Consider the following 288,358-nt stretch of genomic DNA (forward strand, 5'->3'; position numbering starts at 1 on the left):
GCCTTGGTTGTTGGCCACTCCGTCCTCCATTCCAGGTAATGACAATCCCGCGGCTTCGATTCATTCATTTCACAAATTCATGAATTAAATTCTTCCGGTAGTGCCGCTGCAGTGCCACAGGCACCCATAATCCAGTCCGGGGCTCTGGCAAATCACCTAGCAGGTAATGAACTCCAAATTCTCCTCAGTCATTCAGTTTCAACGCTCCTAAATCCCGGTTTGCCCCAGATACACCGGTCAAGTACACCCGTTTGGCTTTTAACGCCTTGTCCATGACCACGCGCCGCAGATTGCGGCGAAGGCGCTGTTGTGCCGCAACAGCTGGCCAACGTTGCGTGCGCTGGTCCACTCAGTTTGGATGCAGCCTGTGGTGTGGAGCGATCCCATTGAGCAGCTAAGGAAGTATCGTGTGCTACTCCGTCAACCATGCCCGGTATGTGCCGAGAATTCATTTAGATCAGTTTCGATTGAATGTAGTAATTCCACTGGTAATATTGCAGGTCTCCTGTGGTGGTCCGCAGCGGCTTGGGCACGCCCCCCTCTGCTGTTTAGTTCCTTCTTGGCTTCTTTTTGTTTTGTTCCTGCTCTGTTCTGATCCTGTATTGTGCCTATTTTGCCGTCCCGTTTTGTTCCTGTTTTGTTCCTGTTTTGTCCCTATTTTGTTCTTATTTCGCCCACTATTATAATAACTTGGGTTTGACTTTCTAGGTCAGCTGATTTAGGAGCTATTGAAAAGAATCCTTGTTTTTTGACGAAAAATATTCCTTAAAAATCTATAAAGGGTTAAATTGAAAAAGTAAAAGGTGTGCGTGATACCTTGAGACCCAAACTATTATAATCACTTAGCGTTTACTATCTAGGCTAGCTGACTTAGGAGCTATTGATAAGAATCCTTGATTTTTGACGAAAAATATTCTTTAAAAATCTACAAAGGGTTAATTTTTTCAGCCCAAAAGGACTATTGCATCTAATATTAGCAACTTGGATTCATGCTCAATATTGTTGTTTTTTTTAAATATAAATACGTTTGATATTTTTTAAGATTTTTAAACAAACGGTACTTTAGAGTCGGTCCCTAACTGGCGTACCAAGCGGCACTTCAGCGCGCAGCTCCCCGCATCGAGCTACTGCAGGCGGGGCACACTCAGAGGAAGCTCCCGCTCTAGTTGCGGAGGCGAATGTCCAACGTCCAACGTGAAACTAACTTCACCGCGGTATAATAAATGCTGTCATGTTCGGGCCGTTTCATAGCTCGCCCCCTAGTGTTAGCTTTCGTTATTGCAGCCTGTGTTTAATGAAGGGCTCGCGCGTTAGCTTTGACCTGGTTAGCTGCACGTGACTGGACAACGCAAAGGGAAAAGTTTTACAATATATTTAACTATTGGTATTGATTCTTCTTCTTTGGTGTTTTATGGAGGCTGATTCTTGGCTTTGCTTTCGTCATTCTTTGCTCTTTTTTTTCTCGAAATCTGTCATCAAATTTGCGATTGTTACTGTCTCTTTAAGGCGGAATATTGGCGCTTTATGACTTTATCGTCATGGCAACTGTACAGAACCTGCTTTATGCCGTCATTCGCAACGGCTCCTGCCATTGGACCATAGTTAGTCATGATTACTTTATAAGTTGTCACAGGTTCTAGAACATCACTTTAGACCGTCGCATCAACACTTGTGCTTAGAACGCTGCGTCTGAAGCTCTTCAAACAGGACACACTCAACTGAAACATGGCTCCAGGCGTAAACATCGCAGGTTTGTTTTGACTGTCGCGCTTCAAATGTCGAGGTGATCAGTTTAGCTTTAGTCCTCCAGTTGCTTTTCAGTACAGTCGTTTTCAGGTGATACTTTTACTTCTACTTGAGTATTTCACAGTATAACAGTACTCTTGCTTGAGTAAATGTTTAGGTTACTTTTCCTACTGTGAGTAAGTCTACAAGTGACAAAAACCTTGCCTTGATTTGAATATTTCTGTGGACATTATTTTTTTTTTTCAAATTTTTGTGAGCAGATTTTGAGAATAGTTTAGCAGTTTTACTTACAATCAAACTAATGTAAATAGAGTTTATTTTACCATTATTATTAGTATTATCTTGTCTTACGCTAGCTGTTATTATTTTCTATCTTTATTTTCCCCCTCCATTCCTTAAGAAATGAGAGGTTCTGTCTAGAGGAGTTTTTGTTTACAAGAGTTTTGTTTATAAGAGTTCTTCTATTAAGAGTGTTTTTTAAACTATGTTATCTGTCCTTTTCCTCTGTATCTACCTGCGTTGCAACTATGAAATTTCCCCATGTGTGGACAATAAAGGAATATCTTATCTTATGTACCAGCGGCGTGGACTTGTGAACTTAAGTCAGACTTGAGTCAATATTTTCATAACTTGAGTCCTCAGTTACCACCATAATTACTCTTACTTGACTCAAATGTTTAGTTAGAACATTAAATGTCTGAGCACTGACAGAGGTTCATGTTTATTCCCCCCAGAGCCTGATCTGACCGTGGACGACATCACCGTTGGTCACGTTCTGCAGGGGGACGACTCGTCGAGCTACACCGTGCTGGAGTTTCTTGGAGAAGGCGTGTTCGGCAAAGTGGCCAAATGTCTAAATGTCCAAATGAACGAGCTGGTGGCGGTCAAAATACTCTTCAAATCTTCCTCCAAAAAGGCGGACAAAGAGGTGTGTGTATAAGGATTCACCTGTTCATCTACTCGATTTAACTATATTTAATTAACTGCACATTTGTTCAATTACAATCATTGTAGACATCTTTAAAGAAATTGTACTTGTTTTATGATAACGCACTATCACTACTTGAGTAATAGAGTAAAAGTTTTGCTTATTTTTTCCCACTGCGAGTCCATAAACGGACAATAAGTGACGGGAACATTTACATTTATTGTATGTCACCTTTTCATGTGATTTAGTTTACGTCCAGGCACGATGTTGGCTAAGGTTCACGGGAAAACAACTGCCTGACAAAGTTAACAGTTCAATCAAAAACCGACAAACATTTTAAAAACAGACACAGGCTCAGGAGTAATTATTCGGGTTCTATTCACACAATGCTATTTCAAAATAACATGTATTTTTGCATTTAATAAGATAAGATAAGATAATCCTTTATTGTCCACACATGGGGAAATTTCATTGTTGCAACGCAGGTAGATACAGAGGAAAAGGACAGATCTTTAAAGAACTTATAGGAAGTTTTAAAAAAAACACTCTTAATAGAAGAACTCTTATTAACAAAACTCTTATAAACAAAAACTCCTATAGACAAAACCTCATTTCGTAATAAGGAATGGAGGTGAAAAATAAAGATAAAATAAAATAAAAACAGCTAGCGTAGACAAGATAATACTAATAATAATGGTAAAATAAACACTATTTACATCAGTTATATGCACATGAATGTGACATTATTGCATGTGAGTACAACAGTAATTGCACATGAATATGACGGTATTGCACTTGTATTGTTAAGTCAGTATTGCAAGTGTTCAGGGCTAGCAGTGTTTGTTATAAAGTCGTGTAGTATAAATACGTCCACTTCATCAAACCCTCTGTCCTCTGTCTTTATCGCAGGTGTCTGTGTTGGAGACTCTCCGCGTCCTCGACTCTGACGCCTTCAATGTGGTCAAATTCTTCGGCAAGTTCGTGCACAGAGGCCTGATCTGTCTGGTCTTCGAAATAATGGAGACCGATATGCTGAGCGTGATGGAAAGCCAATCACTGGAGTCGTTTGCCCTGTGCGACATTCGACCGATCGTCAAGCAGGTACGAAGCCTTTTCCACGACCGTCACTGCTGACCGCGTTGTCGCACGTTTGACCGTTCGTAAACATGTTCCTGACGTTGTTGTTGTTGTCTGCAGCTGTTGGTGACTTTAGAAGGTCTGAAAGGTCTTCGACTCATACACGCCGACCTGAAATGGGACAATATCATGCTGCCCAAAGTCAAGGAGCAGCCGCTGAGAGTCAAGGTGATCGACTTCGGCGAAGCCCTGCGCGCCTCTGAAGTCACGCCCGGCCTGTTGGTGCAGCCGTGCGGAGCCAGGTGAGCTTTGCCAGACCAACCGTATTCAATCGACGTCCGGACGTTGCCGTGCGTAGCTTCATTTACGGTCTTTCGTGCGTCTCCACAGGTGTCCAGAAGTGTTTTTGGGCAATCGGTTCAACGAGTCCATCGACGTCTTCAATTTGGGGTGCGAGCTGGCGTTCCTCTACCTCGGATACCACCCGTTCCCCATCGACTGTGACTATCAAATGGTCAAGCGAATGGTGGAGTTACTGGGATATCCACCGAACAAGTTGCTTTCGAACGGAGTCTATACCAGGCGCTTTTTCAAGAGGGTGGACGACGATGAAACCGGGTCAAAAACGTGGAGACTTCATACGGCCGAGGAATACGAGCGAGTCACTAGAATGAAACCTGAAGAGCCCTCCGGCCATGGCTGGGACCTCAGCTCACTGGACGACATCATCTACGTAAGTGTTCTATCAAACGCTCGAGGAAAAACAACCCTTTTAGACGTTTCTAACTTTTTCCCTTAAAACGTGTTCAAATGAATCGTCACAATCACCACCGACAATGGCTGTGTCTGAGATTTAGAAATCGAAACCTGTCAGAAATACATCGGTCCATCAATCTCAAACTTAAATTAAAAAAACTGTAGATATTCTGACCATAAAATGCGTCTTCTTTTTGTCTGCAGGAATTCCCAAAGGAGGAGGAGGAGGAGTACCAGGACCGGATAGCTTTCGCCGACCTCCTCAAAGGCCTCATGCACCCCGATCCTTCTTTGAGACTGTCTCCAAACCAAGCGCTGCAGCATTGCTTCGTCACCATGTCCCACTTGCACAACGCAAACAGCACTAAATAGTACGTTGGCGTTCTGTCAAATCCCATACAATACTCCATAATAAAACCACCAATAACCATCTTCTATGTGCTTTTATTTCAGTTTGGAGCAGTCACGACGGGCAATGCAAGTGTGTTCAGCGGGGATCTCCAAGCAACGTGTCCCATTTGAGGTTATATCTGCAGGACCAGAAGAACGGACGACAACTGAGGATCCGCCGAACAATGACCCTCGGCACTCACCCGCTCTGGTATTGTTAAATTCAGGCGATCGGCGCGAGGCTCGTTTCCCAGAAGCCGCCAAACCGTTTGACCGAGGAGAAGTGGGACCATTTCACGTGGCGTCCTGGTGGGAAGAGAGTTGCTCCTCTGGTTCTTCTCCGGAAGTTGAGAGGTCGGTCGCGCGGGCCCATCGTGCCCAATTTGACGATTGGTGGTGCGATGCTGGCGGCGATGGCGTTCCGAACAAAGAGATCAAGACCACTTTGAATCGGTCCGCGGACAGAGAGGAGGCTGGATCGAAAAGCGCAAACACTAATGGATCACAGGAAGTTGCGTCTCTGGATCTACTGGACAGAAATAGTGAACCAGAAACAAGAGACGACTGTCAAGACAACGGAACAAGAACGACGTCCGCAGTTACTGTCCAACCTACAAATCGGTCGACAGTCAACAGTGAAGAAAGACTACATTTACCAAAACCAGATGGAAATGATGCACTGACATTTTTTGACATGGATTTGAAGGATCCAGAGCCTGAAGATGCAGGTTGTTGCAGGAAGCTCCTGGATTTCATGTTGAACAGTTGCAAAAACTATTTTCCATGCGACCAGTTCAGATACAACTGAAGAGTGGTTTATTGAATGACTGTACATTAGGTTATTTTGTTCACTTTGCCTTCATTGTATAATTGTATATATGTTAGAAGGGTTAAGCATTTGCCCACCAACAAAAATGTCTAATCTTGATTGCTCATATTGCAGTGTCTTAATAAAAACACCAAATCATACCAACTCTGGGGAATGGAATCAGTTGTATTGCTTAACAAGTCCTTTATTACCATATAATGTGTGAATGAAGTGCTGCCTCAGAGCCTAATAAAGTTAAGCACAGAATAATTGCCTTCATTATGACCATGAAGTAATTTGGGTGAAGAATACCTGTTCTGAATCTATTGTTCCAATGCTTAAGCTGACCTTTAGTCCAGACAATGTTTCTAATTTGAATGCAAATTTATTCTTGCGCAGTTTCTGACATTTCAACATGTCTTTTCGACGGTGCCTTTTGTCCTAATATGGCCCGTGTAGTCTGTGTCCCATCTCCACGTGTCTCTAATGACTCAGATACAGGTCTCAATTGACTCACTTTAGTTTCAGTGCATGAAGCGTCCATGAGGCAGAGGACCCCTGACTTATCGATACGCGCCTGAACGCCTGGTCTCCACTTAACCCCGCGCCCGAGACGGCCCGCCACGGTTAAACGGTCGTCTGTAAAGTGACTGCAGGGATTAATCAAGCTTAACGACACATCTGTAGGGGCGCGTAGGGGGAGGAGGGTGCATCAATCACGGCCCGGGCACCTCTCCGGCCCATCCCGCTCCTCCTCTGCCTCTCTCAGCGATATCGACCTGTGCTTTGGGGCCTGGGTAATTAAAAGACATTGATCTGCCTCCGCCGCAAGATGCTGGGATGCCATCAGACTACACGGCGCGCTGGAGGAAAGAATCCTGTTTGTGTGGATCATAACACGGTTTTATATGTTTAGGAGCCACGCAAGGGGAGGTACACAGCAGTTCCCAGTGCAAATAATGTGTCATAAAAATCTGAGATGTGTATGCCGGGCCTGTGGGCGGCGCTATAGCTGCAGGTTCCAGAGGACAATTACCTTCATATGTCTGTAATTAGATGACATCAAGTCTGTTGCTTTTAGTGTGGTTGGATAAATGGATAATGAAACTAAAACAAACTGCTTCCACCTGCATATTCAATATTCAACCAAATCAACAGAGTTGCATAATTGGAATATATTAACCTGTTCACAAAGTACAATTTAATACAATGAATATTCTTTGGTTGGATTGGTGTAAGCTGGTGATTGATGAACAACACACATAAAACCTCTTCCTCACCCTACGCGGGTGGTCTCTATTTACCCCCTTCAAGCTCGGGTCCTCGAGGCCTGGGAGCTTGACATACATATATATTTATATACATATTATGTATATATGTATGTATGTGTTTTTAAGGCAAATTAAGGTAATTGGTTTCCTGAGTTTCTCTGTATAAACATTTCTTATCTGGATTTTCAGTGTTATATCCTGTTATATGTTATATTCAAAAATAATTTAATTCTTTACAGGCTGCAGTAAATCATTACAGGGGCAGCAAATGTGTGTATTTGTGTGGTTTAGTTAGCTTAACAATAAAGTTTGCCATTTCCACAGCGTGCTCCTGCTTCTCAGGTTTATATGAAGCCGCGGTCATTTAGCTCTGGCACTGGTCAGTAATGGGCTGTAAAATCACACAAAATAAACCATGGCATGGGATTCTGCTTCATTGGTATGCAGGAGAGCGCCTCAGCTTTCATATCGCCTCATCAATTACAGCCGGCTATTTCGTCTGCGCTTTTCTGTGCGGTCACATCACAGAAAGGTTTTTACGTTTGCGCTCTTATTAACTAAAATTGGGGAAGAGAAAAAACAACAACAACAGATTGATTTTATGTGCACCCCAAAGCCCATCTTCCCCCTTTGCGTTCTTCTTTTATTCCGTCCGAGTGAACACCGTAAATCTGCGTGCCGCCAGATTGCCGACCCTGCACATTTTTCGACCTCGCCGAGAAACAGCCCATCAAATTGCCGGCCTTGGACTCACAATAAATACCCGGTGACACCCTGGGACCAGTCGGACCGTCCCGGCGCGGCCCAAACACCCACAGTCACGGACACAAACTGTTGATGGATGCGGCGCTGTGTTTCTAATTTTTGTTTATTCCCGTTGCGTCTCTCCACGCGGCGTGATGTAGTGCGCTGGCCTCTGATTGCAGCTGCCCATCGCTCCAGCCTCTGTCCCTCATAAATCGGATGAATTACTCGGGGCAGCCCACCATCCCGCCATTAACCCTCCCCCCCTCTCCTCTCGCTCCTCTCTTTCCTCTTTATCCTCTTCCCCCAGAACTAGTGATCAATTAGGGCCCTGTCCAGTCCGAGGGGTGCGTCAGCAGTTTGTGATCGCATCCTCCTGAACCTCTCCGTGTGTCATTTTCATTCTTTTGTTCGGGTCAGGTTTGGGGACAAAGCTCAGCAGAATCAAGCACTTAATTATTGTAATAGCAATCTTGAATATTGTCACTGCAATTTTGGTGATAGTTTGATTTTCTTTGTGTGCAGAAGATGACTAAAAAATTTAGTTTTTATTATGCAGTGAATCATGCTCACGATGCTAATATAACATTAATATCAGGAGGGCTTAAAATGACCCTCAACGCTGCTTCTGGGCCTTTCTAGTACAATCAAATGGCGTGACTCTAAGTGAGTATTTTTGGCCTCTTATGCTTGATTTATTCTGATTATAAGGAGTCACATCTGATTTTACATCTTAGACTTTCTAGCAAAGCTGGAGTAAAGCTGCTCTGATTGACACTAGTTTCGGCAGGCGCCCTGTAAAAGACCTGTTAGAATTTTGTGATTTTATTTTATTTGTGAGTTTGGAGTACAACCCTGACCCTGATTCATCCCATAGTTGTTTATTTGACTGGAAATAAGTGGGTTACAGCTTTCTATGAGGTTCACTTTATCTTATGGTGGACAAAAAGGAATAAATTAAGAAAAAAGTCTGCCTCTTAATAGATTAAAGTCCAGTCAAATAATACATTTCCCCATGTATTACGGTCTAAAGGACATTCATAATAACATAAAAAAGGCAACACTGTATTTTTACACTATCCTTAAAAGCATGAAATAACAGTAACAGTAATATAACTATTGCATCATATACACATTGTTACCAAAAATATAGATGTGTATATATAACAACATTATCAAAGCAACAGTTCTTCTTAGGGTTAAATGTGGGATTTGAAAAGATAAAACTCAAAGTTGTGACACATGCAGAGTCTGCGGGAAAACCACTGTCAACAGAAAAACATAGGGAACCGATCAAAGCTGGTACAAAAAGAATATATTTGTTTTATTTTATATGAGGAGAAATGCTCTGCACACATTTGACAGGTTTGGGCGTTCTGTGCCAAAGGGAAAACATCCAGATCCCAGCTTTTTCCAACACAACTTTTTTGAGTAAAATGAATGTTAGCACAGGAAACAGCACAGGTCAGGAATGTACAGCACACACACTGGCCTATTCTGATTGTCTACAAGAGAAACATTAAAACAAGCCAGCTCAAACACATGTGATAACAACAGAAACAGTGAACTTAATCTCAATAATCAAATACTGAATGTGAGAGTTTGTACATCCCATTGTAAACATCACATTTTTGAGTCCATTTAAGGACGGAAATCAAACCTTCTACCGTGTCGCACAGACAGATCAAAGTCTGATCAAAGCTCTACTTGCTAATTTACTAAAAGTTCCTTCCTCCTCCTTCAAAATCTCATGTAATAAAGACACAGTGTAGTTAACCTTCACAGTGGTAGACCAGTATACACCAGTAGCATCAGGCTATAAGGGTGTAGCTTCGGCAAACTTTCAGCAAACATTGTTAAAACACAGTGAAATGGGCTTTTTAGTGGATCAAACTAAGCAGCAACTAGACAATTTCCTCAAAAAACAAAAAACAAAACCGAGTAAGAACCTGGAGTTTTTGTGTTCTCCGAAAAAGGCTCTGTCTGAGTCTGTGTCAAAATGGTTGGTGTCTTTTCAGTTGTTCATAAAGATAGAGACTTGCACAGATCACCATATCAACACTTCTCTTTCACGTCTATATCTGCAGTTTCCATACGTCAAATGATGATTTCTGCCTCTGACATTTCTGGGTTGAAGCACAGAAAGGATGATCACATTTGCCATTAATCCAAATAACTGGATTTCTTTGGCCAGACCGTTTGAACTCTACTGCGGGTTCACATCACAGCGCTACTAAAGTCTGGACATTGATTGACAAGAGCCTCGTTAGAATAAGAGCGTGTTCTCTGCTGTTTCTGCTTCACAATATAATACGACAAGCGGAGTCCTCTGAGGAAGCTGCACTCAAAACTGGCCTTTGTAAAGCATACATTTACAAGATTTTTACATCTCATTAGCGCAATAATAATAGATTCTCACTGTATTGAAACAGAGCATTTTGAGCAATAATCCACCTAATTTCATTGAACATTATGACCAAACAAGTGTGAAACGCATCATTTACTTTCATTATCGTGGTATACTACTTTACCAACTTTATTAAATTAATCTTTCTCAATAATGTAATGTTAGCGTGACATAAATAGCAAGAAAAAAATGAAAAAAACATGAATAATATTGATCATTGATGAACCGAACGGTCTGGTGTGTTGTCCTTTGACTCCTGAATATGTTGCACAGAAACAAATTGAACAAAGCACTTGCAATAGAAAATAAACAATATAACTTATGTCATTCCCACATGTCATTGAAGAGGCGTTGTGCGGCAGAATTATCTGGAAATTACATGAAATTAAAACGTAAATAAATGCAAACTCACCATTATTTATTATCTATATTTCGTCCCACTTAGCCCACGTCACAGCCAATAGGTAGATTCGTAGATACAACATTTAAATATGTATCAATTGTACAGAAATATTTGTGGTATTCATTGGCAAGAGTATGATTTGTCCACTCTGGGCTTCCGTACACGACTGCCAATGCAACACGGCCTTCATTGTAGACTTTGATCTCCCTCATACTCATTTTGACGAGTAAAACTAACTTGAAAACATCAACCACTTGTTCTCCAGATGTTTCTGAATCAGTCCGACAGTGACCTACTTTCACAAACACAGTCATTTACCAGGTTTCATTTCATGCTCAGTATTTTTGTCTTTCCCACGACGCGCTGCTTGAGACGTTCGGCATTTATTCCGGTGTAATAGCTGCTTTATCTCGCTTATAATCTCCGGTTGAATATTAACGTTTAACCTCAAAGCTTTTAAGTCGTCATTTCATCATCTCGGATCACATTACTGTCTGGTCTTTTCTTTGGACGCATCAGAAATTATTCATGAAGCCGCCGAGTCCTGAAGGGAGCCCACATAAATCTAATGTAAGATTCACTGCACTGTATAAATCTTGGGATAAATGACGCCGTTTGTAGCTCCAAAGATGTATTTCAGCATGTTCAATTAGACGCCTTTAGATATTGTGAATAGGCCTGTCACGATAATAACCAATTTTGAAGTGCCATAGTTTGCAGAAGAAAATATTGTAATAAATTGTAATATTAAAGGTCTCGTTATGCCTCCGAAACCATAACTGCACAACACAATAGTCTCAGTAAACAATTCTCTAAATGAATTTAATGATTCAACTTGAATTAAACCTGAATTTTCTTTTAGATGTCAAGTTCTGTTTGTTTCTTATAGTTGGATTTTTGTATATTTAAACTCATGATAGGAACGTTTTCTCTTGTTTCTGAAGTGAAAGGGATTAGCGTGTACTGTTGTTTCCTGTCAATCTTCAATCAATCTCTAATCTAAATCTATAATTAATAATGAAGCTGAAATAAAAGATTAAACACTACCCTCTACAGCTCACATTAAAGGTACATGGTGGGACTTTTTAGAGGGGGATCCAACGCTCGCTTGTCTTCATAGAGATGCTTCGCTTTACCTGGAAAGTTCCACAATATCAAATTAAACGTATTTATCTTCCACATACAGACCCTTCCAGACAGTGCTTATAAACCAAACTCTAACGCATTTTCAATGGGAGCGTTAGCATTAGCATTAGCCTCCAAACGTCACAAACTATGTAAATCCATGGAAGTTTGGGCGACATCAACCAGAACCGTTAGAAAACACTACTTTTACTTGTGTGGCACTGTTTTGTGTAGATTGTGTAGCGTAAATGCTAACAACCTCATAATAAACATAATTCTGGGCAATAATGCAGCAAAAACACAGCAGGCCACAACAGTTTGACAAGATTTATCGTTTTTTCCGTTTCCGAGCGCCACAAATCCTACAGTAATAAGTGGAGGTCAAAGTTAGATATTCATAGTTATTACGTGTTATGATGTTAGCCCAGATTAATGCGCAGACACATCACTCCTGGAAGGGTCTGCTCAGTTGCAGGTGTTTCATTGCAAAATATACATTGAAAACCATGCATTCCTATTGAGACTCTCCATGGATCTGACCCGTAACTTGACCTGGTGGCGTCAGACACGTGTCTCAGAAGATAAATGTCATCCAGGTAAAGCAATGACCTCTCCAAGAAGACAAGCAGGTGGCGTAACGTTTCAGGTGGACGGTGCATAAAGTAAATACTGAACCAAAAAAACATTGTTGCATTGGCATTTTTTGAACAATTCGTTGTAATTATCGTGATGGACCTTGATGGACGTGACTTTCTGTGGTCCTTAAACCCCCTGCTGGCCATTAGACATTACTGCACCACTGATCAATTCAGTTTGCCCGTCCTAACAAGAGGCATTACTGCGTCAGGGCTTTTTGATCCGAGCGGATTGCTGCGGTTTGCCAAAGATAAGTTAAGGCCTCGCACTGAAAATCGAGGGGACTTTTTTAAAAGCTTATTAAGACTCAAAGATTGCCCCATTTCTCTCAATTTCACGGATATTAGCAGGAAGTGAGTGAATAATAGATGAGGTTTTGCCTGCCATGTGGGTACGCGCAGGAAATGAAGAGAACGCTGCAATTCCAAGTATAGTCTTACATCTCTGAGTCTGACGTGCACAAGCAAGTCTTTGTTTGGATCGTTCTAGTCATGTTAAATGTCAACATTTTCAATCCTTTTAATGCACAAAATGTATGATTCCCAATTACCGTCTATGTGTTGTATTTAATATGAGCAGAATTATGTTGCAGGGTTCAGAAAATGTGTTTTTTAGCAATATTCTAGGGATGTAATACACGATTTTAAAAGCAACCTTTCTCCATTGAATGTTGCTTTGCCTGGAATGTTCCACACTATGGCATTTAACTTGGACAAGCAGAAGACGCCGCTGGGTTGTTACAGGTCAGATCCATGGAAAGTCATGTTTTTCAAGGTATTTCTAGCATTAAAAACACCGTAACTGAGTAAATAAAAGATAAATCCTTGGGCTGCAACTCAATCATTTAACAAATTAATCAATCCAGCCATTATTCTTTTGATTAATCGATTCGTTTTTTTAGATCACGACCCACATGAAGCTAAAGATTATACCATTAAATGACACGACTCTTGCCGGCATGTTTTCGAGTCTGCGTATAGTCCAGATAACGATTATTCAGTTACTACAACAGTGGACAATTATCTCGATAATCAGTTAGTCGTAATGAATCGATCCACTTGTTTCAGCCATAATAGATGCGTCAAAGCAACAACATCTCCGTGGAGACAAGCAAGGGGCGGACCAATCACCGGAAAAGTTACACTGTGCGCCTTTAAAACACCGAGTAATGATCTGTCATCCTGTGCAGTCGTCTGGAGTGAGTTTAACCGCACCGAGCCGGATCTTGACACGACCGTCTCTTATTATTACAGAGCTGTATTTCTTGAGTATCCTTATCTTCAACTCTTCTCACATTCAAAGTCTTGTTCATCTTTTTCTCGTTCGTCCTTGTAAACGCCTCCGTTCGCCTTTGCTTCAAATGGGTTTTTTTCTCGACATGTGGGAGCGAGGGACTGGCCCGTGTTAGCTACAATATAAAACACACATTTCTCTTGTCTTCTCGATCTGCTGCCGTCTGTCTGCCCGCTCCTCTCGCCTCGAATTCTCTCAATCTTTGCTTCAAGAGCCTTATTATCTGAGGTTACTGGGCTGTTTTTTTCCTGGTCCTTTTGAGCTGGCTAATCTTCACTTTATTCTTGGGGGGAAAGGTCTTTGAATTACCCGCAGTTCGTTTCACCTCCATCTGATAGAGCACCCTGGTCGACCTAATCTTGTTTTTTTGCGTCACTACTTGTCCGCTTTCTCATCTGTTTTCTTCCAATATTTCAAATACAAAACATGATGTATTGCAAAGAAAACCATTGATAATTTGCTTCCCCCGGTTCCGCGCGATCACCAATCAAAAAAGAGCCAGCCGTCCAGGAGGAAATTGTATTATTTCCTTGGATCAGGGCCCACATTGTTCATCATCCCGTTTTAATTTCTATCAGTTGTTGTTTTTTTTCCCTTCTCTCAAACAAAATCCTTCGACATAGCCTCCACAAAGTTCGGCGCGGACATAAGAATAGAAATGGTGCAAATGATGTTGAAGACGCTGAACGCCACCAAACACAAACGATCGATCACGGCACCGGCAAACTTCCACTGATCTGCCATGCTTTCCGTTTCGTCCTGTTCGCGAAACCTGTCCGCCATGTAGCGCACCTCTTCCAAAATGGCCTGGAGCTGCGGGTCTCCAATCCCAGAAGTGGAGCACCCGCCAAGGCCGCCGTGTCCTCCTCCAAAACCCCCGCCGCTGGATACCGTACTGGGGCATCCCGTGTCCAAATTGGGCGTAGGAGGCGGAGGCGAACTGCAGAATTGGGACGGCAGGTGCGGGGGCGGGCTGCCTGCCACTCGAGGAGGTCCCGAGCTGAGGTTTCTCTGAACAGCCTCGGAAAGCATACTCGGGTCGTCCATGCTTTGAAAGCCCATGTACAACAGGTTACCGTTGTTGTTGGCGCTGGTTTGGGAGTGCAGGTGGGGGTGTGCCGTGTGCAGGGGCCCCGTCTGGAGGGAGCCCAGGTTGTGGGGGTGCAGAGGGTGCAGCGTGGGGTGGTCCGGAGGGTTGGGGATGCTGCCGCTTTGAGAGCCAGAGGAGCAGCGGCGCAGGTGAGGGGCGCAGGGAGGGCGCTCCGGGTCGTCGCTCTCTCCCGGGCGTTTCATCCGTAAGAACCAGGCGACCCACTGCAGCAGGACGAGCCGAACCTGAGGAGGGACAAAGATACTGCGAATGATGAAAAGGTTCTTGTAAATGATAATGTAGTAACAACTCGTGGGAAAAAAGAGAGTTAGAATAGAATATGAATGAATATCTTACAAGTATTTAATAGAATAAACCCGAAGATAGTAAAATGTATGGATCAATAGTACATAAATATCCATGTTTACACGAGTTACAAGTCAAAAGTTTGAATTTGTGCCCATTTTAAGACACTTATTTTAATATTTAATCTGAGAATGGATGCCAAGGAGTGATTTAGGAACAGACAAATACAAATGAGCCACAAAGATAGAAAGAAACAATGTAAGAAATATAATGGTCACCATGGAGTATGGAGAAAAACTACACTAGGTTGTTTACATGTTGCGTAAATGCAGGAGGATTAAAATATATACACATCTACAGTATTTATGTATGTGAATAGAAATATGTGGGAATATGCTTAATCCCACCTAATCCTTTTTAATCCTGCATAGTCCTCTCTTTCGAAAGGCATACTGAATTATAAACAATGTATACAGGGTTGTAATGCTACTCATCAACTGTACCTTAAATAAAACATGTGGGCACGAGAATCACCAGCATGGAATTTTAAACAGCAGTATGTAACGTTTCTGGTGTGCAACGATTTACGCCAAACAATAAAATGCCAATATAATGCCAGATACGGTCAGCATCCGAGGGAATGTCCACTGACGCACCTCTGTGTGGAAACAGCTGCTCTGTCATCCACTGTTCAACAACTGCAAGAGCAAACGCCGACCGTAGTATATATTGTGCCAAATACAGATGAAAAGACAAGAATAAAGTGACTGAATGGCCCAAATGTGTTTAGTTATTAAAGAATGTGCTGTATTTAAACATATACAGAACAATCGGTTAATTTGCCCCGAATATGTGTCATTCATCTTCAAAATCATGTGCAATGCTGTCATATTCATGTGCAATACTGTCATATTCATGTGCAATACTGTCATATTCATGTGCAATACTGTCATATTCATGTGCGATACTGTCATATGCATGTGCAATACTGTTATATTAATGTGCGATACTGTCATATTCATGTGCAATACTGTCATATTCATGTGCAATACTGTTATATTCATGTGCGATACTGTCATATTCATGTGCGATACTGTCATATTCATGTGCAATACTGTTATATTCATGTGCGATACTGTCATATTCATGTGCAATACTGTCATATTCATGTACAATACTGTCATATTCATGTGCGATACTGTCATATTCATGTGCAATACTGTCATATTCATGTACAATACTGTCATAATCATGTGCGATACTGTCATACTCATGTGCGATACTGTCATATTCATGTGCAATGCTGTCATAATCATGTGCAATACTGTCATAATCATGTGCGATACTGTCATACTCATGTGCGATACTGTCATATTCATGTGCAATGCTGTCATAATCATGTGCAATACTGTCATAATCATGTGCAATTCTGTCATATTCATGTGCAATACTGTCATATTCATGTGCAATGCTGTCATAATCATGTGCAATACTGTCATATTCATGTGCAATACTGTCATATTCATGTTCAATACTGTCATATTCATGTGCAATACTGTCATAATCATGTGCAATACTGTCATATTCATGTGCGATACTGTCATATTCATGTACAATACTGTCATATTCATGTACAATACTGTCATAATCATGTGCGATACTGTCATACTCATGTGCGATACTGTCATATTCATGTACAATACTGTCATATTCATGTGCAATACTGTCATATTCATGTTCAATACTGTCATATTCATGTGCAATACTGTCATAATCATGTGCAATACTGTCATATTCATGTGCGATACTGTCATATTCATGTACAATACTGTCATATTCATGTGCGATACTGTCATATTCATGTGCAATGCTGTCATAATCATGTGCAATACTGTCATAATCATGTGCGATACTGTCATACTCATGTGCAATACTGTCATATTCATGTGCAATGCTGTCATAATCATGTGCAATACTGTCATAATCATGTGCAATTCTGTCATATTCATGTGCAATACTGTCATATTCATGTGCAATGCTGTCATAATCATGTGCAATACTGTCATATTCATGTGCAATACTGTCATATTCATGTTCAATACTGTCATATTCATGTGCAATACTGTCATAATCATGTGCAATACTGTCATATTCATGTGCGATACTGTCATATTCATGTACAATACTGTCATATTCATGTACAATACTGTCATAATCATGTGCGATACTGTCATACTCATGTGCGATACTGTCATATTCATGTACAATACTGTCATATTCATGTGCAATACTGTCATATTCATGTTCAATACTGTCATATTCATGTGCAATACTGTCATAATCATGTGCAATACTGTCATATTCATGTGCGATACTGTCATATTCATGTACAATACTGTCATATTCATGTACAATACTGTCATAATCATGTGCGATACTGTCATACTCATGTGCGATACTGTCATATTCATGTGCAATGCTGTCATAATCATGTGCAATACTGTCATAATCATGTGCAATTCTGTCATATTCATGTGCGATACTGTCATATTCATGTGCAATACTGTCATATTCATGTGCGATACTGTCATATTCATGTACAATACTGTCATATTCATGTGCGATACTGTCATATTCATGTGCGATACTGTCATATTCATGTGCAATACTGTTATATTCATGTGCGATACTGTCATATTCATGTGCAATACTGTCATATTCATGTACAATACTGTCATATTCATGTGCGATACTGTCATATTCATGTGCAATACTGTCATATTCATGTACAATACTGTCATAATCATGTGCGATACTGTCATACTCATGTGCGATACTGTCATATTCATGTGCAATGCTGTCATAATCATGTGCAATACTGTCATAATCATGTGCGATACTGTCATACTCATGTGCGATACTGTCATATTCATGTGCAATGCTGTCATAATCATGTGCAATACTGTCATAATCATGTGCAATTCTGTCATATTCATGTGCAATACTGTCATATTCATGTGCAATGCTGTCATAATCATGTGCAATACTGTCATATTCATGTGCAATTCTGTCATATTCATGTTCAATACTGTCATATTCATGTGCAATACTGTCATAATCATGTGCAATACTGTCATATTCATGTGCGATACTGTCATATTCATGTACAATACTGTCATATTCATGTACAATACTGTCATAATCATGTGCGATACTGTCATACTCATGTGCGATACTGTCATATTCATGTACAATACTGTCATATTCATGTGCAATACTGTCATATTCATGTTCAATACTGTCATATTCATGTGCAATACTGTCATAATCATGTGCAATACTGTCATATTCATATGCGATACTGTCATATTCATGTACAATACTGTCATATTCATGTGCAATACTGTCATATTCATGTGCAATGCTGTCATAATCATGTGCAATACTGTCATAATCATGTGCGATACTGTCATACTCATGTGCGATACTGTCATATTCATGTGCAATGCTGTCATAATCATGTGCAATACTGTCATAATCATGTGCAATTCTGTCATATTCATGTGCAATACTGTCATATTCATGTGCAATGCTGTCATAATCATGTGCAATACTGTCATATTCATGTGCAATACTGTCATATTCATGTTCAATACTGTCATATTCATGTGCAATACTGTCATAATCATGTGCAATACTGTCATATTCATGTGCGATACTGTCATATTCATGTACAATACTGTCATATTCATGTACAATACTGTCATAATCATGTGCGATACTGTCATACTCATGTGCGATACTGTCATATTCATGTACAATACTGTCATATTCATGTGCAATACTGTCATATTCATGTTCAATACTGTCATATTCATGTGCAATACTGTCATATTCATGTACAATACTGTCATATTCATGTACAATACTGTCATAATCATGTGCGATACTGCCATACTCATGTACAATACTGTCATAATCATGTGCAATACTGTCATATTCATGTACAATACTGTCATATTCATGTACAATACTGTCATATTCATGTGCAATACTGTCATATTCATGTGCGATACTGTCATATTCATGTGCAATACTGTCATATTCATGTACAATACTGTCATATTCATGTACAATACTGTCATATTCATGTACAATACTGTTTTTTCAATATTCTCTGTCCATATAACAGCTGTAAATAAGAGGTCACTATTGTTATTATTATATAGTATAAGAGGTTTTGTATAAGAGTTTCATAGAGCTTTACTATACCGGTAAGTGTTTTTTATAAGTTATTTGTTTTTTATTATTTACTTATGTACCTACTTTGTGTTGCAACACTGGAATTTCCCCATTGTTGATAATCTTATCTTAATTTTCTGATGTAAAGTGACATAAACCAGCTCCATTAAGACTCAGTTGTGACTCGACTTGAAATAACCGAGCTTAAAATGCGCGTAATAATTAGAAGAGGGAAAAGACCACTCCCTCTGATGTGACTCGCTGCAAATCCTTCAGCAGAAAAGTCCACAGTGACCATTTAAATGTGTGTGTGGACAGTGATGGGCCAGTGACGGGCGATGCACTGTTGGACCTGGAGCGACATGTGTTTGCTCGTTGCACTTATGCGTCTGTGCGATGCATATAAATCCATTAAGAGCGAGCCGAGAGCCGAGAGCATTGAAAAGGGCCACACGTCTCAGCGAGGTTAACGGCGTCATTTGTTCTGGATGAGTTCCCGGCCTTGGGTTTGTTCTTTTATGAATGTACTGTAGCTAAAGGTCTAAGGCACCGAGGGATTCCCACACTTTCTCAAAGGCGTTCAAAGGCAAGAGCGACGACGAGACATGTTTAGGTATTCGACAAGAAAAATGGCTTCCGTGGACTGCCTGATGGACTGCAGCATTTACACTACACTATACCACTATTGCTAAATATGAATGGGAATATTAGTCAGAAAAATGAAGTATACGTAGAAAAATGGTGCCCAGACTTTCTGATTTACTACACAAAGCTATCCGGACATCTTGAAACATGTGGAGCCCTTCAAATACCCAAAGTATTTTACATTGTATTAGTATTCTTTGGCTTCACTCCACCACCTGAGCCGTCTGTCAGCCAGGCGTTTTGCAGAATATAAAACTTGGATGTGGAAAAAGTCCCTCAAGTGAGTCGAGCTTGCATCGTTTGAAACCTTTTGGTAGTGTAATATTAGAGTTGTCACGATGCTGAAACTTCAAACTCAATTTTGATACTCTATCTATGCCGATATTGATACTACAATGATGAAAAGAAATGATGACAACAAACAGTCATTTTAAGCACAGAATAACAGCCGTATTGTTATGTTACCACGTGGTCCTAGTTTCTAAAACTGTTCAGGGAAGGTCACATTTTGTGCTGTTTATGCAAATGGTCTTAGCATTGATACTTGATAAAGTGAGTGTCTAGTTTCAATATTAGTTTTTTCGATACTTTTGACAACCTTAGTAATATACAACACAGACATAATAAAGAAAATGGGGAACCAATTACGAAACATCACTTCCAAGCCTTTCAGGAGGTCTTTAAAACATTAAAATATGAGCTTTTGATAAAGAGTCTGTACTTTTAAATCCTCTATGATTATCCGCAGATTCCTCTTTATTAGCAGTTAAATGTTGCGTGCTCTTCCAAATGCAGACACTTTGAATGGCTATACTTACTAAATATGTAAAATAGCTGTAAAAAGCTAATCAAAGCAACCAAATTTGACTTTACCTGCACGATAGCACTTTATTTCAGTTTCATTACACCACAATCTTGATTTTCCCTACATTTTCAGGCTTTTTTTTTACATGAGAGAATCCTAAACTCCAGACATGACAAACTGTCCTCGTGCCTAACAAGCTCTTGTCACGCTGGCTTCTTAATTACCCCTCGCTTGTGTTCGGAGCCGCTGTTTTCTGTCCATGGTGCAATTATGAAGTCTCAGATTCGATGCCCTCCCCTGGATCTCATCAATTACTTTGCTAATTGGCCATCAGACTTTGAGAATAAGTCATCCATCAACGCTGCGCCCCTGCCACGTGTCAATACGCTCCTGCATCTGCGATCTGTGATGAAAATAACCAACGGCCATTTTTATTGATACATTTCGCTCGTCGATATTCGCTCCGGTCAAAACAAATTACCACAAAATACATCGTTAAGAATAGGCCATCGATTTTCCTTTCTTCCCGTGTCGTTATTGATTTACTGTATTGTATTACATTGGGCTAGTGTCATATAAAAATGACAATGAAGAAAATCATAAGCTGTGAACAAACATGCAGAGGAAGATTGGAGGAATTAGCTGAGCAAATTGATAAAACGCAACGTCTTTTGTCGAGATTAACAGCAGATAAAAACAACACAAATTAATTTAAAGACGTTTTTATCATCTGCAGAGCCTTCCGAGTCAATGTTTAACCTGTTCTAGGCATAAATTACCTTATTAATTAGCAGTAATTCAAAAGTTATATGAAAATTAAATGATATGACCCATCTTTATGTTAAAGTTCTGCCAAATCTGAACTTCAGTGTCAACCCAAACGACATTTAACACACTTTCACAGACGAATTTCTTGGTTCCAGCCTAAAACTTTAGTTAAAGCGAGACAGTTTCAGAGGGAAGATGTACACGTCGCCCCCAGATTGTGAGCGCTTTGAAACCACTGTCTCCTTTTCTAAAACGCAGGGAGGACTTTTATGAGCGCGCTGCAGCAGACTGACAGCAGCGTCTGAGCCGGAGCCAAAGGAACAGGGAGGAGAGCAGCTGACGGATCCCAATGAAAAATGTAGCCCAAATGACGCCGCGAACATCGGAGAATAGAAATGGAGATGAATGAGCCAAGAAACAGTCATTTATAAGATTAAGAGAGACGAGTAAAAGAGGTGAAAGATGAGGCATTTGAAGACGTCACGCAGAAGCTCTTCATTCACAAAGTCGACACAAAGTAAAGCAATTCAATGGTTTTAGCATCGTGTTATAGGGGACATATTGAGAACTTTTCACTGTTCAAAACATTCTATATGTTGATTTAAATTGTTACTTGCTGGTGGACCGTATTGACAGAAAAAATAATAAACTATACAGTGACAAGAATATTCAGGTGATATTTTAGCAATGCATCAGGAACGTGCTAAACTGTGCCGGTAAATACATAGATACAGTAGATATATAGAAGAATAGAGAGATGGATGGAAAGATATCTACATTACAGACTCATGGGCAATAGCAAAAAGCAGACAAACACAAATAATATAAAAAAAATAACATAAAATAAAATATAATATAAAAATAACATAAAAAAGAGCAATAAGAAGCAACTATACCAGTGTTTCCACGGCTGAGAAGTGTAGCAGATTCCACTGTATTCATTATTAGACAACAATAAAATCACAATCTTTTCAGAATTGTTCAGATAAATGTATATATTAGGTAAATGTAAAAATGTTGCTGTGTATTCACTCTTGAGGAGACAGATAGTTCTTTGGCACTGGTCCATCTGGGCTTTCTTTAAACTAGTCTCAGAGCAGATTGTGGGCCACTTTCAGTCTGTGCAAACTGGATTTTTGTCATATTTCACCCACAGATGCAGAGCGAGGTTAACTACGCTCTAGTCTACACAAAACCAATTTCAGTCCAACAGAACAGCGGCCAAATGTCTGGGTTGAGGTTCAATTCAAGCACAAGATGTGAATCGAAATATCGCTTTATACCTTTGTTTGGAAAATGAAACAAGATGTTTCTGTGCAAATTCTGTTTAATCATCGCGTTTTATGATTGTTTCAAAAATGTATAACCGAAAGCAAATCAATACTAAAAACATCAGACTAATTTCAGCAGGTGTTCAACTTGAATTTTACCATTATTATTATTAGTAGTAGAATTATCTTGTCTTACGCTAGCTGTTTTTATTTTTATTTTATCTTTATTTATTTTTCCCTTCCATTCCTTATTAGGAAATGAGAGGTTTTGTCTATAGGAGTTTTTGTTTATAAGAGTTATTCTATTAAGAGTGCTTTTTAAATAAATTATCTGTCCTTTTCCTCTGTATCTTCCTGCGTTGCAACAATGAAATTTCCCCATATGTGGACAATAAAGGATTATCTTATCTTATCTTAACACAGACTGGACACTATTGGACTGTAGAGTTTTAGAATGAAGTATAAGTACTAGTATAAGACCACATGGTATTATGAAAGAAACTGCAGTTATTTTGTGTTAAAAATGACTTCCAAAAATAAAAGATAAAGGATATACTATGTTTTTTTCCATGGTTTACAACGGCCAAAAATAATGAATGGGATTTTTGAGGAAAGATTTGTTCTGTTTGAAAATCCATTAAATATAAGCTTTAGCAAGTCTGCCTCATGCTCTCTTTTTTGTTCTTCCTCCATAAGTATTGTACGCTCGAACATCGTCCCCCGCAGAGATTTTCTTTTGAGCTGAAATAAGATGAAATGAACACAGCTGTGGACTCACCCATTTGGGCATGTTCCCTCCGTTGGGGTCGTGATGGTGGTACTGCAGCACCACCACGGTGGCCATGACAGACATCCCGACAATGATCATTATACTGGCAAAGTACTGGCCTGGAACAGCAGAGGGACACACACCAGGGATCAGAATGGGACACATTTTTGCACCGCGAATTCATGCTGGAGTGAAGAGCGAGTCGGCTGCATTTATCCCTGGAAACAGCAACGACCAGTGACATCTAAATATTGAACAAGCCCATTTAAAAGCAGCATGAAAAGTACAAAAAAGAAGGAGTTTGCAGTTGTGTGATTACCATTGTCAGACTTTAATTACATGCACATTTAACTCGGTTTGGTTAATTGTGTTCAATAAATTACATACTTTATGTATTTATTGAGCGGGTGTAAAACCTCAATTCACTAATGTTTTCCAACACTTGATAGTTACAGGCAGTGGCCATTATCCAGAGTGTACCCTCCTTTTCTATGTACAAAGTAAATGTAATATATGTCTCAAGGCAGTGAGAAGAAGCTGTTCAAAACAACATGTTGAACACTAGGGCCGGCCAAGAGTCAATGAGGATTTATTTTCATGATTTTTTCCTTTTACAAATAAATAAAAATGGCTTTCATTGCTGATTTCCTGTCCAAAACCAAAACAGACTTGTAATCGGTGCCATTTAAGACCAATAAAGTTAAACCACCTGCTCTTAGAATTTGACTGATTTCCAATAACAATGCCAATCCTTATACAATTCTCGATCTGTTTTGATGTTCTTCACTGTGGCTGGCATGGAAATAAAAAACGGGAACATAAAATAAATGTGATATACAAAAAAAACATAGCTCTGTTGCTCAAAAATATTGTACTGAAGTTCACACTGCAGACTGTCTTCAACACTTTCATCAATCTGAACTTTGGAACCATAAGAATGTTTACTTTACCATTATTATTAGTATTACTTTGTCATATACTAGCTATTTTTATTTTATTTGTATCTTTATTTTTTCCCTCCATTCCCTATTAAGATGTGAGAGGTTCTGTCTATAGGAGTTTTGATTATAAAAGTTTTCTAGAGTTCTTCTATTAGTGAAGTGTGAGTGTTTTTTAAAACTTCCTATTAGTTATCTGTCCTTTTCCTCCGTATCTACTTGCGTTGCAACCCCAAAATTTCCCCATGTCTGGACAAATAAAGACTATCTTATCTTATCTTATGTACTTGGGCCTAAAACTCCTGCTATGGACACAATTGATGGATACCTTTGGATGTCCTTTTGACACAAGCATCCCCAACGGTCAAGCACTGGACGGACATAGTAATAGTAATAGTAATAGTAACATCAAACATCATGGAAAAAATAGCATTTTGCCTTAATTTGGAAATGGACATATTTGAAATACTTTGGACTAGGTTGGACCATTGTTTTAATTTAAATATGCCATCATTATGTTTTTGACAGTTTAGTCGATGTTTATTTTTATTCTATGGTCAGTCTCTGGTCAGTTTCTGTTGTGTTTTTTGTTTGTTCTGTTTATACATTTGAAAACTGAGGGGAAAAAAGTCAGCTCTATTTCATCTGGAAAGAAGAAGTTATTTTAGGCACTAAAATCCTATAAAGTGAAGTTTGAATCCTCTCACGGCGAGTGAAGGGTTTTAGCTGAAATGTGACTAGATGAATGCAAAATATCTTCTTCCCACCTGTTTGTCTCCATGGAGATGGCATTGCTTTGTCTGAAATTGTCCACAGTGTGACCTAAAATACTCCATCTCACATTTAGTTCAGCTGACTATATTTGCACCTGTAATTTGGTTTGTCGTGCGGAAATGTTCAGGTTTGACATCAAAACACTAATGATACAGAACATGTCACGGAATCAAACAATCAGACATTCACGTGCGTCCGTAAATTCACAAAGTAATTGATACATTGATAAACAAATCACTTCACATTGAGAGAAAGACATTACCGTATTTTCCGGACTATAAGAGTATAAGTCGCACCAGCCAAAAAATGCATAATAGAGAAGAAAAAAACATATATAAGTCGCACTGAAGTATGAAATGTGGTTGCTTGTAAAGTGTGAAAATAACAAATAATATCACATATAAGTTGCTACGGAGTATAAGTGTATAAGTATAGGTATAAGTCGCACCCCGGCCAAAACTGTGAAAAAAAGTGCAACTTATAGTCCAGAAAATACGGTACCTGTTATTTTGAAGTTATTTTCCAGCAATAAAGACACATATAATGAAAATAAATGCCAGAACATCCCCAAGAAAAGAAAAGCTACACAGTGCAGCTTTAACAAATGTAAAAGGGAGGCCTAACATCTCCTCATACAGAACCTCCGCAGTGTTTTGGGAGCTGTAATCCGCTCACGACAGGAGGCACGCCACACTTCATATTGCTGCTTGTCCCCAGCGCAATATTTAGTTTATTATAAGACATCATTATGAGAATATTAACGTGTTAATTAATTATTGCGGGAGTTGCGCTGACAAACATCCTCAACTAATTAGTATAAATCTCCACGGGCTCACAACTCTGCCAAATGCATTTAATCACATCCTAGACGCTTAACAAATCAACAACTGCAGCTAAACATAAAATAGATTGATTTTGTCTTCATATGTTAGCATTTCTTTTTGAGCTCAGGGAAGTAGAGTTGAGTAGAGAAAAACCTATTTCCACGCAGTTTCAGCTACATCAATAAATCCATTTGACCTCCAATTATATATACACTTAACATACGTCTTATCTTGGCCTGTAATTCATAATTTAATTGAGAGAAAATGCTGGAAGCCGGACTGTTTGGGGAGACTAACCTGCAGAGTTTAATGGCCAGGATTTGTGTCTTTGAAATAAATTGTCCCTGAAACTGGCTCCGACTCTACGTTTCTTAATTCACTAAAAGATAATTTCCAATTGCGGGCATTCGGTCAATCTGGCCAATTAAATTTTAAGGCACAGTAGATAGTGAAAATAAATTGTCCGCTTGTTTTCTGCATTTTGTGGTTCTGCTACTTTGTCTTCCTAAATTAAGTAAGGCGTGAAAAAGATGCTTAAATTTAATTGCGCAGCGTCAAATGAATTGGATTGAAACCTGTAAAACGTTCTGCGTGGGGTTTTTTTTGCATCTTGAAAAATGATTTGAGAATGAGGCTGAACAATTTGGGGAAAATGTCCATTGCGATTGCGATTAAATTTGCGATTCATGTTTTGATAATACTCAAAGTTGATATTTCAAATGGAAAATTGAGAAAAAGAAACAGCATACTACAATATTTCATGTATTTTAGAACATCTAGACTACAGTGTTTGCAGTTTTTTATGAATAAGACATTTTCTATTTATTGTTTTTGGTCATTTTTATTTAGTTCTTATTGTTCTTAATTTAATTTGCATGTATTTTATGATTTTAGGTTGTATTTCTCATTTTAGCACATGTTATTATTGCTAAAGTGAGTATTTCTTGTTTATAAAATGTACTCTACAAACTAAGAGTGTGGATGGATTCATTTTCCTGTTTGTCCTGGTTTAAAATGTTAGAAAAATGCACAGTTTATGCACAGTTTGCAATAAATACAGAACAATACATACCAATTAGTGGAACTGAATCTGAAGTTGCCGGCATGATTTCCGCCACCAGCAACATGAAGACGGTGAGAGACAGCAGCACCGTGATCCCTGCACACACACAAAAACACACACAAAAACACACACAAACATCAATAGCAGTTAAACAAATCTTTTATCTGTAACGAGCCGTGGTTTGTAAGCAAAGTACTCTTTCGACTTTTGATAAACAACCCGCTATTGGGACGAGTTTAGCTTCGAGTTATGCAGAAATACCTTGTCGACTGAACGTACTCCAGCTTTTTGAAGTTGTCCAAAAACTGAACGAACTCACATCCATCTTCATTTGCCCCGCACTATCTGTCCCACTCCTCCCATAGTGCTTTGCTGGCATACCTTTCCACCAATCAAGCGCATTCAATTTAACTCTCCACGGTTGCGATAAAACACAAGGGCTTTCTGTGGACGATAAGCCAATGACATTATTCGTCTGTAATGCTGTTTTCACTGTTAAATTTAATGGACAAACTTGCCGTGGTTCTAAAATTGCCGGCCTGATTGGTGACCCGGAGTTTTCCATCATCGAGGCGACAGTATTTCCCTGGAAGGCGGCGTGTGAAGCTCCCAGGAACTAATCAACTCACCGTAGCTTTAATTACATCGATAAGTTAATTGGCCGTGTGCAAAAGGGTTCGGCGTTTTTGTCCCGGAGAGAAATGCTGTGTCTGCAGGGTTCATGTTTACTTTGTGTTTTTGACATCAAGGGCTATTTTGTTCCAAGATTATTTATAAAAACACAATAAAAGAGGTGATTCATTTGACTTTGTGCCACATTACGAACAGCACAAGTTATGTATATATATATGGTGCATTTAGAAATTACTCTCTTTTACATCTTTTATCAGATATTGCCCTTGTTTATGTCCAGTTTTAGACCTGATTCTGTCACAAAACTAACATTTCAAACTCGATTTCGATACAAAGGGTATTTGAGGCTCGATATTTGGTACAGATATCAATACCACAATGAGAAAAAAATTTCATTTCAACACAAAATAATAGTGCTTTGTTCATGCTAGTGTGTGGATTTGTACTAGTTCTTTTAATAATGCTAAAGATCGTTCTAAAACTGTATCTAATTTTTTTAAATACTTTTCTTGTTTAGTCATAAGTAACCAAACAAATACATTTTGGTTAGTTCTATTGTCTAACTGATTTTGGCCTAGTTTGAATGGATCATTTTGTGACCAGGAGCTTTTTCACACTCTTGTACATGAAATATCAATCGCAATTAGCACTATTTGAATAAGACAGGATCTACAAGTTACTTATTGCAACGTTTCTCAATCATTTAGACACTATTTGTGGTCCTTCATAGTTAAATCTTCTTCTTTGTAGTCAACAATAAGATGGAAAATAAATGGAAGTGTAATAGTATAATAACTTTAAGTGTGTTTCCCAAAATATGACACTTCTCGCTTCAAAATGAGATAAATATAGACATTTTAAATCAAATAATTATTAAAACATTTACTTCTTCTTTTTTTTCTAAACTGATTATATGGTTTAATAGTTTTTCCTGTTAGCGCTCCTGCTTTATTCATGTTTTTTTTAATGCTTTATACTTGTTCGCCTCCTCTCAGTGACACTGTTCTCATCTGTCACAAATTCAACTTTCTGCTTCCTTCCAGCTTCTTGCCTGCGCCCAATTTCCATCTCCTCCATTTCATCGTGTTCACTTTGAGCCCCGAACCTTCATCCTGCGACTGTTTCATCCCGTTTGCCGGATTTATTCTCAGATGGAGCCGTTTCGTCGAGTTGTATTTTTGTGCCGCAGTGGGACTTTCGAGATGGAAAAAAGGGCTCTAAGACTGTAACTTGTTTTTTCCCTTGTTGTTTTGGGTTCTGCCGCAGTGATTCTATAACTCTCCAAATCAAGTAACAGAGTATAATAGTACAGTAGCATAGTCACTACCTAATAAGGATTAAACCAGGACTAAACTGAGATTAAACCAGGACTAAACTGAGAACCAGGATGAAACGAGGAATGTTCAAACCACAGCATGTTTAAACAAATAATACACATTAAATTGACTGCGACGAGCACCAGGCATGATTTAGGAATAAATAAAAACCATGTCTAAAATAGATACAGTCGGTTTAAGAGGGAACGCCCACTAAAGGAAGGTTCAAACAGCTCCATGGGGGAAAACAAACCATTAATTTTAATGTAGAAGCGCTGCTGTATCACCACAGTTCATCAACTACAAGAGCGAAGGCAGATTTTATGAATAAAATTGTGTCAGCTACAGCTATGAAGACATAGAGCAATTGTGATAGATATCCTGTGTTTAGATTTCTGGGCAAATGCAAATGTCAACAACGTCTGTTAAGGCTCAATTATGATTCAAACTTTAAATAGTTATGCTCCAAGGAAATGTTTTAAAAGAGAGAAAAGGTTGTGTTTCCTTTATTCAGGACGTAATCTGAACTAAACCGGTTTTATATCCAAACTAACCCAAGAACTAAGCGAGATCTGAAACTAGACCGATGTAGGACTTTACTAGCACATGACTGAGCGTGCACACAAACAAGACTAAACTAGACTAAAAGACAGACTAAATTAAACCAGGATTTTGCCAAAGTACTAAATCAAGACTAAACCAGATCTATACCAGGATTTAGCCAATACTTACAAAACCAGGACTAAACCAGGACTAAACCAGGACCAAACCAGGACTTAACAAATACTTACAGAACCAGCACTCAACCAGGACAAAACTAATACTAACTCACAGGGGATTAGTCAATAGTAAACCAGGCTTGAATTAGACAAAACCAGGACTAAACCAGGACTAACTCTGGAATAAAACGTCCCTAAAACAATACCCACTAAACCATGTTCATCAGTATTTCAGTATCTTATTAAACCAGGACTAAACCAGGACTAAACCAGGACTAAACCAGGACTACACCAGGACTAACTCTGGAATAATACGTCCCTAAAACAATGCACACTAAACCATGTTCATCAGTATTTCAATATATTATTAAACCAGGACTAAACCAGGACTAAACCAAGACTAAACCAGGACTAAACCAGGACTAAACCAAGACTAAACCAGGACTAAACCAGGACTAAACCAGGACTAAACCAGGACTAAACCAGGACTAAACCAAGACTAAACCAGGACTAAACCAGGACTAAACCAGGACTAACCCAGGGATAAACCAGGACTAAACCAAGACTAAACCAGGACTACACCAGGACTAAACCAGGACTACACCAGGACTACACCAGGACTACACCAGGACTAACTCTGGAACAAAACGTCCCTAAAACAGTGCACACTAAACCATGTTCACCAGCTAGAGCTAAAGCAGCTCTTTTTCTGGCTCGTCCTCCCTGGTCTCACCCAGAGAGATCTTCTCCCCAGAGTCGGCCGGCAGCACAAAGATGAGCAGCGTCATGGAGGACAGCAGCACACAGGGGATGAGCAGGTTCAGGGCGTAGTACAAGGTCCTCCTCCTGATCGTGATCACAAACGTCACGTCGGGGTACGGCTCCTTACAGCAGTCGTAGAACTGCTCGCTTCTCGTTCCCGGGACGCCTGCGAGGACAAGGACGTAGTCAAGACAAAGAGTGGACAGTAAAGAGAACAGGCTTTGAGGAGTTAGGATAGAAGTTCTAGTGCTTCTATCCAGTACTTCTATCCAGTACTGTGCGGAGTTTAAGAACCTGCAACCAGAGGGCAGTGGTGGAAAGAGGGGGAGCTATTTATTTTTATAGCTAAATTAAATATTATTATTGATTACATTTTGTATTTTTATTTTAAAATTTTATTTATAAAAGTGTAGGTTATTTTTTTATTTTATTTTTTTTAAATTTACAGTCAGCTGATTTCAGCTTTTTTTTTTACTATTTTATTTTTCATCAGAACATAAAACATCCACAAACTCAACAACAATTATTACACCAGAAGAGGGGGTAAAAAAACACAAAAAAAAACACAAAAAAACACAAAAAACACAAAAGCAAAACAAATGATACGGGAAATAAGAACAAAATAAAATAAATAATAATAATAATAGTAATACATTTAAAACAAAATAAAATAAATTAAAAACTCAAGAATGTGCTAGACTTGGTGAAAAATGTAGGTTCATTTACTCTTTTTGTGGTCACATTGGGTGCAGTATTTGCGAGTAAATTTTGAGTCCTGCCAATTTTTGTTCAGTTAAAATTGTCCCTCGTGGTTGGACATGAGCATGACGTGTATTTTTTAGATAAAATACACGTCATGTTTTGATGAGTAATAACACCTGATAACGCCTTTATTTTGATAAATGGTAAATGATAAACATCTTAAAAATGTGAGTGTAAATTGGGATCATCTATTGTCAAATTGTCCCTTGACTGATGTAAAACTATAAATATTTACCACCGGGACTAACCCACCAAACAAAGTAATAATGAAGTCATATGCATGTTAAAACCAATAACCCCCAGCAGTATTACAGTCTTCTCTGGCTTTTAAAATCACGTATCACGTTGTGTGGTCCTCTGTGTCTGTTTTTATTGTTTTTGTTTCGCTTTTTGGATTTAAAATGACACATAAATCGATAGAGATGACGTAGGACTCACCGATGAGGTCCCACTCGCCGTTGGGCATGTATCCGGTGATGTCGGCGTCGGTCATCTGCAGGTCCAGCAGCCAGCCGTCGTACGTCCAGGAGCCAAACTTCAGCTCGCACTTCTGAATGTCGAAGGGAAACCAGCGCACGTCCACGTTACAGGTGCTCATGAAGATACCTGTGGATCACAACCATTAGAGCACCTTTTTTTATCATTTGACTTTAAAACAACGTGTCTCGGATGGTAAACTCCAACAATAGAAACGATAGATGGACATTTGGACGAATGGGACGGAAGCAAAAAGGGAGGGGCCAGAGACCAAGGGCAAGCCCAAAGCAAAGATCAAACCCAAGAACAAGACCAAGACCGAACCCAAGACCAAGACCAAGACCGAACCCAAGACCAAGACCAAGACCGAACCCAAGACCAAGACCAAGACTAAACCCAAGACCAAACCCAAGACCAACCCCAAGATCCAAGACCAAGCCGAAAAATTAAAGCCAAGACCAAACCCAAGACCAAGACCAAACCCAAGACCAAATCCAAGACCCAAGACCCCAGACCCAAGACCCAAGACCAAACCCAAGAACAAGACCAAGCCCAAACCCAAGATCAAGACCAAGACTAAACCCAAGACTAAACCCAAGACCAAACCCAAGACCAACCCCAAGATCCAAGACTAAGCCCAAAAATAAAGCCAAGACCAAACCCAAGACCAAGACCAAACCCAAGACTAAATCCAAGACCAAGACCCAAGACCCAAGACCCAAGACCCAAGACCCAAGACCCAAGACCCAAGACCCAAGACCCAAGACCCAAGACCCAAGACCAAACCCAAGACCAAACCGAGACCCAAGACTACACCCAAGACCAAGACCAAAGACTAAAAAATGAGCTGCAGCTTTGAAACGTATTATTCTATATTACAAATATATTTATAATTTATAGATGTACAATTAATAAACAAGCCAAGGCAAATTCAGGGCATTCCTAATAATCACAATACAGATTCAGCAGTGTGCCATATTAAAACCTAACTTTGCTACAGGCTCTTAATTCTTATGTGTAAAAATACAGACATACACAAATCAATAATTCATATTAACCGTCAGCGCATTCTCAAATATCTGAAATGAAAGAGATTCAACCATACGCAGTCAAAAAATGCACATTCAGTAAAAGACGTCCCACAGACTGAATATTAAGTTTAAAATTCCAGTTTAAAAATATATCATCAAAAATTAGATTTCTGTAACATTTTGGCAGTGATTTTGTCCAATATACTGCTACGAACAAATTCAAATGTAAAAAATATACAGGCCTATACTGTACACGAACCATTTTCAAAGACGACTATTAAAACAAGACACTGGCCCTATCTCGCAATGTAAAACTAACGATCTCAAACCTGGATTCAGACGCACATTTCTTTATTTAATAGAAGCTAAAACCCAAGATATCTGACTTTGCTCTTATATTGAGTTAAATTAGTGTTATTTTTGGTCAATACCTCAAAACAATGGCACAACATTCTTAAAAACGCTCTAAAAGTGTCTAAATCCACACCTAAGTGTATCAGTTTGTTGTTGACTGATTACTTATCTTTCCTAAAATGCCCAAACCAGTTATCACGACTGTATAAGAGTTTTTTAAATCTGCAGCGCTGTCTGGAGCGCCGCGTGCACCGCCTCCTCCACTCTCACAGTTCGTGTGGACTCAGAACAAACACTGGCACTGAGAAATACGATTGTGCACAGCCGCCTGATCTGATTACCCCCTTTGTCATGCAAAATGAAACCACCTCGCGTCTGCAAGAGCGCGAACAAATTTAGATGCACTTTCAGCTACTTGAAAATGTGAAGAATTCGCTGTGAATCTGCGGCGAATTTAGGAGTGACTGCTGTGCATTTAGAGAGTACAACAAAGCTTTGGTCCTATTGCAACATGAGGAATAGATTGCCAACTGCCTGGACGAGGAGTAAAAGCTCTATATCTGCTACATCTGTCCGAGAGTTGTTTTGGCTGCTCCTTTTCTTATCTGCAGTGGCTTTTAACCTGTTGATACCAGCCAAAAGTTGTAGAGTGGAGAGTCTTGCCAAAGGACACCACAGCGACATGGTTTGAACCACCTTGACAAAATATTGCTGGCCTCGTGTGACAAGAGGGACAGTGCCTGAGGTTTGTGCAATTATACTGATTTAATTTAATTCTAATCTAATCATTTTTAATCATCAACAATCAGCGTAGCCCTTTTTAATCAAGAGGTTCACAGCCAATCAGACTTAACATGACAGTAATATTCAAAGCCGTGTGTATTTGTGTAAAAAAAAAAACAGAAGAAACAGAAAAAAACAAATCAAATCAATCAAAATGAGTAAGGAAAATGTATAATTTGTTGTCATGTCCCGTTTTAGCCATAAATAGGTAAATAGAGATTATTTTGTTATTACAAGATGTTAATCCGGTTCAAGACTCCAAATGAAATGGTGGAAAAAGTGTCTTGTTTATTCACTTCCTCGTCCTGGAAAGTCTTTGAAGCAAATGACTACAAATGTTGTGAATTGCTGGATTTTGCATTATGGAGATTACCTCACTGTAATTACTGCTGTTTAAGGCTCAGGAGAGTCGAAACCACAAATTTACTCTGATTAACTGCATAATGTGCGTTAGTGCTGTGGACGAGAGGAGGAACACCACACAGGGTTTTTTACAACTTCAGAGTTTTAACTGTTTATGACTAAAAACTGCACTGTTATTTTATTGATATCTGTAGGGAAAATGTAGTTGAAATATAACAGATTGCAGTAGTGTTACATGGGTGTGCTGTTTGTTAATCTGCTTGTCTTTTATTCACCAATTACCATTTCATCGTTTGATTTTCTAACTTTCTGTTGGTTGAATAAATAATGATGTGACATCCTGAGACTGCTGTTGTAACTTTGAGCACAGCCTGGGTCTCGGTCTTATCTCCCTCATGATTAAATCCACACTTAACACTCAAAACATTAGCATTTATGTAAAGAAATCATTGATGTTGATGCCTAAAAAGAACATTTATATGGTAATAATTCAGTAACACTTTAGAATAATGCATAGAAAGACGTACAGACATGAACATACAAAGCATTTATACATGTTTAGTAATAAATAACTTCATTAACGAGCCCTAACACTAACACTAATCCTAGTAAATGATCATAAAATGAGAAGTTTGTGAATTATTGACAAAATGTGTATAAATGCTTTGTATCTATGCCTTATTCTTAAGTGACACCATTAATTCTACAAACTTCTTTACAAATGTCTGTGAGCAATTGAAAGAAAATTTATTTGCCAATGAGGCTGGTCCTGGCAAATTTATTTCTTTAAGAATTAAAATCACTCACTGATCACTGGCGGTGCAACGACATTCATTTCCTCAATATTTCAAACTATATCTATTAAATAAATACTACTGAGTGATGCAAATGCTAATGTGATTACAGCAATAAAGACCAGCGCAGTTATTGTACAGCGCATACGCTTTGTAGTCCAATATTTGTGCCAGTTTTATTGTTGCTGCCGGTTTGAACTTTATTTTTAGCAGTGGGAAACGGCGTCTCAGCATTGCTCATAACAATCTCTAAATAAACTCGCAACGTTCTGACATGGAAAACCTCTCCCTCGTTCATTACTTTTTATTTTGAATGTCACCGACTGTACAGTATGTCCTCGGATCGTTGTGCACTTCCTCCTGAGCGCGAGTCTAAAACCCTTTAGCTGCTTTACTAAGTGAGAGCAGCTTTCCAAATTACCGCAGACAGCCGGCCGCTCCGAGCATTTCTGTTTGAATTATTTACTCCGTGTCAAACTCCAGCAACTCAACGGTCCCCACACTGTTCTGCTTTCTATTTACTGAAAATAACTTGTGTTTTTTAGAATATAAAACAACAAAAACAAGCCACCGAGCCACAAAAAAAATAAAAATAAAGTGCTTTCAAGGCAGGTGCGTTCTTCTCATTTATTTGCAGAACCGAAACACCATTCCAGCCGTCTCTTTCTTCTTCTCTGTGGCTTGGCTTGTGTCCAGCGGCAAGCGTCACACAGAGCTGTATTTATGTCCACTGCAATCTCGCTAATAAACATGTGCGCTTGATAGAATGGAAATGCAGGCTTTGACAGGCATTGCGAGCCCGGATTTCAACTCATACCGGCCTGTGCTTTTTCCCCCTCGACAGGAACAACAGGAACAGGAACTTTATCATTTTGACTGAAGCAAAATGTGGCGAGCGCAACAGCAAGAGCAAATCAAAAAGGTGATTTGAACAGTTTTAACAGCCCTGGTTTAGTCTAGATACTGTTCTGTTCGGGTTATGCCTGATGCTCATTAATGTCAATGTGTTTAATTGATGAATTAGCTTCGCTTTAGGTTAGGTTTCCCCTCATTTAGCATATTTTCCGGGCTATAAATCGCACCTTTTTTCATAGTTTTGGCCAGGGTGCGACTTATACTTATATTTATACTTATATACTCCGGAGCGACTTACATGTGATATTATTTGTTATTTTCACACTTGCAACCGCATTTCATACTCCAGTGCAACTTAAATATGTTTTTTTCTTCTCTATTAAGCATTTTTTGGCTGGTGCGACTTATACTCCAGTGCGACTTATACGGTACTGTACATCCCATCGCTGCTCACACTTAAAGCCCTGTGAAAAAACAGCATTCACTTTCAATCCAGCTGTAATCTGGAGGAAAAGTACCACAGTTTAGAAGCAAAGGTAACACAAGGAAGAAAGAAAACACTGTTCATACTGTATGTGCGGCGTGGAGCTGTGAGGACCGGTGTTTTGTGGTGATCAAAATGAAAGGAGCAAACAGAGAAATGAGCCTCTTCTCAGGACAGAGCGATGAGGAGGAAGAGCGGAGGGTTCTGGACGCACCTGGAGGTAAGTACTCGGCGTATCCGCTGGAGTTGACCAGGATGTTTGTCTTAAAGGTGGAGTCAAAGTCGTCATCTGCACTGAGGAGAGAGAGTGCAGTGGGTTAAAGGTGCACCGTGTGGAGCGCTCGCCTCCATCGCGGGGCCTATTTATCACCACAAAAGACGAGCACGTGTGAGCATGGAATGAGACAATGCGTGGAGGGATTGTGAATTTTTAGTGAGAAGAAATGTCACGATTTAACGATTATTCACAGTCTGACAAATAACAAAGTGAAATACTTCATTTTCTTTCATTCTAATGTGTTACTAATTAGCGTTTTAATTCTTTGTGACCAGCTTCATGAAATTAAACTTTCTGAATGCAAAAGCACATATTGTGACAAATCTTATTATTATTTTACTTTTTCATTGCCATTTTGCTTTGATTTTATTTTATTTCATGTTTGTTTTGTTTTAGGACCATTTATTCGGTTGTTTTTTAATAGTTCTGTGTCCGTGCTGCACTTTAGAAACTGTTCTGTTCATCAATATAGAAATAAAAATGTTTCTCGAGAACTAAAATATAGCCACATTAAAAACATTTTAGATTTAGATTTTCTTTTTTGGATTATAGATTTGATTGAAATGACTCAATAACGCTTGTAAAATAGTCACAATTATAAGTTCATAGGATTATATTGAAACCAGAATTATTGATAACAATCTTGCCATCCTTAGCTGCGTGTTAGATATTTAAACTACATCAAACTACATATTAATGGAGGGTGTTCATGTGGGTGTAGACACACATTAATAAGAGATGATAAAGGATAAAATATTGATACATTATGATAAAATAATGTTAGCAACACTTGAGCCTGGGAGCTACAGATCAAAGCAGTTTGAATGTGGTTTCAGTTTAACCTTTTGTGTCTTGAGTTACTCTTAAATGTCGTTAACCCAATATCCTGTGCCGGTCTTTCTTTTGTAATTATAAGTCCGATAATAACTAGTACATACCTATTATACATCCTTCTTTTAATGATATTCATGCATAAAAATATCCCACAGAGACATGAATAAGGAACAAAGAACATTTTAAATTAAAATAGTGAACCGTGGAGAGTTAATCAGAGGTAATCAGAGACATTTACTGAATATTATGATGTTATATTTAGCTGAATGACACGGAAACAACCACAGCGGCGTAAACCGTCTGAGTTTGGTACATGTGTTTAGTCACTGCCAAAACTGTAACTCTGACACATGCACAAAATGCTACAATTGCTTTTGTTGTAAACTCTGCAGACGCATTGTACTTTCAGCTGAAGCGCAAATACTCTGAGATGTCAACGGTAAATAATCCTTTAACCCGTAGTTTCACTTTGTCCTCTGAAAATGACTGTTCTAAAGCCAAAAACGCATTAATACGATTTAATGAACACTGTAGGGAGAAAGAAACTGACATTTGGGCAAACACGTTCTGAAAATGAGCTAACTCACCTGTAATGAATACACTATATACCACTGGAAACTAAATAAATAAATACATTTAACTAATATCCTGCACTGATACATGATCCAGTAACATTTTCTCGAGGTGCGAGTCAAGTTTCCCTCATAAATTTGTACAAGGAACGTTTAAAGCGTCTAAAATGTGTTTGAAAACGTGTTTAAAAGTAACATTCACTGATAAATGAACACTTCAAACAACTGGTTGATTAATTTCAGACTGTGATACGTTTAATACGAGCAGAGCACAAAGAAACAGAGCTGGCACTGCAGCGTTTTGTTCGACACAGACGTTAATTAAAGCAGGAAATGAAAAGGACAGCGCAATATGGCGTCGCTTTATTAACAGGCTCATCTTGTTCTTGTGGCAAACAGCTGTGTTACTTCATTCTTCAGTCAACAGCTATTTGTACTTTTCTTACAATCCGCACTGCAGCCAAATTTCCCCGCATAAAATAAATATAATACCTTTGACAAAGAGGAATGAGTCGTCTGAAGAGATTTTAGTGTTGAAGGACGCTCGTAACACGTTCAAGTTTCCCTTGCTGCGTTATAAAGATAAGCGTTTAAATAAAAGAGCTCCATTTAAGATACAAAAAGCGAAATAAAAGATTCACGCTCTTCTTCAAAATGCGATCAGATTCTTTTGCTTTTTAGTGTGCGATTTCCACGCCCAAACACCAGTTATAATTTACGCGGAAATAATGAAACGCACTGCAACAAAGTGCACTTTATTAACACACTCAAATCTCATAAGTGAATGTTATTAGCTTTAATATTAGCAACGTATCAACTTCCACATTTACGATTTAATAAGAACTGTTGCTGATTCTTCACTTTGCCCCGTGAAAGTTTGTCATTAGCTTAGCATTTTCTTAGCAAATGTTTATTTTTGATGCAATTTTATTTCACATTTAGGGTAACACGTTAGAATTGGGTTTAGCAACAGTTCATTTGGTTAAAGTTAAGGTTAATTAACATTTAGGAAGTAAGTTTAACGCATTTACATAAGAACCAGAGGAAGTAGAACCACAGAAAGACTTGGTTTAGTCTGGTTCTGGTGTGGTCTGTCTCAAACTGGCCCCGTCCTGGTCTTATCCTGTTCTTTTATACTTTATTGTACAGCTTTAGCTCCAGGTTTTAGTCCTCTTTGATAGAATAAGCTTGTGTGTTTTACCTGTTGTAGAGCAGGATGTCCGGGGTCCATATTTGGTCGTGTGAGAAGCGCAGGTTTTTGACGCCCGGATGCTCCGTCTGGTTCCACTGAAGATAATGATCGTACCAACTCTAAAAACACGACGGAAGGTGTTTTACTTTGTCTGCAGAACCTAATAATAGTGTAAAATATTGACGATTGCCCATTTTAAGTGCTCGTTCGATCAAAGTTCAGCTCATTAAACACACGTTGTCTACATTAACAATCAGCTACTCATGAACACAGACAAAATGTACTTGTGTATATTTGTTTTTGTAGCCTGTTCCTACTGTCAATCTTGTTATTTTTAATGCGTGTAGGTTATAAAAACGGATACATTAAACCTCTGTGAACGACTCGTTAAACTCTATGTGTAATTTTCAATGTTTATGGAGTGAAAAGTGGTGTAAAATATGGTAAAGTCAGACATCTTGGCCTCTATAATGTAAATGTTTCTGCTGTCCATAGCCTTCGTCTCACTTTCCTTATTTCAAATGTTTCTGTAGTTGTTCTGTTCTACTTTAACTTCAGTGGGACTTCTTTCGAAAGCACACGTTTCCGTAACCATCTCACGTTAAACCCGCGTTGCCGGGACGAGGGAATTATATCATCCAGCCAGGATTTATAGAATCCCATCCAAGCCAAAATGCAGAGGAAAGTGTGACAGGAGCACGCCTCGCACGGCTGACGGAGCGGATACGTGGCACTAAACATCAGGTAGAAGATACTAATACTCAACTTAAAACGAATGCGGCCAATGTCAGTTAGATGAAGTTAACGACGAAACAACTGACACGAAAGAACGTTTGACATAACAAAAGCGAGTCAAAACGTTAGATATTCAAACATTTACATTGTCTTGATGTTCAACCAGAGAGTTACGGGGAACATTAGTGCGCCTGAAGTTTATTAACAGTACAATTTTAGTTTTGCTGATTCACACGTGACTTAATTTAGTGATTTATTGTTTTTTATTGTTATTTAAGAGTGTCCTGAACATAATTCTACACCAAAGATAAAAGCAAAACAACCCATATTGTCAAATTTACAGAACCAGATAGTGGCACAGACATGATTCGCCACCTTATGTACCACAATTTTAAACAAAAAGGTCACATTCGGTCACGTTTTAGGTTCGTTATAGTCTATTTTCAACCACAAAAACGTGCCGCGACTTGAAGAACAAACTGCCGCGGTGTAAATGACATGGAATACTGCTTTATTCAGGTTGTGAACTCCTGCAGTGCGTTTCAGAGCAGCTGTTATTGAAAACTGCTTTTGCTTTGGCCGTGTTATTTATCTCATTCATTACACACTAAAGGCACGTCTCCAGAGCCTCTTACCATTCGCAGCCACATGTTGGAGGTCAGCACTTGGTTCTTCTCGTCCTGAAAAACATAATAACACAGTCTGAGTCGGGACAAAGGACACACATCAATAACCAGATATTGTGCTGAATAACCACAGCTCTCACGCATTAAATCACATAAAAACTACATCAAAGGCTTATGATTTAATACATCTTTTCCAATTAGTCATTATATTGTGAAAAGCCTGTGATTATGAGATATTGCTTGTATTTTACCCGGATTAAACTAAAGCAATACTGCTGGAGGACGTCATGAGTGAGTGTACATATTAAGCAAAATGGATGTTTCGCCAAAAAACGCAATATTAACACGTTTTCTGTGCAATTTTGATGTAATTACGGCTCTGTTCAAGGCCTTAAACCTCTTCTCTCAGCACATTAACTGTTCTGGGTTATTATTCAAACAATAAACTAGTCTGTTTTCTGATCTGATATATTATTGTGACACTGTTTTTGATGAAACTATAGCAATATAACAGAAGGGAACTTATTAAAAAACTAAAAATTCACAAAAGTAAATGACATTCTGCTGTTTATTTGGATGAAGGCAACTTTTTCCGCAACAAGTAAAGTATTCACTGTTTAAAACTCACAGCTCAAATCAAAACAGTATTAATCACATGGTGGTGGTGTAATTAGGTGTCTAAATGAAATGCCCTCTGTAACTTTGGCAGAATCAGAAGCACGTCTTAAAAACTGGGTCTGTTTTGTAATACAGCAGTAGTTCTTGTACATAATAGATTTTGTTTTATCTTCTTCAAACCTCAAAAGTCCTGTGTTTGTCCCAGTGAGACTAGTTAAAACCACACAGTAAACCCCAAAAGAACTAGTTACTGCATCGATATATCAATGGGATTTCTTCAACAGAGTTTCTTCTTTACTTTGGTTGATAATAAAGTCAGTTTATGTCCCAAACAACATTTTTTCAAATATTTACAGGCCTCAAAATCAAACAATGGTGCAGAGTTTGCCAAGGTTTTATAACAATTGACCAGAGGCAAAACCCAACAAATAATACTCAATTAACCCAAAGAATGATGTAGCTAGTTTACAGATCTGACCAGGACTATTTAATCTTATCTTATCTTAATTGTAGCTTTAGGCTCAATAGTAGAACGATTTAAAAAAATATCCTAACCCCAATTGGGACCAAAGTTGAACACTATTTTATTGTGCTTTACATCATTGTTATGCAGCGTTTTGTCTATTGCAGTAAAAACAAAATACTGAATTATATTTTTTTTGTTAAGGTTAGGATCAGGTTTAGGGACAATTTTATATTTGTAACAGGTTTGGTTCTCAGGTCATGGATGAATTGTTGAAAATATTACGCTCTTTCAACACATAAATACATACTTCACAGTCATACACTGCTCCTGTGACATTTAGCAAGACACCATGTGCGTTCTGTGTAAGTCTTGTGTACTAATGTAATGGTAAATATGTGTATGGATTTATTAATTTCTTCTTCCTGGAGTCCATCTTTCTTGGCGGCTGCGCATTAGTATCGGCGCTCAAATTCAGATAATAACTTTGAAACATTTATATATTTGCATATTTGCAGTTGGAACATTTTGGCTATCGCTCCCTTACACTTAGGGACTATTGTTTCTAAAATCCTTGACTAAAATGAGCTCTAATTAAAACTGAAGCTGTTGCTGAACTCTTCGGAGCACAAACAATTGGCTGGAGTGTTTGTGATGCTGACCCTCTGCAGTTTTGTATTCTGATGTCAGTTTTCCTCTAATTATAAGTAGAAACAGAGGAAATCAGATTTAAAACTCCAGATAAGTTTTCTTTGTTAAATATACGAGTATAGATAGTGTCTGGAGGGATGTCTGACAGTAGTTTGAGCTTTTGTTGGGTTTTGACAATCATTTTTTAAAAGCTGAAAGTAAACTCAGTTGAAGGGACTTATAATAAAGCAAAAATGTCCAGGCAGAATCTATATAAAAAGTCTATTAATCATTTTCGGGTTATTTATTATTTATGGGTTTGGAGAACAAACTGACCCTGATGCTTCCCAGAATGATTGATATGACTGGAAATAAGTGGGTTACAGTTTTATTTTTATGTACAGCTTGATAATTGGACAAAATGGAATAAATAAAGAAAAAGTCCCAAGCATAAGGGTTAATTCTCCAGCACAGGCCAAATGTTAGGTTTGGTCGATATCCTTTCTAAAAAATACACATGAATATTTATTTTAACAATCTAGTGCAAAGAGGAGAGCTGCACAAAACTTTTCTCTGATACATTTGTATAAACAGAGCGGTGGGTGAGTTTATAGGGCATTTAAATGACAGAAATTGTTTGTTTTTTTACGTATCGGTCCATTAAATCGCTAATTGTAATACCTGGTCCTTGTATCGTGGCAAGGCACTTATCCAGACTGATGTATTTAATGTAACAAGTGACAAGTAATGTTGTTGTTGAAATCACCCTGAACAGTAACACGCGGGTCCTGAACTCACCACGTCCATGATCTGAATGAGGCTGAGGCTGAAGACCACGGTGAGAGGGTGCGAGTCGTTGCCCACCGGACGCTCCATCCGGTTGTAGTCCTTCAGCAGGTTCTTCAGGAGACTCCGCTGGTGTGGGCCTTGCTCCGAAACTGCACCGGGGGGAAAGAGAAATACAGGCGGAGTTTAAACATCAGCGACAAATCAATGAAAGGCTTTTGTTCAGTCCATTACGCTGGAGAGATGTGAGAGAAGGGACCGTGGTGCTGAGGTGACGGGGGAGGGATTAGACAGTTAAGTGTGATGTAATTCAGTAAATATTCCTCCTCAGGTCACGTCTTTATCTGCACTGAGGGTGTTATATTTCCAAATCGATTACTTGGTCACTTTATCAAACGATTATCAAGGTGTATTATGTAACACTGTGTACTTATTGCTTTGCCTGGATTGTTCCCTAGTTCTGCATCAAAGTACTTTATTTGAGCATTAAAACACCTGCAATGAAATAAAGCTGGATAAAAAGGTTTGACGCTTCATGGTGGCACATTCCAGCCAAGGCAATAACATCTCCATGGAGACATACAGGTGGCAGACCCTCCACTGGAAATATTACATGGAGTATGTGAATGTAAGCTTGATGCCATTTTACATTGTATTTCAACAATAAAAGGTCATTGTTACATTTATATTTTTCAGTTGATCAAGACCATAATTATTATTTTCTTTTTTTAACCCAGCACCTTTGTTTCTACCAAAAACATATTCAAATGCATATATTTAAACCTTAAAGGCGGTATGGACGATTTTTCGGCGATTTGAGAACGCAGGCGGAAGTGCGCATGCGCACTCCCCCGTGCGGACTGATAAGATAAGATAAGATAAGATATTCCTTTATTGTCCCACATGGGGAAATTTCATTGGTGCAACGCAGGTAGATACAAAGGTAGATACAGATGAACAGATCACTTATAGGAAGTCTGAAAAACACTTTCAGTAGAAGATCTCCTATAAATAAATAAAAACTCCCATAGACAAATGAATAAATAAATACATAAATACCATTGCATGTGATCCCGACAGTAATTGCACATGAATATGTGTCACGACAGCACATAGATTGCACATGAATTTCATAGTAATTGCGCATGAATTGCACATGAATTCCAACAGTAATTGCACATATGACAGAATTGCACATCAGTATTAGGTTAGGTCAGTATTGCGAGTGTTCAGTACTAACAGTTTTTGTTATAAAGTCTGACACCAGCAGGAAGGAAAGACCTACGGAACCTTTCCTTCACACAGCGAGGGTGGATCAGTCTCTCACTGAAGCTGCTCTCCAGAGCGGAGAGAGTGTCCTGCAGGGGGTGACACTCATGGTCCAGCATAGATGTGAATCTAGCCAGGACCCTCCTGTCCCCCACCTCCTGCACCGAGTCCAGAGCACAGCCCAGGACGGAGCTGGACTTCTTGATGACTCTGTCCAGCTTCCTCCTCTCCCTCTCTGTGATGCTGCTGCTCCAGCAGGCCACACCATACAGGAGGGCTGATGCCACCACAGAGTCGTAGAAGGTCTTCAGGAGTGGCCCTGTCACTCCAAAAGACCTGAGTCTCCTCAGGAGGTAGAGCCGACTCTGCTCTTCCTGTACAGTGCGTCTGTGTTATGAGTCCAGTCCAGTTTATGGTTCAGATGAACACCCAGGTACTTGTATGAGTCCACTCTCTCAATGTCCCGTCCCTGGATGTTCACTGGTGAGGGGGCAGCGGGGTGGCGTCTGCGGAAATCCACCACCATCTCCTTGGTCTTCCCCGCGTTGATGAGGAGGTGGTTCCGCTGACACCAGTCCACAAAGTCCTGCGCCAGTCCTCTGTACTCCCCATCATCGTCGTCCGTGATGAGTCCGATGATGGCAGAGTCATCAGAGAACTTCTGCAGGACACAGCTGTCCGTGTCATGTCTGAAGTCTGCAGTGTAAAGGGTGAAGAGAAAGGGCGCGAGGACAGTGCCCTGGGGCGCCCCCACACTGCAGGTCCGAGTGTCAGACACACAGTTCCGGGTTCTCACAAACTGGGGTCGGTCTGTGAGGTAGTCCAGGATCCACTCTGCCAGGTCATACTCCACACCAGCCGTCTCCAGCTTGTCCCTCAGGAGCAGCGGCTGGATGGTGTTGAAGGCGCTGGAAAGATCGAAGAACAGAATCCTCACAGAGCTGCCAGGCTTTTCCAGGTGAGAGAGAGAGCGGTGCAGCAGGGAGATGACAGCGTCCTCCACTCCGATGCCAGACCGATATGCAAACTGGCTGAGCGCACGGTGGAGCGGAGGTGGTCCAGGACTAGCCGCTCCAGTGTCTTCATCAGGTGGGACGTGAGAGCCACTGGCCTGAAGCTGTTGAGGTCTTTGGGGCGCGGTGTCTTAGGCACAGGTACCAGACAGGAGGTCTTCCAGACCTGTGGTACCAGCCTCAGCTTCAGGCTCATGTTGAAGACATGCTCCAAGACATGATACAACACACACGTGCGTTTGTTTATTAGCGCAACGGAGCGCATCGCATCTCTCGTCTCCCGTAGATTTCTGTCCACTTCTGCGTCAGCTCGAACTGTCTTTCTCCGTCTTCATTTTGCCCCGTATACTGAGGGATCTATATTATGATAGATCCATGCGCTTAGGCACGCGGAAACGTGGGGACGAGCCTGACGCGGCTGCAGGTGAGCGGTAGGTGCGTTTTATGATTGATACGTGGCAGGACAAATGATTTATCCACGCCACGAGGAATTATGATAAAAAAAAATGCTGAAAGAAATCGTCCATACCACCTTTAATAGCCACATGAATCTGCGGCTGCTGTTGATGGTCATATTCTAAACATCGTGAACTTTATACAGGTCAGATCAGATAAAAAAAGATAATCGGTTTACTGTTTCCATTGGGAGGATTGTGTCTTGGAACAAGGAGTTGAAAGAAAGAAGAAGTAAGAGTCCAACATAAGCACGAGTAATTCACCATCCTCTCATGGCCTTTGTGTTGTGTCTCTATATTTGTGCTGTCACTCTGGCAAAGGTCCTAACGGATAAATAAAGGGATTTTGATTTTTGATTTGATCAGGGGGCTTTAAGTCACATGACCTATGATGTAAGATCTCTGAGAGGTGACACAGTAACAATGCACGTTTTCAAAAGTTTTTAAGCAATTGGATTGATATAATATATAATATAATCACCTGTAATTGTATAAATGCAAGATTGATAAGTCTAATACCATACTGTGGAACATTCAGAGCAAAGTAATAACATCTCTATGGAAAGAAGCATGTGGCAGATTAACTTTTGTCCCTTTTAACGCCGTATGAGATCAAATAATGCTTTTATCGAGCAAAATGACGATAATTATTTTAAAATCCATGTTCTTTGTTCTGCACAGACTTTGAACTGTCCATCTCCAGGCTTTACGGGCATTATAACTCCATAAGTATCTATCAAACCCACTTTCACGAATTACCATATCATCTCTTTAATCCCGCACAATTAACGAGGTTCACACGAGCGACTGATGAAATTAGATGCAATAAAGTCCAATCTTTCTCAGTCCATCGTAAGGTCAAGGTTAACAACTGAGGCTCGCCCCGGTGCTAAAAGTAATATATTAGCATTCAAAATCAGGGCTGATATTGACAAATGGTGGTAATAATGTGAGCGAGCGGCCGCAGTGCAAGGTAAACAGAATCTAATTACGACTAGTGGAAGTCTTATCAGGACATATTTGGAGGTAATGGATCTGTAATAAGCTTATGAGAGGGCTCAAGGCTAAAGCACACGAGACACTGACTCACTTTGTTCATAGATTTAAAGTAATACGTGTAAGAATAGATGAGCTGTCAGATTATACCGAAGAAAATATATGAAAACGACAAAATAATGCAGCAAAAACAACAATTAGAAAAGTGAAAGAGTCATTTTTAATCATGTTATAAACTCAATATTACTTGTGGAGTTGTATTTCGGTTGAATGACGCATGTTTGTCACCTACCGCCTCTCTCCACCCACTGCTTTGTGCTTGCATTTATTAAAATATGTAGATTCAAAAATGTCTCATAACCATTTTTTTCAAGAATAAAAACACATAAATGGAAATACGCAGCTCGCTACAGTGAAATGTCACGATGTACAGGAAGTCAATGAACCTGTTTCTACTATTAAAGGAGAACAAAGTCAAAAGTGTATCTTTTTAAATGTCTTTGTTGTTCCCGTGTTGTTTAAATATGTATTTTTGGGGTCTTTAAAGCGTTTGTCGTCGCCCCCTGCTGTCTCTGAGCGGAAAACCATCCTTGAAGCATTTGCATTTGAAAACAACGCTCCTGAGAAACACTGGCTCCTCTTTATATTTGGCAACGTTGAATGTTTTTACACTGACTTATTCTAATTATAAAGAAGAAAAAGAAAAAGAAGACTGTCTGTTCTCTGACAGTGTATTTTCACAAATAAGCTGCAGGGGGAGCTCTATCGCTCAAGTTACTTAGCTCTATCGCTCAAGTTACTTAGCTCTGCGTTAAGTCGCTGCAGATCAATATGCGGTTTATAATAATAATAATGATAATGCCCTTAAATGATACATTTGTATGGCGCTTTTCATGACACTCAAAGACTTCACGGTTCAGGACAGATACATAATTTGATAAAGATTAAAAATACAAATAAATACTAAATACTCTGGAAAAACCCACAAGATATGTCTTTTTAAAATATATTTTCCTTTGACTTGCAAATACCACCGACACATGCACAGCTGGTGATTTGGATCATGAGATTTAACGTCACACTTGGGTTTTAGCTCATTAAAGACAAATCATGTGCAGCGAGTAGTCGAGTGAGGCGTGGCGTTGTCAACATTTCTCAAAACTCTTAAGTGTCTCTATGAACAGGCCCAATTATAGCCACGTTTTAGATGTGTCTGTTGAAACCAGTTGAAATGTGTACATTTTAGCATGTGAAAGCGCGTGAACGACAAGGACGGCATCGCAGCTCTGGTTTTCGGAAAATATGCCGGAGGAAATACACAATATATTCAAGTATTTTGTTACCTCAAAAAGCACCACAGAAGAACATATGAATAAGCAACACAGAGAGATCGTAAACAACATCCACAGCTTCAATTCCAGCTGCTGCTATTACTTTAACCGCAACAAGGACGGCTTCTATGGCACAATATTTGTACTATTAATTACTCTGCAAGCTAAAACGACCAAATATGACTACTGCTATTACTCACAACTAGTATCCGTGCGTCCCAATGAAATGTTTCCTTTCATTTTAAAAGCTAAATTATTCAGTTTGAAATAGTGAAATGACATTGAATGATTTGAAATGAAATACCACATTTTCAATTTGCCAGATTAAACCAAAATCTGAATCACATTGCTTCTGCATTCAGGAGAAACTTGTGACTGAACATGTCCTGAATTTCAAAATGTGTCTTTTATTTGAGATGAGGAAAAAGTGAAAACCATTGAAGAGGGATTTTTGCCTCTCGGTTGGACCTGGCGTGGGATTTTCTTTCGGGAGCGCTACGTTTAATTACCTGAAACGTGATGAGTTGAAATCCCTGGGAACCCATAAAACTGACAGCGATCTTTACACAATGACGCTGATGACGAGCGGCAGAAAGCCCCCGTTCAGAGGCTGTGGACAGACATTCAGCACTTACAAAGGACCAGCAAAACACACCACACACAAGAGGGTGAACTACATGAAGCAAATGCTGTATAATACCGTATTTTCCAGAAGTCGCACCGGCCAAAAAAAACATAATAGAGAAGAAAAAAACATATATAAGTCGCACTGGAGTATAAGTCGTTTTGGGGGAAATTTATTGATAAAATCCAAGACCAAGAACAGACATTTCATCTTGAAATGCACTTTAAAAAAATAACAGATGAGAGAACATGGTGAATAGGTGTACGTATGCTAACGCTAACACCTTCAGCTACATGACGCACAGATAATGAACTGTGGTAAGTGTCTGGTATGTTAACGTAACATATTAACAGTTATTCAGGTAAAGAACATGCTAACAAGTTTACCAAAGCATCAGTTTTACCCCAAATCACTAAATCCTCGGTGTCACTTCTAAACAACTCTCCAAACTCCAGAGGTAGAGGAAATGCTGATTCTTCTTCTGCGTCGCTTAGAGCCTTGAGCGCCCTCTTGTGGTTGTCAGTGTGAAAATAATGAATAATTTCACATAGGTTGCTCTGGAGTATAAGTCGCATACCCGGCCAAAACCATGAAAAAAGGTTATTTATTGTTTATTTGAAAAGGAGTATAACATATAAGTAGAACTAAAATATTGCCAGAATAGTTGCATAGATAAAACTGTGATGTTAGAAATAGGTTGATCATTGTATAGTCTTTATACAATGATCTTTAATTTTATTTAAATTTTATTTAATTTAATTTAGCTTTGTTACAAATTATACGCAAAATACACATTTTTCCATCTCTACAGCCAGTTCTGTCAGTAAACGCATGGGGTTTACTGCAGAATCCAGATTTAAGAGGAATAAATTACATGGCACTGATTCACGGTCTGCCTTGGTTACGGTAATAAAATATTGAAATCATTTTTTGATTTATAAAGTCAAACAATCCATCGATCTCAGGAAAAAATATATGTAAGTAAACATCGCCAAGCCAATTGTATTGTTATCAACCTTATAAATGGGAACATTTTTATGCGGTGACTAAAGCTTAATAAGGCGATGAAGTCAAATCTTTCACCGCTGACAGACTCATGCCGTTTCACCTTGAAGCCGCTGTTACAGTGGATTAGATTGAAATGAAACGGTCTGACACGGTGTAAAAAGAATGAGAAACTATCCTTTTCAGACCAATCATTATAATCAAAACCAGCGTAGTACGTTACGTTGATTTGCTGTAATAGTATGCTGTAATAGTATAGTAATAGTAATACTGAATTTGTCTAAAAAAAAAATTATAAACATTAGCTTTGTCCGTTTTAAGAATCCGTTTACATTTAATAATCTCTGGGTATTTTCTGTGCTGGTTTGTATATCACTTGTATTGTACTTAAAGGTGCACTATGTAACTTTACTGGTGGAGATAAGAATGCATGATTTTCAAGGTATTTTTGAGCAACTGTGGTATAACAAATAAACGATAGTTGGAACATTTCAAGCTAAACAATAGTATTTTCATGCAGACCACACACCAGAAAAGTGACATAGTGCACCTTTAAAATACATAACTACCAAGATTAGACAAGTGGACGGCGTGCAGTGGTTGAATGAGGATTTGCATTGTATTTAAGTCATTTACAAGCTCACACAAGTTCATTGTTAAGAGAAAGCCTTTAACAATGAATTGAAATTGCGACTTTCATACTGTATTTGCTCTTAATGTACAGTATTTCTGCACATACTGTAAACTTATGCTAACTCTTCTCTACACGTCCTCTGAGTCGTAATTTTGTACAATGCATTTTTTTTTACACTAAACCCATTGAGAAAACCCCCAATCACGAGCTTTATTGGAGCCGCGACGTCAAACGCAATCTGCAAATGTATCGTTTTCTGTGAACGCAACACGTCAGGAATGTCCTCCATCTTCAAGAGAAATGACCATGGACTAAATCACTTCAGGAAACTTGCCGTGAGTCCAAAATATAATGAATATTTAGACTTAAAGCCATAGGAAACCATGCTTAATCTAGTTTAGGTCGTGGTGAAATCAAGCTTTTTCCCTTGTTAAGCTCTAGATTTGTCTGTTTTTCCTTACTATTTCAAGAGAGATTCAGTCATTTTTAATCACCTTTGATTCACTTGGGTCTTTTATCGAGACGTCCACAGCCAATCCCCTGTCAGTAAATGCATCAGGTTTGGAGCAAATTTCAGACTGTGTAAGAAGAAATGTGACATATTTTGTTGCTTTAAATGGAAATGAATCAAAAGTCCTTATGGTTTTATGTCCCGTAAACTAATATTGATAGCCATTTTTACGGGTTTTGATGGTGAGGGAGATTAATTGCAACAATATATCGCCCCAGCCCTACAATACTCCTGATTTTGTCCTGAACTCCAACATTTCAAACATCACCAGAGCTTTCTAAAGACTCTTAATCTTTCTCTATCGTTTAATCCCTTTGTATGCCTTAACTGGAACCAAACGCATTCCTCCAGTCCTGTGACTAATCCAATTGCCATTTCCCGTCAGCCTTTTCCCTCCGAGCTTTTTCCCAAACGGAGAATCATCGCTGGCGGCTGAATCGCGTCCACTCAGCAGCACATGCCACACAAGACGAAACACAGCGGGAGGCAAGATGGAAGAGCCGATCTATACCAGCCGGCGATCCCATCGATCTACGGGCTTTTGGAGTGGACTCCCCTGCTGCTATCGTGAGAGAAAAACAAACCAAAAAGATGCCAAGTAAAGTAGAGAAGACTCTATGTTAAAGAATTGCCCATTTTCACTTTCCTTCGCGGCCGTAAAAGCCACTCAACGTTCAGCGAAACCGCCACCACGGCATCGTTACGGGCGACGAATCGTGCGAGCAAACAGGTGAACTGTGTTTCGGCCCTACTTTAGCCCTACTTTTCTGACCAACCGTGGCTCAATACCTTGTCTAATCGCCTCGAAACCGGTAAAGGGTTCGGTCCCGGTCACTCTTTGAGCGCAAAACTGCCACTGCTGCGGAATTGTGAACGAGAAACGCTATCCCCATGTGTGCCAGCTCACCGTGGACGAGAGCGGAGAGGAGCAGAGCAGCGGAGCGCCACATCGTCAGGGGGAAGAAGAAAAAGCAAAAAAGGATGCGGGAGCAAAAGGAGATAGGAATCCAAAAAAGGAGGAAAATAGAAAGGGGGGAATTGGGGAAAGTGTAAAGGAAAAAAAAGGTTCAGGGAGGAGGATAGTGTGGAAGCCGCTGGAAACCCTCCGCTCGGCAACTGGACGGCATCGGAGGACGGCAGCGAGAATGGGAAGCGAGGGGAGGAATGAGGAGAGAGAGGAGAGAGCGGAGGAGGAGGAGGGATGGAGGGAGGACAGGGGGGTTGTAGAGGTGGGACTGAAGTGATGAGGCAGATATATGACACAGAGCAGAAGATGGATGCAGGTTAGAGCCTTATAAGAGTCAACAGGAGAGAGCGAGGCTGCGTTATTTACACTTGTCCTGGTTTGGTCCCACTTGAGTCCCAAATCTTTGTTCAGTCCAGGTCCAGGTTTACTTCTGATGTGGAAGAATACTTTGAAAATGTGTTTCGTTACAGAATACTGACATAATTCCTTCTTTAAAATGTATTCTGAAATAAGATTCTTTTACATTGTCCAGCACCAAAAGAGCGGCGCTTCCTTCTTCTTTTTTTTATCACTAATTACATTTTTATTAAATTGCATTGTGTTTTTATTTTATTTTCTATTTTTAAACACTGTAAAGCACTTTGAATAGCAGTTTGTATGAATTGTGCTTTATAAATTAATTTGATTTGATAATTCCACACTGTTTGAAGCCTAAATGGCACGATGAAATACCTCAAAGACAAAATATCTTTGAAATTAGGAAAGTAACAGTAACTTCTGATGAAAGAGTAATTGTAATACAGTTACTCAAACTTCTGAACTTCTGAATATGTATTTCTGGATTTAGTTACCTTCCATCAACGGGAACATCCTTGAGGTTAGAAACACAAATTAAAGAACACTTTCTAGATTTACACTATATCTAAAGAGTTGTGTTGGAGAGTCGGGTATGTTGGATGTGAGTTAATCGTGACTAGTTTTAGCACAAGTCATTTATCAAAGAGTGTTCAATCATAGTAAAAGATTCAGTTGTAGTCATCTGGAGGTTTCACTTAAGTCATTCTCAATCTTTGGATGAAAGTCGAGACATCTTGTTCTTGTGGTAAGATTTACGTAAGATAGATATGATTATTAATAAGATTAGACGGTAATATTGCCTGATATAAGAGTAAGTAGCTTAGTTCTGCACATTCTGGTAACATAAACACGATTATCATTATCACATGCTTAAAGACTGTGTATAGTGCAGAAAACCAGATTGCTCAGTTGACCATTTTTCAATAACCGATTACTCGCGGTTGAACTTGTTTCAGCCCTTTTCTCCTGTCCGTCTTCTCCAAACCCAATAAGCAGAACTGTTCAAATTCTAGTCGTATTAGTATAATTATCATCCTGATTTGCCTATTGTGCAAACATTATTTACATATTTCAAATGATGACGACTGAAGAGTTAAATTAAGACTTACAATAATGATTTGTGGCTTTTATATTACTCACTCTTACTTATTGTGCACATTTCCTTCCCGCTGTAATTACCGTAGTTTCTTCAGGTTGTCATTTTAGTCACCAGTCTTACACAGGCTAATATTCTGTGATTTCTACATCATATTATGTCATGGATTGTTACATATCTCATGAGTCACGCGTGTTCTCCTTCTCACAGTTTCTCTCTCGCTCTGTTGTTAGCTCGTCTTCTTTGTGTGGCATTGAGTGGCTCTTACCTGACAGAGCGGTGGTCACGGACACGCACAGACAACACTGAATCTAATGTGTTGTGTTTGGCTCAAGGTGGATCTGTGTCAAGACCGGTGGGAAAAGAGGCGAAGAGGCTTGAAGAAACTGTAAAGGACAAATGGTGATAAGAAGACAGGTGCAAAAAGAACAATGAAACGGGAGAAAGGAAATGTCAGCAAAACCCAAAATAACATGGATTTTAAAAATGTCAGATCCCAAAAGCTCAATCCTATACTTAACCTGGCACTTGACAGGAGAAAATATTGTACGAATTAGAACTGCACAATTTGATGAAAATATCGAATTGCTATTAGATTTGCGATTTATGTTTTAATAATGAGATTCTGCATGTGTTTATAGATCTAAACTACAGGGTAAGCAGTTTTTATGCAGAATAACATAGGATATTTGTCAAAAAATCCTTTGCGATTTGCTAATTGCGTTCATTAAAATTGTGATTTTTATGGAAATTAATTGTGCAGCCCTTTTAGATGTATAAATGTGCAAAACTAACGGAGCATGAGTCTTTATTCTCTTTTTCAAATGAGTTTGACACTTGGTTTGGGACTGGCACAAATAAAATCGCTTGTTTGACCCTCTTTGGTAGAAATAAAAACCAAATATAGCCGCAAGCGGCAATGATCGGCCCTCGCCACGCCGCCGCCGCCACGCCGCAAGAGGAGGGGGGGCGCTAACGCGCCCCAATTTTCCTTTTATTACGCCTACTGCTGAATCTGTGACGCTGTCACATCTTCTCCCCTTTGTTTTACCATCAAAAAGCAATTTTATTTTGAATTCTTGGCAAAATGTGCGTCTTTGCCGCACAGACACCGTGACTCTTTGAATAAAAATGTGTATAACTTTTACCCCTGAAGATGAGTCTCACCAAATTTCAGGTTAATAGGGCTGACGCCCTGGGAGGAGTTTGTGAAAGTCTAAAGTGTAAACATGTTCTGGCAATTTCCCCATTGGAATAACATGGGAGGTTTCGGTCATTGTTGGCAAAGCCGTAACAATTATGACATGGGTCTCATTGACTTTTTTGATGGGGATGCCAAAATTGAGTTGTGTGTCAAATTTCATATAATTTCGCAAAACTAAACACTCAACCTCCATATAAAATCTGTAGGGGGCGCTGTGTCGCCAAATTAATTTATTTCAGTTCAAGTAGGTTTAGGGCAAAGAGTTTAACAACTGATTCTAATTTTACGCAATTCGGACTTTATTTGCGGCAGAAACGCAAATAAAGTCCAGCTACAGTTTGCGGCTTCGCCGCTCAGAGACCGTGACAGGTATCAATGTAATTTGGATAACTTTTGATGTCCCACTCCTCAGTAGCATTTTCACCAAATTTTAGCTTTTTAGGGCCACCGCCCTGGGAGGAGTTTGTAAAAGTAAGACGTTTGGAAAAACTCCCAAGTCATAATTAGCCATTTTTGAACCAATATGGCCAACATTTGGTTGGGCGGACGGCGTTGCCGTTTTTTACTTCTCTTGTCACCATCTACCTCTGCGCCAAATTTCATGATTCTACGATAAGATTTTTTTTGGGTCATTTTCTATCTTAATGCATTTTTGGTATATTTGAGGGTGCTGACACGCCAATTTTTTTAAATTTTAGAAAAGGGAGATAGCCAGAATGTAGAGAGGCACGATTTTTAGAGGTGTGTAAATTTTTGTGACTTTTCGTCAATGTTCACTGGGTGAAAAATAGGGGGGTTGGTCCCGAGAAGAAGAAGAAGAAGAAGAAGAAGAAGAATTAAAGCCGCAAGCGGCATCCAACGGCCCTCGCGGGCCGCCGGCCTTCCGACTCTGCGCTTTCGACTTGATAAAGATGGCGCCCTTATTGTGTGTTGAATTAAAAAAGAACTTGACAGACGGCGACATATTTGAACGCACTAGGAGGGGTTCGTTAAAGTGTGAAACATAAAAATGTGGATATTTGAGAGATTTTGCGGTTTTCCCATAGAGATAACATGGGAGGTTTCTGTCAGTGCTACGACTACGCCGTAAAAATTAAGGCATTTGTCTGATTGGATTTTTTGATCGGGACGGCAAAAAATAATTTTGGGTAAAGTTTAGAACATTTTGGTAAAACTAATTTTTGACCTTCAATGTTAATTTAAAGGTCACTCTGTAGGGGGATAACTTTTGATGGTCCACCCCTGAAGATGAGTCTCACCAAATTTCAGGTTAATATGTCTAACGCCCTAAGAGGAGTTCGTGAAAGTCTAAAGTGTAAACATGTTCTGGCGATTTCCCCATTGGAATAACATGGAAGGTTTCGGTCATCGTTACGGCAACGCCATAACAATTATGACATGGGTCTCATTGACTTTTTTGATGGGGATGCCAAAATTGAGTTGTGTGTCAAATTTCATATAATTTCGCAAAACTAAATATTTAACCTGCATATCAAATCTGTAGGGGGCGCTGTGGTGCCAAATTAATTTATTTCACTTCAAGTAGGTTTAGGGCAAAGAGTTTAACAACTGATTCTAATTTGACACAATTCGGACTTTATCTGCGCAAACGGCAGAAATGTTAAATTTGGGAGATTTCTGAAATTCCAGCTACAGTTTGCGGCTTCGCCGCACAGAGACCGTGAGAGGTATCAATGTAATTTGGATAACTTTTGATGTCCCACTCCTCAGTAGCATTTTCACCAAATTTCAGCTTTTTAGGGCTAACGCCCTGGGAGGAGTTCGTAAAAGTACGACGTTTGGAAAAACTCCGAAGTCATGTTTAGCCATTTTTGAAGCAATATGGCCGACATTTGGTTGGGCGGACGGCGTTGCCGTAATAATATTTTTTACTTCTCTTGTCACCATCGACCTCTGCGCCAAATTTCATGATTCTACGATCAGATTTTTTTTGGGTCATTTCCCATCTCTCAATGCATTTTTGGTACATTTGGGGGCGCTGACGCGCCAATTTTTTTAATTTTAGAAAAAGGAAATAGCCAGAATGTAGAGAGGCACGATTTTTAGAGGTGTGCTAACTTTTGTGACTTTTCGTCAATGTTCACTGGGTGAAAAATAGGGGGGTTGGTCCCGAGAAGAAGAAGAAGAAGAAGAAGAAGAAGAAGAAGAAGAAGAAGAAGAAGAAGAAGAAGAAGAAGAAGAAGAAGAAGAAGAAGAAGAAGAAGAAGAAGAAGAAGAAGAAGAAGAAGAAGAAGAAGAAGAAGAAGAAGAAGAAGAAAGAAAGAAAGAATAATCAAATCAAATCAAATCAAATCAAATCAATTTATTTTTGTAAGGCCCAAAATCACAACAACAGTTGCCTCTGAGGGCCACAGGGAGAAATGAATCAACAATGTCTGTGGTGGCGATGAAGTCAGACAATGTCTGTGGTGGCGAGGGACGATGTCCCAGGGTCCTCTGTCCTTAGACTCTCCTTCTCGGCCAGGAAAAACTACAAAAAAACCTCTTTGGGGAAAAAAGCGTAGAAACCTGGAGGAGTTCCAGTGAAGGAGAGATCCGACTCTCACAGACGGACACAAGGAGACTGGAGCTGGACCCACTCTTCAGGCAGAAGAGGGACCGACTGAGGCGAACTGGACCCACTCTTCAGGCAGAATAATATTCTGATGCAAAAACAATTTTGCATCAGAATACAAAGTTTCCCATTTTTCAAATATCATGAACTATACATTTTCGGTGTTCTCATGGTGTGGGTCCCTGGTCACTGACGGGTACTTTCGTTAATTTTGAGTGGGCTCCACCCACTTTGTGTTTTTGGCCCTCTATACAGTAATAATGTTAAATTTTTGCATTACATGCTTATATGTACGGAACATGCAAGAGATTCATCCCAATGTAAAGTGCTCGTTTAGTACGCACTTTTGCACGGGCTTCGCCCGTTTACAACGGTAATGTTCCATTTTCCTACTACTAATTAGTATGCACGGGGCGTGCAAGAGTGAAGGAGTGTGTTAGTGAGTGTTTGGAAGTGGGCGAGCGCTTCGCGCTCGATTTCGTGCGCACTATGTGCGCACTTTCGCAACCGTGCCTTGCACGGCCTTACGAGATTAATAGGCCTCTCGCCATCTTGTGGCGCTCGGGCCTAAAAATAATAATAATATTTTAGCAAAAACAATATAGCCGTTTCCACTATAACAACAAATTATACATCGTTTGAAAGCTCTAAGCCTTCCCCATGCCGCCATGGGGTGGAATCATCATTATGAGCGCTCACGCGCTCGTCACTCCCTATTCCGTCGGGATGCCCCGCCCACTCCCCATAGACTTCCATTGATTTGATTCCATTGATTAGTGAATGGGCGTAGCCCATTCACTAATCAATGGAATCAAATCATCACTCATTGTTGCCTATTTCTGTCATAGCAGGAGTAAGTATGCATGATCCATGCCTTCGGCATGGGCTAGTTCACTGTACTTGCCAGGGGCGACGGGGTACCAAACTTGCAACGCTGCCTTCGGCAGCGTTGCGGGAGCAATAGGCCCTCCGCCCTGCTGGGGCTCGGGCCTAATAATATTCCGATGCGAAAACAATGTTTCCCATTTATCAAATATCATAAACTATACATTTTCGGAAAGCGCTCGCGCTTTCCTACCTCATGGTGTGGGTCCCTGGTCACTGACGGGTACTTTCGATAATTTTGAGTGGGCTCCGCCCACTTTGTGCTTTTGGCCCTCTATACAGTAATAATGTTCAATTTTTGCATTACATGCTTATATGCACGGAACATGCAAGAGATGGGGAACGTATTCGTGAGCTACTTAGCGCAAATGAGTGCTTTATATTCATCCCAATGTAAAGTGCTCGTTTAGTGCGAACTTTTGCACGGGCTTCGCCCGTTTACAACGGTAATGTTCAATTTTCCTACAACTAATTAGTATGCACGGGGCGTGCATGAGTGGAGGAGTGCGTTAGTGAGTGTTTGGAAGTGGGCGAGCACTTCGCGCTCGATTTTGTGCGCACTACGTGCGCACTTTCGCAGCCGTGCTTCGCACGGCCTTACGAGACTAGTAGGCCTCTCGCCAGCTTGTGGCGCTCGGGCCTAAAAAAGAAAAACTGAAATGTCACGATTAAATTAGGCTGATGTTTAAGGTTAATTTAAGTTATAAGATAACCACTATTTGTCCAACAATGGGGAAATTCCAGTACTGCAACAACGCACATGAACACAACTCGAAAAGTATTTAGACCTACAAATTACATTACATTTTACATTTCTTGCAAGCCTGCACTTCTATAATATGATCTGTCATTGTCTCAACGATCCCATTTGTGGTGTACTTGTAAGGAGTCGTGTGTATTTCCGTTTCATGCTTCTTTGTCCAGTTTAATTGAGAAAATGCTGGTCTGCAGGAGTCCCAGGGCGAGTGTGCACAGTGAAACTCTGCCTCTCATTTGTCCTCACGAAATGCTGATGCAAAGACAGCGGCAGCGGCGCACAAGAAGACGTAGAGGCGCAGGAGGAGAGAGAGAGAGGGAGAGAGAGAGAGGAGAGAGAGGGAGAGAGAGGAGAGAGAGAGAGAGAGAAAGAGAGAGAGAGGGAGAGAGAGAGAGGAGAGAGAGAGAGGGAGAGAGAGAGAGGGAGAGGGAGGGAGAGAGAGAGGGAGAGAGAGAAGAGGGAGGGAGAGAGAGAGGAGAGAGAGGGAGAGAGAGGGGGGGAGAGAGAGAGGGAGAGAGATAGGGAGTGAGGGGGGGGAGAGAGAGAGAGAGAGAGGGAGGAAAAGTAGAGAGAAAGAGAGAGAGAGAGTGAGAGAGAGTTGGACTGTATAATAGATTACCCTATTACTCGCGCTGCCCTTCGGTATAAGACCCAGCAAAGTGGCCGACATCCACAGGAGCGCTCCCCCCGAGAAGCGCGTTCACGGTCGGCTGCGCACACGCGGCCAAGAAGGATGGAGCAATCACAATATACGCCAAAACACAGCACGGCCGCTTCCGAAATGTGAAACACACACACACACACACACACACACGCACATATAGCTCCATGACACACAGACACTTTGAGTTGATATTGGAGTAAATGGAGTAAATACGCACATCTCTTGTCACCGGCGCAATAAACTGATAGCGTCGAGACTTGGGCGACATCTGGTGGTCGAGTCTCATAACTGCAGTTTGCAATGGGAAGTTAAACTGGGGTTCTGGTGTTCAGAGCATGGATCTATTATAGGTTCTAATAAAGCACACTATCATGCACAGGCTGGAGCGCCCCCTACTGGACACCCCAATAACTACAAGCGCATGGAAACAGGAGTTACGGGGCCTTTTGTACAGATACTTTACCCACGTCTATTTCTAATGCCAACGTCTATTCTCTGACAAAGAAAGCAAATCAGCGCAGCCAACCAAAAAGTACTGTGACTATAGTTTAGTCGACTCCTTTTTATAATAAATTGTCTGTGCTTCTTCTCAGCACCCTCCGATCAGTGGCCTTAGTGCTAAAATCACCTATTTATTATTTTCCGCGACATGTGTTCTTTACATTTATGCCGTTATGATGCATTATCGACCCTGACTGTGCTGGGAATCACTGCTGTAAAGACCAATGTACTGTTTTCTACCAACACTTTTTGATGTACTCTGAATCTTGCCACTTTGGATTCCAGCTCCTCTTTTGTCCATTACCATCCGTCATTTCTGTTGTCTTATACTGACTGGTCTTCCATTTAAATCTCTGGATTACAATTAATGTGCGTGTGAGACGGTTTTATTCAAGGCTCATTCAAACTGCATGGGTGGTTGTAAAATGTGACTAATACTGCTGGGTGTATTGAGTCTTGTCCACTGCAGTGACCACCCGACGGGGCAGGGCTGGCACACTCGCTCCCAATTTGCCAATAAAAAAACAGGCCTATTGTGACTTGAAAGAGGACAAAGATCCAATATCAAATTTGAAATGATTACAATTGTCTATTTGGTTTTCTTTTCTTTATTCATTTATATAACGCATAACATTTGTAAAGCATGTATTGAATCAATCAGACAGAAAAACTTAACAGTAACAAGTTCCATGTAGGGCTGGGCGGTTGACGGATATTATAGATCACAATATTCTTGACAGTAACATATTAGGTCAGTCCAACAGAAATGTGTTAAAACTTGTCTTCAAACGTATTAGTTGACGTTTAATTTTCAGACCAATGGGAAATGTCTGTAAAATGCATCTCAAAGCGCAGAAATAGTTTACAACATAACAGTTTTCATATTTTAACATGTATTTTTGTAGTAACAATAACCAGAGTAAGGCCTGGATCCATGCTGGGAATATATCCGACTCTCTTCAATCTCGGACGCCCTCCACAGGTTCTGCAGCTGATTGATGATTGCATCGGCGCCTAAACCTGGGCTTGGGCAGGGGTCCGGTCCCTCCTGATGCGGTTCATCCTGGTACACAGGAACTGGGCTGGAGTCCGGTTCTGCATTGATCTCAACGAGCCCTGGAGGGGGTGGTGACCGGTTCTCTTCCTCTGCCGTAGGATCTGGGTGGGGGGAGATGAGCTGCAGGCTCTCCTGGAGGTGGAGTAGTTGCAGCATTCGGACTTCCCTTTCAGCCAATCTTGCTGTCACGCGTTCCTGGGACTGCTGCGACCGGCACATTTGCTGCTGTAGTTCTTGCTCCGCTCTCAACGTTGCAGTGTAATCCTCATTGCGGGGTCGAAGTCCATGACTCTGAGGGCGTGAGTTCCGGATATCATCCATCTTTATTGAACCTCATGTGATGTCATAAAGCACACGTGATGTCACAAAGCACATGTGATGTCACAAAGCACATGTGATGTCACAAAGCACACGTGATGTCACAAAGCACATGTGATGTCACAAAGCACATGTGATGTCACAAAGCACACGTGATGTCACAAAGCACATGTGATGTCACAGAGCACACGTGATGTCACAGAGCACACGTGATGTCACAAAGCACACATGATGTCACAAAGCACACGTGATGTCACAGAGCACACGTGATGTCACAAAGCACATGTGATGTCACAAAGCACAAGTGATGTCACAAAGGTGGAAGCGCCCTTGAACAACGGAAAGGAGAGGAATGCAGGTGATGTTATGGTATGTATTATAAACCCCCTTTCCGTTTGAATCCAATATTGAACAATATTTTGTCAGATACATGGAGGAGGCTGCTCAGCCTCTGGAGCACACACACACGCACACACGCACGCACACACGCACGCACACACGCACGCACACACACACACACACACACACACACTCCTCACAAACTGAGCTAGTGCAATGCAAATGATGTGTCACTCTCTCTCCCTCTGTTTATAACAAATAAAACACCCTGACGATGTGCTCAGTGCTTCCATATTCTCAATAATGTATGAAATGTATTTCTGAAGCGTGTTTTAGGCTCATAGATTCATTATAAAACCGCAGTAAAAGTTCACTCAGAGGCTTCGTTACATGCGCCTCATGGAAGGCGCATGTAATGCGCATGCTCCTGAGCCCGGCCGTGTGTGGACAGGTTTCACTATCTTCTTCCTTATTATTGTGTTTGTAGAATCTGGACGATTACATTTCCAAGTTAAAACGTTTCGCAAATCTTGATTTTCAATCAAAGCAAGAGGTTATAACTAAATAAAGACCTACACCGGAGTTGAACGGGTTGTTTTAGACACACCTATATTTCTAAAAACGCTGACGTCACTTATTGAATGCAGCCTGATGGTGAGCGACACGGCCTTGGAAACAAGAAAAAGTGAGTCCGACTCCCACTTGTCCTGCAATTCTTTTTTGGTGCCTCTCTCGCCCCGAACCTCACCGCACGTCACTGGTTCTGAGTGGTGATGTTCGTGTGTTAATCAATGAGAAAGGAGGAGTGGGACACGCGAGAGCTGTAAAAAAAGAGGAGATAATTATGAAACTGTGAGTGGTGAGTGATTAGGATCAATATTTGATCATATGAGGCACAGAGGAAATGCATTCAAGATTATGACTGTGCGAAGAACATTATCATTATTATGTGCATTCTAACAAACCTGTCCTCTAAACTCAGTTGTTATTAGATTAACTGTAAGTTTTGTTGTGTTTTAGTGTTTTAGGGATCATCTCAAAATGGGTTGAAGCTGAAAAGACGTAATATTTTTCGTCTTGGGGGGGTCTTTTTGTTGCTTTGAAGCTTCAATACATCGTTGTGGCAGTAATTGTTTTGAAATGCTAAAAAACTCTCTCAGCAACGAGCATTAGGCCAACATTAGGCGGCGAGTTCTGTCATTCTGATATGTCTAAGGTCTAAACTCAGGCAAGTGACAATTACAGGTTTTGACAAAAAACATTCGTTTCTCACTCTCTCATCCTCTTGAGACTATCTCAATGTGGTCATCTCACAGTTTGGGTTGAATGGGACGGTCGAAGGGCTCCTAGGGCCCGTGGACCATGTGGATTGAGTAAACAAACATGCGCGACAGGTGACATTATTTGGAGAATTCATAACTTCTAAATATAAACTTACCAAAGGATGTTCAGAGATGTTCACTAGAGGTGAGCAGGGTCTATCAAGCTAGTATCGTTTTATCAACGCATAAACTTTTATGTGAAGCCAGACAAAGTCTTTTGAGGGGGGGACGGGGTCCAGAGAGAGACGAAAAAAATTAAGTCTTTTCAGCTTCAACCCATTTTAAGATAAGATAATCTTTTATTTTGAGATGATCCCTTAGTGTTTTAGTGTTTTTGTGTTTTTGTGAGCATGCGCCTTACCTGGTTTGACCCTCCTGCCCCACCCTTTCCTTATTGGACAACTTTTTCAGTCTAATGCCTAACAACTTAAATCTGCATTAAAATACAAATAAAATATAACAATAAATGATATGTTCAGTGTGATGGTGTATACTCCATAGTGACAATGTCGTCACTTGCACAAATAACACAAATCTCACATTACCTTAAGAAAATTGATCTTTAAATACATCATATCCACATAAAAAGTTATAATAATTTCTATATCGATTAGTTGTTTAATAAATAAAGGATACTCAAAGTCAGTGGTGGATGAAGGAAGGAGCTGTGTGCTTTCAGTGTCTAATGTTTCTTGGTACTTTTAGTGTTTTGTAACTTACGTCCATCGTTTATGCACTTTGAGCTTTTTGCACACGTCTTTCCAATGTGGGTTTTAACAAATGCAAATGGCAAATAAATAAACTAAACAGTCGTAAGGCATAAATAAAGGTTATGTTAACTCTTCTTCCCACTTCTTTATGTTGACTTTATTAAATCATATGAACATCGCTCCTTCAGATGTGATGTCATTTTTCTCATGTTTATGTCTATCTCCTGAAAACGCCCGATCTGGTGCACAGTTAATGTTAATTCCCTCCAATTACACACACTTCAAATCATAAATCTAATGTTATGTCTGGACAGTTGTGCATTCTTACTTGAGTAGGAGTTTTGCTAAATAATTTAATACTTATTCTTTCTTGAGTGATATCTTGCACTACTACTTTGTGCTCCTCTTTGATTATTTTGAAGTAAAATTACTCTTACTTAAGATTACTCTTACTTTATCCACCTCTGTGTGAAAATGCATCTGTGACTGAGGCTTATTTAACGCTTGCCACGGAAAGTGCTTGATGCAAAGATGGATGGACTGAATATAATTAAGGTTTAAATAAAGATTTGTCTCACATATGTAGTCAAATGCACAATAATTTAAAGAATACTGTAGTAAAAACACTGAAAAAGACACATTTCAAGACAAAAAGCGTCCGATAATCACTTGAAGATCCAAACTTTTGCTCCCTCGTTACGCTTCATAGCTTTTTCTTGCATAATATAGTCTCAGCCTTTTCTCTTTTCCCCCTCTTCTTACTTTGCGTCTCCCGCGGTGACGCCTCTAATTGCAGAGCGACTCTAATGGCTGTGGCCTGACCTGGCAGACCGCGCGCCCCGTGCTAAACGCTGAATGCCACCGTTGGACAGCAGCAGTCATCAGGACTCTGCTTAATTACCGGCCTGATTGGATTAGGCCGCACCCACGCTGACACACGTCCCCTCCACTCGCGCTGCGCTGCCTATTGACCCACGCCGCATTCATCCACTCAGCAGAGGGAAACAACTAGATGCTTTTAATTCACTTAAGCAAAGATTAGCAAAAGAACTGGTGGAGACAACTGACTTTAAGTTGTGGAGAAATGCTTTTAGGGGTCGTTCAATATGGATTTTCTCAGCCGATATCGATATGTTAGACACTCATCTTACAATATTTGCAGATACATTTACCTTTTTCGTAAGTGTTCCGATAACGATTTTCAGACGATATTGTGTCAGTGTAACAGAAATGTGTTAAAACATTTCTTTAAATGTGTTAGTTGAGGTTTCATTATCAGACAAATGTTAATGCAATGGTATTTATGTATTTATGTATTTATGTATTTATGTATTTATGTATTTATATATTTATGTATTTATATATTTATGTATTTATGTATTTATTTATTTATTTTTATCTTTATTATTTTTTCCCCTCCATCCCTTGTTGGGTTTTGTCTATAGGAGTGTGGGAATGTGGGACAATAAAGGAATATCTTATCTTATCTTATCTTATCTTATCTTATAAATGTCGGTCAAATGAACCACAAAAATATAGAAATATAACTTTATTTGAACGTTTTTATTGTTAAACAGCTCTTTTTGTAGCATTTTTAATAAGAAGGGGTGAACTCGATGATACATTTTTGCTTATCTTCAAAACAACATTGACAACATTATCTAAATTTCAATGAATTTCCCATCTTTAAGTGCAAATGTTGATGTCAGTATGTTTTAATCCATGGCAAGGCCGAAACCATGATGTCACGTAAGGGGGAAACGGAGGCACAGGGGTAAGCGCGCTTGCCTCATAGCCAGAAGCTCCTAAGTTTGATTCCCAGATTAGGCAGACGTACTGGTTTGACTGTTCTCCCCACGTCTCCAGGTCGGTTTACTCCAGATGAAATGTTTTTAGCGGCTAAATATATCACAATAACACAATAACAATTTCAGTTTTTTCGTTGCCGAGGTTATTTTTTGTGTTTTTTTTTTTGTAGGCACGCAACCTTTTTGTTCTGATTTAACTGAACTTATTGTGTCAAAAAGTAACAATAAATTACTTATTACTAAATAACAATAAAATATCTTAATAATATTGATATTGCAATACTTCACATCCATGTTGTATATTTGATTGGGTTCAATACTTTTAATGTTGTCTAAGTAAATAACCTTTTACTTAGAGATTTGAATTACTTTTCTCCTGCTGATAAACTCTTCATTGAGATCAAATTGATTGGTTTTGTTGATTATGTTGAAGTTTGTGCCATATCCTAACAGTTTATGATGTGAAGTGTGTAAATCCATCCACATTTTAGGGCTAAAACATTTATTACAGTCACGGTTTGGCCAAGAGATGTCAAGATCAATATCTCACGGGCTTTTACACTGAAGGAGAAAGTAGAAAGATAAAACTTGGTGTAAAGTTGCAAGCTATCACAAAATAGCCTGGTCTGGATGCCAAATAAATTTGCATCGGTGCGCACCAATTATCGCAATTAAGATGCACTTGGCAGAATCAAACTCATTTTATAATGGAGTTTGGGACATATACTGGCGTTTCAGCCAAAACGGCATTTTATTTAGCTGAAATATAAATTCATCACACAAATACATGAGTTTATAGTCAAATTTCAAGGTATTGTGTGTGGTGTTATTAAGGTTTGTAAAGATAAATTAAAACAATAAGAATAATAATACCCAGATATTAATCGACACTGAAGCTAGTATCAAAAATATACTCAAAAATATACTCACTTGAGCAATTTTTGATACTGATAAAAGAATAAAAGAATTAGAATCTTAAATAATAATAGATAAATTAAATACTGATTAGTAAAAGACCACATGATGATAGTAAATAGATGGCTCCTGTTTTTTGTGGAAAATGACAGTCTATTGTTTCCACCCACTTGTTTCCAGTCAAATCAAACATTCTTCACATGTAAAAAATTACCCTAAAATAAAATTAAAAATGAATAGGACATTTATATGGATTCTGCCTGGACAGTTTTGCTATATTAGTCCCTAAAACATTTTTTTTTTATGAATTCAGACACCAGGTTTACTCATTCATTTAACTTTATATATTTAATTTAAGAAAATCTAGGCAGTATTTAAAATCTGATTTCCTCTGTGCAGAGCTTGTTTCTAAGTTAAAAAAGTAGTCTAGAACTGCAGAGGGTCAACTTCACAAAGGCTCCGGCCAATAGTCTGTGCTCCAGAGGGTTCAACGACGGCTTCAGTTTTAAAACGGGCTCATTTTTTCAGGTGTTTTTGGAAAAATAGGCCATAAGTGTAATAATAGTCCCTTTAATCATCACTATGGTATCAACATTTTCCTTAAGTAAGAAAAAGAGTTAGTCATCATGGAATCGACACAATTCGTTGGGTCCGTCGCTTTGTCAATTTGTCACTATCTGCCAGATGTCTGTTCAAAATATTGGGAGGTTATTGTGTTAAAAACGATAAAGTAAGGAAAAGAATACCAACATCATACGAATTCTTCCACATTTTATGAATAGAAGTCGGTGAGAGTCTTTTAAACGATGGTCACAGAGGTAAAACAAAAAGGCCGACATTACCCGTTTCTTTAATGTCACAGTCTTCAGTGAAAGACACAGATCACTAAAATGTCATCCGTTTTCCAAATGGACACAGAGGGGCCTGTTAGCTTGAATTATACTGAACAATCGGAAAGCAAAGGCTCCCCAGTGCTGGCAGACAGAACAATTGGCAAACTTTGAATAGCTTTGAGCCAAGATACAGTAGATATAGCTGAACTGACGGCTCCTGTTGTTCTAGTTTGAACTCCTGAACTTATGTGGCTGATGTTGCTGTTGGCTAAACTCAACTCACTTCCACATCATTGTCAAACCGCTTCAAACTGAACTAATCCGGCATTCGGTGAGTTCAGACCTAAACCGAGCTCCATCTTGCATCGGTAAATAAATATACATCACTCAGACCTTGAATGTTGAGCCACAACATCATTAAATGTTTGTTTTATTCGCCTTTTTGCTATTTAAACTCTTGACCTAGTTGAGAGGCAGCAGCAGCAGCAGAGAGAGCAAACATTTTAAAATGAATTCTCTGTGTAAGCTCTGTGATAAGCTGTGTCTGTGTGGCTGTCTGTAAATAATGTGCTCATAATCAAGGACTGGGAGGAATGTGGCGGCATCTAAATGTTTTCTGGCCTTGAAAGACAGACAAAACTCCATTCTAAACAAAAAGAAGCCACGTCTGAGCTTTGGCTTTTTTAACAGACGTTTTTCGTATGTGAAGTGAATGCACTGCTGAAAACCACAAATCTATCTATCTATCTATTATCTTGCAATGACAAAGAATTACCTGAAAATCATGTCGGCCCTCAAGCCTCCTGATGAACTGACCCTTATTATCAACTGAATGTACAATTGATACATTTTACTGCAACTTTAAAATCCTCTACCTTCATAATGTTAAAAAATAAATACAAAAAAATGAGACGGACCTTAAGGTTCAATTCAATTTATTTTGAAGAGCCCAAATTACCAAAGCTGTTGTGTTGAAAGCTGCACAAAAATGTTCCTTTCACCAGCAGAAACTTGAAAAAAATCCAACAATGAAACTAGAGAAGCAGATTAACCAACGTTCTTACCATGTTCCACCGCTGCTTTATTGAATCGGTCATCTCCTTCAGCCCGGTGTCTGGGTTCAGCAACCTACCCCTTAAAAATAAGAAGTCCCTCCACCACATTGTGAGGTGGGCTCGTAGGCTGATTGGAGAGCCACAGCTGAACCCAGAATCCCTCCTCACTAGGCAGCTACAGAGGCGAGTCGAGTCCATCTTAGAAGACGGATCCCTCCACTAAATGGTGAATTTCTGCTTCTTCCATCCGGCCGCAGGTACATAATGCAAAAAACTAAGAGATACAGGGGCCGTTAAGTTCCCTCAGCTATTGAAATACTAAATAGCCAGACTGCACAACCTTCTTAATCTATTTATTTATTTATTATTTATGTATTTATTTATTTATTTATTTATTTATTTATTTATTTATTTATTTATTTATTTATTTATTTATTTATTTATTTATTTGTTTATTTATTTATTTATTCTGGACTAGTTTTTTGTATCTATGATGGCTTTTGCTCTGTATTTTATCCGCTGTATTTTGACACTGATAACTGTTTTGTACACTTGTTATCCATGTCTCTATGTCTGGAGCACTATAGTCGTCTGCGTTATGTCACTGTCCGTTTTCTGTCAATATCATTCATGTTGTCTATGTGTGTGTGAGCAGCCCACTCTCTTTTTTAGCTGCAACCAAATCTACCCTCAGGTACAAATAAAGTGACCTTACCTTACTGTTCACACAGGAATTAAGCAAACGGCTAACTGTCCTGGAGCCTCCCCTGTCATTGACCCACATCCAACTGCAGAGCCTGAACGTCACGACAGAGGGATCGAGGGAGGCTCACTGGGACGTCCGGACACAGGAGGAGCTTCTCGCTGAATAAAGATGTGTTGACTCAGTTAAACAGCTTCTGAATGCATCCACTTGAATAACGTACCGTATCGACCCACCAGTCTGGAGACCACCACTTCATATATTACAACACGTGGCCCTCGATTAAACCGTTTAGACACCTCCGTCTTAATGCACACGTTACTCAGCATTTCCACACCCTCCGACGTGTATATTTCAAGTTGTTAGAAATATCTGCCGTTGCTCATCTTGTTTATTTACCTCCTGAAGTTTATTAAGATTAAATGGTGGAAAAATATACCGCGTCACAGCCACCTCTCTGGCTCGTGTCGCATAAAACTGACTTAGCACGGCTTGCACGCTCTTTGAGAGAAAACACTTTATCTTTTAATAAATGCCTCCCTGTCGTTTGGACGCCGGCAATTAATATCGCAGTCGCGGGATGAACTGGCAGAAAGACTTTGCTCCTATAGCCCGAAGTTGCCATTTGCCAGCCCACTGCAATTAGTAGGCCGAAAATATACCCCCGGTTTAATTTCAGCTTCTTAGCCGTCAACGGGATGATTTGCAATAGAAAAGACTAATTGCGAGCCGGCTCTGGCTGCGGGCCCCACACGCGTAAGAAGAATTGACATACTTAGGCCGCCGGCGACAGCAACGCCGTGGATTTACAGGGTCTGGCGCTGTGTGCGAATTAATTTGAAGGCTCCCAGATGTGCATATATCCGGAGGACGTTTGGGTATTAAAAAGGGGACAACATAATTTAAGGAAGCCGCAGCGATAGACGGGGAGATGTTTGCTGCAGAGACGAAGCTAAGCCAAAGAAGCCGTAACTTTTGCAGCGGGTTGGTTTTGAGGGGCCGGCCACTAAGAGTAGAGTTTGTCTTAATAGGATTAGGGGTGTGTGTGGGTTATTTTGAAATGGCGAGTAATCCAATTTGAAAGCTGTCATTTTCTGTCCGGTGCTGGAGTTGGGGTGGGGTGAGAAATAGACACGCTGGTTGTAGCCAAAGTATCTGGAAACCCAAAAGGATAAGGTCATTCAGCGTTCGGATTGACTAGGTTATTGGTTTGAGACGATATATTTGGGCGATATATGAGGAAGATGTTTGTGATTTTCCCCCGATATGTATTGTTTGAAATGACGATAAAGTCAATTACTGTCTATTTGGGATGTCAGGATGTCAGATTTTAGCGTTTAAAACATCACGATTTAACGATTATTCGCGATTATTACGGAGACTGTGTGAAATCTCGTCCAACACGTTGTTCAGTGATCAGCTTTATGAAATTGAGCTGTCTGAATGACAAAATAAAATAAATGTAATAAAAACAGCTAAAGAAATAAAACCACTTATTTTTGCTTCCAAAATAGTCAAGATTATGATTGTTTTTAGCTCTATATTGTGACCTAAATAATCATGATTAGCGATTAACTAAATAATCTTTTGACATCCTTATTGTCTATATAACGCTCTGCATGATAAAAGTTTAATAAGTCAAGATAATATGAATATAAATTATTTTTAGACATCCACAATCCTGTTTTACAACTAACCTATAATGTAGCAGTTTAATCACATTTTGTGCAGCGTCACCTTCACATTAAAATGTCAGTAAGTTGTCCCTCAAGTCGTTAAGCCAATTAATTGATGGTGTTTTTGTCAACCAAATTACTAATTATCTAATTCCTCCTAAACCTTATTATTTTAAGGATTGAGTGCTTTAATGGAAGTTTTGAGTGACTTCCTTTCACTTATGCATGTACTTCACTTATGTATGTACTTCACTTATGTATGCACTTCACTTATGTATGTACTTCACTTATGTATGCACTTCACTTATGTATGTACTTCACTTATGTATGTACTTCACTTATGTATGTACTTCACTTATGTATGCACTTCACTTATGTATGTACTTCACTTATGTATGCACTTCACTTATGTATGTACTTCACTTATGTATGTACTTCACTTATGTATGTACTTCACTTATGTATGTACTTCACTTATGCATGTACTTCACTTATGTATGCACTTCACTTATGTATGCACTTCACTTATGTATGCACTTCACTTATGTATGTACTTCACTTATGTATGTACTTCACTTATGTATGTACTTCACTTATGTATGTACTTCACTTATGTATGTACTTCACTTATGTATGCACTTCACTTATGTATGCACTTCACTTATGTATGTACTTCACTTATGTATGTACTTCACTTATGTATGTACTTCACTTATGCATGTACTTCACTTATGTATGCACTTCACTTATGTATGCACTTCACTTATGTATGCACTTCACTTATGTATGTACCTCACTTATGTATGTACTTCACTTATGTATGTACTTCACTTATGCATGTACTTCACTTATGTATGTACTTCACTTATGTATGCACTTCACTTATGTATGCACTTCACTTATGTATGTACTTCACTTATGTATGCACTTCACTTATGTATGTACTTCACTTATGTATGTACTTCACTTATGTATGTACTTCACTTATGTATGTACCTCACTTATGTATGCACTTCACTTATGTATGTACTTCACTTATGTATGCACTTCACTTATGTATGCACTTCACTTATGTATGTACTTCACTTATGTATGCACTTCACTTATGTATGTACTACACTTATGTATGTATTTCACTTATGTATGCACTTCACTTATGTATGTACTTCACTTATGTATGCACTTCACTTATGTATGCACTTCACTTATGTATGTACTTCACTTACGTATGTACTTCACTTATGTCTGTACACATACAGTACGTAGATTTTGTGTGATGATGATGATGATGATGATGATGATGATGATCCTAAGCATTGTGAGCGTTTTGCCTGCACCACTTCATTAAAGTCGATGCAATAGTCATGTCTTTACTCACAATAATGGCTTTAGTCGACTGCGGCTATAACCTTTCGTTTATCTGTTGTCTGTTTGACTTGTCTGACCAGCAAAGACCAACATGTATCCCACTAAAGCCCCTTATTTACTGGAGGCTATAATGAAAGTACAAGGTCCACATTGTGGTCAAGACTAAAGTGAGGTTTATACATTTATTCATCATCGTGCTTTTACCACTTGTATAACATTTGCAGGCCTGGCAGTTTAACCAAAAGACAATTTACTTGTACATCTTTCATTTAAAATAACAATCCTCAGCTGACTGGACATTTGATTAAATTAAAGGATTTATAGCTTAGGGATGGTTAATTAATACAATTTTAATCCAGACTGAGATTCAATCTAATCGTCAATGATCAGCTTTTCTTTTTTTTATCGAGACACTGCTACAAATCCTCTAAAAAAAGACTGAAGTTTGGTGGAGAATTTACACTTTGGAATGAGAAATGTGTCTATGTTTTAGGTTAAATGGCAATGGTTAAGCTATTTGTATTTTGTTTTGGAAAAGAAAAATGAGATAAATCAAAATACCAAGCAGCCCAGCCCTTATCCAGCCCTTTAGACAGATAAATGAAGCACATTGTTGTGTAGTAAAACGGTGAGTACTTCCTGAAGTTTTACATAATACTTCATATTGTTTCCTGTTGATATGACCTTCCACGACCCGGCCCCGTCCCAACATCTGTATTTACCGCCAGTGTGGGTTCAACACTCCAATCCTCCTTTCCTCCCGCACTCTCCTTCACGACAGCTGTCCCAAACCGAGCTAGGTCTATTATTCTTGCCAGAAAACACATGACGAAAACATTCTCGCACCAGTGCCCCCTTGTTCCTCCCCCTGATGTCGTCCCACAGACATCTTCCGATTAGATAATGCCCTCTTCTTTATCCTGCTACTATCTGGAAAAGACCGCCTCCACACTCCGCTCTTTGCCCCCTCTCCAGTCCCATCGAATCCTGTTCCATTTACTTTCTGAGCTCTATTATCTGCACACCCATCTGTCGCCCGGATTTAGATAAATAATGATACCGCTCAATGTCATTGTTAGGACTTTAAAGCCTTAATACTCCACTCTTCGTCCCATATTGTTAGTTAACAGGTATGAGTTTTCCCATAATCATATCATATCCTCTTTGTGATTAATCCGTCGTATTAATCTCTGCGGTTGGTATCAAGCTTGTGCTGTGCAGATTATATTCCCAGTTCTTTTACCCAATTGAGGAAAAACTGCAGTTATTGATCGATGGTTGACCCAAGTTGTAAGTGACGTTTTCCTCAGACTTATTTGGGCCGCTCGCATGCAGCTGCCAATCCTTCAGCTAAAATAAAACTGTAACAGATGACTGGGTCTTGGACTTTGGCTTCATGCAACATCTGTAACTTAGAGTATTTGCAGTCATTAAGCCCTGGAGCTTTAAGGAGGACAGAGACAGACATGAGAGACGTGACGGGCAGCGCGCCAGGCAAAACAAATGCAGAAAATAATGGAAAATGCGCTGGATCTCCACTGGTTTGTACAGCGTCGTCAGAGGCGTAACCTTGGACTTATGGGAGGAGCTTAAGGACGCGGTTAATGGACTGATTCGAGTTGATCACACGGAGACATTGGAGTGTAATGATTTGGATTTCTGTGCCGTAGATTTGAACATTAACACTTGTTTTGTTGGGTTTTTTTTTCATTGGAATTTTTAAAAGTGATATTAATTTTGCAAAAGGATTTGGCTTGAAGCATCTTTGTGAGACAGATGTGACCTTCATGACCACTGGAGGACTAAGCGAAGATTTGAAGTGAGATATTTGGATTAGAACTTTATGTAATTTGGTTTGAAACAGAATACTCGAGCAAAAACGGTAAGAATCTAACCACTTAAACTTAAGTGTTTGATGAACAGTCTCAATGTACGTTTTGGCTCTTTGTATTAGTCCAGCTGCTTTAGGATCATCTGTTTAAACTTGGAAAAAAACTAACAATTCATTGCTGCCAATGAAGCTCTGTATGTTCATTAACCTGCACCCAACCAAATAAACAAAAAAATAATTCTAATTGATTGGTCATAATTTGGATGGGAGGGGTCAAGACGAGTGTCACCTTGTCCAGGCCGAGTGTTGTTACAGTGTCTAGTGGATTTTGTGGAGGATTAATCCTCTGATTGTTTAATTCCGGGTGTCTAAACTTTCTTCTGTTGGCCAAAATTGAGTATATATATATGTATAGTATATCAGCAGGCCAAGAGTCAAATAGTATATGTTTTATGTATGCAATGCGAACCTGGTAATATAGTTATTGTTAAATTGTTTTTAATTAGACTATTTAGTCACTCTTTCCAACTATATACAGTCTATTTACTGCATCATGGATAAACACAAATCTTAGCACACGATTACAGGCTGAATCAAACCACTTTGGACTCCGGACTTGGACTTGACTCTTTGTGCTCGTCCCAAACCTGGACAAATGTAGAGATGCATAAAAGGGCGTCCATCATAGTCTGGACTGAGAAAGTCAGTCTGGTTCTGCGTAGATTAAGAGTAATATCAAGGTGGGAATAATGACATATGGTTAAAGAAATGTGTGTATCTTTTTTTTTCCTTTTTTTGAAAGAAAACCTTTGAGAAAGGCCTGGTGCTGTGGTCTTGTCCTTTAAAAACAAGTTCTGTTGCAAATTTGATCTGATTGGGCAACCATTTTAAGTCTTTTGGTGCCTGGCGATAGGAAAAAATCAAACGTTTTATGGCTCTCTTTGTATGAAATTAATGGTGAAAAGTAGATGGCTTTCTAGGCTACAAGCTTCATAAATCCTGGTCATAATGTAATATCTAAACAACTATAGATGCTAATCCGAACAGGTCCATTAGCTCTTCTGATAGAATCATACAATAGTTTCTTATGAACAGAGATTTGTTTTTTTTGTCACACTTTGACGGTTTTGACTGCAGTCCTAATACGTGTTGTGTGATATTGCTGTGACGTGTCAGTCCAACTTCTTCAGAGCTGTATCCCAGGTGATCCGAAGATGGTATTTGTTGCTTTTTGCGCCTTTGACGTTATATATCTTTTTTCCCATAATTCCACAGGTTTTCTGAATAATCTGTTGCGATGGAGCACTCTCCCTCTCTAAACCTGTCTGGCCCGGATGGGGAGGAGGTGGAGGACCCATTGCGCCCCTTGCTGCCTCCGAGGATAGTACTGCAACCTCAGGCCTGCTCTTCTCAGTGTGGCATCCACCATACAGTCCAGCCTGCTCCCGACCCCACTGTGTGGCTGGACCGGACCCAGGCTTTGGCCACGATGCCCCTTTACAATGGACACCCTTATTTAACGTCATCGCCACGTCCGAGTAAGAAAGTAAAAGGCAAAGATAAGAAAGGGGACAGAAAATCCAAGAGCTCCGGACACAAAGGTAAAAGTAAAAGTGACAGCGGTGGACATAGGCTGCAAGAAAGGGTGACCTCTTTCACAGATGTCCCGCTGTCTCAGGCTGGGTCGCCGTATAAGGGGCACTGCCGGCCGCTCATGGACCCTAAAGATGTTGACAGCCGAGTTTCTAGCATTTCAGAAAACGTTGAAATGCAAGGATACCAAACGCTACCCGAAATCATCATCACAAGCAGAGACGATGAACCGCAAAACGAAGCTCATCATTCGCCCCGGGGAGTGAAGACGCTGCTGCCTATGGGACACAAACCAGGACCCAAACCGAACCTGCTCAATATCAGCCCGAAAACGAACGATAACGACGACCCGTACTGGAGGACGCACAACATCGGGTGGCGGCTGGTGCGGAGGAGGAGCCTGTTTTTGAGGAGGCAGCGGCTGAACGACTGCGCTCTCGCCGTGGGGATATTTGGAGTGGTGCTGATGGTGATGGAGACAGAGCTGTCGTGGAGCGTCTACAGCAAGGTGAGGTTTTTATGTGTTTGGCAATGTTAAATGTTTTCTAATGTAATTATACTGAGTTATTTCAAAACAAAAAGAAGAAGGGTCTGTTTGCTGACAGTGTGTTTTCACAAGAGAGCTGCAGGGGGAGCTCTTTCTCTAAAGTTACGGTACTTAGTTCTGCTTTAAAGGAATAATAGAGTATTTTTTGCCGATTTGAGAACTCAAGCGACTGTTTGTCCCTTTTTAAAAATTCGCATGTGCACATTCACTCCGCTGCTACACGTGCGTTTGTTTATTAGCGCAACAGATCGCATCACATCTCTTGTCTCCGCAGATGTCTGTCTTTTCTGAGCTCGAACACAGTCTTTATCTGTCGTCATTTTGTCCTGTACTCTGAAGGAACTCGCTACCGGCATATCAACCACGCATGCGCAGCCAGGGAAACGTGCCGCTATCCTGGGAACGAGGCTGCAGGTGTGCAATAACACGCAGGGAATGATTGACATGTGGGAGATCTACTCGGCTGTCCACGCCACGAGGAAATGAGACTCAGATTGCTCGCCAAAAATCCTCTATTATTCCTTTAAGTGATATGCACTGTATTCAGCCAAATCTACTTAATTTATGCTGCACATTTTAAAAACAAAACAGTTTAAATTCATCAGGAGGCAGAAAACAAAAAAGGAAACAAATCTTCATTTGATCTTACTACTCCTAAAACAATACAATGAGATAAATCTAATAAAGGCAAAACCATAAAATCTTAACAGAATGAAATAAGGAAAATATGTAAAAACAAAGAGGACCAGACGACTCACACTAGGATCCGGAGGCTCTTTTTCTGTTGTTTCTGTGATTAAAAGTGAATCCTGTTTTTATCAGAATGACATTTCAGCATGTGCACATTTATTTTGACATGGAACATGGGCCAGAATAACTTCTTTGTATGTATATTAGGAGTTTTTAATGCCAGGCTACTTTTATCAGGTGTTTGAAAATGACTTGCATTGAATAACATTGTTGACCTAAAATTATGTATTTGTATAATAAATATTGATTCAATGACTGCATAAACCAACAGATTTAGTATTGGTATTTGGTGAGGGGTTAAGCGTGTTGAAATGACAAAAAGCACGCTCATTATCAACATGGTGCTCACAGATAGCTTTATAGTGTAGTTAAAGTGTTGATAACTGAAACTAGCCTGAATGAAACACAAAATCTACTCCAGGTAATTCTAAAAGCATAACAATGTATAATAAAGTCCACAAAATCAATATGGTATAATTTAGGACATTCACGTTTTGTAGTAGCCTACAGTATATTTTGCGGTTTGTCCTGCTGTCTCAGTCCTCACATTTAAAAGTAGGAGATAAGGCCCAGTTTGTTATGATTAAAAAACAGGCTTGAATTATTAAGGTCTTCTTTTCATTACTGTCTAAATCTGTTTTAGTGTCTCAGGAGTTGTTAGCACTTTGTTAATGGCTGCTATACTTTACCATAAAACATCTGTCCTCTCAACAACCAGCTGCTTTCTCTTAAGAGGCTGATTATTCGGGGATAATTACTGCTTTATAGAGAGGCAAATATATACACACAAGAGGGTGAGGAAATTATGGAAGGTTTTTGTCTTATCTTTTATGGAAATCTGAACCACAGTCACAAGCAGTGCAGTATAAGAAAGATTTCAATGGCAACATTAGGAAGGAACATCCAAAAAGTAGAATAAATAAGTCTATGACTATAGCAAAACAAGTTTAAATACTGTCAAATGGACAAAGAGTTTTGAGCTAAATTGGTTTTGCTCTCATCAAGTAGCTTCCTTATTTCGGATGCAGTGCTAATTTGGACTGTCTTGTCCCAATCCCTCATTTATATTATGCCTGAGAGATTAAACAAAACTCTATGACTGACTTTTAGTATTATTATTAGATAATTATACAATTATTGCTCTAGTACAGGGGTAGGGGAAGTAATCATCATCTCTTTGCAAAGAAACTTTTAAAATGCAACACAAAATTGGTTTTGCCCCTTGGCATGTGTTAATATGTATTACTTCTGGCCCGCCTTGGATTAAATGTATACATTTTGGCCCCCTGGTCTAGTATGTATAAAACCTAATGTGTATTAATGAAGAGTGAATTTCAAATTGTATGAATTAGTAAAATGACAGTCCAAAGGGACTTTATTCAGTCAATATTATAAGATAAGATAAGATATTCCTTTATTGTCCCACATGGGGAAATTTCATTGGTGCAACGCAGGTAGATACAGAGGTAGATCCAGAAGAACAGATCACTTATAGGAAGTCTGAAAAACACTTTCAGTAGAAGATCTCCTATAAATAAATAAAAACTCCCATAGACAAATAAATACATAAATACCATTGCATGTGATCACGACAGTAATTGCACATCAATATGTGTCACGACAGCACATGGATTGCACATGAATTCCAACAGTAATTGCACATATGACAGAATTGCACATCAGTATTAGGTTAGGTCAGTATTGCGCCGGGATAACGTGACGATCTCCGGGTAAGACGACAGTTCTCTGCAGTTTCATGAGTTCCTCCTTTGTGGAAACGCGGTACGGCGCCGGCCGGGGGGGCGGGGCCGGGGCCGGAGCCGGGGGGCGGGGCCGGAGCCGGGGGACTCAGAGCCAAGACACATCGCAACGACACGACGAAAACACTCAATCCAGCCGAATAAAGTCAAAACAAGTTAATTTAAAGCGATTCCAGTGCGTGTCCCGATCGTTCGTGAAGTTCCTCTTTCATATAAACGTGTATATAAACGTGTACCGACGACACGCCGTACTTTAGCGCGGCCGGAGAGGCTGGTGGGCTCGCTCGGAGCTAGCTCACGTCACAACAACACAACGAACGCAACGAAAAACGCTCAAATCCAGCCGAAAAAAGTCCAAAACAGTTGAATTAAAAAAACTATTCCAGCGCGTGTCCCTATCGTACAGTAAAATAGAAAAAATATACTAACTATATTTACAAAATATAGGAGATAAAGCACAATAAGTGTGAGAAAGAAGAGAGCGTTTACACCGGGCTGCCAGCTGTGCCAGCGCCTTATGACGTAATCTTATGAACGCACCTCTATTTTTCTGAACAAAGATTAAATCATAATCTGCCATCAATCTATATAATTCCACTACATTGCTGTATATGACGATTATTATGTAATATCCTCAATCTAGCGATGTTGTTTTTCCTATTAAAATATATAGACCCTGTTAGTGTCAGATTATTATGGTCTTATTCTGCAGTAATGTGCGTGTGCTTTGTGTTTGCAGAGCTCTTTGTACTCTCTGGTTCTGAAGTCCGTCATCAGCTTCACCACAGTTATTCTCATGGGACTTCTCATCGCGTACCACTGCTGCGAAGTTCAGGTAGTAGCACAGTTTGACTTCAATACCTACTACAATACTTCATTTTGATACCACAATAACAAAAAAACAAGACTGTAATTCTAGTATATTTATTATTCAGAATCAGACAAAAGGTTATTGCCAATGTCAGTGATCAAAAATTACAAACTAGTATTTTGCTTTGGCGACATGGTGCAGCATGAAGAATATTAATGATAACAGAAAAATATAAAATATGACTAAAATGGCAAGTACTTGTAATAAAACAGACCATTAACTACTTCTGATGTAGGTCAAGGTCCTTCTAAAACTATTCAGGACACGTTAAATTTGACACTATTTATTCTTTTCAGTATTGCATATTGATATTTCTGACAGCTCAGTACATCAGACCGGTCGTTCCACATATTTATCAAAATGTTTTAAAAAATATATATAATCTGATCCAAATGAACGTTCCTTCAAATCCTTTTGGTACCGTTTCATTTGTTTGTGAAGCACCGCTGTGTTAAATCAAATGTGGACAGGAAATAAATATAGTGGCAAAATGAGGCTTGTCTCATATATAAATGATCTTGAACTATTGAATTTTTTGTTAAATTAAACCAACAGTCTAATTATCTTGAAAACAAACCCCTTCTCATGCCGCCCAGATAAGGTTTGATTGAGTCTTGATCAGTGGAAGATAGAGGAATAAGCTACTTAAACATGGGCCATTTATCAAGATCAAGTTACCGGTAATTATCTTTTCCAAAGCTTGTCCTGTCCATTCAATGTCCGGTCAAATGTTTGTATATGCAATGTCAAATGTATAAATAATTTCATCTAAAAACACAAATCAGAAAGCATGACACATAAGTGGTAACTGTTGTTGTGATTTTGGGCGTTACAAAAATAAATTGAATTGAAATTGAATTGAAATGCGTTTGGTCAAGAAGATAAAAGGTTGGTCAGATGGACTTTTTAGTGTCAAATTATGACCTCATATTTCATGAAGAGATCGTTTGAAATTGTATTGTGAGACATTCTGTCTCAGTTTGATGGATGTGACTAAGTGCCTATAAAGGGGCTTTTTGCTAGATTTTCTTTCATGACAAAGCAAATATCTGAGGAGCATTTAAGAGCCACACTATAAATCTATAAATCATCCTACAGCCTCCTCATATCTGCGGTAGCGGTAGATCCAAACATAACGCCATTAGTCCATTAAAGGATTGGAGTTGGTGATTCAATTCCAACCAAGTGTCTTGTTCATACTTGTCCTTGTTAGGTCCTGGTTTGAGCCCAATTTGAGTCCTAATGTAGACTTGGTTTTGTCTTCTTCTAGTCCGTGTTTAGTCCTGATCAAGTCTAGGTTTAGTTCTGGTTTAGTTCTGGTTTAGTCCCAGTTTATATACCAAAATACAAGTCTCATTGACTGTAATACAAAGGCTGCCAGATTTTTCCATTTTCAAATTAAGTCCAAATATAATTGTTTCCATTTTGCGAGTTTCCAATATAATGTCTGTCTAGTCCTTGGTTGTCGGTGAAAATTGAGTCATCATTTTTTTATGAGGGCCTTTTTCACTGTCGCCAGGATAATGCCCCAGAGAGAGTCACTGATTGTGTCTATGGCAGGAGTTTTAAGGCCCAAATATACAGCTCTGAAGTTGATTGGGATGATGTTAAAACAGGAGCCCAATATTTCTGGGGGTCACAAAGCACGTTAATGGTTTGGCATCTGGCAACCACAGTTTCTCCAACAGTTAGAATTTCCTTGTGAATAATGTGCACTTTGAAATGGTAATAAAACATAAAAAAAAAATTCCAACATAATTCCTACCAGACATTTTGTGGTTCTCCACTGAGATGTACATATATTTTCTTTGTCTCTCAAAACAAAATTATCCCCTCGTTTCCATTTGTTTTTATAATTAGTAGAGTGATTGTCCAATTTGTTAATACATTTATATCATTTAGCTATTGTTAGCCTTTCCTTGAAAGTTCTGATTTGTAATTCTTAATACATATTTCGGTTATTTTAATATCTTTGTTTAGTTTGTATGTTTTGATTAGCTCTTTCTAGGTCGTAAGCACAGATTTTACCCAGGGATTTTCCATTTCCTCCAAATGACTCAACAGTCTGTCATCTGCCAGTTAGGCCTGTACAGGAACTCCCGGCACAACATTACTCTCAATATTTCTCCATTGAGCTTCATTTTCTGGAATACACCAGTACAGCAATGAGCTGACATATAGAAAACCCCATACTCCTTTTTCTTTTGATAGTTATATATGCGCTTTTTTGCCTTTACCAAGCAAAGCTTTACATTGTTTTATTACACTCCTACGCGAGATGGAAACATTCCTTTTGTGGTTTCAATCCTTTGACTTATAGACCTGAGCATGGGATGAGAGTCCATTTGTCAAGGTTTTTTTGTATATTAGAGAAAACAGAGTGTAATATTCTGAAGAAAATGCACAACATTGGGTATGGAAAGTTCTGTTTTTTCAGATATAATAGAACATCGTCTACATTGCATGTAATTTTGTGTTCTGTCACATCAAATTAATTGTTTTTGTTGTTCTAGTATATTGGGCCAATGGTTCCAAGTAAAAAGCAAACAGGAGGGGGGACCAAGCACAGGCCTGTCTCACCCCTCTTTCCAGCGTCAGTGGGTCTGTCAGGTGACCATTGATATTAATTCTTGACGTTGAAATAGCCCCAATCATTTTTTTATGTATAAGTTGTCTATTTGAAATTTGTAGAGCGCTTTAAACAAATAAGACAAGTGAAACGCTTTTGTCGCCTTCAAGCTTTTTTAGATGCGTTTGTATATGATTTGTAAAAAACGTTATCTTGTGTTTGTTGTTTCTTAATAAATCCTGCCTGATCATTGTGAAAGAAATTGGGGAGTATTTGTTCCATTCTTTTGTACATATCGTAATGGAGGTGTGCATACAATAGTCTCATGATGGATTTTAAGACATTGTCTGGATATTGTTGTCTAGATTACGTAAACAAATATTGAGATTTTTGTCAATAACGTCGACGTCTAATCCTGTTTTAAAGAATAATTATTTTAAATCTTTCCTCCTCAGTTATACGTCCACGACATCGGAGCGGAGGACTGGCGTATCGCTATGACGACGGAGCGAGTGACCCTAATCGTGTTTGAACTGGTCGCCGTGGCGATCCACCCGTATCCCGTTGGTCTGGTGGCGTATTTCAAGGAGGACAAGACGCGGCCGTCGCTCTCAGAGACAGAGCTGGAAATCATTCTGGGGCTGCCCATGTTCCTGCGTCTGTACCTGCTCGGCCGCGCCATGATGCTCCACAGTCGCCTTTTCACCGACACCGCGTCCCGGAGCATCGGGGCCCTCAACAAGGTGACGCACGGGCCAAACGTTACAATGGACTCAGGAGGCAAACAAACAAACAAACAAACAAACAAACAAACAAACCCAATAACAAACACCCAAATACAGATAAAACAGACTATGGTAACTAACTAGTGGCCAAGTAACAGAGTAACTACAGTAACTAGAGTTCATTTGCAAAGAAGGGCCATTTTAGTTAGAGTTCATCTTGCTAGCAAGGTTAAATCTGGACAGTTCCTCACTGAAAGCAGTCGAGACAAGGCCGAACATCGTGACCAATGTTTGAATCTGATTGGTCAAAGTGTCACAAGCCAATAAATCAAACTGTTGTTTAAGCACAGACTTCTTCGCCGTCCTCCTTTTTTTAAATCATCCGTCCGTCAATCTGCTAAAATAGTCAAAAGGACGTCCCTTCAGTGTTGCCACATTTGTTGTTTAAATCATGGAACTATTATAAGTTTAAGTTTAAGTTCGTCATTTGACTTCCGCCCAAACTACAATGCTGTGTTGTGATGTCAGGCCCACGTTGCGACCAGGCTCAAACCGACATGCCGGGATGGATTAGCAAGATTTGTGCAACAAATATTGCAAAAATCCCCCGGATTGGCCAGGTTAAATATTATAGAAGATGGTAACAAAAAGAAAAATACTTAAAAAATAAAATAAAAATTTGCTAAAAAATACTAATCTGTGTTAGGAAATGCACATGTGAACTAGAAAGTTGGATAACACCTAACACCCTTCTCCACATGTTTGACATTCAAAATGTAAAAAAACTGAGCTATGTCTCAATATGCATTTATGGTGTTAATTAATTACATCATAAATCATGGATGGTGTAGTATTTGTTAAAAGGTTTTATCAACATAAGAATATCACTGGACGTATTCACACATGTTATTGCACACTGTTATTTACAGAATTATGTGTTGAACAGAACAAAGAACAAAAAACAATTTCAAGACAATTGTTTTACTTTTAATTTTTTCTAAATCTTTTTTATCCCCAGAAAGTGTTTCGTAAAAGCAGAACGTTCTGGTAAAAATCAGACCACTGTCTTGATCTAATTGGAAAACATTTGACCCACAGCTCTTTGTAAGAAAGAGCCACGTGAGTTGCCAAAGGGTTTGTCAGAACTAGGACACAAATTACATAGATTTAAATATCTACTTCTTCATTTCACGGTTTGAAAATCAGGTTCCCCAGCTTTAACATTTCTCTTGATCATATTCAGTGTAGTGCATATTGCTGCGTGTTTTACTTCAAACTCATCTGAGTATCGCACACTGACTCCAGATATACTTTAAAAACAGTGTCTGCTCTTGAAAGCTCTCATGCCGCTTCTTGTGTTTGTCTGTGCCTTTAGGTGGGCCGAGAGGTCTGTAGGCAAGTGGCTATTGAGGTGTGACAATCGCTGCGTCCTGAGTCCTGATCCTCGCTGCTGTAGCTCTTCTTCGCTTGTGTGCTTTGGCCTGATTATATGTCCCCCGCTAATCCCCCTCCTTCATAGACGCCATTGAAAAGTGACAAAAAATGACCTCCATGTGTCCTGCAAACCCGCTGTCCGTGCACTGAGCTAGATTAGGAACATCCTTCATCTGCTTTTTGTTATATAATTGTAATGAAATAGTCGCTTGCTTAAATAGACGCCTTGTGTTGAAATTATAAAACGTAAAATGGAAGCTTGTCCTTTACAGATTCACTTCAACACGAGGTTTGTCGGAAAAACGCTGATGACCAACTATCCCGGGACGGTGCTCATGGTCTTCAGTGTTTCTCTGTGGATAGTGGCAGCTTGGGGTCTGCACGTCTGTGAGAGGTATGCGACTAGAATTATCTTACTCAATGTTGTATTTTAATTCATGATTCATTTGACACTTGAGTGCTCAGAAGACTTAAGTTTTCACTTACCCGCTATCCCCACAAACTGCTGTTAGTTTTGAGTATTTGGAAAAATTAAGACTCCGAGTCAAACTCAAAGTAAAAAATGTCATGTGGTGATCATTTTCCCCCCCGAAAAAAACACATCAATGTCAACCCGCTGGTTCCAATGGTTAAAGTTCCCTTTGAAGAAGTTGTTTTGAACAAAAAGTAAATTGTAATCTTTATATTTTTAAGTCTATTTTGAATTCTGAGCTGATTATGCTATAGATCAGTACCTGAAAAAAACATTACACGTCTTCTTTAAACATTTCCAAGAGCTAAACACAAGTTTTTCAGAACATGCTCGTAGAGGTCTAACCTTGAGGATAATCATCAGAGTTAGAATTACTCCTCCGAGTTCTTTTCATCACAGAAATGCAACCAAACAGCAAAAGAAAAAGAAGTTATCAAAGAATAAAAAAGCTACAGTTCAATATCAGTGTCACAGTATGAAATAAAACACTATAATCTGTCTTTAAAGCATATTTATATAATTATGTAATGTAAATGATAAGACCCAGTGGAGATGCAATATTCTGTTATTTCTAGTTTATATTATATCTCCTAATATCAGTGTTGATGTGCAGATAGCAACCTTGAAACAGTTTAGCTGCAATAGTATTATTATCCTCTTGCAGACACCACAACTACCGGGACCTGAGCAGCAACTACATGGAGGCGCTGTGGATGGTGTCGGTCACGTTTCTGTCCATCGGTTATGGAGACGTGGTTCCACACACGTACTGCGGCCGGAGCATCTGTCTGCTCACAGGGATCATGGTAAACACTACTTCAACTTGTACTTTATTATGCTAAACCCACAGATATCACAGTGTTGAAACTTTGTCACTTTTTTATTCTCACTTGACTTACATATATAATGATTTAAGACAGTTTAGTTGAGAGGATTTGCTTAAGGGGGGTAGAATAATAATTGTAATTGCATAAAAATGGCTATGGCTTTTGAAAACACTGCTACATGTACAGAGTAAAGAAGGCCTCACACAGTAATTATCAAATGGCACGTGCAAATAATCTATTCACTGAGTAATTCTATGGCTTTGTTCTGTCTTAAAATGTTCTCTTTTCAAAGTTTTCCAATTGCCTTCTCTGATATGCATCCAACATTGTTTTTAGCCTCATTTGAAACGCTACACTCCAATAACAGGCATTAGTCTTGCGCCCTCTGCTGGACACTGTGACAAAAGCTGTAAAACATGACTTTAAGATATGGCATAAAAAAGCCTGATTGATAGAAAAGTTAAGGAGAAGAAATGACTAAACCAGGACTAAACTAGGACTAAACCAGGACTAAACCAGGCTCCACAATGTCCCGTCTGTGCATTGCTCCCTGTAATGTTGCGTCCCGTGTCCCGTGTGCAGGGCGCGGGCTGCACGGTGCTGGTGGTGGCGGTGGTTGCCAGGAAACTGGAGTTGACTCGAGCTGAAAAACACGTCCACAACTTCATGATGGACTCACACATCACCAAAAGGGTAAAGGGAATGTCCTGAGGTTTATTTATATCACTTAAACTGACTCTAAAGTGTTTATCTATTTGGACAAACAGAATTTACTACATATGAACTTTGTAAGAGCAATATGTCGGTGTAATCCCTCATTCGTCCAGGCGTGTTCCATCTTGAAGCCTCTAATCACTCGTTTGAAGACGGTGAGGTGAAGGTTTTAAGCAGGGAGAAAAGATGGTTTGAAAGAGGAGTCAAGGAAGCTATTTTTGTTAAAAAAGAAAGACCTTCTTTAAACAGAAATGGTGGGCTAAGGTTTAATCTTCCTGTTATTTATAATGGGTTACTGAACCCCTGGAAAGGTAGAGGACCAGGACCAGGGCATTTAGATGCTAATCAGGTACTCAGGGTGGTTGAGCCAGGGTCTCACAAAGACAAAGAGGATTCTAATAGCCCATTAAGATTCTGAATAGGCTAGCTCGGTAGATACAAGGGGGGAGTTTCTGTTGAAACAAACAACTCTTTCTACTTCAGGAAGGCTCCTCCCAATGGGCGGGTCTTACCACAGAACAGTATTAATATCGGAGTTCTCGATCTAAATTCTTTTATTGACAATGACTCTTGGATGAGAGTCGAAACGTCTATTTTTTCAAACTCAAAGTCCAGATGACTACAACTGAAGCTTTTTCTACTTTGTAAGAGCAAGTTAATAAATAATAGTTTCACATGTATCCATAATCATATTAGAGCTGCAACAATTAATTGGACTAACTGTGAGTAGACGACTGTTAAAATAATTGTATTTCGATGATGGTTGTTGTTTTCTGGAATATGCAGACTTTAAAACACAAGCCAGAAGAAAAACAGCAGCATTATTTAAATCAAAATATGAAAATTTTAATTTTTCATTTTCATATTTATACTGTAAATATTGTACTGTATATTGTATTATTTTCATCAATAATAGAGTTTATTTGTAAATATTCTCTATTTAGAAGCCTATACTCACCACCTTGCACCATTTGTTTTGTTTAAAATGAATTTAAGTTAATTAATGTTGGTGTTATCCCTCAATCGTTGGTGGCAGTGCTACTTAATGTTACTTAACATTTTTATTTGTAGGGACAAAATTTGGCAAAATGACTATTACATTGATCAATACATAAAATGTGTTAATTAGTTGTAATTGGTTTGGCACATACAGATTATAGCCACAGCGGGTCAGTAAAGAAACATTATTGTCCATATTCTAATAACTAGAATTTTGCTCATTTGGTTTTTACCATGTGCAACTATATTTACAGTTAAAACCTAGAAAGCCAAGGGACATTATCTGATCAAATGTATGGACAAAATAAACCAATGAAGTGCCTTAAAAAGTAAAGTAAAGTACATTCAGAGTTTAGCTAAGTTATAGTTAAAGAGTTTGATTGTTTGTCGCTATTGGCAGCTTCCCGGCTTCAATCTCCAGAATCAGACATAAAATCACTTAAGCTTTGCCACTGCAGCTTTGGATCGATGCATTTTCTAATATTAATCCTCGTATCGATGAAGTTGCTGAAGTAAATGACTTGAACATAAACATAAAATAACTCCTCGTGTGTCGTAGATAAAGATTGCGGCGGCGAATGTGCTGAGGGAAACTTGGCTGATCTACAAACACGCCAAGCTCAAGAGCCACAAGGACCAGACGCGAGTGCGAGGCCACCAGAGGAAACTGCTGCTGGCCATCCACCAGTAAAACACTCCTGCTCCCATGAAACACAGACAAATGTCACTGCTTTAGGCGTGGCTTTCAGAATGATGAAACATTAGGACTATTGTCATAGCGATTGACAATTCAAAACATCCTTTGAATGTCCTTTGAAAAGAATGTCCTTTGTTTGAATGGTGAAAAGTCCTGTTCATGAATTTCAGCTTCCTGTGACAGTACATGCAACATTTTGAGGACTTTTTCCCATTCAAAATATATAATACTTAGTTTTGAATTGCTAATTGCTATGGCAACAATCCTGATTTCTCATTATTCTGAAACTCATGGATAAGCAGTATTAAATATGTAGAGACTAATGCAATATGCTTAACGGTGCATTTAGTCTGGAATGTTCCACAGTCTGGCATTAAACGTGCCTATATCCATGAAAATATGGTCCTGGTCAAATCACAATCAGATCTGTGGAGAAGCGACTCCACAGTAAGAATGCATATTTTCAAAGTTAATCTTGAGTGATGTACACTCGTAACAAAATAATACCATATATATATATATAAGTGTATTGCCATACTGTGGAACATTCAAGGCTAAGCAAATACATTCCCCTGGAGGACCCCTCACCAGAAAAGTTACATTGTGCAACTTTCATGTAATTTTATACACACTTCAGTTGTATGACCTAAGAACTTGTAGAAGTATAACTTTTGAAAGCTCATTGTTTCCCCCCCAAGAATATAACACCCGCATTGGAAGGTTCGAGCCGGATTTGATGTCAATCTGTTTGCTTAAGTTATTCAGTTATAGACATCATTCTGTATAGATTTTCTGAAATAATTCATCATTTAAATTGTATTATAATTTCATAATTTTACCAGTATCACTGAAAAACAAGACTAGTCACTAACACTACTACGTTTTGTTCAATACTCCAAGTTACTTTACTTTGATTTAATACATAACCAGTACACAGTAGTTTTATGTATTTATGACTGAGCAAATAATCAAATTTGAATAGAAATTAGTTGTAATTGTTTGTGGTATTTTTACTCAACACAGCCAGTCCTGATATTTTTCTGTAACTTTTCTGTGCTATAACATGTGGTATCAGAGGTTTATTAGCGTATGCCTTTGTTTGTCTTTGCTCATTAAGTTTATTATTAGTAAAAAAGTGAGATGGATCAATACAAGGAAAAGCATATAGATTTCTTAAATTTCTCACCCAATCCCCAATGATTTACGTTACTGTGGGTGCCATTATTATGAGGCTCTTTTATGACAAGACTGGACTAAACAAACGATTGCACATATAAACAGTGTGTGTGTGTGTGCAGACTCCGGAGGGTCAAGATGGAGAAGCGATGTCTGGCCGACCAGGGAAACTCTCTGGTGGATATAATGAAGGTAAGAGAGGCAAGTGTATCTCATGCTCTTCTTCCATTGCCCTCGAACACAGTGGCGTCTAATACGATCTGACCCGTCTCCTCTTTTACACTGCATGTTCACCACACGCAGATGCAGACCCTGATGTACGACGTCTTGGCGGAGGTGCAGGGCTGTCGAGAGGAGATGGACAACCACATCCTGGGCTTGGTCAAGAACGTGGAGGAGCTGCGGGAGGGTTTCAGGATCCTCATGCCGCTGCTCTCCAACACCCTGTCCACGCAGAACTCCTCCATCCGACACCTGCTCCGGGAGAGGGAGGGCAGCACGGAGGCCCCGGGGGGGAGCGAGGAGGACAGGTAGAAGAGGAGGCCACAGGGGGGAGCGAGGGGGACAGATAGAAGAGGAGGCCACAGGGGGGAGCGAGGGGGACAGGTAGAAGAGGAGGCCACGGGGGGGAGCGAGGGGGACAGGTAGAAGAGGAGGCCACAGGGGGGAGCGAGGGGGACAGGTAGAAGAGGAGGCCACGGGGGGGAGCGAGGGGGACAGGTAGAAGAGGAGGCCACAGGGGGGAGCGAGGGGGACAGGTAGAAGAGGAGGCCACAGGGGGGAGCGAGGGGGACAGATAGAAGAGGAGGCCACAGGGGGAGCGAGGGGGACAGGTAGAAGAGGAGGCCACAGGGGGGAGCGAGGGGGACAGGTAGAAGAGGAGGCCACGGGGGGGAGGGAGGGGGACAGGTAGAAGAGGAGGCCACAGGGGGGAGCGAGGGGGACAGATAGAAGAGGAGGCCACAGGGGGGAGCGAGGGGGACAGGTAGAAGAGGAGGCCACAGGGGGGAGCGAGGAGGCCACAGGGGGGCCAGGTAGAAGAGGAGTCCACAGGAGGGAGCGAGGGGGACAGGTAGAAGAGGAGGCCACGGGGGGAGCAAGGGGGACAGGTCAAAGAGGAGGCCACAGAGGGAGCGAGGGGGAGAGGTAGAAGAGCGCAGGAAACGGACTGGGACAAGTGCTGCGAGGAACTTCCCGACGGAGATGCACCGAGAAAAGGACACGCTGCAACCTCATCTGTATTGTAAAAAGTAGCAACAATAGAAGGATTTTATTTTATTGTGACCAGCAAAGAACCAAAGCTTTTTTTCTTAATTGCTTTACACATGTGACGTCAGTTTCTTCACTGTGCAAGTCATTGTACTGCAAGTGATTTAAGAGTTCACTTCACTGTTGTCAACGTTTTGAGTTTATATCTTTTTAGAGTGCATAAGATCCAGACTTTGTTAAACCATTTTAGTTGGAACATTATATAAAGGATTGTGTAATTGGAGATATCAGCTGATAAGTTATATAATTATAGCTGCACTGATCAGTTGAAACCTGCACAATAAGCCCCACTTGTATTTTGTAGAATACATTGCATGGATGCATTACATGCCCTTTGATTTCTAATAAAGAGTTTTTGTAGAAATTGTGATAATGCAAATTTAATAAAATGCTTCCAAAATACTGCGTTAGAACTGCGAAAACAAATGAGCATCACTCGCTGCAGTAAAGACAAACGGAAGGTCTATTCCATGGAAATAGAAATAAAGCCATACTTCAGGACATTCTGCATGGAAATCAGGTTTTAGGCCATAATGTGGATTATCACCAAATTATCGCCCGATTTCTCATCCCATTGAAACGAGCAGGAGGCAGACAAAAGGTTTATGATCCATAACCAGAATTGGTCTTAAACTACATTCAAGTTAATTTCAATTACTATCAAGTAGTGATAAGTTGTATCTCATATAATCTTAGACAAACAAAGCAAAGGTTATTTAGCCAAAAGAACATTTTATTAGAGAGAAGGGGTCGGAGAGTGGAGTTACAGCCGATATTTTGCATAAACTGCTTGAATCCACAGAGTCTTCACATCCGTCTCCTGATGCTTTTGCTGATATCCACTGGTCCATCCCGCTCTCTCGGCAACTGGAGGGGGAAACTAGTGCTGCTTCCTCCTGAATGAGCACCCTGTTAACAGAAAAGGCCCAACATGAGAGCTGACAAAGAGCGGCTTACTGTACAGAAATACTGCAACTGTGCACATTGTCCCTGCTGATGGTGAAGTCATTACATGTGACAAATGAGGGCTACATCTCTTCCTCTTTTGAATCACATTACACTGCAGCCTAAAGAGCAGACAAGAGCAGCCTGTAAAGCACTAAACTAAACCTGTCAGGGTTTTGAGTGAGGTGTGTACTCAGCCTTCGAAAGGGGGGAGCCAATGGTTTAGCTCAACCCTTCTGCAAACTGAAGTCAATCTGGCACTGAGATGAGTTTGGAAAACCACAAAACAAGGAAGACCAGCCAATTTACAGTGCAGACACAAAAGGTAGCATTGAATGGCTATTTGTTTGACTAAATGCAGTGTTTTGTTAACGGATGTGCAAAGTAAACCATTATCTAAAAGATGACATACTGGAACTGAAAGACATCTCAATGTGTCCCTTTATTGCAGACGTGACGTTCTAATCTATTGAATTTCACGCTGGTATTCTTAAGGTGCAAAATTCAAAAGTGTATTTCCAGTTAAGAGTTTAGCTGCAGCAGGTCAAAATCATTAAGAACTTTGAGAAATTAAGAAACACCCAAAGAAGGTTGAGGTGTTTTGGGAGTAACACAAAACATGTATAAACAGCATAATCCAATCTGTTGCACTTTAAAGGTGAATGTGCGACAGATTATGCAAAATACTGACCCTCTGTGAGACGTGCTTTGCCCCCAGTTGGCTGGCATAGGACGGTGGAACAGCCCACACACAACACGACTGTCTGAGCGTGGCTGAACACCGTTGTGATCTTGTAGCATCCTAAAAATGAACAAAAACCACGTTAGATGAGGTACAGGGTCATAGACGAGCATTTTCTAATCAGGGGTCCTTGGATTTGGACAAGAGCAGCCAGTAAAGCACTAAACTAAAACTGTCCTCAGCCTTCGAAAGGGGGGAGCCAATGGTTCAGCTCAACCCTTCTGCAAACTGAGGTTGATCTGGCACTGAGATGAGTTTGGAAAACCACAAAACTAGGAAGTCCAGCCAATTTACAGTGCAGGGACAAAAGTAGCATTGGACATAAAAATGGCAATTTATTATTAGTTTGATCAAATGCTGTATGCAGAATTGGAAAATTAAAATGTTAACAGTATTTTTTTTGTTTTTACATCCCTTACAATCCTACGGGGATTTTGGACAGCAGTAATAATTGACTATTACAATAAGATGTAATTGCATAGTACCCGAGTTATGGCCTACTTGAGACCAAAACATTTAGGAATCACTGACATAGATCACTTCAGTTACTTTTATGCCATATTACCTCACTCGTCATTGGCATCAGAAGGCATTATATAATATATATAAAATGGGGTAACCACCTCAAATAGGCTCAAGTGTTAAAACATGATTAGAGCTCTTTTAATTGGAGACAGGAATCGCAATAGGTCCCGAGATACGCTCATCTCATTTTTTATACATTTCATCTGGAGTCTGAAATGAATGTGAAAGTGGGACAATGGACTGGGGCTGAATGACAGCACAGAAGGGGAACTGTCACCTTACATTACATACATTAAATACATACCTGGGCATTTTACATCCATAAAATACGAGTTCGGACTCTGAACAAGACGCTTCTTCTTGTGCCTCCTCTTCTCCTCCTCAGGGGACGGGTGCAACAAGTCTTTCGCAAGCTGCGGAACAAAGAAAACAAAACAAATGAACAATTGGACGAGCCGACAATAACTTATTAGGTCCTAACGCAACACGCATATTGAAATATCACAATTAAAACCTCAATTATTTGTACATTTGAGACACTATTTGGGTGTGGGCTTTTGGTTCTGATGCGTGGCCTACTACTCTGGCTTGGATAACTAGCTCAAATCATCCATCTGCGCCACTTCTGCTTTAATTACTGTGCCAAATCTAATGACACACTAATCAGAAGAATGCAGGAGTTGAAGTTGAAAATATGGCAGGTGAAAGTATATTTGAGCTTAGCTTCGTCGAAACTAGCTCCATGTTTGCGGCGTGCGCGCCGCCATCTTGTCTCACAATGCGCTCAAACGTGCTGCGGACTTTATAACAAAATCTGGGACGTGGACCGACTTAAGCCGCCGAAACCCCGCATCTGCCGGGTCGCTAACTCTTTATGCATCTACAGAGCCGCTCGCTGTCTTTGAAATGTTTTATTTAATGGTGTATAGAGCGGGGTGAGGCGGCCTCCCGATACTCACTGGCATGTTGGCGAGGAAATAGCCGCTGCCGAAAAGGACGCATAACCGGAAGCGCGGGGTTGATATCCGTGGAAGCTTTGAGCAGGGACCGGACGTGACGTATGAAGCTGTGAGTGGTGAAAGCTCCGCCCCCACAGTTAGCCAGATATTCAATTAACCTTTATAAATGTTAAAGTCTAAAGTCTGGGACGAAGAATAAAGTATAAATAATTAAGCCTAAAGATTAAAGCCTGCGGCGGTAACCGCCGTGAAGTCAGAAGAGTCAGCTCTGGAATAAAGGCTGGTGTTGTTGTTGTTGTTGTTGTTGTTGTTGTTGTTGTTGTTGTTGTTGTTGTTGTTGTTGTTGTTGTTGTTGTTTTATGGCGGTTGGCATCCGAGTGTTGCATTACCGCCAGACTTTATGTCTTTGTTATTGTATCCTATAGAAGTTCACGCCAGGTGATGTAACACTTGGATACCAACCGCCATAAAACACCAAAGAATAAGAAATGTGACTAACGTCACAAAGCGTCTTCGGTTTGAAATAAAGAGTGTAGTAAGAAAAACACCCAACCTTTTATTTAGACATGCGACGTTTGAGCAGACGGCATCGTGGGTTCTGCTTTTCAACAGCAGGGGGCAGCACAAACGTGAGGAGGAGAAATGTGAGCTCTCAAAATAAACTCCACATGAATGGGTAAACTACTATTTACATTTTAGTTTAAATCAGGGTGTCCAGACTTTTCTCAAAGAGGATATACATTGAAACATCATTATAGTGGATCATTCAGATGAATGTATTTAAAACAAGTTTGAACAAGGCTTGAAACATCAATTTGAGGTTATATAGGGGTAAATGACTTAAATCTGCAGTACAAAGGCCTGCCTATGACCATTAGGGCCAATTCCACAGAAGACCTGACATTGAATTAAAGCATGTATTATCAAAGCATTTATTTGGAAGGGAAAAAATCTCAAATATAATATCAAAAGTATAATTATATTTTATATGAACACATTATTGCTCATGCTCGAGTCATTTTGTCTTCCTCTTCGGCCACTTCAGACACTAGTTTGTCGTTTTGGTCTTTGAGCTGCAGGAGTTGGTCTATTTTGTTTGAAAGCTCACAGTCAGGAGAAAAGTGATTTCTCTAAAGAGGGAAAAGGAAGGAACAATTACACTTTGTTTTGTGACATTAAGTGCAACTTTTAAAGAAGTAACTGTGTACGGTAGTAACTGACATTTAAGCACAGACGAAACAGTCCTCCAAATGTCTGCTGCTTCAGAGAAGAAAGGAACAGAGGCAATGACTTCTCTGTTATTGCATTTCCTACAAACAAACACAAGTAAACAGGTTAATAACAACAAAATAAACAATATTTGTGATGCTTATAAAACCTCACTTGACTCAACCACAATTATAACAATTTAACCAATGTTATGTTTTACTGATTGACTATTTCTATTGCATTTCAAAGTCACATCAGATACAGCGACCTTATCAACCGTATCAACTATTCTAACTGTATTATAGACACAGAACACAACACAAACTTACATGACAGTTCAAAACATGAGTGTTGAGTTCTGACCTGCCAAACTGAGGTAGACCAGAGTTGAGTTTCCAGGGTGAAACACCTGTCCTCTGTTGCAATACACCAAAGAGTCCAGCAGGGGGTTCACTTTCTCCACTTCAGGCTTCTCCACTTCAAGCTTTGAAATAAGAAAGTCAGCAGCACATTACAGAGTCAAACACTGAAAGGTTCATTTTGTCACACACAAACCTCAGCCAATACAATAGACGATTGCTCCTGTACAAAAGAACATACAGTCAATACAATATCCATGATTATAAATATATATTTGAATGGTTTGTTGACCTCTGTTAGATCTGTTTGAGATAGTTTCTTTTTGTCTTTTCCTCCTTTGGATGGAGCTGGAGGAGCTACAAAGTTGTTAGTAAGATTTAAAAGATAATATTTAGCTGTTATGTCTTTTTGTATAGTTTTACTTAAATATAAATTCAGTTACATTTACGTTTGTAGGCACTCTTCTTTAGATTGTCTTTATTGGCAGTTTTGTCCTCTCTCTTAGCCAGGTCCTGTGAAGAAAAATAGTATCATAATTGGCCAGAAAGTTCCAGACTGTGTTTTCTAAAACGCAGTTACCTTCTTCTTGGTGTTGCTTTTAGCTTCTGGTTTGGTCCCAGACGTCCATTCTTCAGATTCACTCAAATTCTGACAAAGAAATCCATCTATGACAAGCTTTCTCTTTGGCATGTAAGTATGTCGTTTTAAACTGATTATAAACATTATTCACAGGTGTAATTTTGAGCAATGCTGTGTGAGAGAACGTTCTTCCCTCTCTCATCCCCAGTTCATATACTATACACTATACTGTCCAATAAAGCCACAAAAACATGAGCCAAAGCTGTATACTCCTCTATACATAAACGAACATTGCCTGCTTTTACCTGCTCCATCTTTTCTGCCAGCATCTTCCTTCTCTCCACAACTTCTTCATGAGTCAGCGGGAAGTCCGACAAAATCTGAAACAAAGTTCACCTCACTTCAGCCTCGCAGAATTACACTGTTATAATGGGATAAGATTAACGGCGTCCAAATCAGCTTAACCAGAGTTACAAGCGCATTTGTACAAGTTAAAAGCTCTACTGTAAATGGATACCTTGGACAAAGCAGCAGCCCCTGAGTCTCCGATCTGATTGTTGGCCAGTGAAAGGTAGATTAAGGCACGGTTATAACGCAGGCCCTGCACGGCAACAACGTGACATGAAAAGGCAATTGTGAAACATTAGAAGACGTATCCACAGTAAAGGCCAAAGTAGCAAAAGAAAAGTTGTGACAAATTCAAAATATTTCTTCTATTTTCTACAACACAAAAAGTATGTACATTTTTAATTTTGTGAATGCTCAAAACACTTTAAGCTACATTATATTGTTATGTGTTTTTATTATGTTTATGTACAATATATTTAAAGAAATACAACTCTCTAGCTCATTTAAAATATCACTAAATGCATTTTAGTCAGTTGGTTATTTATTTTAAAGGTGTTGCAGCCATTTGTAAAAGATTTTCCCCGTCATAGACTTCAGAAAGTGGCTTAGTTACATGTTTTAGAGCCTTTGGAGATATGCAACTGTAATTAACTCTATTTTTAACTGATTCCACACAAACTAAAACTGTTTAAATTTACTGTACTGTCATTTTGTCCACTCGTTTGACCTCACCTGAGCAAGATACACAGCACCTGCATCTCCAATACGGTTGAATGCGAGGCTGAGAAAGAGGAGGGTTTTGTTGGCCGTTTTGGTTGTTGATAAAGCAGAGCCAATCAGACGCGCTCCTTCATCTCCGATTTGGTTATTTCTCAGGAACAGGTGAGTGATGCTGAGTAATGCACACATGAATTAGAGAGACTTGTGATGTGAAAAAGAACAACTGAACAGTAACTCACACACTGTTCTCAGAGAGAAGAAGCATGTAGCTGTGGTTTGGGAGCGGGTTTCCCTCCAAATGCACAACTCTAAAAGAAGAAAACAGAGAGAGCTTAAAGAGCCCTTTCTAATAATTGCATGGTTTGTTGGGAGAGTACTTGTGGTAAGTATTCATAACAGTTTTTAAATCAGTCAAGAGGCAGTTTGTGAAGTGATATTGAGAAATTAAGGTTTAGGACCACAGGAAGTAGCGTTGAGCTCTAAAACATCTGTTATCAACACACAAAAAGCAGGAACACTTAACAAAGTCCGCAGTGTTTTAAACTTTTAAATCATATTTTTCTCTTGTGACTGAACTTATATCACCCACCACTAGAAAGACTCTTCTCATTAAAGAGTACCACATTTGTGTGAAAAGAAGTCTTGGAGGAGCTATCTTACCTCACACTGCAGCCCAGTGACAGCGTGTTTGAAAGTGACATTACCATCTTATCTGTCAGTCCAGCTTTCCAAAAACTACCAAACAAATTTAACAAGTATCAAAACTCAAAGCAAACTCAGTCGAATTACAAAAAAATAATTTGATACTCACTAGAGGCTCTGAATTCCATCCAAATGATTAATCAGCTTGTTCAAAACTTGCACAATCTCTTCATCTACTTTCAATCCTGTTTGTATAATAAACACAAATGTTCTGTTTTTGTGGTAAAATGAATGAATGAGTGCCTTTCACATTTCTTACCCAGTATCCTGAGGCCCTTGCAGTTGAGTACCGGTATGCTTTTGTTTAAATCTAAATCAACATGGAGATAGGGTTTCGACCATCGAGTTGTTGTTCGGGGCTCATTTTCTTCTGTGAATGGGCAATTTCATTTCATTAGACTTAATGGTACTTAATCCCATTCTGATAGAACAAACTGCCTGAACTTCTTTAAATGTACCACACAGTGACATATGAGGACAACATAAACACACCATGGAGCCTTACTCAAGATATTGGTCACTATTTGCCTCCAGGATCGCTTCAAAGCTTCTCGGTACATTCAGAAAATCACAAATTAGTGTGGACCACACACATACCCCACGGCTTTGTCCCTACTCTCCCTCAGACAGTGAATGTGTAATGTTTGACCAGGTTCAGGTGGGTTAGGGGTTTTACCTGGCGCCTCGCCTTCAACTTGTGTGGTTTTACTGTAGACAGGTGGTATGTCTTTTTTATCCAGGAGAGAACAGAGTTTGGGGAAGTCCACTTTCACATTGCCTGTGCACTGATAATTATCTGTAAGATAAAAGCGTTTTAACTGAACACACAAAACACCACCTGCCTCACAGACCAAACACAGCGTGATCCTGTTACTTACCAAAGGTCGGGCTTTCAATCGGGGTTTGAACTGGCAACAAGAAAGTAAATTAAATATAACTGATACAGCATGACCGCCATGACCCCTTTGAATAAAACTGGACAAAAACAAGTAATAATCAAGTATAAATCAATCTATTTGACAAAGGACAACATTCACAAATAGCTAAGAATTGTATTTTATTTTTGTATTATCTAGATTTTTTAGCTCTACATAACCAACATTTGTTAGATCCTAACCCTAACAGCCAGCTGAATTCAGCAATACCATAATATTTAATACAGCCCTAATTATCACTGATATAGTGGTCAAAAAGTGCAGAAATTAAATTCATGAAAGTTTCTATCCCAGACACAAAGCTCAATGTTTTGACATATGAAGAATAATGACAATAATAATGATAATAATAACATCTTCTATTAAACACATCTATTTTCAATAGGTATTTCCTATTTTAGTTTTGCATTTTTTGTCAGGTGGAAATTAAAAGGTTGTGTTTGACTCTAATTTACATATTTTAATGGTATGTTATGGTATTATTTAACATAAACCAGAAAGCACAAAGTATCAGTTGGACACCAGGCTAAAGGTGCTATGTAAGTTTTCTGCTGCGTCACCTTCTTGTCAATGGAAAACTATATTTCTTTGCCTGGGATATTACACAATATGCTCTAAAAATCCACTTTTCATTTATTCAGTTAGATTGATATTTATAACCACTGGTTTCGTGGAGTCAATGTCCAAGTAGAACATTCCATTAATTATTGATGCAGAGATGGTTAATTCAATCTACCCATTCTTTCCACAATATCTGACTTACTTTTTTTTTTTTTTTTACATTTATGCAAGTTAAATAATAATTTGTAAATATATGTGTGAATTAAACATTGTTTTTGTTTGTGAATCTGTGGTTTTGCATGATAAAGTTTGAATCAGAATTTGTGGCTCATTAAATTGTGCATTCTCCACCTCTGTTCATGTGGATATTTATGATACAAATATTAAGCATATTCACAAAGGTGACTCCACCAAACCAAATATTTTATTGCATTTTAATTGAATATATGGACGAGCCAGTCTATAGCATACGGTGGAATGTTCTAGGCAAAGCAACAACATGTTCATGAGACAAGCAAGTAAGGTGCAATATGACAAACACAAATTCAAAAAACCCACTGGAGAAAGAAAAAACGAAAAAAGATCATGTTGAGCCAACTACTAAGATTAAATTTCACTTTCAATATTGTACCTGGTTCCTCCACTGCCACGAGCGCCTTATTATCTTGCTTATTATCTTTTCCTTTTTTCTTCATCGTGTTTATTCTTTAGCTGTTGGACAACTGTTGCCTGGCAACTGACCGGAAAAAACACATTGCTCACACGGAAGCGCTTCAAATTAAAAGCACCTACAAGCTTGTTCTTTGTTTGTTGACGTCATCATTTCAGATGGAGGCCGGGACTTAGAAATAAAGTCTGGCGGTAATGTAGCACTTGGATACCAACCCATAAAAAGACGACAAAGTCTGAGGAATAAAGTCTGGCGGTAATGCAACACTTGGATGCCAACCGCCATAAAACAACAACAACAACAACAACAACAACAACAACAAAATGTAAAACTTTGATACCAACCGCCATAAAACAACAACAACAACAACAACAACAACAAGAACAACAACATTAACCAGAGAAGAAAAAGAAAACACCAAAGAAGAAGAAACAGAAGAAGAAGTCTAAATAATAAATTCTAAAGTCTAAAGAAGATGGCAGTAAATGCACCTTTCAAGTTGGCTGCCACCCGCCATTAAAAGCATTAACAACATCTACTACTACTACTACTACTACTACTACTACTACTACTACTACTACTACTACCACCACCACACATATTTATTTCGTCAACAGTACATTTCCCAAACTTCTGATCCACACATGTTTGAGGGTTGGATTCACCACTTCAACACATAATGTTTACATTCCTTTCACATGAGAAAAAACGAATTTACGAATTTAAGGGCTCCAATTACAGTCCACGCCTTTGTCAAGTATAAAGTGTGCGCTTGAGACAGTGTTTGAGGAGAAGAGAACACAGTACAAACTCATCACATCATAGTTTAGAGTAATCACGCAGTTATGAATGAACAAAAAGAGGAATGTTACACCCTGTTGATATCATGACTCATGGATGTATTATGATCCACGTCCATGATTATGATATGGCTGGACACATCCGGGTCTTAGGGGCCTCTGGATGGAGGTCACGTGAGGGTCCAGTGGGACTCTGGATTAAAGGACTGCATCCAGACCGCGGATCTATTATATAATCGATATCCAGACGCCTCTCAGCTGTTTAATGTTGTTTAGCACTGACAGCTAGCCGGTTTCATAAAGCTAGCGTTGCTTCTAACCCGCTGCGTCTCTACGTGTCACCATGGCAACCACACACACAAGCGCACGCCGCAGAATCGGGCCGCTTTTCGTTGGTATCGGGAGTCAAGCGAAGTTGTCAAGTTTGCGGTTGTAGTTTTATTTTCTTTTTTTTTTTTCACTTCACCAAGTTGTTTTTGTAAAAGTTGGAGTCATGCTGCGACACAGGGCCGACCCGAAAACCCTGGGATTCACCACCAAGTCGCAGTTGAAGAACTCGGTGGTGGTCGGACCCCCCGCGGCCGGCGCCTTCCAGGAGCGTCCGTCCAAACCGACGCTCTTCCGCAAGTTCTACGACCGCGGCGAGTTCCCCATGGCGCTGAAGCACGACACCAAGGGCAACCGCATCGCCTGGAAAGTGGAGATCGAGAAGCTGGACTACCACCACTACCTGCCGCTGTTCTTCGACGGGCTCTGCGAGACGCTGCACCCGTACGAGTTCTTCGCGCGGCAGGGCGTCCACGACATGCTGGAGCACGGCGGCCCCAAGATCCAGCCCGTTGTCCCGCAGCTCATCATCCCCGTCCGCAACGCCCTGAACACGCGGAACCGTCACGTCATCTGCACCACGTTGAAAGTCGTCCAGCACCTGGTGATGGCCGGGGAGATGGTGGGAGAGTCCCTGGTGCCCTACTACCGACAGATCCTGCCCATTCTGAACATCTTCAAGACCATGAACATCAACTCCGGGGACGCGATCGACTACAGCCAGCAGAAGAGGCAGAACGTGGGGGACCTGATCCAGGAGACGCTGGAGGTGCTGGAGCGCTACGGGGGAGAGGAGGCCTTCATCAACATCAAGTACATGGTGCCCACCTACGAGTCCTGCATGGTCAACTGAAGGGGGCGCTCTACTGGCTGCACAGGCTCTCATGCAACTGTTACCTGCATTATCTTAAGATTTATGGACATTTTAGCCTCAAAAACCAAATAAAGAAAATGGAAATCATGTACATTTAAAGAGTGAAAAGATAATTGTGTGTTGTAAATGTATATTATTCCAAACGGGACAACGTTGAATCACAATAATGTAGTGCTTTTATTAAAAAACAAACAAACAAAAACAAATATAAAACAAAAAGTAAAAACCAACAGCATTTGCATGACTTAAAGATCATAATTACAAACGAGTGGAAGATTCTGACAAACTGTAAACATCACAAAATCTGCCAGTCTGCCATTTACAATGCTTGCATCTTATTTTGTGATTGTCTAAAAATAACTAAACAAATCACACAAGACGCACAAATACAAGTACAAGCATTATACAATGAGCGCTATCACAAAACCGTTTCCTATTTGAAAGAAAATAAACAAATAAACATGATATTGTGCTGACTTCACTTTTGTTTCTGTCAGCGTTTCAAAAATATTATAACATTTTTATGTTGTTTGTTTTTTTAGTGTTCAACACTTTGCAGCAAAAACAAGGAGTAAATTTCTCCTTTAAGTTATATTATTAACAATATTCAGTGACAAAGGTGTCTTTGTGGAGCCACTGTCGCCTTCTGTCGGACATTCGATCATGCACTACATAGACAAATTTCATTTATAGAAAAGAAAACAAAAGCTTCAGTTTGTGTCTTAACGACAGTAAGAGATTTAAGGACATTAAAAAAGTAATTTCCTCCAAGCTTAAGTGTCTTCATGAGAGTAATACAAACGGAAGAAATAATATTATCCTTATTATAATAGTCATAATACATTTAGGGCCTGTACAGTACAATAATAAACAAATCAATTTGGAGATATTGCTTTTGGAGACACAATGTTAAGTGTTATTTACAAAGGTTGGCACTGTACAGCTTCCTGTTTCTCTCTCGTCTCCTTCTGTCAGTTTAATGGGACTCTCAGGACGTCCCTTTTAGAAGAGGCATTTTGGGGAACGATGAAATCTCATCAAATATCACAATTTAAAACATTCTCCATGGCAACCAGGACATAGCTTAAAGACAAAAAAGGAAAATCCACCCCTCCCTCCCAATATACATTATATCCCCTCCCTCTCAGAGTATAAGAAAATATGACCATCACGATACATTTCATGTTAACTATTGTTTTAATAATTTTCTTAAAACTGTTCATTGCCATCGAGCCCTTATTTTTTTTCTTTTTTTTTAAAAGGTATATTTTGAATAAAGAAGCACGGTCAGTGTGCACACTCACACAAGGCAGTCGGCTCGGCGGTAAGGCGTAGTCGAGGCCGAAGTCCCCTGCTTTATTTGAGCTGGTGAAAGTGTTAGTTCAAGCAGAGGAGGACTGACTGCCTTACAAATGTATTAGAAAATTAAACCTTAATTAACAAGACACTTCGACAAAAAGCGCTAAAAGCTCCAAAAGGCCCCTCCCTTCTTGACTAAACAAACCCGCCCCAGTTTCAGTTCCTAAACGAGTTACAGTAAAAGAGAAAAAGATAGTCAACTTTAACTTGTTTTCAGACTGCATCATCCAATACTGAGAGTTAGTGTGTTCCATTATAGATACATTACACAGAGCTCCACAACATCCCCTGTATCAAAAGTGCAGTTCTCCAACCTCCTGTTAACTCCCCATGTGAGCAGCGCCTGTACACGCCGCTCCACTTGCATTTTGTCCTATGCCTTTCCTCCGGCCCCCCACCCTTTATCATGTGTGATCATTGCAGCAAAATCCCACCAGGGGGAGTCCTTCTCCAGCCCTCCATCAGCAGAGACAACCTCCCTCCAGCTTTACTCAGTACCAATTGTTTTCTATCCAACCGACTTTTGCCATGTCCAAAACAGGATGTAAGTGCATGGGTTATGTTTCCTATGGTCGTTATATTGTTTTGCATCATAAATAAGCAATAAGTCTTGGTCAGCTTTTCCCGCGCTCCTCCATCAGACCTCTTGAAGAGCTTAAATTGCCATGAAGTCAGCGTTTCCGCACCCATTTAGAGTCAAGATGGCGGCCTAAGAGGAGACAAGCCCAGAAGAGGTCCCCAGCGACGCATTGTGGTTCCTAATGGTCAGTCGAATAATAAGTCTCTTCACTACATTTGCTGCCCTTTGCTTAAAAAGTGCGGGCAGCTAGCACATTTTCTGCCCCCCAAAACCCCAAAGTGCCAGTTGGGCAAGTTGGCAACAAAACTGTACCCTCAACCAGAAGACTCCTCCTTCATAACGAAAAGACACTCTTATCAACACACTTAGCAGCTGCTCTGGCCATACTTAGATGTGTTGAGTTGTGCTAAAAGGTGAACGGGTTAAGTGTTAAAATGTACTGCATAGGTTTGGTAAAAGTTTGGATAACATTGTTTCTAGTAAAAAGGGTTAAAGAATAAAATACAGCTTGGACTACAGCTGTCTATGTATGTCTACGTATTTGAAGCTTTAGCAGCAGGAGAGTTCAAATGAAGCATGGAGAGATCAGAAAACACTGGTAAAAGACTTGAAATCAAACAATCAAAACATCTTTCCCTGCCTTTTTGTCGTAACAATGATTCATAAACCCTCATTCGTCGGCGGGTCGACTCTGCTTGGCGCCCTCGCCGCTTTTGTTTGGTGTCCTGTGCAGCAGATCCAGTAAAATCTTATTGAGTCTCTCCCTCTGAGCCTCCCTGCGGCCCAGAGCCGGATGCGGCAGAGGCAACGACGTGGACGACGTGGACGACGGCGGCGGCAGTTCCAACATGTCGTCCAAACGTCCCGCCAAACTTTCCTCCGTGTCCCGCCTCTTCTCGGGCTCCGCCCCCTCCTCTTTGTCCTCCGCGGTGTGTTCGGCCTTCTTCTGTTTGCGTGGTTTGCTGCTGGACGCGGGCTGATGGTGCTGATCCGGAGGAGGCGTGTCCAGGTCCATGTCATCGGCGCCTCGGCTGTCCTCGTTCAGAAAGTCCCGCTCGCACGACGAGGAGGCGTCGTCCTCGCAGCCCTCGCCTTTGGGACGCTCGCTCTTCCAGGCGGACCGGCCCCCGTTCCTCTTGTAGTTGTCGGGGATGTAGTGAGGCTGCAACGCGGCACAAAAATGCATCAGAAATACAGTTCAGAGATGAAAGAATATGGGAGACTTGGCTCGATAAGGAATCTGGCCTCTGCATTTGACCCAATCGTTGCCACTGGGCCAATCTGTCAAGAGCAGAGGGTCAGAAGTGCAGTACCCGGGGCTTCTCCAGATACAGAGCTAGGATATTTCTACTTAAGTCATTACAGAACAACAGAGTTTAATGGAGTAACTGAAGGGGCAGTGTGATGTAAAATCAAGTTATTGAGCTCCACATAAGGATAAAATAAATATGTTGTGAAGGAGGTTCTATCTTTTTCAGTAATAGTGTAAGTTATTCAATTTTTTTGTTTTGTTTTATAAGACAGATTTATTGTATTGCACTCTGAATATAGCTGGCTTTCCTGACCCATTAACATGCTATATAAAATTGGGCAAAAAAGATGAAAAAGCACAATGAAGCTGCTTTTTCAAGATCATTTTACAACCATATTACAACGTGGAAGACTAGACAAGACTAATATTCGTTCATTTCTGTGGCTGACTCCCCTTCAGAGCGTTTACTTGAGTTGGGCTCCACAATGTGCCACTGGCTTTAGCTGTAATACTATCTACTCTCTCAGAATATCTGCTGTTGAAAATAAACGCGCCCTCACCGAGAAGTCTCTTTTGGGCGCGAGCCGCTTGGGGAAGTGGTTGAAGGCGTATGGCTTGGTGCAGACTGGGTAACGGTTTCGGTGAATCTTGTAGAACAGATGAGCCGACTTGTCCAAGCGATAGTCACAGATGTACACGTCCTGCTCCTTCACTCCTTTGGGACGTCCTGTAAGCACAAGTGTTGGTTCATATGTGAGTTGTGGCCTTCTTCTATGTTATTTTTCATAATACCTTTATTTATTTTTGTATTACTAGGCCATCCTATTGTATGTGATATGGTGACATTTCATAGTGTATTTTACTGAGCTAATGTTAGTTCGAATTGTAATGTAATGTCTATTTTTACCTCTGTGTGCACCTGCAGATGGAAATCAACAGCAGCTTTTTCCACAGTTTGGCCTTTGTGCATTTTACATTGACAAATAACTATGGGATCAAAAGGTCTGTTATCTTTCTGCTGTTGTTTAATTTTAAGTAATGACTATTGTTTAGTCCCGTTTTGGGTACAGAACAAACGTGGATTATCAGTGGTTACGAGGGATCATAGTGTGTCCTGGTTTAGTCCAGTCTTAATTCTGGGTTCAGCAATATTTTACTTATTGATGCGGTACTGTTTTTACCAATTTAGTCGACCTTTGTACTGTGATTTCTCCATTGCTGGTCAGACTGACGCTGGATACATTGAACAGTGGATTTGGGCTGACCTTTGCAGTAGGTGTAGAGGTCCAGAACACAGCAGGGCGCCACCACAGCCTCCAGGGGGATGATCTCGTACAGGGGCATCCGGAACAACTCGTTTTGGTAAAAGCGCCGCGATGGGGAGTGATGCGTCTCGTGTGGACGGAAATAATGATGACCAAAGGCAAAGCGCTCACCCCTGAAAAAGACCAAGCAAAGATTTTTTTTAAATTTAGCCTAAAGGTAAAATCTATTGAAGCATTGTTCAAGACAATAAATGCCTCACTCGTAAATTACTGCAAAGTGTCACTAAAAGTGGCTTCAAATGCAAAAAAGACAATAGCTTATAAGTTGGACGGGCTTTAAAATAGAGCAGTATCTCGTAAATGCAAGTCTTTCAGTCAAACAAATGTGGAAAAAAAAGATTTCTTTCAATTGATTTTGTTTACATTGGCTGCATAGACTAAAAGCTGTAGTACTTATTTTATATCGTTACATTTGGGAAGTAATACACATTTAAGCACGTGAGCACAGGCTTATTGGGCTGCTGTGGACAGACTCACTTTTCGTTCCTCCAGAGCTTCTCGATCCTGAAGATGTCGAGTTTGTCCCGGTTGACGTGGGTGAGCTGACGATACGACTGTCGCACTGGCTGTCCTTCAGGGCTCCTCCTGCTGTCCCGCATCAGGTACACACAGTCCCCTAGAACACACGGGACACAACATGAACTCAACTTGTACAAACACAGTGATTCAAAGTTAGCACGTTTAAGTTGCGTAAAGCTGATAACTTCTTTAATGTACAAACCACAATATATCATTATATTATCAAAGCAATCGTGTTTTCATGATAATTACTACATTGGCTTAACGTTCAATAAATGACAGCTGGAACTAAATTTCTGGGGTTCAATATATATCCTGTGTATCTTTTAGTTGCATTAACAGGAAAGTTGTTTTATTGCTTGCTAATAAATAAAATGTTAGTTATGAAGAGTTGAATAATTAACATATTTAACTCATACATTATATCAACTAACTATTCAAGTGTAAGTGTCAAAAGTGCTTTAATAAAGTCAGACCATGTGTTAAACTATTTCTCACTTCCTTGGTTTGTTACAGACTCGAGTGGTGTCCCTAAGAGAATAACAATAACACATAAAAGTCCTCGGTGGGAGATCGTACCTTGGTGTAGCAGCAGCTCGTCCCTGAGGAGGCAGATGTAGTAGATGGAGCCGGTCTGAGCGTAGCTGGGCTGTGGGATCATGGGAACCTCCTGCAGACGCAACGACACATACAATTCGATTAGGAAAAGCAGTGAATTAACCAACGTGAATCTGTACAGTAGAGTCTTACGATGTCCACGGGCCGCGGGTCGCACTGTTCACACAAGTAGTGCTCCACCTCGGTCTCCAGACGCATGCAGTCAAAGTGCTGCCAGACCTGACGCGACGAGAGGACAGATCAGTTACACGTGTATTATGGTTTAATACTACTGGAGGTTTACGGCACGTTCTTGTTCGTTAAGTCATTTAAGAAACGTTCATTCAACTTCTTTATCTTGTGAGTTGGAAGTTAACTCGACAACTATGGGCCTTGCCTGGAGAAAATCCTGCAAAAAGACTCTGCATTGTGTCTATAAAATGAGGACTACCCCTACAACACCAGTATAACAAATATTTTATTTGTTTTAAACTTGCAAAGCACAGAAATAATGTCTTCAACAGGTAATTAACTCTTTCTGTGTAAGAAATCCATTTGGAGTTTGCCGATTGTTTAACCAGATTTATCATTTGTCTAGTCATGGGTTTCAGCTTCCTGTTAAATGTGACATTTTGAGAACTTTTTGTTAAATGCAATTGCAACGGTTCTAATTCCTCATTATTCTGAAGCCCATGGATACACTGATTACTGCGACACATGTGGCACATAAAGAATCCTCACCATGCACTTCTCACACTGGATCATGAGGCCTTCGTCCTTGTACATGCCGCAGATGCAGCGGATCACGTCGTCGTCTTTGTCGTGGGACTCGGAGCCGGGGTTCTGCTCTCGGTCCAGAGAGTCAGAGCTGTCGGCTTCGCTCACCGTCTCGCCCACGATCTCATCGATCTGAACAGCCGCCTCGTTTCGGGCGCTGTAATACGCCTTGCGCAGCCGGCACACGTCTCGCCCCACGGACGACTTCCTGCCGTAGTATTTCTGAAATTTAAGAGATACAAGCAATGGTTCACCAAAAAAACTTAAGCAAGAGTTTGTAAGAAATACTGCAGAGTAAATATAGGCTTTTTTATCAACAACAAAAACAACGGAAAATACATAGCTCTAATTAGTTGGTCTAAAATGAAAGTAAAACTAGGAAACAAATTAAATCATTAAATCAAATTAACAATTTTGAGTACAGTATTTTCTGACCACATGAACCCTGAAAACACAGTCACTCAATAATTCCCCAACAGTGAGTGACGTAGCCAGAGTCAGTGACACATGAGGACACATTTCTGACAAAAGTTAGAGCCCTTAAACTCAACTTTCCTTTTCACAGCAGGATGGACTCTCCAAATGACACGACTTTAATTTAGACACCCACTTCAAAGTGTGATTGTTGCAGTAGCTGCTTCAAGAGGTTTCAAGTGGCCCTTGTTTAAACCCTTCAGTTAAACATATGTAAATCTAAAGGGTTGTGTTGAGGATCTGCCCTACAAACCAGAACTGGACCGTTAAAACTGATACACAGAAGGACACCATTCTTGATGTTTTATTTCATTATGGTTTAGTCCTGGTTTGTAAGTAAAATTAATCAATCCACTAGTTTTCACTGGCTGCTGTGTTCTGTAGTATCCTGTGCTGCATCAAAATTGGAGGTAAAAGTCAAGTTGAAATGGAAAAATATTCACATTCAACATCAAAAAGAAAGATTCGCCAGATGTATCCGCCAAAACAAAGTTAAAAAAGTAAAAAAGAGCCATGGACAAACTCGATAAGATGCAGGTTCACAGATGGTAAATAGATTTATCACTGTACACTGTCAAAATGCTATGTTTGATATTTAGCAACTTAAAATCTCATTAACATTAGGCTAAATAAAAATCCTCCGGTGCGTGACGAGCTCAATAGTTTCATGGGTCACGGGTTTTCTGTTCACAGGCGTCATTTTGAGAACATTCAAAAGATGGATGAATACAAAAGACATTATTGTTGCCATAATAACACAAAGCCTGTGAGTATGTATGTGTGTTGTGTGTGCGTGCATGTACCTCAGCGTTGCGGAACACTTTGAGCATGTCTGCGTCGAAGGCCTCCACTGTTTTGTAATGTCCCGTGAGGATCTGCTTCTCGATGGTGCTCAGGTCCAGAGGGTCAGACACTTTCTCGTAGTACTGGCTGTTCCTGCGGGGGGGGGAAACAAAAGAAAACTGTGATTAATGCGGGATCCGTTTTGAACACGTTTAAACAGACTTTGAGCAAATACCGTATTTTCCAGACTATAAGTCGCACCTTTTTTCATAGTTTTGGCCGGGGTGCGACTTATATTTATACTCCGGAGTGACTTATATGTGATATTATTTGTTATTTTCACACTTACATTCTCAACAACTTATATATGTTTTTTTCTTCTCTATTATGCATTTTTTGTCTGGTGCGACTTGTACTCCGGTGCAACTTATAGTCCGGAAGTGTCTCAAGTTTGATCAAACAAGAAAAGTGGCCTGCTTGTCCAGATGTATGGCATTAAACTTACTATAATGCCATACAGTAGAACATTCCAGGCAAAGCAATAACATCTTCTTGGAAACAAAAAAATCCCTAAATTGTAACATTTTATTTTTTCTTGTGCTGACTTCAAGCTTGTAAAAAAAGACCGTATAGAGCAGTGTTGCTGGTCTTTCCTCAAGCGTCAGATTCAGTACTACACCATGTTTCCTTGTGTTTAATGTGTGAATGAGCGTGACCACCGAGCTGCCGCTGCTGCCATAGAGACATAATGAGCAGTAATTGTGTTGACTCCAAGAGATTAGCAAAACTGGAAACAAATCAAAGTGGCACACGCTGTCACGGCTGAATTATGGGGCTGCAGATAAAGCTGTCTGTGTGGATGCTGTACACTGATAGTGGCGATAACGCTGAGCGGAGGCCGCCTGCACTCAAACGTTATGAATGAGTTCTGAGCATGCGGGTATAAGGGACGTGTTACCTTTTTCGAGACGGGAGGTTCACCAGCGGAGCAGCGAGCGTCTGGCCAGAAGAATCTGAGGGACAAACAAGTTCATTCAATATTAGAACAGAGTACAAAATGTAGAGTGCAGGTGGTGATATCAGAGATGACAACACACACAATTAAAGTAATATTAGTTTTGCTCCAGTACAGATATATACAGCAGTAAATTGTGTGTATAAATTCAGTCAAAGTATTTAGTATAGGTCTATTTCTATCGCATTTAGTTAATCCCATTGTTTATTCATGCCTTATTTTTTATATTTTTGTTGTTGCTATTATTATTATTGTTGTTTTATGTTGCACCTTATTCCGAATGCAAGTTGCTAGTTAAGGATTTTTGTTTCTGTTCACTGACTATGGCAATAAACCCTTTTCTGATTTGGACATTGTAAAAGCAGTTCTTACGGTCAAAATGAGACCACTGAGCTCTGTCGGCACCGAATTATAAACTAGTTTATCCTCCACCAACTAGGAAGAGCGCTGTTAGTATGCTAACGGTTAGCATTACCACGACTCAGCTCTGGCCTCAGAAAGATGTGAAAAGCAATTTGCAATGAAAGTGTAGAATACGTTTGAACAGTTTAAAATTATTCAAGTCTATTTTTCGTGTTTTTAAGACTAAGCAAAATTGTGCTCGACATTGATGAGAGTGTTCGAGAAATGCTTCGGGGGCGGTTGCAGAAAAGTAGCCAACTCCTGAAGTCCCGCCCTGTTTATTTTTATTTTAGTTTCAAAAAAGAGGCTCATCTTGGACCGTCACGAGGGAACTTAAAACTGGATAATCTCTCTTAATTAAGCCTCAACTGACTGTAATGTGAATGAATAAAACACTTACAAAGGGTAATCAGAGTATTCATCCATGATCTTATAGCAATATTCAAAGGTGTTAGCATATCTCTTGGTTTATTGTGAGTGCGTGAGTGAGAATGAGCGTGCGAGGACATTCAGTATTTGACCTTTGTAGCTGGTGATCATGTCGCAGATCTCCTTGAAGATGTGGGCGAGGCGAGCGGTGCGCGTGACCTCCGTGTTTTCCTCGGCGGCAGCGAGTCTCCGCGTCCGAACCGACCGAGACGTCTGCAGCGCCGAGAACTGGGTCAGGAACACGTCTGGAGGACAAAAATATGATAATCAAACTAGTCCCGACGATTGCGACATGTGTCATCTGATTTATCGAACTACATTTACATTAACTCCCCCTGTAACGTCTTGTGCCCACCTGACTTGATGTTCCCGTCGTCGCGGATGACACTGCCCCAGCGCGCATACATGGACAAACTGCTGGGGTCCCGCTCTCGCTCGCCCTTCAGCAGCTCCTGTTTCTCCCTCATCCTCTCCCAGTTTCTCAAGAGGAAAACTCGATGCTTCAGCACAAAGTTTCTACAGAAGTTACAGTAAATTCTTATTAGTACATCTTCTGTGGGAGATGTATTCTGTTTCACAAGCATAAAGTGATGTAATCTTTGTGTTTAGGGTTTGGTGTACCTCTCTCTGTTGGACATGGGCTTCATGAGGTGAGGGTAACATTTGCTGCTGTCACTGGACTCTTCTTCCTAAAGACAAATAAAAGGTATAGACAATTTCTATCAATGTAACACTTTACAACCTTCAGATAATAATCAAAACGTAGGTAAAATGTTCAATTGCCACCAAACCACTGGCTTATCCATTTTCCATTATTCCATTTACTTGGAATGTTTCAAAAACTGTTTGTGTGGGTAGAGATTGTGCAAGTTTCTCAGCAACTGTTACTCATGTCTGGAGACCATTAAAAGAGAATTTGATTTTCGGGAAGTTAGGTGAAAAGCTGGTTTGTACTCTTAAAAAACAAACAAACCGGAATTACTGGTAACTCACTCTCTTTTTGAGTTGATGTTTGGATTTCCGTTTCTCCTTTAGCCGTCCCAGGCGCCTCGTCCCGCCCGTTTTCGCCGGCAGCCCGTTGATTCTCTGACTCTTGCCCCCGATGATGCCCCGGCAGCTTTCTGAACCACACTTACACACTTGCTGCGGGTCAAAACATAAAATGAACAAAACGTATGAACAAAACTGCATTGAAGAAATACTAAAAAACAGAACGTGGGAGTAGTTTGTTCTTCACCTGTTCCTCTGTGTTGAAGGAATGGAAGTTGTAGTCGTAGGTGAGCTCCGTACCGCTGCTGATGGCTTTGAGAGCGAAAAGACCGATTCGGTAAACTCCATTCACAGACCTAGAGGAGCAAACAAAAAGGTAACGATGTTTATGGTAAAAAATAATCCAAGTTGTAGCTCAATGCTGTTACTTTGAGAGATTTCATAGACAAAACATAGACCAACTTTAATCAAATACTGTGATTATATTAAGAAGCCATGAAGTATTTGTTGAACGGGGACGTATGAATAAGCAAACTATCATGATATCGCTCTTAGAAAAGTCTCTCAACAACATCGTGGGCCATCACAACATATCGAATTACAAGCTCCTTTGCTTAAATACATTGTTTTATTGTAGCAGCAGCAAAACTAATATCCATACCAAAGTTACAAGTAGCAATTCTGTAATATTATTCAAAATATTGCAATATATGTCTCATCAAGAGATTTGGATATCGCATTAGAAGTTTTGACCCTATCCTGCAATAGTAAAGATATAAACCGTATTTCTAAGTGTTCATGTACTAAACCCTCATGCCTAAATGCTTGCAAAAGTCCTTCAATGAACACCGCCAAAGCTTTATATTTTTTCTATATATTCTTGTTTACTTTTCCCTGAAAAGATCAAAAATCAAACCATTCGTTTTTGAAGCTGTCTTGCTGAAAACCAACCGGGCAACGCAGGTGTGTGCAGGCCCCAGCTATAGATTATAACTGAAGGATTCCACTGGGCCATGTACTTTTGACCCTTAGGGAAGCAACTGAACTTTCTTACGTAAAACCCCATAAGGCAAAGGCAGCAGGGGTGTCAAATTCACACCTCTCGGTAAAATAGTGCACAAAAAATGTTTCGCGGCAACGTCCCAGCAGCAGAATATAACAATAGCTTCTAAAGAAAGGTCAGGACGCACTGTGAGCTCCCAGATTCACTGCCTATAAATGTTTGTATTAAAACCAGAATTTAATTAAATAAGAAATAAAAGACAAGGTGCCCCAGTTTTTGGCTGTGCTGCTGGACACTTTTCAACACATGGTAAAGTGCGATTTGTCCTACTCCATCGAATCTCGGCGCTGGCTTTTCACTATTGTTCTAAGAATAAAGCGCACTGTTCTATGTGCCAGCCTCTTGATAATTTATTCTTCTTATGGGGTGAAAAAGCTGCTTCAGCGCATTGTTTTGAGGCGCTACAGCTGTATCCAAGGCCGAGTCACATGTAATCGTTCTTCTATGACAAGATGGATGAGTCGTCAGGCTTTGTGCTGAAAATCCTCAACCCTCGCCACGTCTTTCATTTCACACACGCGAGCTGCGACCGCTGGCTTACATTATTATGAGCTGGTCATTGTAAAGGGCTTCTGTTTAATGCTCAAGCCATTCAAATTAAAAGTTACACAGATGTTCACCAGAAGCCCTTAACAAACTGATACAATTACTTCCGTTAGCTATCATTTTAAGTGCTAGACAAATAAATGGCAGTAATAATTCTTCCAAGCTGCATTATTGTTGCAAAGTAAATCACCACTTTACTTAGGAACTTGCAGAACAACCATTAAACCTTCCTGTTTAATGTCTGGCTGTCAAAAGTGAATGCTCCCAACACCACCATTTAAGCCCCTCACAATTATTACTACGGCAAATCAACTTATTATTCAATTAATGATAAAAGGAACAATATATATTAGGGCTCAATATTTATCACATACATTTTCTTTGCATTAATGGGAAATTTGTCCTTAATTCTTTGTAGTAAATCAAAATTTGAGCTGAAGAGGTTTGAACATCATTCATCATAACTACTTTAGTGTTTCATTAATTGTTGCTACTCAAGTTTATTAACAATATGGTTCACTCGGAAAAGGGTTTATACGGGGATCATTCTGCTTTAGGGTTATCGTGTCAGTGGCATAAAGTTTCAATATTATTATTCATTTTTTTACATCGCACTTCAAAAAATATATATTTGATACTTTTTTTCCTCAACATTACTCCTCTTTACCAGTAGAATTAATTTGTACATGTTCATTCTACATTGGGCAGAGAAAGGCTGACTTGGCGCGGCCTGTGACTGCGCTAGATTAAGCTGTGCTGAGACAACAATCCCTCAGGAAAGGAGTAAATAGTTCTGGCTTGATGCGAGGCCTTTAAGCCATCCGAGTCTGTGAACACTGGCGGAAAGTGACGGAGGTGATGTCATCAGATTACCACGGCACAACCACATTAATACGACTGGGGTTTAGTGGCAAAGCTTTCTCCTTTGCAATGGGAACACCTGCCGCACGTGTGTCCATCAAAGGCACACGATACTGAAACTACGGAAACTTGAGAGCCACAGGAGACAAACGCACACACAGCCCTCGACAGACATGTAGCAATAAAAAAGGAATAACCGTAATCTATCAAGGTTTCAATTACCCCGGTTACTGTGCACTCGGGAATAGAGCACAATAAAGAGAGGCCCACAAAACTGCATGGAAGTTTTTGTCTTGTTTGTTCGTTCGCAAACTAATAGATTTAAGATTCCCATTTGTTTCATACCAAGAAACATAACAATATTCTGCTATCTAATTACCAAATTTAAAGCGGGTGATATCAAACTTTTTGATGAGCTATTACGTTCTCAAGTTGAAGCTTCAAGTGTTTTGCTTTTGTTATAAATGTTTAATTTATGGTGTCTATGTGAGCTGAGAACACTTTGTTTTTTCTTAGCTCTGCTTGATGTCCGTATCCAATCCCATTACAGGAAGTAGTGACTAATCACAAAGCTCTTTAAATCTAGTCTGCTCCTGCATATGCTGCCAGTGTTTGTAAACAGAGGGCCTGCATTCTAAAGGCTGGTGCCGCTCCATCACTTGACTCGGATGCATTTCAATGGGAGTGACAGAGACGGCCTCCAACATCACAAAATATGAATTATTTTGGCGACTGAACAATAAATCATCATTAGAAAACATTACCTTGTGTAGCACCATTTTGTGTAGAGTACCGTACTATTCGGACTTTAAGCCGCTACTTTTTTCCCACGCTTTGACCCTGCAGCCCATACAACGGTGCATCTAATTTAGAGATTTTACTGGCTAACAGCCACCAGGAGGAAATCTAGCAGGAAGCGCTAGCGTTTGACACACTGTAGAAGAAGACGACATCGTGTCTTCTATATTTTAAGCTTCAATACGCTGTGTGTTTTATTACAATCAAACTCATATTCACGGAGTAATGAGTCTAAATAAAAGTCACACGCGGAACACAGACATGCGATATACGGCGGTCTGCAGTTTAGAACCTGCCGCATTGCAGGCCCGACCTGCCTCAAGAGTCAAAAGACAACGTGCGCATCACTACTGTAAACCATATTTTTGTGTAAATATCTCATGTTAAGTAAGTATGAGCACAGGAGCAGATGAACCAAATGTGAAGACACAGACATAGGTAAATCAGCTCACACAGAGTATTCAAGGACAGAGGGGACAGTAGAGACAGCTCAGACATATTTTTCTATGTTACACATCAAAATGCTCTGTGTTTTATTACAATTAATATTCACTGAAAATTCACTGAAACATTTGTCTAATTAGTTTCACGGCGCAGCGGACCTCAGGTGCACGCCAAGAACCCAGTTTCAAAAGACAACCGGCGCTATTTATGTGTAAATATCTCAGTCATGTTACAATGTGGGCACCTGCGGTTTATTGACAGGTGCATGTACGATGTATATGTACACTTTCTATTTTCTTCATAAATTTTGTGTGCGCAGCTTTTATTCAGGAGCGCTGTACAGCCCGAAAAGTATGGTACGTAATTAGCATACAAGCTAAAATCTGTGTAAGAAACATTTCTTGAATCTAAAGTTATGCAGGACAGTAATGAACTAAACATAAAGTAAGCTGCAACAATTTCACAATTAAATGTTTATTTCATCAAGCACCACAAAACCTGCATAAATCTATGAACTTTAAAACATGGAGCTGGAAGATACTGGAAGATGTAATACTCACTGGCAAACATAAAAATTAACAGCATCAACCATCATCAGAGACTGTATTTTATACATTATTGTGAAATCACACAATGCTGTCAACAAAGGAGCAACAAAAAGAGCCCCAATATTACAAATAAGCACTAACAATGATTATGTACCAAGATACAGCATAGGAACCCATGCATAGACTGGTAAAAACAGAAACTATATAAAATATATCAAGGCTAAACTGGAAGACACAACACTAAAATATGCCAAGACTATTGTAGGACCAAACTAAAGCAGGACCAAAATAGAATGAACAAAAGACAACAACCACAAATCTATAACAAGTGCCCGTACTACAGTTTGAGAAGCATTGATCTTGAAAACAGTGCACCAATGTGTAATTTGTAACTCTAAGTGTGAAAATAGAGGCTCTTGTTTTCACCAGAGCGCTCTCCATCTCGCCTGGCTCTAAAACGCTGGCGTCCAGTCGGTCATAAAGGGCTTAGCCAAATCTGGACTTTGGTAGGATCCCAAAAGCACCATGGCAGGAGCATCACAAGCAGTCTGGTTTAAAGCTGTTTGAAATGGCACTCACCATTTCTGCATCTCACAGTTGGGTTCACAGCTGTGGTTGATGAAGCGCGCCTCGTTGCCCATTCTGTAGCTGTCGATGACCATCCCACTGTCCAGGTTTAGACAATAGTTTCCGCTGTGCGAGAAGTACTGCTCCATCATACGACTCCTGAAACAAATGAGCTTTTGTTAGATGTCAAAACATCTATCTTTTGTACAATATGTAATCTTGGGGTACAAGTAGTCTCACCTGAATTCGTGTTCGCTGACCACCTCTCCCAGGTACTCGATGATAAACTGTCCCGAGCTAAGGGTCTCTTTGGTTCGGATGCCCCAGCCTTTGCCCTCGGCCCTGAAGCGCTCCAAACACTGGACCCACTCGTGCCTCTGGATGTGCTGGTTATCGCACTGATCACCGCAGGGACAGGCGCTGGGAGAGCACTCGGCAAAACTCATCCTGGAAACAGACACAGTCAACGGAATGTTTAGTAAAAATAATAGATAACTTTTATATAGCCCTTTTTTGGAAACTCAAAGTTGTTTGACATTGTTTTACGTTGGTGGTATTCTACTTCTACACCTGCTCTGGGTTTAGACTGACAAATGTGGCTGCCCAGTTGCACCAAGGGCCTCTCCAACCATAATCACTCCATATGGTATACTTGGTCCAAGATTAAATGCCAAGCTAAAGGTTACTATTAGAGATGTTTCTTTACCGGTTTAAGCAATCGTCCAGGCAGCCCCTTTCCTTCGTCTCCTCGGGTGCTCTGCAGTTGCATGTTGTCGTTTCATAACCAGAAAGAGGCTTCACGTCCACGTACACATCTAAAAGGCAAAGACCAGAGGATTACGATTTACTCCCACGCAAAAAAAAATAAAGATTTAGCTGATTATCGTTAACAAAAGCTGGCAGCAGAACTGAGAGACGTAACATAATGAAATAATTCAAGAAGATCAGAACACATTGGTCCGATAAAAAGAGTAAAAGCCGAACTCACTTGATCTAAGCTTTTTGTAAAGAGGGACATCGGGTCTCTTGTGAAGCTGTAATGCACAAAAGGACAATGGAGAAAGAGCGATTAAATACAAAGAAACAGATGCTTTATCAAATAGACGTTTTGCTTTGCTGTTGGCTTAACGCTAAAAAGTTGAAACACCCTTTACTAATTATAGGACAAATCACCTGATCGTGTTTCCACAGCCATAAGATGTCGTAAGGCAACTGGAAATCAATGCGCTTCTGTCTCAAATATTTCCCTGAAATCACACAAAAAAAGGGGGCATTTATTTAGAAAGATTAGACAGCACAAAAAGGAACATTCACAGACTCCTGACTTTCTGTGGAGCAGGATAAAGATCAATTTATGTGCTTCTCAGACCTTTCACATAAAGTAAGATGTGATTTTATTTACCAGGAATGGTCTAAACCTAGTCTAAACTGAGACAAATATGGTGGGAATAATCTTGAACATGTATTGTGAGTCCAGTTTGCCAGTATACAATTATCCGTAGCGCTTGTTAACAGGCATCTCACTGAGTTTTGTAAAATGTTTGTGTTCAAATTTGGACATTCATGAGTTAATTACATAGCAGTGTTTCCCACACCCCCATCCCCCTTTACATGACTATTTCTAACATGTTTGAACAGGTTTAGTGCCACATCGTCCTGACCTCTGCTTCACGTGTCATGCAAGGGTTAAGTCCAGAGAGTGTTTCATTGAAAAGCTTTAACTAAGCTACAACTGCATTTGCCCGCAGTATGTAAAGCTAGGCTCACGCAAAAATCACATGGTTTATAATCTACTCACCGACATGAATAGGGGAAGGGAACAGGCCATACTCATGTTCACCAGGTATGTACTCCAGCTTTTCCTTCTTCAGTTGTAGGAGCTGACTTTTGGGACTGCAGAGAGTCAACGAAAAAGTGTTAAAATGTAAATTAGGACTCTGTATTGCAAAGTTAATTTGAGAGAAATATCAGCAAACCCAATATCCATAGCCTAAATAACAAAGTTAAGCCCATTAATGTTATAGTTTTGCAGTTATGAAAGCCTTCTAAATGTTCAAAATACAAATGCGTTGCGTTCAGATCGTGAGGTAATTTCCATAATTTAGTTTTGAATAGTCCTGATTTTTAAAGGAAAACTCAGTAACCTAGTAATTGCTTTTATCACCCGTAAACAACACAGTTTGCAACCTCATGAACCCCACATCATTTACATTTCCTTTACATATTACAAGAAACAGCTTTCACTTCACCTTCATTAGTAAGATAAGATTACACGCAGTATCTCAACATAGTATAAAGTCAAGCATATTCTCATGTTCTTCTCATGTCAGTGTATTTCACGACCATGGTAACGTTTTTTCACTTACTCTTCTGTTTTGTAAACGTCGGAGTAGAGCCCCGCCTTCTGAAACTTCTTCTTTGGGGGTCTAGCGGGTCTCTTTTCCCGTTGGCTCGGGACGGGGATGGAGGGAGCCTGTTCTCTTGGGACAGTTCCTGGGCGTTCGGGGGAGCCTTGGCCATCTGGCTTGTCTTCCACTGGGCTAAAAATAAAATAGTGACAAAAGGACTTTCTATGTGGACCATTACACCTCAGCAAATGCGTCAAATAAGGAGATATGGGTTGTTTTAAGGTTAAAATTGGTCACACTGCTACTAATTTTTATCAGGCATTGGCAGCCTCTTTTTTTTAAAATAAAATAAAAACTATTTTATTATCTATTAAATTGTAATATCTCACAAAGTTCTGTAATAATTGTTCATGTTTGTATACTCCCTCAAGACTTCCAGGTAGGTTCTACAGCAAAAGAAAGTTGAATTCTGTCAACTGGGCAAAGAGTTTTAAGACATTTGTCCACTCATCCAAGTAGCTTCTAGCCAGAGGAACTGAAGAAGCTACTTGGATAAGCAGCAGAACAACTCCACTTCATCTCCAAAACTTGACAGAATTACACTTTATTTTGCACTTATTGTTAATGTAAATGAGCGTGGAAGTGTAACCTTGGATGTTGTTGGACTTCTTCAGGAGTGGGCCAGGTTTTCGCCGTTGCAGATTTGGACACTATGCTCTTGTCTCTCTCCGTTCGCTCCTCACTCTCCACAACCTCCCCCTCCTCCAGTTCTTCCTCCTCCTCTTCCTCCTCTCCATCCCAGTGTTTCCGCTTTTGGCTTTTCCTGCGTTGTCCCTGAACCACACATTCAATGGTATTTTTGACCGAGTCCCCTTCCCATCCTCTGCCTCCTCCTGACGCCCGGTCTGGCGCTTTGTCCCACTGCCGGTTGTGACTCAGCTCCAGTAGCTCCAGAGGCGGGGGTGGAGAGGGCGGAGGGGAGGGTAATGGGTGCTTTCTGGGGCGTCCTGGGCCCCTTTTCTTCACCACATTGTTCCCTGTCCGTGCTTGTCTCTGGAGCTTCTTGGCGCGGAGGATTTTGTTGACATGGTGAAGGCTGCGTTTGGAGGACTTGTCACGGAGCGACAGGAGGTGGGGCATGGAGGCGCTCAGGTCTGGGGACGAGGCTGCACCATGGGAGTGGAACAGAGAGGCTTGATGCCTGGAGAATGCACCTTCAGGGCCTTCAGACCTTCTTCCCTGAAGTAACGATGTTCCTGCCAAAGAGAGAGCATAGAATTTGCAACTTTTGGAGAAACTTGTAAAACTTCTATCTACTCTAAATTTAATACAAATGGAAATACAGTAAGGTTGCTTATAGTACCGTACTTTTCTGATTTTAAGCTGCTATTTTTTTCCCCACGCTTTGAACCCTCCAGCAACGGTGCGGCTAATTTATAGATTTTTACTGGCTAATAACCACTGGGGGCACTCTAGCAGGAAGTGCAAGATACACTGTAGAGGAAGACATAATTGGACAGTGATCATTGTATTTCAAGCTTTATAACACTGTGTATTTTATTACAATAATACTCATATTTAGAGGAATTAGTCTCATGAAGAAGTGAATCTAGATGTGGTGAAGCGCAAAGACACAGGTGGACCAGCGATATACGGCGGTCTGCAGTTTAAAACCTGCCTGCCGCGTTTAAATGAAACTTTCTTGACCCATGCATCACTACCGTGGACCATATTTTTGTGTAAATATCTCATGTTACAACGTAACTCACTCGCAAAGCACAAGCTCAAGAGCAGATGAACCAAATGTGAAGACACAGACAGAGGTAAATCACCTGTGGTCCACAGCACCGCGAGACCCCCGGTTCAAAACACAACCGGTGTGAGTAAATATCTCATGTTACAGCGCGGACACCTGCTTATTGACAGGTGCGACCCGTATATGTACAATTTCTTTGTAAATATCGTTGGAGCGGCTTTTGTTCAGGAGCGCTGTATAGCCCGAAAAGTATGGTAAATTAAACTGGTGCATTATCTTGTTTATGGCAACTTTCTGTTTCTTTCTGAGACATATTATGTAATACATTTTCATGAGCTTTTGCCCATGTTATATCAATGTTCCCTGATCATTGGCTAACTCACAGTTGTAGTTTGATTGACTTATCCATGTTTGAAAAAGCCTGCATTGTCCTGCAATCGAGGCTTACATGCTCAGAAAATTCTGTTTTAACCTACCACCTATCTCTGCCCACAGCTCTAGCAAATATCTAAAAATGGGTCCCAGAGTCATAATCGTTTCTGCTTACATGTCGTCTAAGCATTTTTCATCAATAAAAACACATAAATAAAACTGATGCTGGCTAGGATGAAAATGCCACTATGAAAAGTTTTCATAGGCATGGAAATAAGACAATTCATAACACTCCAAATAACCGACCCAAAGATAAACATTATAAATTCCACCATCAGATCAATTACATGGTAAAGGTCTTTATAAATGACTAAAATAGCCTTAAAAGCGCACAGCTGTTCATAGAGCACATTGCTTCTTGATCCTTGCCACCCCCCTTTATTTCCTCACAGCATGTAGTGTCTCACTACACACTTGTCTTGGATGCCAGTCTGGACCCCACCCTTGGCCTGTACAGTCTCCAGAGTCCAGTCTATGACCGAGAGCTGACCCCCAGTCCTGGGCTCTAATCCGGGATTACCCTGACTCCGATTGACGGGACCTTGCAGCCTCAAAGGACCTGATAGCAAGCTTTCTTGCTCACACACAATAATATAAACATCAAGCCAGTCTGACAATGTTAAATCCCCAAAAACTTTGATATGTGCCAGGATGCCAGGCTAGGAAATCTGGCGACTAACAAATTGTTTTGGGTGCACAGTAACAGTGTGCAAAGGTCAGTGAAGGAAATGAATATGGAAAGAAAGCATACAATATAAAAAATCTGCTGTGGTCTTTTCACTTTCAAACATGGTGAGAATAGCTTGTAATTCAATTAAATTTAGCTAGATGTAAGAGGCTATAATACAACCTGTATTGCTCTAAAATGCACTCTCCTTAAGACATGGTTCTTTTCACAACACGGCTAACTTGTTCCATACTTTCACAAATATTGCTAGTACCCGGTATTCACATACACACATTTTCCATTAGCATAGCTTTAGAACAGGTTTATCAGGCATAAAAGTGAAGTGTTGTGGACCACCCTTGCATAGACAATCAGCTCTCATCCCAAAGCATCTTATTTTCTAATTAGACAAAGACACTGTTTAGTGATCTGATTATTGTCACAAAGTTCTGCTTGTGTTTTGGGTGAAGAAAAAACACTGTTTTAAAAAAACCTTGGCTTTCCAACTGCATAGTCTAGACGCCTAGAACAGAAGAAGAAATCTGTTTATTAGACTGATACAGTATGATTAGCATGGTTTGAAAAACACACACTTTAATGTTTGTTCTGCTTCAGTCCAGAATATTGGGAATCTTCTAAAAGCACTAGTCCCTGACCCAGGTGCATGTAAATTAGAGGAGTAGCTCTTGCATTTGTGGCTTTGGGGGAGAACTTTCTAAATATAGAAAGTTAACAACAACCACCCACTTTCACATAGGATAAACTGCAGCTTTAGGATTGACAGTGCGACCGTCTGTCTACTACATTACATATGCTTTCTCTTGCCAAGGCCATAATCACCAGTAAGCGCTACCAAATGTCCTCTAGTGTGAATGCCGCATCTGCTGTTCGAGTGACGTCAAAAACATAGACATTCAAGTGAACTTTCTTATTCAAACAAAGCAACAGCTGAACGCAGCGGAGGGAAAACTCGGCCACAACTGAAAAGGTTGCAAAAAAACAGGGAAACCACATTTTTGAGCAGCAGCACTCTCAAAAGATTGATGTGCTTTAGAAACAATACGAGCCTTGGAGATAAGACTTCAGTGCACAGATTGTGGTGTAGACAAGCCCATCCAGTAAGTCATGGAACTAATGGATGGCTCAGTGCAGCTATAAATAAGCAATGTGAATGGCCAATAGTAAGGTAATTGACCAGGAACTATTTAAGGAATGAGAATTTGGTGCAATTGATCCCTATAGCTTTAAAACTCACAAATTCAGCCAAAGTCAAAGGACGACTAAAAGATATAGTGCCCTAGACTTTATCATAACTACTATTTTTCTCCAGCCAAAATACTTCAGAATGCACAAAAATAGCACAAATGCCCACACTAAAATAATTCGTAACACAAACATTTAAAAAGAAAATATCTTCATGTGAAATAGATTAAATATCTCACCTAGCTCTCTCCTTTCTGCTGATGTTGAGCGGCCCTTCCTAATGGCCCGGTCCAGTCGTGAAAAGGTGCTCTCGCCCTCCATCTTCCTGCTCTTGCTACTCTTCATGTTATTGCGGGACAGGGCGGAAGTGAACAGGTTTGTGAGGTTTGGGGAGTCATTTTCAGGCTCCACGTCCTCCGAAGGCGACAGAGGCTCATCGTCTTCACTGTCTGAGCACCCCGCCTGCTCTTCCGCCCCGGGATCCGAGAAAGGATTTTGCGTTGACGTCGCGTGACCACGTGATAACTTTGCGTAGTCCGCCTCGCAACCGTTGCCCATTCTGAACCAGGACTCTCCGGAGTGAAGTCCCTTCGAGCTGCTTCCTAACGTGAGTCTAGATGGGCCCAAACATGACATCGAGCCTTCCTTTCGCTTGTACCTGTCAGCGGACGATGAAGAGGATGAAGACGGCGAGTTGGCGGAGGTGCCCTGCTTGCTTGTACTGTTGGTTGGTGCGTCACGACCGAAGCGGCAACGTTGCTCCGCCATACTTAAACTACTACTCCCCTTCCCTGACGGTCCGCTGTCCACGCTAGATCGCCCCACAGATGCCCCGCGCACTCCTCCTTCCTCTCGATCCTCCTCGGCCAAGCGCTCTCTATGTTTATGTCGATGCTTATGCTTATGATGCCAGTTGAATGAAAGCTCAGAAGACATCGGCGGGAACAGGACAGGCGACCTCCCACTCCCCAAATACTCCTGCCGTAGCAACTTATGTTTCTTCTTGTGAAATTTTGACGGGTTAAGCAAAAGGTGCGAGGGGTGGTGTATGTAGGAGGAGGGGGGAGGGGGGAAGGTGGGCGAGTGGTGGTGCGATGTCGACGAGTGGGGCGACTGGTGATGTGGATGGGAGAAGAGACTGGTAGGAGGGAAGCCTCTGTAGTAGCCCAAACCGAGTGGGCTTGAGGAATAAGGCATGCCGTACGACGGGTGGTAGAATCCTCCACTTGGGAGAGGAAATCCAAGACCGGGAACGAACGGGACCTCCGACATTGAGTCTCGAAGTTTGGGAGGTCTGCCCCGCTTTTTCTTCATGTCTGGTTTGCGAATATAGTGCAGCGGGTCGCAGGAATACGCGGGATGAGAGTAATAACTACCGAAATTCACCCTAAAGATTGTAGGTAGGAGATCTCTATGAACGTAATGATGAGGAGGTGGGCCAGTTGCTCCTAAACCGCTCCTGCTACTCAGCCCCGGGAGTCGACTTGGCCCCGCTAGGCTTATACCACCGCCAAATCTGAACCCTGTAGTGCGATGTGCTATCCGTATCTCACTTAATCTGATTACAATCTCCTCCAAATCTGCCAAAAAGTCTGGATCGTGCCGCCGGGATCGCAGCTGTAGGTACTTCTTCTTGCGTTTCCGTTTCTGCTTTCGGAGTTTGTCGTAGCCCGGGCAACCGTGATGACTGCGGCGCTTACATTTGTGCTTGTGTTTCTCTTTGTGCCCCAGTAGCGTAGAGGCGGGAGCTGCCGGATGAGGTCTTCTTGGATCGGGGGAGGTCCTCGCTCCGTGCGGGGATGGTGAAGGTGATGGGTGCTCCAAAAGTACAGCAGAATGTCTCCTCCTTCCCCTGGAGTTGAGCCCCAACCCTGGGCCCATAGTTGAACCAATCACGCCTGGCATCAACAGCCCACCTCCAAGGCCAGGCGCCAAGCCAAGTCCACCCAAGCTGCCCCCGGTTTTCTCTCCTCGATCGGAGGTGCTGTTGTTGTCCGTTCCAATACCACTGTCACTGGGGACCGTTTCCTCGCTGTGGGATTCACTGACGGGTGATGGTGTCGCTTCTTTAAGTTCGCTGAGCGGTGCGGGTGAGGTGGGATGGAGCGGCCTCGGAGGGGAGCGCTTGTGGTAATAATGCTGCCTGTAATGATGGTGGTGATGGTGATAGCCGCGACAAGAGGACTTTTTCTGCGAAGCTGAGGCTAATGAAGCCGAGAGCAGGCCTGGGTTGCGTGGATTTGGGGCAGAGAAAGTTGGTGGAGGGAAGGAGAAGGAGCTGTGACCGTGGTGGGAGCTGGAATAGTGAGAATGACTGCCAAAGTGCACTGAACCGGGCTCCACAAAACTGGCATCACTGTGAGGGCTGTGACCTCCACTGGACTGGGAAAGAGAGGGAGATGGGAACACCTCTGACGAGTGATGGTGCGACTGGGACTGATGGTGATGATACAGACTGGTGCTTGGGGACAGAAAAGGCTCGGAACTTGGACTAGCAGAATTAGAGGTCGCTTTAGGTTTCCGACCTCTTCTCTTGCCCATGTATATTGTGCCCTTTTTGCTCACATTGATCTGTGGGCCAAGTTTACCACCTAAAGAAGCTGCAAGATCATCCACATTGTTGACGACTGGGGCAGCGGCTTTGGGGGGCTCCTCTGTCCTAGGACCTAGAAGGATTTGACTGAGCAAGCGCTTCCTTTTGACACTCTTCATCTTATTGATTTTGCCTATAATGGTTTTCATTATGAGCTGTCCGTTTCCTCTGTTGTGAAACCTCTCTCCTGCTTCAGGGGCCAGTGTGGGGGGCTGGCCCTCTTGTGGCAGAGTGGGGGGCAGGCGCTTAGGACGCCCTCGTTTTCTAGGCATGGGCTGTGGGGGGTTTAGGTCCACCTCTGGATGAAGAACAGGTGGATCTTGTTCCTCTTTGGATTTCAGGAAAGATGGGAAAACCTTAGAAGGTGCAAATTTATTTGGGGGTCTTCCTCGAGACGGGGCATCTAGTGTTGGCATTTTGGACTTTGGTCTGCCTCGTTTTCTGGGCTGTTGAGAGAACAGCCCTGACATATCACTGTGAGACCCCGCAGAAGTGTATCTAATTTTATTTGGGTTGGGGGGCCGGCCCACGGGTCGTTTAACAGGTGGAGGAGACTCTGCACTAGGTGATGAGTTCCGGCTGGTTTTGTCCTGGTCGTAGCTCCTGTGGCTGCTCTCACTGTCAGTTTTGTTGCGAGGTTTCCTGCCCCTGCGTTTCTTGAAGGGTTTGCTGTCCTGCTCGGATGGGGAGTCTATGGAAGAGTCGGCAGAGTCATCTCTGAGGGGTGTGGGTGGGCCCTCGTCATCATCTGGCTCTGGAGAAGGTGCCCTCTGTCTTACAGGCTCAGGGGGACTGCTATTTCGGCCCAGTCTCCCACTGTCTCGATTGGGACTACGTTTATTGGGACTAGAGCTCTTCCCTCGGTCAGCTTGCAGTGACAGATGACTAGCGCCTTTCTCTTTTCCCTCTGGCTTTCCTGAGGCATTAGAAGGTGGACATTTGGTGAGGTCTCTGGAGCTGTCTTTTTCATGTTCTTTTGCACTTGTTTCCTCGGTTATAGCCGGAATGTCCCGGCCGTGGTGACCTTGGGATGAAGCGGGCGAGCCAAGCTGACTTACAGTTCTCTGATCTGCCGTGGGGGTGCAAGATGAAATGCTATTGGACAATGAAGGGGTCCTTTGTGGAGAGGAGTGAGCTGAACGAGACTTAATGCTGCTACTGTCACTCTTGCTCTCCTTTGAAATGGCTGAGAGACGGTTGTTAGTGAAGCTCAGTGCTGGGCTGTTGCTGCGGCTGCTGCTGTTGCTACCATTGTTATTACTACTTGTTTTCATTGCTCCATCGCTCTCCTCTTTCCACTGAGATTGACTAGGAGATAAATTGTCCAAGTTATCTTTGCTTTTTGACCCATACGGCCTTCCAGGAGGTCGAGACACAGGAGGGGGCGGTGAGAGGTGAACCATTCGGGAGTACGTGTTTCTGTTGGCCAATGCCCTGTCTCGCTGTTTTGCAGTGGGGGCCATAAAGCCTGAGCTGGGGACTAGAAGAGCAGGAGGAGAGGCATCAGTCTTTGCAGGTTTTACTGGTTTTGGAGTCTTTGTGGGTGGCCGCGTGGCTATGAGTTGAGCTAACTTTTCAGTGACTGTAGGTGCTCCCCAGGTTTGTCCATTTTTGTCCTCATTGGGTTTCTGGGTTGCGCTGTAAGTAAACTGAGGGGGCTTTACACTATCAAAGGTGGGTTCTTTAGATGAAGTAATAGGTGGAGAAGGTGAAGATGTCCTTGCATTTGATTGTGAAATGGGCGTTTTCTTCCCAGTTGAATGCGTTTTGCTGTCTGGAGGAGGCCGGTGGAGATTCAAGGGCCGTTCTGATGTGGTGTTGGCTGACTTTGAGTCCGACTTTGAATCAGACTTGCCATCTATCTTTGGTGTGCCCTAGAAACAAAACAACACACAAAAAAGTTACTGCAAATGTAAATACATTCATACTATACATACTACAAGACAACACAACACTATAAACTAAACATTTTATATTTTTGGAACCTCTCGATAAGAATAGTCAGACTATATTATGTTAATCCATTAGAAATATGTTAAAATTTGACTAATATTTTACTTTTTACTTTTAATCAGCTCATTTTGCATATTCTTTATTATAAACTACATTCTCGATATTCAAATTCAAAACAACATTAACAATATTATGTATAACTTTCAATGTATTGTTCACCTCTACTCGTGTTGATATTACTTTGTCAGGGTAATTGTCCTTGCCACTGTCATTTGAACATCCCCAGTCATGACGAGCCACAGTTCAGGAGGACTATCAATGTCCTTTAACAAGCACCAATTTATTGATAAGAGATATCCTGCCCATTGCTGCGTAGTTGGCATGCACGAAGGAGGAGCTTTACACACTCAATAACACTTATTCGGGTCAGGCGAGGGACAGGGGGGGAGAGCAAGAGAGAGGTCAGCAGAGCAGGGGGAGGAGAAGATGTGACCATAGAGAGACAGGGCAGACACAGCGGGCAGGAGACACAATGAAATCTAAAGGACAATTTATGTGCAGCTATTGACCACTAGTCCAATAACCTACTATTTACTTGGGATGCCTGACTAACAACTGACATTTCTGTACCCCAGTAGTTTACGGTTAAGAGAGGCGCAAGTCAACTGGAATAATTGACAAAGCATTTTTCCAATTAAATTTTTATTATCCTTATTATAGTAATATCATTGCTAAAGGTGGGACAATAAGATGGTACTTAGATCACAACAGGGAAATTTAATTTGATGACTAACGATTATTTTAGTAGTCTGCTAGTCAGCTATTCGTTTTTCGATTAGTCAACTAATGTATCAATAGATGTAGCTCAGTAGATTAATAATCAACACACTTAAACAGAATACTTACGAATAAAGTCATTAAGGACGAACAATCAGAACTTGTTTATTCTTTTTGGACATTGGTTAATAATACTGCTGTCTTTTGACGTGTGTTTTAGACTGTATAGTTCAAATAACGATTATTTTAGTCGACTAGTCACCTTTAGTTTATTAATTGTTGCAGCCTTTCAGAAAACGTACCTGCTTAAGTTCAAACCAACTCTTTGCAACTTAAAGCAGCAACTTGCAAACATGACTAAAACAATATTCTTGCCAGCTGTGTAGTAGTACCTTTTTAGTTGGAGCGTTCCCGTTGACCTGGGCAGGTGCGGCAGTGTTGGTGGTGGCAGGTGCAGGTGCAGGTGCAGAAGGGGGAGGCGTAGGTGCTTTAGCTGCAGCTGTGGTTGAAGACGTTTTATTAACAGATGTTTTGTTGTTGTTGACAGAGGGGCTCTTCTCTCTCTTCTCTTTGTCCTTGGACTGAGCGGCAGGCGTCTTGGTCTGGCTGCCCGCTCCATCGGCTGTGGCCGAAGCTGAGCTTTTGGATTTCGTGTTACCTCCACTGCGCGGTGTGTGCCGGACAGTCGCCCTGAAAGCTGGCCGGCAAACAAAATTCTCCAGGCTTTTCGGGGGCTTCTTCATGCGCTTTGCTTGGAGGCCGATTTTGAGTTTGAGATTGCCGTCGGACAAGCTGCTTTCCTTGACAGAGAAGGACGGGTCATCCGCTGTCCCACCGGCTCCAGCGGAACCTGACCCGCCATCTTTCTTTTTCTCCTCATCTTCCTCCTTACCACCTCCTCCATCCTTCTCACGCTCCCCGGCAGGAGTAGCACTTCCCCCTTGCATTTTTTGATCCATTGAAAGGTTACGGTGGAGTCCCAGGGAGAGGGTAGGGTGAAAGTTTTGTTGTGGACTTTGGGAGGGGAAGGGGAGGGGGGGAGGGGTAAATCTGAGGTGACTTCTCTCAGCCCTTGGTCTCCGTCCTTCAACTGTCAGATGGAAGAAAAAACAAAGTAGAAAATTGATATTAGTTACAGTAACACAAGAAATAAGAACCCTGGTTTATAAATAGCAGACAATATAAACAGGCTGACAGTCAGGGAGAAAGGAAAGGGCAACATCTTTATAATCTGTTTTGTTAGAGGGCGTCTTTCATCCCATCTAGGTGAATTTTTATGACGTGTTTGTCCTCGTGGCTATAACAATCTGTAACCTATTTATCCAAGGTCGTTTCACCTGAGTGAAGACTCCTCCGTTTAAAGGACTAGAGGACTGCACCAGCTCAGATTTAACAGTTAGAGTCATGTCTGTCCCAAGGCACAAAAAACTCTCATTTCAAGTTGTCTTTGGTTATTTCAGTTGTACAAGCAAAGTGCTATTGGTCAATGGAGCAATCAAAGCCGCCCGTTTCCTAATTGTGCCCGTTAGAGGACAGCCCACTTCAATGAAACTGTCTACGACGCCCAATGGCCACTGAGTGATTTAATAGGGATTCGCCCGAAGCAGGTGCTTTCTCCGAGTTAAGTCATTTGGAGGCAATTCAGAAGTGTGACCTCAGCACATTGAGCCCTAAGGGACGGGACAGAGAATCTGACCGCCTTTCTCTGCCCAGGCCACAGAAAGAGAGAGAGTGATGGAGCGGCAAAATGCAGCAGCTTATAGTGGAAAGCATTAGAATGCTCATAATGCTCGTGATAACGATGCTCAAAACAGAAACCCTTTTGGCAAAACCACACACAGCATTTGGAATCTGGCCAATTTTTCTCTGTTTACTTCAAATACAAACTCTTCATCCCCAAATATGAGACTCCCCTTTACTGCACATGCCAAACTCACATCACACCTCGCTCTTTTCCTCAACACTTAATCAATCCCTGTATTTGTGCATTTCTGTAAAAACCTCTTTATCCTCCTCCGCATTTGCTTCACAAACTTAGAAAGCAGTAGTAACAACTAGTGGCTGTGTTGCTCCTGCCATAATCAAAAACACATTTCACCCACCACCAGCAGAAGACTGTTCCCAGTGTCCTTCTTCTAAGCAATGACAAATGCTCTCCCAATTCTTTCATCGGCAACACTCATACAAGCTGCTTCCACCAGCCAACAGCAGCAAAAATAAGCCTGTGTAGTTAACACAACGAAGACACTGTCTAAGAAAGTCATAACATTACTATAACCTCCAACGATACAGTAAACCACCTCAATTACTGCAATTACACTTGCAGTATACTATCTGCTGCCAAGTCAAATCAGTTTTATGGTATTACAACAAAAACTGAAACTTCTACTGCAGCTCTTACTTGTACAGGGCTTTTATACTTAGGAAATGACTCATATGTCAAACACTAATAAATCATGCTCTTGTTTTTGCCCCGTCTGTTCTTTGAAGCCGTAAAACTTCAATTCACTTTCTAAGGTTACAGAAAAGTGATGACGATTTATCTGTTATTGTAAAAGGAAATTATCAGATGACTATTTCAAAGGCTACTTACAAAAACTACATCAAACTATTCATTATTTGCTTTAGGAAATGTCTGTTTGTGTTTATGTACTCTTTATTATGACACAGGCAGCTTAACAGGATTGTATTGCTAACTAACGATGTATTGCGAAATGCAGCAATGTGCCCCCCGATTTATTTGTTTCACTATCTTTGTCCAAAACCTGTGAGAAATAGTTCTACAAATAGCCACAGGAGTTAAAAATACCTTACTTTCAGTGCACATGATTGTCCAAGGCTAAAACAATGAGCTTAAGGGAGTGTGGGCCTGAGGGCTGTAGACCAAATCAAAACAAAACGCTTGAAATACCACTTAAAACATCTCAATCAAATGATCAGGAACATTGAAATAGCCCGACCAGGCGCAGGCAGGGACGTAGTAAACAACTTCCAGCGCCCCCTCCTATTTTTTTCATGCTATTCTCCCTCCCTCTGCTGCACTTTTGCACACGTTGTTCATAACTGCTGATTTCCCCTTGGCCGGAGCGATTGTGCCCTGCCCCTCCACCGCCACCACCTACTCCGACAGTATCCACAGGAGGAGGACTGGCTTCTGCAGACAGACACAGGCTCCCCCCAAAAGCGTTCCCTCCTCTTGAGATATTAGCTCATTTGAGTGTATCGGAAAGTAGGTTATAGGGAAGCAGACACATTCTTTTACTACTGCCATTAGTGAAACAATGTCCCACAGGAGGCAGTAAACGCTAAAGAAGTCTGTAATGGCGCTAATGGTTTGGGTCTAGTCTTGCACAGGCTGACGGTAATGACAGGTGTCAGTCTCAGTGTTGTTGTAACACTTTATAACGCGTTTCACTGACTATATAAGCGTCACAATGGACCGTTTTAGCGTTTTAGATTGTGCACAGTGCCACAGTTAAGGGGCAAAATCTCCAACGATCAAGTTTCACTCTTCATCATCATCACTCAGCAGATTTATAGGCGTTTAGTCATTTCCTAAACACAGAGAAGCACGCACCGAAATCTGGAGTTTGCAGGCAGATGAGACAAACTAGTCTCTCTAGTCTAGTGTAAACATTTGTCTTGGCAATCTGATGCGAGGACTCAAGCACTTCTTTCAACACAAAACAATGATTTTTCAGACGGACTCACCTTTAAAACTGATGGGAAACGGTGTTCACATTATTTGGCCGTGTCTCGAACGCGTGCATCAACGTGGTGGCCACATTTTTCCTCCGAAAAGCGCTGATTGGAGAAGAAACACACAACTGTCAGGCTGCGACCTCCAAAAGGGGTTGAAATACAGACAAGACTAGCATTACAATCAAAGCATTTCAAGCTAAATATTGATGTAGCATATTTTACAAAACGTTGTCTGCGCGTTTGCTGGTTTACAACACAGTAATAGTCACAAATGAAGCAAAAATAAAAAAGCCAATTCAAAATCAATGCGAACCGCGCTCGACTTCGTAAATATTGATTAACATCGCAAGCGCCAATACACAAACTTGCACAGGCATGGACTAGATCTCTTATCAAATACATCCTCTGCGAGTAATACGGGGGTAATAATGAATAACAGAATACATGCTTGGAGTGGATAAACGAATAAAAGCGTATAAAGGCACATACGTTGAGAAAGACGCGTGTTTTTTAGTAATAAACTAGTAGCTTCCATCTGTCCAATAATAGCAATAACACGCTACACTTTGTATCAGTGGCAGCGGCTAACTAGCCATCAATCAGACCCCGTTTTGGGAGATTTTGGGGTTAAAATCACAAGCTACCCGCTCATTTGCATCGCCCTTCGCCACAAAACGAACCGAAACGCCACGAATAGACACTTTGACGTGCAAAAACTTGTGCAAAAACGCCGCAACTCTCACAAACGCGCGAGTGATGTTCATAATGTCACATCCTCCTCGCGCAGGCACTCGTGTTACTACACCTCGGCGAACGGACGTGCTAATACCAAGCGAAGCCACGCAAATAACACGAAATTTCACCCGAACGTGACGCCGCGGACGGTGTGCCTTCAACGCGAGGGCGGTTGTGCGCGTGAACGGCGTAATCGTTAATCCGCGGGTATAAAATAGCCGAAGCATAGCCCTGTAGGTTATTAAAAAAACACTGACTGTCAACAAAATGGCGGCGGCGTTGAATCAACACAGACCCGAAATGGATCTCCTTCTAAAATCTCGCTCGTCGACGCAATAAAATCCCGTGTGCGTCTCGGCGGTCGGTGTCCGTGACGGTGTCCGCGAATGGTCCCCGAAATCCCGCTCGGGCACGGCCGTTAGCGGGGCCTGGCGGCGGTGTCAGTCGCGCTGGTTAATGGGGCCTCCATGTCTGCTCCCAGCCCGTATGTGTCAGTACGTAGAGCACGGGCATTCAGGCGGTCCCACAGCCGAGGAGGAGGGGAGGGAAGCGGGGGAGGAGAGAGCAAATGTCGGGCAGGCGGGCGATGGTACGCGCGCTCTGCAGGGGCGCGCCTAGGCTTTTGTGAACCGGGGCAACGCTGTTCATTAGGTTATGCGCCGCTAATTACGGATTAAACGTGGCTTTGTTGTTGTTACTACAGTTTGTTTTGATGATAAAGCATGAAAATACACTTCGTAGTTATAATGAATAAATGGTTTATGAGAATGATTCAGGCTCAGTAAGTACTTAATTAAAACTGTAATTCCCTAAAAATGCGGAGCTCCACTTCCCGCTCTATTCATTCTTTATGGGGAATTAGCCAGTCTTGCCAAAATAAATAAAGAAAATAAATAAAAAAAATTAAATAAAATGAATACAAAGCTGAGAGCTAGTTGCGGATGCATAATCACAGGCAGGGTGTTACAATACTTCACCTGGGGAAATCTATATGTTTATAAATGTAAGTGGTTTTGTCTCGAAGCGAAAGCTAACTTACAATAAATGTAATAAATAATGTGAAAATAAGACCACCAATAGCGCCCATAGACTTTTTTGAACTGGAGCAACGCTGTTCATTAGGTTATGTGCCGCTAATTACGGATTAAACTTGGCTTTGTTGTTACTGCAGTTTTCTTTCTTTTTTTATGATAAAGCATGAAAATACACTTCATAGTCGTAATGAATAAATGGTTTATTAAGAATCATTTAGGCTCACACTTAATTAAAACTGTAATTCCCGAAACAAATCGACTAGTTCCGGTTTGCCTTAAAAATGCGGAGCTCCACTTCCCTCTCTATTCATTCTTTATGGGGGAAAAATATAAATGAATACAAAGCTGAGAGCTAGTTACGGATGCATAATCACAGGCAGCGTGTTACTTAAGACCTTTACAATACTTCACCTGGGGAGATCTATATGTTTATAAATGTAAGTGGTTTTGTCTTGAAGCAAAAGCTAACGTACAATAAATGTAATAAATAATAAGTTAAAATAAGACCACAAATGGAACTAATCTGTTTACAAAAACACTCAACTATATAGACTTACTTTGCTGGTGGCTTATAGCAATATCACTTGATAATATCTGCACCGTAATCAAATTTAACAATCATGAAGAAAGACTTAATTCATAATTAACTGTTTATGATTCAGGCTTAATTAAAACTGTAAATGATTTACCAAGCTTGACTCATTCCTAACAACATATTTGCTCATTATGAATTAAGTCTTTATTCATGCTGTTTTAAGACTAGTGTAGTTATAATGTGTTGCTGTTTCTTTACCTGAAAATGTTCAACTTTCTTGCACCTTATTCATTAAATTACACAGGTGTATTCAAATAACAGGCTTTCACTACGTATATGTGTGAGTTCACAATAATACATAATAGTTTGAATCCATGATAATGATAATGTGTTGAACTAATTCAGAATGCTACACATATCAATCTGTCATTAGCCTGGTTAGCTCGCCTCTCCACAGACCTGTAACTTTGCCTGTTGTGGTGTTATCTGATTGTTTCATAGAGAAATATATATTTAATGCCATAGTGTGGAACATTCCAGGAAAAAAGCAGGTGCCCTGGCTCTCCTCCACTTAAGTTGCGACCTTTCATGAGCTATTTCAACTATCTTTGTATTGCCTGAATCAAATAATTTCAATATATTACTTAAAAGCATATTGGGTGTTGTACATGTTCCAGATAATATTGACATCTTGGCTACCATTACTTCTCAATAAATCCAATCTTTAAAGTAGACAGAATAATGACAACATATGATTGAATACAAAAAGTAGGCACAACTGCTGTTTCATTTAATCTGATTTTGACAATAAAATGCCAGACTTCCTCCTCCACTGTCCTTTATGCCAACTGACTGATGTGAAGGAGAGAAGCTGAGGAGCAAATGTTGGTCAGTCACATGGTTTCTGTGGCTGTCCTCCTCAGTCATTGACAAAAATGTCTGTTTCATTCTTTTGCTATTTTCAGTGGCAGTGGAAACCAACTGTTTTCGCAGCAACCCAAGATGGTTGTGTTTTTTCTGGTGTGCAACAGTCAACTGTCAAAAGTAGAGGTGCCTCAGCTGAAGCTGGTGGCCACAGCCCATGGCTGTAAAAACATCACAATTTACAACCATTGAGGCTTTTAGAGGCAGTAAAAGCTGATCAATGTTCGACAAAAGATGTGCAGAACAAATAATCATGTATAAAGAAAGGCTGGGGAGTTTAATGGCTTAATGGCTTGTTGTTGCATATTCTACACTTTTGTGTGGTAAAAGATGAGATGTCTATTATATAGAGCTCAAAGCTCTAAAATACCTAGTGTCTTCTAACAGTATAATAATCCATGAGTGATGAGACCGTTTTCAGCTATTTAAAAGAGTGGAACAAGAGCAGTTTTCCCATTTTTGTTTTATTAAATCTTATTCTAAATGAATGAATTAACATTATACTATTACAATTTGCAAGTAAATGTTATGTCTGTAAATTAAATCTTGATTAAAGAAGGTGCCGAAGTGATTTCACTGACCTGTGCTAAAATATAAAATGTCTAAATAGTCCAACATTTGCACATCCACTGGTAGTTCAGTTCATAACACCAGTGGCATCACAGTAAAGTCCTGAAGAAGGCCGTGCTCATTTCAGATGTCAAGTTCATTGGCACATTGCTCTGGCCTGTTGGTCTAGTTCCTCAGATTCCTCGGGTGAAGTAACTGAACTGAAGGACACAGAGGACAAGAGGCAATGGTCCACACCGCTGAGGCTTTTGCGACACACGGGGCAGGTATCATGCTGCGAACAGGTTACAGTTAAAGTTAAATAAAGGTCAGGGTTAAACACATACATGAAAAGACAGTGCAGCTTTATGTGTTATTTTGTATGTTTTACACAGGTATTAAGGCAGGATGTCTGACACGCCATTAAAAGTTTCATGACCTTTAAACCCGACTCCTCTAAACACACAGCCCCTCCTCACCAGCTCCAGCCACGGCACGATGCAGTCACTGTGGAAATAATGCAGACAGGGCAGTTGCCTGACCGACTCATCCAAAGAATACTCCTCCATGCAGACTGGGCAGTCCAGTCGGCTGTCTGCAAACACATAGTCACATAAGACTTGAGGCAGACTGATGGAGACATTGACTGATGCTACTAAATAAGATGAACATCACCTTTATGTTCTTGCAAGATGGAAACAGTTGGGAGGGACGAGATTGAGTCCTTTTCTGCTGGAGGTGGTCCTGAGATATCAAGCCGGTCTATCAACTAAAAGAGATGCATAAAATAAAGGTGCCACTGCCATAAAGTAAGGTAATTAATTGGCTGACAATTAACGTTTGCAATAATTCATAAAAAAGTAGTGACTCACATCTGTAATAACAGTATCTAACCCTCTCTGGCCCCAGGCATAGTCCCCTGGACTTGAATGCAATTGAAGCAGTCTCCATCTGTCTCTATGAGGAGAGAAAAGTTAGGCTGTCCGTAAATAGGGTCATACACAAATCTGCAGAAACTGTGTTCTTACCTAGAAGATGATGTAACAGCACCATCACTATTAATGTTGAAAAGACCAAAAAAGAATTGCTGCAGTACTCTTGAAAAAGAATGTACAGGTCAATGAATAAGATGAATAAAAGGGTAATTTAAATATGAATAAAAATACATCTGAACCACTGTAAAGACGCTTGTTTGTAGCCCTATGGTGAGGGATCAAATGCAGAAGGTTATAGAGAACATATTATGCAAAATCGTCTTTAAAGACCTTGTTACAACAATATTTCCTCATCATTAGTTTATTCAAAGTTGTATTTTGATCCTGTTTTGTTCTGCAACACAGGCTCGACTGCATGTAAATGACAATCCACTGTTACAGTGAAATGCCAGCGATGTGAGGCGGGGCAGTTTCTAACAGGAAGTCAATCGACCTATTTGTATTAGTAAGATGTTTTAGATCAGTATTGCGGTTTACGAAAAACAAATGATAATCCATCTATGTATGGTTTGGTTTAAAACAAAGTATCTGAAAAATATATAATTCCCAGAGGGGAGATTTGTTTCATGCATATGACCCATACGCTCAGCATGGGGGCTCATCTCTAGGTCAGGATTACCTTAACTGGAGGATTCAGGACAAGTGTATGTCTTATAAATATTTGTTATAATATAATAGTAAATCCTTATAGCTTGCTATACTGTGCCACCATAATTAAGAATGCTAATGACAATAACCAAAATGTTCTGACGATCACTCACTCCTCCTCTGCGCTTTCGTCCGACAGTGATGATGATGATGATGATGATGACGACCCCTGATCATTTGAAGTTTGCGGTTTTCTGGACTCGAGCTGATCAGTGTTCAGGGAAACGGAGGAGAGAGTGGAGCTGCCGGCGGAGGAGGGCGCATCATTGTCGAATTCTGTCTCTGAGGAAGGATTAGAGAGCAGGGCCGTGCGCTCCATAAACAGCATCTGCCATAACTACACACATACAGACTCATGTTACACCTAGAAGATATGACAAAAACAAATATATTACATATATAAAAATATGTGATAACTAATTAGTAGGCCTGTATATAGTTTGTCACTATTTTGCATTTAACCTGATTTTATTTATGTTCACTGCTTTAGAATCAGAGTATCAGAGAATCAGTTTATTGCCATTGCCAATTAACAGAATTCAGAAACTTAGGAACTTGCTTTGGTGATTTGGAACATAAAACTGTGAAACATGATAAAACAGCCTATATAAAATCAAAAAGAGCATGCATTAAAGAAAAAAATGTGATCTGCTATAGGATAAAGATAAGAATAGAATAACTATGTACACAAATTTTACAGTAAAATGTACAAATGTAGTGCAGAAAGTGAACAGTGACAGTGAGTGATTAAATGAGTTAAAGTGAGAAGTGTTCATGGGTCCAACGGCAGAGGGAAATAAACTGTTCTTGTAGCGGGAGGTTCTGGTCCGGATGAACCGTAGCCTCCTGCCTGAGGGGAGTGGCCTCCTGCCTGAGGGGAGTGGCTCAAATAGTCAGTGTCCAGGGTGAGAAGGGTCGGCTGTGATCCGACCTGCTTGTCCCAGAGCCCTGGAGACGTACAGGTCCTGCAGAGATGGAAGTCTGCAGCCGATCACCTTCTCAGCAGAGTACACAATGCGCTGTAGTCTCTGTTTGTCCCTGGCTGTGGCTCCAGCGTACCACACGGTGATGGAGGAGGTGAGGATGGACTCAGTAATGTCCGTGTAGAACTGCACCATCATCTGCGCTGACAGCTTGTCTTTCCTCAGTTGCCGCAGGAAGTACATCCTCTGCTGGGCCTTCTTGATGAGGGAGCTGATGGTGAGCTCCCACTTGAGGTCCTGGGTGATGGTGGTGCAGAGGAAGCGGAAGGAGTTGACGGTGGTGATGGGGGAGTCTGTGATAGTGACGGGGGGCTGTGGCTTTCCTGAAGTCCATGATCATCTCCACTCCCTTCTGGGCATTGAGCTCCAGGTTGTTGCCGCTGCACCAGGACATCACCTCCCTCCTGTAGATGGACTCATCCCCGTCCGCGCCCGATGAGGGTGGTGTCGTCCCTAAACTTGATCCGTTTTACGGAGTCGTGGCTGAAGGTGCAACAGTTTGTGTACAGGGAGAACAGCAAAGGAGAAAGTACACAGCCCTGTGGAGCTCCTGTGCTGCTAGTCCGAGTCTGAGACATTCTTCCCCAGCCAAAAGCACTACCTACGATCCATCAGGAAGTCAGTGATCTACCTGCAGGTGGAGTCAGGCACGTTGAGCTAGGAGAGCCTGTCCTGGAGCAGAGCAGGGAGGATGGTGTTGAAAGCAGAGCTGAAGTCCACAAACAGGATCCTGGCGTAGGTTCCTGGGGAGTCCAGATGCTGCAAGATGAAGTGGAGTGCCAAGTTGATGATGTTGTCCACAGACCTGTTGGCTCTGTAGGCGAACTGCAGGGGGTCCAGCAGGGAGGAGGTGAAGGACTTGAGGTGGGGAAGGACCAGGTGCTCAAATGACTTCATGACTACAGACATCAGCGCCACAGGTCTGTAATAATTAAGTCAAGTGATCCGGGGCTTCTTGAGGACAGGCACAATGATGGACGACTTGAACTTCAGTCAGCTATTTCCACTTTGGCCAAACTTACATATGTAAAATAGGTAATACTATATTTAATCATCTTAGAACATTGACATTCATATCCTTATGGACATCATACCTCTGGGGATATTGAGGCTGGCTCGCGTCTTTGAGAAGACCTTTGGTTCTGCAATAAACTGTACAAAATCTTAGATCACATTTCAATAAAAGTAACATTAAGTCAAAAAATATATATCAAAATGATCAAATTTACTCGCACCTGGAGTTTTGGTCCACTTCTTCAATAAAACCTGAGTCACAGTTAGGGCAGACCAAGTCCTAAACACAGAAATATAGAATGAAGATGTTTGAATTTATGGGGTTTATAATTGTATGTTGTATAATGAATGGGTTTTAATATACTCTTTGGATAAACAATTGTGTGGACATCACTTGTTCTACACGGGGTTGCTGAAAATGTTTCATTCATGTATAAACAGGAAGCTGAAACCCATCCACAAATCTATAAATCCTTATATGTTGTATTGGCTCCACACATTTGTCATATTAATGTCATGGCTTAAAGTCATTTCAACTAACAACAATCCCATCTTTGGTGTTGAATAATAATGCCACCACTTTCTAAAGCTATAGTGTGGAAGGAATTATTTTAGTTTATTAATGCTCACAGAAAAAACTTTGTGGGTAGTTCCTGTAATTACAAAGATACTACAAAGACACTGGGCCTTATGTTTGACATCCCTGTGCGTAGTCACTAAAGACATAACATGCAAAAAACACTCTTATGCCTGAATACTAGTAAAAAAACAACTACTACAGCATATAAAGCGGTTGCTGAGGCTTTATAATGAAGGCACACATGTTCTACCCATGGTTATAGCCCACTGCGCCTGCACCCATGCTCTGACACACGTGAGCCGCGGCGCGTAAACCTGCTGTCAGTGCATTACGTTGCACAGTGCGCTCCCTTCTGGCCCGTCACGAGAAATGAATAATTCAACAGGTTGCTCCACTTCATAGGGAATACTAGATCATCAATTAGCGGGGAAAAGACACTTGTTTACGCGCATGGGAGAACGTTGTGCGGCGCGGTGTGGCGCAAGTTGTGACCGCGGCCAGACGCGCAAAGTTACGTCCACACACACACACACACGCGCGCACGGACAACTGCACACAAGGCAACAGTGTCTAAAAATGGCAACGTGAATCAACTGGTTTACTCTCACACACCCTAAATGTAAGAGCTTTCGAAAATAGTCTTGTTTTCATAAAAGCGCGTCATTTTTTTTTGCACACTGTCAAAGCCAATTGGAGTGACGGGAACATGTTTGCGCGTTTATACTGACAGTTACAGTAGAGTCTTCGTTGCATTTGACACGCCGATTCCGCCCAAACTTAAAACGTCCTGTTTCACGTTTTGGAAAAAGACAAAAGTGACTCACCGGAAGATTGGGTGTTGTTTCACTCTTACAAATGTGGCAGAAAAACCGCGGCGCTGGCACGGCAGCCTCCGCCATGTTCACGGGTGAAATTCGCCGGGACTGACGTGGGGGTCGTGTCCAAAAAAGAAGTCCCCGGCGCTCGTCCAGCCGCAGCGGTCACACAGGGCGCTTCAAATAGGCTCAAGTAACTACTGCTGTTGAACTTAATCTATTTCCGTCAATATAAAGTAACTGCCAGTTGCTTTCATGAACATTTCGTCTTTATACTGTGCTTTAAAAGTGATACAAAATGTGCACATTACGGATCTTGTTGTTGCTATGGTTGTTACCTCTGATAAAGGCCTATACTCTATTGCTCTGATACCAATAAGACCACACATTTATGTTAAGTTGAATAGTTAAGTCTACAAATAACACTCATATACAAAATAATAACATTTATCTGGGATTATTTATTTATTGTTTGCCTAATTGGCCTTCAGTTTCACTCATTAGTCTGTTCAAAAAGTCAAATCTGATGCACTGAGGACAAACTGAGAATGACACATTGATAAACACAGTCTGGGGCAGTGCAGAACAAACTATTGGTGCCAAATATTGACTTATTAAATTATCAATATCCGACCGATACCGATATCAGAGGAAACCCTCCGATATCCAACACACCGTCCCTAGGTATTAATAAAGCTTTTATTATAACTCATCACTCTAACCCATTCAAAAGATATAGCATTATTTTTTGATTGTTAATACTTATATACAAAATAATAACATTTATCTGGGATTATTTATTTATTTATTTATTGCATGATTGCATATGAAATTTCCCCATGTGGGAATATAAAGGAATATTTTATCATATTTTATCTTAATTGGCCTTCAGTTTCCCTCATTAGTCTGTTCAAAAAGTTAAATCTGATGCACTGAGGAAAAACTGAGAATGGCACATTGATAAACAAAGTCTGGGGCAGTTCAGAACAAACTATTGGTGCCAAATATTGACTAAGCTATCAATATCCGACCGATACGATATCTGAGGAAACCCTCCGATATCCAATACACCATCCCTAGGTTTTAATAAAGCTTTTATTATAACTCATCACTCTAACCCATTCAAAAGATATAGCATTATTTTTTTTGATTGTTAAATGCTATGGGAACAGTCCTAATTTTTAATCACTCTGAAATAAAAGTAGCTGTGGTGTATTGTAGCAGTACGGGTCAGTGAGTGGAGAACCTGCTTCACTGGGCAGCTGCGCCTCTTGCATTGTGTCTGGACAATGCACCTTTTTGATGGACTGCTGCAAAAATATGGAGCATTGTTTTCTTTTACAAGAGCGAAATGCAGTTTGAATGACAATGACAATAAAAAGACAACCAGAGGCAAGTTCTGCTGACAGAAGTAAACAAATCCACTGTATTTAGGCCTATATCAAACACATGTGACACAGGCAGATCACGGTCTGGATCAATAAAATTTTTTGGAGAGATGAAGCTGAATTTACTTGTGAATCCCCTGCTATGCGTTTGTAGAATCAGGGAAATATATGTTGCTTTAAAACAATGTACACGAAGAGGTAAGCATGTCATTACAATTTATTAAAACCAAAATAGTGACCTTTAATAATAACTACACACCAACAAAACAGTGAAATCTTAACCAAACCAACACATCACAGTTTAAGAGGATTTGGCAACAAGGGAGAATATGCCAGGCATTCACTTAGGAATAGATTAACAAAACAACGTTCAGCACTTGGCGTTTAGCAAACAAAGAAATTGGCGTTAAGTATCAAATATTAAGATGGCTTTTTAATATTTACACCTTAATATATCATCTCCAGCACAAAATAGTACAAAATTATAAGGTTAGAACTGACTTGATCACTTGGCACACAACTTTTAGCATTAAAAAAAACAAAAACATTTTTTTTATTTATTTATATTTATTTCACAAGTACAATCTAAATCATCCCCCTGAATAACTGTGATGTTGACCTGTTTGGCAATATAGCTAATCATCCTGTACATTTAACATACATTATTAACCCTCGTTTTCATGGCCGTTACAATAAATAAATATGATCCTTGTTTTGATTCAAAAGGTAAATCTGACATTACAATACGATGGCTGGATCAGAGAAAATAAAACATATTTAAAGGAGTTTACAACATCCCAGCGATATCTGCAGATGCAAAGTTAACATTGCAGATGACAGATATTTTGTCGTTGTCATAATGGTATAGAAATTTAGTAAGTTGGCCAAATAAACGAATAGTTTTATTGTTAAATCGGTCCCATGTCGACTCATAGTGAAGTATGTAATCGCTTTTATTTCACGCGAATTGAGTAGAGACGAAAAAGATTGATTTAACTCAACTTAATTTGTCAAAATAGACCAAATATTACCCAGTGTGTCGTTTTACCTCACATAAGATTCACTTCATAAACCTCGATCAACCTCTGACATTTGCATTATCCTGTCGCTAACTGCCCAGTACATCCTTCACTATTTTGCACGTAGTGGGCTCACTTTTGCCCAATTGTCGTCATAATAAATAGAGTTAGCGGTTCCAATGGCCACTCTTTAAAGCTGTCCCCACTCCTGCCCACACGTCAGACCCCCTCTCCGTCTACCGCGGTGCCGTGAACGCCCCCTGCGCGGCGTTGGTGGCAGCGCTGGCGGCGGCGGTGGCAGCAGCTTGACGTACGGCCTGGTTGGACATGACCCCGGTGGCGAACTCAGACTGGGCCTTCTGAAAGCTGGCATCGGTCTGACGGTACAAGCTGTGGATCTGAATAGAAAAGGAGAGATATGCGCTGTTAATCATAGTCCTATTATGCACATTGTGTGGGTGAAACGGATACCCATAACTCGAGAAGAGCGCGGGGCTTTTGTTACGGATTGAATGTTGACAAGCAAGATTTGCAACTACAATGCACCAGGAGCGGAGCTGGGCAGTACGACAAACAACATGAGCCCCAATTGTTTGACACATTTTTCCATTTTATTTTGTATTATTGGAGAAAACTTTACACAATTGCCGCTCAACACAAAAATTGTGAAAATGTATTCCTCTAAAGTTTTAACTCTGCTCCAAACCACATGTTTTACAAATGGAGGATTGGCTTAAGGGTGTATTCAAACTTGTCATTATTTGGTCCAAAATTTAGCCCATTTTGCTCCTGTTCTAGTCCTTGTTTAGTCCTGATCAAGACCAGGTTTAGTACCAATTTTGTTGAGGTGAATGTGTGAACTTTAAAAGACACAACTTGATGATTAGAAATTACTCACGATCTCGAATGAAATTAAGTGCATTTCCCAGCCCTGACCAGGAGTATTATCAAACTTAATCCATCACATAAAGCCCGATTCTGTTTGCTCAAGAATCAAACTATGACTCAACGCCTCCCAGCCCGAAGTCATTTGAATAATGGTTTGGGAGAGATGCAAGAGTAACCTGGCCTACAGTCTACAAACATTACTACTGACATCACCAGTGCAATTACCTTTACTAATACTACTTGTATCATCATAAACCAGTATAACAGCTAAGGTTTGTTTGTGGTGTTATGATTATTGTGAGAAGAAACATCACAATGTAATGATTATGCACGATTATTGACACCATGACGTCCCAAAAATAGACTATACTATTGCTCCATGTGCTCAGCTTTATACACACTTTCTGAATGTTTCTGAAAAGTAAATGAGAACTAAAAAGCTAGATAAAAAACACTTTATATTTAACTTTACTTTTTTGGAGTTTAAATTGAATTGAAATAACTTAATTTTGCTTCTACAATTTTGCAGATTAATATTTATATATCTATTTAATATTTTTTAATGTTGCAATTACATTGTGACTTGTATCTATTAATTGAGCAATCTTGACATCCCTGCAACAACTTTTCAGCACAAATACTACAAATGACTCCTTTAGTGCATAATTACCAACCACAAGTACCACATTGGACTGCCCGCTTCCTAGTTTCACTCAAGTAAAAGTATTTCACGTCATAAAATATTTATTTTTCTATCCACATTTCAATAAAGGTGCCTGTTTATTGACAAATACTTGACGTTTAAGTGCATTTTACCTCGGTCAGGGTGAAAACAGTACTTACCCTCTTCAACAGGAAAATCCCCATCACGGCCTGAGCGTTGAAAAGGATGGCATTGACTATCATGATCACTCCAACTCCTATATTTGCCCTCAAACCGACCAAACTCACAATCCAACCACTACGGAACCACAAAAAAGTCAATTTTACAATGTTTTTTTCTCAAAATAACTGACTTTTTGCACAAATACCTGAATCCAGACCCAGGAATCCCAATCGCCTCGATGACGGACATACCACAATGAGCAAAGAAAATAAAAAAGAAGAAAAAGAAGTTGACCGAGCTGTCACTCCTGCGAGAAAACAAACAACATTAGCGCTGCGACATTTACTTAAGATAATTAGATGCGTTTTTTTTTTTTTTTACTCACCTAAAAGCTTTGTATACGGGTCGGTACCAGCAAACGAACGAGCACGGCGTGAAGAGGAGAGCCCAGAGGATGGCGAGGCCGAAGCCAACTCCAGTGTCCGAACTTACGCAAAATGCCGCCAGAGATGAAATTAGGTTCAGCAGAAGATTACCTGAGCAAACTGACAAGAGAAATTTCAACCGTTAACTGCGTGAACTCATAGTAATGGCATGAATTTTAACTTGTATAATGATAATTCAAGTAAAACCTTCAGTATAAGCGTAAGCGTAACCTTCACTGATCCAGACACACATGGTTAGTTGACACCGCTGTAGTTTCCTCCTTATTTGGCAGTAATTACCTGTTCCAAATTGCGCCTTCAGGCCAAAAGAATGGTTTGGATGCAAAGAGTCCAATTTATGTAACTAATTTTGAAAGTTTTATATCATATTGTAGTTTCATATTCAATTTAGTCGATAACAATTTTGGATTCCACGCCAGCATTTTGTTTTATTCACAACAAATAAATATGGCTTTCATGTTCATGAAATTAATATAAACAAAACAATATTTTATTCTGTGCTATTTCAGACTAAAAATAGTTCAGTAAATTCCTCCAACGTCCGAAGGAAAAGTGTCTTTAGCAATAAACCTGATCAAAAAGTGGCTTGTTCAAATGTTACAGGTAGACACAAAGGCACTGAATTTGCCTTTAAAATACTCATTATGTAGAATGAATTCGAGACAGTGAGTTCGTGGCTGCACAGAGTTTTCCCTCACAGGTAAGTGTGACGAGTCCTGAACAAACATGACAGATTTCAGCTCTTTGCCAGTGTCTACTACATCCAACCCCCAAAAAGCTGCTGGACCAGACTGTGTCACTCCCGCCACTTTAAACTACTGTGCAGCTGAGGAAAGCCAAGCTGACAGCGCAGACGATGGTGCAGTTCTACACGGCCATCATTGAGTCCATCCTCACCTCCTCCATCACCGTGTGGTACGCTGGAGCCACAGCCAGGGACACAGAGACTACAGTGCATTGTGCCTCTGCTGAGAAGGTGATCGGGTGCAGACTTCCATCTCTGCAGGACCTGTACGTCTCCAGGGCTCTGGGACAAGCAGGTCGGATCACAGCCTCTTCTCACCCTGGACACTCCCCTCAGGCAGGAGGCTACGGTCCATCCGGACCAGAACCCCCTCCACAAGTTTATTTTCCCTCTGCCATTGGACTCACTTCTTAAAACACTTTAACCAAAATGTAATCACTCGCTGCACTGTTCACGTTTTGCACTACATATATACAATCAACTGTAAATGTTGTGTATATGGAAGGCCTATTTTCATTATTTGTCTTAAAGCCTATTTTTATTATTTATCCAATAGCAGATTTAAATTGTTTTTCTTTTTGACTTGATATAGGTTGTTTTATAATTGTTCATTGTTTTATGTTGCACCGAATCCCCAAAGCAAGTTCCCATGTTTGTGAATTTATTTCATTGACAATGGCAACAAACGTTTTCTGATTCTGATTTCTAGCAGTGACGAATTGTTCTTATAATGCCACAGAAGCGGCACAACATTTGCCAAAGTATGAGACTAAAACATGCTCAGAAAACACAGTCAAAACAAAGATACTCACAAATCCAGAAGTAGTACATTAAGGTGACGATGCGTTGGAAGCGTTGGCTGATCTCAATGTTGATGTCCTGGTAAAAGCAGGGCCCCACAGGGCAGAAGGAGGGCAGAGGAGGCCAGTTCTTCTGTCGGTCTGAGGAAAACAACAACATTGCATTACTATATTATTCATTATTGTCAATTAGGTTGTTTTTGCAGGACTAGTACGATGTTTAGCTTAATGTTGAGTCGTAATTATCGCGCTCTTACCGGCTCCTGCTCCGAGACTGTGCGCCTGCAGTTCCCGCTCTCTCCTCTCCAACTCTTTGGCCTTTTTCTCCAACTCTTCCTGTTTCCTCAGCAGCTCTGCCGTCGTCGCATTGACAGCGGTCTAAAAAGAAGATAATGATGATGATGATGCTGCTTTTTCTCTCACAGACGCCTGTTTACTATCTCTCTTCTACATCAATAGACTAAAAAACGAATTACGCAGATCGGAAAAGCAAAGCGAGCATCAGGAATACGAGAAGTTATGATGAAGCTAAAGACTATTACCGCCATTACCGATGCTTGCCAGTGTTACATACTTATTGACAGTCTGAATAGGTTCATAACGCACCTGGTTGGTGTAAGAGCCGTAGTTGCGCGGTGGCTCGGTGGGCGTGGTTCTTGCGGGGGGAGTTGTGGCGGGCAGAGCTTGGGGAGCAGCGGGCGGAGTGGCTTCATATGGAGGTGGAGGCTGAAAATATCAAAAATACAAATGCCAGATTAACAAATGTGTAGTCTATAAATAAATGTAAATTGTTGGGCTTTTGTTTTGGTAACGTACATTCCTGGTAAAGGTGAGAGATACAGTATTTATAACAAAAAATGTATAATATGTAGTGTAAATAGGCAAAATGAGTGTTAACTAAAACAATTTCAAAAGACAGAAACAAGTGAAAAAAGTTATATTTCTGTCCTTTTGTGGTTAATTATTTGGTCCATTTTGTGTCATACTTGAACCTCAATCAAGACATTTATAGACACATTTTAGAACATTCCTGATGCTTTGTCAAAAAAAAAGACATCTGAATATTGTTATGGAGATAATGCAAAGAAAAATCAAGACATTTTTTTTTAATCAATATCAAAATTATTAACTAATTTAAACAGTGCTTTAAACACTGAGAAAAACAAATACGACACGTGCAAACAACATACAATGTCATCACAGCAATTCTGTTATTGGACATACATAACTAAAGGGGCAGTAAACATGTCAACAATCTGAAAGCAAATAATTTAGTTTATGATGAAGCTCAATATAAAAGAAGAAGAATATTTTTGGAAAGGTTGTGCGTTAAAATAGAGGGATAAATCACATCATGAGGTTCTCACTTTGCGCTCGGTGACAGTTCTTGTTACGAAGACATGAAGAGCAACTGGTCTCACGGCAGCACATCTGTTGTTATTCAGTTTCGTTTTGTATCGCAAGAAGTATCGATATCGCATTTAGAGAGGACAAGATTATTCGGTTAATCGATACTTATGATATGACACATTATAGTCTTCTTAACAACTACAAAATAATAACGTAGGAAGCAGCAATGAGTAATTTCAGCTCAATATACATTACAATAAAGTCAAACTACGGTATATGTGAAGTACTATTTTATCCGTCTGTTTATGAGGTAATATCTTATACTTTTTTGTTCAGAATGTGTGATTTCATAAAGTCTTCTCACAATAATCTTGACACTCAAATTTGACAATCTGACATCTTTAATCGCTATATTAGCTACATCAAATATGACCCTAGTATTGCAAAAGTTGATTTGAATAACGTATATGACCTTTAAAATGCATCAGAATGTACAAAATTCAAGAATGAGGCGACTGGAGGCAAAATGAAGTAAATCATGACAAATTTTAACAATTAACTGACATCAGATCTAAATGCTAATGGTTTAGCACCTTTATAACAAACAAAAAAACAACAATTTTTGATTTCCAGGTTATTGGAAATGCCAGTTTGTTAACTTCTCCATTAAAAATATGGAAAATGCTTAGGAACTTCACAAAAACTATAATGTGTGGTAAAGTACGTGGTGTATCTGTAGATAAACTGAAAAACTATTGTGGAGTCAAACTTTCTATAAGTAAAATCTAAAACATTAAGATTTTGCCTTTAAAATAAAAATGCCAAACGCTAAATCCCATAATCTCTTGATGAACAAATATTGTAAAATATGTTTGTGACAGTATATAAACCAGGTATTTAATGTTAATACATAAACCAGGTTCTGATATCTAAGGTTAATCCTAGTTCCTACATTGAAATCCCATTATATTCAACTTCACTTTCGCCACTATTAAGAAATGTTTTATATTCTACATATATTACTCCAAAATCTGTCAAAAAATAACAAAAGCTGCTTTACCCCGGGGGTCCCATTATTATCAAACGGGTTGTACAGGTCCAAAGTGGCGTATCCAGCAGTGCCGCTGTGTTGGACCACTGCAGGGTCCTGAAAACCAAAACAACAAGGCGTTATACGATTTACAGAGAGCAACACAAACACTGCAGACCTTAAAAATCCATTTGTGACAGCTACAAGTGGGCGAGAAAAAGGCCTAGCCCATCATCACATGAGCAACAACATGCCAGCCATTATCAAGCGTGATCAAAGCATTTACACAACATTTACAGCACATTACCTGGAAAGGGTTGTCTTCCATCGGTCCTGCGCGTCTGGATTTAAAAAGAAAAGGCTTTAGTTGTGTTTGTCAGAGTCGTCACTTCTTAATGCGAAAGGGAAAACAGCAGCTGGCTCGTGTCTTTCTCGCTTGTTATCAAATACTGCGTTTGGTTCCAGTCCAAAAAAAAAATTGTAAGGAGGAGCGATTCGTGAAGTAAGCGAGGTTTTTAAGGCAATTTCCAGGAGTTAAATGCTAAATGTTTGGCTGCTAGCTGCGCCAGATCATGAACTAGCCTCTACGTGTGCGTAATGTCAACGCACGCAGAAATATCGCTGATTATTTCGGGCCGCGAGAAGAAAAAACTGAACAGGAAGGAAGAGCGAAACCACGAGGTCATGTGACAGCTGCCGCACAGGAGCACGTGAGCACCAAAGAGGCGTGGTCCACTTTAACGTAATCATTTTATTTATCACAGAAAATGTACAAAATGCACAAAATATACATTATTATAATTTTTTTCATTTTTCTTTCTTTTTTGTGCGGGTGTAGTTAGGGTGAATTCCTCAAATTGTATAAAAAAGGCCGTGGCTACAGAGCCGCGGTACGGCCATATAGCCTCATGGCTAACCCCAACCTTAACCTTAACCTTAACCCTAACCCTAACCCTAACCCTAACCCTGACGCAACCCTAACCCTAACCCGGCGCGGTCAAATAGCCCAGCAGTTTCAGGAGCCGCGGCACAAAAAAGCCTAGCAGTTTCGGCCGCGGCTCTGTAGACACTCTCATAAAAAATAAAATTAAAAAATAGCAAAATAATTAGTCCTTTCTTTATGTTCAATGGCTGCAGTACTCGTTTGTTCCAGCAGATGTCACCCGTGTGCCATGAAGCTGGATATATTTGTTTATTCTTTCGCAGTGGCATTACATGTTTGAGGTTCCATAAATCTACTCTAACGTTACCATCAATCATATAAATGTAACCAATTCATATAAAGCTAATGAAGAGTGTCTTTTTTAATTGTTTTTGCTTCAACATTAAACAAATATTGGCTAACATAGCTAACGTCAATCATTATTCGTGTCACTTTAATTTGCTGCAGATCCAGTCACATGGGGTCACATGAATGAAAGCGGTCATATGACACAAGTCTGACACAAAGCAGAACGCACTGACCTCTCCACTCACGCATAAACACTGCCCAGTTTGTGGCAGATACAATCATATTTTAATACCAACAGTAGTGGGTACTCATAAGTAACCTCTCAGCATCCTACTCTTCCTTTTAATAATTTATTTTGCAGTGTAACAGTACTCTATTTTTTTTCTTTTTTTTTCTTTACATTTTGTCCATTGCATGAACTTAAAATAATAAATCAGATGTTTCTTCCAAACCATAGACTGAGCATGTCCCCTGTAGTCCATGTTGCTCTACAATTACTCTTACTTTAGTAGCACTCTCACAAAATAGGCCTTCTTTGTACTTTCACTTCAGAAATATTATTTTGATGTAAAGGTACTAAGATAAGATACTATACTATACTATACTATTGCACCTACTATGCAAAAAAAAAACTATGAAAAACTTTTTATTAGGTCTATGTGATAACAAGTAGCAGTCACCCAGAGAGGAGGTTGTTGGTTGAAACCCCTCGCCCTTATTTGGCAAGACATTGGGAAATCTTATAGCGTGACTGGATCTAGGGAAATAAAATATATTGAATCTTACTGTAAACCCCCTTTTATTTTCCAACCTACCCTAACATTAGGCCTTTTAAATATATGTTATGTCATACCAGATTTTTCTTATTACAATATGGGATTTTCCTTCAAACTTGGCTGTAAAATGTATTGAAAACAGACCGTTTTTCACAGCTGGGCCGTCACTTAATGAGGAGTTATACTTATAACATAGCACTTAAGTTCATCCACTGGTATTATTTCAAAGCAATGGAAAGAATGACTTTTAAAATAAAAATATATTTTGCGGCTTACTTAATCATTTACCCAAAACTGTCATCTCTTTGCTAAAAAATTCTGTCCAAGTTGGTAGCCTATATGACAGCTGATTTTTATGATTCACCATTTCCTGTAATGTGATTGGTCCAAAAGGCTCTTAAATCAAAACTTGTGGCTCCAGGCCCGATAAAAGCCACAGCATTCCTGGTCCAACGGAGCAACATGAAGCCCAATGACATCACCGTCCCAGGAATGAGCTGGCACAAAGAGCGATGTGGAAAGTGGATGCTAGCAAGGAGGGACAATTTGGGCTGTTCCTATGAACTGCCAATAAGTCAAAGAGTTCATTCAGACAGGAAGAATGAATAGAAAACTCAAGGGCTCTCACAAGTCTGTATGTGCATTTTGTACTGAACATATAACACATGTGATGTGGGCCCACCAAGATGGTTCGTACCTGGGGCCTAGAATTTTATGCTACACCCCTGTATATTATTGTAAATTTAGATGCATGATAAACACAATACATACATTATGAGTTTAGGTGGGTAGTCAAAAATTGTACTCTAGAAAGAGGTCAGAATGTGATGTAGGTGTCAGAGGGACAGGCCTCAGCTGGTTTAAATCCTATTCATCAGACAGGTACCAGTTTGTTAATATAAACCTGAGCTCCTTACGTTGCTCTAAAGTAACTTACAATGTGCCGCAGGGTTCAGTACTCAGTTTACTTTATATCTGCTGGTAACATTATCAGAAAGCATGGCATTAACTTCAACTGATTTTGGGGGGTAAATTGAAAATAATCTTTGACCCAGGACAGAGCAATGTTGAAATAGTCAAACTGTGATGTTTACTTAAAAAAATAACATACATTGGAACAATATAGCGGGAAATTACGCAAACAGAACATTTGTTGCACACATGGTTGAGCTTTTGTTTTCTTTTTTGTCTTTCAAATACACAAACTTCATCTTGGAAGAGGCCCCGCTCTTTTTGTGAATAAACTGTGAATTCTTGAGAGTCCCTCTTGACAGACGAACAAAACTCTGGAAAAACCATCTTGAACCAGCGCTGAACCGAGCTTCTCAGGAAGTGGTTGTAAAGGGAGACGACGAAGGGCCATTTCTCACAGAAGTGGGGACGAGACGAGAGGTGGAGAAGCACTCACAATATGTAAAGTACTAGAGCTGGAGTGGCTGTGAAGTGCTCACATAAATCACTTGAATGAAATATATTAAGAGTTACATTCACATTGAGCACCTACTATAACTACAACAAATACTACATTTATTCCTAATTGGAGTTGTCACAGTATTCCATCAGCCTCCTTTTGTGCATTTTTTATTTTATTTTGGCCTTTCTTTAAAGTGACTCACGTGACTCCCATGATGCAAAACTGGACTTTTATCTATTACTTTTGTTTTGTCAAGAACTTCCACTAATAATTCTACTCAATCTGTTATCATTAATGCACATATAAATATTAGAAATGGAATATTTTTAGTAAACTGTAATTAAACCTGGATCGAAACCTCGATTTAGATCAAGTGTTCACAAAGATTAAACCAGGACCAAACCAGGACCAAACCAGGACCTAATCAGGACAAGTGTGAATGTAGTCAAAAGTATATGTTTTGCATATTCCATTTTTACCAGAATTAGTTTGTTTGAAGTTCATGGATTGGAGTTAACCTTCCATGTTTCCATTTCAAGCAAAATTACGGCAACATTAAAAAGGGCGTGGGACATTTTATTTCACTCTAAGTCAGTCCGTCTGGAAAAGAAACCTTCCAACTCTCCACACCCAATTTCTCTCAAACCTTTCCCAAAAAATGTCTCCAAAGTGGATTTTGAAAGATGTGAATTGTCCACAGACTGACTGAGCTCATATTGTAGTGGGCTGTAGTGACGCTGCCCGGCTCAGAGCGGACACAATGGAGCAAAGGGTGTGGAATAACCTGGAGAATATACAGTGATGTAAAGTGATATGTAACAGGGCAACGGGGGAATGGGCCGAGCAACAGGATAAAATATGAACACAATACGCTAAGAGAAGATAGCAAGAAATGTGCTGATACTTTTAAGTTTAGAGGAAATAACTACAAAAACGCATGTTCTTTGTCAAGGATTTTAAAGGGAACAGACAATCACAATTTCATTCAGTTTGTGAAAACCTATCAGGGACAGTAATGGTTTGGTCTTGGTCTAGACCTGTTTGGTCTTGCAGTCCAAGGGTGAGTTCACACTTGCACATGGACCACATCAAAACCAGAACTAGACTGGTGCTAAACTTGTTATTAAACCTGGACTAAGGGTGTGTTCACTCTTACACAAAGATTACATTAAAACTGAAACTAGGACCAAACCTGGAAGTAAACATGGTCAAGGCCATTGCTAAACTCGAGCTAAAACAGGACCAAATCAAGTCTACATCAGAATTAAACTGAGCACAAACTAGGACAGTATGACAAGTGTGAACGCAGCCTGAGTTTCTGCTTTAGTTCTAGTTTAGTCTTAATGTTGATGTGGTGAGTGCCGTTAGTGTTTGTTAAAAGGGCAATCATTTCAGTTGTTTGATTGTAATTTTAACTGCACATACTCTGCGAATAGAAAATTAAATATAAAACACACAACACAATATCCACATTATTATAAAAACTGTTTATTAACAACTATATAAAAGGAATGTAATGGACATCAACAACAGTGTCATAATAAGTAAAACTCAAATTAACCAAGACAAATGTGTCATTGTCTTTAGTCAGTGCAAAGTTCAAACTAGATCTGTGGCAGGTTTCACTGAAGTATCTTGGACCAGTCTATTTCATACGTACATTGTTTTTGGCAACGTGCCCTTCACATACATGCAGACGGTAGACAGGCAGGAAATTAAGTAGGGAGAGGCAAAGGACTGGAACAGGCAATAAACCAGAGCATATTAATTTACTGTAAACATAATACTGCTAATTCAGATTTACTGAAGCGATGGTATGCTAAATGTACACATCAGTCACAGCATTACATTTGATCTTGTTTTTAAACTAAAGATGAGTGACGTTAACAATAGTGTCAATAATCATAGGCCCGGTTGAGGTTCAAGTATCGGACAAAAGTGAAAACACTGTAAAATGAAAAGCTAAAGTTAATGTTCAGGGGTGTGAGTTAAGACAAAACCATAATATTAAAATTCTATTAAAACCACATTTATATTGCCTATAAGAGCTAACTCAAGTAATCTAGTTCTCTAAAAGTTCACTCTTCATTGTGATTGGTTAATTCCACCTGTCACTCACTTTGAGCATGACAGAGGCCGGCCAATGAGAGAAGTGTGTGCGAAAAGGAGTTTCTGAGGCTAGATCTGCATTAAATTGAGAAACAGTCCAAAGAATGAGATCGCAATTAGATTTTTATTGCCATATCGCCCAGCCCCAGCTCAAACCATTTGTTAAAAGATTACGCTGCAACAACAATTTCAATACCATGTATTAAACGCACAACATACTTCCCAATTCTGTTCAAAAGTATTGCATATTTCGAATTCAAAACAGTCTTATCCTGCACAGTCTCTGCAGTGGCTTTGCACTTTAAATTGCACAATAACTATTTTAACTGTTGCCGTGGGTACCTGTTACTGTATCTATCTAGATCTGCTTTCATAGACTGGTCCAAGATGCTTTTGACCTGAGCACAGGACCAGTCGATGTCAGACTGAAGAGGAAACAAGTAAATGTGATCGACGTAGCACCAGGCACTGAAGTATTGTCTGAGCAGCACTTTGTAATTTCCTTCATTCCCGCTCATAAACTCTGGTGCAGACCACGTCCCCTGCAGTCATCGTCTGAAAGGAACAAGCAACAAAACCTCAACTTTTGAACCTTCAACAGGAAATGCACTGGTCCAACGCGCAGAAGTGGGCAGAGATAAACGTGCATTGTAACGTGTTTTTGATTAGTTTATGATTAAACTTCTAAGAGCATATTTTTATCACACCAAACGTTTTCTACATTTGTTAAACTATTATTGAAAGCTCGACTGTGTAACATTTCAGGCAAAGAACAGACAAAAAAAAGCATTTAATATGCGTGTTTTTATTTGACTAAAAACGTGCATTTCTACAGGTTGTTTCTTCACAGACCTGACTTGCAACTCCACCTAATCATCTTCATTAAAATGTCATTGCTTTGCTTTAAAATGTTCCACATAATGGCATAAAACTACATCTAAAACCTTCCAATAGCTTAAACTTTCTATCTCCATGGCGTCAGTAGCCAACACAAAAGTCACGTGGCGCTGCTTTAATAGGACTTTCTGACACCTCTTTACTCTGTAAGTCTAGTTATTAACACATGTTTACATTTGTATGATTTTATATCTTGTTTTTCAGTTACACCACTCCAACACATTAGTGTGTGTACGTATTTATTTTTTCACTTTTTGGCAGTAGAAGCGTTCGCCCATCAACTGGAAAGTCGCTGCTCCATGTCACATTGTTCAATATAAAGTAAGGTAAACTATTTTAAATATAGATCTTGAATCCAGTTTAAACAATGGCTAAAGCTCAGATTAAAAAGGGAGACAAATTGATGTATGCCACCTTCTTGTCTTCATGATGTCAATGCTTTATTTTAATTGACCTTTTATTCAACCTGGAATGATAATTTGCCGGAAATGTTCCCAAAAACATCTTTGTACAGACAAGCAAATGAAGGATCGGAGGAATTACACAGTGCAGCGTTAATCAATAGGCTGTATTTGAAGTATGGATGTCAAGATTATTCGGTTAATTATTCTGGTCACAACTAAGTAAGAATTAAAAAGTAATCATTGTGTAGGCAGCAACAATCATTTCAGTCCAATCTATACAATAAAAAAGCCAAACCATACTTAAAGTACTTTTTTAGCCGGCTGTTTGTGACATTATCATTGCTTTTTTCATTCAGAAAGTTTGATTTCCTGAAGCTAGACTTGTGTAAGGAACAAATTAAGAATATCACTGTTGCTTGATCATGGCGCCAACAGTCGTGAATACTCGTGGTGTTTACTGCAAGACTGAAATTTGACATTGTGACATCTGTAAATTGAAGTAACTGTGCTCATTAAGTACATCTATTTACTAATCTGCCCACCTCCAGCCGTTCTACGCTCTATTCGTCGTTACCAGGATGAGTTCTCCATCGTTGGTCAGCTCTCTGGTCCACGAGGTCTTGGGTCCATCTCCCTTCTGTAGAGTCTGTTCACAGCTGATTTTCTGATCCGTTTCCCACTTTGGAAAACTCTGCAGGAATCCATTACAGAAACATGTCAGACCAGCGCACAGTCGACCCGGGGTCACAACATTCCTACAGTTCATTGTCAAAAGTTGTGTCCATCACTGAGCTCATAAATGTGGACCCCAGGCCTGCTCCACTTGGGACCTATTGTGTGAATAAGACTGGGTGTATTGTGTCAGAGGGGCAAAAAGTGAACTGGAGGTTAGAGCAACATGTGTAACGTTCAGGAATTAGGAAACAGAAAAAGACTTTTGTATATGTGGGAAAGGTCTACCAAAAGGTCTTAAATGGTAACCTGTTTCCTCCCTTAGGGTTACAACACAGACCTTTTTATGATGTATATTTATTTTTTAAACTGCACCAAACAGCGACAATATTTAATAGACAAAATGTATAGCCAACAATACAAAAAATATATAGACATTAATAGACTTAATTTCACCATTGTTGCCATTTTCACCAGACAATTTTGGAAAATTTTGCTTCAATTAATTGCATTTTAAAACCTAGGTAAGAACTGGTACAACTAGTGTTCTGTCTTGTGATATCTTGCTTGCGTTTCCACTTACAATAACATAATTTATGGTAATATTTTATACTGATGAGAGCGATACCAGTGAAATTGATCCAATATCGATACCTCCTCTACAGTACATTATTTTGCATTGGAATAATTTCCCCCAATGTGGCTTGAACTGATCTAACAATTAAATGCATGCACAGACTACAAAAATAGACTAAATTGTAAGTTTTTATATTTTTACATGAGAATTGATACTTTTTGATAACTCAGTCAGTAGCGATATATCAATATTTTGGAAGTACATAGATTTTCTGGATACGTTTGTTCCAGGTATGAGTACTAAAATGCATAAGTAACATGACTTTATTATAGCACAGTGACTATTCCACAATCTCAATTAAAGACATTTAGCTTGTGCTGAAAATAAACATATTCTAGTCAGTATCAACTTTGAGAATGACCAAGTAACTTAATACTCATTCTCTAAGACGCCTCCCCTCGCCCTCATTGGCTGCTTTTTGTAACATATCGACACTTTTTCATGCACTAAAACCCAGTATACGAGCATGACTGTAGGCACCAAGAATGAAGACCAGGCCTCTGCATTTTCACCCGCTAAATGACTTCCATGTGTTCCATGCGGCTCCATCCACAAAGCTGCATCGAGTTTTCACATGTACACATTCTATTTAGTAAAATATACCTTTCTTCAAGCATCATTTTTCAAGAACTAAATTTGGTGATGACTGGTACAACTAGTCTTGTCTGATTAACAAATCTAGGAACAAAGCAATTAAGAAAAAAATATAGCACTAAAACAATTAAATACAGATTCAATCAGGATTAAAACAGGAATAATTAGGTCTAAAACAGAGCTTAATCGTTGTCTAAGCAGTTGCCAAACCAGTATTTAGACCTAACCAGGACTAAAGCAGGATTGGAGCGGATTAATTTAGAGGGATTTGATCAAAACTCAGACTGAACTAGTTCTAGGGCTAAACCGGGCCAAAACACTGACAACACCAGAACTAAAACTACTCCACTGCTTTGGTCTATCCTGAGGTCAGCTAAGCTAAGCTCTTGCCTTTATACTTCAAAGGCAAATAGAGAGAGTAATGTTGTTGTTGTTGTTGTTGTTGTTGTTGTTGTTGTGGTGGTGGTGGTGGTGGTGGTGACACTAGTAAGTAATGTATATATATTTATTCTATAGACCTTGTGTTGGCTTTCTGTGTCCTTAATAATAATAAATAATGTCTTAACCAAGACTACATAAGGGTTTAACAAGGACTGAACCAGGATTAAATCTAGACTAGACCAATAAATCTATTTTATTTATGACGCAGGTAATATATTACCTATTCTTTTTGCATTTTGTTTGGAAGTAACACAGAAGCTCCTGACAGGATCACTTATTTTTGTCTAATCAGTTACATTGTTCACTAAGAATCATGGGGAAACAACTGCCAGACACTCGGTGCATTATCAAGTGTGACATAAGACTATCCCAGACAGTTGTTCCTGGTGTAATATCAGAGTAACAGTACTTTAATGTCCCTTAGCCAAAACAAAAGCAGGACTAAACTAGGTGAGTACCGTGCAGGGGCGTCCGTCCACCGTGGCCTCGCTGAAGGACTGTCCCACGGTGAAGGAGACGTTGGTGGTGCGGACGCTGGTGGAGGTTTTGATGGCCAGCGTCTCGTCCTGTTGAGAGATCTCCACGGCGGGACTCGAGGCCGCCGTCACCGCGATCTTACGCAGAAACACGTTCACACCTGAAACACACCAGCGGGATCAGAATACTGCGGGAACTCAATTACCTCGTTCATCAAGTAAAATGAGCCATGATGTGCCTCTAAATGTGGTGGCCTAGAAGAAATGACTGAATATTTCCGAAATGCAATAAAATGCTAATTGTAACACAAAACAATAGTAAAGTGTTGTGTGAAATTACAACATGGTCTTATATTAGTTCTGATATAGACTAAGACCCTTAAAAAGGTCCAAATGAATACTTTTCATGTATTTTTTCTATTGATACTTGCTCAAAGAAGGAGATAGTTTCTGTGAGAGTTTTAGAATGAATTATTATCTGGGTATTGCCTTTCGTTAGACAACTTGGTTAAGAAATTATTTGGGTTTGTACCTGTGTTAGTCCTGTTCTAGAACTGGTTTAGACCTGATTTAGTCCCAATATAGGTCTGGTTTTCTCCTTCTACGTGTGCTAAGGTTGGTTTAGTCATTCACAATAAACATACTACTATCAAAAGGATGACAATGTAAAATGTACATCCATATACACATACAGTACATAAAATATTCTAGATGATCAGCCGATGGCATCAAGAGGTAGAACAGCTCTGGATAAGGAGACTTGAGGGCTACTCAAATGAATAAAACAAAACACAAACCCAACTAAGTTACCTTTTACTTCCAAGTAAAAAAAACAACAATGAACACACCTATTACTACGACGAGTACTGCTAAACTACCACCGTCTACTATTAAACTACTACCTACTACTTTTCCCTAACCTGGCATTGACCCGACACCTTAAACTCAAACAGGAACCTCTGTGGACTCTTGTTTGAAAACGCTGTGGGTTCAGATGGCGATGAGTGGAAAAAATGTAACAGCAGCAGCTCAAGTTGAAACAGTCTTCACTGGTTTTGATTGAGAGTCATGAAATGTAAAACTTTCCACCGACCCTAGAAATTCTCCCCCGAGAGAAGTTTACTTGGACGTTTCATTTTGGCTCCTCACTCGCAGTCTTTTTTATTCCATGTGTGTTTTTGAACGCTCGTGCCAGTATTTGTTAATGCCAATGACTTTACAACCGTTTTCTCACAGGCACTTGAATGTTGTCTGTCTGTAAAGGCGTTCCCATTTGGACTAAATCATAAACAGACTTAGTTTGAATTCAGTTTCAAAGCAAGAATTCCTCAGCAGTTGGATGTGTAGATGTCAAATGATTGCATCTGTTCTGTATTTTGGCTAACGTTACAGATATAATTTAAATAACCTATTCTATTGTTTCGCATGAGTATAATGTTTGAACGTAAAACTTGAGCGTTTCCATTATTGTAAGCAGAAACATCACGATTTTACGATTATTAATAATTGTTGGCACTTTGACTTTGAGAAAACGTTCATTTGCTTTCATTCACAATTCGCTTTATGAACTCAAACTTTGTGACTGAAAAAGCAATAATATCATCACATAAACACCAAGATAAAAAATGACTTTACATGTAGTTTGACTTTTTTGGAGTACAGGATGGAGTGAAATGACTTGTTGTTGCTGCGTACGATTCTCACAGTTATTAGTGACCAAAATAATCATGATTATTGATTAACCCAATAATCTTGACATGCCTAGTCCACATAGAGCCCCTAGATGCAAGGACAGATTTCACTGTCATTCTCAAATAGACAGACTTCTTATTTTACTTTTAACAAAAAATCTAAAATAACTCTAGACTATAAACAACTGGACGATCTCATTTAAAAAAAAAGTCTTGCCCTTTACACAAATATCTCTTTATCTGTTGTTTCAAATAAGGCTAATAGCATGATTAAATCTCTCACACAAACCATGTTATTGTCCATTACAGATTAGACAGCAGCTGGATGCTCGAGAGAAAGCAGAGGTAATTGACAGAGAGATGTCAAGCGCTTTGGGGAGGTGTTTCGGGCATGTCCCGCTGGAAAGAGGCCCCGGGGGAAGACTCAGGACATGCTGGAGGGACTATGTCTCTCGGCTGGCCTGGGAACGCCTCGGGAGGAAGTGTCTGCGGAGAGGGAAGACTGCTGCACCCGCGTCCCGGCCCCGAATAAGCGGATAAGAAGATGGACGGATGGAGATTAGACATTTAAAATATCACGCTGCAACACGAGACTCCACACTACTTGTTAAACCTTTCCTTGATAGTCTGTGCTTTTAGCCGGTAGAGTCGAGCCAAAAAAACAGTTTTAAGCCTTGGTGCGTGTCAGGGGGGCCCCATGCGGGTGCAGGGAAGCCAAAGTTACTGATGGATTTTGAAAAGGTTTAATTGGGAAAGGCTGCAGAACCGCTTTACAAAATGCACTGACACAATTAACGGGGTTGACCAGACAAAGTTAATTTGGGTTGAACTGAATATAAGTAGGAGAGAGTAGGCTTTGATTCATGTGCAATCAACGCGCTGTGTAAACTGTGCTTGGGGTATTGCAATACATTTATAGTGTATTTTTAGTCTATTTGTCTGTCCTTTAATGAGCTAACTTATTGAGACCTGTGTTTTAACTGACAGCCACAGTGGAGCAGAGTGGTACATTTTGTTGTTGCAGTTTGACAATAAAGGTATTCAGAGTCTGAAAAGTGCCACTAGGCTAATTAAGAAGATCAAATTAAAGGCTAGACTTGTACAAACAAATTTGGAGAAGTATCAGAAAATCAGTTAAGTTAATGAGAACAACAACAACGTGGATTTTATACGTCCAATTAGGGTTTGAATATGACAGAATCAGCTCCAAAATGTGCTTTAAATCCTCAAATAATAGACCTAAGATATTTCTACATACAGGCAATGTGGGTGACGTGTCTTGCCCAAGGACACAAAAACCTTATGTAGCAGTGGGGATTGAAATGCTAATATTTGGGTTATTGTTCTCTACTGTTGTCTCATGCAAGTACTGTTTGACGACTACAGTTACGACTATGTGAAAAACAATATAACACATTCGAAATATTGCAACAAAAAAAAACCTGATACTGTCTAAACTCTCATTCGTCCGTGGTAAAGTAGGCACACAGCCCCGCTTTAGGCCTGCAGTGGGTGAGGGAAGGAGGAAAGCCAGGCGGACTGTGGGGCCCATGTCAAGGCTTAGTTCCGTTTACACTGGCTCTAATTACAACCGCATGAGGACCCGGCTTCAGATGAGTCCAATCTTCGTTCCTCTGCGGCCTGTTTGTCTTCAGATTTTTAATGGATGCCACAGGCTGCCCCTGCGCTGACCCCCTCACGTCTCCCGTACAGACTCACATATGAAATGTATAGGCCCCGCATAGACGTACAGACGGGACAGTTACGGGACTTGGGGACCACACTGTCTCAAACACTGACCTTTGGGTTGAATGAATTAGCAGGTTTTATGCCACTGACAGACTGATTGGCAGCTCGTTACATAAGCCATACATTTTTTTCAACACTTGGGTTCAAATATTTCTGCTTGTGTGCACCGATTTTCAACGGCGCATATTTCTTCCTTAACAGTTTTTACATGAAAGGCTGAAGGCAAACCAATCTCAGTGATTTAGAACCTCTGAAGAGTGATGTCAGACAGTCCAGATTTGTAGAGACTTTAGTCAAAAGTGCTATTATATGGCATTTGCTGCGTGTTAAGTATATAGAAAAATAATGACTTAATAACTAATAAAGATGGGGAAACTGTGGCGGCACCAGTGCTCATGAATATTGGACTGATTTTAATCAGGCACTGCAGACACCGATATTCCATTTGATTTAGAAACGATGTATCTCGGATGCAAAACTCCAACAATGGACTGAAGAGGAGGATACGGTACTTATTAAATGTACTTTTTAATGCAGCAAAAAAAGCAATAACAAGAAAATGGATGACCGGAATGGAGCTGACTGAAATTACTTTTACAAACTACAAAATGAACAAATTTACCAGACTGATTCATCTTTTTTATTTTCTGGTTTATTCCGTGGGCAACTCTCTGTTTTTTTTTAAATAATAATACAAAAAGAAACTTTAAAATTAAACCGTTTGTAAAGCCAATTTTGACCATTTTTATTCTTTTTTTTTGGATAGTGGAAAAGATCTTCAAATCCAATCAATACTGCTTCCTAGTCAATTGAAACAAATTAAACAAATCAAAGAATGCACCGAATGTTGTTAGAATATATAGTTCTATGACAAGACTAGTAATGCCATATCGTCTTTCATAGATAGTTACACCAAAATCTCTCATGCATTTTTGCTAACTTTGCCAAATGACTTAGAACAATCTGATTTGTTTAAAAATTGGCTTAATATGTACCTGCCACTCAAAGTAACACAGAAGAGCAAGGTGAACTGGTTGCACTGTCTCCAAGCAAAGGTAGCTTTTGTTCTCTGTGCCAAGAAAACGAGAAAATGAGAGCTTATGCAGTGTAATAATTTTATCCTCATTCACACAGATCTTACTACATTACAGTAATCCTCTTCTGGCATCTGCTTTTATCTCTTCTGTTCAGACATGCATAATAACATAATGACATGCTTGATTTATATTCTCACATCAATTCTTCTTCACCTTGAAATATTATTGATTGTCTGGAAGCTGTTGCACATGATATATAACAACAACAGCGACTGCTTTTAATTGCTTGTGGAGATTTTGAAAGAGAGAATTTGGTCGAATCACCTGTAGCTTTTTCATATATTTCAAGTTGAAATGCTTGGACCAGAAGCTTTTGACTGAGTTAAATATTTAACACGTTAACACTCACCGAGCGCCTTTAAAAGTTCCTCGAAGTTTTCCGAAGACTTCATTTTCCATTTGCCTGAAAAGTCTGCATACTTCTTCTCCATTTCTGTGCAGTTGTGTGTCCTGGTGTGTGTCTCGCTTGTTGTTGTGTTTGGTCTGGCTCGTCCTGGTCTGTCCCTCTCCTGTCGACTGGCTCCTGGTTTTCTCTCTGCATCTATGCTTTCATTCATTGGCTTGCTTGGATGTGATGCAGAGGGGAGAGAGGGTGGTGAGAGGGGACTCAGGGAGAGACTCGCCCCCCCAGCGACGGGCTGCCTCTGCCTCCGCCTCAGCGCGCTGGTGAAAGATTTGGATACCAGCTGAAAAAATGCATTTTCCAGTAAGTGGTTTGATGCTGAAGACAGAGTGATAATTAATTTCTGTTTTCATAGCTGCTTTACTTATGGCTTTTCTCTCTTTTCCTCTGCCGTTGTCATTGTAACTCAAATGTCATCCAGCGTGTAGCGTTGTGTATTGATTATGGCAGATGCCCTACCAGATACAAGAGCAACTCTGTTCAATAACTAAGGCATGGGACAAGCGTAAAGACTATAACACTTTATAATAGCTGCATGGATGGACTCAATTCTTAATGAACAAACTCTAAACACCTTAATGAAGTAGTTGCTAAGCCTAAATCAATCTTGTTAAACTGTTATAAACTGTTTAAGTCTTTGTTCATGCTTTTGTAGTTATTATCAAGTGTCGTTACTCTAAATAATGATCATCATAATTATAGTGCATTGTATTTACATTCTTTCAAGACTACTACTAGTCATGGGTTTCAGGCATCCTTTCTGATTTGAAGGATTTGGTCCTCTGTTGTTATAGCAATATTGCAATTCAAATTAAAATATTGTATGTTTTGAATGGGGAACGGTCTTCACATAAAATCATTCAAATTCAGGAATTAATTGTTTGCCTGAAACCTGTGAATTGTCATGGTGAGTAAAGTGTCTTGCCTAGTGTTTGCACTACTGTGGCACCTGGTTTTCCCAGGCGTCTCCCATCCAAGTCCTAACCAGGCCCAACCCTGTTTAGCTTCCGGGAGCCAACAAGATCAGGCATTCTCAAGGTGATATCAAGAACACACCAGTTTTTCCACATGCAGCTAGTTTCTGTCTTCAATACTTTCAAACTTACTCACACATTTGAGCTCCCGAACCCCAGTAGAGAACCACTGCCAATCAATATCATTTAAAATAGTTTGATTACATACATCAGGGCTATTTTAGGTACAGTCCGGGGGCCAAATCAGGCCCTCCAAGCAATTTAATCTGGCTCAATCTTTCATCCAAATATAAAAAATCAATAAAAGCTCTTGGTTAATATTTTAGCGCTAGTTTAGACCTGGTTTGGTCTCTGTTTAGTCCTTTGGATTCTGGGTTAGTCCTGGTTAAGACCTGGTACAAGTCTAGTCCTAGTTTAATTCTGGCTCAGTACTGGATGGGCAATTTTGTCGTTGTTAATAAATCAGTTTGTATCTTAGTTCTCAAAAAAAATCTTATTTTATTATCTCCATGTATCAAAATAGTGTTGGGGATAGTTTGTGCGTCCCAAAACTGTTGACTTGAGAACATTGTATCAAATCACTTCTTTCCAGAGTTACATCTCGAGCTAAAAAAAAGGGGTAGAAGATTATAACCTGTAACAGATGTTTGGTATGTGAAATCAGATAAGTGTGTTAAAGTGTTGGAGAGCGGAGGTGGGGCAGGTAATGACAGACTCACAGATAATGCTTGCAGCTGGAAGCATTGGCTCTGACACTGCGCAGAGGCTGGTTTAAAGCTGCAGTGTTGTGTCAGTGACATGCAATAGGCTCGTATCTAAAGTGGACGGATGTGCTTTACGTCCACGGGGTTTGACATGATAGAGCCAGCTGTTCAGGAGACTGGCGTTTTAGGTCAAATGTACACTTTTAAACTCAATCTGACAGAGAGTTTGTGTAGTTATTGTGCCTGTATGTCTTCGTATAGGCTCAGATTAAATGAATGAAAAGGATAGGTGTGCTGCGGAAGTGGAAGGGATATCAGAAAGGGAGTACGTGTCTTAGTTAGTGTGATATCGTCTTGTCTGTTTTTCTAGCCCAATAATGGGTGCAGCAGGTGATGACAATGGGCACACTAAAACAAATATTCTGTTTAAGGGTTATTATTTGGTGTTATTCGATATCATGTTTTGAGTTTCTTCCATGGTTGAAATTGTACAAGTGTTATTGTGTTTTGCCATGCTTTATTCTCTATTACCTAAGGACTCGTGATTGTCTCCATAAAAATGTTATCAAGATAAGAGAAACTTTATTTGTCCCACAGGAAACTCAGACAAATAAAAATAAACGGTGAATTAATTAATATCTATTTAAAAAATTGTTGTTTAACTAGAATAATTTAAATAAAACATACTAAGGTCAATCAATCAATCAATCAATCTAAGGTACAACATGGAGTAGAAATAATGATGATAAGATGAGATATAACATTGTGCAAGTAAAATGATGTTACAAAAACTATAAAAATAATACACATAAGTGGCTCTGGCTACGGTTATGTAATGATGTGATGTGTTGCTTTGCCTGGGATGTTACACAGTATGACATTAAACGGATCTTTATTGCGTTTATCCAATTACGTCGCCTCGCCACAGATCTGACCTGTAACTTTATCTAGTGGCGTCACTCTGCTTTTTTCTGTGAAAATAGATAGATGGGTGTTTAATTTCATATTGTAGAACATTCAAGGCAAAGTAATACTGTCGCCATGGAGAGGAGCCAGTGGCCAGAAAAGTGCACATTTAAATATTAAAGCAAAACCATGAAACAATCAGGCTACTAAGATCATTAAGTTAAATGATAACCGTGATAATTCAGGTCACAATATATAGGAGTAATAATAATAAGAATCCAAATTAAGTATTTTTTGTTCAATGCATAGCCCAAATAATAGACATGAATGTTAATAACTTTTCTGGCTGTTTTTATCACATTTAACTTTATTTTGTCAGTCTCAATTATCGCAAATAGTCTTTAAATCATGAATTATTTTTTTCTCACAATACTGGTAACTCTAAAATATTATATCGTGACATCCCTACAGGCTACATAGAACAAAATAACATTATTTCAAGAAAGCAATCAAATATGACTACAGAATCTTTATAAATGTTGAATAAAACGTGCTTGGATACACTGAGCTCTCTGCTTCTTACCGTGTGTCCACATTTTCCTGCGGTAAACGGTGCCAACGAGACATCAACAGGCCTGGATCAGAAGAGAGTGCCCGGGAAACACAATGCAGTGGATTCAGCAAACAAAAAGAGCTGTGATGTTATCTGCATTCCTCCCTGTGGCACCATACACAAGATACTGTAAGTTATACGGTTACTGTAACATGGGAATTGACCTCTCCAGCTATTTTTTATCCAAAGAAAACATATAAAAGCACATTTAAATGCAAATGAGTGCCGTGATTCACCGCTGGTTGACCTCTCGTAGGGATGTTTGTTACAACCCAAGCCCAAAGATCAGAAAAAGGTACATAATAGGTTTGATGAAAGAACACCACTGGACACCAAGGCATCTGTTTCTCAACTGTGCTTCAGGCCATAAGATAAAATAACTTAGGCTACTTACAGCTATTTGTAAAATCTAGGCAGGCCGCTGTGAATAAAAAGTCAGTGTAGTTTTGCATTTACCTTTTGAAGTCCACCATGCCTCATTCCGCTATTTTTCCTCTACTCAAACCTCAAACTCTAGAAAAAGAGGGACACATTGTTGAAGGTGGTGTGTCATAAAGGGACGGACTCAGGGAATTTAAGCTCATAGATATTAACAGCAATAACACCACATGGTTTTTAGTTTTTTTCATAGATTGTAAAACACACAGAGAGACAGGAACTCCAGAGACACCAACATATTACAACCCTGAAAGCCAGTACGCCCAAAACCGCCTTGATTTCTTTGTGAGAAAAAGTAAGTTTTCTCAGTAAATCTAACTTTTTACACACTTCCTATGTATCAAAGGCACATTCTTTAAATAATAAGGTCTAAATAGCAGGACAAGCAAAAGGACAATTTGCTGACTGTCATTTGTAAATAGGATGATTAATAATTTCAACATATTTAATGTGTGGGAAGCAGTTAGGTTTGTAGTTTTTGTTGGTCAGGGTATTGATTTCAGTTTATTCTGAGCTACTTTTAAATGACAACCATTAAAGGATACTCACTTCTATTCTCGTTAAATGACTTATCATAACTAATCTACTTACCTAGCATCGGCGACACAGTCAGACCGTGCTCTTGGTGATGTGGTGGTGCAGAAATATTTGACAAAGTTATTTATGTTTGCACAAAAGCGACATCTAGCGCTTACTTCTATGTTCACGTCGTGGCGGAACCATTCTTCCTTCCTAGTTTCCAGACGATCATCCGCACCGTGAGCACCGGGTCCGTCATGGCGAGACACGTCCGCTTCATTGCCCGGACAGTGATGGTCCAAGACGGGAATGTGGACGCTGCGTACAAGAATTTAAACAGGTCAGGGCCCGTGAAATTGGAGGCAAAGTACTGTATGGATTGGTTTAGTGATCGTGTGTCGTCTTTTTAATGCCGAACACTGCGCGGCGTTGCTATCCTCTGAATGTCACCACTCTGCGCATGCGCTCTTCAGGATTTTGCTTAGAGACGCAGCTTCTCTCACTTTTAGAACTCTATTTCGATACTTAAAATGGCATCTGGATATACCACAATGTTAATAAAATGCACTTTTTAGTCAATACTAAATCATAATTGCACTTTCTTTACGTTACCATGTTGTCTTATCCTAGTGTTAAAGCTCAAGATCATAAAACTGTTCAGGAAATGTCAAATGTTGTCCTGTTTGAGATTTTTCTTTAGTATCTATGCTTGCGCAAATAAGTATGTAGTTTTGATTACGTTTAAGTGTTAAGTATTGATAACACTTTTAAATCGGATTGTTCAATACTTTACAGCATCTGTTCAATATATGCCTTTAGGATTTCATTATTATTATTTAGTAGATATGCTACACTATTCAAATGTAGTGATGAATTGCGTGTATGTCTTTGAGAAATCTTAGCATCTAATATGTATCTCAGTCATAATCATAATAATTCCTACTTGTAATGTTATATACATGTTACAAGCGGACAATTTTCTTCTTGATTTTTCCAGAATCCTGACTCAAGATGGCATTATCGACACTGTGAAGAGGAAGCGTTACTATGAGAAGCCCTGCCGAGAACGGATCCGGAAAAACTTTGAGAACTGCAGGAGAATTTACCACACAGAAATGGCACGAAAAATTGCCTTCATCTCCAGGACAAACAGAGATGACCCCTGGCTTGGTTGCTAGTCATGTGGAGCATATTGGGCAAACAGATATATCATATTAAGACTGGTTTGCCATCTGCCAGCAAAGACATTACAAGAGGCGAACTGGTGAATGTGAAATCTGTAAATGTCATAATTGACCCGCTGATTGGTTGAATACATTTCAGAAATATTAGCACGACGTTCTTCTCGTTTTCTTTACAGACTCACACATAATATATTATTCAAACAAACTTGTTAAAAGTGCACATTGCCATTTTTCTGGTGGATGGTATGCTACCTGCTTTTTATCGTGTATAATAACTTAAATTTTCACTGGGAAAACCAGATAACATATAACAAGTGGCAGTCCCTCCACCAAAGAAGATGCATAAGATAAGATAATCCTTTATTGTCCACACATGGGCATCGTGCACATTTAACTTTTATTCCGATTGTTTTCATGTTAAATCACTTTTTTGTGGAGGAATATTAAGAAAAATCCAAGAAAAGTCTTCACATAAACATTTTTCCTGCCTAAACGTGTGTGATACAGGCCTGTAGAATGTTGTGATGTAATTTAAATTATCAGATTAAAATAGTCATTTGTTGCGATTATATAGAAGATGAAAGTGTGATTGTATCTCATTAATTTTAACAAATGGAACAAATACATATACATTTGGTGTGAATGAGACCAGCTCTTCACAAATGAATTCCTTACTCAATATATTCAAGCTCACGTGTTCACTGTGTGTCATTGCAGCCGACCACTTTCTCTTCTGAATGGCGTGTGATTGTGCTTTCTGACACGACTCAGACTAAGTTACACATTTACAGCCTGCTTACTGATTGCTGAGGTCATCTCGTGTCTTGAATGGTGTCTGCAGGTGGCAGTCGAAGACAAAGGGCCCAGACAATGACCTACATTCTACAGATTTAGGGACTAGTGATGCAGTCTTTGAATGAAATTTATTTTTGTTTATTTCTTTTTTGTGGTTGAAAAATATGAATTATGATAATTTCCTTTAGGATGTTTCTAGTGAGGGTGATATATAATTTTGTTTTAGTATCTTGATACTCAGGTAGAAATTTGAATATTTAGTGTATCTTTGATTTATTGTTCACCCCCAGATAATTACTTGTAACACTGGAAAAGGACAGATGGTTTCAAGTTGAGCACAGAAAAGAAACAAACATATTTGCAGTCCTTGCGTTTATATAACAGATTAGTGTGGTGCCAATGCATGTTTGCCACTAAAAAGATATAGATTTCCTCTTTTGTGGAACCAGTCTCTTGCATATCCAGAGAATTTAACTTGATTATGTACAGTGCTTTAGTTTAACTGAGCTGTTTCAAAATGACTGATTCTCATTGTCAATAGTTTGTGCTTATTTAATGCCTCAATAGTAGTTACAATAGGCCTAGTGACAACACGGAGATGACATAAACTGTTTTGGGTATATTTAAATACTTTAAGTCTCAGTCAAACAACCAAATGAGCAAAGAACATTGTTGAAGTCTCTCACGACGTAGTGTGTTTTGTCAATAGAAGTTAATTACACTGTTGGACCCACAGCTCTACATTACTGTGAAGGTGCAGCCTATTTTTAGACTGGCTTATCTGTCTCAAGTGTATGATTTTCATCTAGTTTTGCATCTCTATAATTATCTTGTCTAAACTTGCCTAAGCTGTACATTACTAGACACCACATGACATAGCTGCGTGCAGAAGACTTCGAAACATGCTACAATCGTATTATGTAAGTATGTAAGGTAAGCCCTGGACAGTCACTAATAGGCCTAAGATGCCTCATGATTATGTGTCATCACATTCTCGAACACGGCAACATATTAGGACTTTAAAAATGATTTACACATTCACAACTGATTAGAAAACAATACATTATTTGTTATTACAAATAATGTATTGTATTATCAAAGTTGCTATATGCCTAAAGTAACCACCAATGTTTCCATAGCATCACATTATTCAACAACAATTTTTGAGCTGTGAGTTCCCCATTATGGGACAAAATAATGTTCCTTTTGATTATTAACAATCAATTGCAAACAAAGCTGCATTTTCTGCATCTTTAACAATGCAAGCGCGTACATCAAAGATGCATACGTTTAATACAATTCTTATTTATGATTTTATAACACATTTTAGTAAATGATAAAACTTTATAAACTTGAATAGGCCACCATTGGCAAGACTATGCTATAACAATGAAACAATGAAAATTACAAATTTTCCATTAAATTATGTAACATTTAATGGCAATTTAAGATATGTATTTGCATCTGCATCTTTTAACAACAATCATGTGCAGTTTGAAATCTATTTTCTGCATCTTTAACAATGCAAATGGAAATTTACATAAAAGACTCACAGGTTGTGATAGTTTGTGATTTTATGTCATAGAATTTGTAGTTGTTTGGTAAATAAAATAACTATGTATAACTCAAACAAGCTACCACTGACAAGACTATAATGGTTATTTTGCTGTTATTCGCCATAACATCACATTATGTAAGATATGTATTTGCATCTGCATCTTTAAAGATGTAAAATACATGCAAAGTTACGTAAAAGACCCATAGGTTGTGATAAAACGCTGAATTGTGATTTTATGTAATGTTTTTTAGGTAAATAATAACGACTATATATCGGTATAAACCTAAATAACACTGGCAAAGCTATAACGGATATAACAGACTATATATGGATCTTTATTCAATTCAAATCGCCAAATATAAAATATTCTTGCAGAACACGTGCGGCCTATCGCTCACCTGCTTGTCGTAAACACGACATGCAGAAAAGACAAAATGTGGCTTGTCTCGTTTTGTTTTTCCTTTTTTTCACCAGCGCCACACCACTCACACGTGCGCCTCAGCCTGACACATCCACGCGTGCTCCCGGACACGGTGCACGAAGACAAACTCAACCAATCAGCGCGCAGGAGATGTACCATTGGGCCCGTCCCTCAGCCAATTAGAGACGTCTACGCCCGGCCTCGTCCAATCACAGCGCTGCATCTTTCAGCACGTGTAGCCCCTGTTCGCTTTTCCATGCGGGACTTTGAGCAAGTTGGACACTCGTCAAGGTAAATTACGAAGGATCGGAGCTGGAGGGATCGCCTTAGAAACGATACATTCAACCAGTTATCCTCTGTAAATTTAACTTGTGGACTTATTTGATACCACCTGAAACCTTTTTACGTGCCTTCTTGCTCGTTTTTCGTGTGTTTTCTCGGGGTTTTTTGTCCCCTAGTTGCGTCTCAAAAAGGTAAGCACTGACTTTTCCTTTATTATACTCTGTACAAATCTATTTTAAAACGTAATATGTTAAGCTTTCTTTATGACTTTGTTGTTATTACAATACGTTGTTACTACACAATGTATGATGTGTGAAGGTTTTGTGATTTATTTGTGAGTTTAATGCGTTTGTTTTCCTGTTGTGGGAAGTATTTTGAATTACCTTGTGGACGAATCTTACTCTACAAATAAACTTGCCTTACCACTCGCTGCCAAAACTAGTGGACTATCGTTACTCTTTTTTAGTTTTTTTTTTTTTAGTTTAGACGATTTCGCATATTTAAGTGTAATCATCTCACAATTTTGCAAAGACTTAAATGAGGGTGACAATCTACAGTCCGGCTGCTGTCCTTGCTCGACCTGTGCAGTTAAACGCCCACAAACAATTATGGAAACGCCAAAGATCAACATGTACTTCCACTAATCTTCAGAGTAATAATAACACGACACGTTTTTGGCGCGTCAACAGAGATTAGTCACTCTACACCAACAGTATAATATTGTGTTACACTGAAAAGTTTCCCGGAATGGGCCCGGGCAACACTCGGGGTTACGTGTAGTTTTGTGGCGGTGCAATTTGATAGAGAGATATACTTTCATGTTATATTGCAACACTCCACATCTGCTTTGGGGTATCAAGGCTTTCTGGCTGGTTTCATTAGACGTATCCCAAAAGAAAACGATCAGTGTTCAATTATTATTCATTTTCTGGCAGTTTAGAATTGAAATGAAATGCATAAGTCCTTTATCAGCATCAGCTTTACAAGTTTGCCGCGTTGAAAAGCGTCATGAGGCTACAGTACATGGGTTACATAATCAAAATACTCAATGCAAGTAAACCCATCACAATTACAAGCTTAATTCTAATATAAGTGATTTTCCAATTACTGATAGTGTTGTCAGGATACAAAAATGTCAAACTCAATTCCATTACTAAGGAAATCATTTCTTACCAATAAATACCAATACTCAAAACAACAATGCTAATATTTTTGTTTTTACAATATTGTACTTTTCTACTCAAAATAATAGTAGTTCCTGTAATATTACAATGTAGGCTAGTTCTGATTAAGATTACCATTGAAAAACTATAGCAAAAGTCCAACTTTGTCCTGTTATGTAATTCGTTCCAGTATCAATATTTGTCCAAAGTCTCTAGTTTCACTTGGCTTCTGTGTACATTTTTTTTGTAGCCCTAGTCCAGTAATGAGGGAAAACTGCTTTTTTAGGCTCGATTACTGCCAGTTATGACATAATTAAGTCTTTATCTCATAGTCAGACAAAATGCCCCTTGAATTCAGTTATAATTATTCAAGACTTCATAAGATGTTACAAGAACTGATGAATCAAGGAAGAAAATATAAGTTTAGCCCAATCCTTAACACAGTAACGTATTTCGGCACTACACAAACACATGTATTTTAGCCTCAGGAGGTTATAAAAAAGTCCACTATAACATCTTGAGCCCTTTGATTGTGACATTGTATATTTGTTGCATCCGTATGCATAATTTTGCTTTTTGCTAATTGTTTCGCAGATGAACTCAACAGGCAGCATCTCCAACTCCCAAGACTTTGTTGCCAGTGGCGTTTTCACCGAGACGCAGGGAGGCAGCGGTCGACCGAGCACGTCCTGTACCAAAGATAAACACATGCCAAGCTCTGGACAAAGCTTTCTGACTCATTCAGATCACTCTGCAACAGCCTCACCGGGAGATCTGGCATTTGCTCAAAAAGTAAGTACACCTAATGGAAAACATGCGCTATATGGTCGGGGCGAAGGGACCAGTGGGGGTAGTTAAGTCTGCTCAGGGTTTGTTTAGGTTGCTTTACTATTTGATCCTTTTGACAGATATTCACAGTTTGAGTCGTAATGTAGATTTGTGTGAACACGCCCTAAGTCCTGCTTTAGTCGCAAATTAGATGTTGTCTAGACCTAGTTTATTCCTGGTTTATTTCTTATTTTATCCTGGTTTAGTGTTAGTTCACACAGAACCTATTTTGGTACTGGTTTATCATTAGTCTTATGTTCTGGCTAAGGTTTAGTCATTGTGTACTGTACAGAGGTTCAAATCTGATCTTATGAAATGTATCAGTCATTTGAGCACTACAAAAGCGTAAACACACTTAGAGAAATAAAACTCATAACACTACAATGTAAAAATAATAAAACATAGGGGGGTAAGGCAGACTTTTGTAACTTATCTCCTACTGCATGATATTAGGCTTGAAAGCTTAGTCTGAAATTATGTTGTCCAAAGTTCTCTAAAAAAATGTAAATGTTATTTACATGAAGTTCAGGATTTTAACTTGGCATTTTCTCTGTCTTTTCGCAGTGTGCAGATTTGCAAAAGTATAACCGTCCTTTGCTCGAGCTTCTTTATGGACTCAAGCGTGGTCGATTTGACAAAGGTGTGTGCATTCGAGAAACTTCCATTATCATGTAATAACTCTTTTGATTATATGCCTGCTAACTCTCTTTATGGTCTTATGTAACTTTCTCAGGTCTGACCAGTTTTCAACAAAGCGTTGCCATCGACAGACTGCAAAGGATCCTGGGTATTTTGCAGAAACCTGACATGGGGTAAGCTTGGAACAGTATACGCATTCACAAGCTCACACAAAGGTCTTGAATAGATTTAAACAGTTTTGAATGTCATTGCTTAATATCAAAGCATTCATTAAGTGTTATATTATAGATGTAAAATATGTTTGATAATAATACAAAAAACACCAGTTTTCACATGTAATCACTATACTTGACTAAATATTTTGGGTTATAGATAGTAATGAGGATCCTTTCTTAACATAAAATACCTTGCGCTGCCATAATTGACCAGACATTTATACTTTTTTGTTGACTTTTTTCAGTGAGAGGTACCTCCGAAACCTCCTGCAGATTGAAGTAATGCTGAAGGCCTGGTTTCCTCTGGAGAGAGCAAAGTCAAATCAGATCAATGCGATGAAACGCACTCAATATTGGTGCCAGAACCAGCTGCACATCCCAGCCAAGGTGTGTGCCACTTCATTCTATTATTACGCATTTAAAGGTGCACTACGGAACCTTTCTGGTGGAGGTTGATGTCGTTGCTTTGCCTCGAACGTTCAACAGTATGTCATTCATTTATCTTGCTAGCTACTTGGACCTTAACGGTAGAGGCCGAAGTATAGGTAACGTCAGTGGAGAGGCGAGTCAAGATTTTCTAGAGCAATAAAAACAACTGTATTTCAATAAATGCAAGCTATATATATATTCAGAGCCGTACTATTCCAGGCAAGGCAATAACACCGCCGTGAAGACATGGTGCACCTTTAAAAATGCCTCTATGAAAATATGTTGAAATCATAATTTTACTTTTGGAAATTGTGCTAAGAGAGACTATGTTTATCAAGTGTTTAGGACCAAGACGTAATGTTTACTTTCTTAACAGCAAGACCTACCTTTGAATTGTTGGCATGTCATCACACTCTATTCCAATGAGTCATACTTGCGTCAGTTACCTTAGATGACCCTTGTTTTTAACATTGGCCTTGGGGTTGGGCACATTACAAACTCCATGTTTAACTCCACATAAGGAAGTGTGAAGGCTAATGCTACGTAGCTGTGGTCAGGCTGACGTGGCACAATTTCACAATTATTCAAGATCACAAAGTATTCTTCAGAGTATTTTGACAAGGGAAGATCTCTCTGACTGTTGCTGCCACATTTTGTTGTTGGCATTCATCCAACAATGAAACATTTGTTATGAAATAGCGTTTTCCTGTTGTAGAAGTTCTCAACATTAGTCTTGCTTGTTCTGTATGAGCTGTAATAAATGAGAAACAACAGTATATGTGATTTGATACATTTGAGATGAGAATATTGCTTGAGTTTTTTTCAGAGGCTTATTTGTCTTTGCAAAATCAAACTATTTTCTTGCTTAATATGTTGAAAAATGTGCCATGATAAAGAGATTATTATTTGTTGCATGATTCTAAGACAAAAATAGAATAGTGAGTGATGTTTTGCATTTAGCTGTGTCAATAAGGACAGAGGGGCAGAACTAATGCAAACAACTAAGAGCCATTGTTGCACCTTGATTTATTTAGAAAATGTTCAAGCCCAATTTTGGGAAAGATATCTCCTTTTCCAAATCTCACTGTGCTGTTTTTGTTTTTCTATTTGCAGAAGAGAAAGATGAGCTGGCTTGACCCTGACCGCTCTGGCGCACTCTCAACCAAGCATAAACAGCTCAAACAAGAGAAATATGCAATTTGTGATGTTGTGACGTGTCTCCCTGGATTTGACAAACAAAGCTCCCAGACGGCAAGGACTAACAGACAATTGGAGCCAAATGGACACGAATTTATGAATTCATCCAATGTGGAAGCTAAAGAAATGCATGGTGGGATATCGCTGCATGCCCCAGTGACTCAGGACAGCTCTGTCTCTTCGAGTACGACCACAGCAGATTCACCTTAGCCGACCCGCCACATGAAGGTGCCATAGCAGGAGGGAGGGAAGGAAAGTCTGGATTACATAAGCACACACTGCAGCAGTATGTGACCGCTGCGGGGCAAGAAGAGGTGGAGATGCAACAGTCATTAACCACTATATGCACAGAGTATTTATACCCTTATGGTGGACGCTCATCAGGTTGTACCTTATTAGACTTTGACCCATGTGTGACGGAGCTATCATTTATTAATAGTATCTGCTTAAGGTGTCCAAGCTTCCACATAAATGGAGACAATGCAAAAATTCAAACATACTGGGACTTTCAGAATATGGATGATTGTTGACCAAAGTTTTCACATTGAGGATTTTTGTTTTTATTTATTTATCCTCATTTGCAACAGAAAAGCTGTTGCAAAGCTGTTGCCTGACCTGAGACCTGAAAAATGCAAAAACCAATGCATAATGTTGCAAAGAGTGCAAATAAAAAGTGCACCGTTGAAACAAGAGTAATAATAATTTGAGAGTATTGTAGATGTTAATTTGACCCTTTGAAGGATTCTAACTATTTATTACTTGACAAAACAAAGTTTTGTAATTTAGACAAAGCCCTTGTCTCTAAACCAAGATGAAATGCAGCACAGCTGGTACTTTATAATGCTCTGAGCCAGAGCTGAGCCAGATGTTTACTGTGTATTTAATTGTTATTATGTGTAGCATTGTGGATGGGAAAATCTTTTTTGTCATTTTGGCATGTTCAATGAGGAGAAAGACTGTCCCAATCTAATGGATACCGGCTTTTAAATGCTTCCCTGAAAAGTGCTTTACTGTTGATTTAAAGGAAACATGTGGGTTCTCAACACATCTACATTTCTAGTATTGTGGACCATTGTTTATAAAAATGTCATATCATTCATGTTGAATGGAGTTGCTTTCATCTCTGGTGATTTGCACCGCTCAGCCTTAACTTGACAATCACAACACACATCATTAGGCTACATATGCCTCCAAAGTAATTAAACTGGCTTTCCACTTCCATCACCTTTTGTTCCTTTTATTGCATTTTTGTATGTTTTTTTTTCTAAAGGAACTCTGTTTGATGTATCACACAACTGTTCAATAATTGCTATGTCAATGCACTATTTTTGATGTATTAAAAAAATAACATGGCTTATTTTTAACCCAGAATGATTGTATACTACATTACATACTTATGGTCACATGTAATCATCTCAGAGACACTGGGAGAACAAGAGGACAAGAAATGCGACCCGCGAAAACGTGTTTCTATAATAACCAATATAATAGATCCTTGATAATAACAGTTACTACTTAATAGTGACTGTGTAATGCATCGTACAGTCCTCTAGGTGGCGATGTGGTGCACTTTTCCATCTCTTTCCACTTGGAGGCGCGCTTTGGTTTGTCTTTACGGAAGTGCACCGCGTCGCTTAGGATCCACGAGTAAACAACGCCGCATTTGTATGGGAAAGCTACGTGTTAGCTTGAAATAGCAAGTAATACTGGCTTATTGCGTCCGATAAAAGTTACACCATAGAATACACAGGTACAAATGAGAATATATGAGTGATATTTTAAGCTTCTTGGTCTCATAATGAAACCCGAGCGACGTAGGGACGTTGTAATATTTGTGCTACGCTAACCTAGCCTGCTAAGCTAACTGCTAACTTCCAGGCTTTTTGAGTGCAAAGTTTTACGCGGATATCATGGCTGCGGGAGCGTCTTCTGGCGGCTCCCTGGAGTCAGCTTTAGACCGAAAGTTTCAAAACGTGACCAACACCATGGAATCAATTCAAGGGCTGTCGACGTGGTGCATCGAGAACAAGAAATACCACAGTGCCATTGTGCGCCACTGGCTCAAGCATGTGAGGAAAGGTGAGTAACTACTGTAATGTCGAGTGTGCACTTAAATGGAAATGTCACGATATCTGACTAGTGTTATGAATATTATTATTACGATTTCACAAGTGTTGACCCCATAACTAGATAGCTGTGCAACCCCTCGTTCACTTTTATTGCCGTTGTTCAATAGAGCCTTTAAAATTAGTTTACATAGCCTTTAATATGAAAACTAAAACATAAATTCCATAATGGAGGCATAAACCAAGTGGAACATAATGTGATTTCAAAGAAGAAACTCGGATTAACCTCAATATTGTAAAATACAGATTAAAAAAGGAAAATAAATACGCAAGTGATCATTATTTGTTTATAAAAAGTCCTTGCACATAACATTTTGCTATTTGAAATAGACTAAAGTACAGTTGTTTTTATTGCGCTAAAAAGTGGCTTGACAATAATATACAATATAACATAATACTACAACCCTAACCAACTGTACATATTTTTGTTTTTTCCCCATTTCCATGAAATCATGATGATTATGTCACACCTCTAGAAGGTTACATACTGTTACTTTAAAAGGAGATTATGATGGACACATTTAATTTATATGATTTACTGGAAAGTATTTGAAATTCAATTTGTTTAAAGACTTCATTGGGGAGAATAAGTTGACATTTAAATCTAGCAGTGAATCACGATATCGACAATAAAATAAAAAAAAAGATTGTCACAGGGATCAGATCAAGATTAAAGTTTTATTGCCCTTCCCTAATTTAGTTCATCGCTTTGACGCTTATTGATTAACCATTAACCATCAGCTTGATGCTTTTAATATTTTTTTCTGTTTTGTACCTATGACATTACAACATTTTTTTACATTTCTTACAACAAGTAGTAGTTTTGTGCAGAAAAAGTGACTATTCCTTTGAAGTACAAACCCTGCATTTATAACTTTATAGTGAACTTTTAGAGGTTACTTTTAGAGTGATCTGTTAAATGGGTGGGTTGCCTCCGGAGGCTCTGGTTTCCACCATCAACCCAAAAACATGAGCAGTAGGTAAGAATCCTTAATTGAAGGTAGTCCTGACGAAGCCACGCTGGAGATGAGACCTCCGAACAGATTGTCCCAGTGACGTTGAAGGATGCAGATGACAAATTTTCCTACAGGGACAATAAAGGCAAATTTAATCTTAATTTTATAGATGTTTTTTTGGCTGTAATGATGGATTTATATTCTGAAATAACTATATGTTGTTAATTTGGTGCTTGATGACTTCCTTAAACAAATCTTAATGCTGGAAATTCTTTTCCTCTGTATCTACCTCTGTATCTGCGTTGCAACAATGGAATTTCCCCATGTGTGGCCAACAAAGGATTATCTTATCTTATCTTAAATGTTCGTCTAATGCATACAAACATTACTTTTAATGCTTGCATGGGTTGGAATATTGTGTAGTTTACAGTTCAGATCAGATCAGTCCGGTTTGTTTACATTTGAATGACTTATGTTTCAGTTTGATGCTTACATTAATGTTTGTTTTATCAATTATGATGGCACCACTCTTTGAGCTTTTATTGAATAGGATTGTTGTGGCTTTTTTAATTGACTATTTAGTTTTATTTGGCTCATACATTCATTGTAATCCAGTAGATAAAATGATTTCATTTAGTTAGCAGTAAGGTATTGGGTGCTTAACTGCATTTGTTTATTGTGGAAAAATGTCTATTTGCAATTTTTCTAACAAGCACTGCAATTTGATTTGTAATTTGTGTTTTTAAAAGTGGAATTCAGTTTAACGGTCACATTTTAAACACGTCCAGGGGCATTGATATTTGTGAGAAGACAGAAATATAAACTTTTAAACATTACAAGAATACCTGTTGAGGTCTGAACTACTTTTTGTTGTTGTTCGTTTATAAGTAGGTTGTTTTTACCTTGACATGTTTCGGTGAGCATCTGTCACCTTCCTCAGAAGCGTCATCCGACTGCTGGGGCGTGGCCAGTCCGACAGATCTGCCAGACTGGCCACGCCCCCCTGCGGCCCAGTGGTCTCTGTAGAAGCGTTCCAGACTTGTAGGAGCATGAATGCTCTTTCGTCTCTGTTCATTGTTGTTGTGCCTCGTTTCCTGATCTCTATTATCCAGCGTTTTTACTTATGTCCTTCTGGTCCCAATTGATTGTACCAATCCATGACAAGATTCTCCCATTTGTAGGGGTCTGATATGGCCGATTTGAGATTTTCCTGGTGTGCTCTCCTTTTCCTCCTCCTTAGTTTTGTAGTAGTAGTGTTTTTCAGATTCCTTCTGATGTCCCTTTTTCCTTGTACTGAAACTCTCCGATGATCTATCGCATATTTTGCATGGTATTTTGTATATTGCGTCGTGAAGGACAGAAGTACAAACACTGGATACAGGAAGCAATAATAATCAGGAAATGAAGCACAACAACAATGAACAGAGACGAAGGAGCACTGATGCTCCCACAAGTCTGGGACACTCCTCTTCAGGGACCACCGGGCGGCAGCCGGATAATGCTTCTGTGGAAGGTGACAAATTCTTAGGGATCATCTCAAAATGGGTTGAAGCTGAAAAGACGTAATTTTTTTCGTCTCCCTCTGGACCCCCTCCCCCCCTCAAAAGACGAAAGACTGGCTTCACATAAAATGTTAACGGGTTGATAAAACGATAGTAGCTTGATAGACCCTGCTCACCTCTAGTGAACATCTCTGAACATCCTTTGGTAAGTTTATCAGCAGAAGTTATGAATTCTCCAAATAATGTCACCTGTTGCGCATGTTTGTTTACTCAATCCACATGGTCCACGGCGCGCCGTGGTCAGCGCGGGGAGCGGGGCGGGTGCTCTCTCGCACAGGCCACTGCGCGCCGTGATCACAACGCACCTGGCGCACGGGCCGCGGTGCAGGCCGCGGTGCGCCGTACGCACTCCCCGTGCTCCGCGCCACACCCGCCGCCTAATGTTGGCCTAATGCTCGTTGCTGAGAGAGTTTTTTTTAGCATTTTAGCCCCTTCCCCCAAGACGAAAAATATTACGTCTTTTCAGCTTCAACTCAAAAAGGAGATGATCCCTTACTGAAATATGTCAAGGTAAAATCGACCTACTTCATTGATGGATGAAATCATGTTAATGGGTAACAAACAAAATGTCTATACAGTACAGACCAAAAGTTTGGACACACCTTCTCATTCAAAGAGTTTTCTTTATTTTTATGACTGTGAAAATTGTAGATTCACACTGACCGCATCAAAACTATGAATTAACACATGTGGAATTATATACTTAAAGTGTGAAATAACTGAAAATATGTCTTATATTCTAGGTTCTTCAAAGTAGCCACCTTTAGCTTTGATTACTGCTTCGCACATTCTTGGCATTGAGGTCGTCACCTGAAATGCTTTTCCATCAGTCTTGAAGGAGTTCCCACACATGCTTGGCACTTGTTGGCCCTTTTGCCTTCACTCTGCAGTGTGTGTCCAAACTTTTGGTCTGTACTGTATGTGTATCTACCCATTTCCCGTGGTGCCTACACTGTAATTCCCCCTTGCAGCCAGTAGATGGCGCCCCAACTCAACATTTTAAGATAAACATTTCACCAATCACCACATGCACTGGTTCGGTTTACTGCTTGTTCTCTGTTGTACTGATTGTGATCAGATGACACATGCACAGAACCAGTGCATGCAACCACAGAGAAGAGTCTCAGAGCAACGACATTTATCGAAGAAATGTCTGTTATCGTGGAAATTCTGAACTGTTTTTGACACTCATGAGGGGAGAGTATTTTCCTCAATCTAGTGCCAGTGAAGCTAAAGGATACTCTAGGTATATTTTTGTTGAGGGAACAATGGTAGAGCAATGGTTAAAAGCTCAAAAAAATAAATTTAGCATAATATTTTTAAGAATAAATATGCTGCTGATTATTCAAAGGGCAATTCTGATATTAAGGACCTTGTGAACTTGAAATTCCAATGCCTTTAGTTAGGGGGGGGGCATGCGCAGTTTTTAATAAGGGAATAAGAGTCGCTTGAGTTCTCAAATTGGCAAAAAATCCTCTATTCCTTTAACTGTGAATTAACAATGTTTATTGATTTTGTGCAATGAATCCAATACATGTATTATTTGTAATTATTACACCCATTGATTACAAATATTACATAGTTGAGAATTGACAACACAATTATTATCACAAACGCTTCTGTGACTGAAACTGTCTTATTTCACTAGATTTGTGGTCGACCAAAGACATGATTTGTGTACCAATTAATCGACTAAAATGGGTTGTGACAAAAGCTCTCAAAACTATTGAGTGTCTCTTGGATCAGAGGCTATAAGAGGTGACGCAATTACAAACATTTATTTTTTTAAATCGCTAAACAGTTTTTATAAATAAAATTCAACTCTTAATTCACTTCCAAATCCCAAAGTCACTGCTTTCTCCTTTCTGCAGTTGTGAAAAGTGCTGGGCTATGATATCATATCATTTATGATGTTGTCCTTTGCGTTCAGGGCAATACAAAATTGTGAATATCACATGTCCAGCTCCTCAGACTCCGCCTTGTTTCAGCAGTCTGTAGGTTCAAAAGTGAAACTGCTATTTCTAATGACTTTATGTTGTTTTTAGCGTATCACGATACGCATCTCTGTATCGATACTCGTATTGCCATGAAGTCCATCAGGATGTATCACAATATCCATATATTGAGCACAGCCCTAGTAAACATCTCGTCTTGTGTTATATCATGGTCATTGAAAGTCATTGCAGTAGCCGTAGATGTGAATGCAAATCATTTAACTCTAAATAAAATAATTACAGCGAGTCGACTAATAAAAACTATGGTCAACAAAGACTCCTTCGCCAGATGAATCGACTAAAACACTACAGCCCCACTAGATTCATCTCTTGCTTTCATTTTATCTCTTTGTTCTCTTAATTTCACTGCACGGAAATAATTGTGACTTCAATCGTGTTTTTATAATTTTTTTCCACAATCAAGCGTCATAATTTTTTGTAGATCCAGTAGGTTGAGCCTTGAAAAGTTAGAAAGTTGTTTAGTTCTCTTTTCGTTCTGTGCATTATGAAATGGCAACGTTTTTTTCCTGATTGAGTGTGAATATTGAAACACATTGTTTTGTGTTTTGATGATTTGAGGCGGTTTTTACTCTGAAGAGTGACGTCGTCTTTTCCTCGGAACAGAATGATTTTAGGTTTTGAAGCATGGTTTCCTAAAGTTAAATTGTAAATGAAAATAGTTTTATATAAGTCAATCTGATCCTCTATATTTGTGTTTGACAGCAACTCCGCCTCACAGACTGAATTTACTGTATCTGGCTAATGACGTCATTCAGAACTGTAAAAGGAAAAATGCCATCGTTTACCGAACAGCTTTTTCTGAAGTTCTTGTTGATGCGTTTTTGCTTATCAAGTAAGTAATTCTTGTTTTATCAGAATTGTTTTTGCTTTGCTAGAGTGTAATTTAGAGAAAATCCTTTTCTTGTCAGCGCCGACGGTGATGCCAAAGTGATTAAATCCGTGGAGAGGATTTTGTCAATTTGGGAGGAGCGAAATGTGTATGAAGGAAACCTCATGTCTGACCTGAGAAACGCTTTGGTCAAAGAAGAGTCGCCCCCGGAGACGCCGGTCGAGCAGAAAAGTAAGTTGGATGAATCTTACTGTTGATCATATTATTATCCATACTATTGTCTGCTTGTCTCTGGAGATTATATTGCTTTGACTGGAACGTTCTAAAGTTTATTAAATTACAGATGCTTTTTTTTTTTCTTTTTAAAGATTTTGTTTCCTGTAGACTTTGTTAGACAAGATAGGAGGGTGTGAAATGAGGGGTGAGAGAGAAGGGAGGAGGTAAATCTTCGGAGTCGGGATTCAAACCCAAGTGGCCGGCTGCACTTGGAGCCTGGCATATGTGCTGTGCCTTAACCACTCGGCCGCTGGGCAGCACTCCATTATAGATGCTTTTATAGCAAAAGAATACAATGAAAAACACCTTTCCTTTGAGGGGCTGAGGTCCTCCATGGTGATGCTCGCATAACAAGTACATTTGCTCATGTGTTCTAAGTGGAAAAATGTGTTTGGTGCATGCAATGAGTAAAACCTGTGTGCTCAACAATGATTTGTACTTCCACTTTGTCCGTGTGGTAAAGTTTATTTTACCACGTTTGACTAACTATTGTTTTTACCAAGTAATAGGCCATTTACGGTAGTCTTCTTGTATTTAAAACGTTTGTGACTTCTTACCTGGACTAAGTCTGAAGTCGTGCAATGTATTTTTCCTCACATTCTCGTCTGCCCTTTCTGTGGTCATTCAATCCCATGACCAAAATATGTATATAATGTTTTGGCACTTTAGTTTGTGAAGATTAATATCCTGTAATTTATCCTCTGAACGGCTCTTTTCCTCTCAGCTCCTCGGCTCCTCTCGTGATTATTGTCTGAGAGGAGCAGCAAACTGGTCGGTCATCTGTGGCTCAAAAACGCAACGCGAACAGGGGAAAATTACACCCGTTTTACTTTAGTTGTTTGGCCTCTGGACCTGGGTCACTGGGGTTCACCTCGACCACCACTTGGTGTCCGCGTCACACACACGGCGTGTCCACACCTCCCAGATTCCCACAAATGAGCATGAGATCAAAGTGCAAAGGAACAATAAATGCATGCTATATGTTGGTCGCTATGTTTGTATAACTGTGGCCAATGGTGTGCCAATTCTTCTACAATTTTTTTATATTTGGAATCCCTTGATTTAGCCTTGTTTTGATCAGTAATCTATGTGGTTGATTACCATTTGAACATTCAGGTGAGATAGGAAAGAGCTGGACATCTTTGGGGGGGCTGATGTAAACTCCTGTTAAATACTATTATTTACCTAACAGTTTTCATTTGTCTGCAGCTCCACCTGAATCAAAAGATGAAATCCGCTCTAGGATTGTAGCTGAATTTGTGGTAAGACCCAGGTTATGTAATAATGACTACATTTTGACAATCGTTTGGGAGCCTGAATTCTCTTTGCTGTAGCCTCAGGCCTTTTTCGACCAACTGTCCAAGTACCAGAGATCTGTGGACGAGGTGGAGCTGCGAGAGAAGCAGCTGTCTGCGATGAGGCTCGACATCTGCAACTCCGAAACGCTCAAGAAACTCAAAGGTGGAATTTACTCTACACTATCATACTGTAACTAATCGAAAGCTACAGAGTCAAAATGTGTTGTTTTGTTTCTGTGGTATAGGTTAAACACAGAAATGTAGTTTAAGGACAATTGACTTTTTTGCGCCATGTTATGACATTGTTGTCTTATCAAAAGCATAGCCGGTAGCCGGAGTTGTATTTGGTGTCATTATCGTTTGTGTCATTAATCCTGTTTACGAGGCTGTCTTCTCGGCTCCTCTGAGCCTCACAAAAACACTTGAGTTCTAATTTTCTAGAATTGTGTAATTTTTAGAGCTCCATAAATCATCACCAGCCTCGTTCTGTGCATTTCTGACGTGAAATCGCATTCATTTCTACTTGTATTTGCATGTTTGAGGCAAGCTTTTATTTGTATGTTTCATTGTTTTAAGTTCTAAAACATGAGATGCCAAAGCAGAGGTTATTGAGGGCATGTTTAGAAGCCAATAACAGAACAAATAGTGCAGAATTTTAAATGTTATGAAGCGGTGGCCTATTTATTACAAAACAAAATGCTGCAAAAATGCTGTTATTTACAAACTTACAAATAAGGGTATAAAGGGATATTTCTGCACTTTGAGTAATTTACTGTCATTATTTATATATTTATATACTATACTATACTATACTATACTATACTATACTATACTATACTATACTACATTCATATATTAAACCTCTACTAAATCATTTAAAGACACATTTTGGGTCATTTCTGTTGGATTAACTTAACATCATTAACAGGGTACTCTAAAATTTTGCTCGACCCATGTGATGATTGAAGCTTACAATCCCAAAAACACCTGGGTTGATCAATAAAATAAATATTTAAACAGATTAGTTTCATATTTGGGACACATATGGGCAATGTTCCTGAAAGAATCATTTGCAATCAATCAATTCAAAATCCTTTGAAATGTGACAAAAGTTTGCACTCTTTAATTCCAACCCTAAGGCTTTATTTTAACATACTGTATTTGCACACTTCTAACTCTATTGTAATTATTTTTTGGTTGCATGGAAACATGGCAAAACAATAATGGATTTTAGACCAGATGGCACTTTATAAAAAAATATATTACATAACTTTTGATATGGCGACTCAATTGTTTTCCGCGTCCTTACTACCTTTTTAAATGCTAAAATTGTTTTTTCGTTTGCAGATAAAGCTGGAGGAAAGAGATTTTCAAGAGACTTTGAGGAAGGAAATGCTCAGCTTCAAGAGTTTGTGAAGTTTCTCGAAAAACAAAATAAAACATCGGCACCGATTCTGGAAACGCTGCGCAACGCCAACGTCTTCTATGAAATGCAGTACAAAGAAGTCAAGATTGTAGCAAATGTGAGTGAAAAATGGCTACTTCACAAAAAGAAAAGCAATCGCATAGTCTGCTTTGTTGCTTTAAGTCAAAGTTAATTATTAACGCCGCTGTGATAATTTTAATCATGGTTATATTCAGAATCAGAAAAGGTTTATTGCCATTTTCAATCAACACAATTCACAAACAGGAACATACTTTAGTGATTCGGTGCAACATACAACCATGAATAATAATAGCAAGATATATTGAATCAAAAAGGGCATGCATTAAAGAAAAACAATTCAAATTTACTATAAGATGAGGGGTTTTATACAAGCTCAAATTAATTAATCTATTTTTCTTTTTTGACAACTTTACTACTTGTATAGATTGTTTAGTCCTATTCTGGCTGTACTTTGAAGACACGATATTTCCTTTGGTGGTATTTAGTGTGTCCACAGATGTATTACATTGGTCTGTGTCTTGTCCCAGGCGTACCAGACCTTTGCCAACCGCGTGAACCATCTGAAGCGTAAGCTGGACAGTCTGAAGTCCACTCTGCCCAGCCTGGACGACTCGCCGCTGCCCTCGCCCTCTGCGGACGCCCCCTCTCCCACAGGCTCAGAGTCCCCCTTCCACAGTCTGGCCCTGGCCCACCCCGACCCGGACCTGGACGGCTCGGCTCTGGACGACGACGCGGAACCTCCGGCCCCGAGCCCCCTGTCGTCCCCCGGGGCGTCGCCGAAAGACTCCACGATTGGAGCCAACGACAACATCGAGGTGGAGGACATGGAGCTGTCGGATGAAGAGATGGACGGTGGCGGGATTATAGGTGAGAATAAATACATCAATACTACTTAGTAAGAAGTAGTGTTACAAAAACAGACACTGGAAAATGTTTACATATGTGTTGTAACTCCTACTGTGTCACAGTCTTGACCTCAGATTTCAACAAATAAAGAATGTTCCCTTCTTTTTTCAGTTAGTCAGAATTTGGTCCGTCACAAAAATAAAATGTCAAAATCTATTTTGATCCCAAGAAAGTCTCAATTCTTGATAACATTTTTAATACCACCTCTAGACTATAATAGACTAGACTTTATATTACTATCGTTCTTACAGTAGTTAGTTATAATGAAGCTCAATATGCTTTAGGAAAGGTTTGTTTATGTGAATTCTTTAGGTATCGATACTTGTTCGAATGAGTACTGATTAGTATCGTATTTTCAATACTTTTCTCAGCTCTTGTCATCATTTGACACTGTGCTTTGTGCACTTGAGGTTCTTATTATAACTGATATACTAACAGTTTGATCCTGGTTAATCTGTCCTGTGCATGATCAACTGTTGGATTTGTGTACGTTTTAGAACTGTTAACACAAATATATTTGTGTTATTAAAGGAGACACATTATCTAAAATTGACTTTTATGAGCATGTTTAGCTGTGTTCTCATCTTTAGTTCAGCCAAAGTTGTATTTGGATCTGTTCATTACTGTACAATCTCCCTGTCAAATAAATAATGTTTGATTAAGCCTGTATTTTCCTGCATTTAAACTTCCAGTGCTCATGAAATGTTCACCGTCCCCCTATCTCCCTTCAATAAACTCTGACTTCGGACCGTACATTTAGGTTAGAAAATGTCACACAGCAATAAAATCCACTCCTTGTTACGGGGGAAGTCTCACTATGAAGATCCCGGGCTTCTCAGTTCTGTTGTTTTGAACAGGAAGTTAATGGACCCGTTTCTGTTATCAAGCCGTTTTGGATCAATTGTTGTGATTTACAATGAACAAAATGTGAAGTAATCTCTGTCTGATATAGTTTAAAACCAAATACCAGAACAAAAAGAGTATGTCTTCTAGAAGTGGGCAAAAAGAGCTGATGTTAAAGTTGTAAACATTCAAATAAGGGTGATATTTCTGCACTTTTGTGATTCATTAGAGACATTTCACATTTGTCTCATAATTAAACCTCCACAACTGTGTTTAAAGACATGTTTTAACACATTTCTATTGGACTATTGGACTTTAATATCATTATAAAGATATTCATTCTTTTTAATATGGCCCATCCCTTCTTTAATTAGGGAATAGTCCTGATGTTTACCACACATTGTAAAAGACGTGTTGTTATTGTCTTCAGCTGTGAGTCACGGTTCATTGACTTGTGTCACTTCTCTCCGCGGTGTTAGTGGAGGAGCAGAAGGCTGCGTTCGTGGCTCGGACAGAGGTGCCCGCCGTCGCCCCGAAGAGCTCGGACTCATCAGTCGTCCCTCAGCCGACTGTCCCGGAGGTCGCCCCCATCTCCGCCCCCGTCTCCGCTCCCGTCTCCGCTCCCCCCGCAGCCGCCGTCGAAGGTGTTGACCTGGGTAAAATTGGCTCTTTCCTCAACAGTTTGAGCTCGGTCATAAAGAACACAGGTGAGTGCCGCTGCCGCTGCCGCCGCTCTCTGTGGAGCACGAGGTTATAGATGCGTTTCGGGACAACTCTTAAATAATATATGCGTTCAGATTACACCCATTTTGGAACGATTCATGCCATTAATTTGCCACACTGCGTCGAAATGATTTCACTCATGCATTATCTGACAGCTTTCACAATTCAAATGATTAAAGCCATTTGCTCCAAGCGATAGTGCAGTTAGATGAGGTTCTGCTTCATGTTAAGGGTTTGGTTTTCAGGCCCAAAAATTTTTGTTATTTGTTTCCTACTTTTGGCTAAGGCTCGACGTAAGGCTCGATTCTCAATGCTGATACCACAAGAACAATAATTAAAGTCAATAATAAAGGAAAGATAGTGTGTTTTTAAAATCTCATATGTCTTACATAGATCAAGACCATTCTAACACTATTCAGAAATCATTGAGTGTCTGCGTGATGTCACGCAGACACTCAATTTTTTATTATTAAAAGAGAGGGAGGGAGAGAAGGAGGGGGAGAGGAGTAGAGGGAGGAGAGAGAGAGGGGGAGAGGAGGAGGAGTAGGAGGAGAGAGAGAGGGGGAGGGAGAGAGGGGGAGGGAGAGGGAGAGGGAGGGAGGGAGAGGGAGAGACGCAAACACTCCAGCAATGGCTTCAGCCATTGCAAATTATCTAGTTACATTTAATCCTATGTATGTGATTTTATTTTCCGTATTGATACTTGTTCAAATATCTGTTTCAATGCTAGTTTTATTGCCTAAATGCATCTCTTAGTAGTGTTTTTTTGGAACCACTTTATTACAACTACACCTTAATTAGCCTAAAAAGCGTTCAGCAACTCAATTAATACCCTAACTCCAACCTAATTATTACTCACATTTTAGAACGATTCATACCCTTAATTTAACTCCTGCATGAATAATACCTTATTTGACAGCTCACGCGTTTCTCAATTTGAATGATTAAAGCCATTACTGAAGATTGCTTTGCTGTCTAAAGCGGCGAGCAATAGTACAGTTAGACGAGGTTCTGCCTTTCTTCTTCTCCATGTGTGTAATCATATTTTATCACAAATATTGATGTATTCAAAATGGAAACATGTTTATTTTGCAAATTAAAAGATCAAAAGCAGAGATGTAATTGTAACTTTTTTAACCATTTGTGTGTCAGGTGTACACTTCTGTATCGACATCTGTCACTTGATTATATTTTTTCCTTAATCATAAATAAAAATTAAAAAAAGGATACTCAAAATAAAGACTGTATCCGTTTTGAGTATGTTTGAGTTTTGAGTCAACTGTAACTAATGAAAAAAGATTGTCCTGGCGTATTTTGATGTACAGTACTTTCATATAAACACATACTGAGTTTATTTTTTTTTAAGTGAAAATGGGTTATTCTGCTTCTGGTCAGATAAGTTTAACTTTACTCATCTTTCTGGGACAGGACCTTCACAGGACTCTAAAAATCCCTCGTCCGCGGCCTCCTCTGTGGACACAGCCTCAGCCGCCATCGCAGTTCTGCAGGACTCGGACTCTTTGTCCAAACTTCTCTCCAAAGTGGATATGAGCGCGTCAGATCTGCTCAGCGCTCTCACCAAAGTGCAGGCGCAAGGAGGTCTAGAGGGTGAGAAGAGCTGCACTCTCACTTATTCTACACCAGCTTATTCTGTCAGGCTCAGATTTATGAAGTCTGCTGTGTGGAAAGAATATAGTCGACACCGAGTGAAGAAGAAGGAAAATGGGCAAAGATCAGTGCAAGTTTTAGCGATTGAAATTGTGATGGCCAGAGAATCTAAAACTTGAGGCTGTTAGTCGTTGTTTTGTCTATTAACAAAAAAAAAGCATAACTAATTGTTTTACTGGGATAATGTGGATTTGTGGGTGAATTGTGAGTTTATTTTTTCCTTACATGTAAATAAATACCTAGTTTACGAGTACTCTTCTGCATAGTTATTTTTTATACAATTCTGTGAGCTTGTGACTGCAGTTTGGGTCAGATATTTGGTCTGATCATAGGGATGACAGTTTCGAGCGCTTTGCCAGCCCTCGCCTCTTTTAGACCACAGCACTGCAGCAGTTCTTGTTAAGTGTTCCCTTGTTGAGCCTGCAGGGGTCAGTATTTAGTTACTCCAAGGAATAGTTTGAAACGGTTCGGACGGAAAGGATTTTTCTGTGTGGGTGAGATGTTGATGTTTCCCAGCTTTTCTCCAACCCGGCAGTTCTAGCCCAAGTGACCACTGAAGGATGGGTCAAATGCAGAGGAAGTATTTCTGTTCAGGGATTCTAAAGTCTACAGATGCAAAATACAAAACACTGTGACACAGTGTTGCACACAATTAAATGTATTGTTTAATTGGTTGCAAAGAAATTCCATCCATCCAAAAGAAGAAGAAAAAACACAAACACAAAAAGAAAAACGACTCAGAGTGTTACATGTCGGGTTTTAAAATGTCACACTTTCCAAAAATAAAAACATGTAGATGATCGGTTGTCTATTGCCGGTATTTTGTTTCTATTATTAAGCCTTTTTAGATCAATATTGCAGTTTGTTGATGATCTACTTATGTTATAGGTCAATATTGAATACTTGAAAAAAGCATTGAATGCACATTAATCCCCAACGTCTTGTTTCCACAGGCATCTCGTCACTGCTTAACAGCCCGCCGTCCCATTTGTCCGACTCTCCGGCTTCAGGCAAGAAACATCCTTCTCTCGCATCCACATCACAAGCGGTCTCATCCCCTGCGCCAATCATTTCGGAGACCTCCAACATTTCTCCCCCCGACCAAAGCCCGACTCAGACTCGCCCAGTTTCCTCTGCCACGACAGAACCAGAGCCCTCAACTCTTCCTGACAGTCTAGAGTCCAAAATCCACAGCTTCCTCCAGGGGAACCCGGCCTTCAGCACATTCGACTTGGGTTTGGGGTCAACGCCGACTAATGCTGCAAGTCCTGCTCAAGAAGGGACCCCTGTGCGCGACGAGGGGGGAAGTACGCCCACACAAGACGAGGTTATGGACAAAACAATGGTAGCACTAAATAAAGACACTAGTAGCATTCTCCCGCAGCAAACTCCAGTTGTTTCTAATGGCCAATCCTACCAGCCGTATCCTTACGCCGACCATACGTCCCAGTCGACAAGCACAGCACCAAATTACCAACAACTTTTTTCACAAATCGGAGACGTAGCCCCCGGCGCTGTCACAGACATAACAAACATTGTAGAAAAAATCAATGAAAGTGGTTGGTTTAATGCCATTTACCCAGAAGGCAGCTCTCAGCAAAGTTTAAACGTGCCTCCGGGGCCGTTGGAAAGCACACAGCCTGGACAGTTCTCATACCAATCTGTTCACGAGCCAACAGATGCCGCTGATGTGTCCGCTAATGCATATCTACCTCCGCACCCAGGCCTACAGGCTGCTCCGGACTACTACAACCCTTCTGGTGCTCTTCCGGGCTTAGCCGGAGTCCTGGAGCAGCAGCCGGGCCCCATGAAAGAGCTGCCGTCGGGTGTTAGCAGCTTACTCAGCGGCGTTATAGTCCATGACCATCAACACAAGTCCGTTTTCCATCAGGAGGACCCACTTTGCGAGTCCCTTCCCCCCGATTATCAAGGCGAAAGACAATACCACGAAAATGAAATGTACCATCGCCAGCACTATCAAGAAGATGCTTACGGGCCTCCTCCGGGTGCTGAGCCTTATTTTGGACCAAGACTGAGAGGTCGCTTGACTCCACCCCTTTCTCCTCCAGAAGATGAATATTACGACTATCAGCACGGGGCAGCACCCTTAAGAAGGCCATTGCTTCCGCACCATCCCGATATGAGAGGAAGAGGCATGAGGCCGCCCCTCAGGCCTCCTCCACCAGGACATCATCCAAGAGGTCACCCAAGAGGTCACCCAAGAGGTCACCCAAGAGGTCACCCAAGAGGTCACCCAAGGGGCCACCCAAGACCCCCGTTCCCCGGCAGCCATGCTCCCGAGCCCTGGTTAAGAGGCAAACGACCTGGGCCAAGGAGAGGAGGAGGTCCAAATTTTCCCCCGAAAAGGCCTTTTTCCCCACGGTGGCGCTGAGGAGGAGATAAAGGGCGATAAATGGACAACTACAGATGAAAAGTCCAGTTTGGCGTCACAAGCCGCTCCAGAGATGTGAAAAGGGGCCGACCAGAAGAGAAGACAGAAGAGTAAAGAGAATAAGAGGTGGATATATAATATAATTCACTCTTTGTGTTATTGTTTCAGTCTAAATGTGTTTCTGATCAGGTAAATAAGGCTGAGTGCATGGAGCGAGTGAATGCATGGTCGAGTTAGCCTTCAGTCGCTGTCCGGGCCAAATTAAATCGTGAATAGTTATTTTTGCTAAAAGTAACAACAGAATGTAGTTGATGCAGTTTTTTTCTGCTGTTAAGTTTTTAGTCAATCTTTATCCATAAGCTGTAGCCTTTGGTAAATTATTATTCATTTAAAATCATATTAGAAAGATAATTGTTTGTTACATATTAATCATTTCATTCGTGTTCACATTTGGGAAAACATTTTTATTTTTCAAGTGAATGTAATATTTGTAAAGCTATGCTTTATATAAAAATGCGATAAATCACTTCGGCGTCTTTTCTCGTCTCGTTGAGTTTTCTGAAGGAGAGCGGCACCGGTTTAGAATGAGGGAAGAGGGTTATTTTTGCAGCCTCCCAAGAAGTGCGTCCTGGATGAAGATTTTCCTCTTCAGTTACATTTTACATTGTATTCACAAATAAAATCTGAGTTTGAAAACCTGTCTGTTTTATGTCTTTGAACCGTGGACATTGTCCTGAAAGCATCCAAGCAAACCCACACCACAACTCCGCAAAAACATGTCACTCAAATGTGAATTCTTTTAAAAAGTAAACACAGCATGGCACCGATCATTGTGATAATTCAAATAATCCATTAAAACGAGACAATACCAATTTAAAATAGTGAAATCAAACATTAGTTGTAGTGCTAATTGAGCAATATGCAATTGTTTCAAACAAATTTATGCTTTCCACACTAGAAGTGTGAGGCCATTGTTTCTCTTTTAATTCCGGTTCATTCTAAAAGTTATTAAAATTGTTTGTCGGTTCTGACCTTTGGGCTTTTTGCCTTTAAATGCTCCTTAAGTTTACCTCTTATTCATGCTCCCCTCAGCAGCTCCTCTGGTTAACCACAGCCAGTGTTTGTGTCAGACTAATTTTTGAGTCTCCTTGAACCTGCTCCGTTTGGGCGCAGACGCTGAGGGCAGCTTAATTTAGCCCTCTGACAGCGACCGGCTTCAGTATCAGGAAAACAACTTTATAGTTTGCCATTATCGCAACAACGTCATTACCAGGCTTTAAAGACGGCCTGCGCGGCTTATTTTAATTAGAGTTTCAGTGGAAGGTGAACCACTTGATCACTATTTGGATATAATATAATTTAGGCCTTTCTCATTTCAAAGTATTTTCTGGGTTTTGCGGCAGTATTTTCTGAAGGAAGTACTGTAAAGTTGTAGCGTCATAATAATATTTATAGTAGTTGGAGTTGTCATAGGAACTAGTTCTTACTATTATATATTGGTTGCATGTTTGCTGAAAGTGAAAGTGATACTAACTCTAAATCTTACATCATTTATACACATTTATATTCTTTTAATTGTATTCATTTCTAATATCCTTTACGGGTAGTAGTAGAGTAGTTCACCCTTCCATTCTGGACTTCACAAGTCGTAAAACGCAGTTCGTAAATGATTTATTACGTTGATGAATAAATCCAAGTCTGTCTGACCGTGTGAAGAATCAGTTGCATCGAACCTAAAACCTGACTGTGCCTTTGTGACCATAACTGACTTTTTGGCCCACTCTTTTTTTTCCAGAAGTGATTTGACTATTTAGGGAATTTGTTTTTTTGACAATGAACTGGGTCAAACCAAAGCATCTCTTAGTCTGGTCATTGTCTGGCAGTAGAACCAAAGTCCGTCTGAGCTTGAGGGAACGGAAGTGTCCCAGGTTCTGAAGCAGCAAAGCCTTCGCCCGGGGCTCTTTTTTTACCATTAACTGTGTTAGTTTTACACCAGATGTATCGGGCCATACAACTTCTAAGTTTGACTATTGTCTCCTCAGTCCACAGAATATTCTTGGGAGATCCTCCAGATGTGACACAAGCCTTTGTGTTCTTTTTTGTCACTTGGTTTTCACCTTGAAACTCTCCTTGGTGGCATTCTAGCCCAGAGTCTTATATTGAGTCATAAACACTGCTCTTTAACTGAGGACTGTAGGTCTTTGGATTCTTTTGACTTTGTGATGTTGATGAGTGGTCCTTGCACACTTGGAGAATATTCTCATTTCTTCTTATTTGACCATTGCTGCATAATGTATCTTGTTGCCTTCTTCACGTTATCTGGCAGCCTTTACCTCCCGGTGGTAATCAGCCCTGTGTGTGGCCAGTGAAACGGAACTATTTTTCACACAAATCGGATAGGTTTGGATTTTTGCCCTTAATACATACAATCTAAAAACTGAATGTTTTTGCTTGTGATGTGTTTGTAGAATATTAAAATCGGTTTGATGAGTTGAAACATTTAAATGTGATACATTTGCAAAACATTCAAAAATCGGGAAGGATGCAAATACCTTTTCTTGCTATTGTATCTAGGAAGATTGCACAGATTTATATTATTGAAAACAACAATAACAGGCTTTTCCTTAAGTATATCTTATGTCTTTCCTTTAGGTTCAGATGGCATTTAACTTGCATTGCTTTGAACTAATTAATATTTATTATTATTCTATTACATGGCACTTTTCAGCATTCTTTGCATTGTCAGAGGAATAAAAGAGTATTTTTGATGACATTGCCCTCGTGCTGTCTTCGGCCACACGTCGTCGTTCAGCCTGTCGTAGAACATAAGTTTGTTTTTGTTGTTTTGTGTTAAAAAAAAAAATTATAAAAAAGGAAAAAGGATTTTTAACCCACACAGTATTTTTGAGTGTAGCACAAAGGTTTTAAATGTGCACTACAGTATGTAACCATCATCCGTTACACTCATGATCTCCTTATTGGCGAGAGCTCTATCTAATGTTACTGTGGGTTCTCTCCGGGTTCTCCGGCTTCCTCCCACTGTCCAAACACATGCATGTGCGAGGTCAGTTGGCCACTCTAAATTGACCCTAGTGAATGAATTTCAGAGTGAATGTGTGTCTTTGTTGGCCCTGCGACGAGCTGGCCTCTGTCCAGAGTGTGCCCCGCCTAAGGCCCAAAGTCACTGGGATAGGCTCCAGTCACATGACCTCGAAAGGGAACACGCGGTGGAAAATGAATAAATAACATGTCTTTTTAAAAAGATGTATTCTTATCGAGAACAAGGTCACCTCTCCACAGATCTGAGATGTGACTTGTTGTTGTTGTTTTATGGCGGTTGACATCCGAGTGTTGCATTACCGCCAGACTTTATTTCTTAGACTTTGTCGTAGTCCTAAAAGTTCTTCTTCCAGTGCCTTGACTTCCAGTGTCCTGGTGGCATCATATGGTTGTTGCTTAATGTTTAATCACATACTCAAACATTCCATGCAAAAGCATTATGAAAGAGTGAAAATACACTGATGGCATTTTAGGTGTATTCTTTTACTTTGAAACCTCTGTTTTTTGTCATTGTAAAGGATCATTATTATTATAACTATTGTTGTCCTAAAACCTACCTTTGGCAGCCGTTTCTAGTTCATGTGTCCTTGTGTTTCTATATTTAAATCTTTGTCTGTGTTTTCAATATTAATGCTGATAAATAGTTGTTTTTCTCTGCCGTTTTTGAATGTCACTCGTGCTAACCCTCACTCCTCCTTCACATGTCTTTTCCACAGGGACCGCTGCAGTTCTTTGATGTCTCTGATTTGACGGAGGTTTTTCCACTGTTTTTTTTCTCGTCGGAGCTCCTCTTTGAATCCTGCCGTGATTTCCCTGTGGAAAACACCTCTCTGATGTCTGCCACAGCAGCCGCAGAGGCGGTTGCCATTTAAGTGAGTTTTAAAGCATGCAACAGCCACAGGACATCAATACAGTCAATACGTTAGCTAAATATTTGCACACCATTATTAAGTGTTTGTGTGTCTGTTTTTTGTAGGATTTGTGGGTTTAATGATGTTTGAATGGACAAGCTTCATGGACCAGTGTTGGTAAGTATAATACATCTTCATCAAATACATTACTTAAATAAACCACTTGCCTTTCAATTGTTCACAATAAAGTGTTCTGACAAAATCTGATGATCCGTGTTTATTTGTATTTGTAATGTTAAAAAGTGAAATGTTTCAATAACAATGTTTAGACACAATAGAGTCCATTGCTTTTCTCAAACTAGTAGCCAGATTACTTTTTTGTCCTCTAATAGTACAATATTAGAGGTCGTGGAGTGAGTGAAAGCAATCTCCAGATCACGCCCACTGTAATAAAGACAATGTAATAACCATGTAACCTCAGGCATATCGCTCTGCCTATAGTTTTAATTAAACAATGGATTATACAGTATATAGAACTGTGCTTCTCAAAATTGGTCTTCATTCTGTTCCTAAGCAAAACTTAGGCAACGTGGCATGTAAGTTACTCAATGCTTGGCCTGCAAAATACAAAACAATGTGATTACAACACAGTCAGTCACTGGCTATGTTCACGTGCACACCAAATTGGGAGTCTTTTCTGTATACAGAGCCTTTTTAAGACTAATCACATAACCACTAATTCTGATGTGAGTAATAAGAGGGACCGTGATCAGCGAAGCAGCTGTTTATATATAATTTTAATTGTCTTGTGACTCCAATAAGATAAGATAATCCTTTATTGTCCACACATGGGGAAATTTCGGTGTTACAACGCAGTAGATACAGGGGGAAAGGACAGATAACTTATAGGAAGTTTGAAAAACATTCTTAATAGAAGAACTCTTATAAACAAAACAAAAAACTCTTATTAACAAAACTCATTTCTTAATAGGGAATGGAGGACAATAAATAAATAAATAAAATAAAAAGATAAAAATAAAATAATAATAAAATAAAGTAAAGTAAAGTAAAAATAGCTAAATAATACTAATACTAATGGTAAGTAAACACTCTTATTTACATCAGTTGTATGCACATGAATATGGCCTTAATTGCTCGTGAGTATGACAGTAATTGCACATGAATATGACGGTATTGCACATGGTTAAAAAACAGATAATAGTGCACATGTACTGTAACATCAACCAACGACTGAACCGTTGAGTGTGGGCATTTTATTAATAATTTAACTTTATTTCCCTGTTTGAAAATAAACTGGAATGAAACATGAATGAAAACAGGATGCAACAGATATATGGCATAAGATAACCTTTATTTGTCCCACTTGACTTGAAAAATAGACTTAAATCTAACCACTTAACTAGAATATACTTTGAATAGAGATTAATTTATGTATATGTTTTTCTATATTATGTGCCTAACATACTGTGTGGCATTTACTCATTTCACAAACACGCTTTTCCAAAAACATGCAAACATAATCACAATGTACTATACATTGTCAACCTGATTTAAACATGTATAAAGAAGAAATATGTAACCAAATGGACCAGTCCGAAGTCTTCCACTGCCTTTTCTTTACAAGGCACTCAATTGATTTCAATCACCCAGTTTCTAATATAGGTTATTGATCGTTTGGAGGCAGCGAGCTCCAGTTTAATATGTCTGTGTACATTGCTAAGTGCTTTGACCTTTTCCTCACAGTCCTCCTATTCACAGGTGGTTTGCTGCTGTCCTTAAAAAACACTTTCTCTCTCTGCCAAAGAAAGCAAATAAAACCCCAACTATAAACCCCTTAAAAGGCTGCGATATTGGGTCACATAAATAAGACAATACCGCCTCAGCCACTCGCCGCATCTTTTATTTACGGCTCGTCACCAGATGTCGTTGTTCTTTGCGTCTCTGGTATCTGCGCCTCCATTGTGCCCGCGTTATAAATCACGCTTTACGGGAGTGCGCGACGTGCAAACACGCTCCGTCCTACATGCGCCCGATCAAAGCCGGTTAAAGTAAGTCATGCCACGCCTGTACAGTGGGCTCGCGCGGGGGGTAGGCCGCTGGGTTATTCTGGGATTTGGAGACTCGTGCCAGATGGTAGTCTTAACTTTAATCTGTTGCGGAGATCATTGCTGTTTGCGAGGAAAAAGGGGGGGAATTAAAGTTGTAGTCGGAGCGCCACGTGACCCAAGTATCCAGGCTCAACAAACATGACACATAATGTTAATCTATCTGTGTCGTGTATTGCTTTTTTTCTTCTTTTTTTTTTTTAGCCAACCAGGTTCAGATCGTGACTGCTTTGAAGTGCGTCGTTCTGCGCATGCTCCGTGCGCGCCGCCTGCTGTCATGTGGGCTCATTGTTTACATGCTGCCGAGATTTCACAGAGGGCGTGCGGACGTGCCTCTTTACTAGTATCACACCTGTTTCCGTTGAAAAATAAATAACGGGTGGCATGAATGATTTATGGAGGTCTTTGGGAGGCTTTGGGGAGCGTACAGACACGGGCGCTGGTTTGACTGGATCGTTTCAGGACCACGGTCAGCTCCGGAGAGAACAAAAGGCGGATTTGCATCTTGTGCTGTCAGGGACTGTCCGTAGATTTGCCGTCTTCCAAGGAAACGAACAGAAAAAAAAAAAAAAACTTGTAGATATGATGTAACAACAGAATGCCATTTTACGCGTTGCTCTTGGAAGCCCAAATAAATAAAAATAATAAATGTCTAAAGAATAAATCCTAAAGAATAAAGTCTAAAGAATAAAGCTGTACGGCGGAAGCACCAAAGAAGATAAAGAAGAGTCAGCTCTGGAATAAAGTATAAAGAATAAAGCTGTACGGCGGAAGTGCCAAAGAAGATGAAGAAGAGTCAGCTCTGGAATAGAATCTAAAGAATAAAGTCTGGCTGTAATGTAACACTTACCGCCATAAAACACCAAAGAAGAAGAAGATTTAAGTCTAAAGAATAAAGTCTAAAGAATTAAAGTCAAAAGAATAAAGTCTACGATGTACAACTACAGTAGGTGGCGTTAATGTAACACTTGGATACCAACCGCCATAAAACACCAAAGAAGAATAGCTATATATATTAAACAATGTTTACAAGATTTACCTGGTCATTTAGCCAGCCTCTGTACAGTCTATCCTTAGGTGAATGGTGGAATGGACGATTTTTTGGCGCCAAATCTGAGTCTTATTTCCTCGTGGCGTGGACTGCTGATTAGTCCTGCTAAGGCTCACCTGCATTCTCGTTGGCTTGTCCCCAGGATGAGCAAGTGCATGGATCTATTATTATATAGTTCCCTTCGTGTACAGGACAAAATCAAGAAAGAGAAGGACAGTTCGAGCTGGCTCAGAAGAGACGGAAATCTACGGAGACGAGAGATGCGATCTGTCTTGCTAATAAACAAATGCACGTCTAGCCGCAAGATTTTTTTGTGCGTCCACACGGGGGGAGTGCGCATGCGCACTTCCGCTTGAGTTCTCAAATCAGCTAAAAATTCTCCATTATTCCTTAAAGGTAGGACCATTGCAATGGCCCACAGCTCTTCAAGCAGTAAATATCAATCTTGTTTAAGTTTTAGGTCAGACAAATGGGAATCGAGCCATCATTATTTCAATTACACTGGACATCATTATTCAGAATCCTTGAGTTAATAAGAAAAAATAAAATAATAGTTTGCAACCTTCCATGAGTAAAATTACTTAAGATTTAGAACCTTGAAATGTGAAATATATTTCATAAATTCAAGCATATAAGGAATATACACATTTTAACTATTACCAACAATTATTTAACAGTGCACATTTTACAAGTCCAGGAGCATTATCATTTGATTGAAATATTAACCTCTAAACTAATATTTAAGAATCAGAACAGAAGTCTAATCTACAGGGTTAGCCATTTTTACACTTACAAGAAAGCGCTTCAATTGCAGTCTGCCAAATGCGACCTTTCGAAGCGCGATTTCGACGTGACTGCGATGTATTTTGTCATGCCCCACGCGCCCCCTGCTCCTCTCCGTTTCCTCCCCCGTCTTGCGCTTTTGCGACGGTCCCTGATCGCAGACGTCGTCTCGTCCTGCCCAGGGGAGGGATGGGTTTTTGAGATGGACAGGGAGGGAGACACCGGCTTACGACGTCAAAGACGCACAACACACAGAGCAGAGAGCGGAGAGGAGCGGGGACAACCAGACTGCCTATTCCCCACGGTCCTCTCACGGCAAGCCACACTATCGCCCTCTTTCTCCTCCCGTCTCCTCGTTTAGACCCACCGGCGAGGTTTGTTTAACATTTTCAGAGTAGATCCGCCAAAATACGGAGCAGCCGGGAGTAGGAGACGCACATGACGAAGAGCGGACCGTCGTTGGATGTAAATTGTGTTGTTTTACGCGGGGCCTATAACTTGTGATTCCGAGGCGCACTCGTCTTAAAGACAAATGAACTGAATCGTTGACAATTGACAACTAAATCAAATCGTGGGGGAAGAAATAAGAGAGACGCACGAAAGGCTTACTACTAGTTTTCGCCACGAGTAGCACCACAGGTATGTTGTTTGGCAATTTATTCCCGTTTTCTTCCTCTGTATTTTTGATTGAATGCGTGAAATCGTATTTGTGTCATTGTTATTGTAGTCACAAAGCGAGCGCGGGTCTCCAGCTGTGATGACTGTCATGTTTCATTTGAGGGGGATTGGCCTAGATGCGATTTAAATGCCAAGCAAAATCAATTCAACAATTCTCTTTTGATTTATTTTTTGCTTTTGTTCATCAACTTGACACATTTGTAGTATTTCCATCCAGTGAAATAAGTGATGAGATCATTTCTGCAATCTACTCCTCCTTTAGATGTGATGACGATTGTTCTTAATAATGGTTTATTTGCAATTATGAGCCGCTAGTTTTGTAGGAAAAGGGCAAGTCCACTCCCCCCTCATAGGCCATGCCACATTTTAGGCCTAATTATTTTTCCTCGTACAAACCACTGTTTTTAGATGACATTACTATGGCATTGGGACCAAAGAAGCCCACCCCACGTACAGACCATGCATGACACATCCATTAGTCCCTATCTTTTACTGTACAATGAAAGATGACAACCAGCCAATGTGTGATGACTTCTTCTATAGAGAGCATTACTCATTCATACGTCAGGTAAAATGTTAATTTAAAGGCCGACATTTGATTGAATTTGAGATATGTTTTGAGCAAAAAGGGTTTTTTAACTTATGGAATGACATTGCAAGGCTGTGGAAGCTGCATATTTTTTACAGCGCAAAGGCAGCATGTATAGCCTGCAAGTGAATATGAAATATTTACACCAAGTTAAATGTTTTATTTCTTTAATTAATTATGTAACAATGAGTTTCACATTATCCGTCAGGGAGGTTTTTGTGTGTTTTGGCCTTTGTCCAGATGGATGGTACATCTGTTGATCCTTTTGAGTAGGCCTATTCAAACATACTAGCCTACTTGAGTATACTAAAATGTGTTGCGTTCTACGGCAGACTCGCTTGACTATTCGCAGTCTTTGTGCTACTACGCTGCTACGGTAAAGACCTGTTGTGCTCAGAGTGCGTCCAGATGCTGCTAGTTCTAAATCACCCTATGGAGATTGCATCGCAGATTGTATTACTGCTTTTAAAGGACGCTGTACAAAGTTATTGTTTGTCCAGGCAACATAATATTGCTTTTCCATCAGGTTAATTTGAATAGTGATCGTAGACGGGCCTTGTTTTTTTGGAGGGTTGATCAATATTCACACCTAAACCAATAACACGGAGTCGTACGTCATGCTAAACTTGATTTAAATGATGAATAAAGATTTTTTTTTTTACTTGAATCGTTTGACCAAGGAACAATGTTATGCTATAAAAAGACTTGTTGACTCATTGTGGTTCCTGCCCTGCATCCTCTGACATCGTGCAGTGGAAAAGGCCAAATGGAAACTCAATATATTTGGGTGTTGTTACAATCTGTCTTTCGGTTAATTTCAATGATACGGATGTACTGATGTGTAGATAGCACTGGTCATGTAAAAAAAAGCCAACACTGTTTCCTGACCTCGTTGTCTAGTCGACACAGGGTAAACTTTGGTATTTCCAAGCTCTTAAATCCCTTGCATCTTTGGTCACCATCTGATTCGGCACCTCCCCGCTCAGCCTCCTGTTCTCACCTCCTGTGTGGTGTGAAGTCAGGCCCGCAGGCTCCTGTCTGCTCCTCCAAACCGCATCCAAATCACTGTGTCCCTCCTCCAGGGCTGCACGGAATGAGAAAAAGATGCAACGGCAATGTCGAACGGTGCACTACAACGACATGTTTCGAATGTTATGAGTGAGTTTCGTGACCGAATTAAGAAGAAATGTCCTTTAGGGCTGTACAATACATCGCTAAATTACGGTAGTTATCGCTATATCTTAATATCAGAGCTAGAGGTGGGCAATGGTATTGAAACATTTATAATATTGCATTGGTTGTTTTGGAGCTAATGTAAAATCAGAATATCGAGTATAACGTCTGTAAGTCAAGCTCTTATACATGACCACAAAAAGACTGTATTATGTAATCTTCCAAACAAGGATATAAAGTGATATTTCTGCACTTATGGTCTTGAACCTTAAGTAAGACGTTTATAGGCAGTTTCAGCACATTCCTGATACCTAGTTCTAATATTGTTCAACAACATAATACTAAATACTAAAATATTGCAATATTACTTTTGTCAATATCACCCTCATTAATTGCAGGCGATTTAGTTCGTATGATCCTGAATGTCTTACAATATTCAAGAAGTTCATTTTTAGTTATGATTTCCACAAGTTAGTCTCAATTTAGCTGGATTTTAATCTTTGCATTTAGTCATACTTCCAAGAAATACTTTTTTTGTTCTCATTTTGCGCAACCCTTTCACTGTATATGTATTTCACTGTAGTTTCTTGCAGTACGCTTCACACCATTGCTACTTCTATGGCACGTTTGAAACATTTTGCACAGCCTCATCCCTCTCCCTCACTCTCCCTCCCTCGCCCTCGTTACAGACTTCCCAATGAAGGAGCCTGACGCAATCAAGCTCTTCATCGGGCAAATCCCCCGAAACCTGGAGGAGAAGGACCTGAAGCCCATCTTCGAGCAGTTCGGGAAGATCTACGAGCTGACAGTAATCAAGGACAAGTACACCGGCATGCACAAAGGTACGCTCCACAGGGCCGCATGATGTAGGATGCTATTGACACATTTAACATGCGTTCAATCGATAACGACAACAAAACATCGCAAAGACGAAACTATGCTATTTTTAATGTGTTTCTGTGAACGTTACCCTGGTTTATAGCTCAGAAATCGGCAAATGCCAGCCTTTTTATCATGTAACACAAACTGGTACAAAGTTAAAACGTTTTCTTTGTCAGCGGGAATTACTGGTCAAAAGATTGATTTTAAATATATAGCGTTTTAAAGCCTGTTTGTATCCATGGAGATGCTATTGATCTTATCCGTATATTCCATAGTATGGCCTTAAACCTTTGTATCTATGCATTCATTTTTACTACCTTGAAAACCATGCAATATCACAGTGAGTCGTAAATTGACTACCGGTGCTTGTCTCCATGGAGATGAGTTTAAATGCCACATGGTTGAACATTCCTGGAAAAGCACTAACCTTTCCATGGATTCTTAAATCATTTCCTTGAATCCTATTGTTATATTTTGTCTATTTATTCTGTTAACTTACTGTTGGGAATGTTTGATCTTGTTTCTGATGTTGTGATTGGCGCATTTCAGGATTGGCATGTAACGTTGTCTCAATATTTTGGTGGAAAAGTGACATAGTATGCCTTTAATTTAGCCCTACAACCTAAAAAACAATCATAATGGCACATCTGTTCGTACACTGGCTTTTGACAGTTCATACAGAGGCTTTTTGCACCAAATTTGATACATCTACAAACAAAATGGAGAAAGATACAGTTTCATTTAGTATTTATTTATTATGCTCGGGGATGATAGTGGCTCTGCTGGTCTGATACCCCAGTGTGCCCTGCAGCTGGCTTGAATTTCCAGTAAACACGAGTGAAGCTATCCCTGTTCCCTTTTATAGAAAACATTTATGACACCAAAACCCATGGTGTATCATGTCCGGGCTGCAAAAGAAATTCAATCATGTTTGTAATCTCGCGTATGCCTCTATTTTTATGGCAAATGTAATGACCAACACTTAAAACTGATGCCAATTTGGTTACCTCAGGCGCCATGTAAACAAGATGAAGGATATTTAGCTCCCTTTTACATGTAATTAATCAATAGGAAGGTGTTTAGAATATGATCCCCAATTGTGGGTTGTAGACTTGGTTAATCCATTATTTATGAATGAGTTTCATCTTATTTGTTTGTTTTTTGGGCTATAACAATTGGTTCTACAGCCCTAAGTAATATTGCTGCTCTTCATACAAGCCCAAATAAAGCAATGTTTTGTACAGCAACATTGCTTAAACGGTCGTATGCTATATGCTAAAGACAACAAGTCTACGATAACCAATGGAAAGTGCATGGCAAATCCTATTTATAACTGGCTCCATCAGTGCAAATTATGCTTAATTCAGTTATATTCAGGAGGGTTTCTAGAAAGGACACACTTTCATAATTCTTTCCTATTTAAGTAATAGCTTCAGGAGTCAATGGAGAAGGAGGGGAAAAAAATCAGTTTGGAAAATATTTACCTCGGCATATAAAATTAAACTTATACTATTTATTGATTATACCACTCCGCCAGCATTAATATTTTAGTAAATGTATGTGTTTGACGCCATAAGTGCAGTGCACGTGGGTAAATCACTGTTCTGTCAGGGAACGTTGCATAATACAGAGGGCTATTTCAGTGAGAAGACATGCATCAAGCTATCACATGTTGCATACATATATATATATTTGCATGTATAAAATCGACTTAATTTCAGGTAAATCATAGTTAAACAGTCATTGCTTGGGTACACGCTCACGTTTAACTACCTTACAATGACAGAGCATGTGTTCCTAGTAATTCCACTCGTATTTGGTAAGCACTGAGCAGTAAATCATTTTTACAGTGCTATAAGATAAGGAGAGCTTTATGGAGTTATCCCGGTGCACGCACGTTCGATGCATTTAGAAGCTTCACTGCCGGATGAACTGAAGCTGACATTAAGCTGCCTTTGCTAATGAAGATCTGAGCCCAGAAAACAAAGGCTATTGTGAACCTATGAAAACGCGATATCCATTTGAGGGACGTATAGGCCAGGTGGTACGAGTCCGTCTGCACCTATAACACCTCTTCTGCATACATTTACATATTCATGTTTGGAGCGGGCCTTAAAGGTTAATGAAAGCCTTTTTCTATTATGTGGCTCTGCATACATTTGGCCCATGTTAAATACTCATTGTGACTGCCTGTCTCCCAGCAGCCCCTGCTTTAGGTGACATGCGCTTCACTAATGACATGCAATGGATGATATTGGTTTGGTTTCATAGACGGGGTCAAAGTATGAAAGCTTGATTAAAAGTGGAAGGCTTTGGTAACATTTTAATTTGTGAAATGTATAACTCTGAAGTAGTAGACCTCAATATTGCGATGACAATTCAGCTAAATGCTACAACGGATTAAATGCATTTTATTTTTAGAAATAAGTATGGACTGTTTGAATAGTTTATTGCTATTGTCAGTGAACAAAAAAAAAAGAATAATTTACTTCAGCGACAAAAATAATACTTATTATTAATACCTATAAATACTTATTATAATGCTCTCTTTTACAGTAGGTATATCTCATTCAGATGATATTGAACATAAAATATGAAATAGCTTTTAATAAGCCTAAATAGTTTGAAATTTCAAATGTTTTTTTTAGAAATACAAAAAAGCAGAAGTATTTATTGCCAAAATGATTCTAAGGAAAAAGCTTGTTCCTTTTTTTGTTTGACAATACTAATGCCATTTTAATACATATACTTGTAAACTTCAGCCTATATATCCTCTTATACCATCAAAACTTCAGTTCATTTCCAGAAGCAGCTCAGAAATAGAAGTAGATTTTCTCAAATTTGTATTTTGACCTTAATATGTCAAGTTGAGCCGAGTAGTATTTCAGAGGGTGAACTTTTTGTCGTACATTTCTTTTTGCCTATTACTTTTCTGCGTAATCTTGCTAAATTCAGATGTATTGTCAAAGGATTATTGCACTAAAGGAGTGGGCAGCCTTTAGCCCTTGAGCTTTATGTCTGTGACTCACTGCCGTTTGTCACAGGAAAGAACGTACACGCAGAAAGGAACTGTTTTTCTATAGTGGCCCTATGGATTTTAACTCTTGTGTGGCTAGAAACATGTTCCCAATGACACATCAAATCACAGCATTGCTATTTGAATTCTACAAATAGTTTAAATAGGACAAATCCACAGCTTTAACAAAAATATAATTAGGTTAATTGTGTATACTTTTGTCATGCTAACATGTCCAATCTATGGAAAGTTCAATAAGTAACTGCTTGTCCCTATCGATGTGTTATTGCTTTGCTGGGCAGTCACTAACCATTGTTTTAGTAGTCGACTAGACAACGATTGTTTCTATGGTGACTGAAGGCTTCTCGATACTGACTATTCATTAATAAAGTGTGCTATTGATGGAAATCAGAAATTGTTTATTATTTCTTAACATTTTGATTTAATAATGCCACTGTCTTTGTTATTAAAGGTCTTTCCATTTGAGATGACGGTCACTATTTTCAAAATGCTTCAAATTATTTATATTCGACTTGTCACGGTTAGTTAATTATCATTGCAGCCCTTTTGCTTTGCCTGGAATGTTCCACAGCAACACATTTATTCAGTTACAAGTGTCTTATTGCTGACATCATCTTCTTGTCTTCATATTTAAGTTACCTACAACACATAAAGAATAATCATGACATTAGATCAACATTTAACCACAATACCCAAATGATTCTGCAGAGAATTCTCCCTAAAACCATTTTAATTGCCCGAATACTTGTGACTAATTGATTATTCATAGCTGCTCCATGTGTCTCAGCCCACAGGCCGTCTGCCACAACATGACGCTAAGACAACCAGAAATACGACAGAAAAAAATATTATTTATTTGACTAATCCTTTCTCTGCCTCCAGGATGTGCCTTCCTGACATACTGTGCACGTGAGTCCGCTCTCAAAGCCCAGAATGCATTGCACGAGCAAAAGACACTACCGGGGGTAAGTGTGTTGTTTTTACCATTATCATTTCTGCATAAATATACAGTTTGTTATTGATACTCTCTGTTTATTTGCCTCATTCAGATGTATTGTGATTCTATTTAAACCGCGGGTGCAGCTTTGCATTGAATCGATTTTTAATTAAAGGTTCAGTCATTTCTAGTAGGCAAGTTTATTTGTAGTGCACAATTTGTACACAAAAGTAATTCAAAGTCTAAAATAGGCATTGAAATCACAATGTAACAAAGAAAAACACAAACATGACTTTAAAAGTGAAAGGTGCAGATAAAGATAGTCTTTTTAATCAAATATTCCGCAGTCAATCATGTCAGTAAAAGCATGTGGTTTGGAGCTTCAGTTTAGTTTTTTGTGTCCATTGGCAAAACCCTTATTAACATAAATAATAAAATATGTCTTCAATTTTGCATCAACACGGTTAGGTATTACCGGTTATGAAACTAATCTAATTCAAATTTCCAAAAATATACACATATAATCGAATACAACACATATATAATAATGGAGTAGTCTAGATGATCAACATTGACTGGTGTGTTAAGTGTGTTCAGTGCTCGTATACCTTGAGTGGAAAAGATTTTGTGTACAGCTGTTGTTTTTTGTTGGTTTTAGGCCCCTTTTCTCTTAGCTAGTAATCGTTTTTAACAATCGCGATCTCAATTGTGCTTTAAATAATCGTCTTTACCACCGTTTCCATAATCACGATGCCCTACTCGCTCAGTCGCTCTCCGTCCCACTCGTCTCTAAACATCACCACACTCTTACGCACACACACACACACACACACAAACACAGCGGCGCGGTAAAACTAACCGGGTTTGACATGCAGGCCTGACTCCCCCTTTAGCCGATACATGCTCTTATAAAGGTCAGTCTCTCTCTCTTGCGCGCTCCTCTCCTCCTCTTCCTCCCACCTCCCTCCCACCTCACCTCGCTCCGTCTTCCCTCTCCTCTTTCCCAGTTCGCTTTCCCGCTCTTTCTCCCCCCCCTCCGTCTCTCTCCGTCGCTCTCTTTTTTTTTTCCCTTCCCTCGTTCCCCTCCCCCTCCCATTTCTCTCGCCGTCTCCCTCTCCCTCATGTTTCATATGTGATGCATCCAGACATATTCATCCCGTTTATCCGTGAGTCATAGAGCTACATGTCACGAGTCCAAACAGACGAGCGGACGGAGAGTTGAAGCTGGATAGACTTTGCCAGCCTGGATTCTCTGTGATGTTCGCTTCCTCTGCTCCTCTGAATCCTAATCAAAGTTAAACCTGGCTTTATTAGCATAGCCAGGCAGCAGGTGCGGTGCCAAATGACATTTCCAGAGCGAAATGTGACGTGACAGGCGCGTCTCTACAATAACGGCCTATGGTATGTGAGAGACAAGGCGACCAGAATTACTAAGACACTGTGTGCTCTGCTTCCTCTTTTCACAAACACGCCTCTCCTCGTGTTGCCTTTGGGTTATTTTGGTGGAAATCTATCATTCACTTCTTTTTTATTTTTTTCCCCTGTTAATCCCAAAAGACAGAACTAAACTGCATTTGAATACAAAGTAGTTTAGGGAAGAGCAGGAAAATGGAATATAAGAGAATTGAGTATATATCCATACACAAGACATTATCTTTATGCGTTATTCTATAGTTTTTGACTGACGGCTTTTGCATCTTTTTGTCAGGCTTGAATGGAAATACTCTGTACTGCGGCAGTAGAGTTGTGCAGTTTATGAAATGTTTGATTTATGATTTATTATACTCAATAAATAGTGATTACAAAAATGGAATAATCAAGATATGCAAGATACACAAACACTAAAGTACTGTTTTCATAATACTAACATTTCCAACTTGATTTGATTCTTGATTTGAAATGATAGTGATAGTAACAGTAGTGTAGTGTAATGATAGTAACAAACTACTCTTCTCATGTACTTTCTCTAATACTAGTTTTGATACAGCTCAAGGTGTTCAAGGAAAGGTCCAATTGTGTCCCGATTATGCATATTATTATTTAGTATTGATATTGTTCAAATGAGTATCTAGTTTTGGTATTGATTAGTGTCTGATTTGATTACTTACAACATCCCTACTCTGAAGTGTGTGCTAGTCAGACACATGTTTCTGTTTGTTCGTTCACAACATGTGTAGCACTCGATGAACAATTGTTTTTGTTCAATTAAAAAATTAAGTTTGGAAAATACTAGTCACTGGCGAAACTGTGATTTTAGTCAGCCAATCGTTATGTGTTTTATGATTGTCCGACCGTTCAGAAATATTGCACTGAGATTAACACGGCGCTTCACATTGTCTTCAACACTTACATCAACAATGCATCTGGGAGACAAATTGCCCACAATTGATGGATAAAAAGGCTATTACAAAACAAATGGATGGAACATTTTTGTTGTGGGACATATGCTGGAATTTAGTGTTTGTCATCTTTTTTCTGCAAGTTACACCCATTTTGTTTTATTTGTTTTCGCTCCGTGCCCTTTTCTTTTGTTTGTTTGTGTTTTCTATAAGTAAACTGCTGCAGGCATTATTGTATGAAAGCCAATTTATTGAAGGATCTTTCCGCGTGATGATATAACCTCACTTTAAAAACGTTAAAGTCAAGTACAGTTTCTTAATGAGCCAAACTGGCGCTACTGCCTGTGTTGGCACTATTGCTTGAGAAAGTGAGACAGTGGTGTTCTAGGTAGCAGCAGGACGGCCGTTGCACCTGCCTCCGCTCGGGGGGTTATCGGGTGACTATTTTCTCGTGGAGGCTGGTATTAGTCCAGAGACAATGGGGAATCTCATTGTTAGCACGACAGTATGCTGACCTTTGTGACCTCTCGTGGGGGATCAGTAAAGCGCAGCGCCCTTTAGCTTAAACCCCCTGCTATTAACTATACTATACCCTCCCTTGCCCCTTCCCCCAGGACGGCCCAAGCGCAGTCTATACATCGGGTGTTGGTACATGCTAAACTCCTCCCCCTTTTTGGCCCCAAAAGACACAAAAAGCGGGTCTTATTAGCTTTCTAACACGCCCCATAGGATAAGCCGCGCACCATTCCCTCCTTGCGACCAGCTGTGGAGTAATTGTCAGATAATAGCACCTGCAAAAGCCAAAGTATAATTAACTTTGGCATCTCGGAAAGAAATAAAGCAATTAGACTGGAGCGCTGGGAGCTCCAAGTAGAGGCGACGTAGATGTTGTTAACGCATTTCAAACATACATTTGTGTAAAGTAAGTGTCAATCTATTATCTTTTCTTACCTAACTCTCATTTATTTTGTATTTCTAATATGTTTAAATTGTACAAAAATTGGAATATAGAAATAGTGTGCATTTTTTAAGAACAGAACTGAACTGGTACAAAAGTAGGACTAAGCTCGGAGTTGGGTTGTCGGAAGCAACGACACCCAGATGCTAAACGATACTGAAACGTAAAGAAGTATCGATACTGAAAATAAGACATATATAGGACAACATTGTACCTTTCCTGAAATGTGTTAGAACGGTCTGTAACTACACCAGAACTTGTATAAGACCACATGGTTAATATTAAAAAGTACTATTGTCTATTGTCTAAAAAAAGAGAAAAGAAAAGGGCATTGTCACATCAGAATAGGTATTTAGCTATTTCCTTTGTATCGAAATAGACTTTGACAGTTTAGGATCGTGACGACACCCACGATATCATCCATTCAGTTGCATTTATTTCTTACAGCTCAATATCGCAACAGCAGTCAAATCACTGTGCTTGATCCAGACTAAACTAAGTCTTCTTCAATGGCAATTAGGTTTGCGATTTATGTATCCTTAATCAGTAATATTGTCAAAGTTCACATTTTAAACCTGTAAAGGAGCAATTTCGTTTAAAGAATATGGTCAACTTTGCAGAACGTCATTATATAGAGAGCTCAACTGCTGGTTTTATACATAATAAGACTGGATGTTAGTTGCAAAGTAGATTATATTACAAAAATAATTAGGCCTTTTGCAATTTGCTAGTTGCGACAGTTGTAATTTGAGTTCGGTTTGCGATGTACAGCTCTCTCCGTGCAAACCTGATCCAAACCGACCTCAACCAGGACTACAGCAGCTCTAAACCGTGGGTAATCCAGACGCAGACTAAACAAGGTCTTATCCAGGACTACACTAATTATAAACAGATAAAAACTGATTTTAAGAAAGACTAAACCAATACTTTGTCAGGACTTGTTAAGACCACTAAATGCCCTTTCAACCCTTTCAGTTTTATATTCGCAACTTGAATTTCTACCTAAAATGAGTTGAATGTATACGTTTTGCATATTTTCTGTTGACTACCAGTGCTTTTTTTTATGTACCGTGCATTCCTAAGTGCAGCCTACTCTACTCTCTCCTTTCTCGCTTCTTCTTCCTTATTCCCAATTCATCTCCACACAACAATGACCGGGAATAATGAAAGGGTTGAGCAGATGGCAGTCTCCAAGTGGCTCCTGGTCCTCGCGTTGTATGGAACAGGTAAAAGAGCCCATCTCAGACCGAGTATTGAGTATATAAAGCGCGAGAGGAAGAAGAAGAGTGTGAATGTGACGGAAAGGGGGGGAGGATCTGTAATAATTCGCACTGGCAGAGGAGTGCGAGATGAGGCTGGCGACATCGTTCTATCTTTCCGGGGATCAAACACGGCAAACTTGAATCTGCAACACAAAGAAATATGGAGTTTACTTACAATTGTTGCTTTTAGAGACATTCAAAATGAAAATATTGAATATACTGCGGCGAAAAGAGCTGATAATTATAATAAAACTAACTTGCGGTGTTCTCTCGTAGCGCTTGTGTGGCGTTTTTTGCGATGCTCAAACCTCAACCATCACATTTACAGGCAGTATTTTAGCGCATTCCTGATTGAATGTCATTATATTGTCACCAGAATAAAGACAAAAAAGCAATATTTATATTTTTAATGGTAGTCGTTCATCTTCTGTCTGAATAAATTGTCTTTAAAGTGGAAAATAGTCAACTAATATGATGACTCAAAAGGTAGAATGTGGAAAAACAGAACTTTTCAACTGTTTGCACTTTGTTAAATCATTCCAATTATCCTAATTATTCCCCGCGATGAGTTTATCCTAAAAACACTTTGCAATTAGATGCAGACAGCACACAGCAATCTCATTTTGACCCAAACACTGGGTCAAAACACATTTTAATGTATTTCATGGGGGGGGATTTATACAGTTCCTATCAAATGGAATAAAATTGTGCAAATTTTGTCAAAACATCGTAGACCAAATGGATTGAAGTCTGTCTTTCGAATCACACACAAGTCTGCTATAGCCTTTCATTCTGCTGATCCAATTGAGACGTGAAATTAAATTATGTGTGCCGCTTATTGATGTTAATAATCAAGCAATTACGGCTGTACATTCTAACTCAATTTCCCCAAAGCAGCCTACGCCAGGGGCCCTATATCTCTCTGACTGTGCTGCCCACTGCCTGTCGTATATATATATATATTATAGCTACTTGTTTATGACATCGGGCTGCGTTTCTTTTCCTTTGGTGAGACGAACCTATTGACTTGATGTCCCTTTTTTCCTCCCTTTTCCTGTTGAGCTTTAGTTGTTTATAATGTCTGAAATCATTCTCAAAACAATGATATTTTTAATTCACATTTCACCTTGTCTTGCAAATGTATATTCAAGTGTGATGATAAAGCAACATTTGATTATCCCGGTATTTAATTTGATGATAAATGTTTTTTTTGGGTACGTTTCACCAAACTGAATTCCTTTTTTCCAAGCCAAACATGTTCCTTTTATTACCTTAGCTTAATAGAACAACAATTTACAACACGATGAAAAGCAAATGGAATAATGTGTAGTATTTTTAGCAGAACAAGAGAGATTTGCAAATGTACACAAATGTAAACAGACGAAAAGATAATAGATAAACAGGTCTGTGAAATACAACGGAAGCGGTCGACTCTTAAAAATGTTTCTTTTGCCGTATTGTCGCCATGAATCGATATTGTGAGCCACGCGCGGCACATTTCAAATCCAGAAATCCCCGGTGACTTCCCAGCTCTGCACTCCACACGTACAGTAAACGCCGAGGGTCACAACTGTTGAACACGCGACAAACAAACCTCTTCTGAGACACTTAAGCCGCACTAGCGTCACCGGCAATCCGTTAATTTTAAAGACAATAGTGATTTAATAATACAATTGCGTTTGAGTGGGCCGTGCCACTGTTTCACTCGCGCGGGGGAAGGGCCGGGCAGGTGGTTTAATGAAGAGAGCTTTTGTGGCAACAAAAAAAAGTGTGTCTTTGAAAATGTTTAGAATATGCAACGAAAAGTAAGACTGCAAATAATTTAGGTTTGAAATATTTATTAGGGTTTTCAATTATGGCTGGTACTTCAATAAATACATGTACTTTTCATTCGTAAGGACAACATGAGTAATGCAATGGGGATCTAGTTTATATTCAGGAGTGTTGTAAGGGATTTTTTTCAGTTTATTTGCCATTTGTAGTTTAAAACCACATTGGAAAATGGACCAAATGGACCAAGAATACATCTAAATTCACTCACTAATAAATAAACTGAGTAACAGCAGCACAATGTAACGCAATCAAATAGAAATGATTACACAGTTATCAAATCACAAAGGCTGCCTCTGCAAACAAAAAAAAGAAAGAAACCTTTTCTTTGCACTTGTGGGATTTGTCCTTTTTTCTTTTCTTTTCTCGTATAATAAGATTTGAGCTGTAAGACCTGTATGACTCACAATTTAGTGTTTTCTCACGCTGAATTGATTGCAACTTGTGTTTATATACAATATTGTACGTTTAGAAAAGGGTTTACAACTTTACTGGGATCATCCTGCTTTGGAGTTACTGTCAGTGGCATAAATTAGTTTCAATACATCAAACTTCAAACTGTGTTATCGCGACAGGTCTGACTGTAGTTTAGACCTCTGAAATGCACAAGCTTCTTTATATCTTACTTTTACCTGATTAGTTTAGCAGTCGAAATTGCTGAAAATGCACACTACAAGCTGAAATCCGATGACTGACAACAAATATTGCAAATCACATTACTTGCTTACTTAAAAATGCAACGAGATTCCCCAGTCCCCCTTAAAAAAAAGCAAAAACAAAGCTAATTTACCCCTGAACTAGACACATTTTCTGTTCTTTTGAGTCGTCGCTTATGTGTGAGCACTGTCTTTGATGTCTATATTATTTGTTGTTTTGCACGCGCGTTTCTCAGCGAATGACCTCTTTAAACCCTCTCATGTTTTGGCGCAGCTCTGTCAACCTGAGGAGCTTGTATTTTCCCAATTCATTTTCTTTTATTATTAGCTGTGTGGTTTGAAGTCCGAGTGGAAACATCCCCCTTTTTGAGTGTGAGATCTGACTAAGCCTGACATTTACTCAGCCATAAGGACTCGGGGAGAGCAGCAGACGTTTATCAATAGTCTGAAATAAATGCATATGCTAAATATAGCGCGGCTGCTTTTGCTCAGGATACGGAGAGGGAAGTGCGAGTGCCAGAAAGCCCTAATTTGTGCTCCCAGTCTTCAGCTGTAGCTACACTTGAACCATGGGCTGCCAGTGTAAATGTATTGGGTTTCTTTTATTAGGGCAAGGGTCGATATTGTTATTATGTGGTATTTTAAGCTATTGGATTTGAGTTTTTGCTGATGAAGAGCCGTCAATACTCTGAACTGAAATGTTATATTTTTAGCCTAATCATCAAGCCGCGATTGGGCATTCAAAATACAGCACGTCATTTGTTTTACACTCAAAGGGGCGTAAGCAATCCTTGGTCGGCGATAGACTTTAGAAAAAGGTATCAAAACTATTACTAGGAACAAGTGGGTGTAATCTCACTTGGTCCAGGAGGGATCCATCGTAGAAAACGTTTCCAAGGTATTGCAAAGATGTATGTCTTTCTCTATGTCTCAATACTATCTCGATAATACAACCATAGTAATACATGAAAAGTACTCGTAAACTACACATTTTTGTATTTAAAAGGCAATGAAACTCACAATTAACTCCCAGAACTCCTGCCAACACTCAACATGCCTCGTCTTTTCAGCTGTGATTTGTATAAAAGCTTTGCAATCTCAATAAAACAACTAGTTCTCCATTAAATGTTTTGGTCGACTTGTATAAATGTCTAAATATCGATACGTCAGAATAATTAATAAAGCTGATCTGCATTTTGTAAAAGTATTCGTTTTTTATGCCCCTTTCGAGCAGTTGTCCTAGAACATTGTGGACTATGGCATCTGTAATCATATTGCATTTCACGTTGTGGATGTTAAGGTTTTATGACATTTAAACGAAATGATGGCCTTTTGGCATTGGGTAATATCAAGTGTTTTAACAGCCACCTACCTAAGCGAAAGGATTCATTTGACATTCAAAGCCATGTAATTATTCCAACTCAGACTGCAAATGCAACCATAAAGGACATTTCAATACAATATGTTTTACTTTTATTCTAAAATTTCACTGTCAAATTATTAAAAGCTTTTACAAATCCTTTGCTAACTGGATTCCTTTTCTTGCCTGTCCATTTTTCTCTTTTATCAATGCCTTTCTAAGTGATCGGGACCGTTTTCATCGCAATTAACAATTCAAAACTAAGCTTTCTACCTTTTTAAATGGCCAAAAGTCCTCAATATGGCACTTATTACAAGAAACAACCCCATGAATTGGCCTGTCAAGATGATTACTATATCGACTTATCGTTCAATAAATTATGATATATTTTAAGGCTCATTATGTGTTTATAATGAGTGTCCTTTTTTCTTGCTCTTTTCTTGAATATTCTTATTACTTTGTCGTATGGTGAGCTTTTCGTTGTAGCGCATCAAATTAGTGACTTTTATGACTCAATAGAGACACAACCAACTATTGAAGTGATTATTTCTGCTTTTTATGTGTTGCTGCTCATGTTTTTTATTGTACATTATCCTGCTTTAGAGTTAACGTGTCAATGGCATAAAGTAGTAGTTTGTCAAGATAGTTTCTGTAGAAATATATCGAACATATTGATGGTTTGTTCTTGTGAATAGGTTGACTCTGTATTCCAGCTGCATTTGTATTTACGTATTATTCATGTATGTATTCAATGATAGAAAGTATTGATCGCCGCAAAACACATGACAACAAACAGTAACACAGATCACCTTGATAAAATGTCAATAAAACATTAAATAAGGTAACAAAATGCATAAACACACACTTACACATGCATTATGAAATACAATCATGCAAAGCAAGAGCAGTGGCATTGTGGGTAATCTTTAACAAGTGCTTTGAATCCATTAAAAAGCATGGGGTTATCTAATTTAAACAGTCTGTGTTTTGTTTTGGCAGACAGGGAGCAAAGTTGCTGCAGGCCTTTATTTCAGTGTTGACACGGTGCGACTGTAATATAAGAAGCGATTGTTGAATACTTGATCTGATTGTCAACTTACGTGTTAAATAACAAAACAAAGGGCGGAGCTGTTCTCTTCTTGCGCCCAATGATTGCCAGTCTACGTTCGAATATAATTCACAATGGTGCCTATTTATTATTAATTCAGCCTATTAAGCATGTACAAGCCTTATTCAAGTGATGTGAAATGGTTATATAGTGGTGTACATTTCCGTCTATTAAAAATATCAATCTTATGTACCCGGCGTTTTTCTTCCATAAGCGTTTGGGCTGAAATAAAATGACAAAACGCCTCACCCTTTTGAGAGCTTTTCCGCGGCCTGTCAAACTGTCACAGCTAATAAATGCTTGTAATATTCACATCCAATGCCGCCTATTCTGTCTCTTATTTGCTTTAAAATGCATCACAACAAAACGATTTCCTTCAAAGCCATTAAAGGACATGTTATGTTGATGTTATTTAGTATTCCGCCCGTAGCTCACCTTTTATTGCATGTTGACGTGAGGTTTTGACGGACAGCAGATGCACGCGTTACATTTTTTCTTTTTCTCGTGCGCGTGTGCAAAATCGTAACCTTTTAGCGTGACTTGATGTAAGCAGCACCTCCACGGCGACGTGTCAGCGATCGCCGCGGTGATGATGATGGCAATTAGCGCGCCTCAGAGCTAGCGTGCGCAGCTTGATGAATATATCGAGAGTTAAGTATGCAGCCATGCATTTACCTCATTTGCATAAGTGAACAGACAGACGCGTGTAGGTAAAGGACGAGGTGATGTAGATGAAAAACTCCAGCCATGTTCTGTATGTCCAGTGTCGTTTGTTTTGTCTGTCATATCAAACTCTACAACTGGGTTCAAAACAGATTGTGATCATCTTTGCGAAGGATTTTGTTATTCTTATCGCATTGTTATATATGAGATAAGAAGACCTTTATGTGTCCCTTTATTAAGAAACTCCAGTAGCGTTTATTTGTACATATTATTGTGGCTATTGATCTGAATTGTATGGCCGTCTGCAGCTGCACTTGCTTTACATTTCAAGCCAGTGCCATGTGATAATGCCATGTTCAAAGATGATTGTGGGTTTAGATCTGTTTTCACTGAGTTCTACATATTGACCACACATCATACAGCGAGTCGTTCGGATGTTACATGTGACATAAGTTTGAAAGAGCCTCCATGCATTTGATAAGGCCTGAAACATTGATTTTAGGTTTGTATCTCTATACAATGTTCTGCTATTGAGGTTATCAAGGTAGAATTACTTGGTTTAGAGGTTGATTTTCCAAGCGTATGATTGGTTTGCCACATCCTAAACTACTCGAACACAGAAAAACATTCTGCTTGAAGATTGTTTCAGGTATTTTTACGGCAATATTTAATAAATATGTTTATTATAATTAAGTCTAGTAGTTTTGTGGTGTTTAGTCCAGATTTAGTTTGGTCATCTCTAGTCGCTACTGGAGTTGTCATAAATATATAAATCAGATGCTACTTGATGCTAAAACTAATGTCGAAACTACATACCGATTTGAGCATCGATATCACATAAACAGGACAAAACTTGACCTTTTCTGAATAGTTTTGGAATAGTTCTGAGTTTAATCCGAACTAGACCACATAAAAAAAGTGAAGGATATTTTTATAATTATCATTGTGGAATTGAAATTGGTAAAGAATCAAGTATACTGTACGGCATATCAAAATCAAACTTGAAATGTTATGATGTGACAACAATAGTCCCTACTTTTATATAAATAAATAAGAATGCCTTTTTAGTCATCAAATTTTCCAAGCAAAGTTTGATCATTGTGACCAACATGCATAGCTTCTCTTTGATGATACTTCTTTCTGTTCGACTTGTTCTGCATGCAACTATCAACATTAATGACAAGAAAACGTCTCATCCTTGTCCTGTACCCGTCACTTTGGTCCCAACGTAATGATGAACACAGATTGGATTTATAGAGGTGGCAAATGGGTGTGAATTAGACTGAAATTGGATAAACGAAGCGGGGGGCTATAGGGAGCGGGTTCGGGGGGGAGGGGTGACGGAAATGAATGAAAGTTTTACATAATGAGGGCGGTTTGGGGGGGTAAGAAAAGGGGGCGCACTCATGAGGGTTTATCTGCTTAAATACAGACATCTGTCATGGAGGAATACTGTTTTTTAAATGGGGGATGGTGAGGCTGATGATGCGGGGAAAGTAAGCCGGGTCCAAATGCATTTCAACTGAACCCCTCTATTCCTTTTTTTTAATGTCCTTGTTGTGTCTTTATTAGATTAGAGTTAAGCTCACAAATGTTTGCAATGTTTGAGTCGTGCCACATTGAGCTTGATATATTTTTGTTTTATTTTATGTCCTTGTTGAGTCGAGGTTCAAGCAGATTTCTATAAGATCCCACATTTCAACGATAAGCTACTTCTATTTCCGTTGTATAGCGGTAGTCTTGTTATTAGAGCCGTCACTGTTGTGTGTGGTTATTTATGTTTTGATGCGCGGTAAATTTGTTCCATTTTCTACATGAATCATTTTGGTAGATTTTAATCTGCTTCAGGGCTTTGTAGACTACAGTTTGATCATTTAAAACTGCATAAAACCAATAAATGTGCCCCTGATTTCCCTCTCAAATCATTCTTGCCACTATAATTCTAGTTCTAAAAATAAAAGCAATCTTGTTGAAAAATTGGGTACATCCTTAAGCGTGAAACCATTTCTGTCCTTTAATAAGTCTTGATTTCCTCTGGAGGTTCAGGCAAAGTCCCTATTTCTGCTGTTTGTGTCTGTGGAGCAAACAAACTGTAATGATGTCACCCTCAATGATCCCATAGTGTTGGATTGAGATCGATTGAGTCTGGCAAAAGAGTTTAAACAAAACAAGCGTTTGTTCTCTGACATATCACAGATCAAACCCGGAACATTGCCACAAATCTGAATTGATTATTGTGCCTGGATCAGATTATGAGCATGACTTAAAAGGGAGCAAATACAATATAATAAATCAGGGTTTAGTCTTCAGCGACGTATAGAAAGTCCTATATCACCCTGTACTTTTTTGTTGGAGCTCCACTGGTCGAAAAGCAAAATTAGCCTCTGCCTTCCAACCGCGTTTCTGACATCCTGCTTCTTGACCGTGAACGCAACCTATTAGAGTCTTTTTGAACTAGTGACCAAATGAGACGGCGCTGACTGACGTGCGGTGTGAAAAAAGCTTGAATTAAAAGAGGAGAAGAGGAAAAGACTATTCTGTACAATTGTTTTTTCCTCTGACGCTCCAGTGAGGCGAGTCAAACGCCGCTTGACATGAATATTTAACAGACCAAACAATTGAAAGTCTACTCCAGTTTTGTTATAAATGTACTCTTTGATATTCGCTATACTTTGGAGGGTTTTTGTCGACCGGCTGTCTCAACTAGGGAAGGGAAAAAGCTGTTTTGGAGACTTGTCAGCTGCCGGACGGACTAGTGAAGCCTGCAGGGAGGAGAGACAGGTCGAGGAAGTGGCTTAGACATCGACAGAGGATCATTGATTCAATATTATCGGACTGTACAAGCCCCTGCTGCCACTCTCTCTCTGTGTTTGATTGATTTAGTGTACAGGCTGAAATAATACAAGGAGAGGTGCTGTTTTAGACTGTGGATTTAGATTTTATGTGCAGAATATATTCGAGGGCGGCTCAATTTTGGAGGGGGAAATCGAATTGCGCATTTAATTGATTTGAATTGTTTTTCTTTTTGACTTATATAGGTTGTTTCATCATTGTTCATTGTTTTATGTTGCACTGACTCACCAAAGCAAGTTCTTTTGTGAATTCTGTTCATTGGCAATGGCAATAAACCTTTTCTGATTCTGATTGTTGACAACTCCATCTTTCAACGTTTAAGAAAACTGTAAAATATGAACCGATACATTAATATTAGAATCACATCAATTACAGAACGTGTTTGTAACGGTCTTTTCATCAGGACTTTCCAGAGGACAATCTTCTCTAAATAACTGCAGTCTTCGCGATTTGATAATTGCTCGATCTCAAATTGTGATTTTGATTTGATTACAATGTATTGTGCAGCTCTAATATGTTCCTCTTTTTTTTTTTTTAATGGAGGCCCACTGGAGGGGTTTGTATTTATGGATTAAGTTGAAGCATTTTGGAAAGTTGACTATAAATCTCTTTACAAAATATAACCCTTTTGGTGCACTAGCTCAGTTGGCAGCCTCATTAGAACCATGTTCTCAAGATCATTAATAGCATTTTAAACTAGACCAGGTAATCAAGCCCCTCCACACTATTTAGAGTCACTTTTATCCAAATGTTTGTCTTTCTTTTGGAATGTTTTTGCTTTGAATGACTGTGGCAATGATGCAGTTCTATTTTAGACCTGGTTTAAGTCAGATTTAGACCTGGAATAGTCCTGGTTTAGATCTGGGGAGATTTGTTCTTTCTTATGTGGTAATTGGTGTGAAAAGATGGAGAACTTTGGAAATACAAATTCATCTTTATTAAAAAGAATGTTCTCCTTTGATACTTCACTTTTCAATTTCAGGTCGATTTCTTTATTATGTAGCAAAATCCAACATTTGTCGTTATCTAAATTGATACGTAACAATGAAAGGTTTGAACATCGAAAGCAGATGAATAAGTGGAAGTAGAAAAAGCAGATCTTCTGACTAATACATTTTTCAGTTTTATCATATTACAGTTCTCCGCATCCACATTAGAGTTTCAGAAATGTTGAGGTGCATTAAGTCTGAAGGTAATGCCCCATGACTCATGTCTATTTAAGGACGCGGCCTTTCACAGCGAATCAAAGACGACTCAAAAATATCCTGTCGTGTTCCTTCCTCAAAAAGCCAATCAGACAAACGCTATATCTTCCCTTTGATTCGTGCGACCTGTTTGTTCCTCTCCCCATCATTCTCTCCCTCTTTTGTGTCTATTTAGTTTGTCCCTTTTCACCACCAGTAGATCCTCCTCGAGTCGTAATGTCCCCTGAAAGAAGCCACGCGCCTCATCTCCATAAAACACGGCGAGTCCAGGCTGTAAAAGCGTCTGTTCTATTGTGCCAGAGCACCAATATCCACCTGTGCTTTCTTCATCCACCGACCGGCTTTGTGAAGTGAACGGGTCGAGGTCTGTTTGCTCAAAAGAAAAGGAGGAAAAAAAATGAAAAGATGTAGGTGTAAGTCGTGCGCTCAAACCTAATAGATCGAGGCAGAAATGATCTGATAGTTTGAAAAATGGCAAAAAAGGATAACAAACCAATATTCTATACCATATTCAGTGCAACTAAAGTAGATATTGATAGGTTTTTGGGAGATTTGTCTGTTGAAAGCATTGCTATATAAACAGCAAATTCTTAAATTACACTTTTTCATCCGTTTTGTCAAATTCAAAGTCTTTTTGGCGTCAGTTGTTGTGGAATTGCGTTTGAGAATTAAGATTGCATAAATTTGTTTTATAGTCACATTCCTCTGACGTTTTGACCTGGTGTATGGGCAATATTTCTTCAATTACTGGGCCTCAGGTTCAGGTTTTACCGGTGACGCTGTTGACCAAAGCGATTTTCGTTTGATGAACTGTTGCGATAAATATAGGTGGTAATCATCACACACAAGAAATATTGCAATGGACCGACATCCAGCCACGGGATTAGTACTGCATACTGACTCAGAGCTGGGCAATATATAACAACATTTAGATCATATCATAAATGTTGTTTTGAAGACATGCAACATTTTTATATTCAGTACATTGTTAGCAAAAAGTGCAGATTAAAATGGAAAAAATGAATGCGGTAATCTTTGAAATGATGGTATAAGATGATTTTTTTACACTGCACTGTGATTCCTTTGACAGATATTTCACATTTGTCTGATAATTAACCCAAACAAGTACGTTTAAAAACATGTTTTTAACACTACATCTCAAAAAATCCAATAAATCATCCAAAAAAACATCAAAATATACATTCTTGTCCTCCTGTATTCTGACTAAATCAACAAAATCCTAAAAAAAAGGAAAAGGCTCAATTCTCTATTTGCATATTTCTTTTTGAAAATATTGCCTCCTCACTATTCATTTATCCGTCTCCTTGTCCTCCATCTGGGGTTTTGACATCACCAGACACTACCTGAATACAACCAATTTCCACCTGTGCTTTCTTCACCCCCTCTACCCCTCTGTGAAGTACGTCCCGACTGGGCCTGAGTGCTTTTTGTCGTGAAGAGTGAGCGAGAGAAAAGAATAGGTAGAAAAGAAAGGAAGGAAGAAAGAAAAAGACGTAAAAAGAAAAAAGAAAGCGGCGGCAATGGAAATAGAGCGAAGGGAAAAGCGATGGGTGGGTAAAAAGGGGAGGAGGAGGTTGATTACGGTCGCAGGTCTGGTTGCCTTGGAGACGTTGCCGCGGCGACGGAGGGCAAGGGAGGGGAGGCGGGAGTCGGTTGGGGGTTAGCAGGGATGCGGTTGCTAGGTAACGGCGGCGATGCGATGGCCGGCCGCTGTGATGTGATGGAGCCGAGGTGGGGGAAAAAAAATAGTCTTTGTAGCTGCTGCTGCTGCTGCTGCGAGTGTGTGCGTCGCGCTGTGTCCCGTTTGGCTCCGCCCAGATGAAGCCCCCCCCCCCACCCGCCTTCACACTCCCCCCCTCCATCCGTCCATCCAGCCATCCAGTGAAGGAGGAGGAGAAATACACACGACAATGATAGGTTTATGACACAGAATAGGACTGCAAATGAATGGCATTGCAATTTGAATGGCCGTCGGTCGTGTTTAGACCGTTGTTTTTCAGCCGTTTTCGGGTCGTTTTTTGTTGTTTGTGAAAAGGCCCACCGTCCACTAAAACATTATCAAATGACCTCCAATTACAGACATGTGAATTATGTCTGATGTCATTGATGTCGCTGTGTCTGGTGCTTGGAATTTTGCATCAACGCTCGCTTTTGTGTCTTTTTCTTTTTGGCTCAAAAATGGCAATTTAGCACATTAAAGGACTCCCTCAAGGCACAGTAGTGTTCCCCGACACACTGGTTTCAAAATGTGTGCTTTAGACCTCAACAGACGTGTTCAGAAATGGGTGTGTTTCGTGTATTCAGTATTTTGGTCCTTTCTCAAGTGTTAATGCTTCTGAATAAGCATGTATACTCTGAAATGACAAATGTTATCGCAAAAAATGTCCATTAAATGTGAAGACAGAAGTATTTTGCGATCTAATTGGCATCAACAATGCACACTTTCATACCTAATCTTAAAATGTTTGCTTGTGCATATCTTTTTTTCAAATCTGTATTATTTATCAACTAATGCAATAATCAATATCACAACTAACATGTCACAATAACATAAAGTCCGTCCATCCGACTGAAATGTGCTGTTTTAAATAAAGAAAATGCTACAAAAAGGGTTGGTTTTATTCACCCTTGGCCTTAATTAGCCTTGACTTAGTCTTGGTTTTGTCTGTTTAGTTTTTATTTTGATGCAGTTTGACTCATAATTAAAGCATGTACATATTGTTTGGTATAGTTGTGTCAAAAAGTAGATTGAAATATTGCAATTATATCATTATTGCGGCACAAAACGTCCAGAATGTGGAATAGAAATGCACAGATTACAGTTTACACCTTCTACTGTCTGTAAATGCATTTCTAATTCTGAAATGCTTACAAAAACCTATACCAGTTTGCCTTTTTTTTTCTCTTCACTGTAAATACTCCTGTATATATAACCACTAAAAGCACTGTGGTGACTCAATACAAAAACATTACCACAAGATGGAAAGTGGTGCAGACATCCTCCCCTTTGCAGCCGTGAAAGTGACCCGGCATAAACAGATACTCTGCCCCTTTTAAAGACACTCTCCAGCCTTTTACTTATAGATGCTGGAGGCTGCGAGGTCGTGCATTATTGCCGAGGGTCGACTTGCGATGTGATTGGATAATCTGTGGGTTTAATATCTCATAATCCAGTGAAATCCCGAGGGAGTGGGGAAGATTAAGCGCGTCGCGTCAGGCAGCGCTGGCCCGACCCGCGCGGACGAACCGTAATGTGTGGTTTTTTTTTGTGTGTGTGTGTTTTTTTTTTTAGTCGAGTCATGCCCGTGATACAGCCTGTGTGTGTTTTTTTTGTCCCGGTTTAGTGTTTCTTACCAGCATCGTTTCTTTTAGCTTGTTGTGAGGTAGTGAAAAGCAAGGCGTAGGAGCGGTTATAATTTTTGCAAATGGGAGAGGAATTAAACGGGGATGTCTTTGCTCATGTTGGCGAAGCGCGATTTGGCCGTGCGCAATTTAGGAGCGATTTTGTAAACAAGCTGTAGACAGAGGGAGAGGGGAAAGAGGGAGAGGAGAAAGGGGAAAGAGGGAGAGGAGAAAGGGGAAAGAGGGAGAGGAGAAAGGGGAAAGAGGGAGTGGAGAAAGGGGAAAGAGGGAGAGGAGAAAGGGGAAAGTGGGAGAGGAGAAAGGGGAAAGAGGGAGAGGAGAAAGGGGAAAGAGGGAGAGGAGAGAGGGGAAAGAGGGAGAGGAGAGAGGGGAAAGAGGGAGTGGAGAAAGGGGAAAGAGGGAGAGGAGAAAGGGGAAAGAGGGAGAGGAGTAGACAGGGAGCGTGATAAAAAAGGGTTTTTGCCAATTTTTTAAAATATGTATATTTCATACGAGCTAAAACGAAGAAATCATTAGCGAATTGATAACATTAACTCCTGGATTGGTTGTGGTTTTGTCCTGGTTTATCCTTGTTAGAACCCTTATTCTAATTTTATTTGAGTTCATTTCAACCTGACTAGGACTTGGTTTGGAGCTAGTTCAGTCCAGTTCATGAGGTTTAGTCCCCATAGACCTGACGTACATGTTATTATCTTCCATCTATCTGAACGTATGATGGAGCCACCTGAATTTCTTAGCATAATCTTGAGTTAATCCTAATGAAGTCCAGTTTAGCCATAATTTCTGCCAAACTGTGTATTGGAGTTGGTTTCTGCCGTGCATATCTGATGCATCTCGTGTCGTATTCAACGTTTTTTGGGCTTTTCTCTGTAAAAACAAAAGGAGACACATTTTCACAGTCACAGTTGTATTTCCGGTGCGAGTCACAGCCCCCTTTTAATCTCTGCAAGTGGAATCGGAATAAAACGAGCTTGTCGTCGTCTTCTTTTTTTTTTGCTCGTATTACCCACGCACGATGTGGCTGTGCACAATTTAGGAGCGATTTTGTAAACAAGCTGTAGACAGAGGGAGCGGAGAGGGGGATTTCAGCAGGGGGAAAGAAGAGAGAGAGAGAGAGAGAGAAAGAGAGTGGTGGAGGAGGGGACAGAGGGAAAATGACGGTAAATTGTGTGTTAGGCTCCGAGCGAGAGATTTTGTTTCTGGTTGCATCTGCTCTCGAGGCATTCAACAGGCGCCGTCTCTTGCTTTTCTCCCCGGAGCCGCTCATAGTCTGTGTCTTTATGCCGCACCGTTTCATTCAATGCATTTGCAGCTATTCGGTTTGCCGGCTGCATCAACACACTGAGTTTGTTATTGTATTTCTGAATCTATAGCTCGGTACGTTTATACAGCTTTTCATGACGCGTACGTTTCAATTAGGCACGTCTCAATAGCTGAATGGGACGTATCCTTCCCCTTCTGCTCGCCATATTCCCGTATACTTTGGCGTCCTTCGGTGTACTGCGTGTGCTACAGTCATACTCTACAGTATTCCGACTCGTACTTTTGTTATTATAGGCCCACGGGTTCGAGGACAAACTGCAAACTGTGCTACGTCGGTGCGGAAATGTACGGCGAAGCTTCTCATCTGTGCGCAAAGCTTTGTCATTTGAGGTGTTTTCTTTAGCAAACTGCAAACCTCGCAGCTCGAGATCCGACGCCAAAAACATTCCATTCGCAACCGGACGTGCCAAACGACAATAGACGTACATAAGCGAGAATAAACTGGAGCTGCGGAACAAGACGACAAACTGCCGGATCGCTGATAAATACATCCGTAGTGTCGGAATACTTTTTACGCCAACTTCAGTATTTAGCATCTCAAAATCCTCATTGTTTTAACATGAGGCTGGAAAACGGAACATTCTCCGACACAATCCTGATCTCTCTTCATGGGTTTCAGCTTCCTGCCACGTTTTGAGGACTTCCTTCCCCCCCCCCCCCATTCAAAACGGATATATTTCGAATAGCCATGGCAACGGTCCTCATTATTTGCTACATATCCAAACACGACGAGTCCCCCTCACAAACATCGTGCACGTGCTTTCCTTTCGAAAGGCTCGCGCGCAGCAACGGTCGCCGGATTCATACGCAATCTCAAATAGAACGGAATTGATCTTTCCTATGGCAACGGTAACCATGGAGAGGCGTGGCCGTGGCGTAATTGAACATAAGGCCACGTATAAATACAGTCCGTGGACCTCGCTGCTGCCGCTCACTCGAGGGCCGCGCGCGTTATTGACGAACTCCTAATCTCCCGACCTAGAAGCCTCCTTTGTCCCCTCGTTTGTTTCCTCCCCCCTTTCTCTCTCCCCCCCAGCCACTCTCTCTCTTTCTCTCTTTCTCTCTTGCCACTTGTTTGTACCTGGCTGTGTGTGTGTTACTTCTGTGTCGCGCTCTCATCACAGGGTTGTCATGACGATGGTTGCCGTGCCGATCTGGAGTGGCACCAGGGCCTGGATGATGTCGCCTCTCCCCTCTCCTCCCATATCTGTCTATCTATCTCCTGTTTATTTCCCTTTCCCTCCCTCCTCCCATCGCCCCCGTCTATTCTCTCTGCTCTTTCCTCTCTCGCCCTTTCTTCTCACCTCACTTACCCTCCTCTATCCCTCCTGCCTTTATTTAAAGCTTTATCTCTCATTTTTCTCCTCTCTTCCTCCTCTTCTTTGATCTCTCTCCTTCTTTGATCTCTCTCCTTCTTCGCCCTCTCTTATCCCCTTTCTCTCTTCTCCCTTCTCTCTTCTTTTCTCCCTCTCCTGTCTTTTTGCACTTTATCTCTCTTCTTTCTCCTCACCTCCTCGCCTCTTCTTTTCCCTCTATCTTATTTATCTCCTCCTGTCAGTCATCCCCACTTCTCCTCTTTTCTCCCTCTCTCCTCTCCTGTCATTTTTTAAAGCTTTTCTCACTCTTTACTCCTTCTCACCCCTCTCTCCCCCCACTCTCTTCCCCACCTCCTTATCTTCTCTCTCCTCTCTTTCTCACTCCTCTCTTCTCCCTCTTCTTTTCTGCTATTTCCTCTCCTGTCTTTCTTGTTCACATGTTCCCCCTCTTCCCATCTTCTCTCCCCTCTCTCCACTTTCTCTCCCCCTCCCCCTCGCTCTCTCTTATTCCCCTTGTCTTCTCTCCTCTCTCTTTCTCTCCCTCCTCTTTTTTCTCCCTCTTCTTCCCTCCCTCTCTATACTTTCTCACCCTCTCTCCTCTTTCTCTTCTCTCCTTCTCTTCTCGCTCTCACTCTACCTCCACTCTTCCTCTTGTATTCCCATTCTCATGCTCTCCCATTCTCCTCCATCCTCCCTTCTCCTGTCCTTTTTCGCTTTCGCTCTTTCTCCTATCTTTCCCCTCTTTTTTATTTCTCACTTCCCCTCCTCCTCCCTCCCTCTCCTATCTCTCTTCTTCCCTCCCTGCCACTCTCTCTCGCTCACCTGCCCCGCTGCTTCTCTTCTCTCCCCGCTCTCTCTCTCTCGCTCCAACCTGCCTTCGCTTTCCTCTCCCTCCTTTTTTTCTCCACTTTGTCCCTCTTTGCCTCTCCTTTTTATCTCCCCTCTTTCCTCTTTCCCTGCCACTCTCTCCTCCCTTTCTTACCCCCTTCTCTCTCTTCTCTCTTTTCTCCTTCTACCCCCTCACCCGACCCCCTCACCCGACTTCTCTCTCTCTCTCTCTCTCTCTCTCTCTCTCTCTCTCTCTCTCTCTCTCTCTCTCTCCTCTCCCTCTCCCTCTCCCTCTCCCTCTCCCTCTCTCCCTCTCCCTCTCCCTCTCCCTCTCCCTCTCCCTCTCCCTCTCCCTCTCCCTCTCCCTCTCTCCCTCTCCCTCTCCCTCTCCCTCTCCCTCTCCCTCTCCCTCTCCCTCTCCCTCTCCCTCTCCCTCTCCCTCTCCCTCTCCCTCTCCCTCTCCCTCTCTTTCTTTTTCTTTTTCTTTTTCTCCCCCCTCTGGTGTATTCTTATTCATTTCTCCTGCACGCACCATCTGTCACACATCCTCCTTATCACCAAAGCCGTGCCCTTTAGTGTTTGTGTTTCCAACTGAGAAAAAAGCCCACATAGGATTTTACAGTTGCATTCAAACAGGTCAGAGGCCACAAACTACATCAATGAAAAAGAAAAAAAAGTCAACTCTACAAGTTTGTTTCCACTCTGTCACAATAACCGCATTTCTGTCTCACAATTTTGGGGAAAAGACAACATGTTTTAACAATTATTCATTTCAGTCTTTCCTCCAAACAACTTAATTAATCAAGCGTATTTATTTATAAAGCGCTACTTCATTCATTCATTTTCTACCGCTTGTTCCTGTTCGAGGTCGGGATAAAGTGCTTTAATTGTTTTAATTTGTCATTCTTTAGTTAGAATGATATTAGATTATATTAGATTATATTTTTTTCCCGAATTGTCGATAAATCTTGATATGCCTAGTTTTCACTTTTGAAAAAGGCTGATAAAGTCAGCATCCAAAATGTCATAGATTTTCGTTCCATTTTATAATAACTACACCTTAATTAGCCTTAATAAAGACCTAATTCATGATGAACAAATTGTTTACTAAGAAGATTCAGGCTTAAACCTGCATAATTCTTCATAAACCATTTGTTCATAATGAATTAAGTCTTTCTTCATGCTTTATTAAGGCTTATAAAAGTGTATCTATTATAAAGTGTTATTTTCGTTCGGTTTCAATCTTCTTTTTAATAATTGTAAAGCAGTATTCTTAGTAGTAATTTTTGACTTTTCCATTTAAGTCATTATTAAACATGGAAGTAAGTACCATTGTTTGAAATTATAATAAAACAAACTGTGGAGATGAACACTATCCATTAAAACAGGTTTCAACGGGCTGTATTACAATGAAGCTGCTTGACAGAATTGAATTGGTTGATGTTGGGGCATGATAAGAATCTTGGTTTTGATTCATGCGCTTATCACTTTTGTTTTATTTAATATCGCTCTATTGTTAATTACACGAGCCCACACTTGAAATAAAACATTCTATCTATTATTTACCACTATATTGTGAATACACGGTGAGATTATGTAAAATTAACCAAGGCCAGGCCGGGATTTGAATGTTATTTAAATGTTTGATGTGTTCTTTACAGCCAGCCACGAGCTCTTTGCAAGTCATATATCAGTATATATTATTGCTCGTACTTTCTGTTGCCCAGTGTCGTCTTCTTTTCCACCTCAATAATGCAAAGCTTTTAAAAATCTAATTAATGATGCCTCAAAAGGACATTGGTGAAGTATAATTAAACATATGTCATTGTCACCTTTGTTTGTTCCAAGGATTAATAAAAGCCATGTTTTTTTTTTTTTTTTTAAATAAAGCGTGTTTATAACAACCATGTGTAAAGCAGTTGACCCTCACGCTGCTTTGCTAATGGAGGTTTTGTCACCTTTTGATGATCTCTTCTAAGACAGCTGGCTTTCCCCGTCAATCTTTTAGCAGTAAAATCATAAATTATTATCGTTCATTTTTATGTATTGGTGGGCAACAAAAAAAACGTGGATAACATTGTGCATGTTTCTTTGAAGATATGCAAAATTCTGATGTCGAGTATATTGTTGATGGAGAAAAAATGCTACGAAAAGTGATGTTACTTTCATATAAAGGTGATAATGCTGCTCTTTTGTGATTATTTATCTTAGACATTTCACATTGGTCTGATAATTAAACCCCAACAAACACGTTTTACGACATATTTTACATTTCTGTTGGGTTTATCCTCTGACTATCGTTTTCAAGATACTCCCAAAAAACAATATCATTTTTTGTCACTATTGCCCACCCTTAGTTTTATGTTATTAAAATGTTAAAATGCTGTTGTGAATTGGCTTCAAAGAGGAGATGAATACAAAATGTAGCGTCACGATTTTACGTAATCGCTCAAATCTCAAGTCAACAAACAGGAAACAAACCAGGCCCTTGTTGCTTGTAATAATTGTCAACTGCTTTTGTTCCAAGGTCCTTTGCTGCTCTTCTATAAACCCCCAGAGAGATGATGATAATTACAAATGCAACACTGAAATCCGACTCGGGTAAAATTACTATGCACTCAACATTTGCGTTGACTGATAGAGGACGGTTTTGACATGCCGTTCTCGCGTCCTCCCCATCTTTTGCTATTAATTGGCGTCATCAATCGAATGCATAAGGAGATAGTTATCCATATTAGCAGCAGGTGGCGGAGGACAGAGCGAGGATTTTGTGCATGCACGTCCCAGCGCTGGACCTCGAGCTCGGGCTTAAAAGATCAATAACGTCGTCTCTCGTTGACCGATCACAGCGGATCAATGCGCCAAGGAACGGCCGAAATGTCACACGCTCCATAATTAAGACCTTCGTTAAGCCACAGTTAACTGACTGTCACCGAGGGCACCACATCATCACCTCTGTCTCGTCCTCATAGAAATATTCCCCTGCCGCATTTAGTTGTTCAGCTTGTTATCGATGGACTTGTAAGTCAGATATATATATTTCTTTAATTTATGTGATAAAATGTGAATATATGAGTATATTTCTGTGATGTATTTTATCTGCATAATAGTGATATTTTATCTGCATCATTAGTCTAAGAGAAGAACGGGTGTGTGACAAACTGCATTTGTGAAGGGGTCGTAAAGATGGGCCAAAGGATGTTTACCCTAGGGGGAGAGTTGCAGGCTTGATCTCTACGGAAAAATACCATGTGCCTTGATGTGAGGCTGACCAATGAGAAATGTGACCCGCCTATTCCAGAATATCTAATAAAACCAACCAGCATGGGAAAAAACAGGGTGAGACGCGGGGGTGAGACGCAGGAGGATCACGCAGGCTGCTTACCACAGCTTGCGTGATCAGTCCCCGCGTTTTCTCCCATGCATGCCATACAAATGTCTGATGTTTCTGTGTTGTTTCATATTCTAAGTTGAATTGTGTTCTCTATGTGTTAAGGAATAGCATCGGTGTATGTCTAATTCCATGACAATTTAAAAGTATGTGCTCTTGCTGGCTTTAAAAAGGGACCACAACTAAACCTGAGTTGCCAGTTCTTTAACCTGTTTATTGGGGAAAGATTGTCTTCACGTTATGCTCAGTCTCAGTTTGGCCTGTCCATAATAAGTCATTGAAGCTATAGTTGCGACTCTCCACAAAAATGATTAAAAAGTAACCTTCAAGTGCAAAGAATCAGTATCAGATGATGAGCCTCCCAAAACCCCTTTGAACCGATATATAGTAATCATCATGACTTAGTATGGACATGTCTTATGTGAAAGTGTTGGGGTTTTGAGTCTTTGCTAAGAACAAAGTCACCAGCTCATTCTGCTTTCTGATTGGATAATAATCTAAGCAGGACTAGATGAGGACTAACTCAGTACTTAACCATGATGACTAAACATGGATCATAATTCACATTTCACATCTTAACCTAGATTAACCTAGAAGACTAAACCACCATCTTTATTAGCTCGACATATCCCTGCTGGTTTGTTAAAATTATCTTTCAAAGGGATAAACATAGTCAGGATACACTAGAGCAGAACCCCAATTTAGTCCTGATATAGACCTGATTTGACCCTGTTCTAGTCCAGGTTTAGTTCCGGGTTTAGTCCCAGTTTTGATGTGCTGTTGTTTGTACTCTTTAATTAGGTCCAGACCTTTTTGAAAACCCTTGTTTTTGTCTTGGTAGAGGCCAGGGATATTTTAATTCAACCTACTGTATCCCAGGAAAGTCCCACTGAGATTCAGACTCTATTGATCGTTGAGTTGAGACAAAGAGTAAATAAAGCCTAAACTTTATATCAATGCATGTCAACAACATACAAACATCCCCTTATGCATGTCAGTAATTTGATATGTGATTGTGTTAAACCGAACACTGAACAAATCGCATGTTGTTGCCTTTCTATTGATGGACTTTTATAACCGTTTGACTAAACTTTGCAACATTTTTCTGACAATCTTTGTGCATTTCAAATTCAAGGTGTTTATACTGAAGTGCAGCTCATAAATAATTCAACTTAACATTTTTCTTTTTGCCTCTGGTTATCTCCTCACTGGAATAAAAATAAAACAAAAAAAGGTTTGAACGGAATAATTCATTGTTTATTGATCTACCATCATTTATGTTTAGTTTTATGTTCTGTACATCAGCAAATAAAAAAGGATATGTACCAAAAACCTTGATGGTTGAGCTTGTTAGTAACTTTTCTGGTGGAGGATCCATCTTTTATCCCGAATTTTCCACAACATGGCATTAAATATGTCCGTTTCCATGGAGACGGGCCGATGCCACAAGGTCAAGTTAAGTATCAGACGTGTGAAAAGACGAGGCGGCTTGCAGTTCAATTTGTGATGAGATTTTAAGCAAGAAAACCACCTGTAATTGAGTAAATACGGTAGATTCCACATACTGTGAAACATACCGTGCAAAGCAGTAGCATCTCCATGGAGACAAGGAAAAGTAACGTATTTCACCTTTTGTGTCTCATAATTAAGTTTAACATGGTGAAAAAGATACAATAATTTCTCTGAAACCTCATTGTTTTTAGTCGAACAGCGGTTTGGATTCCAGAAGAAAAACCTCCTGTAATAAATAAACAGCCGCCTAAGAAAGCCGTGTCCCCAGCGGCCTGTTATATTTTTGCACCTCTAGACTTGGACTTAAATAAACCTCACAGATCCACGAGGGAAATTACACTGTTGCACGTAAAACGCTCGTGGAAAATAAGCAATTATAGTTAAAATATAGGCGTAATGAAACCGGTCAGAATAAATACTAGACGTAATAATAGAAAACACACGGAGTCTCATTTTGTGGCACAAAATAGTAAAATGTAGCTGTAAAGTCGGTATTCTTGTTGTGGTGTCACCTTGGGTCACCGCTTTTATTTTACTCTTTGTTCTGGCTCATTTTTACATCTTTAAATTGACTTTGCATCGTAAAACTGCTCATTTACATAAGTAAAAAAACGCCTATATATTTCACACAATTATTAGTTAACTTGGCAACCTGTTTTCCAGCGTAATGTTAAGGTCAATTGCCATTAAATCATATCAGTAAATTATATAAGAAATATATAACTTTTTTGGACAGTTATTGCTATTTTGTTGTGTCTGTTTTTTCTGTTGTTGTCACCTCGCCCTGATTCAGGTTTGTAACTTATCGATTATCACTTGATTCTCCAACAAAGGCTGATATTTTGTTTTGCGTGGTTCTCAACTTGGGGGTCACGAGAGGAGCGCTTCTTTCTTTGCTTTATTAAACTTCCAACAGTAAAACGAAAGTGGCGCGACTGTTAACAACAGTTTGAGCCATCACATCCGGACTTCACCATCAATTCTGTTTAATGTATGCGAGACATAGTTTTCTATTTATTGGCCAAACAAGTTAATTTATCTAGGTCCTGAAAACGAAATCTAACATTAGACATAAGGCTACTTCATCTTTTTGAGAGTAGCCTTATTTGTTTTGCGACTGAAAAAGGTTGAGGACCACTTTAGTGCGAAGTGAGCGCTCCACGAAACAGGCCTGCGCTGCTCTCTTTCAGGATTGTGGAAAAAACAAGGCCGTGCGTTTATAGTAAATTTAAATGCGAGTATTTGAGGAAGATGGTCAATATTCGTCCTAAATATTGGTCCAAATATATCGGCAGAGCTTAACGTCCATCCATTCGTCAGCAATCGTTCTCATATTGGTCGATCTCTGTTAATAATCATAGTAAAGGTTATGATCAGTCTCAATGAAATGAATGTGAGTCAATGTAGTGGCCTCACAAAGCATGAAAACATAAGGTGTTTGTTGTTTTTTTGGCACACATACCCCATCTCTGGCCCCCGTATTGCCCCCGCGTGGGGCGCTTGGAACCTACCCGCCCCTGTGCCCGTCACTACACTTGGACGCTGCCCGCTGCTTTAATCCAGATTAGCCGGCGTTCTTAATCTTATCACAGGCCCAATCCCGCGTGGGTGTGTTGTGTGCTTTTCCTGGTTTTATGTGATAGGGGCAGAAGAAGGAGGAACGCTAGACGGTGGCGGGATTAGAGACGGGTGCGCGAGACAGAGTGAATATAATATCAAAGGTATCTGTGTCAGTGCGAGGCGAAAAAAGGAGGGAAGAGAGACTGTAGACGTGAAGTCGGAGTACGAGCGAGAGGTCTGAATGTCTTATTATAGACAGAATGGGCCAGAGGCGAGACCGGGGATTTCAAATTATTTACATCACAGACTAAACTGAGCCAAAACAGGCCCATTTCAGGACTTCACCATAATAGAACCTTTGATCTGATTTGAGGATTGAACAAGGGCTAAACTAGGACTAAATCAAGGGCTATACCAGGACTAAATCAAGGGCTAAACCAGGACTATATCAAGGGCTAAACCAGGACTATATCAAGGGCTAAACTAGGACTAAACCAAAGGCTAAACCAGGACTAAATCAGGCTATACCAGGACTAAATCAAGGGCTAAACCAGGACTAAACCAAGGGCTAAATCAGGACTATATCGAGGGCTAAACCAGGACTTTATCAAGGGCTAAACCAGAACTATATTAAGGGCTAAACCAGGACTAAACCAAGGGCTAAATCACAACTGAAACATGTAAGGGCTAAACCAGCACTAAATTGCATGGCACACATATGCCAGGCTCCATGTGCAGCCGGCCGCAGTGTCGTGAATTCGATTCCTGACTCCGACAATTTACTGCATGTCCTCCCTTGTCCCTCATTCCCCATTTTATTCTCATCTGTCCTGTCCAATAAAGCCTACAGGACAACAACAACAACAAAAGCCATGGTTAAACCCAAACCTAAACCTGGATCAGACCAGGACTAAACAAGGACTAAAACAAGACCAGGCTGGGAGAAAAAACTAATTTTACGACCAAATAACCTAATAACCCTAAAACACTGTCAATGAGGGACAAAACCTCAAGGTCTCAACTTGACAATCAAGACAATGCAATGTTTAAACAAGTGCTTAATAAAACCCAATCAGATCTGTGCAGACTCAACGCTAAACATTGTGTCCCTGGTCAGTTTATAACCAGGACTAAACGTTTGTAACACAGACTCAGCCAAATATATTCCAGCTCTAAGACGGGTTGAGAGCTCTGCTAGACCTAGTCCAAAATGTATTTTTGTGTTATATTATAGCACCCCTAGACTTGGACTTGAACTGCGTTCGCACTTGTCCACGTTCGGTAGTAAAGTAGTTAGTATCATTAAGGATGTGTTAAGATAAGATAAGATAAGATAAACCTTTAATATCCACACAAGGGGAAATTTCGTTGTTACAACGCATTAGAACAGGAGGAAAGGACAGATTATAGGAAGTTTCAAATAAATAAAATAATAAAATAAAATCGATAATAAAAATACAAAATAAAGATAAAATCAGATAATAATAATAAAATAATGATAATAGAATAAAATAAAAATAAAATAAAGTAAAAATAGCTAGCCCAAGACTAGGTAATACTATTAGCAGGTAAGTTATTTAACAATGTTCTCTGCCTGTGCATCGAAAAGGTGAACACGATAAATATTGAGCCCTCAAATTTACATAACATTCCGTTCTAGTCCTGGTTCAGGTCTAGTTCCAATTTTGCTGACGCGTGTGTGATGCAAGTGTGAATTCACCTGAAAATAAACCTTCCTGATCCACAAGGGAAATTACTCACACAAAACCCTTTTAGAAATAAGCAAATAGTTAAAATAGAAATATCAGAATAAATTTTAAACAGCAATAACTGCAGTTCATGTCCCGTATAATCTTTCAACCGATATCAATGAGATTGTATTGAAAGTCTATCTCTGCTTAGTCCTGGTTTAGCTCCGTGTTTGTCTCCTCATCTTCTCTTCACACTTCCTCTTCACACAAGCACCTGTGAATCCAGGCACTGTCAGCTTGACAAAGGTGGGACTTGTACCAGCAGTCCTTTTTATAGTAGCCTTTCATCTTATGTTTCCCCAAGTATCATGAGCTGATCTGGAACTTGTTTGGGTTTTAAGTTTTGATACAGAATCATCAAATTAAGAAGGGCTTTAAAGTGAACCGCAATCAAAGCGAATTTACAGTTTGAATGGTTGCAATCAGCAAAGACTCAAGTTAAAGCAGAATATAATGTTAGGCACTGATAGTAAGAATTAAATGTCCTTGTGTTTCTCTGGAGTCTTACATTGTACAAAACATTCCCACCTTGTTGTTTAGACCTCTTCGAAATGTTATGAAATGGAAGGGACGTTGTATTCATTTGTTGTTCGTGACTTCGTTTTCCCTCGATCGGATCTTGATTTAAAAATACCAATCTAATGTGAATCAAGCAAGGCGGGAGTGCTAATTGGATGTGTGGATTGTGCAAAAAAAAGGTGTCTTGGGTTGGCTTGTTTTGGCGCTCTTCCGTGCAGGGACTAGTCTCAAACACAACATTTAAAAGCTCTTTTTAGTGCCTCGGTTTGTTTCTAATGCGTTTGCGACCGAGCTAATGTGTTTGAGCTTATGTACCATGTCTTAACTTCTGAATTGAACGTGCGAGTCGAGCTATCATTTCCCTTAGTCGTTTTTCTTTCCCTTTTCCTTTCTATTGATCACACTTTCAGGTTTACCTTGCTGCAAACAACATATATTGAGGGAAGGAAATGGTGTGTTGCAGATGGATTTACACAGTCCATTGTCCATATGGTGCCCCCCCCCTCTTCACCAGATGTGCCACGAGATGCTAGACTCGATAACATTTGAAATGTTTCTGTAGCACTGAAACCTTTACACTTTCTAATGTCGCCAAAGTTTAATCCGTGCATCTTTTGTTTGCTTTTCCTCTCCAGATGAACCGCCCGATCCAGGTGAAGCCGGCGGACAGCGAGAGCAGAGGGGGTAAGCACAGCCCTTCCTCCGTCAAACACGCGGCACCTGTTCAAACAACACCTTAACATTACACTAGCAACTGAATCACTGTGAGCACAATGAGGCTGAACATGTAAAGGAGAGGGCAGTGCCAGTGTGCAAGATCCAGAGGATTTGTCCCGGTTATGCTTTATCTATTCACTTATTTAGATATGGTTTAGTGCTGGTTTATTCATCTGGGAAACAAAAAACACAGAACACAACAAAGAAAACAAACAGAGCAGTAACAGCACACGACGTAAAAAAGGACAGTTCCTGCTATAAATAGTAAATATATTATATATAGTATATATATTATATAAGTCAATTAAATAAGACTGTTTTCACATTGTGTCTAAAGATTATTTTTTTCATTTTCAAGCTTATTCTTCGTTCAGTGTTCGCTGGTGGTTGTTATTTCAGTAGGTCCTGGTTCAGCCCTGGTTTATTTATATTTCAACAAAATGTATTTTACCCTGTAAGGAATTTACTCATTAATTTTTATGTTCATCTTGTCCAAACTCATTCAAAAATACAACATGTCTAAAGTAATTAAATGTATTTATTCAATCTTGTATTTAAGTCCTGGTTTAGCCCTGGTTTACTTTCTAGTTTAGACAATCAGCCAACGATTATGTAGGGCTTATTGTGACTAAATAAATATATAAAAACACAATTAAATAATACATTTGATGTGTCATTATTATAATAGCAAATATACAATAAATCAATTACATGTCCCAGTAATTAATTTCAGGACTCATGAACTTATGGACTCATAAATGTGTCAACAAATTAGAGGTGGAAGATACAGAAAAAGTATAATTGAAATAAATCAACAAAGAAAACAAATCTTTTGAGGTTTTAACACAGATTTAGGCCAATTGTTGCCATATTATCATATTTCAGCGTTATTTTTTTTAATTGTAAGAAAGTTAAAATTTAAATAATCTCTTCTTTGATGTATTACAACTGATGTAAAATATATACATTTAAATGCAATTCTGTGGACTATTCCAGCATAAAAAATAATAATAATAATTAATGGAGACGAGCGTTTGGCGATCTCCCTTCAGAAAACGTTCCACGGTTCATCTTAAATCAAAAAGTTAAAGAGCAGTGTCGCAGCACCAGATTCACACGTCGAGGCTGAAGGATTCATCGTCCTTGTGGCTCGCTGACTTTGGAAAACTACAATTTCAGGCGTCAGTGCCTTAACGACCGGTGCAGATGGATGATTTGTTACACTTTAACTACACCTGTATCACGCACACATCGACAGCTCGGCCTACATTCAAAACACCATCGCCGTCGCTCCTGCCCAGTGAGTCACTGGAGTCACTGGATGCGGTTATCTCATCGTAATTCAGTTTAAAATAATGTCCTTTTAAGACGTATCTTTGACCTTGTTGATGGCGTAATGGACGCTGTGGTCGGAGTTAGGGCTAGTTAAGTGTAGTTCTAGTGGTAATGTAGTTGCAAAAGGAGTTCGAGGCAATAAAACTCTAATATTAGTGGTAAAATATGATGATTTTAGTTGACTATTTGCAGCGATTTCATAGTTAGAAGAAGTAACATTTTATGAGCAGAACAGTGTTAGTATAGTAGTGTTTTTTGTAGTTGTAGTAGCAGTAGTATAAGTATCAGTAATCACACTTGTCTCGGTGGTATCCGTAGTGGTAGATTTATTTGTAGTTGTTGGCATTGTAGTTACGGTAGTGTGATTCTGGCAGTCATAGTAGTTCAGTTCAGTTTATTTGCGTGAAGTCTGGCAGTTGACTCGCAGAAGCAAATGGATAACTGTCCCAGAGCATCCCCTGTGCTTAGACCCTACTTCTATGAGGAGAAGTGACAAAAGCCCCGTTGGGGGAAAAGTAGAACCCTCGGGGGGGACCACAGTGCCACAGTCGGGCAGGTTCCAGATGTCCAGGACTGACGCACATCCATTGGCAGATTGTGACTGTCGAGCCAGACGCACTCAAGACAGAGCGATGGAAGGCGTGTCCTCTAGTACAGGGAGAGGAGCGTCCAGGTCCACAGGTCAGGGGAGTGGACAACATGTGAACAGACACAGGTGAACTTAAGTATTGGAGATAACTGATAGGGAAAGTAGTCAGAGGATGGTGCTCCAGCTGTCGTACGGCGGCTAAAACTGTGGGTTTTATGATAGCAGTAGCTTTCTTTAGAATTTGTGTCAGAATGTATTCAGTTAGTGCCATTATAGGGTGTGTTTACAGCCTATGTTAGTCCTGATGTGGCCTTGGTTTGGCTGTAGTCCTCCTTGTTTAGTCCATATCTAGTCATTGTTTAGTTTAGTTTGGGTTTAGTTCCAGTTTAGTCCTGATGTGGCCTTGGTTTGGCTGTAGTCCTCCTTGTTTAGTCCAGATCTAGTCATTGTTTAGTTTAGTTTGGGTTTAGTTCCGGTTTAGTCCCGATTTTGATGTAGTGAATGTGTGATCGCACCCAAAAATGTCACTCTATTTTCCATACTAAGAAATAAAAGACACTTGGTTTTATACTAGTTCTGATTTAGCATGAGTCATATTTTTCCAAATCGACAATGAGGTGATATGAACAAAATGAATCCCAAGTCTCCCAATAATGATGATCAAACAATATTATGTCAAACCAACAGAAATGTGTTCAAACAAGTCTTAAAACATACTAGTGATGCTCAATTCTCAAACTAAATGTGAAACGTCTATAAAATGAATTACAAAAGAGCAGAAATATTACTGTATAACCTTATTTGAGACTTTATAACATATCTTTTGATCTTAATTTTGAATCTTTCTAATTATTATTGGCTCAAATTAATGTGAGTGTCTGGGTACCAATATTTTTGACAACCCTGAATTCTACACTGGTAAACAGCACTGAAATAAACTTTTTTGGCTTGCTGCTCACAGTGTGCAACAAAAAGCAAATTAGATTTTCACAACCCAAGGATCTATTATTCTGCCAAAATGCATCTGAAACACAGCCCACAATGTCCTGTTTTACATAATCCATTGCATCTAATTGTGTATATTTCCTCTATTGGTTTTGTGACAGGCCTCTTTAGCTAGACGCTCTTTGGCTGCCGCTTTCAGCCCCTTGATATTGACACACAACAAAAATCATTTTAGCTGCAAAACAAGTTTAGAATTTAATTTCATAAACACAAAGATAATTCTAAGTGTTAAGGAGCCTGTATTGTAATGGGACGAGATCTCGAGCCACAAGATCTCGCGAGGTAAAATAGCCTGAAGATTCTGCACACATTATCACAATTATCTTGTGAGATTGTTTATCCGTGCGTTTACATTTGGCCTAGGGGTAAAATAGGGTCAGTTACATCTAATGAGAAGCTGTAGTTGTTAAAGGCAGTTCAAGAATGACATGAAATATGGAATAAATAAAATAAATGTTTGAACTGAACAATGTATTTATTCTACATTCAATATCGTGGATCAAATCTCGTGTCTTGTCTCGTCTTGTGGCAATTTTGTCTCGTTCCAACCCAAATTATAACTTAAACTGGGCAAAAAAAAAGCCAAGTATTCAGTCTTTTTTAACCAGGAAGGAAATACAATAAAACTAAGCATAACTCGGTTGAATAGGGGGAGAAAAAAAGCTGCTGCACTGATTTCCTCCAAATCAGCAAACCAGTAATGTCAAAGTGATAAGAGTAAGATTAAACCAGGTCTAAACCAGGTCTAAACCAGGTCTAAACCAGGCCTACACCAGGCCTACACCAGGCCTACACCAGGTCTATACCAGGTCTATACCAGGTCTAAACCAGGTCTAAACCAGGTCTAAACCAGGCCTACACCAGGCCTACACCAGGTCTATACCAGGCCTACACCAGGCCTACACCAGGCCTACACCAGGTCTATACCAGGTCTATACCAGGTCTATACCAGGTCTATACCAGGTCTAAACCAGGTCTAAACCAGGTCTAAACCAGGTCTAAACCAGGTCTATACCAGATCTATACCAGGTCTATACCAGGTCTAAACCAGGTCTATACCAGGTCTATACCAGGTCTATACCAGGTCTATACCAGGTCTATACCAGGTCTATACCAGGTCTATACCAGGTCTAAACCAGGTCTATACCAGATCTAATACCAGATCTAATACCAGATCTAATACCAGGTCTATACCAGGTCTATACCAGGTCTATACCAGGTCTATACCAGGTCTATACCAGGTCTAAACCAGGTCTAAACCAGGTCTATACCAGGTCTATACCAGGCCTACACCAGGCCTACACCAGGCCTACACCGGGTCTAAACCGGGTCTAAACCGGGTCTAAACCAGGTATATACCAGGTCTAAACCAGGTCTAAACCGTGTCTAAACCAGGCCTAAACCAGGTCTAAACCAGGTCTATACCAGGTCTAAACCAGGTCTCAACCACATGTGCATAACAAATGTTGAAGTCTCTCTAAATGTTCCATGCTTTTGTGCATAACATTTTTATTTTAAACCGCTTGTCACATGAAAACTGACAAAACTATGTATAAATCGGGACTAAAGCCTTTCTAAACTAAACCACAAGTGTAGGGCTGTAGTCGATTTAAGTCAAACTGCACTGACAAGATCACGAGTTTACAGGAGATCACGCAATTACGGATATCTATGTACAAACAACTGCTAGTAAACAGTGTATAATCTATAAATTATAAAATAAAAAGGGCAGAAATCTCATTATGACCCACTACAAGCTTTCTCCTTTCTGTTTTTTGAAGAATAGACATCAAAACAACCAAAAATAATTAACCCACTATAGTTTTTGGTCGCCCAAGACACCATCAACCATCTACAGCCCTAGCATTAAATCTACATCTAAAACTGTATTATATGTATTATTATGCTTTAGGGCAGAGTCGTATCAAGCCATTAGACAATGTCAGGACTTAGACCCCGTCTTAAGGAGTAAAACCAGATCTAAAACCAACACTAAACAAGAAATCTACTAGATCTAACCCAGGCTTGAACCACAAAGGCTGCTGCCTCCATAGATGTTCCATGTTCTGGGCCCAAAATGTGACTAAACCAGGACTAAACCCTGTCAGAAATGAACAACAGGCTGAATATGATGTGCGGTTGTTTGGTAGCATCGCCCTGATTAACGCGCGTGTGCCTAAAACAGCATCACGCTTTGGGGCAGAGAGTGGTCCGGGCATAAAGGTGTAAAACCGGGTCTAATTGAGCGCGTCTGTGACGGTGCTTTAGTGGCACCGTCACACAAAGGTTGCCGTCTCTCCGGAGCTGTTTTGGTGCTTTGGGGCAGAGCGGTAATGTCAAGTGAAAGCGATGTGATTTGAATGGGTTTAAACGCGCAGAAGCGTGGCCCCGGCGATGCCGCGGACGGGAACAGACGGAGCAGCCGCTGAAAACACCCGGCGACAAACAGTTGAGACGCTGCCAAAATGTTGTTTACTCCCGACACTCGCCGCACTGCGCTCTGCTGGCGGAAGGAGGAACTGCACACTCCAAACACCATGCATTTTATTTTAACTGCTCACTATCCAACAGTGATGGAGCTTTGTTTGTTTTTTAATATATATATATGATGATATTTCTGTTACTTAGTGGTCTTTCTTTAGTCCTAGTTTTGTTCTTGTCAGATTTTCTTGTTTACAGGTTTTCTTCCACAGTTGTTTTGCATCTGATTGGGTCGATTAATCTGCATAATTGTGACAAATCAACTTCTAAAATCTTAGTAAATGACTGATTTATTACTAGTTAGACTTTAAAGACTTTAAAACAAATGTCAAAAGAGATTTTATCACATAGACATCTAAAATAATAATGATAATCTACAATACTCTTTTTTCTAGATATTCTATTCTATATTATCTAAAAGCCTTCAGTAAGCATATTTGTGCTTTAATATGGTTATAAATACATTTCAAATACATACATTTACAACATTTTGAAATAATAGTAGTCGATTTATAAAGAAAAAATAATTGTTGACTAGTCATTTTCCAAAACAACAATTATTTGCAGCATTATTTAACCATTCAAGTCAATATTCTCTGGATTTAGTCTGGTCCTGATTTAGTCCAAATTCAGTCTTGGTTTATTAGTCCTTTTAGGCTACTTTTTGGTCATATAATATCTCTTGATGTTACAAGTTTAGAACAAAACAATGTCTCATCATGGTCTGTGCAAAACACCTTCTCCTAAGCTCCGGCCTTGCGCCATTTCCCGAACATTATTCCTACGTTGTCTCTCTTCTTGTCTCGTCCTGGCGCTGTCCTTCGCCCTCAGAAGACAGGAAGCTGTTTGTCGGCATGTTGGGGAAGCAGCAGACGGACACTGATGTCCGGAAGATGTTTGAGCCGTTCGGGAGCATAGAGGAGTGCACGGTGCTGCGAGGCCCTGACGGCACCAGCAAAGGTAAAACTGCTGACTCATGGTGCTCACACACACACTACACACTCTGTACACACACTACACACACACTACAAACCATAAAATGCACTGAAACAACAGGAGGATTCTTACTCTTATTTAAGAACTGTGCATGCAACCTATTTGTCTTTATATTTCTATGTTATTGCTTCATTCATTCATGTTGAGTTTGTGCCCAGGAACGTAATTACAGCATAATGTATGCTCACATATTCTACACAACAGAAAAGCACATTTATCTCAAGGAAAAAGTACAAATCCAACCATTTATTTTGTAACAGATACAGTAGCTGGTAGTTAATGAGATTGTTTTGTTGAATTAGTTGCAGGGGTTTGAGTTTTCTCTTTTTGTCCTCGTTTTGTGAGAATAGCTTTGTGAAAATGTCAACTTTTATCAAAAATATTTCTAGTTTATTGTTATTTTTGTTGACAACCCAACTTAAACTTTGTAAGCTTTTTGTTTGTGTGCTTCAACTTAAATCATTTTATATTAGCAGTGCATTTCTTCTTCAATATTTCTTCAAACTTAACTTACCACTCTCAGCAGGCAGAAGGCAGTTTATTCCACTATTGATTGTTTTATATCGTCATGAGACATTTTCAAAAATATATGCAATTGATTATTAATATTCAAACATGTTTTCCCTATATGAATGCAATTTAGTCCAGCAACATTTCCCTAGTCTTTTCACAGCATTTATTCTAGGGCTGCAGAAAATATTCCAAACTAAAATCACAATGATCAAATGGCAAATGCTTTACAACATATTCTGTCTTTTTATAGAAAAACCGTGTTGTACCTGTCATTTAGAGCTCTCCAAACATGTTCTGAAACGCAGGAGATTGCATTGCATTGGTTCATCAGTTCATATTTCAGTCTCCGCTCAAATGTTAATGCTCCTGGAGTTGTTTACAGTGTGCACTCGGAACAGACAATGACACTGAGCAGATCAAACTGTTGCGGTCACGTCAAATGATCAGTCCGCACTTTTCCTCTCGCACTCGCCGTCCAACGTCCCGGTACCGTCTCGTTCCGGCTATAAAACGACTTGCTCCCCGGAAACATCCCACCATTGATTTCCTGCGGCCGAAACGCCAAACCGTGAGCGTGCACACAAGCGAATACAACGTTGATTACCTCTACGCTACGTACCACCCAACTCCTGCTCCCTGTAGCTGGGACGATTTACACCATAATTATGTGCATATTATGGCGGTAAAACTGTCACCGTCATTTATTGCCATGTCCCATATCGCGCGGATGTAAATTGCCTCCGCCGCCGGGAAACAACAATGCCCGCGTGCCACTATTTGCCATGTAAATCAAAGCGCGGTGACAGTTCGAACACAGTTGCTAGATTTTTCTGCGTTTGTTGCACGGAGCATGACTAATGGCCCAATAGGCTTTATGGGTCAGGGCTAATGATGCGTGTGCTGGTTTATGGTGTGTGATTGATGAAGCAATGAAACTATATTTAATGACTAAAATGGAACTGATGGAGCGGTGGCACTGGGACCTAATGTGTTTTTAAAGGGAGTTTCTGTGGTCCTTGTGGGGGGTACTGTGGGCAGAGAGAAGCCCCGCTTTAGTTCCTGTTGTCTGGTTTTAGCCTGCGTTAGTTCTTTGGCAGTCTCTACCCAGTCCGTGTACTCTTTTGTGATGTCTAGTCTTACTTAAATACCTTAGGCCTGGATTAAATTGTTTGGATCAGGGCTGCAAGATTAATCGCATTCAAATAAAATGTTTTGAATTGGGAGAGGCTGCAATTTTTTGAGTAACATAATTTTCTGTCTTGTTCTGTTTAAAAATGGCTCTGTTTTGAAATGCATGCGATTGTTTTTAGTTTTTATGTGAACTTTGAACAGAATCCTCTGATTAAAACTAACTAACTATAAAACTAATCACAGAAAAATCAAAATTAGATTAATTTCCCCAAATTGTGCAGCACTAATTTGGACAGCCACTCTTTAGAATTAACTTAAGGCCTGGATCATTTGGACCTCAGATCTAGACCGGGTTTGGACCTGGTTTTGCATGTTCGTTGTCATGACAATATGTAACTGTTGGGGCAGTGGCTGTAAAACGTCTATAAGGTTTATTCAAATGGTGCATCGTGTAACTTTTCTGGAGGAGGGTCTGCTCTCTGCTCGTCACCATGGAGATTGGAGATGTTATTGCTTTGCTTGGATTGTTCCATAGTATGGCATTATTAAACTAGCTTATAAATAAGAATCAAATAGATAAGTTTGTAGTGTAACTATTTACAGTAGAAGGCATTAATAAGCACTGCATATATGTTTATAAGCACGTATAAAGCATTTGCAAGCATTTATCCCTTGGTTATTGAACATTGGTTAATAAGCATTGTATTAATTATCTTACAAACATTTTGTACTTGTTATTAATGGCTTATTAACATTTATAAGACATCATATAAAATTATAATATACTAGTAAATTGCCTATAAAAGTGCTTATGAACAAATTACTAGTGCTTATTCATTATTATAAATAGTTCCCTAAGGAATCTTATTTTAAGTTACACAGTGAAACTTTAAAGCATATTGTTGAAGCACTTTCATTGACTGGATTTCCTTTTTTGTGCAGGCTGTGCATTTGTAAAGTTTCAGACCAACGCAGAGGCCCAAGCCGCCATCAACGCTCTACACGGGAGTCGCACTTTACCGGTGAGTCTTTCATTTTCCCAACCATTTTTCTCTCTGGTTGTTTGGTTGTATCTTTATCTCCATCTAACAATTTCCTCTGGATCCTTTTCTCTCACATTAACTAACGTAATATCCTCCTTCATTAAAGCCATAAATCTTTTTCATCTTCCTCTAGGTCTGAATTCTCTAACCTCTCCTTTTTGCCCATATATTCACTTTTCGCTCCTCCGCACGAGCCAAAAACATCTACTCTGCCCAAACGTCGCTCTGATTTTATCTCCAAAACATCAAACACTGGCTCACTCTCTGAAGTACTCATTCCTAATTCTGTTCACCTTCACCCAACGAGAGCAACATCAGAGCTCCGGCTTGAATGATTTCCGAAAATATCTAATTACAATAGCGCTTAGATTTGCCATGTATGTTTCTGATTAAATTCATAGCGCACGTTTTAAGCAAGATAATTAAAATGGGGGAAAAGCCTGGACTGCATGAACCCCTAAACTCACAAAAATGAAGATGTGCAAACTATTTGGTTAGTAGGTGTTGCACATAATAAAACCCCATTGAAGTTTTTTTATGTTAGATGTTTATTATGTCAGCTAAATAAATGCAGTCTCTACAAGAAGTGTGCAATATATCAAAATTTAGACCATATCTGGATTTTTTGAAGATATATGAAATGGCGTATATAATTTATAGTAAAAAAGAATTATACCAAAAGAGCTGATTAAAATGAAAAAATAAGTGGAAGGTGATATTTGCACTTTTGTGTTTATATTTACAGACATTTAACATCAATTAAACCTTAACTAATACATTTAAAGACATGTTTAATGCATTTTTGGGTTGGATTGACATAAACCATCTGAATATTGTTATCGAGAGGCACACTTTTGTCAACACCGCCCACCCCCAGTCTTTGAGATTGTGGTTTGGTTGTGATTAGTGTTGCTGTCCTGTTCAACCTCAAAACTCTGCCTTTGTTTTCCAGTGTGTTTTTTTCACGCGTCACTGTCCCCAAGCCAAACAACGTTGCTATTTTCACTTCTGTCGTGTACACTTCTGCTTTTATTCGTGTTGGTATTTTTCCACATCGACCCAAACTGCTTGCACTCGCCTCTTCACCTCTTCGCCAGAGCCCCCCGTTTTCTTTGGACCATTGACCCCAATTTTATAAACTGAACTCACAAAACACTGTGACACTGCCGCAAAACACTCGAATCCTCTAAATGCGCTCAGTGAATCATAGTGACTCACCGCAGCATCACCACTACAGTTTTCTAGGCCACTCTCCTGCATAATTTGGGCAAAATATGCTCATATTTTTCCCTTTGTGCTATTGAGGTATTGTTTTGTGGTTTTAAATTAAAGAAAATGTGATTATATCTCTGTGCAAATTGATGTGATAGCATGTTAAAAAGGAGAAGAAAGGAAATAAAGCTCAAGTAAGTGGGAAATAAGTGGAAAATTAGTTGTATTAATATTTTAAGCAATTTGTTGTGCATGATACCAACAAACCTCTTTCCAAAATATCTAATGTAACATCTAAGGTAATGTTTTGGCCTTTTGTTGGCATCGAGAGGTGGATTACAGAGTGCAATTTCACTGAGAGAAACAAGACATTTTGATTTATATATTTGTTTCCTATACAGTGCACGATCACAACATGAAAGATCAAAACCCTGGCAAATGTAGTTTAAAAGGACAGAATAAACCATAAAAGGATCTTTAATTAGGACACAATAACTTAATTTTTGATGGTTTTTATGGCGCTAAAATATATATACCGGTAAAAACCTCTGTTCATACTGTGAGTGGGCTTGTATCTCCACAAACCTGACTCGTGTTTTATCTGCAGGAGCTTTTTTCTATGGAAATGTTGTTCCTTAAACCATACTATTCCACGGTATGACGTAAAACATATATATCTGCATGGAGAACGTTACGATGTATGGTTTTAACTTTCTATTTCAATGTAATTACGTTCCATACTGTGCCTTTAAGTTTTCACTCAGTTGAAACACCTATAGCAACAAAATGATCTAATACAGGACTGGGAGTCAGTATTAAAAAGTTTGCTGCAGAGACTCCCTTTAGAACTTTCTCTAATAATCATCGTCTAATCATCTTTTCGATCTCCATCTCGCGCCGCCTCACTGTGTGGTTATTTTAGTAAATGTCAAGCCTCTCTGTGACCTGAAGAGTGTCTGACAGATGGAGCCATAATTTCCCTTTCTTCGCCTCGGCAGGGGGCCTCATCCAGCCTGGTGGTGAAGTTCGCCGACTCGGAGAAGGAGCGCGGGCTGAGGCGCATGCAGCAGGTGGCCTCGCAGCTGGGTGTCATCAGTCCCATGACCCTTCACCTCGGGGCTTACAACGCCTACACGCAGGCCGTACGCAGCACACACGCACACACACACACACACACACACACGAATGATGTGATGATGTGCGTGAGATGGTGATGGACGTGTGTGATGTCTATTATTTCATATTACAGATTTGTTGACCTGGTTTATAAGTGATATCGCTGTCCTTTTTGAGCCTTTCCACATGAAAAAACAAACAAAAAACGGCATAACTTGTACGTTTTCTCTGTCAGCATCAAATATACAGAATTCCTTTGTTTGTGGAGCCGATTCCTAACAAATAACGAGAACATTTGTGCAGAATATTTCTTTTAAAAACTGTAAATCTTACACAGAAACGTGACCTCCATCTGAAATTATGTCACAAATTTCTAGATCAATTTACGGGGTTCAAGTCCCTGTTATACACAACATTTTGAGGAATATTTCCCATTCAAAAGATTTGGTCCTAATTTTTTTTGTCATTCTCCATGGATGTAGAATACGATGCTGTCAAAACATGTTAGCACCGATACATCATCCATCCGTAACTAAAGTCCAAAGCAGTAGTGTAGCTTAGAGAGGAATGGGATGGAAATGTCACTGAATAATTGGTGGCTGTCAGTGACATGACAAGAGCCACTTAACCCTTTTGATCATAGTTTCATCATAAAAAAAAAATCCACAATTGTTGAACATGATAATTAAGGCACTAGAACTCGCTATATTGCAACAAAGAATGTAATATTACTTTTATTATTTATTGAATTCGTATTGATTGAAAGGCTTTTAAAAGAGACACAGAGACGAAACAAGATGTGCCCTGTGCATCGTTTAATCGACTAAAAGTTGGCAAAAGCTTTCAGAATCTTGTGCAAACAACGATTTTATAATATTTTTTAAAAAAAATGTCAATCAATCTGGGGGGTATTTAGAAGCATGACCAAAACAAGAAACATGACACAAATGGCACAAAACATCCTGTCATAGTCCTGATTATGAAGTCCGACATATTGGTGCCAGTTTGTCCAGTCGCTCTCAAATTTGTCCAGTCCCAAAGTACATTCCCCCTGATTATTTGTGTCCAGTCCTCGATCGAAGTGAAAAAGGCAGATTAAACATTCCAGTCACTCTTAAAAGCTCCAGTTAACTCCCCCCATGCTTTCTCCTTTCGGCTGCTGCGCCTATAAATCCTGATCATCCTAATAAAACAATTTGTCAACTAATAAGAAATGCGTTTGACTAAGACGCCAGCAGCCAATAAAACGACTTAACGACTAAAGAGCTACAATCCTAATACGCATATTCATAAAGACCAAAACATCACCGCAAAGTAACTACAATGCACTGCACATTACACAGCCTTCTAGTGTCGTGAATGTTAAATCACACAATAGGCAGAGTCATATAATTGCCATCGTACTTCCTTTCAATACTATAGTTGAATTCACGCAACGTCACACCATTTTAAGGCCCAGAATTGACAGAGGGCACTAATAAATTGTCTGATCGAATCTGCCGTAACAGACCATGTAAAGTACTTTTGTCAAGCATAAAGAAACAACCATTAAACTGACAGAATTATAAATCAAAACAATTAAAAGACATTTACTCACTTAAAACGCATTTGTGGGGCTAATGTGACTGCAAAAATTACTCCATTCATTAAATCCACGTATGGAATATTCAACAATTAACCAGAAGCTCGAGTGATCGTGAAGCAAAGCTACGCCGCTGAACTTGTTTGCTAATTGAGCGCTCGCCGCTAATGGCCCCGGACAAGGCTCATTGGCAACAACAGCAAACGCACATAAACAGTCAGTGCATTAGGCAGAAATGCTGACTTCTGTAAGCGATACGTAATCATTAACACTGTGCAAATAACGTGGAGAAAAACATGTTTGAACAAGTTTTACTCACATTAAAGATGTATTTAAGCACTTGACCAAGAGGAAACATCATGTCAACTCGATGTGTCACTGATGTAACGACGCAGGAATATTTTATGTATGCATGAGGTATAAACGGCTAAACCTATAGACCTGATTTCTGCGAGATTACGTTTTTATTAAATAACTAAATTGCCTGTATAAATTGATGAATGTAGATTGGTTGTTTGGAGTGAAGGCTGCAATTAACCAGCATTTCTTCATCTGCGCGCCATCTGCGAGGTCGGCTCATCCAAATCAGGACGAATTTAAATGATGTCTAAAGGCGCAAGCTATTTAACCCTCATCAATACACAATTTTATAAATAATATACGCATGTTACAATGATACAAATCCAATTAAACATTTCAAATGACATGCCCCTGCTTCGAGTTAGGAGATGTGTAATGAAAGTATCGCAGTTGTTCTGTGTAGGGCTGCAACTAACCATCATTTTGCTTGTCTTGTTGTTTATTACGCAAAAGTCATGTGAATGTGTGTTTTTGACTCGGATGCAGCAGAAGTTAAGCCGTTTGAGGACATTTTGATGCTTTTTTTTTTTTGACAAAAAAGCATTTTCACCAAAAACATAACATTTACACATTTCCTGTGTCATCTTTAAATAATTACTGCTCAATCTAAAGAGTCCTAAATCAGCTCATGGCATATTTTGAAATGCATATGTATAGACCAATTAATGACGATTATTTCAATATTGGATTAGTTTTAATACCGTATTTTCTGGACTACAAGTCGCACCGGAATTTAAGTTCCACCAGCCAAAAAATGCATAATAGAGAAGAAAAAAACATATATAAATCGCACTGGAGTATGAAATGCAAGTGTGAAAATAACAAATAATATCACATATAAGTCGCTCCGGAGCATCAGTATATAAATATAAATATAAGTATAAGTTTCACCCCGGCCAAAACTATGAAAAAAGGTGCGATTTATAGTCCAGAAAATACGGTAATTAAGTGACTTGTTGCCGCCCTAATCGCGTATGTAGTCCATAATTAGAACTATACAAAATAATGGAAAAAGAGCTGATGAAAATAAAATCAACAGGAACATTAAGTAAAATCTTCCAAACAAGGAGGTAAAGTGATATTTCTGCACTTTTATGCTGAATTTTATGGGCCGTTCACGTTTTATGCAATACTTGAACCTCATACTTAGACATTTACGGTCATTTTAGCACTTCCCCGATGCTTTAAATGCTTAAAATATCATCTGAATATGTAACAATAATGATATATAAAACTTTACTGAACAGGCGTATTCCCGGTGCTTCGGTGGTGGTGACGGCCGTCAGTGTGCACCATAATATTATACCAGATCATATCACGTTAAGAAAATCCTGGTACATCTGGGTTTATTGCTCACGTATTAAAATATATTGTCCTAATCTGAAATGATATTGAAGTGTTTCTGACGCCTGAAGCCATGTTTAAATGAATGCCCCCCTCCCCGACTCTCACGCTTTCCCTCTTCCTCTCTGACCATGGTCTCTAATCTAATACTCTCTCTTCCCCCCTCTCTTTCTCTCCCTCTCTCCGCTTTCCCCTCTCTCCTTCCATGATTCCTTATCTAACACCTAATCTCTTTCCTCCCTCCCTCTCTCCCCTCTACCTTTTCCAACAACCTTCTCTCCACCTCTTCCTGATCCCTAATGTATTGCCCCTTTTCATCTCTCTTGCTCTCCCTCTTTCTCTCTCTTTTTCCTCTTCCCCTCTTCCTCTCTCTCTGTACTTGATCACTTAAAACATCTCTCTCTCCTTCTCTTTCCTCCTGATTCCCCCTTCACACTCTGTCACTCTCCCCTCGGACCCTTCTCTGTACATGGTCCCTTTCCTAACACCACCCTCTCTCCCTCTCTCCCTCCATATCCTCTCTCCCTTGTCTCCCAGCCTCCACCTCGCGCTCTTTCTCCCTTTCGCTCTCTTTTTATCCCCTTCTTCTCACCTCTCTCTCCCCGTCTCCTCTCTCGGCCTCCACTCTTCACCCTCCTCGCTTCCTCTCTCTCACTCACTACCCTCTCTCTCGCTCTTCTCTTCCGTCTCTCCTCTCTCAACTCTCTGTTTCTATATAAGATTTTCTATATTGTGATTTTCTAACATCTCCCCTCTCTCCCGCCATGCTCTTTTTCTCTCTCTGCCTCCTCTCTTCCCCTTTCCTTCTTCTTTGTCCCCCTTTTTCTTCTCTCTCTCCTCTTTCTCTCCCCTTTCTAACACACCTCTCTTTCTCCACATCTACTCCATCTCTGCCTCTTCTTTCACACTTTCCCTCTTCCCTATTCCCGCTTTTCTCTTCCCTTTTTAGCTCTGTATATGACTCCTATCTAACACCCATCTCTCTCTCTCTCCCCCATGTCACCTCTCTCCACTTTCTCTCTCTGTACTTGATCTCTCTCTCCCCTATATTTCTTCCTTATCCCTCTCTCTTTCACCCCTGCCTCTTTCTCCCCCCTCTCTCCCCATATTTTCTTCCTTTTCTCAGTGTTTATGATCTCTTATCTAAGATCTCTCTCGGCCTCCTCTCTCCCCCTCTCGCTTCCTTACCCTCCCCCCTCTCTCTCTCTGTATATGACCCTCTAACTAACACCCCTCTCCCCCCTTCACCTCTCTATACCTTGTCCATTCTCGCTCTCTGTATATGATCTCTGCTTTAACATCTCCCCTCTCTCTTCCTTATCCCCCATATCTCTCTCTCTCTCTCTCTCTCTGTATGACCCTCTATCTAACACCCCCTCTCTTCTCTCTCTCCCCCTCAGCTGATGCAGCAGCAGGCTCTCGTGGCTCAGTCGGCGTACCTCTCGCCCGTCGCCACGGTAGCAGCAGTTCAGATGCAGCAGCTCGCGGCTCTGAACCCGAGCAGCATCATCGCCACTCCCATCGCATCCATCACACCCTCCTCAGGTAAAAAAAGTGATGATTCGATTTGGGTTTGAAATATGAGGACACTGGAGCACCCAAGAGGAAGGGGCAGAAAACACCAATTTCGATTTCATTTTATTTGTTGTGAGGTGGGCTTCAGTGTGTACGAATTGAAAACAAGTTACATGGAAAATAATTTGTTTAGAGCGATGGTACTGAACTGGGGTCATTTAGATATGTGTGTCTCTTTTATTTTCCTACCAATTTTAGGAATTGGATGTCCTATTCTTAAAATTAGGATACTTTTGCCTCTACTTGTAAAATGTGTGCATCCACACAATTTTAGCATTCATTATTGAAAAACTAGAAAAATTGGCCACCTAGCTTTGTTGTGTCTGTCAGGCTGCGGTCCATAACGTTGAGTTATCTGACTTTATTACAAGTTCACCTTGGGAGACTCAATATCAATATTTTCACATGGGAGCAGACATATATATATATATATGTATGTATATATATATGTATATATATATATGTATATATATATATATATATATATGTATATATATGTATATATATATATATATATATATATATATATATATATATATATATATATATATATATATATATATATATATATATATATATATGTATATATATATATATATATATATATATATATATATGTATATATATATATATATATATAATGAGCCTGGACATGTACTGTATTTCTTGAACATGAAACCAAAGAAGAAGAACAACAACAACAACACCGAGAAACAGGCTAGCAATGCTCCAGCGAAGCTAGCAGGCCCCACATCAGCGTCAGCCCCCGCCTCTAGCACAGGCTCCGGCTCAAGCTCCGGCTCAAGCTCCGGCTCAAGCTCCGGCTCAAGCTCCGGCTCAAGCTCAGGCTCCGGCTCCGGCTCAAACTCCGGCTCAAGCTCCGGCTCAAGCTCAAGCTCCGGCTCAAGTTCCGGCTCAAGTTCCGGCTCAAGAGGATTCCAGGAGCAAGATAGACCTTGCGATTATGGCGGCTTTGCGGTAGATAACTGACAAGATTACCAAACCAGTGGACGCCACTGGAAATGCGTGATTTGAAAACTAAGAATGGCAAACAGGACACCCGAGCCACAGCAACAGAGTATGAAATCTCTGATTTGAAGGACACGGTCCCTATATTACAAGCAAAAGTGGCACAATTGACAATCCAGGTAGATGGAAATCGGCAGGCTGTCGGTATTCCAAAGGACACTGAGGGTAAAGATGTGGTTAAGCATATGGAGACCTGGATCTCTGAATATCTAAAATGTAGAAATAGTTCTTGGAAAATAAAGCTTGCCCATGCACATCGCTCCCTGACCCAAGCCGGCTCCGAACCAGCGTCCAAGACGTAGTCTACTGAAGTCCCACAACTTCAGTGACAAACAGCGTTTCATGGCTGCATCCAGACGTATCGCCACGGGCCAACCCAGACCAACCAAGCCCCACGTCTTTTTCTTCAACGACTACCTAACGAGAGTGGTCAAGAAATGCAAAACCCAGTGAAATCTCACCTGAGTAAGAAGAAAGCGGATTACTCTCTGCTTTATCCCACAATGCTGAGGATCAACATGGATGAAAAAAAAAAAGATTTATTACACCGGAGGAGGCATTGGCGTTTGCGGACTCCTTACTGGATCCAGTCTGACATTCTCTCCTTTTTTCCCTTTGTTTTAATGAAAGGGTCCTGGACTTTACTGGAGACATGTGAGTATTTGCCCAGTGTGGGCCAGTGTGTTCCAACTTTAGTTTGTAAACACCCAGGTGACAATATCTACTGTAACGGACGATCTTTGTTTTTTATTTTAACGTATAAAATAGTTTTCCTTCCATCTTCTGATTCCTTTTTGGATCGGTCTGTGGGCTCTTTGCATGTTTTTGGCATGAGCTCTTTTTTTTTTGCATTTTGTTTTTTCTATTGTTCTAGTGTTCTGTAGTTGTATTTGTGTTTGTGTGTTGTGTTCAACCAGAGAGCTGTGTAACAAAAGCAAATTTACAAGAATGATTTCATCATGGTTAATACAATGGCATCTGAAAAAATACGAACGGCATATATAACAAAGATGCAAAAAGAAAAAATAGATATTATACACCTATAAGAAACCCATTTAAATGATTTAGAACATCAGGAATTAACTACATTTGGTTATAACAGACTACTATTCAAAAATACAGTGATAGACATAGATACAATAGATCCAAGTGATCATGCCCCTATTTACATCACTGTAGATCTGGAACAGAAATAAAAAACACATTTTGGAGATTTAATGCTAGTCTACTCAAAGACCCTCAATTCATAAAGATGATGTCAAAGGACAGTGAGACGTTTGTAGAGGAAAACGACAATGGTGAAATTCTTCCACCCACTCTTTCTGATGCAGCAAAGGCAGCTTTGACTGTCGCCTCGGCCAAAAGGAAACAAAGGAAGAAAACATTTTACAGGAATTTGTTAGAAGCTAAACATGCTGAAAAGAAGGATTCTCAAATTAAAAAGACAAGAGGTGAGATTGATGACCTGGCCTCACAAGAAAATAATTAATAAAATGCTCTTCACCAAACAAAGTTGCTGTGAAAGTGGTTCAAAATGCTCAAAATTATTAGCTTGGAAGCTTAGAAAACAACAGCCAGAATTATTTTAATTTAACGAGATAGGCAAAATAATGGTAATTTAGAATAAAAACAAGACTAAATACAATCATCGTTTGTGTCCTTTTACAAAAAAAAAAAATCCTTTTCTGGATACTCTCAATTTACCTGCCAAGCAAAACAAAACATTAGGTGCTGACATAACAACTACTGAAACTCAAAAAGCCTTCAAAAGACTAAAAAACAATAAATTATCAGTGAGTGACGGGTTCACTTCAGAGTGGTATAAAGCTTTAAAAGACACACTTTCACCTCTGCTTTTATCAACACTTGAACAAATACTCCCAAATTTAATTTATAATGATCAGACAGGATTTATTAACAAAAGACAAACACAAGATAACACAAGACAATCTTTAATGAGGCATATACAAAAACAACAAAACAAAGCTGTTATAATAGGTCTGGATACTGAGAAAATGTTTGATTCTGTTAGTTAGCCTTATTTATTTTATTACTTATTCATTGTTCATTGTTTTATGTTGCACTGAATCATCAAGACAAGTTCCAATGTTTGTGAATTGTGTTCATTGACAATGGCAATAAATCCTTTCTGATTCTGATTCTGATTCTGATTATTTTAAATATTGAGCAAATTTTATAAAGATTATCTAATGATAAGAAAATATTGAGGCTCTTCATGATAGCCCAACATTCAGGGCCAACACATAGACATAGACATTACAGACAACCATTCACTTTAACATTCATTCACTAGGGCCAATTTAGAGTTGCTATTTTACCTAACACATGCATGTGGGATGTGGGAGGAGCCGGAGAACCCGGAGAGAACCCACAGTAACACAGGGAGGACATGCAGACTCCATCCAGAGAGATCGTGTGCTCTAGAATGATAGCCCAACATCAAGAATCAAAATGAACAGTCACTTGACAGACCCATTTACATTGAAAAGAGGGGCGAGAAAGTGTTGTGCCCCCCGTGTTTCGCTTTTTATCTGGAATCATTGGTTCAATATATTGACAAAACCAGAACATTCCATATCTAAAGTGATGCATTTCCTTCATGGCATTAGTCCAAAGCCTGGTACTAAGTCAAAGGATTCAAAAAATGATGTTTTGCCCAGATTTCCTCAATCTATTCCAGACTCTCTAAATTTACCTCCCCAACCGGCTGTTTGATGAGTGAAACGATCTCAAGATGTGTATGGCAAAGTAGAAAACCTCAAATCTGATTAAAAACTCTGCAACTATAAAAAGAAAAAAAAAGGAGGTTGGGGTTTGCCTTGTCTGAAAAATTAGTTGATTTCAGCTCAACTCAGAGCTCTGTGGAAGTTAAGAATCCCTGGGTAAAATCTGTGCTTACAACATGGAAGGAGCTAATCAAAACATACAAACCAAACAACTATATATCAAACTCTTAAAGTGGTTGTTTTATGACCAAGAATTTGTGCCATATAGTACTGACCTGAGATTGAAGGTCTGGATTACAAAAGGTATAAAGGTTTTTCACCAGATTGTAAAAGATAATCCCATGAAAAGCTTTGACATGTTGAAAGAATCCTTTGGCTTGGAGGAACAGGACTTTTGTAGATATTTACAAATAAAGTACTGACCATTATAACCCTCTGATAGAATTTTTTATCAAGGCTTAAAAATCTGAACATCCAAGGGGAACAATATCTAAATTGTATCAATGCATTGCTAATCTGGACAGCTACTCTACAAAATATACTTTTTTTTTTTTTTTTTTTAAATGGAAAAGTGGGGTTAACGTTGTTTTGACAGATGAAGAGTGGGAAGGTGTGTGTACATCCCAGTGGAGGACCACAACATGTCTGGAGGGAATTTTGCTGGAAAAAATGTTTTTTTCATAACACCATGTCAAAGTGTCCATTATTCACGAGGAAATGCAAACTGTTGGAGAAACTGTGGCAGCCAGGAGGCAAACCACTATCATGTGTTTTGGGTCATCATGTGTCATGTTGTTCAAAAATTCAAAACACTTCAAAAAACTGCAGACTGTTTTTGCCATTTCCGTCCCTCTCAATTTTAGAACTATGTACTGGGGCCTCAAAACTCCTACCGTGGACACAATAAACGGATACCTTTGGAATTTACTCCTGGTAGCAGGAACAAAGGCCATCACAAGGAAATGGATGACACAAATCTCAAACCTCACACAAAAACGATCAAGGACTGGACTGACATAGTAACGGACGTCATACAAATGGAAACGATGACATTCTGACTTAATGGACAAATTTGGCCGACTGTGGTTCAACATAAAACAATGATTAATAAAAGTAAACTATAAACTGTGATAAAATGTAAAGTGTGCATAAAATCAGGTTTTAGAATAGAAATAGAGATTCTGAACTTGTGTCACTCTGGGATTTTTTTTCGTCTGCGTGTTTGTATTTATTTATTTTCATTTAATGTAAAGGATTGCTATGTCACAATAATGTGGGTGTAAAAATAAGCTAAACATTAAAACAATATCACTCCATACTTCCTGTTTTCACCCGCACTTACTGGAAATCACCTTGTGTTTAGTTCTTATGTATTATAATAATGTTTTGTTCCTCTCCTGCAGGTACCAGCACTCCCCCCTCGATCGCAGGCACACCTGTCCCAGCGCTGCCTCCTCCCATCAGTTACTCCTCTGTGCCAGCGCCCCCTAATGGCCAATCAGCCACCGAAGCGCTGTACACCAACGGGGTCCACGCCTATCAAGGTACTACACTCCCAAATACACAGATATTGCAAATTATAGCTAAACAATATTAATGTTAGGCTTGAAAGAGTTAATTCAAGTATACACTGTATAGTATAGGATCTTCTTTTAGTTTTGTTTTTTGATTAGTAGACTAGGAAAACAATGATTTTTGTTTGTATGTAGGTAAAAATAGTCTGACTGTAGATTCTAGATTAAGAATATTGAAAAAATAAAGTGTATGTGTTTAAAACAAACACACACACACACTATTTTTTTGATATTTTTTGCAATTTTGATTTAGAAAATGTGTCTGTCTTTGTTATAAAACATCTTTTGGGATGTGTTTTAGAGTCTTTACTGTCCAGTTAAAAGAGTTGATAAGTGACGATTATTCATTGCAGCCCTACTACACTCGCAACAACGATTGTGCCACAATTCAAGTAGTACCGGTAGAAATACATTTTAATGGAAAATTGTAGGTTCTTTAAAGATTATTCCTAAGCAAAATGTTTTGTTTTTTTCTGTTAGGTAGTGATTTTGTTTTCGATTGGGGTAAGATTATATTTAGAGCTTGATTTTATGCTCCAGATAGCACATAATAAAATGACTAATAAGCCACTGTTGATTTCCTCCTCAGCTCAGAGTCCTGTCTTGGATCCACTGCAGCAGGCGTACACAGGCATGCAGCACTACACAGGTAAACTCAAGCCTACTGTTCACCCCAAATTTAGACTGCAATGTCCCACTAAAATATTTAAAATTTTACAAACCCATTCAGCAGTAGTCTTCACTTCCTAAGTGAGCCTTCTGCCCATTTGAAAAAAGATTGACTGTGACTTGTTAGTGTGTCTAAAGTTGTTCACTCTTGCACAAACATCACATCAAAATTAGGACTAAACTTGAACTAAACCCAGATATTAACCTGGACTAGAGCAGGACAAACCACGTTGACAGCAGAACTAAACTGGGCTTAAACCAGGGCAAGTGACTGTATTCAATTAGAAAAACGTTTCAATATATTCATACTGTAATGTTACGGTTGCCCTAATTCTAATCTACTTTGAACCTCAGACAGACAATAGGCCTAATTATATTCCCAACACAGTGCAGAGACGTGTTATGTAACTTCATCAGAAAACAGTGGCGGTGTCTTTGCCTTTCTCACGCTGCATGTGTGAAGCTGAGATTCACAGGAAAAACTTGCCACAGATTCAACTTGTGAACGTATCCCTGATCTGTTTAATGGCTTACAGTATACATAAGTATTTTAAACAATACTGTATGTAGCTTGGTGTTATAAGGCATGGTTGGTACCTGTAACTAAAAGGTACAGTTTGTAGTCTGTGCTCTTACTGTTTTAAAAAAAGGAAGTACAATCACAACTGACGAGTCAGATAGAGACGCACACAAATGTTTCTCCTTCTCAGTTTATGAGCAGGTCTCACGTTCAGCTTCTTCTCCTGACATCCGGGGTATTGAAAATTACAATTCATTGTTTAAAAATTGAGTTTTTTTGTTGTTTTCACAGTGGCATTGACGTTGACTTTGAAATTTCAGTACACAAACATTGAGTTGTGATCACAGTTGACTGATCTTCTCCCCCTCGCACCTCTCTCTCTCCCTCTCTCCCCTACTCTCTCCCCCATCTCTCTTACTCTCTCCCCCATCTCTCTTACTCTCTCCCCCATCTCTCTTACTCTCTCCCCCATCTCTCTTACTCTCTCCCCCATCTCTCTTACTCTCTCCCCCATCTCTCCTACTCTCTCCCCCATCTCTCCTACTCTCTCCCCCATCTCTCTTACTCTCTCCCCCCTCCACAGCCACGTACCCTGCTGCCTACGGTCTGGTGGGGCAGCCTTTCCCTCACCAGCCCACTCTAGTGGCTCAACAGCCTCAGCAGCCCCAACAGCTGCAGCAGCGAGAGGGTGAGTGTAACTAACCGACCACAACCACAGGGGGGCACTACCGAGTTACATCTAGTTCAGTTGCACTCAGTAACTTTACTCTACATGAAATGCTTTTACAACCTATTTAATTCCACCCTTTTCAGTCACAATAATGGCAAGGCAAGGCAAGTTTATTTGTAGAATCTATAATCTATCAATCTATCGTCTTATTTAATAGTCAGCCTTCACTTTTTTTGTTTTGACGTGTCGACTTGTCAAATTATTTTCTATCTATATTCTATCTATTTTTTAAACAGATTATCCACCAAATAAAGGTTGGAACGTAGTGACTGAAGCTTTCTAGATAGAGAATATTCATGAATAAAGTGTATTATTGATGAAAGCTCGAAATGATTTATTTATTTCTAATGTATTTAATAATGCCGCTGTCTTTGTTATTGCAGGTCTTTCCGTTTGTGTTTTAGAGTCTGTACAGCCCAGATTAAGATGATCAAAGCACAACGACAATTATTATTTGTTACGATTGGTCGATTAATCGTTGCAGCCCTATGCACGACACTTTTCTTTATGTAGATGACTGTATAAAACACTGATCAGGTTTCCGGGCTTGTTTACCGTCTCCAGGTCCCGAGGGCTGTAACATCTTCATCTACCACCTGCCGCAGGAGTTCACAGACTCTGAGATCCTTCAGATGTTTCTGCCCTTCGGAAACGTTATCTCCGCCAAGGTCTTCGTCGACCGCGCCACCAACCAGAGCAAGTGTTTCGGTGAGTGTCTGGGGGCGTTTTAGACGGAGACACGAGTGGATTCAAGAGAAATTCAAATTCAGCCGCAGAAACTTCTCAGTCGACTTCTATTCATGATTATGCTTTATGATGGAGATTGTATTACCATAATGAGCGTACAAGCTGAAGTTTGAATAGAGGAGAGGGCAGGTCATACACAAAGCAATGTTTTTGGGACATTTAAGAGATTTTGTCTTCACATTTTATGGTTTTAATATGCGTAATATACTAAATGTCGTTGCTGCCTTATTACAGTCTCTTTTGTTAACTTTGTTGCTAATTTTCTAAGTCGATCTAAATGGTAGTGCTGTAGGTCTTTAGTAATTTAGTCGATTAATTGAGCAAAGATGTGTATTAACTGACCAATTTTTTTATTTTTATGGATTTATATAGGACGGTAGCACTAAAAAGGAAGCATAGAGCGAGTTAGCTGGAAAGTTTGGGAGTTAATCAACCCTTTTTACATACAAATCCTCAGTTTTCTAGTATTTCCAGTAGAAATAGAATTCGTTTGCTTGAACCCCAGTGCAGCTGTGGTCCTTGAGTGCAGTTTGGGGTCATATCACAGAGAATAGTTATGAACTTACTCACAACAGCAGACCTACTAAGTGGTTTGACTTGGAACTTTTGAAAATGTTGCAAACAAAGCTGATTCATATGAGGTTGTTTATTGAAATACCGTACTCTTTTAGGTTTTGTGAGTTTCGACAACCCGTCCAGCGCCCAGACTGCCATCCAAGCCATGAACGGCTTCCAGATCGGGATGAAGAGGCTGAAGGTGCAGCTCAAGAGGCCCAAGGACGCCAACCGGCCGTACTGAGAGAGGTGAGGGCAGCGCATTTAGACAGTTTAGAGTACGATGGCATGATCTCAGACAGACGGCAGCAGCCAATGTTTTGAAAGAAATCCCCAAACATAATGTACAATGAAAATATGTCAAACCTTTTTTCCAGGGAACGGATCCACAGATTTGCCAGATTCATCTCGTGTCAAAAGTACTTTTAACAACAATCATTTTTAACAATGCCACCGCTTTTTTACACTATATATTACGCAAAGTTTAATAGTGAAGACATCAGACATATTCCAGCTTTTATTTCATGTGGATTGGTCTAGTAATTGCAGAGATATTAACCATGAACCAGGTCAAAACATTGGTATTCTGACAGTTAAAGGCACCATTAAATTCTGCTCAGTGTTAAACTATGGACACACGTAAGAACGTTGTGGATACTGGTGGCGTCCAAACGTTTAAGGGGCTTGATCGACAGCTGAATTGGCGGTAATTTGGGGCTAACTACGTGAACGTCTTTCACGCGAAGCCGCAGAAGTCAATAAGCGCACACTAGATTAACTTTAATGAGGCGCAGAGTTGTTACAAGGATCCGACCAGTGCTGTTGAAAGCGGTGTTAGTTCTGCACCCTCTCAGTCTGAAAACGGGTGTGACGAATGTGGTAATTCAATATTCTGTAATACCGTGAGATAAACTATAATACGTCAGTGTGAGATTGTGGTGGTCCGTGCAGTTTTAAATTCTCCCCTAGAGTTTAAAGCAACCTGGACTTTACATCTGCGAAACACTTTATATCACTTTATTGGTTATTGTATTGTCATATAAACATGTAAAACTAACTGTACGGTTCTAAAAGGCAGCGTGAGTATAAAATCTAGACTATAATTTACATTTATACTCTATATATAAATGTAAGAGTGAACAAAATCTATGTGGAACACTGAGTAATTATAATCATTTTTACTTCTCATAAGCCTTAGATAAATGTATTAATTTCAGTGCAGATTAATTTCACAGTTTAGATTCAAGAGCAGTTATTATTATTTGATTGAGGATAAGGGAAAAAAAAAATAACTTAATTGTTAGGTTACCCATTAAAGTACATGTTTTAATGATGAATAAACAGGACAAAGAACATTAAAAATAGACAAAGTTTCACTGTTGTAGATTTTTAAAACTTTTTTTTAATTTTATTTCAGGATTTACTTGCTCAAAAAAGAACTATATCAAATCAGATTTTTGGGTTTGAAACATATTCATTATTGCCAAATTGGTACAGTGCCTTGAAGGACGTGAAGGATGTTTTTTTTTTGTTCCAGTTCTTGAGTCCTCTTTTGTTACAACTTTATTCACCACGTTTTTGTACATAGATGGTTCCTCGTCTTTTGTCCATAACCTTTTAGAAACACGTCCTTTGTTTGAACAGAAGTCAAATCTTTCAACTTGTCTCATGTCTAACCACTGTTTTGTCACAGGAACGAACGCTTTCTGCACTGTCCACCATTATGTAATTTTTGTTTTACTTTTCCCATTTATTGTTTTCGTGTCTTGTGCCATTCACCATTTTTCCCTCCTCAAAACACCACCACTGTCACTGTCCAGCGTGCGTTCTTAACTCGCGGAGAAGTGGCTAAATGGCTAAACCCCGCCCCTTCTTCTCACTTCTTCTCGCTGCGTTGTAAGTTGAATGGCCTGTGTCGGGTGATTGCTGTGGCCACAAACAGTTTCGCGATGTGATGGTTCTTGCAAATAGCAGTCTTTTTGTTATTATTATTTGGCCGTGGATCTGTGTTTGAACTGTAACCTTGTGAACTTCCTATGAACAATTATCAGATTTTTTCTTTACTGTTGGGGGTGTAACGATTCATTTGATTCGCCGTCGTTGTGATTTTGACCAATTTGAAGAATAATCAGGATCATTTACGTGTAACTGTTCTCCTGGAGGGTCTGCCACCCGCTTGTCTCCATGGAGAGCCTTTTCTTTGCCTAGAATGTTCCACAGTACAGCATTAAACTTGTCTGTTTCCATGGAGACGAGCAGGCCACAAGGTCAGACTCCGATTACAGTAAGAGTAAATGTTTTTCAAGGTATTTTTGAGCCATAAACCACCTGTTATCCAGTAAGTATAGTTAATATAGGTTCAATGCTATACTGTGGAACATTCTAGGCAACGCAAATACATCTCCATGGTGACAAGAAGGTGCCCTACCAGGAAAGTTACATAATGTACCTCAAAGTAAAGCATTACAGTAGCTCCCCAAAGGATTTAGCTGTTATGGTGGTGGTGGAAAGTCATGAAGTATAACAGTAAACGCACTGTATCTGTTCTTTGCTTTATCACAGGATATTCAAAAGTCAAAACACATGGTTTGAGGGCTTATTTTGAGCATGTTGATGTTGATGTCCTGTCTAAAGGTTTTGAGGTCACGGCCTGGTTTTAAGTTAACAAAAAGATGCACTTAAAATGATAACACTTGACGAGGAATTGATTTGAATTGATCTCTGTCGACCAAAGATCAGCACAAATACATTTCACCACCTTTGACAGTTTTAAAAATGTGTGTGAAATACTAACACTTCACTACTTTTACTTAAGCCGATTTTGAATATACTACTTTTACTTGAGTCATTTATTTGCTCATGTAACTGTACTTACTACTTCCACCACTGAACTATAAATGTATATGAAAGTGTACACGTTAGATGCCTAAATTTGAGCACTAATAACTGGATAATAGTTCATGCTTTATAGACATTTAACTCCACTCTCGCTGTTATAAAGACACGAATTTCTTGCAACTATTAAAAGGAGAAGCCATTTTTGTTTTGTAAAAGTGGCTCTTCGGGGGTAAAAGTCACTATGTGTCGTAGGAATCTGGCTTAAAAACCTTCCAAATCACCATGAAACTGGTTAATTTGTAGAACACGAAACTTCAAAGTATTAGAATAACAGGCGACAGTTTGAAATTGAATTGTGCAGCCGCAAACATGATTTGTTACACCCCTAAATGTTTTGTCACGGGTTGAAAAACTGAGCAAAAGACTGATCAATGATTGTCCCTCCGCATCTGTGAGGAACCGATCATCATGACACTGCTTTAATACTTTTTTTAGAATCTCAAATTTTACCCATTTGTCCGTTTTCCAACATTGATCTTCAAGTTTTCTTTTTGTTTTCGTTGTCTGTCATGATTATCGTTCTCACGCTCCCTCTGTTTAGTCGGTTGGTGTGTTTGTAGTTTTTTGGTGAGTGCGGGATTGCCAAGTGAATTTGTGCCTCAGTTTTGTGCATTTGAAACATATTTTGTGCAACTTTTATCATAAATTTAGTGGTCGACAGTGTAGTGATTGTGTGGGCCAGTGGTGAGAGTCAAAAATCAACAGCCGTTTGGTGTGTTCATTCCTGTGAGAGTGCCGTGTTTGAATAGTTGTGAAGACAAAATGTGCTGCACTCAATGACGTTTTATACTGAGCTTTATTTTAACCCCGTTTGGTTTTGGGTCCTTGGCTATTTTGGTGACTCGGTTTGGTTTGAGTGACGCTGCTGCTGATGAGGAACTGCATCCCTTTGTAGGAATTCTGGTCAAATTCAGATTCACAATTTCAAAAACTGAATTCCTCACAATCATGTCTATTCTAAGATGTAATATTTTAGCTTGACTTAGTTCTGACCTACTCACAAATGATGAAATCTGCTTAGATGTATTCATATTATTGAGGGATTTGTTCTTTTAGCAATATCAATATGAAGATTTACATTTTCTCAACTGCACCAAGAAAAAAAAAGCTCTAATACATTTCCCTGCTCTCTGCACACACCTTGTTTGCAGCTGACTGCTATGAATACATGTGTGCACACAGTTTGTGACTTTGCTGAATCTCATTAGAATAAATGCATTATAATCTTGTATTTTGATAATTCGGCGTCATCTGCAACCAGAATTCCTACTGTGCATGTTCTGAATCAAGTTGCCTGCTAAAAGACCATTTTCTGAGCCTTTGACTGTCACTGTATGAAACGCATACACTTTTTACTGATCACCAAGACTTCCCCTAGTGGCGTCAGCGCAAATAACATTTACCAGGCATAACATTATGACCACAGACAGAAGAAGAGCACAGAGCATCTCTTAGTTTGAGGGTTTGGACAGCAAGTGAACGGTTTGTCCTTAGAGATGAGTTTGAAAAGGAATGGAGCAAAGATGAATCAGCAACATGCATATTAAATAGGTGGAATTTTAAAGGAAATTAACGTTGAAGATGTCAAGTGCAGTTTTTTAATATACCAAACTTATTAGATCCACAAGGAAAATTACTTGAATTCAATAATAAAATAAGCTACTTTACAATGTTACCATGACCCTCCCCAAAATGTACCTGTAGAGGAAGTATAGAACAAATCAAATGTACAATTTTTTTAATTGCACTTCTGCTTAAAAGCCACAGTAGAATAGAACAATGGTTTTGCGAGCCTAACAAACGCACATCACATGCTGAACAGAAGGTAATTCATTATATTTTTAATATCAACATTTTTGTTATTATCGCTACAATTTAAATCACATTTATAAAAGTGATTAATTGCAAAGCGTGAATAGATGAGCACTGACGTGAATGACATCATGTGATTGTATTCAGGTGGTCATAATGTTATGCCCGTTGTGCTTATTGCAAAAAGCACCAAATTAATATATTCCATCTGTAATTTCTCTAACACATCTCTTCCTCTGGCAAAAGAAAGCTGAATTCTGTCAACTGGACACGTTTTTTGGAGTGAATAATACATTATATCACTCAAAAAGTAGCTTCTCGAAACGTATTCAATCCATAAACGTCCGTCCCGTCGACAGAATTCGACCCCCCTTTTGCCGTGGTCCCAACCCGTGCGGCCCGAGCATCACAGACACGTCTCTTGCTCTCTTCTCTTCCAGGACGACACAAGTTCAATCAAGAGAAACCACTTGGGGATGTCCCTGCCTTTTTTGGTTGCTTGACCAAGCGTATAGCACAGGAGCCGAAACCACTTCTACACAAACAGCCGTGTGTCACATGAATGCGCTTTTTAAAAATCAACTACGACATCAACTGATTCAACGGATTCAGCGTCTGCAGCGTTTGGAGGTGTGCCGAGCCGCTCCGAGTTCAGATCATTCCAGCCGGACCATTTCTACTTACTGTACATATACTCTACATGTTAATATATCGATGCATATCAATGATGTTAATCTAATGAACAGGGTTTTACTGTATAGTGTGACTTTTGTGGCGTTTTAAACAAAAGGCCAGTCTCCGCAGTCGAAGGGAAAAGAAAATACTATTATGTACGATGATGGCTAATATTGTTACGTAGAGTTAGTTTTATTATTTATACGTAAATTAATGAAAAGAAAAAAACGTCGGGTTATTAAAATCGTCATGGAGAAATCTCTCACTGTTAGATGTACATACCTTGGTTCAAAACGCTTTGACCAACTTCGTAACTTAAGTAAGCTTCACTCCTGCCAACACTTTTCAAATTAAAAGCATAAGTAAAAGGAAGGGCTGGGAATTTTTCTATCTTGATTTTTTACGTTTAATTTATTTGCTAATCAATTTGATGAAAGGGAAAGGTGTGATGCTTTCTTTTTATTTATCAAAAAGAGGAGGAAAAAAGGGGGGTTCCTGTGGTCTACGAGACAATGAAAACACTTATTATAGAGTTTTTAATTACATAAATGTACCTATGGAAGTTAAAAAAAAAAAAGAAAAGAAGGAAAAAAACGACAACTAATGTTTCTTTATTTATTCTCTACAATCGCTGTTTTAAAACATATGTCTTTAAAAGAAAATAAAGTACAATTTAGAAAAAAATGTGTGGGGACTTCTTTTATTATTACGAATACTTCTCCTAATATCCCACTTTTACATTTACTACCACTGCAACTTATACAAATAAAAGTTTCTGGGGTTTCGCAGTTAATTGTTCTTTTTATTGGAAAATCTTCTCATATGTCTGACCATTATAGCAAAATATAACAGATAATCTCACAAAGGGGAAATCCACTTTTTAAACATACAACGTGCAGCCACAAAGTCTGCATGAATCCAAAAATAAAGATTATGTTATTGACAACTGATAAGTATCAAGCAAAGTGTAAAATATATGTTAATGTTAAGCTGTGTTTCAGTGTTTTTTCATATCCAAGAAACAAAACCATTGAAAACCACATTGAACACTGCTGCTCCCCGTTGGACAAATTAGGTACTGCATCAACAACATTTGGTCAAGGCTTGGGTCAGAAAAATAAATTATTCTGCTCCATTTATACTGGATTTTTGGTCAGTATAAATGAAATAAATTATACATTTTTAGTCCTTGCGGTGTTAGTTTGGTACTTTTATCCATAATTTCTCCATGTTATCTTATGTTAAAGGTTCATATAGACGATTACAAGTCTTTTTTTTTATAAACTGAAGGCACTCTGCTCGTCTCCATAGAGATAGAAAAGCAAGGCAAGGCAAGTTTATTTGTAGAGCACATTTCATACACAAGGCAATTCAAAGTGCTTCACACAGCAGGAAAAATGCATTCAAATCACAAAGAAATTACAGAAATACAATAAAATTAACTAAATTAAAAATTATCAATCCAACTGATTTTCTAAACTAATAAAATCACAAACAAAAGAGAAGAGTGCAAAGCTAAAAATGAACTACAATAAAATTAATTAAATTAAAAATTATCAATCCAACTGATTTTCTAAACTAATAAAATCACAAACAAAAGAGAAGAGTGCAAAGAAAAAATCCCTTCAGTCATATGCGCAGCTAAACAAAACTGTTTTTAGCTTAGATTTGAACATTGTCAGAGTAGAAGCCTGTCTCACATCTTCAGGAAGACTGTTCCAGATTTTAGCTGCATAAAACTGAAACGCAGATTCCCCATGTTTTGTCCTGACTCTGGGCACCAGCAGGAGGCCGGTCCCTGAAGTCCTCAGAGTCCGAGATGGTTCATATGGCACTAACATATCCAAGATGTACTTTGGTGCTAGGCCATGGAGAGACTTGTACACAAGCAGAGCTGCTTTAAAGTCTATTCTCTGAGCCACAGGGAGCCAGTGCAGAGACCTGAGAACAGGACTAATGTGATCATACTTCTGGTTCTGGTCAGGACCCGAGCAGCAGCGTTCTGGATGAACTGCAGCTGTTTTACAGCTCGTTTGGAGAGACCAGTGAGCAGGCCGTTACAGTAGTCTAATCTACTGGAGACAAACGCATGGATAAGTCTCTCTAAATCTGGTTTTGACACTATATTTTTGATTTTGGCAATGTTTTTTAGATGGTAAAAAGCTGCTGATGTTATTGATTTGACGTGGCTATTAAAGTTCAAGTCTGAGTCCATTATTACCCCCAGATTTCTAATTTGGTTTGTAGGTTTTAGAGCGAGACTTTGGAGGTGACCGCTAACACTTTCTCTTTGTTTCTGTGGGCCAAAAACGATTATTTCAGTCTTGTCTGAGTTCAGCTGGAGAAAGTTGTTTTGCATCCACAAACTGATCTGTTGGATGCAGTGACAGAGTGAATCTACTGGTCCATATTCACCTGCCGACAGTGAAACATAGATCTGAGTGTCGTCTGCATAATTGTGATAGGACACATTTTCACTGCGTATCAACTGACCCAACGGCAGCATGTAGAGGTTGAACAGAAGGGGACCCAGGACTGACCCTTGGGGCACTCCACAGGTCAGGGTCATGTGGTCTGAGACACAGCTACCAATTTCAACAAAGTACTTCCTGTCTTCCAGATAGGACCTTAACCAGTTTAGGGCAGTGCCAGTGATGCCCACCCAGTCCTCTAGTCTCTGTAAGAGGATCCCATGATCGACAGTGTCAAAAGCAGCACTCAGATCTAACAGAATTAAGACTGAGGCTTTGCCCGTGTCAGTGTTCAGGCGGATGTCATTTGTCACCTTGACAAGAGCAGTCTCAGTGCTGTGATGAGGTCTAAAACCTGACTGAAAAACATCAAATGAGTTGTTTATTAAGAGGAAATCTGTGAGCTGTTGGTAAACAACCTTTTCGAGGACTTTGCCCCAAAATGGCAGATTAGAGATGGGCCGGTAATGACTCAGTACTGCGGCATCAAGACTGCTCTTCTTTAGGAGAGGCTTTATGACCGCAGTTTTCAAAGACATTGGGAATGTTCCAGATTGAAGCGACATGTTAACTATATGAGTGAATGGTGCTAACAAACTGTTCAGCACAGACTTTAGAAATTTGGTGGGTAACACATCAAGGCAGCATGTAGATGAACTCAGACTGGTGATGATCTCATGGACAGTTTTGTCAGTTACTGGTGCAAAGTGAGTTAGCTCTAAGTGTCTTGGTGGTTTTAGGGTAATTTTTTGCATTGTGGGATTTATAGCATTTTTAATGCCCTGAACTTTGTCATTAAAGAATAATGCAAACTCATTACACTTGGATGTGGAAATGAGTTCTAACGGCAGCTGAGCTGGAGGGTTTGTTAATCTGTTTACTGTGGCAAACAGGACACGCGAGTTGTTACTGCAGCTTCCAATTATTTCAGAAAAATATCTTTCCCTAGTTCTACATAAGATTAGGTTGTACATGTTCAGCTTTTCTTTGTAAATCTCTTTTTGAACCTGGAGCTTTGACTTGCGCCATTTCCGTTCAGCCCTGCGGCACTCCCTTTTCTGTGCCCTGACCGAATCATCATTTCTCCACGGCGCCTTCTGCTTATTTTTAACCATTTTAGCCTTTATAGGGGCGATGGTGTCCAGAACATTCAAAACACTAGATGTAACAGAGTTCAACAAATCATTTACATTAGAACATGAGACATTTTCAAAGTTTATCATTTCCATAAACAGTGCACCTGTGCCATCACTTATGTGTCTCCTCTGAACAACTGCAGGACCAACCGGAGGTTTGGGAGAAACAGACAGGTCAAAGAAGACACAGAAATGATCAGACAGAGCAACATCGATCACATTAACATTTGAAATATTTACCCCCTTTGTAATTATGAGATCTAGAGTGTGTCCTTTGCTGTGGGTGGGGCCTCTCACATGCTGAGTAAGACTGAAGGTTTCAAGGACAGCATCAAGCTCTTTAGCGTTTCTGTCACAAATATTATCAACATGCACATTGAAATCACCTGTAATGACCAAACCATCAAAGTCTGTGCATATGACTGAAAGCATCTCAGTAAAATCATCAATAAAACTTTGGCAGTGCTGGGGAGGCTTGTATAAAACAATGAAGAGAATGGATGGAGACCGTTTTAGCTCCATTTTAAAGGATACATACTCAAATGATGAAAACACCCCAAAAGACAACCTGCGGGTAATTATTTCATCTCTAAAGACAGCACAGACTCCACCCCCTTTTTTGTTTTCTCGTGTTTCAGATTCAAACTTAAAGTTGGGTGGAGCAGATTCTATCAGAACTACATTTCCTGTGTTTTTGTCAAGCCATGTTTCAGTTAAAAACATAAAATCAAGATTATAAGAAGAAATAAAATTATTAATTAAGAGAGATTTGTTACATAAGGATCTGACATTTAGCACAGCAAGTTTCAGACTAGTTTCAGTGAGACTGGGCTTTATCTTTTCACAGGGAATATGAATCACATTTCTCAGATTGGGCCTGACTCGCATTTTGTTTTTCCATCTCTGTGATGATGTGACTACAGAAATAGCACTAGGGGGGGCTCTTTTTACATAGGGCCCCGGGTTGGTTTGATTTTTAATGTGACAATAAGTCCCGGCAACGCTGAGACCCAGTGCATCCTAGCTATGGGAGATACCAGGTGAAAGGCGAGGTTGGATGGGTGGTGGGGCTTTTGTAGCCAAGGAGAGTTTGAGACCAGGTGAGAGGCGAGGGGGGATGGGTGGTGGGGCTTTTGTTGGTGTAGTCGGTACTGACATAGCCCTTGCTATATTGGGCGTGAGTGGAGCCATCTTAATGCCTGATTTGATCAGACTTTCAAAATGGCTGGGAAGGCCCATGGGTGAGAGTGGAGATGAGAATGAGAATGATGAATCTTTAGTGGGAGTAGATGTTGCAGGGGGAACCCAGGGCTGGTGTGAAGGCAGGGGCGATGACAGGGATGTTGTTGGGCTTGTCACAGATGGGTCCAAGGCCTTTGAAGATTGTTCCTTTGCTGGAGGCGGTGGAGGTGAATGTGGAGCAGCTGGAGCTGAATCCTTTGCTGGTGGTGGTGGAGCAGCTGCTGATGAATCCTTTGGTGGAGGCTGAGGTTGTGGTGCTTTTGATGTTGAAACATTGGCTCGGTCTCTGGCTGATGGAGCAGGAATTCTTCTCTCATTCCTCTCTTCTCTAACTATCTGCTCAGGACCCTGTCCAGGCCCAGTCCAATGCCTCAGAGCGTGGAGCAGGTTCTCTGTCAGCACCCTCACTCCACCTCTGCATAGGTGGGGGCCATTTCTCTTAAACAGGTCCTCTCGTTTCCAGAATAGATAGAAGTTCTCAATATAGTGTAGTTCTCTCGGGGAACACTCTTTGGACAGCCATGTGTTCAGCTGAAGAAGCCGGCTGAACTTGTTTATCCTCCTGTCGATGTTTGGAAGAGGTCCACTTATGAATGTTTTGATTTCCATTTTATCAAGCACGTCGAATAACTTCAAGAAGTCTTTTTTCAAAACTTCAGTCTGTTCCCGCCGCATGTCCACTGCACCCACGTGCACAATCAGCTGTTTAGCTCCTCCATGCTTAGCCATAATATTTGGAAGGAGTGACGTTATCTCAGAAACAGTGGCGCTTGGAAAAGAATGTGTGTTTATCTTTTCATGCGTCACGTGACTTATCGCGCCGTCCCCAACTAAAACAATCTGCGTGACCTTGGCTTGTGGCACAGTTCCTCCTTGCTGTATTTTGGCCACGTCATCTTTCCTTTTTTCATTTAATTCCATCTCTGAAAGTGGTAAAAATCTGTTGGTGAGCTGTATTTTAGGTGACTTCACGTTATCTTTGTATCGTTTAGGCTTTGCTCCAAGTTTGTTCCAAGAAACAGCCCGGTCTTTCTGGTTTTTAGACAGTTTTGGAAACGACACAGAGTCACTGCGGTTTAGGTTGAAAGTAGCAGTTTTTCTTGTAAAAAGTGTGCTCTTCTTACCGTCGGTTGACACAGGAATGGTATCGTGAAGAACTTTTTCAGATTCCAAAACAAATATCCGTGTTTTCAGTTCATTAATTTCTTGTTGATATTTCCGACAGCGTTCACAGTCTTTCTCCCTTCTTCTCCCGGACATGTCGCTGGCGTCAGATATGTCGTTAAAACTGGAAAAATGTTCTTAAAATCCTTGGTTTACTTGAAGAAGTCTAAAGCAAAAATGTTTGGAAGACAAAAACTGATTAAAAAGCAAAATAAATAAGGAAAGCAGCGATAGCAAGCGGAGCGAGCAAAAAAGCGTGTGCACTCTTCGGAAGCAGGATTAAGTTAAGCTTAATATAATTCTGCGGAAAATTCTACGCAAAGCACATGGACACTAGGGGCCTATTTCCCCGAGACCTGGGTTAGGGTTAGGGTTAGGGTTATATGCTGCTATATTTTATGCCGTAAAATCATACATTTATGCACAACTATTGGGGATGTGGAACCTGAAACAGTCGCATATGCTATGATTTGAGGAGGTACCTATGTTCCCCCGTTCATAGAAAAGAGAAAACATAGGTACCGGGGAATATAGGTACACACCAGCACAAGCAGCATTAAAGTTGCATAGTGCAGCTTTAACTATATTTTCCTTGTGCAAAATTCCTGTATATTTCCTACTCAAAGTGAAAGCATGAATGGGTTTGGGAACAGAGTGAATGTGGAGGGGTTTCCGCAGCTGGAGTGAGTTTGGGCTGGGTCCGATGTGTTCAAACAGGCCTGAGTGGCCCCAGGCACGTCTGAAGAATGATGGCTGTTCCCGACCTGCAACAAGAGACGAGCTCTGGTTACAAAGAGCTGTGTGTGAAAATGTGCATCACAATAAAAAAATAGAAGGAAATGGTCTCCATTTAAATGTTTTTATACCCTCAGAATATAATGTAGTAGACGTGGGCTGCAAAACTGATCCAATGTGTGGAGTACTTTCATTTCAAAAAACAAACCGCAAAGCCTACATTAAAAAGCCTCAGAGTTTTGAGTTAAAGACATTACAGCTGTGAGTGCACAAACTGCAATACAAGAGTCAGAGAAACCCAGTAGTAAAAAGCTGCAAGTTTTGTTTACAAAGGTCACTTTTTGTGGATTGATTTTTGTTTCCAATTAAAGCAACAATAATTATGCAAAAAGTGATTCAAAACTTGCCAACAATCAAATAATAAATAACTTTATTTTAGGTAAACTCTCGGTCTATAAATCCTGCTTTCTGTAGAAGAAAAGCAGACACTGTAGCTTTACAAGAACATATCCCTAAAATAACACATGAAGACGATTAGTTGACCTGCTTCTGACTCAGTGCAACAGTCTTGACTCTTGTATGCACATTTTGGTTGTCTTTGCATTTTGTACAAAGTTACAGTGTAGATTCTGACTGACACTTTATTCTGCCATTCGGACTCTTGCATGAAATAAGAGCATTAAGAAAAATATAAGCCAAAGGAACCTGTAACGCTTCTAGTTTACTTTATATATTGATGTACATTATTATTGTGTGTTCTTGGTCTCTCATAGAAATAGGTCTGTTTTTGTTTTTTTTAGTCATTGTTATCTACTGCTACTGTGCTACATACGCAAGTTTAGTTTGTTCATTGATGTTTTCAGACAGCGACAGTCCACATTACTCATTAACCTAAACAGTTAAAAGCCACAGTTCCTGGTTGTAGCACAAGAGCTACTTTCCAACGGTCTTCCCTGGACAGGCCGATGTTATTGCTCATAAAATCAGACATTCAAGGATAATGGCAATAATCAGCCCATCATAAAATCTCTGTAACGTAATAATTCTAATATTACGATTTATGTTTACGAGCTGCTTCAGGGGTGTCCCATTTACAAACTACTTTCTTAAGAATGTTAGTAATATTTTTACTGAAGTCGTTATATTTTGTAATAAACCTAAACCTGCCTGGGTACAGTAGGGTAATACAATGCCATTTAATACTGCACAGTTATTGAAAGGAGGTAAAAGTTCATGGTGTGTATCTGCTCTCTCTTATGTGTCCGTTAGTCCGTAACTGGACAATTGGTGTGTCCGTGTCTTACAAAGGGAATAGTGTAAATATTTATAGCATCTATGGAAAATCATTGCTTTATTGTATTTTTTATTCCATTCCGTTTTTAGGGCTGACCGTAAAAGCTGTCATGGAACTACAGATAAACATTTGGCTACATTTGGCTAATTCTGGCATATTTACAGAAATGTTTATTAATATGCACTGTCCCTGAAATAAAATAAAAATAAAATAAATAAAATAAATAAAATAAATAAAATAAATAAAATAAATAAAATAAATAAAATAAATAAAATAGAAATATATAATAAATAAATAAAATAAATAAATAAAATGTACATAACTAAAAGTAACCAACATCTACTCCAGAAAGTACCAAATAACCTGCTCAGTCGCAGTACCACGAGCGGGCCTCCATTTATAATCAGTTACTTTCCTCCCCAAAGTTTTGACCGTCCTCTCGCGCTCTCGAGTCGGCTCCTCGTCGCCGGGACCACTCATGGATCTATTATAATGGGACCACTCCTTTACCTTCTGCCCGGAGGCGTCACTTTAAATAACCTCTCCCCGCCCCTCCACGGGCCACTGCTCCGCTCAAACCTCCTCATCAAACCCCACTCAAATCCCCGTCCCACCCGCAAACAGGAACACACTTTCAAAAATATCGCACAAAAACAACCCATTTCCAGCCGCGCGACGCCGCTTTCCCCACGGGACACGTCCGGTGCGCCACGAGCCGATCATGCACCGGAGACACCGGAGGACGGAGCCGCTGTAAATTTTCTTCTTTTTTTTTCACACTTTCTTTCTCCACCTCCCCCCGGAACCGTTGATCATCATCGCGATTTTGCCAGGCTTCATATGAAAGTGCGTTCTTCTGGGGGACGAGCCACCGCGACGTTTTGGCGCACTTGGATCGCGCGTTACCTGCTGCTGCCTGCGTCGCTCGGAGACACCGGAGAGAGGTAAGTTTGCACATTATTATTATTTATTTTATTATCGCCACCGCTGCTGCTTCTGCCTCTGCGCGTCCCTGAGTAATCATAGACTTTGCCCCGGGATCACTCTCAAACTCTATATTTAGACCGCTTTGCCGCACGACGGGTTTTTAAATGAAGACGTAACGTTCAAAGTTGCGGAGTGGCTTTTTTTTGTGTGTGGCGTCGGCTCGCGCGGCATCAAAAAGTTTGTCTTGCTGCGAAACGCCACAGGCCCATATCAAGGTAAACGCGTGAGGAATGTTTGCTCAGGGATAAACGGCGCGTTAAAAGAGCGTTAACGGTGAAAGAGACGTAAACAAGCGGCTCGATGTGGCGTCAGGCGAGCACTTTGAAAGCTAACGTTACTCCTTTTAGAACTTTTGTGGCGCGCCGTCAGGTAAAAGTGGCACCATTTCTGTCTTTTCTCGTGCGCACATGACTCATTCCTCGTTAAACCCGCCTTGCGACGTTAATCTTTAATCGTGTGTGGTGGACTTTTGCGGGGCTTTCATCGCGCAGACTGTGATCCGCTATGTCCGGGAGACTCCCCGCTTGCGCCATGTGTGCGTACTCCTCACGGCGGTTACGCACGGGCTTTACGTAAACTGCGTAACGTGGCCGCTCCAATGACGGCGCGAGCGACTACGAGGCTGCGTGGATAACTTACTCGTGGGATGATGGACACAATAGCAATTTGTGAGATGGAATATGGACTAGTTTATTTAGAATTTAATTTAGGAATAGTTTGAATTAAATCTGGGTGTTACAAAATCGACTGTGATCTAATTATGGGGCTGCAACAAGTCAATTGATTGTCTAAATAATGGTCAACTCATTTAATAATTGTTATCTAACTCTTGGGTTCCAAAACATGAGAAAGAGAATATATGTTTGAAAATGACACATGTGTATTTGATGGGGAAAATACAAAATCGCATTAAATGTACTTCACTTTGCTCCTCGAACGGCTTCACTTCAGCTTCAACATTTGGTAAACATATTTTTTGTTGCGTTTTAGATCGTTAATCGATGAATCAAAAGAATATTCACTTGACTGTTCGATTAACAAAATGATCATTATTTGCAGCCCTGTAATAATGGGCGTTTTTGGTGGAATTGATACATATTGATTTACAGATTTTCTCTTGCATACAGCGCTCAAACATCCCACTCGTCCTATTGGTCGGCCTCAACATTGTTCTGAGTGACTGATGGATTCAACCAATTACAATGAAGTGTGAAGCAGATGATTTCAGTTAACTCTTTGTGTACTTTATGTATACTAAGTTTATGGTTTTCTATATAAAACAGTAGTTTTTTCCCCCCCATGGGTTAATGTTGATTATTTAGCCATCTTTATAAGCATGAATTAATTTACAAATTAAGATATTATGGATGTAAACCCTGTTGTCTGACACTAAAGCCACAACAAGTGCTCATTTCCACCTGTGGTCCCTGGACAGGCTCAGGTTCTAGTTCCTAAAAGTCATTCCAGGAAAATGGCACTACAAAGGCCAGTCCATCATTAAGGCTCTGTAACATCGTTCACGTCCTCTCTGCAGCATAAAATCATATCATTCAGTCTTTTCCAGAACATCGGAGCCTCCAGAGCTCACACTCAGACACATCAGTCAACATTATAGGAGCAGCTTTGATTTGAATGGAGCCATTGTGTGGCCAGTCATGAAAATGTGTGATAGTTTGTACATTAGGACTGCAACTTGTCTTTTTTTTATTTTGTCTTCCTTCTGCTTTGGGTAGTCTTGTTTGTGATTGATTATTCTGACATCATTTGATTTAATTTTTTTTTTTTTCAATTGTCACTGTCAAAATACTTTCTTTAATGCCATGATTTTTTTCTCATGAACATTTCTGCAAAATCTGCGGGTGGCATGAAGACCTTTTTAAAGAACTTTATTGAGACACTAGTTAAGCCCTTAAACTCTCATCATTGCAATGTATTGAAAATACAGAACCTGTTCAACTCAAAATATAATTGTACTCTGAAATGCATGTATTTTATAAAATTAATTTACACTTCACTGCCTTTTTTCAGCTGTATTCTGGTTAGACAGTTCCTCTTGATCGCACTGTGATGGGACTATCTCTTTTCTCCTACAGTGTGGCTAAAAACTGGATTAAAAATTAGACTTTCTCTAATGGGTTAGGACAATGGCTTTTGAGCAGACGGGAAACTTTAAGCTCTTTTAATGTAAACTTTCTGAGTGTTAATGTGGTATATAAATGAACTGTGGTTTTTGCACTTTCTTCTGCGTAAACTTGCCCAAGAACTGAGATTCAAGCCCAATGTCCCGGGCCTCCAGAGTCTTCTGGAGCTCATGTCACTTAACTGTCGGGGTGATTATGTCCAGTATCGATTTTTATTATGACTCTGCACAAAAGCACTTCGTGCCCAAGACACATTTCCCTCTGAGGAACAATAAAGTTTAACTGAACTTGAATAGCTTGTAGCTTGATGTGGTGCGGAGCATCTTTTCTCTTCGCTTGTTTTAAATTGAATTAAATAAAAATAAGCCCATTAGCCTTTCCCTTTCATTAGGGCCACCACAGTCTAAAAATAATCTCAATGGCCTTTTAAAAAAACCTGTTGTGTTTGTCACAACCACATCCCCTTAAACCAACAGACAAACCTGCCGGTCTTTCAAAGGCTGCAGGCAGTGTACAGTGTCACTTGCAACGCTATTTCCTATATCTTTAGCTGTAACCGAAAAACACACATTGACCCATTGAAGAAGTCCGTTATAGCCTCGAGCCTCAGAGGTGGGACCTATTTCTCTGACAACTAGCAACAGAAGACATTACGTCATCATTACACACTAACTGCACTAAAGACCAGTTTAGTCAACCGTGAGCCGAGACCAGCCTCTGCTCAAGTGGTTTCCAGTTCACTCTGTTGTTCAGTGTGTTCGTCCCAGATCAGATTATTCTCTCTTGAATACAAGCCTTGCTCAATGTCTTTCACATAAATATTGTAAGACTTATGGAAGTGAGATGGGTTCACTTTGGTTATGCATTTGTGTATTTCACTTTTTATTTTTTAATTTACATTTGGCAGCACTTTGCATGCTCTGTGTCAAGCAAATGTAACAGACTTGGATACAACATTTAATTGTAATTGACCCCGGCAGTGGGGTCTCTCTGTGGCAGTGGGGTCTGTGGCAGTGGGGTCTCTCTGTGGCAGTGGGGTAGTGGGGTCTCTCTGTGGCAGTGGGGTCTCTCTGTGGCAGTGGGGTCTCTCTGTGGCAGTGGGGTCTCTCTGTGGCAGTGGGGTCTCTCTGTGGCAGTGGTCTCACTGTGGCCGCGGGGTCTCTCTCTGCCGCCGCGGGGTCTCTCTCTGCCGCCGCGGGGTCTCTCTCTGCCGCCGCGGGGTCTCTCTGTGGCAGTGGGGTCTCTCTGTGGCCGCGGGGTCTCTCTGCGGCCGCGGGGTCTCTCTGCGGCCGCGGGGTCTCTCTCTGCGGCCGCGGGGTCTCTCTCTGTGGCCGCGGGGTCTCTCTCTGCGGCCGCGGGGTCTCTCTCTGCGGCCGTGGGGTCTCTCGTGACCAGCCCTGATCAGTTCTAGTTCCACTTTAAATGAGGAGAAGCTACACTAAGATGGCTGGATAATTTCTCACTTTCTGACTTGATCACGTGATAAACCGCCCTATTTTCAAAAGCCGCGTGGTGGCACAGTGAGGTGAGGAATAAACCAGAAGTAGTTTCCTGTTTACTCTAGCTTTACCCACATTCAATAGCACTTTCGCAGTTGCTATGCATTAAAAACAACTGTTGAAGAACTCTTAAGTGAAGCGGTCTGGGGAAACGGCCAGACGAGAAGCACCTCATGGCTGTAGATCTCTCGCTTTAAAAAAAAAAAAAAAAAAAAAAAGTCCCAAACTGATCGTCGACGACTGGAGATCACGACATCTGGATCTCGATTCAAATTGGATGAATTATTTAGCATTTGGAGCTGCCACGGCTTTTGCACACCTTGTAGACGAGGTCGTGTGAGTTCATGGTTGTGTGGGGAGATGCCAACCGTGAACGATGCTCTGAATTATTCTTCGCCCACTGTTTCCATCTGTTTCTCCCTCCCTCTTTCTCTCCCTCTCTCTTCCTCCCTCTCTCAACAGACTGCACATAAATTCACCGTGATTTTTGCTTTCATCGTGGGACTAAAATGATCTGTATCCTCGGTTGTGCAAGTGCAGTCTGTAGTGTCGCTGTAGCTTTAAGACATTAACTGCCTGAAATCGATACCCATTTTGCGCTGGTTTCCTCTCAAGAGTCTGGCCCGAGTGAGAGAGGCACTTTGTTTATCTTAAGCCAAACTGAAATGGAGATCGGAGGGCAAACCTCTCACCTATTCCCCAATAATGTTGTAAGTTAACATTTTTTTGGCTTTCTGTAAGTGACACGCATGGGGAGAAACGATAATCCTTTTTTTTTTTCAGCTCCAAAAAAGGCTGTGAGAATTTTTAATCATGTGTTAACTTAAAAATATGAACATTCTTTGATCTTGTCAACATGAGCACAGCTGTAGTGTTGTATAAGGCATAATCATTGTTCCCTGCACAGAAGTGATAAGAAAAGTCAATACAAACGTTAGAAGAACAGGTAAATTCAAACAAATATAGACCAGAACTATTACAAAAAGTAAATGTTATGAAGAGGCCTTCAGGATGTATAAAACATTGTTTTTTGAAAGCTATATAACTCCATGTATATTATTTGTATAGAGCAGAGCTGCTTAAAGTGGGGACAAGCCCGTTTGGAGGGCGCAGAGCTGTGCCAAGAGACAGTAGGATAAATGTGTGCACTTTACACGTGACAGACGTGTTTTCAGGGTAGGGGGTCTCTCCTCTGTCTCTTCCTCTGTCTCTTCCTCTTCCTCTCCTCTTGTCTCTCCTCTTGTCCCTCCTCTTGTCCTTCTTCAGTCTCTCCTCCGTCTCTCTTCAGTCCCGCAGCACGCGTTTCTGTCCCTCCCCCTTCTAGAATCTAACTTTTGAACTCGCTCTGAGCTCATCTGACGATTTAAAGCGTTTGCGTCTCGTGAGCGCGTCTTCCACTTCTTTGAAACGCCGTACTTATAAAGCGCCAATTTTGCACCTTCCGCGCGGGGCGGGACGTGGAAACAATGTTTTAAATCTCCCAAGGGGTGCATTAGAAAACGTTTGAGAAGCGCTGCTGTAGATGGAGTCCACTAAAGTAACCAACATAATGATCCTGTAGCTAAGCATCCTTTTACCGTGTGCAGTGATGTTGTCCCGGCTGCGCGAGCTCCTGTGGTCGGACTGGATCTGGTTTCCTGAGGGTCACGGCTGGGCAGACTTCCAGGACCGGAAAGATGGTAAAGTCTTCCCCCAAACCGCCGACCTCTGGGCCACTCTCCCCATCGCCGTGTGCTTCCTGCTGCTCAGGCCCCTGTTCGAGAGGTGAGTCCTGCACAGGACGGTCCTGCACCCAACTGCGTGTTTCAATTACCACTACCACACAGGGGTGGGCAAACTACGGCCCGCGGGCCATTCAATCCGGCCCGCCAAGCTTGTCCAATGAATATTAAAAAAATTAAAAAATATATTTTTTTGTCTGCACTTGTATCCTTAATAAATATGACGTGAAATGAATTAAATAATAGATTCAATAGTCTATATTTGACAGAAAAGGGATATTTTATTTGATATTTAATTTTTGGGATTTTTTTTCACACCAATGATCGCGGGCCGGCTCTTCGCTACTTGCTTGGATTCAAATATGGCCCTCGGAGGAAAATAATTGCCCACCCCTGCTTTAGTCTCATGTTTTGTATCTGGTAATTGTGCAAGTGTGAATGCAACCATGGTAACCATTTTTTAATAAGTGTCTAACTGACTAGACTGATTATGCATTTAAAAAGATGCAGTGTGTAACTTTAATGGTGGGGGTCTGTCAACTGCTCTTCTCCATGGCCATGTTATTGGCTGGAAAATTCCACGGTATAATATTAAACACATCTATCTATTGATTTGATTTAGTCGATCTTGAAAAGTGCTTTTCTCCATGGAGATAAGTTTAATGTCATACTGTGTAACATTCCAGGCAAAGTAATAATGTTTTGAGAGATGTTTCTTTACCCTGAATGGGACGTGGGAAAAATAACCAAAACCTATGGAAAACTAGTGAAATTTCCTGTCTGCAGCTTTTTTTTATGTAAACTTTGGCCTTGTTCTTGATACCGCCTGCAACAAGTGCACTAAAGCGACATACTTTGTGTTTTTAGGACAATAGCGAGTCCTCTGGCGACCCTTCTGGGAGTGAGGGACAAACCCAGAGTCTGTGTCACTGCAAATCCCACTTTGGAGTTGTATTTCAACAGGACATCGAAACAGCCCTCACAGGTATTCACTGTCCACACTCGCCTGTAAGTCCAGGAACAGCCCAGGAAACTGTCTGATTGTTCACTGTTATAGAGGATGTTTCTGTGGACAATATATTTACTTTAGGATGTTTTCATTTGTAAGCTTTTTATGTAAGACTTTTATCTACTGACACAGGCTTTTTGATGTATCATTACAAAATGGTTGCCAATGGAAGTGTTGTATTTCGACACTAAATGACCTTTGAGAGATGTACATTTTATTTATCCATTTGTTTATTTTTAAGTCAATAATATGACATCAGACAATTAAAAAGCTTAGAAAATTACAGGTTTGCACTGAACACTATTAAACTGAACGTTGAATGTGAAAAATCTCTAAATTCCCAAAAATATTTCTTATTGGTAATTAATATTTTAGTTTTCTTTGTTAAGTAAGTATACACTGTAGTATGATACATTAGTGATTTTAGAAAGACTATTCCCTGGGCACCAATAGATATGTTAACAGTATTATGTTTTAATAATACAAACATTAGTGGACTGGACATTTTGGGGTCTTATTGTCCAATATAAAAACATCTTGTGTCCCGTCATTTGTCCTGTGTGTGGGAGAGTGTGTTGAAGTCGTCTCAGTGTCGTGCCTTTTGTCCACAGAACTCCCTGGAGGGATTGTGTAAACAAACGGGGCTGTCAGCGCCACAGGTCCAGAGGTGGTTCAGGCGTCGGCGAAACCAGGACCGGCCCAGCATAGTCCAAAAATTTAAGGAAGCCAGGTACTTTTGGTCCTCGACTCTGTTTACACTATTAATCCTTTTATCATTGCAAAGATCTTCTTAGCGTTGTCAAAATGTATTTCAATTGTACGGGAAAGCTTTGATGCTCAGTGTTCATTTTGACACCACAATCTCTATTTTAATCAAACATAATGTCATTTTTAACTCTGAATAACAGTATTTGGTATAATATTACTATGTTGTCCTCTGCTGGTTCAGATATAGATAAAGACCATTCTAGACTTGTTCAGGAAAGGCTGTCACTAGTCCTGTTTACTTTGCAATTTCTTCCGTATCAATACATAGTTGTGATACTAATGTTGGTATTGATCAGTATCTGCATGCATATGTATTATTATTTTGTCTATATTTTGGTCCATTTCAGATGACATCACAACATTGAATTGGTCTGTAGTGTTTGATATAAAAGGGAACAAGCTAACTTTTCATACACATTGATCACTTTGTTGCCAATACACATAAATTAATCAGTTTAGTATTTCTAGATTTACCTTTTGGATATTTCTGATGAAAATAATAAGTCTGTTTTAATTGTGAATCACGTTTTTTACTGAGATTCACTGTCGTCTAAACGAGGAAGCAAAGGTTTCTATGGTAGTTATAAATTGTACCTCCTCAAGCCAGAACCAGATGATTTAGAAGGCCCAAAGGAAGACAAAGTCATTACGTGCTGCCCGAAAGGAGGAGTTTATCTTGAAACTTGCACTGGCCTTGTTTACTTCGCTTTATTCCACGGCTCTGCTCTTTCTTCTGTTACAGTTGGAGATTTGCATTTTATTTTCTTGCTTTTTTCGCTGGACTGGGGGTACTTATCGACGTGAGTACATCAGATTGTCCGAATGCGCATTTAACTTTATTAGAGTGACTAAGGATTAGCAGTTGAATTAAATATTTTGCTTAGACATTGCTTGAAGTAGATACTGATAAGTCGACCTGTTCGTTATGTAATGCTTTCTTTCACTTCAAAATCCATTTACGTTTATGTTTCCTGTGCTTTCAGAAACCATGGTTTTATGAGATGGAGATGATGTGGGAAGACTTCCCAAAAATGGTATGTTAATGCATTTTTTTAATTTATTTGTATTTTTCTCTCAACTGACATCTTTTAGTGTGTGGGATCCAGACCATGGGCTTTTCTGGTCAAATTCTGATTTAGTCCTAGTTTAGATCTGAGTTCTGGTTTACTCCTGGTTTAAAGAAACTTGCCGTTAAGTCCTGATTTAGTCTTAGTTTAGACCTGACAGTCTTTAGACATTTAATTTCTTCTAGACTCATCTTTAGTTCTGGACTCCTGGTTTAGTTCTGGTTCACACATGCCCTCATTTGGTCCTGGTTTTAGTCCAGTTTAACTCCTAATGTAGACTCTGTTTGGTCTCGTTCTAGTCCTGGTCTGAGCCGGGTTTAATTCCGGGTTTAGTCCCAGTTTACACGCAGTTTTGATGTGGTTATTGTGAAGTGTAAACACACCTTAAATTCTGATTTAGACTATGTTTAGTCTGAGTCAGATGCGTGTTTAGAACAGTTTAGAACAGTTTAGAACAGTTTAGTTCTGGTACTTTTATTTCTTCCAGGGATAATTCTCTGTGGCCCACCTTTTTAATATGCACAATCTTGTAATTTTCTCATTTAACACATTTAATTTCATCAAAACTATTATGCAAATATATTTTTCTCTCTTCTAGCCGCTGTTGCCTTCTCAGTACTGGTACTACATGATTGAACTGGGATTTTATATCTCGCTGCTTTTCAGTGTGGCATCGGATATCAAAAGAAAGGTAAGAAGATACTCGGCCCAAGTAAATGAATCCATCCATTATGACACTTAGTACTCATTATAAAGAGGGCGATGCCTGTGTTTTCCATGAACACAATTTAAAACAATACAAAGAATAAGACTGCTCGGGGAAAGGGACTGTCACATTGTTTAACTATATATATTATTATTTGTTTTATTTTTATTGTGCATGTAATTTAACTGAAAACCTTTGATGGTTTACTTACAATTGTTTTTGTGCAATTGTAAGGATTTATCTTTTTAGGGTTTCTAGACTGTTTTACTGCCAGAAATAACCACCACCAAAAGACAATTATTTTTCCTAAAACCTCTGACCTTTAATGAGCGC

At 39.8% G+C, this 288,358-nt stretch overlaps 14 protein-coding genes and 2 non-coding genes across 25 annotated transcripts in view; 7 read left to right on the forward strand and 9 right to left on the reverse strand.

Moving 5' to 3' along the window:
• Window positions 1-13,745: 13,745 nt before the first annotated feature.
• Window positions 13,746-52,143, reverse strand: chrna11 (cholinergic receptor, nicotinic, alpha 11). Its single transcript, XM_072448013.1, has 10 exons — window positions 51,892-52,143; window positions 43,158-43,297; window positions 40,658-40,702; window positions 39,297-39,406; window positions 36,627-36,706; window positions 31,710-31,877; window positions 30,481-30,675; window positions 27,089-27,175; window positions 23,490-23,599; window positions 13,746-14,919 (listed from the first exon to the last, which is right to left on the reverse strand). The coding sequence occupies exons 1-10, from the start codon at window positions 51,932-51,934 to the stop codon at window positions 14,185-14,187; spliced, it is 1,713 nt and encodes a 570-aa protein (XP_072304114.1). The 5' UTR covers window positions 51,935-52,143; the 3' UTR covers window positions 13,746-14,184.
• Window positions 52,144-73,470: 21,327 nt separating this feature from the next.
• LOC140362021 (small conductance calcium-activated potassium channel protein 1-like) lies at window positions 73,471-89,602 on the forward strand. 2 transcript variants are annotated; one of them, XM_072448014.1, is made up of 10 exons: window positions 73,471-73,976; window positions 75,201-76,026; window positions 79,315-79,410; window positions 82,471-82,758; window positions 84,447-84,568; window positions 85,311-85,452; window positions 86,056-86,166; window positions 87,746-87,873; window positions 89,182-89,251; window positions 89,363-89,602. In XM_072448014.1, the coding sequence occupies exons 2-10, from the start codon at window positions 75,223-75,225 to the stop codon at window positions 89,591-89,593; spliced, it is 1,992 nt and encodes a 663-aa protein (XP_072304115.1). In that variant the 5' UTR covers window positions 73,471-73,976; window positions 75,201-75,222; the 3' UTR covers window positions 89,594-89,602. The 2 variants fall into 2 exon arrangements, with proteins under 2 accessions (XP_072304115.1, XP_072304116.1); XM_072448015.1 differs by having other exon boundaries at window positions 73,471-73,913.
• Window positions 89,603-91,040: 1,438 nt separating this feature from the next.
• On the reverse strand, window positions 91,041-93,597 carry rps27.1 (ribosomal protein S27, isoform 1). The gene is made up of 4 exons (XM_072448016.1): window positions 93,500-93,597; window positions 92,845-92,953; window positions 91,965-92,075; window positions 91,041-91,237 (listed from the first exon to the last, which is right to left on the reverse strand). Exons 1-4 carry the CDS (start codon window positions 93,503-93,505, stop codon window positions 91,209-91,211), a joined length of 255 nt encoding a protein of 84 aa, XP_072304117.1. The 5' UTR covers window positions 93,506-93,597; the 3' UTR covers window positions 91,041-91,208.
• On the reverse strand, window positions 91,459-91,589 carry LOC140362348 (small nucleolar RNA SNORA35). Its single transcript, XR_011927078.1, has one exon. It is a non-coding gene; the product is annotated as a small nucleolar RNA SNORA35 (small nucleolar RNA).
• LOC140362347 (small nucleolar RNA SNORA35) lies at window positions 92,186-92,316 on the reverse strand. The gene has a single exon (XR_011927077.1). It is a non-coding gene; the product is annotated as a small nucleolar RNA SNORA35 (small nucleolar RNA).
• A 906-nt stretch (window positions 93,598-94,503) lies between the features above and the next one.
• Window positions 94,504-98,403, reverse strand: lrrc71 (leucine rich repeat containing 71; the record flags this gene model as incomplete). Its single annotated transcript, XM_072447226.1, has 14 exons — window positions 94,504-94,629; window positions 94,721-94,809; window positions 95,072-95,177; window positions 95,264-95,424; window positions 95,517-95,580; window positions 95,648-95,749; window positions 95,938-96,027; window positions 96,165-96,248; window positions 96,728-96,887; window positions 96,955-97,023; window positions 97,376-97,450; window positions 97,527-97,602; window positions 97,677-97,787; window positions 98,094-98,403. Coding segments are annotated over 14 exons (1,623 nt in total), but the record flags the coding sequence as incomplete, so codon positions are not given.
• Window positions 98,404-100,836: 2,433 nt separating this feature from the next.
• Window positions 100,837-102,032, forward strand: LOC140362024 (parkin coregulated gene protein-like). Its single transcript, XM_072448019.1, has one exon. The coding sequence runs from the start codon at window positions 100,877-100,879 to the stop codon at window positions 101,561-101,563; it is 687 nt and encodes a 228-aa protein (XP_072304120.1). The 5' UTR covers window positions 100,837-100,876; the 3' UTR covers window positions 101,564-102,032.
• ash1l (ash1 (absent, small, or homeotic)-like (Drosophila)) lies at window positions 101,743-133,407 on the reverse strand. Its single transcript, XM_072448017.1, has 26 exons — window positions 133,337-133,407; window positions 132,354-132,446; window positions 129,035-129,732; window positions 123,559-127,786; window positions 119,911-120,517; window positions 119,280-119,453; window positions 118,712-118,806; window positions 118,087-118,160; window positions 117,902-117,947; window positions 117,620-117,728; window positions 117,154-117,360; window positions 116,926-117,072; window positions 112,334-112,442; window positions 112,090-112,239; window positions 111,718-111,785; window positions 111,452-111,612; window positions 111,189-111,341; window positions 110,209-110,263; window positions 109,271-109,403; window positions 107,958-108,215; window positions 107,370-107,456; window positions 107,199-107,289; window positions 106,578-106,716; window positions 106,041-106,213; window positions 105,336-105,502; window positions 101,743-104,685 (listed from the first exon to the last, which is right to left on the reverse strand). Exons 3-26 carry the CDS (start codon window positions 129,599-129,601, stop codon window positions 104,194-104,196), a joined length of 8,490 nt encoding a protein of 2,829 aa, XP_072304118.1. The 5' UTR covers window positions 129,602-129,732; window positions 132,354-132,446; window positions 133,337-133,407; the 3' UTR covers window positions 101,743-104,193.
• A 2,610-nt stretch (window positions 133,408-136,017) lies between these two features.
• Window positions 136,018-141,321, reverse strand: rnf115b (ring finger protein 115b). Its single transcript, XM_072448020.1, has 9 exons — window positions 141,166-141,321; window positions 139,983-140,041; window positions 139,842-139,899; window positions 137,878-138,101; window positions 137,150-137,218; window positions 136,994-137,078; window positions 136,797-136,890; window positions 136,601-136,716; window positions 136,018-136,416 (listed from the first exon to the last, which is right to left on the reverse strand). The coding sequence occupies exons 1-9, from the start codon at window positions 141,238-141,240 to the stop codon at window positions 136,279-136,281; spliced, it is 918 nt and encodes a 305-aa protein (XP_072304121.1). The 5' UTR covers window positions 141,241-141,321; the 3' UTR covers window positions 136,018-136,278.
• A 1,422-nt stretch (window positions 141,322-142,743) lies between these two features.
• scamp3 (secretory carrier membrane protein 3) lies at window positions 142,744-150,322 on the reverse strand. The gene is made up of 9 exons (XM_072448021.1): window positions 149,956-150,322; window positions 149,679-149,765; window positions 147,875-147,994; window positions 147,526-147,646; window positions 147,281-147,409; window positions 145,663-145,822; window positions 145,483-145,584; window positions 145,295-145,412; window positions 142,744-143,961 (listed from the first exon to the last, which is right to left on the reverse strand). Exons 1-9 carry the CDS (start codon window positions 149,974-149,976, stop codon window positions 143,800-143,802), a joined length of 1,020 nt encoding a protein of 339 aa, XP_072304122.1. The 5' UTR covers window positions 149,977-150,322; the 3' UTR covers window positions 142,744-143,799.
• Window positions 150,323-154,537: 4,215 nt separating this feature from the next.
• crabp2b (cellular retinoic acid binding protein 2, b) lies at window positions 154,538-164,456 on the reverse strand. Its single transcript, XM_072448022.1, has 4 exons — window positions 164,186-164,456; window positions 159,282-159,460; window positions 157,054-157,170; window positions 154,538-155,733 (listed from the first exon to the last, which is right to left on the reverse strand). Exons 1-4 carry the CDS (start codon window positions 164,391-164,393, stop codon window positions 155,683-155,685), a joined length of 555 nt encoding a protein of 184 aa, XP_072304123.1. The 5' UTR covers window positions 164,394-164,456; the 3' UTR covers window positions 154,538-155,682.
• A 4,134-nt stretch (window positions 164,457-168,590) lies between these two features.
• mrps21 (mitochondrial ribosomal protein S21) lies at window positions 168,591-169,603 on the forward strand. Its single transcript, XM_072447167.1, has 2 exons — window positions 168,591-168,733; window positions 169,391-169,603. Exons 1-2 carry the CDS (start codon window positions 168,651-168,653, stop codon window positions 169,569-169,571), a joined length of 264 nt encoding a protein of 87 aa, XP_072303268.1. The 5' UTR covers window positions 168,591-168,650; the 3' UTR covers window positions 169,572-169,603.
• Window positions 169,604-174,371: 4,768 nt separating this feature from the next.
• ciarta (circadian associated repressor of transcription a) lies at window positions 174,372-178,475 on the forward strand. Its single transcript, XM_072448023.1, has 5 exons — window positions 174,372-174,588; window positions 175,189-175,264; window positions 175,358-175,436; window positions 175,724-175,865; window positions 177,021-178,475. The coding sequence occupies exons 1-5, from the start codon at window positions 174,391-174,393 to the stop codon at window positions 177,312-177,314; spliced, it is 789 nt and encodes a 262-aa protein (XP_072304124.1). The 5' UTR covers window positions 174,372-174,390; the 3' UTR covers window positions 177,315-178,475.
• A 248-nt stretch (window positions 178,476-178,723) lies between these two features.
• rprd2a (regulation of nuclear pre-mRNA domain containing 2a) lies at window positions 178,724-198,318 on the forward strand. Of its 2 annotated transcripts, XR_011927045.1 has the most exons (12): window positions 178,724-179,183; window positions 184,466-184,595; window positions 184,672-184,823; window positions 186,078-186,130; window positions 186,203-186,329; window positions 187,514-187,689; window positions 188,141-188,480; window positions 189,842-190,069; window positions 191,514-191,693; window positions 192,707-194,271; window positions 197,922-198,077; window positions 198,182-198,318. XR_011927045.1 is itself a non-coding variant. In XM_072448024.1 (10 exons), the coding sequence occupies exons 1-10, from the start codon at window positions 179,015-179,017 to the stop codon at window positions 194,143-194,145; spliced, it is 2,994 nt and encodes a 997-aa protein (XP_072304125.1). In that variant the 5' UTR covers window positions 178,724-179,014; the 3' UTR covers window positions 194,146-194,843. The 2 variants fall into 2 exon arrangements, 1 of the variants encoding a protein (XP_072304125.1); XM_072448024.1 differs by lacking the exons at window positions 197,922-198,077; window positions 198,182-198,318 and having other exon boundaries at window positions 192,707-194,843.
• Window positions 198,319-202,199: 3,881 nt separating this feature from the next.
• Window positions 202,200-270,769, forward strand: LOC140362035 (CUGBP Elav-like family member 3). Of its 7 annotated transcripts, XR_011927048.1 has the most exons (17): window positions 202,200-202,655; window positions 205,146-205,298; window positions 209,258-209,340; window positions 239,766-239,814; window positions 246,089-246,217; window positions 248,840-248,919; window positions 251,151-251,294; window positions 255,955-256,099; window positions 257,789-257,812; window positions 261,309-261,449; window positions 261,960-261,983; window positions 262,069-262,128; window positions 263,252-263,356; window positions 263,963-264,106; window positions 264,817-264,949; window positions 266,521-266,596; window positions 269,851-270,769. XR_011927048.1 is itself a non-coding variant. In XM_072448035.1 (16 exons), the coding sequence occupies exons 2-15, from the start codon at window positions 205,154-205,156 to the stop codon at window positions 264,942-264,944; spliced, it is 1,401 nt and encodes a 466-aa protein (XP_072304136.1). In that variant the 5' UTR covers window positions 202,201-202,655; window positions 205,146-205,153; the 3' UTR covers window positions 264,945-264,949; window positions 269,851-270,769. The 7 variants fall into 7 exon arrangements, 6 of the variants coding, with proteins under 6 accessions (XP_072304136.1, XP_072304137.1, XP_072304140.1 ...); XM_072448035.1 differs by lacking the exon at window positions 266,521-266,596 and having other exon boundaries at window positions 202,201-202,655; XM_072448036.1 differs by lacking the exon at window positions 266,521-266,596 and having other exon boundaries at window positions 202,201-202,655; window positions 246,092-246,217.
• Window positions 270,770-278,974: 8,205 nt separating this feature from the next.
• The window catches only part of LOC140362036 (ceramide synthase 2-like), a 15,862-nt gene continuing 6,478 nt past the window's right edge, over window positions 278,975-288,358 (forward strand). Inside the window, exons 1-7 of one of the 2 annotated variants that reach the window (XM_072448042.1) lie at window positions 278,975-279,071; window positions 284,341-284,518; window positions 285,343-285,460; window positions 286,096-286,214; window positions 286,995-287,052; window positions 287,236-287,286; window positions 287,918-288,010. In XM_072448042.1, coding sequence (XP_072304143.1) covers window positions 284,343-284,518; window positions 285,343-285,460; window positions 286,096-286,214; window positions 286,995-287,052; window positions 287,236-287,286; window positions 287,918-288,010 — 615 coding nt within the window. In that variant the 5' untranslated portion in view covers window positions 278,975-279,071; window positions 284,341-284,342. Of the gene's footprint in view, window positions 279,072-279,312; window positions 279,330-284,340; window positions 284,519-285,342; window positions 285,461-286,095; window positions 286,215-286,994; window positions 287,053-287,235; window positions 287,287-287,917; window positions 288,011-288,358 lie in introns of those variants that run through there. The other variant, XM_072448043.1, reaches the window with a different exon arrangement.

This window comes from Eucyclogobius newberryi, unplaced genomic scaffold (assembly GCF_026437365.1).
Source record: "Eucyclogobius newberryi isolate DKJ021-1_F unplaced genomic scaffold, fEucNew1.0.hap1 SCAF_16, whole genome shotgun sequence".
Classification (NCBI taxonomy): Eukaryota; Metazoa; Chordata; class Actinopteri; order Gobiiformes; family Gobiidae; genus Eucyclogobius; species Eucyclogobius newberryi.

What these genes read in the sequence shown, in the direction of transcription:
- rnf115b (XM_072448020.1), bottom strand. Translation starts at nt 141,240, where the DNA reads ATGGCGGAGGCTGCCGTGCCAGCGCCGCGGTTTTTCTGCCACATTTGT. An exon ending in GAAGTGGACCAAAACTCCAG is followed by an intron (nt 139,900 to 139,982) that starts GTGCGAGTAAAT and finishes GATTTTGTACAG; the next exon opens with TTTATTGCAGAACCAAAGGT. An exon ending in TAGATACTGTTATTACAGAT is followed by an intron (nt 136,891 to 136,993) that starts GTGAGTCACTAC and finishes CATCTCTTTTAG; the next exon opens with TTGATAGACCGGCTTGATAT.
- scamp3 (XM_072448021.1), bottom strand. Translation starts at nt 149,976, where the DNA reads ATGGAAGACAACCCTTTCCAG. An exon ending in AATGTACTACTTCTGGATTT is followed by an intron (nt 145,823 to 147,280) that starts GTGAGTATCTTT and finishes TTCTCTTGTCAG; the next exon opens with TTTGCTCAGGTAATCTTCTG. An exon ending in GGATTTTCCTGTTGAAGAGG is followed by an intron (nt 143,962 to 145,294) that starts GTAAGTACTGTT and finishes TTTTCTATTCAG; the next exon opens with ATCCACAGCTTGTACCGTCA.
- LOC140362035 (XM_072448035.1), top strand. Translation starts at nt 205,154, where the DNA reads ATGAAGGAGCCTGACGCAATCAAGCTCTTCATCGGGCAAATCCCCCGA. An exon ending in TGATTTTGTTTTCGATTGGG is followed by an intron (nt 261,984 to 262,068) that starts GTAAGATTATAT and finishes TTTCCTCCTCAG; the next exon opens with CTCAGAGTCCTGTCTTGGAT. An exon ending in AGGCATGCAGCACTACACAG is followed by an intron (nt 262,129 to 263,251) that starts GTAAACTCAAGC and finishes CCCCCTCCACAG; the next exon opens with CCACGTACCCTGCTGCCTAC.
- rps27.1 (XM_072448016.1), bottom strand. An exon ending in TATGGATGTAAAATGCCCAG is followed by an intron (nt 92,076 to 92,844) that starts GTATGTATTTAA and finishes GTTCATTTTTAG; the next exon opens with GATGCTACAAGATCACAACG. An exon ending in CAAAGCACGTCTCACAGAGG is followed by an intron (nt 91,238 to 91,964) that starts GTCAGTATTTTG and finishes TTCTGTTAACAG; the next exon opens with GGTGCTCATTCAGGAGGAAG.
- rprd2a (XM_072448024.1), top strand. Translation starts at nt 179,015, where the DNA reads ATGGCTGCGGGAGCGTCTTCTGGCGGCTCCCTGGAGTCAGCTTTAGAC. An exon ending in AACGCTCAAGAAACTCAAAG is followed by an intron (nt 186,330 to 187,513) that starts GTGGAATTTACT and finishes TTTCGTTTGCAG; the next exon opens with ATAAAGCTGGAGGAAAGAGA. An exon ending in AAGTCAAGATTGTAGCAAAT is followed by an intron (nt 187,690 to 188,140) that starts GTGAGTGAAAAA and finishes GTCTTGTCCCAG; the next exon opens with GCGTACCAGACCTTTGCCAA.
- LOC140362021 (XM_072448014.1), top strand. Translation starts at nt 75,223, where the DNA reads ATGGAGCACTCTCCCTCTCTAAACCTGTCTGGCCCGGATGGGGAGGAG. An exon ending in GGTCTGCACGTCTGTGAGAG is followed by an intron (nt 84,569 to 85,310) that starts GTATGCGACTAG and finishes ATCCTCTTGCAG; the next exon opens with ACACCACAACTACCGGGACC. An exon ending in CTGCTGCTGGCCATCCACCA is followed by an intron (nt 87,874 to 89,181) that starts GTAAAACACTCC and finishes GTGTGTGTGCAG; the next exon opens with ACTCCGGAGGGTCAAGATGG.
- mrps21 (XM_072447167.1), top strand. Translation starts at nt 168,651, where the DNA reads ATGGCGAGACACGTCCGCTTCATTGCCCGGACAGTGATGGTCCAAGAC. An exon ending in GCGTACAAGAATTTAAACAG is followed by an intron (nt 168,734 to 169,390) that starts GTCAGGGCCCGT and finishes TGATTTTTCCAG; the next exon opens with AATCCTGACTCAAGATGGCA.
- ash1l (XM_072448017.1), bottom strand. Translation starts at nt 129,601, where the DNA reads ATGGATCAAAAAATGCAAGGGGGAAGTGCTACTCCTGCCGGGGAGCGT. An exon ending in AACTGTGAGATGCAGAAATG is followed by an intron (nt 112,443 to 116,925) that starts GTGAGTGCCATT and finishes TTGCTCCTCTAG; the next exon opens with GTCTGTGAATGGAGTTTACC. An exon ending in CGAGCTGCTGCTACACCAAG is followed by an intron (nt 106,717 to 107,198) that starts GTACGATCTCCC and finishes CGTGTGTTCTAG; the next exon opens with GGGACTGTGTGTACCTGATG.
- LOC140362024 (XM_072448019.1), top strand. Translation starts at nt 100,877, where the DNA reads ATGCTGCGACACAGGGCCGACCCGAAAACCCTGGGATTCACCACCAAG.
- chrna11 (XM_072448013.1), bottom strand. Translation starts at nt 51,934, where the DNA reads ATGTGGCGCTCCGCTGCTCTGCTCCTCTCCGCTCTCGTCCACG. An exon ending in CCTCTCCGCTCTCGTCCACG is followed by an intron (nt 43,298 to 51,891) that starts GTGAGCTGGCAC and finishes CCCCCGGTGCAG; the next exon opens with TTTCGGAGCAAGGCCCACAC. An exon ending in GAGGGAACATGCCCAAATGG is followed by an intron (nt 14,920 to 23,489) that starts GTGAGTCCACAG and finishes GTCCCTCCTCAG; the next exon opens with GTTCGGCTCGTCCTGCTGCA.
- crabp2b (XM_072448022.1), bottom strand. Translation starts at nt 164,393, where the DNA reads ATGAATGAAAGCATAGATGCAGAGAGAAAACCAGGAGCCAGTCGACAG. An exon ending in GGAACTTTTAAAGGCGCTCG is followed by an intron (nt 159,461 to 164,185) that starts GTGAGTGTTAAC and finishes GGTGTGTTTCAG; the next exon opens with GTGTGAACGTGTTTCTGCGT. An exon ending in ACGATGGAGAACTCATCCTG is followed by an intron (nt 155,734 to 157,053) that starts GTAACGACGAAT and finishes TGTTCCTTTCAG; the next exon opens with ACGATGACTGCAGGGGACGT.
- ciarta (XM_072448023.1), top strand. Translation starts at nt 174,391, where the DNA reads ATGAACTCAACAGGCAGCATCTCCAACTCCCAAGACTTTGTTGCCAGT. An exon ending in ATCTGGCATTTGCTCAAAAA is followed by an intron (nt 174,589 to 175,188) that starts GTAAGTACACCT and finishes GTCTTTTCGCAG; the next exon opens with TGTGCAGATTTGCAAAAGTA. An exon ending in TTGCAGAAACCTGACATGGG is followed by an intron (nt 175,437 to 175,723) that starts GTAAGCTTGGAA and finishes GACTTTTTTCAG; the next exon opens with TGAGAGGTACCTCCGAAACC.